Source organism: Podarcis erhardii, assembly GCF_964252035.2.
Source record: "Podarcis erhardii genome assembly, chromosome: 13".
NCBI lineage: Eukaryota > Metazoa > Chordata > Lepidosauria > Squamata > Lacertidae > Podarcis > Podarcis erhardii.
Genome location: NC_138502.1, coordinates 22,194,133 through 22,466,070, shown reverse-complemented (window position 1 = coordinate 22,466,070; position 271,938 = coordinate 22,194,133). Strand labels below are relative to the sequence as shown.

The 271,938-nt window shown below is 42.3% G+C and overlaps 11 protein-coding genes, 3 long non-coding RNA genes and 1 pseudogene across 28 annotated transcripts in view; 9 read left to right on the top strand and 6 right to left on the bottom strand.

The window, feature by feature from the left end:
- The first annotated feature begins 10,933 nt into the window (after positions 1-10,933).
- Positions 10,934-37,495, top strand: LOC309327084 (uncharacterized protein). 2 transcript variants are annotated; one of them, XM_081836151.1, is made up of 6 exons: positions 10,934-11,222; positions 13,905-13,970; positions 14,906-15,196; positions 32,968-32,985; positions 35,813-36,103; positions 37,092-37,495. In XM_081836151.1, exons 1-6 carry the CDS (start codon positions 11,201-11,203, stop codon positions 37,217-37,219), a joined length of 816 nt encoding a protein of 271 aa, XP_081692277.1. In that variant the 5' UTR covers positions 10,934-11,200; the 3' UTR covers positions 37,220-37,495. The 2 variants fall into 2 exon arrangements, with proteins under 2 accessions (XP_081692277.1, XP_081692278.1); XM_081836152.1 differs by lacking the exons at positions 10,934-11,222; positions 13,905-13,970; positions 14,906-15,196 and adding exons at positions 29,253-29,355; positions 31,018-31,083; positions 31,756-32,046.
- Positions 37,496-40,763: 3,268 nt separating this feature from the next.
- Positions 40,764-50,613, top strand: LOC309327085 (uncharacterized protein). Of its 3 annotated transcripts, XM_081836153.1 has the most exons (6): positions 40,766-41,412; positions 42,329-42,394; positions 46,615-46,911; positions 48,915-48,998; positions 49,514-49,580; positions 50,151-50,608. In XM_081836153.1, exons 1-6 carry the CDS (start codon positions 41,391-41,393, stop codon positions 50,380-50,382), a joined length of 768 nt encoding a protein of 255 aa, XP_081692279.1. In that variant the 5' UTR covers positions 40,766-41,390; the 3' UTR covers positions 50,383-50,608. The 3 variants fall into 3 exon arrangements, with proteins under 3 accessions (XP_081692280.1, XP_081692281.1, XP_081692279.1); XM_081836154.1 differs by lacking the exon at positions 42,329-42,394 and having other exon boundaries at positions 40,764-41,412; positions 50,151-50,613; XM_081836155.1 differs by lacking the exon at positions 49,514-49,580 and having other exon boundaries at positions 40,765-41,412; positions 50,151-50,234.
- Positions 50,614-55,641: 5,028 nt separating this feature from the next.
- On the top strand, positions 55,642-69,933 carry LOC309327082 (butyrophilin subfamily 2 member A1-like). Of its 3 annotated transcripts, none has more exons than XM_081836146.1 (13): positions 55,642-56,311; positions 58,002-58,101; positions 58,429-58,500; positions 59,487-59,762; positions 60,269-60,367; positions 62,135-62,161; positions 62,580-62,606; positions 63,422-63,448; positions 63,809-63,835; positions 64,694-64,720; positions 65,371-65,391; positions 65,490-65,516; positions 68,243-69,933. In XM_081836146.1, exons 2-13 carry the CDS (start codon positions 58,080-58,082, stop codon positions 68,779-68,781), a joined length of 1,191 nt encoding a protein of 396 aa, XP_081692272.1. In that variant the 5' UTR covers positions 55,642-56,311; positions 58,002-58,079; the 3' UTR covers positions 68,782-69,933. The 3 variants fall into 3 exon arrangements, with proteins under 3 accessions (XP_081692272.1, XP_081692270.1, XP_081692271.1); XM_081836144.1 differs by having other exon boundaries at positions 55,643-56,311; positions 58,002-58,104; XM_081836145.1 differs by lacking the exon at positions 55,642-56,311 and adding an exon at positions 56,317-56,423 and having other exon boundaries at positions 58,002-58,104.
- An 8,759-nt stretch (positions 69,934-78,692) lies between these two features.
- LOC309327393 (butyrophilin subfamily 1 member A1-like) lies at positions 78,693-93,895 on the top strand. Of its 2 annotated transcripts, none has more exons than XM_081836645.1 (12): positions 78,693-79,138; positions 80,812-81,156; positions 82,024-82,419; positions 83,214-83,585; positions 84,445-84,498; positions 85,996-86,037; positions 87,452-87,472; positions 87,590-87,631; positions 88,389-88,421; positions 89,800-89,841; positions 90,147-90,173; positions 90,785-93,895. In XM_081836645.1, the coding sequence occupies exons 1-12, from the start codon at positions 79,054-79,056 to the stop codon at positions 91,297-91,299; spliced, it is 1,974 nt and encodes a 657-aa protein (XP_081692771.1). In that variant the 5' UTR covers positions 78,693-79,053; the 3' UTR covers positions 91,300-93,895. The 2 variants fall into 2 exon arrangements, with proteins under 2 accessions (XP_081692771.1, XP_081692772.1); XM_081836646.1 differs by having other exon boundaries at positions 78,694-79,138; positions 83,205-83,564; positions 87,611-87,631.
- A 1,637-nt stretch (positions 93,896-95,532) lies between these two features.
- LOC309326930 (butyrophilin subfamily 2 member A2-like) lies at positions 95,533-118,127 on the bottom strand. The gene is made up of 11 exons (XM_081835959.1): positions 118,066-118,127; positions 115,805-115,901; positions 114,475-114,831; positions 113,383-113,667; positions 112,843-112,941; positions 103,216-103,242; positions 101,656-101,682; positions 101,097-101,123; positions 99,187-99,213; positions 97,071-97,235; positions 95,533-96,402 (listed from the first exon to the last, which is right to left on the bottom strand). Exons 2-11 carry the CDS (start codon positions 115,869-115,871, stop codon positions 95,804-95,806), a joined length of 1,680 nt encoding a protein of 559 aa, XP_081692085.1. The 5' UTR covers positions 115,872-115,901; positions 118,066-118,127; the 3' UTR covers positions 95,533-95,803.
- A 4,119-nt stretch (positions 118,128-122,246) lies between these two features.
- On the bottom strand, positions 122,247-185,346 carry LOC309327596 (uncharacterized protein). 5 transcript variants are annotated; one of them, XM_081836923.1, is made up of 8 exons: positions 184,969-185,346; positions 184,673-184,771; positions 183,457-183,627; positions 125,902-125,985; positions 125,333-125,399; positions 124,714-124,769; positions 123,238-123,269; positions 122,247-122,557 (listed from the first exon to the last, which is right to left on the bottom strand). In XM_081836923.1, the coding sequence occupies exons 1-8, from the start codon at positions 184,988-184,990 to the stop codon at positions 122,486-122,488; spliced, it is 603 nt and encodes a 200-aa protein (XP_081693049.1). In that variant the 5' UTR covers positions 184,991-185,346; the 3' UTR covers positions 122,247-122,485. The 5 variants fall into 5 exon arrangements, with proteins under 5 accessions (XP_081693049.1, XP_081693046.1, XP_081693048.1 ...); XM_081836920.1 differs by having other exon boundaries at positions 183,457-183,747; positions 184,706-184,771; XM_081836922.1 differs by lacking the exons at positions 125,333-125,399; positions 125,902-125,985; positions 183,457-183,627 and adding exons at positions 167,926-167,992; positions 168,600-168,683; positions 170,190-170,480 and having other exon boundaries at positions 184,706-184,771.
- Positions 143,153-190,225, bottom strand: LOC309327599 (E3 ubiquitin-protein ligase TRIM39 pseudogene; annotated as a pseudogene). Its single transcript, XR_014161588.1, has 5 exons — positions 190,190-190,225; positions 189,841-189,861; positions 188,944-188,964; positions 145,239-145,265; positions 143,153-144,463 (listed from the first exon to the last, which is right to left on the bottom strand). The product of XR_014161588.1 is annotated as an E3 ubiquitin-protein ligase TRIM39 pseudogene (transcript).
- LOC309327601 lies at positions 150,454-151,946 on the bottom strand. Its single transcript, XR_014150590.1, has 3 exons — positions 151,914-151,946; positions 151,119-151,217; positions 150,454-150,486 (listed from the first exon to the last, which is right to left on the bottom strand). It is a non-coding gene; the product is annotated as an uncharacterized lncRNA (long non-coding RNA).
- Positions 185,990-188,736, bottom strand: LOC309327600. The gene is made up of 2 exons (XR_014150589.1): positions 187,997-188,736; positions 185,990-187,217 (listed from the first exon to the last, which is right to left on the bottom strand). It is a non-coding gene; the product is annotated as an uncharacterized lncRNA (long non-coding RNA).
- On the bottom strand, positions 189,569-200,141 carry LOC309327598 (uncharacterized protein). The gene is made up of 5 exons (XM_081836924.1): positions 199,971-200,141; positions 198,729-198,831; positions 196,355-196,465; positions 195,253-195,309; positions 189,569-190,210 (listed from the first exon to the last, which is right to left on the bottom strand). Exons 2-5 carry the CDS (start codon positions 198,739-198,741, stop codon positions 190,011-190,013), a joined length of 381 nt encoding a protein of 126 aa, XP_081693050.1. The 5' UTR covers positions 198,742-198,831; positions 199,971-200,141; the 3' UTR covers positions 189,569-190,010.
- A 2,342-nt stretch (positions 200,142-202,483) lies between these two features.
- LOC309327595 (uncharacterized protein) lies at positions 202,484-212,538 on the top strand. Its single transcript, XM_081836918.1, has 12 exons — positions 202,484-202,683; positions 203,530-203,568; positions 205,302-205,595; positions 205,780-205,818; positions 207,484-207,510; positions 208,182-208,199; positions 208,943-209,014; positions 209,542-209,566; positions 210,626-210,651; positions 211,271-211,371; positions 211,842-211,937; positions 212,321-212,538. The coding sequence occupies exons 1-12, from the start codon at positions 202,653-202,655 to the stop codon at positions 212,330-212,332; spliced, it is 780 nt and encodes a 259-aa protein (XP_081693044.1). The 5' UTR covers positions 202,484-202,652; the 3' UTR covers positions 212,333-212,538.
- A 4,307-nt stretch (positions 212,539-216,845) lies between these two features.
- On the top strand, positions 216,846-225,991 carry LOC309327096 (butyrophilin subfamily 3 member A2-like). Its single transcript, XM_081836163.1, has 7 exons — positions 216,846-217,120; positions 218,679-218,775; positions 220,275-220,628; positions 221,447-221,731; positions 222,178-222,276; positions 222,794-222,820; positions 225,604-225,991. The coding sequence occupies exons 2-7, from the start codon at positions 218,709-218,711 to the stop codon at positions 225,642-225,644; spliced, it is 873 nt and encodes a 290-aa protein (XP_081692289.1). The 5' UTR covers positions 216,846-217,120; positions 218,679-218,708; the 3' UTR covers positions 225,645-225,991.
- Positions 225,992-229,362: 3,371 nt separating this feature from the next.
- On the top strand, positions 229,363-230,657 carry LOC309326682. Its single transcript, XR_014150357.1, has 2 exons — positions 229,363-229,860; positions 230,527-230,657. It is a non-coding gene; the product is annotated as an uncharacterized lncRNA (long non-coding RNA).
- Positions 230,658-245,151: 14,494 nt separating this feature from the next.
- LOC309326379 (uncharacterized protein) lies at positions 245,152-258,873 on the top strand. Of its 3 annotated transcripts, XM_081835031.1 has the most exons (11): positions 245,152-245,250; positions 245,865-245,954; positions 247,094-247,199; positions 248,874-249,230; positions 250,015-250,128; positions 250,968-251,051; positions 251,574-251,613; positions 253,435-253,473; positions 256,173-256,216; positions 256,682-256,708; positions 258,452-258,586. In XM_081835031.1, the coding sequence occupies exons 3-10, from the start codon at positions 247,115-247,117 to the stop codon at positions 256,687-256,689; spliced, it is 771 nt and encodes a 256-aa protein (XP_081691157.1). In that variant the 5' UTR covers positions 245,152-245,250; positions 245,865-245,954; positions 247,094-247,114; the 3' UTR covers positions 256,690-256,708; positions 258,452-258,586. The 3 variants fall into 3 exon arrangements, with proteins under 3 accessions (XP_081691157.1, XP_081691156.1, XP_081691158.1); XM_081835030.1 differs by lacking the exon at positions 256,682-256,708 and having other exon boundaries at positions 258,452-258,873; XM_081835032.1 differs by lacking the exon at positions 258,452-258,586 and having other exon boundaries at positions 256,682-256,736.
- Positions 258,874-267,752: 8,879 nt separating this feature from the next.
- LOC309326376 (uncharacterized protein) overlaps positions 267,753-271,938 on the top strand; it is an 11,865-nt gene continuing 7,679 nt past the window's right edge. The window contains exon 1 of one of the 2 annotated variants that reach the window (XM_081835022.1): positions 267,753-267,956. The gene's annotated coding sequence lies outside the window, so the exon portion shown is untranslated. The remainder of the gene's footprint in view (positions 267,957-271,938) is intronic. The other variant, XM_081835021.1, reaches the window with a different exon arrangement.

Below are 271,938 nucleotides of genomic sequence, written 5' to 3'. Positions count from 1 at the left end.
TGTCCCGCAATGCCGCCACACCAAAAGGGTGAGCAGACTTGCTCTACCCAGTTTCTCAGTGGAAACTGCTAGAATAGGGATCGAGGCCCTGTGGCATACACCTGGCCCACGAGGTCTCTCAATGCAGTCTTGATAGGCCATGGGGGTGGCCATGCTACATGGGGGTGGTTTGTGTGCATGGGAGTGTACATGCTTTAGCTCCATCTTGGGCATTAGCTGCTGGGGTGCAGCCCCACTCATTTTATCTTGAAAAATGTTTCCTATTTATATCCTAAGAAGGAATTTTCCACTACAGTTAATCTCTGAATCTTCTCTCTTTCATGTGAACTAAGCTACTAATTTTCAGAGTGGTTTCTGAATGAGGATTAAATGGGATAACGGATGAAAAGCTGCCTTTCTGACCATCAAATATTATCTTTAAGTAAACGTGCCTGAGGGTCAGAGATACATTGAATCAGAAGGAATGGTGTAAAAATTATACATCCTTGACTTGTAGCTGCAGCCACATCTGAGGGTGTCCCCTGGGGGAGGGGACAGAAACATGCATGCTGCAAAGGCCTGATCATTTTCATCTCGTCTGTGAGAGAATTAGAAGGACCTGAGAGTCAGAAGAGTGGCAACGTGAGATTGACAAGCCAACTCCTTCTCCGCCCTGATGAATCTCTTCTGGATTCTCTGTAAGTTTGGGAAACTGGTTAGTGAATTCACAAATATGGTTATTAGAAACTACCAGGGACTGATAGAAAATGCTTAAGCAAGACCAAAAAAGCTGAAGTAAAAATAGTAGGTTAGGAGAATTCTTAAATCATTGCTCTGCCCTTGTTATTTCCTGTTAAAACATAGTGTTAACATATTGCATGAATGTCATTGCAGGTGCTCTGTTTGCAAATCACTGGTGTTTGGGTGACAAAGATTCAGAGCTTTGTACTTCAACAGGTGAGTTTGAGCCTGTGAAGCCTGTGCACACCAGTAAGTATGTAAAGAACTGCAGGACTGTGTGTGTGTGTGTGTGTGTGTGTGTGTGTGTACTGCCACATTCCTAAAATCAATGTATAACTAATGAACATGTTAAGATTCAATATAAAAGAGCACAAAAAGGAATGCTAGGGGAAAACTCAAGATCTACCCACACTGGAAGAGTGGCAGATGCAGCTGATGGACTATATGCAATTGGCGGAGATGACTGGCAGAATCCGAGACCTGGGAGAAGAAAGGATTGAAGAAGATTGGAAGAAATTTAAGATTTATTTACAAAAATATTGTAATTTGGTTGAATGTTAAGAAGGATGCTTGATCATAAATAATTGGCCACCACTAAATTAGATTGGAATTTGATGATAAGTGAGATTAAGGAAAATATAAACCTTTTGGAGAATTGTTAGATTATATTTAAATGAGTGGATATAAGATTGTAAACAAGATGATAATTTGCTTGAAAAAAAACTTCTCAACGATGTAAGTGGGAGCAGGAGACGTGAGGAAGTCCAAAGAAGTTATGAAATTTTGTTATAACTAATGTTGTTTATTATCTGTGCATTTCTTTTATAAAAAACCCTTAATAAATATTTATTAAAAAAACCAAAAAGGAATGCTAGGAAAGAAAATAATGCTCATAAATCAATCTACGAACTTTCACAGGACTGCTTGAATATTCATTTTCCATTGCAATTAAGTTTTCGCTTGCTCTCTGAATTCACTTATGCCTTTCTTTCTTTCTTTCTTTCTTTCTTTCTTTCTTTCTTTCTTTCTTTCTTTCTTCATTTTCTAGGTGAACCTCCTGGTCCTCTTTTCTTATTGAATGCAATTTTTCTTCCTGAAGTGAAAATTATCTTCATACTATGTGTTTGTCCATTAGAGGTTGTGCTGACCAAATTTATTTCCTGTGAAGATGGGTCTCTTATATCATCCCAGAAAGCAAATCCCAAAATGCTGATACATAGTCTATGCATTGTCAAAGAATTCTGGCCAATATTCAGAGTTGCGGCATCCTAAAATACTCATCCTATTAGAAGCTTGACATAGGATTGCCTCGTAAGATATTTTTGCTCACCTAACTATTAATCTTCTATATATTTCATACGATCATTGTAAGGGATCGTTGCCTTAGGAGAGCAAGAAAAATTCTCAGGGATGACTCACACCCTGGCTATCACGTCTTTAATCTTCTACCCTCAGCCAGGAGATATAGAAGTATAATCAGCCATACCAACAGGCTAAAAAATAGCTTCTATCTGTTGGGCTGTTAGGCTGTTGAACGGAAAATAACATAGAAATTGACTTGCGAGGTGGTATGTTGTTCGATAAGAGATTGAGTGTTGGGGGGGGGAGGCTCGTTTAAATTCATTGTACATAGGTTGTACAATGACAATAAAGGTATTATTATTATTATTATTATTATTATTTAAATTTTCAAAATTAAATTAAGAGTTTACAACTTTAAATAAATAAAACAGAGTAGGACACTTGCATGCCACTTTCCACAAAAAGAAATAATTAAAGGCAATATACAACAAGTAATTACTGGGGGGGGGGGACAGTGCTAAAAAGCAATACAGTAAGACAAAAATAATGGTGATAAAGCAATCTAATTCGGTCCATTGCAAAAACATTTTCACTTACTCTCTGAATTCACTTATGCTCTTCATTTATTTCATCTGTTCGTTCTCTAGGTGAACTTCCTGCTCCTGGTTTATTCTTGAATTCAACTTTGGTTCCTGAAGGGGAAAATATTGCAGTACTCTGTACGGCTCCATTAGAGGTTGTGGTGACCAGATTCTTTCTCTGTAAAGATGGGGCTCCTGTTTCATTCAAGAAAGCAACATCTCAATATGTTCGATACCTAGTCTATGCATCGTCGAAGAATGCTGGCCAATATTCCTGTGGCTACCAGCAGAAGGATGCAAAGAACCAAGAGAAGACATCTGCCCTCAGTGTTGCTCAGAATCTGATTGTCCAGCCAGGTAAGGTTGTAGAAATGATCAGACTAGGAAGGGACCTGCAAGAGAATGTTGCATGTGGGATAGTCCTGTTCAGAGTTCCAACTACCCAGTCATTCTATATTCCAACACAGTCCATTTAATTCCCCACCCATTTGGTTTCTATTCCCCTACCACAACAGTTAATCATAGTCATGGAGCATGTTAAGACTTCCCTGGAGCACATTCATATATTTATCTAAACAAAAATAGGTGGTGTTTTACATCTATGCAACAGATGTTGGAGGACCTGGCCAATAGCATACAGATCAAACCTGCAACCTTGGCATTATCTGCACCACCCTCTAACCATGATGGCACTTCTCCAGGAACACTGGACAATGGCCTATTAAAATAGATATTGCATGGACAGGCGGAGTCCGCCCAACCGCAAGTGACCCCCAAACAGAATAATGACTCAAGACAACGTTTCAGATGTAGGGAGACTTTGGCTCAGGCACTGGGCGTTTATCCTTATCAGTCTCCAGCCAGGGATCTGGGAGTCTTCAGGGTTATCCAGAATGTGTGGGGATTGGGCTGGCTCTGGGGAACATATGTTCAAGCAAAGAGCCTGCCCCCCATTTCACTGCCGTTGGCGTGGAGAGCAATGACAATGCTTCCCTCAAGACCCCTTTAACGGGGAACCCTGGTATCACCGCCACAAGGGGGGCGTGGATCACCGCTTCACCCCCCCCCATTTAGGAAGATAGACTAAAGGATTCTGCCCAAGACCTGAAACCGCCAAGGTTGTGACGTTTTTCTACGGGAAAGGCAAAACCTGCCAATGCAGGAAAATTCCTTTCCGGCCCTTCAACAGTAACCCTGATGTAGCAGCTCCTGCGTACCTGTGGAGAAGAGGTTAACCTGCAAAAGAAGACTTAGCTGAGGAAGGGCAGGGTGGGAGCCAACTGCCGCTTTGCAGGTAAGATTCACCCTGGCAACACCTCCCCAGGCGGGATTGGCACAGAACCTCCAGGTATCCAGCCTGGGGAGGATGAAGCCAGCCTGAACTACCAGGAGTTGCATTGGGATCCGGGGAGCTGCACACATCCATGCAAAATGCGCCCCCCCATTTGATGTGGGAGGCGGTCATTGCTGTTAGGCAGCTTATAAAAGAGTGATGCTTTTGCAACCTGTTAAAAATATTCATAATTTATGTGTCTAGCCTCTAGCAATAGGGCTTAGGTCATCTCAAGTCCATTTTGTTTCAATTCTTTTGGCACTTCATGGTTTTCTGAAGAATGCATGAAAGATTACATGTTCTTCCATCCAGCTAAGTTATACTTTGAGTATGTCATAACCATTGATTATGTCATAACCATTGATATTTACTTCAAATCAAACCCATTGTTATGATGTACATTAACATTTATAATCAGAGTGGAAAACTGTTATAATACACTTGCACATTCTTCCAAAAAGCATCAAACCATAGGGAACTTGTTAATGTCTGCCTGCTGATTTATCTACCTGTCTCTGGTCATATCTGAATAGACACCCAAACCTTTCTGATCTTTTTCTAGTCGATCCAGGTCAGACAATGCCTACCTATATTTGGATTCTCTGCTCCTCATTGGTGCTTCTTCTCCTGGTCTCAGCTCCAATCATCACCTATTTCATGGAGAAGTGTAATTGCTCCTTGTTTGGACCTAGAAACTAGGAAATCCCATTGGAAGAAAGAAAAATGCCTCCAGACTCTTCTTTTTCTATCCTTCACACCTCATCCATCTATAAACTTACAATAATGTTTCCAGTATTTTACTAAGCTGGTTTTGAGCTTTAGGGTTCCAATAAATGGCTTGGGTTCATGACATCTGCTAGGCTTCCCAGAAGTTTTTATAGCAGGTACTGAAAACAATACAGCAAAGGCGTTTTCTTTGTATTAATGGACATCTTCAATGGATAGCATTTTGTCTACTGAGATTTAAATCATGTGCTGCTTATCTTAACATGCCTATGTTTTAAAATGTTATTTGTATTTCTGCCAAATAAATTGTTGAGCTATTGTGTTGCTCTGTATTGTGCCGTATTTCTATAATATGTTACCACCTGGTGTGTGCTATGTTTACACAGACCACATTCTATGTAAATGAGTAGAGAGATAGATATACAGATAGAAATACAATTATATGGGGACCCTCAGCTGGAAGACCATGGTGGGGAACCTTTTGGGGTCCAACCCCATTAGCCAGCTTTGATAGATGGACAGGGCAACCCACCGGTCCATCACATGATTAATTCTGTTAAAATCCCTTCATACATTTCCCAAACATGGCAACCACAAAGAAGGGGGGAGTTTGTCCACCCTATGTTTTGCAAGCCACTTCATGACATGCCTTTCAACCTCCAAAACTAAGGACTCAAAGGAATAGCACAACACGGCTTCAAAGAGCTACACTGGGAAGGAGAAGCTTCTCCCCTTTCCTTGAGCAAGGTATGCTTTGCTCCAGCAAAGGGACAACTGGGGGCCCACGTGAAGCTCCCAATTGTTCCATTGAAGGCCTGGCTTTATTTATTTAGAAAAATATTTATATGCTGATATTCATACGTATATATCAATGGTATATAACTATGGTACATAAAACCATATAATAAAAATCGTATTAAAAGGTTAAAATCAGAAACAAGCTGAGGATGTCAGGTGTAGGATGGATGGAGAAGGCTCCCATAATTTGGTCAGCCAAAGGAGGAGACGTAATGGGCCTTGGTGTGCCTATGGACTGGAGTTTCCCAACACCAGTTTAAAAGCAATCCAACTGGCAACTTCCCTCCTGGCTCCTAAATATTTTTCATCCACAAAGGCATTCTTATTACACACCTCATTGTGGGGATGACTAGGGAGGCAGGAGAGGATATATTATTTAATACACACTGGTCAGAACATTGAGGCTGTGTGCTCCTCCATGCTAGTACAATAGACCACACCCTCTTCAAGTCACATATCTACTGTTGGAATGTTGTACTTGACTGCAGTTTTACATCCCACACTTATTCCTCCCAAGACACAAACGTAGGAATGAGCAGGTGAAGATTTTAAAACTGGTGAAACACTGAAAGCACTTTTATGCTGCATACAATTTTGTGACCACGGATTCCAGGCAAGAGGGAGAGCAAATTGTCCAAACAAGGTGTCCGAGGTGTAACTACCAAATCAGAAGCACTTGCAGTAGTCGATGGTATTGTGCTGGTATCTATCCAGCCATTTGAGGTTGTGCTGCTCAGAGGACCAACGTCCTTCACTGTCAGAGTCAATGTTCATTAAAGTCCCTTTAAGGGAACTGGTCCCTCTCATAGAAGGCCAAACTAGCTACAGGGGAGTTCCCATGTAATGCTCAGTCTGAGTATGACTGCTGAAACAACAGCTCTGCTTTAATAGAGTCCCAAGGCTGAACCCTGCAAGGAACCCTGTCCATAGTACTTTCTCTGTCATGCCTTGCTTTGCACCCCCTCATCTCTGTGCTGCTGAGGCAGTCAGTCCAAATGGAGAGCAATTTCGTAGGTTCTCCTCCCCAAAGGAATACCTTAAAGATCCTCTCCCCAGCCTTCCCTTTCATTTGAAAGACTTGAAATCCTTACTCCTGTCATGTATGTTGCATGAGTACTGCCTATTTCCCAGGGAAAATGTGCAGGCTGGGAAGTATCCCGATTGCAGATTGACCTCAGATTCTGTATCAAGCTGTGGTCATCCAGATGCTGTTGGACTACAACTCCCATTTTCCTTTGTCATAAGACATGCTGGCTGAGGCAGATGGGAGATAGAGTCCACCAGCATCTCAAGGGCCACAGCTTTCCCACGTTCACTTTATGCAGTATGTTGGCACATGGACAGGGCCACTTCAGATGCTTGCTGAACAGGGGCCCTCTAGTTTGCATATCAGTGACAGAGAGGTGGGACTATGATACGATAATGTTTATTAAATGTTTTGATCACTTTCAGAATTTTTTTATTCTGTTGTTCTAGTGATGTTTGCTGACATGGACTCTCTCATGAGCAAGGGTGTTGTTACAGCTGTGAAAGGTGAATTTGAGCAATAAGCTAAAATATTAAAAGGGCATTAAAAGGAGAGAATGGAATAGGTAATGAAGCCCCCAAATAGCACTTAGATTTACTGTAGACTTTACCACACTGGTTCAGCCTAACATCTATTTTGACAAATACACTTCCTTCCTTTGAGGTTTCTATGAATGCATTTTTAAAAGTTTGGCTTAATGGCTATGTTTAATTTTTGCAGTTCTGTTTTTTAAAGTATGCCATTGCCTATTAGGAAGCAACCCTTTGCACAAAAAGCTACAGTAAAGCCAACCAAAGTTAAACCGGCATGAAGTTTAACTAGATCCAAGCCTCATTTTAGAAGCAGAGCTGCTGCTCTACTTAAGCTTGTCAAATGGAAAACAACTCTTGAAAGGTGTGTTTATGCCAGATTGCCAGGTCACATGATCTACATGAATGGGTTTAGAATCCAGCCTAAACTCTCCCTTCTTGGTCTTGTCCATGTCATGCCACCAGGATTTATTTGGGGAAGTTACACCAGCCTTGTCTCAGCTAGTTTTGGTTCAGAAGGCTGAGCCCTGGTTGAACTGGGTTGAGCAAGTTACACCTTTGACTGAGCCAGTGTTGGGGACTTAATGCTGGCTGAACCCAGATGAGTCAGGAATCAGCTGGCTATTGAATCCCAAACTCCCGATTTCAGCAGATCTTGCCATAGTGCTTTGACCAAAAGAAAGAATCCACCCACTAGCTATTCAAGTTACCTGGGGACCCTGTCATATAAAGAGCCAAGTCCCCCCACAAAAAGTTCTTTTCTTTTCCTTATACTGAATTTCCATAAAGAAGAGCAACTGCAATTTTAACAGGGAGAAATGTAAAGTATTGCACTTGGGCAAAAAAAATGAGAGGCACAAATACAAGATGGGTGACACCTGGCTTGAGAGCAGTACATGTGAAAAGGATCTAGGAGTCTTGGTTGACCACAAACTTGACATGAGCCAACAGTGTGACGCGGCAGCTAAAAAAGCCAATGCAATTCTGGGCTGCATCAATAGGAGTATAGCATCTAGATCAAGGGAAGTAATAGTGCCACTGTATTCTGCTCTGGTCAGACCTCACCTGGAGTACTGTGTCCAGTTCTGGGCACCACAGTTCAAGAAGGACACTGACAAACTGGAACGTGTCCGGAGGAGGGCAACCAAAATGGTCAAAGGCCTGGAAACGATGCCTTATGAGGAACGGCTAAGGGAGCTGGGCATGTTTAGCCTGGAGAAGAGGAGGTTAAGGGGTGATATGATAGCCATGTTCAAATATATAAAAGGATGTCACATAGAGGAGGGAGAAAGGTTGTTTTCTGCTGCTCCAGAGAAGCGGACACGGAGCAATGGTTCCAAACTACAAGAAAAAAGATTCCACCTAAACATTAGGAAGAACTTCCTGACAGTGAGAGCTGTTCAACAGTGGAATTTGCTGCCAAGGAGTGTGGTGGAATCTCCTTCTTTGGAGGTCTTTAAGCAGAGGCTTGACAACCATATGTCAGGAGTGCTCTGATGGTGTTTCCTGCTTGGCAGGGGGTTGGACTCGATTGCCCTTGTGGTCTCTTCCAACTCTATGATTCTATGATTCTATGATTCTATGCAATGAACAGACAAGTTTGAAAAAGAAATGAAACACAACACTGGGAGAATAATTTGATATGAGTTAGTTTTGATGAGTTTCTCTCAGATTAAATCAGAAATTGTTACAGTTCTTCGGGGCACAGAAATAATCTTCCAAAGACAGTCTAAAAGCTCACTGAAATTACCACTTCCACATCTCCAAGGAAGCTGGAACCCTTTTCCATGGGGATACTAATAGAATGGCTGAATCCTTCACACCAGAGAGAGAATGTAAATAAAATGAAACTTGTAGTCAGACAGCAGGAAGGACCAGGTCACTTGCCTTACAAAACTGTTGCTCTATCAACTTTAATATCAGAAACTGGTAGAGCAGGGATCAAGGTCCTGTGGCATTAAGCTGGCCCACAAGGTCTCACCATGCAGCCCAGGCACTCTCCCTTCTTTATAGGCCAAACTTTTTTCAAAGCGGGCCAGATTTGATGAAGTGATCATGGGTGAGGGCCGGGCAAAATTGTTGAGCTTTTTTTGCCCCACAGAAATTGTTGGGTTTAACTTACATTTACACTTAGCTGTTGAAGAGACAGAAGAGAACAGTGACTGTAGTCAAACTTCAAAGAAAGAAGCTCTCCATTAGTATTAGCATCTCCTTACCTGGGATCCTTCAACTTCTGAGGCTCTACAGCAGCCTTTGTCATGGAGACTACAACATGCAGCAGCAGCAGCAGCAACAGAGCTGAGGCCTGATTTGATGAAGTGAACATTCGCGAGGCCCAACCATTTTGCCTGACATTCTGAGTTCCGGGTGCACCAGGGTTTACATCAGCTTAATAGAGTTGGCCAGGACGAAAGAAGAGATACAATTTATGAGCTTTCTCCATAGTCTGCACAGCAGGAGGTGTTCAGTCAACAGTGCAAAGGCTGAGCTGAAGCGTTTCCTGCTGGTTACCTGCTTTCAGCAATAGGGGTCACTGTTTGGTAGTAGCCAGTTGGTTAGCTGTCAGATTCTAGAGCTCCCTATTGGTGGCTCTTGGGTAAATACAGAGTCCATTAATAAAACACAGTGTTCATTCATAAAACAGTAACATAAATCTCCATTGCTACATATTGGGTGTGTATTTCAGTGGTTGAACGTACAACTTTATGGCCATGCTGTAGTGTAGTGCTTATGCAACTGTGAATAAAAGGTGGGTGGGCTCATCTTCCAGGGGTTTTGGGGGGAGGTGACAAAACTGATTTCCAATAAGTGCCCCCCTTTATTTCCATTACAAGTCCTTGAGTCTGTACTCTGAATAGTGACACCAGGGACCTAGAAGGTGCAGGACTAGTCAGTCCAACCCCTGCAGTCTCATCAGGGCTGTCCTTAAGGGAATTGGGGCAATTGGGCCAAATTGGGCCCCGCGTACCGCTCCTAAGGGGGCCCCCACACCAGGGCAATCTAGATGGATTTTATTTATATCTATAAGATTTTGCAGACTTTAGCTGGGAACTGGGGCCCTACAAAAAAATTTCAAGTTGTGCCCCACAGCTTCAAATTGGGCCCCACTGACTAGCCCTGCGTTTCATAGTTGCTGGGCCTGAGTTGACCTGCCCTCACATGAAGTCTTGGGTTTGCAATTTTGGGAGAAGGGAGACTGCCTGCTGGGGAGCAGGTGGGCTGACAAGGCCCCCTAGATTTAGAGGCCCTAGGCTTCAGCCTACTTAGCCTATACATAAATCCAGCACTGGATCAAGGCAGCAGCCGCCCCTCTGCCACCGCCATCGCTGCAGCATCAATGTCCCAAAAGTGTACTGTAGTATTTATTTATTTAGCCATGCCCGCCCCAGCCGACCAGATTAGTTGACCCGAGGAGTGATGCAACCGGGGACTCCCTAATTGAGCAGGGGCTAGCAACGCCCCCCGCGCAGAGGGGAGAACACGTGACAAGCCCACAAAAAGGCAATGGCTTTAGTGCGCAGGTGCTCGGGGGGCGCAAAAGATTGCTTTTTCAAAATTGTGGGGTGTGTGTGTTTGAAACCAGCCCGGGGGCTGCAAGTGGCCCCAAGGCCAGACTTTGGACATGCCTATTATAGGCCATGTTACCTAGGGGGTGGTTTGTGTGCATGGGTGTGTACATGTGTTAGCTCCATTTTGGTCATGGGCTGCTGGTGTGCAGCCCCATCCACTTTATCCTGAAGGAATACTATCCTGGGGGAGGGGGGAGAGATTGTCTATTTCTTTCCCTAGAATGAATTTTTCACAGCATTTCATGTCTAAATCTTCTCTCTATCATGTGAAATAATCTACTCATTCTCAGAGGGGTATCTGGTGGGGAGTTAATAGGATAATGGATGAAAAGCTGCCTTTCTGACCATCAAATATTATATTTAAGTGAATGTGCCTGAGGGTCATAGATACGTTGAATAGTCCACCTGAAGGAAAGGTATAAAATTAAACATCCTTGAGTCGTAGCTGCAGCCACATGTGGGGGTGTTGCCCAGGGGAGGGGATAGAAGCTGCATTCTGCAAAAGTCGTGATGATTTCCGTCTCGTCTGTGAGAGAAGTAGAAGGAGCTGAGAGTCAGAAGTGGAGAAGAGTGGACAAACATCAGATTGGGAAGTCAACTCCTAATCTGCCCTGATGAATCTCTTCTGGGTTCTCTGTAAGTTAGGGAAACTGGGAAGGGAAACTCCATAATTCCCATCAGAGTTTTCCTAGGAGTGTGTGTGTGGTTGTCAAAATTAATGGACTTAGCTGAGATGACAAAATTGACATGTTTTATCAGAGAAAAATCATTATTAACATTTACTAAAGATTGGAAACCTCCCACAGACTATTTGCGTGGAAAAGAAAATGAAATAACGACATTTGGATTTGAGGATTGATGAAAATTGTTTATAGAAGGTGGAATTATTAGGTGTTACACTGGAGTGGATGTAGCGAGTGACGTTTATACGTAGCGGTTGGATGAAGAATCAGAAGATTCTTTAACTTCCTAACTTTTCTCTCTTTTTCTCTTTTAATTCATTTATCATTTCCTTTTCTTTATCTCTTTCTTGTTCTTCCTTTCTTTTCCCCCTCTGTATTAATGTTTTGGTTTGGATTTTAGAAATAGATATTGGACAATAATCTTTGTTATTCTCTTTATAAACTCTAAGAAATTTTATTTTTTTAAAAAAGTTAATGGACAAATAGCAGGATTCTAGAAAAGTTATGTACAAATGGCCTCTTATACTTCTCCATACTACTAGTGGACAGAGAAACTAGGGAGAAAATTAAATGTAATTACTTGAAATGGAGGAGAAATTTCCAACATTCCAGAAATAGCACAGCTTTTCATTTCCCCTTCCCTTTTCTCTGCTTCTGTGAAGTTAATGGCAATGGGAAATGAGTTGGCAGCCAGACTCCCATTCTGCATCCTCTCGCATTGCCCAAAAACAATGTCTTTTTAAGGCTATATGGCGGGTGAGAACAGAAACAGAATAGAAAATTGTTGAAAATACTAGAAGCAAACGCTTCACGATGGCCTTTTACTATAACAGTGAGAAAAGGAAAACTCATAGAAGAAAAAATATTTTTGAAATGTTTTCAGAAAAATACCTTGTAAGAATTTTTTGCTTGACTCTAAAAATAAAAATGGGGAGAGGCAACTCTAATAGAGACAACAGTATGTACTCATACTTAGGGTTGCCATACGTCCAGGAAATTCCAGAGCATTTGCCTCAACAACTTTGTCTGGGTTTTTAGTTTTGGGAATGTGGCAAACTGTATGATGATAGATTATGTGACATTTCCATTATAGATCATAGTCCTACACAGAAGATGATGGCATAAAGCATACTGGAACAAGTTAAGCTGCGTTGAAGCAAGATCCAACCCATTTTCAACAGAAGGGCTGCTGCTCTAAGTGAGGCAGGGAAAAAACAAGTCTAAAAATATTGTTCTATGTGAGGTTGCCAGGACTCAAGACTGATTTGAATGAGCTCAGGTTCCAATTTAAGTCACCTGCTCGTTACCACATCCCTGCAACAGCCTTCTGGAGGACTTACAGTGTCCTCAGCTTAACTAGCTGTGCTATGATGAGCATATCTTTGTCTGAGCAGCATGGTGAGCCCAGCTGAGGGAGAGATCTGTTGCATCCTGAGGACTGCAGAAAACCCAAGCTGTTTTCAACAGACATTTTTAAAAATAAACCAAAATTAGGTCTTCCTCTTTAACTTGTGGAGGACATTTTATGAAAACATCTAACTTCTTTTTCTTTTTCTTCTTCTTCTTCTTCATCGTCTTCTAGTACTAACTGCAAGATTATGAAGGATTTCAGTTTAAGAATGGCTGGGTTATACAACATAATGTAAATGTACACATTAAAGAAGTGTTGGGAGAAGGAACAGTGTGAAACACTTGGGGGAAAGAGCAATTTTATTGGTTTCTCCTAAGCTCTGCAAATGCACATGCTTGTTTAATCTCTTTCACACACCATGCACTCCTTTTGCACCCAGAAAGAAAAATGCACCAGAATAGGGAGTGCTCTGGTATATAGGAATCTTGGCAATTATATGCCTTTACATTAACTCTCATCTATATACGTATTGTTTGCATAATTGGAAACTACCAGCAGGGGCGTTCCAAGGGGGGGCTCACTCCAGGTGCCATTCCAAAGGGGGGGGTGACAAAAAGCAGACCCCCAATTGGCATAATGTAAATGTACAAATTAAAGAAGTGCTAGTAGAAGGAACAGTGTGAAACACATGGGAAAGGGCAATTTTATGGTGGCGCTCGCCCTGTGGAACGCCCTTCCAGCAGATGTCAAAGCAATAAACAACTACCTGACATTCAGAAGACATCTTAAGGCAGCCCTGTTCAGGGAAGTTTTTAACGTGTGATACTTTACTGTATTTTTGGTTTTTATGGAAGCCGCCCAGAGTGGCTGGGGAGGCCCAGCCAGATGGGCGGGGTATAAATAATAAATTATTATTATTATTATTATTATTATTATTATTATTATTATTATTTATTGGTTCCTGCTCAGCTCTGCATTCTCACATGCTTGTTTAATCTCTTTCAAACCCCATGCACCCTTTTGCACCCAGAAAAAAACCTGCAGCAGAATAGGAGATGCTCTGGCATATAGAAAACTTAGAAATTATATGCCATTACATTGACTCTCATTTATATGTGTATTATTTGCACAATTGGAAACTACCAGGGATTGCTATAAAACTAAAGCCACTCAAAAGAGACTGCAGCCAAAATAGCAGGTCAGGAGAATTTTTAAAACACTGCTCTGCCCTTGTGCTTACTTGTTAACACATATTATAAACATATTGCATGGATGTTATTGCAGGTGCCCTTCTTGCAAATCACTGGTGTTTGGGTGATGACAAAGATTCAGAGCTTTGCACTTCTGCAGGTGAGTTTGAGACTGTGCAAGACCGTGCAAGACTGTGTGTGCTAGTGTGTGCCACATTACAGAGTATGGGGTGTGTGTTCCTCTACTAGAACCACATGTTTAATGCTAAATGTTCATTATCAAAGAAGGTCAGGGCTGTTTCATTTCATCATCAAGCTTTTAGAAAATATGAGATGTACTAGAAGCTGCCACCCACACTTCCTCAGCTCACCAATCCCTCCAGCCCTCCATCCAGTGGCGTAGCGTGGGTTGTCAGCACCCGGGGCAAGGCAAGTAATTTGCGCCCCCTAACCCATGGATTTGCGCCCCCTAACCCGTGGATTTCCCTAACCCCCAGATGTTGCGCCCGGTGCGGCCGGCCCCCCCTGCACCCCCCACGCTACGCCACTGCCTCCATCCCCTCCACCTGGCTAACCCCTCCTCCATTTACCCCTCACTCACCCCCTTGCCTATCCCCTCATATCTGGCTAACCCCTCCCATCTTCCTTTAAGCAGCTCATATGGGCTGGAGCTAGAGAGTTGTTGTATCCTAAAATATTCAGCCTATTTTAAATGTGACATAGGATTGCCTCATAAGATCTTTTTGCTTACCTAACTATTGATCTTCTATACCTTTTAGAAGATTGAGAGCTTACAATCCCAAATTTCTAAACAAAAATTGAGTGGTATTCAAATGCTTTAAATAAATAAAACAGAGTAGAATACTTGCATGCCACTGACCCCCAAAAGAAGAAATTAAAAGCAGTATACAACAAATAATTATGAAAAAACTGTGCTAAAATGCTATACAGTAAGACAAAATAATGGCGATAAAGCAATCTAATTCCACGTGATTACTCAAATGTTCACCCTCCATTGCAACTGCATTTTCACTAATTCTCTACATTCATTTATGCTCTTTCTTTATTTCTTCCCTTCGTTTTTTCATTCTCTAGGTGAACTTCCTGCTCCTGATTTATTCTTGAACAAAACTTTGGTTCCTGAAGGGGAAACTATCACTGTACTATGTGCGGCTCCAGCAGAGGTTTTTCTGACCGGATTCTTTTTCTGTAAAGATGGGGCTCCTGTTTCATCCAGGAAAGCAGCATCTCAATATGTTCAATACATAGTCTATGCATCGCCGAAGAATGCTGGCCAATATTCCTGTGGTTACCAGCAGAAGGATGCAAAGAACCAAGTGAAGATATCTGCCCTCAGTGTTGCTCAGAATCTGATTGTCCAGCCAGGTAAGATTGTATGGGATAGCCCCGTTTAGAGTTCCAACTACCCAGTCATGCCATATTCCAGCACAGTCCATTTAATTCCCCACCCATTTGGTTTCTATTCCCCTATGACAAGAGTTAATCACAGCCACAGAGCATGTTCAGACTTCCCTGGAGCACATTCATATATTTATCTACATGAAAATAGGTGCTGTTTTGCACCTAATGCAACAGATGTTGGAGGATCTGGCCAATAGCATGGAGATGACAACACTTCTCCAGGAACACTGTTTAATAACGTATTAAAAATAGGTATTGCTTTTAGGCAGCTTATCAAAAAAATTCATTATTTATGTGTCTAGCCTCTAGGAATGGGGCTTAGGTCAACCTAAGTCCATCCTGTTTCATTTCTTATGGCACATCATGTTTTTCTAAAGGTTACATGTGTTCTTCCATCCAGCTCATTAATACTTTGAGTAGGGCCAATGAAATGAATGGTTCTTTGTCATAACCAGTGATTTTTAGTTCAAATCAAACCGATTGTAATAATGCACACAGACATATATATACATTAATGTACACATTTTTTATGCATTCTTCAAAATATGCATTTTATCATTGCTTTTCAATGCATTTCCAAATAAAATACACTGGTTATATTAAAATACGTATTTCTGTGGGCGCCTTTTGTGGCAAAATCCAGAGAAGTGTGTGATCCAATCAGGAGTTGTGTTCTGATGCACAGTTCAGTTAGGCACCACTGCCTCGATAGAGCACAATTATGAGAGCCTTGTTGTTCTTGATGGGATGAAGAGCCATGCTTTTCTGATATTGTCCATGTTTTCCCCCACCCAGGTTATTATGATTCCAATGGTAAGTAAGCAGCATTAGTGAGTAAAAATATTGATTTATCTTACTGTTTTAGTATGCCATTTTAAATCTTGACACAAGAACAAAACAATGCAATTCATACTCAAACACAATCATGAAAAGAAAACATTATTCTCATTCCCATCAGAGATCATTAATACCCTAATGCCACATTTATAGAATCTTTTTGCCACTGTGGAAAGTCTGATAGCACTCTTGATGTCAGTGTCTGAATTTCTCTCCTTTTTTGACAAATACAAATGATTGCCATCAATCAAGAGCCAGTTGGCTATACAGAGAGTCAGGGAAATGCATCACTCCTTACTGGTTTTCTTGCTATTTGTTCAAGCTTTTCACCATATCACTTTATGCCCCATTCTGTGCCCAATAAGCATGAGACGAGTTTGCTCAGTGGTACTGTGGCCCATAGATTGCAGCAAAATACTGGGCAAGGTTTCGGTCAGTATCTTTTCTCTGTGTGATGGGCTGTCCCATGAGCCCTTGCTGAAGAGGGGAGGCAAAAGCCTATATAAGTCTGTTTTCCCTAGAGCTCACAGCCATTTTGCTTTGAGAGCTTCCTGCCTGCCTATCCTCCGGTGAGAGTCTTCACTGAGCTATTTTGGGTTGTTGGTTGAGAGGACCGGAAAGGAACTTTTTCTCTCAGCCTGATTGGCATTTGTTTGGGGTTGGGGAGTTTTCCGCCTTTACCTCAGTGAAATTATGACTTTCCTTTGTTAGGCGGAAGAACATTGTTTGTATGAGGGTGGAAATGGCATTGGTCAGGATCAACATAGTAAAGGGGGGCCCATAAGGGGCTTGAGGGAAGGATTGACCATGGCAAACTCAAGCGTGAGTTTGGTATCTGCCCGGTTGAAAAATGCAGCCTGGTGCCCCAGTGAGACCTTGCTTGCTTGGCTTGCACCATGGCAAGGTTTAACTCTGGCTGACTCCTGTCGTACAGGTCTGGAGTGATTCAAAGGCACCAGATACATTCCTTCAACATGGGGCTTATGGAATGATGATCTGATCCTGGGACCCAATGCCATGCCAACCCTTGCCCTGCCTGCTGCTGTCAACAAAGATTTGGCCTAATTTTATCCCATCACCGTTGAGCAATCTGGTTATTTTGCTGCTCACATGGGTAACATAGTGCACTTGCCTGGGCAAAAAATGATTAAAAGAAACCAGCCACAAATAGATCATTCACACCCACTGTAAAATCAACTTTCACCAATAATGAGAGTTTTAAACCTCAGATAATATATAGATTATATAGAAGGTATTCAATAGTTCAATTATGACTGGAGATTATGTAAATGATAAGGTCTGCCTCTTCAACTTGCTGTAGACATTTCAAGCAAACACCAAATTCTTCAACATTTTCCTTTCTTGTTCTCCCCTTCTCTAAAACACCCTCAAAGGGTGGATAGGATGGAGTATACAGGAAATAGCTATAGTTGTAAACTGAGCAGATTGTTTTTCTTCTAGTATTTTATTATATGTTGCAAACTGCTACAGGGATTTCTTTTTCTTCTCTGTCATTCATTGTAAAGACCTTTGGCGATATACAATAAAAACTGATTGATTGATACTATTTGAGAGAATCAATAGGAGTATATAATCAGAGTAGGAAAAGTGTTATGATAAACGTGTACATTTGTCCCGCAAGTATGAAACCATAGAGAACTTGTTAATGTCTATCTGCTAATTTGTTAGCTGTCTCTGGTCATATCTGAATAGAAACCCAAACTTTCTGATCTTTTTCTAGTCGATCCAGGTCAGACAATACCTACCTATATTTGGATTCTCCGCTCCTCATTGGTGCTTCTTCTCCTGGTCTCAGCTCCAATCATCACCTATTTCATGGAGAAGTGTAATTGCTCCTTGTTTGGACCTAGAAACTAGGAAATCCCATTGGAAGAAAGAAAAATGCCTCCAGACTCTTCTTTTTCTATCCTTCACACCTCATCCATCTATAAACTTACAATAATGTTTCCAGTATTTTACTAAGCTGGTTTTGAGCTTTAGGGTTCCAATAAATGGCTTGGGTTCATGACATCTGCTAGGCTTCCCAGAAGTTTTTATAGCAATACAGCAAAGGTGTCTGCATAGTATTAATGGACATCTTCAAGGGATAGCATTTTGTCTACTGGGATTTATATTATTTGCTACTTATTTTAACATACCTATGTTTTAAAATATTATTTGTATTTCTGCCAAATAAATTGTTGAGCTATTGTGTTGCTCTGCATTGTGCCGTATTTCTATAGTATGTTAACCACCAGGTGTGTGCTATGTTTACACAGACCACATTCTATGTAAATGAGTAGAGAAACAGGAACAGGTACACAGATAGTAAAACAATTATATGGGGACCCTCAGCTGGTAGACCATGATGGGGAACCTTCTGGGGTCCAACTCCATTAGCCAACTTTGATAGATATACAGGGCAACCCACCTGTCCTTCACATGACATAATTCGGTTAAAACCCCTTCATACATTTCCCAAACATGGGAACCACAAAGAAAGGGGGGGGGTTGTCCACCCTATGTTTTGCAAGCCACTTCATGACATGCCTTTCAACCTTCAAAACTAAAGACTCAAAGGAACAGCACAACATGGCTTCAAAGAGCTACACTGGGAAGGAGAAGCTTCTCCCCTCTCCTTGAGCAAGGCATGCTTTGCTCCAGCAAAGGGACAACTGGGGGCCCATGTGAAGCTCCCAATTGTTCCATTGAAGGCCTGGCTTTATTTATTTAGAAAAATATTCATATGCTGATATTCATACTCATATATCAGAGTGGTTTACAACAATTGTACATAAAACCATATAATAAGAACCATATTAAAAGGTTAAAATCAGAAACAAGCTGAGGATGTCAGGTGTAGGATGGGTCGAGAGGGCTCCCATAATTTGGTCAGTCAAAAGAGGAAACGTGATGGGCCTTGTTGTGCCCATGGACTGGAGGCTCCCAACAGCAGTGTAAAACCAATCCAGCCTCTGGCAACTTTCTTCCTGGCTTCTAAATCATTCTCACGCACAAAGGAATTCTTATTATGCTTCTCATTCCTCCCAAGACACAAACAAGTGGGAATGAGCAGGTGAAGATTTTAAAATGGATGAAACAATGTGAAAGCACAGTTATGCTGTATACAACCTTGTGACCAGGGATTCCAGGCAGGAGAGCAAATTGTCCAAACGAACTGTCCCAAATGTACATACCAAATCAGAAACACTTGCATAAGTAGATTGCATTGTGTTGGTATAGCGTGTTCTCCTTAAAAAGAGAGCACGTGTTGCGGTTGGGGCCGGCATAAACATTCCTAGTTGCCAGCCAGGCTGTGGCAAGGGAATTGATTGGATTGGTGGCTGTTGTTACTAAGGAAAATTTAATGTTGCCAATTAAGGGGTGGGATCAGAGGTTATTTATACTGGGTCCACAGAGTGCTCCTTTCTCTTTCGCTGTGGACACCGGATCAGCACCGGAGCGGTTGCAGCGAGAGATTGGTTCTATAATCTTCATTGGTTCCCCCCCCCCTTTTTCCCATATTTCCCCTATTTCCTATTGATTTCTTATTCTCCTTTTTTCCTTTTCATTTAGTCCCTCATTCAGTTCCCTCTTGGTTGAAGGAGTACTCTCCCCTTGGGCAGCGGGTGGGCTCCTAGCCCGGGTGGCTTAAGGCCCGGGGCTCGCCCGAGCGTGGGCTTTCCCCCCCCTTACCCCCCCCCACGTGGCCTTTCTGGGCGCCGGAGTGACTTACCTGACGGTTTGGGGCATTCCCCTTTTTTCCTCCGTCCTCCTGGGTGACGCAGGCAGCGGCTGTAGCTTTCGCTAGCCCCATTTACAGCGCTCTTTGGGGGCAGGAGTGAGGCCCAGCGGGCCAGCGCCTCGTGGGGCGCTCGGCTGGGGGGGGGGATTTGGAGGCCCGCCATTTTGAGGCATTTGGCGGGAGCGCCATTTTGCCTTCTTCCTGGGTAGGTGGCGACATCTTCTGGCCAGACAGGGTAACTGCAGGACTGGCTGTTAATTGAAGTGGGTACTGTCTATAGTCGACCCTAGTGGCGGCCTCTAGTGGCTGACTGCTTAATTGCAGGTGATTTTATTCAGTTGTTTCTTTGCTGGCTGACTGTTAATTGCAGCTGTGTTATTCGGTGATTGCATTCTAACTCTTTAGTGGTGGTTGGTTGTCATTTCCGGCTGGTGAATTTAATTAATTTTAATTTTATTATTATTATTGGTTATTTTATTTTATTTTATTTATTATTTTATTTTGCGTCTTACCTTGTTGGCTTTTATTATTTGTTAATTATTTTCCTTGTTTCCCACCAGTACTAGGAATGGCTCCTAAGAAGGCAGCACAGCGGGCTGCGCCTACTCCCCCTGCGAAACGGCCTATAAAAGGCCCGTCTCAGTCTTTACGTTCTCCTGTGCCTGCCCAGTCATTGAGTCGTCTTCAATCCATGGTCGCTAGCTTGGCCGGTGACCCGGTGGCTCTGGCGAGAGCGGAGGCGCAGATGGAGGGCCTGATGCATCGTTGCTCAACACCTTCGACTTCATCAGCGCTGTTGGCTCCTCTTGGGGGAGCTTCTTCTCCGGTTTCGTCATCTAGTGAAGATGAGAGAGTATATTTGTCAGCCAGTGGTTCCTTACCTGATAGGCAACCGGCCCGGCCCCGGGTTTCGCCTGGGTCCCGGGCCATCACGCGTAAGGGGAGGGGGAGTTCCAGGGTTGGAGCCAGGAGACGGACATCAGCACGGGGCCGTGCTGAGCGGGCTTCTCCTGGGCAGCCTTCAGTGACACGGAGTTCGGCTATAAGGCATTCACGGGCGGTCTCTTTTCAGTCAGTTCCAGGTGCTGTGCGCCACTCCAGTGATGAGGAGGGAGATTCACCGTCCTTACCTGCGTCGCAGTCACCCTCAGTCGCGGTCCAACAAGGCAATGTTTCGGAGTCTTCAGCTGAAGACAGCCTTCCTCTTCCTCCACGGGCTTCCTCTGGTGGGCGCCGCCGCCGCAAGAAGAGCTCCAGGAGGCGCTCCAAGCGCAGACGGAAGGGAACTTCTTCTTCTTCGTCAGGTACGTCTTCGCAGAGCTCCAGCAGTGACGAGGAAGCTTCCCTCAAGCTTTACTGGGGCTTTGGTGAGGCCTCCGGGCTCCCCAAGTGGGTTTGGGAGCGTAGGGCAAACTCTCATCGTGCAAGGTATGGGGCGGTGCAAGATTGTCTCGAGGGTGTCTTGGTGCCCGACGTTAAAGTCTCCACCAATTCAGCTAGGGATATTATTCCTGGTGCCCATTTGTCAGCCACATTGCGATCCAGGATTCTTAATGGTCGTTATGTTGATATTTTTAGCCTAGCCCCTCCGCTCGATGGCCAAGAGCCTTTGGAGAAGGATTACGCCGCTCCAAAGAGGCGGGCAATCTTGGCCAAAGCAGATAGGACTTTTGAACGTTGGTTGGACAGTTTTCAAGTGTTTGCTGGCGTAGTCTCCGCGGCTTATCCTAGGAGGTCTTTGCATTTATGGGTTTATCTGTCCATAGTCCGCTCGGCCTTCACAATGGCCGGAGAGACCGCTGCTTTGGCTTATGATCAAAATTTCAGGCGTAGAGCAGCCAAGATCCCTACTGCCCGCTGGGATCGTAAAGATCTGGACGTTTGGACTACTTACGTTGCCCCTCGCATTGACAAGAAGGCCCCTGATCAGCAGAAGTTCAAGGCGCTCCCTCAAAAGGCGGGTCGCCGGTTGTATTGTTGGGATTTCAACAAGGGCGCCTGTCAGCGGCAGCCCTGCAGGTACACTCACCTTTGTGAGAAGTGCTCAGGGAGCCACTCAGCGTCTGTTTGTACGGGGGTGCGGCGTCCTTTTCGTAGGGGCGGGGGCTCTCAGCAGCCCCCAAAAGCTGCCCCCACCCAGGTGCCAGCCGCTGGAGCCGGAAAATAGTACCCTGTTCTCTTTAGCCTACACTCCGGTGAGGCTGCAGCCGCTGCTCTCCTTGTTGGATTCATATCCTGACAAGGAAGCGGCCTCTTATTTGCGTGAGGGGTTTTCTTTGGGTTTCAGGATCCCGGTGGCATCGCCCCCCATAGCCGGGAAGTTAGTTAATCAGAAATCTGTAAAAGACATGCCAGAGGTGGCGCGTAAAAAGATAAGTAAGGAATTGGCTTTACATCGTATGGCCGGTCCTTTTTCGGTTCCTCCTTTTCCCAATTTGCATGTGTCACCCTTGGGTATAGTTCCCAAGAAAGCCCCGGGGGAATTTCGCCTCATTCATAATCTTTCTCATCCCAAAGGCACGTCAGTAAATGACGTGATTCCCCCGGAGCTTTGTTCGGTGCGCTATGCTTCTCTTGATCATGCGATCAAGATGATACGGAAATTTGGGCCTGGTGCCCTGTTGGCAAAATGCGACATTGAATCTGCATTTCGCCTGCTTCCGATTCATCCGGATGATTTTTGGTTGTTAGGCTTTCAGTTTGAAGGAGGATTCTATTTCGATAAGGCCATGCCTATGGGCTGCTCTGTAGCCTGTGCAGCTTTTGAGTCCTTTAGCTCCTTTTTGGAGTGGGCCTTGCGTGAAAAAACTGGCCTGGATGGCGTCACGCATTATCTCGATGATTTTTTGGTCGCCTCAGCTAGTGATACGGGGGACTGTGTTCTTTTGTTGCAGGCATTAGCTTCCTTAACGGAAGAGCTGGGTGTTCCGTTGGCAGCGGAGAAAACGGAGGGTCCCTCCACACAGCTTACTTATCTGGGTATCTTGTTGGATACCGTGGCCCAAACTTCCAGCTTGCCTGCGGATAAGATAATAACTTTAAAAAGTGTCATCAGGGAATTAATTCCCTTGAAGAAGGTCTCCCTTCGCCAGCTGCAGTTGCTGTTGGGCCATTTGAATTTTGCCTGCAGGGTGGTCGCCCCTGGACGACCATTCTGCTCCCGCTTGGCGAGACTCACTTCAGGCTTGCAGGCCCCGCACCATAGGGTGCGCCTGTCTAGCCAGGTGCGGGCTGACCTCAGTATCTGGTTGGAATTCCTAGAGGAATTCAACGGTGTGTCATTGTGGCAGGACACTTTGAACCTCCACAACGACTTCCAGGTGCATTCGGATGCTGCGGGGTCCCTCGGTTTTGGTTTGTTCTGGGATGGCAGATGGTGTGCTGAGCGTTGGCCTTCTGCTTGGCGTGGGGAAGCTATAACTCGGGATTTAACTTTTCTTGAGTTTTTTCCCATTGTAGTGGCCGTGCATCTGTGGGTTGAGTACTTCAAGGACCATCGCGTTTGTTTTTGGTCCGATAACCAGGCGGTCGTGAAAATATTGGCCAAGCAGTCTTCACGTTCTCCTAGGGTAGCGGCCCTGCTTCGGGTTTTTGTCTTGCATTGTTTGCGTTTTAATATTGTATTTTCTGCTCGATTTGTTCCGGGCATATCTAATGAGATTGCTGATGCTCTGTCCCGTTTTCAGATGGAGCGATTCAGATCCCTGGCGCCAGAGGCTCGAGACCGTCCGGAGATTTTCCTGGATCATCTCTGGAACCTTGGCAGCACTTAGTTTTACAGGGAGTAGCTGCATCTGTTGCCCCTTCTACTTTGAGGTCTTATAAAAAGGCCTGGGCAGATTTTTTAGTATTTAATGGACAGACCACGGAGGGTGAGGTTACTGCCCCCCATTCTACCTCACAGGTGCTTAGGTATTTGGCACATCTCTTCCAGATGCGCCGGGCGGCCCGGACGCTGCGTCTTCATTCAGCAGCAATTTCCCTTTTTAGCAGGGCATTTTTTAATAAGGACCCATGTGGGAAGTTTGTGGTGCGTAGAGCTTTGGAGGGTTGGGGGCGTCTCAACCCCTCCAAGACTACTCCCAGACGGCCTATCACTTTTGAGCTGCTGGCACAGATGCGTGATAAACTACGTAGCATCTGTTGGTCTAATTTCGAGGCTCGTTTATTTTCTGCAGCCTTCTCATTGGCTTTCTTTGGGGCCTTGAGAGTGGGAGAGGTGGTCCTTGAGCCTATGCGGGATGGAGGTTCCAGGGGCTTGCTGTTGCAGGACGTGAGCTTATCTCCGTCTGACTTGCATATTAATATCAGAAACTCGAAGACGGACCAGCTGGGTAGGGGAGCCGTTATCCGGCTCCTGGCAACTGGGGTAAGTGGCCCTTGTCCGGTGAGGGATCTTAATAGGTACATGGCTTTGCGACCTGTGGGTGAAGGGCCCTTGTTCGTTCATGAAAACGGGCACCCATTGGTGCGTCATCAATTTTCTAAGGTGCTGCGTAAAGTTATTGCAGCGTGTGGGCTTAAGGCATCTGAATTCGCTCCTCACTCCTTCCGGATTGGTGCTGCAACGACGGCAGCCCACTGGGGTTTATCCGTAAGGAGAATAAAGGACCTGGGTCGGTGGAGGTCGGACGCGTTCAAGAATTATGTGAGGAAATAATGTGCTGTGTACTTACATTTCTGTTTAACCCTAGGTACGGGCACTGTCCATATTTGGATAGTGGGCCACAGTATTGTACACTGGGCCGCTGACAGAGCTCGTCGGGCTGGATTGGGAGATGGCCTGGGCCTTCCACAGCACGTGCAGGTGTCCTGGATCTCCAGAAGGGGGATGCGCTGGAGGGAATTCTTGCCACTTATGAAAAGGCGTGTCCTCCTGCTTGGCCCACCCTCGGCGATTGTGGTGCAGCTTGGGGAAAATGATGTGGTTTCTTTTCCTTGCTATACGCTGCGTACTGTTATTTTACAGGACTTAAGGGAGCTAGCGACTATAATACCTAACGCTAAATTGATTTGGTCACAATTGCTTCAGCGCCGTATTTGGCGGGGCAGTCCTTGCCCAGCATCCACTGAGAGGGTCAGGAAGCGGATTAATTCCGCAGTGGGCAAGTTGGTGGTGAGTTTGGGCGGATTGGTGATTCCTCACCCTCGTATTTCCTTTAAGGAGGAGGTGTTATACAGGGCTGATGGGGTTCATCTTTCTATGTTTGGGAATGATGTATGGTTGGATGCAGTGGTGTCCAAGTTGAGAGTGTGGCTTGCTTTGTGAATGGTGGCGGCGAGCGTAAGGGCTCTGGTGGCGGTTAGGCATTGGTTAAATTGATTGGGAGGGGTATGGATTGGCTGTGCCTACCCCTCCGATGCTGCTGCGAAATGGGAATTCCGTTAAAGGAATTCTGGGGCTTACCATCCCCTTGTCCAAACCCCTGGAATCGGGTGCGGGCCGGGTAAGACCCCAAGGCGCATTGCAGGGAGGAACTGAAGGGTCTGTATCGCAGCCCCAGTTGCCCTGCTTGTTCCTCCACACTGACTTACGCTGGAATCCGGGAGTCAGTGCTATCCCCCAAGGCGGGGGGGGGGGGATAGCTAGTCATAACCAATGCCTAAGCAACCATTCACAATATTGTATGATAATAAAGTTGTGGCCAAAATTATGCCAAAAACCTTAAACAAAAATTATGTGTGATGTGTGAGTTTTTGGGAAGGGATGTTTTGGGGACCTCAACACGCAAAGCGTGTTCTCCTTAAAAAGAGAGCACGTGTTGCGGTTGGGGCCGGCATAAACATTCCTAGTTGCCAGCCAGGCTGTGGCAAGGGAATTGATTGGATTGGTGGCTGTTGTTACTAAGGAAAATTTAATGTTGCCAATTAAGGGGTGGGATCAGAGGTTATTTATACTGGGTCCACAGAGTGCTCCTTTCTCTTTCGCTGTGGACACCGGATCACCCGCCCGCCCTCCCTTTGAAAGGGCTTTTCGCTTGGCCTTGCTATGCCTGTCATGGGGCCGTTCGCCTTAGTGCGGGGGCCTAGTAGGAATTTACCTTTTGGCTGATTAGTGTGTGCCAATCGGGTTTTGCCTACTATGTAGCAAATCGTCACAACTTGTAAGGTTGGCGGTTAGGCATTGGTTAAATTGATTGGGAGGGGTATGGATTGGCTGTGCCTACCCCTCCGATGCTGCTGCGAAATGGGAATTCCGTTAAAGGAATTCTGGGGCTTACCATCCCCTTGTCCAAACCCCTGGAATCGGGTGCGGGCCGGGTAAGACCCCAAGGCGCATTGCAGGGAGGAACTGAAGGGTCTGTATCGCAGCCCCAGTTGCCCTGCTTGTTCCTCCACACTGACTTACGCTGGAATCCGGGAGTCAGTGCTATCCCCCAAGGCGGGGGGGGGGGATAGCTAGTCATAACCAATGCCTAAGCAACCATTCACAATATTGTATGATAATAAAGTTGTGGCCAAAATTATGCCAAAAACCTTAAACAAAAATTATGTGTGATGTGTGAGTTTTTGGGAAGGGATGTTTTGGGGACCTCAACACGCAACTATCCAACCAGTTGAGGTAGTGCTGCTCTCCTATGACGCTGAGGACTCTGGCTCAGAGGACCAGCCTCCTTCACTGTCAGAGTCAATGTCCACTAAAGCCGCTTTAAGGGAACTGGTCCCTCACATAGAAGGCCAAACTAGCTACAGGGCGTTCCTGTTTAAGGCTCAGTTTGAGCATGACTGCTGAAATAACAGCTCTGCTTTAATAGAGTCCCCAGGCTGACCCCTGCAAGGAACCCTGTCCATAGTACTTTCTCTGTGATGCCTTGTTTTGCATCCCTTCATCTCTGAGCTGCTGAGGTAGTCAGTCAAAAAGGAGAGCAATTTCGTAGGTCTCCTCCCCAAAGGAACACCTTACAGACCATCTCCCCGGCCTCCCTTTCACCTGGAAGACTTGAAGTCGATGTACATTGCATGAGTACTGCCTATTTCCCAGGAAAGATGTGCAGGCTGGGATTGCCTAGGATTGCAGACTGACCTCTGATTCTGTATCAAGCTGTGGTCATCCAGATCCTGCTGGACTACAACTCCCATTTTCCTTTACCATAAGCCATGCTGACTGAGACAGATGGGAGATAGAGTCCATCAGCATCTCAAGGGCCACAGCTTTCGCTGGCTAACTCTATGTTGGCATATATACAGGGCACTTCAGATACTTGCTAAAGAGGCAGATGGGGGGCAGCTAGTTTGCATATCAGTGACAGGTGGGACCAAGACAATGTTTATTAAATGTTGTGATCACTTTCAGAATGTTTTATTCCATTGCTCTAGTTATGTTTGCTAACATGGACTCTCTCATGAGCAAGGCTATTGGTGTTACAGGTGAATTTGAGGAATAAGCTAAAATATGAAAAAGGCATTAAAAGGAGAGAATGGAATAGGTACTGAAGCCCCCAAAATAGCGCTTACATTTTCTGAAGACTAATATACCACACTGGTTCAGCCTAGCATCTATTTTGATGAACATACTTCCTTCCTTTGAGGTTTTTATGAATGCATTTCTAATAGATTGGCCTAATGGCTAAGTTTAATTTTTGCAGTTCTGTTTTGCCATACACAACATTGCCTCTCATGAGGTTTCTGTATCTGTAGAGTTGGGTATCATAGAAAAAGTATTAGGGAGCAACACTTTGCACAAAAAGTTATAGTAAAGCAAAGCAAAGTTAAAGCGGCATGAAGTTTTACCATAGCCGAGCCTCATTTGAGAAGCAGAGCTGCTGCTCTACTTAAGCCTGCCAGATGGATAAAAATCCTTTAAATGTGGGTTTATGCCAGATTGCCAGGTTACATGATCTAGCTGAATGGGTTTAGGATTCAGTGTAAACTCTCCCTTCTTGGTCTTGCCCATGTCATGCCACCCGGATGCTCATTTTGGGTAAGTTACACCAGTCTTGTCTCAGGTAGCTTTGGCTCGGAAGGCTGAGCCCTGGTTGAAAGGGTTGAGCAAGTTACACCTTCGACTGAGCCAGGGTTGGGGACTTAATGCTGGCTGAACTCAGATGAGCCAGGAATCAGCTGGCTGAGCAAAAGATATATTGCATCCCAAACTACCCATCCCAACAGATCCTGCCATGGTGCTTTGACCAAAAGACGCAACCCATCCACTAACTATTCGGGTAACCTAGGGACCCTGTTATATAAAGAGCCAAGTCCCTCGCCCCCCCCCCAAATGTTTTATTCTTTTCCTGTCATGATATTCTTTATACTGAATTTCCATAAAGAAGAGCAGCTGCAGTCCAGTCGTGACAGACTCTGGGGTTGTGACGCTCATCTCGCTTTATTGGCTGAGGGAGCCGGCGTACAGCTTCCAGGTCACATGGCCAGCATGACTAAGCAGCTTTTGGCGAACCAGAGCAGCGCACGGAAACACCGTTTACCTTCTTGCTGGAGTGGTACCTATTTATCTATTTGCACTTTGAAGTGCTTTTGAACTGCTAGGTTGGCAGGAGCAGGGACCGAGCAACGGGAGCTCACCCCGTCGCGGGGATTTGAACCACTGACCTTCTGATCGGCAAGTCCTAGGCTCTGTAGTTTAACCCACAGCTGAAAAGGAAATGAACAATGGAACAATAATTTGCTATAAGTAAGCTTTGATGAGTTTCTCTCAGATTAATTTGGAAATTGTCGCAGTTCTTCGGGGCACAGAAATAATCTTCCTAAGCCAGTCTAAAGGCTCACTGAAATTATCACTTCCACATCTCCAAGGAAGCTGGAGCCTCTTTCCATGGGGATGCGAAGAATGGTAGAATCCTTCATACCAGAGATAGAATGTAATAAAATGAAACTGGTACAGACAGCAGGAAGGACCAGGGACACTTGCCTTGCAAAATGGTTGCTCTTTCCACTTTAACATCAGAAACTGCTGGACTCTCACAATGCAGCCCAGGCACTCTCCCCTCTTTATAGGCCATGTTATCTAGGGGGTGGTTTGTGTGCATGGGTGTGTACATGCTTTAGCTCCATTTTGGGCATGGGCTGCTTCTATGCAGCCCCATCTACTTTGGCATAAGGGAATACTGTCTGGTGTGGGGGGATTTCCTATTTATTTCCCTAGAATGAATTTTTCACAGCAAATGTCTGAATCTTCTCTCTATCATGTGAACTAATTTACTCATTTTCTGAGGGGTTTCTGGTGAGGAGTAAATAGGATAACGGATTAAAACCTACCTTTATGACCATCAAATATTATCTCTAAGTGAATGTGCCTGAGGGTCATAGATACGTTGAGTAGTCCGCGGGAAGGAAAGGTATAAAATTAAACATTCTTGAGTGGTAGGTGCATGTGCATCTTAGGATGCAACAGACCTCTCCCTCAGTGGGGGTGTTGCCCAGGGGAGGGGATAGAAGCATGCATGCTGCAAAAGTCATGATGATTTCCGTCTCGTCTGTGAAAGAAGTAGAAGGAGCTAAGAGTCAGAAATTGGGAAGAGTAGACAAACATCGGATTGGGAAGCCAACTCCTGATCTACCCTGATGAATCTCTTCTGGGTTCTCTGTAAGTTTGGGAAACTGGGAAGGGAATTCATGGATATGGGCAACTTCTTGAAAGATCTGGGGAAAGTAAACTCCATAATTCCCATCAGAGCTTTCCTAGGATAGTGTGTATGTGTAAGATGGAAAGACTGATCATTACCAAGAATGGAAGAGTGGTTTTTAAAATTAATGGACTTAGCTGAGATCGTGAAATTGACATGTTTTATATGGAAAATTCTAGAGCATTTGAGGGAGCACGTGCCTGTGTGAGAGGGGGATCAGTGCAATTGGCGGTGGTGGATGGCACGGTGGGGAGTGGGTGATTGTAAAACTTTGACACACACCACCCCCCAAAAAAGAAAAAACTCAACAACTTCGTCCAGATCTGTAGTTTTGGGAATGTGGCAAGCTGTATGACGATAGGTTCTGTGAAGTTTCCAATATAGATCATAAGTCCTACGCAGAAGAAGATGGCATAAAGTATACTGGGAAAAGTTAAGCTGGGTTGAAGCCAGTTCCAACCCATTTTCAACGGAAGGGCTGCTGCTCTAAGTGAGGCAGGGGAAAAAACATGTCTAAAAGATATTGTTCTACATGAGGTTGCCAGGACTTATTTGAATGAGCTTTGGTTCCAGTTCAAGTTGCCTGCTCCTTGCCACATCCCTGCAACAGCCTTCAGGAGGACTTACAGTGTCCTCAGTTTAAATAGCTAAGCTATGAAGAGCATATCTTTGTCTGAGCTGCATGGTGAGCCCAGCGGAGGGAGAGATCTGTTGCATCCTAAGATGCACATGTCTTTAGATCTTGTGATAGGATTGCCACTGAGGACTGCAGAAAAGCCAAGCTGTTTCCAACAGACATTTTAAAAACTAAACCAAAATTAGGTCTTCCTCTTTAACTTGTGGAGGACATTTCATGAAAACATCTAACTTCTTCTTCTTCTTCTTCTTCTTCTTCTTCTTCTTCTTCTTCTTCTTCTTCTTCATCGTCTTCTAGTACTAACTGCAAGAGAATAAAGGATTTCAGTTTAAGAATGGCTGGGTTATACAACCTAATGTAAAGAAGTGTTGGGAGAAGGAACAGTGTGAAACACATGGGGGAAAGGGCAATTTTATTGGTTTCTCCTAAGCTCTGCGTTCGCACATGCTTGTTTAATCTCTTTCACACACCATGCACTCCTTTTGCACCCAGAAAGAAAAATGCACCAGAATAGGGGGTGCTCTGGTATATAGCAATCTTGGCAATTATATGCCTTTACATTAACTCTCATCTATATACGTATTGCTTGCATAATTGGAAACTACCAGCAGGGGCGTTCCAAGAGGGGGTCTCACTCCAGGTGCCATTCCAAAGGGGGGGGGTGACAAAAAGCAGACCCCCAATTGGCGGCAACCCCCAGGGCACATGCCGTTTGCCGTGTCCCCCCCCCAGTCGGTGCACCGTGCCCTGTGGGCGGTGCACCACACCTCCGGGATGCACGTCACACCCCCTGAGACGAGCACCGCTCTGGGTACCAGAGCGGGTTGCTTCACATCTGACTAGCAGAGATTGCTAGAAAACACTTAAGACAATCCAAAAGGCTGCAGCAAAAATAACAGATTGAGAGAATTATTAAATCATTGCTCTGCCCTTGTGTTTACTTCTTAAAACATATTATAAACATAATGCATGGATGTTATTGCAGGTGTTCTGCTTGCAAATCACTGGTGTTTGGGTGATGTCAAAGATTCAGAGCTTTGCACTTCTACAGGTGAGTTTGAGACTGTGCAAGTCTGTGTATTTGTGTGTGTGCAGAATTGAAGAGAATGGTGTGGGGGGGGGGTGTTCCTCTACTCATTCCAAATGTTTAATGCTAAATGTTCATTATAAAAGAAGGTCAGGGATGTTTTGTTTCATCATCAAGCTTATAGAAAATATGAGATGTACTAGAAGCTGCCAGCCACACTTTCTCAGTTCACCAATCCCAGCAGCCCTCCATCCCCTACACCTGGCTAACCCCTCCTCCATTTACCCCTCACTCACCCCCTCGCCTATCCCCTCATATCTTGCCCAAACCTCCACTTTAAGCTTGGCTGAACCTTCCTTCCTTCTTCTATACATTTTAAAGAATTAAATTGAGAATTTGCAACCCCAAATTTCTAAATAAAAATCGAGGTGGCATTAAAATGTTTTAAATAAATAAAACAGAGTAGAACACTGGCATGCCACTTTCCCCAAAAAGAAATAATTAAAAACAGTATACAATAAACAATTATGGGGGGAAACAGTGCTAAAAAGCAATACAGTAAGACAAAAACAAAGGTGATAAAACAATCTAATTCCACATGATTCCTCAAATGCTCACCTTCCATTGCAACTACATTTTCACTTACTCTCCGCATTCACTTATGCTCTTTATTTATTTCTTCCATTTGTTCTCTAGGTGAACTTCCTGCTCCTGATTTATTCTTGAATTCAACTTTGGTTCCTGAAGGGGAAATTATCACAATACTCTGTATGGCTCCATCAGAGGTTGTGGTGACCAGATTCTTCCTCTGTAAAGATGCGGCTCCTATTTCATTCAAGAAAGCAACATCTCAAACTACTCAACACATAGTCTATGCATCACTGAAGAATACTGGCCAATATTCCTGTGGTTATCAGCAAAATAATGCAAAGAACCAAGTGAAGACATCTGCCCTCAGTGTTGCTCAGAAACTGGTTTTCCACTCAGGTAAGGTTGTAGAAATGATCAGTCTAGGAAGAGACCTGCAAGAGAATGTTGCATGGTGAGATAGTCCTGTTTAGAGCTCCAGCTAGCCAGCCATGACATATTCAAGCACAGTTCATTTAATTCGCCACCCATTTGATTTCTATGCCCCCACCACAACAGTTAATCATAGCCACAGAGCATGTTCAGACTTCCCTGGAACACATTCATATATTTATCTAAATGAAAATAAGTGCTGTTTTGCACCTATGCAACCAATGTTGGAGAATCTGGCCAATAGCATGGAGATGACAACACTTCTCCAGGAACACTGTTTAATGGCATTTTAAAATAGATATTGCTGTTAGGCAGCTTATCAAAGAGTGATGCTTTTGCAACCTGTTAAAAATATTCATAATTTATGTGTCTAGCCTCTAGGGATGGGGCTTAGATCAGCCTAAGTCCACCCTGTTTCATTTCTTTTGGCACATCATGTTTTTCTAAAGAGTGCATGAAAGGTTACATGTGTTCTTCCATCCAGCTCAGTTATACATTGAGTAGGTGTAATGAAATGAATGATTCTTAGTCATAACAATTGATTTTTAGTTCAAATCAAACCCATTGTTATGATGCACCTTAATATATACATTAATGTACACATTTTGTATGCATTCCTCAAAATATGCATCTTATCAGTGCTTTTCAATGAATCTCCAAATAAAATACACATGTTATATTAAAATACATATAAAGTGGGTCCCTTTTGTGGTAAAACCACATTAAAAAATCCAGAGAAGTTTGTAATCCAATCAGGAGCTGTGTTCTGATCCACAGTTCGGTTTGGCACCTCTGCCTTGATAAGAGCACATTTATGGGAGCTTTGTGTTTCTTGATGTGTTGATGAGCCATGCTTTTCTGATATTGTCCATGTTTTTTCCTGCCCAGGTAATTGTCCTTCCAATGGTAAGTAAGCAGCATTAGTGAGTAAAAATATTTATTTATCTTATTGTTTGTTTTAGTATGCCATTTTAAATCTTAACAGAAAGACAAAATAATGCAATCTATACTCAAACACAATCACGAAAAGAATTTTTTTTCTCTCATTTCCCATCAAAGATCATTAATACCCTAATGCCACATTTATAGAATCTTTTTGCCACTGTGGAAAGTTTGATAGCACTCTTGATGTCAATGTCTGAATTTCTCTCCTTTTTTGACAAATACAAATGATTGCCATCAATCAAGAGCCAGTTGGCTATACAGAGAGTCAGGGAAATGCATCACTCTTTACTGGTTTTCCTGCTATTTGTGCATGCTTTTCACCATATAACTTTATGCCCCATTCCGTGCCCAATAAGCATGGGATGCCTTTGCCGAGTGGCACTGTGGCCCATAGATTGCAGCAAAATACTGGGTAAGGTTTTGCCCGCTATCTTTTCTCTGTATGATGGGCTCATGGGAAAAAGCTGCCCCATGAACCCTTCCTGAAGAGGGGAGGAGGAAGCTTACATAAGTCTCTTTCCCCTGGAGCTCACAGACATTTTGCTTTGAGAGTATAGAGGTGGGCCCCATAAGAGGCCTGAGGAGAGGACTGACCATGGCAACCCCAAGCATCGGTTCAGTATCTGCCTGGTTGTAATCTGCACCCTGGTCCCCCAGTGAGAGAGACCTTGCATGCTTGGCTTGCACCACTGCAAGATTCAACACTGGCCGACTCCTGTTGTATAGGTCAGGAGAGATCCAAACCCAGCGGATCCATTCCATCTACATGGGGATTGTGGAATGGTGAACTGATCCTGCGACCCAATGCCATGCAAACCCTTGCCCTGCCTGCTGCTGTCAATAAAGATTTGGCCTGATTTTATCCCATCATTGATGTGCAGTCTGACTATTTTGCTGTTCTCATGTGTCACATAATGTGCCTGCCTGGGCAAAGAATGATTAAAAGAAACCAGCCACAAATAGATCATAGAAATTGATTGATTGATATTATTTGAGAGAATAAATAGGAGTATATAATCGCTAGAATAGGGATCGAGAACCTGTGGCATACACCTGGCCCATGAGGTCTCTCAATTCAGTCTTTTACTGTATTTTTGGTTTCTATGGAAGCTGCCCAGAGTGGCTGGGGAGGCCCAGCCAGATGGGCGGGGTATAAATAAATTATTATTATTATTATTATTATTATTATTATTATTATTATTATTATTATTATTGGCCTTGGGGGTGGTTAGGCTACATGGGGGGTGGTTTGTGTGCATGGGAGTGTACATGCTTTAGCTCCCTCTTAGGCATTAGCTGCTTGTTTGCAGCCCCACTCACTTTATGCTGGAAAAATGTTTCCTACTTATATCCTTAGAAGGAATTTTCCACTACAATTAATCTCTGAATCTTCTCTCTTTCACGTGAACTAAGCTACTAATTTTCAGAGGGGTTTCTGATGGGTGTTAAATGGGATAACGGATGAAAAGCTGCCTTTCTGACAATCAAATATTCTCTAAGTGAATGTGCCTGAGGGTCAGAGATACATTGAATACATCAGAAGGAATGGTGTAAAAATTATACATTCTTGAGTCGTAGCTGCAGCCAAATTTGAGGGTGTGCCCTAGAGGAAGGGGATAGAAACATGCATTCTGCAAAAGTCCTTGACATAGGATTGCCTCGTAGGATCTTTTTGCTCACCTAACTATTAATCTTCTGTTACCTTACTTCCTGGCTGCAGTTCCCTATCCTCCTTGGCTTATGCAAATAACTAACAAGATCAAACAAATTGGCCTAAACCCTGAAAATCTTCTTATTGGAACTCTGAACAAGGCTAAAGTAATTATCACTCAGAGACTCTAAGATGTCGAATTACAACAAGAAGACGCCCTACTCCCGGAGACGTATAGATCTTTAAAAGCTTGGTCTAATTTTTCAGCTGCCCTTTACTTAACTAACATCACTAACGAAGCTTATAGATGGGCTTTCTCCAGAGCCCGCTTTGAGACAATGCCCTCAGCAGTGCTGTACGGCAAATTTACGCGGGTACCAATGCATGCGCGTCTCTGCCCCTGTATGTCTAATAAGGTAGAATCTGTCACTCACATCCTTCTATTTTGCGAATTCTATAGTGAAGAACGAGCTCAACTTATTTTGCCGCTTTTATCAAAATTTATACCCCTTCAACATTATTTGGAATCCTCCCCCGAAATTCTACGAAAATATCTTCTGGAAGATTCCTCAAGCTCAATATCATATGAGGTGGCCAAATTTTGCACTTTAGCAATCAGGAAGCGTAAATCTCTTTTGTTGAACGGCACACTGCGAAGCTCCCTTGCGTAATAATTTTCTTTTTTTTTTCTTTTTCTTTTTTTTTTTTCCTTCTTGATGCTGTTGTTGATTTCCTTTTGTATGATCTTGTGGTGTTCTGTGTCACTGGCTTTTGCCGCAATAAAACTTGACTTGACTATTAATCTTCTATAACTTTTTAAGATTAAATTGAGAGTCTGTAAGCCCAAATTTCTAAATAAAAATTGAGGTGGCATTAAAATGCTTTAAATGAATAAAATAGAGTAGAACACTTGCTTAACACCTTCCCCAAAAAGAAATAATTAAAGGTAGTATACAACAAACAATTATGGAAAAAACCAGTGCTAAAAATGTATACAGTAAACAAAATAATGGTAATACAGCAATCTAATGCCGATTGATTACTCAAATGTTCACCCTCCATTGCAACTGCATTTTCACCTAGTCCCTGCATTCATTTATGCTTTTTCTTTATTTCTTCCGTTTGTTCATTCTCTAGGTGAACTTCCTGCTCCTGATTTACTCTTGAACGCAACTTTGGTTCCTGAAGGGGAAACTATCACAGCACTATGTTTCACTCCATCAGAGGTTGTGGTGACTGGATTTTTCTTCTGTAAAGATGGGGCTCTTGTTTCAGTCAAGAAAGCAATATGTCAAATTACTCAATACATAGTCTATGCATCGCCGAAGAATGCTGGGCATTATTCTTGTGGTTACCAGCAGAAGGATTCAAAGAACCAAGTGAAGACATCTGCCCTCAGTGTTGCTCAGAATCTGATTGTCCAGTCAGGTAAGATTGTCAGGGACCTGCAAGGGAATGTTGCATGGTGGGATAGTCCTGTTTAGGGTTCCAGCTAGCCAGCCATGCCATATTCTAGCATAGTCCATTTCATTCTCCATCCATTTAGTTTCTATTCCCCCCACCACAATAATTTATCAGTATTTCATAGCCACAGAACATGTTCAGACCTCCCTGGTCTGCTTTTGAGATTACAGTGTTCAAACCTTACAGTGTTTTTAGAAATGTTTTTCATCTGTTTACATACAACTAGCACATGCCTTGAGTGTGTAAGGTGCCATTTTGGTTGCATAAGGTTTGGCACACAACTTTGAACAAACAGATCGTGGAAAATGTATGGATGATTGTTTCTGTAGATCAAGGGGAGTGAGTTCCTCCTGAGTGCCTTGATGGCATCTGATGGCACAGAATTTCTAAATGATCAGCATAGATGTAACCAGTTTTCCCTATTCCAGGGAGGTAGGTAAATGATAGGTACATCGTTATTCCATGAGCTGGGGTACTTTATTCACTCCTCTCAATTTTCCACTATAGGCATGAAAATATTTTGAGCTGTGTGAATAGTTGCATTAATCCTTATGCCCTTTTAGTACTGCATAGCAAAACAGCTATGCCAACATTTTCCTTACCATGTCATCTCAACCCAGGTTTTTGCTAACAATAGGACCATCCTTGATGACAAATTAAGATTAAGTGGAAGAGGTTGAACCACAAAGCTAGGTTCAGGTGAATCTCTAAACCAAACCTTTGTTTTGCTGCTATGTCAGTCATTCTATGCTGCCAACGTGTTCCTATTTGAGAAAATCAATAGGAGTATATAATCAGAGTAGGAAAAGTGTTATGATACACTTGTACATTCTTCCACCAAGTATCAAACCGTAGGGGACTTGTTAACGTTTATCTGCTGATTTATCTATCTGTATCTGGTCATATCTGAATACACACAAAAACCTTTCTGATTTTTTTCTATTCAATCCAGGTCAGACAATATCGCCCTATATTTGGATTCTCCGCTCCTCATTGGTGCTTCTTCTCCTGGTCTCAGCGCCAATCATGACCTATTTCATGGAAAGGTGTAATTGCTCCTTGGTCAGACATAGAAACTAGGAAATCCCACTGGAAGAAAGAAAAATGCCTCCAGACTGTTCTTTGTCTATCTTCCTAACCTCATCCATCTATTCACTTACAATAATGTTTTCAGTATTTTGCTAAGCTGAGTTCAAGTACTGGTTTTGACCTTTAAGGTTCCAATAAATGGCTTCGGTTCCAGAAGTTTTTATAGCAGGTACTGAAAACAATACAGCAAAGGTGTCTACGTAGTATTAATTAATGGATATCAATGTATAGCCTTTTATCTGCTGGGATTTATATTATGTGCTGCTTATTTTAACATGCCTATGTTTTAAAATATTATTTGTATTTCTGCCAAATAAATTGTTTCTCTATTATGTTGCTTTGAATTGTGCCGTATTTCTATAATACGTTAGCCACCCAGTGTGTGCTATGTTTACAAAGACCACATTCTATGTAAAGGAGTAGAGAAAAAGAGACACAGAAAGAAAAAACAATTATATAGGGATCCTCAGCTGCTAGACCATGGTGGGGACCTTTTGGGTCCAATCCCATTAGCCAACTTTGATAGATGGACAGGGCGACCCACCTGTCCATCACATGACATAATTCAGTTAAAATCCCTTCAGACGTTATCCAAACATGGGAACCAGAAAGCAAGGAGGGGAGGTTGGCAGCCCTGTGTTTTGCAAGCCACTTTATGACACTCTTTTCTATCTCCAAAACTAAAGACTCAAAGGAACAGCACAACACGGCTTCAAAGAGTTACACTGGGAAGGAGAAGCTTCTCCCCTCTCCTTGAGCAAGGCATGTTTTGCTCCAGCAACAGGACAACTGGGGACCCACATGAAGCTCCCAATTGTTCCACTGAAGGCCTGGCTTTAGTTATTTAGAAAAATATTTATATACTGATATTAATACAAAAATATCAGAGTGGTTTACAACAATTGTACATAAAACCATATAATAAGAACCATATTTAAAGGTTAAAATCAGAAACAAGCTGAGGATGTCAGGTGTAGGATGGGTGGACAGGGCTTCCATAATTTGGTCAGCCAAAGGAGGAGATGTAATGGGCCTTGTTGTGCCCGTGGACTGGAGGCTCCCCACACCAGTGTAAAAGCAATCCAGCCTCTGGCAACTTCCCTCCCAGCTCCTCAATAGTTCTCATCCACAAAGGCATTCTTATTACACACCTCAGTCCTCCCAAGACACAAACAAGTGGGAATGAGCAGCCAAAGATTTTTAAATGGGTGAAACACTGTGAAAGCACTGTTATGCTGTATGCCATTTTATGACCAGGGATTCCAGGTGGGAGAGCAAATTGTCCAAACAAGCTGTCCCAGATATAAATACCAAATCAGAAACACTTGCAGAAGTAGATTGCATTGTGCTGGTATCTAACCAACCAGTTGAGGTAGTGCTGCTCTCCCATGACGCTGAGGACTCCGGCTCAGAGGACCAGCCTCCTTCACTGTCAGAGTCAATGTTCATCAAAGTCCATTTAAGGGAACTGGTCCGTCTCACAGAAGGCCAAAATAGCCACAGGGAAGTTTCCATTTAAGGCTCAGTCTTAACATGACTGCTGAAAAAACAGCTCTGCTTTAATAGCGTCCCCAAGCTGAATCTTGCAAGGAACCCTGTCCATAGTACTTTCTCTGTCATGCCTTGCTTTGCACCCCCTCATCTCTGTGCTGCTGAGGTAGTCAAGTCCAAACGAAGAGCAATTTCATAGGTCTCCTCCCCAAAGGAACACCTTACAGACCATCTCCCCAGCCTCCGTTTACTTGGAAGACTTGAAGTCATTACTCCTGTCATGTACGTTGCATGAGCAGTGCCTATTTCTGAGGAAAGAAGTGCAAGCTGGGAAGTGTCCCAGGATTGTGGATTTACCCCAGATTCTGTATCAAGCTGTGGTCATCCAGATGCTGTTGGACTACAACTCCCATTTTCCTTTGCCATAAGACATGCTGGCTGAGACAGATGGGAGATAAAGTCTACCAGCATCTCAAAGGCCACAGCTTTCCCACGCTCACTCTATGCAGTATGTTGGCACATGGACAGGGCCACTTCAGATGCTTGCTAAACAGGGTGATGGGGGCAGCTAATTTGCATATCAGTGACAGGGAGGTGGGACTATGATACGATAATGTTTATTAAATGTTTTGATCACTTTCAGAACATTCCCCTGTTCTAGTGATGTTTGCTGGCATGAACTCTCTCATGAGAAAGGCTAAAACAAAACAAATTCCTTCCAGTAGCACCTTAAAGACCAACTAAGTCAGTTCTTGGTATGAGCTTTCGTGTGCATGCACACTTCTTCAGATACACCTGTATCTGAAGAAGTGTGCATGCACACGAAAGCTCATACCAAGAACTGACTTAGTTGGTCTTTAAGGTGCTACTGGAAGGAATTTGTTTTGTTTTGACTATGGCAGACCAACACGGCTACCTATCTGTAATGAGAAAGGCTGTTGTTGTTACAGCTGTGAAAGGTGAACTTGAGTAATAAGCTAAAATATTAAAAGAGCATTAAAAGGAGGAAAAGGAAAAGCAGCGAAGCCCCAAAATAGCACTTAGATTTATTGTAGACTCTTTTACCACACTGGTTCAGCTTAACATCTATTTTGATGAATACACTTCCTTCCTTTGAGGTTTTTATGAATGCATTTCTAATAGTTTGGCTTAATGGCTATGTTTAATTTTTGCAGTTCTGTTTTTCCAAGTACATCATTGCCTCTCATGAGGTTCCTGTATCTGTAGAGTTGGGTATCATAGAAAAAGTATTAATCTGGCTGATTCCTGACTGATCCAGCTGTCTTAACCAAAGAGCCATTGCATCCCAAACTCCCGATCTCAGCAGATCTTGCCATAGTGCTTTGAGTCAAAGAAACAATCCACCCACTAGATACTTGAGTTACCTGGGGACCCTGTCATATAAAGAGCCAAGTCCCCCCCCCCCAAAAAAGGGCCGTCTTTTCCAGTCATGAGAATTCTTATACTGAATTTCCATAAAGAAAAGTTTTTGGGGGGGGGAGGAAACACAACAATGGAACAATAATTTGATATGAGTAAGTTTTTATGTGCTTCTCTCAGATTAATATGGAAATTGTTGCTTTTCTTTGGGCAAGAGAAATAATCTTCCTAAGCCAGTCTAAAGGCTCACAGAAATTACCACTTCCACATCTCCAAGGAAGCTGGAGCCCTTTTCCATGGGGATACTAATAGAATGGCTGAATCCTTCACACCAGAGATATAACATAATAAGATGAAACTTGTAGCCAGACAGCAGGAAGGACCAGGATCAGTTGCCTCACAAAACTGTTGCTCGTTCCACTCCAACATCAGAAACTGCTGGACTAGGGATCAAGGCCCTGTGGCATAAACGTGGCCCACAAAGTCTCACAATGCAGCCCAGGCACTCTCCCTTCTTTATAGGCCATGTTACCTTGGGGTGATTTGTGTGCATGGGTGTGCACATGCTTTAGCTCAGGCATGTCCAAAGTCTGTTTTGGGGGCCTAATCCAGCCCACCAGTTGGTTTAATCCAACCCCTGTGGGGTAAAATCATTAAGAAACCTCAACAACTTCAATCTTAAAAAAAGCCCAATAACTTCAATCCTAAAAAAGGTCAACAACTATGGTTGGCCCTTTGGTTGGTCCTCACGGCCCTTCACTTCATCAAATCTGGCCCTTTTTGTAAAAAAGGTTGGACACCACTGCTTTAGATCTATCTTGGGCATGGGCTGCTGGTATGCAACCCCATTCACTTTATCTTGAGGGAATACTGTTCTCGGGGAGGGGGAATTTCCTATTTATTTACCAATAACAAAATTTTCACCACAATTAATGTCTGAATCTTCTCTCTCTCATGTAAACTAATCTACACATTTTCACAGCACCTTCTGATGGGGGAAAATAGGATAACGGATGAAAAGCTGCCTTTCTGACCATCAAATATTATCTTGAATGTGCCTGAGGATCACAGATATGTTGAATAGTTCACCAGAAGTAATGGTGTAAAATTATACATCCTTGAATCGTATCTGCAGCCACATGTGGGGGTGTTCCCCAGGGGAGGGGATAGAAGCATACATGCTGCAAAAGTCGTGATGATTTCCGTCTCATCTGTGAGAGAAGTAGAAGGAGCTTAGAGTCAGAGGTGGGGACAAACATCAGATTGGGAAGCCAACTCCTGCTCTGCCCTGATGAATCTCTTCTGGGTTCTCTGTAAGTTTGGGAAACTGGGAGGGCAATTTGGTCTGGGGAAAGTAAACCCCATAATTCCCACCACAGCTTTCCTAGGAATGTGTGTGTTTGTGTCAAAGATGGAATTACTCATCATTACCAAGAATGAAAGAGTGGTTGTTAAAATTAATGGACTTAGCTGAGGTGGTGATACTGACATGTTTTATCAGGGAAATTCTGGAGCATGTAAGGGAACATGTCCCTGTGTGAGAGGGGGATCAGCGCGATTGGTGGTAGTGGACAGCAGGGCAGGAGTGGGTGATCCTAAAGCTTTGACCCCCCCCCCTCGAGGACTGCAGAAAAGCCAAGCTGTTTTCAACAGACATTTTAAAAAATAAACTGAAATAAGGTCTTCTTCTTCAACTTGTGGAGGACATTTCATGAAAACATCTAACTTCTTTTTCCCCCTTCTTCTTCTTCTTCATCATCTTCTAGTACTATCTGCAAGAGAATAAAGGATTTCAGTTTAAGAATGACTGGGTTGCACAACATAATGTAAATGTACAAATTAAAGAAGTGCTAGTAGAGGGAACAGTGTGAAACACATGGGAAAGGGCGAATTTTATTGGTTTCTCCTCAGCTCTGCATTCGCACATGCTTATTTAATCTCTTTCAACCCCATGCACCCTTTTGCACCCAGAAAAAAACCTGCAGCAGAATAGCAGGTGCTCTGACATAGAGGAAACTTGGCAATTATATGCCATTACTTTGACTCTCATTTATATGTGTATTATTTTCATAATTGGAAACTACCAGGGATTGCTAGAAAACACACTAAAGCCACTCCAAAGAGGCTGCAGCCAAAATAGCTGGTCTGGAAAATTATTAAAATACTGCTCTGCCCTTGTGTTTACTTGTTAAAATATATTATAAACATATTGCATGGATGTTATTGCAGGTGCTCTGCTTGCAAATCACTGGTGTTTGGGTGATGAAAAAGATTCAAAGCTTTGCACTTCTACAGGTGAGTTTGAGACTGTGCAAGACTGTGTGAGCTAGTGTGTGCAGGATTGCAGAGAATGGTATGTGTTTCTTCCTCTACTCGAACCACATGTTTAATGCTAAATGTTCATTATCAAAGAAAGTCAGCGCTGTTTTGTTTCATCATCAAGCTTTTGGAAAATATGGGATGTACTAGAGGCTGCCACCCACACTTTCTCAGCTCACCAATCCCTCCAGCCCTCCATCCCCTCCACCTGGCTAACCCCTCCTCCATTTACCCCTCACTCACCCCCTTGCCTATCCCCTCATATCTTCCCCAAACCTTCCCCCCCTTTCAGCTTGGCTGAACCCTCCTTCCCTCACATTCTGACCATTTACTAAAGCTATTCTGACTTTTTCTCACATCCTGCACTGCCTGCTTTTAAATGAGGCCAGGAGGGGCTTTAGAGAGCAAAACCACTCTCTGAAGGGCCTCCCATCCTCATTTAAGCAGCTCATGTGGGCTGGAGCTAGAGAGTTGTTTTATCCTTAAAAATATCATCCTATTGGAAACTTGACATAGGATTGCCTCATAAGATATATTTTGCTTACCTAAGTATTCATCTTCCATACCCTTTTAACAATTAATTTGAGAGTCTACAACCCCAGATTTCTAAATAAAAATTGAGGTGTGTTAAGATGCTTTAAATAAAATAAATAAATAAATAAATAAATAAATAAATAAATAAATAAATAAATTTAAATAAATAAATAAAACAGAGTAGAACACTTGTATGCCAGTTTCCCCCCAAAAGAAATAATTTAAAGCAATATACAATAAATAATACAAAACTAATGGTGATAAAACAATCTAATTCTACATGATTATTCAAATGTTCACCCTCCATAGCACCTACATTTTCACTTACTCTCTGGATTCATTTATGCTCTTGAATGAATGAATGAATGAACGAATGAACTTTATTACGGTCAAAGACCAGCATAAGAAAAACATATAATAAAATAGTGGTTAGGATTTAAACAGATAATTGTTAGAGCAAATAAGGACAAAGAAACAAGCATAGGATAAAACATGTGAATAAAATATGAGATTAAACACTGATAATGGATGAATAAAGACTGATAATTAAAACAGATAAAAGCTAAGAAAAAACAAATAAAAAACATGCAGTTTAAACAACTGTAAGAAGCAAAATTTAAGGGAAGACAGGTCTTGCAATATGGGCCGTCAGTTTAGGACTGGTTTGTGACACAAACCATCCTTCGGTGTATATCCATCATGGCAGCGCAAAATCTAGCTACTGAGTATGTGACACCTGGGTTTTCATCCTGGAGTAGTAGGGAGATGCTAAGTTGTTCTGTACGTCCTGAGGATTTTTGCAGGATAGGCAGGATAAACCTGGCCCGTATGTCTATGTAATACAGTGGTACCTCTGGTTAAGAACGTAATTCGTTCTGGAGGTCCGTTCTTAATCTGAAACTGTTCCTAACCTGAGGTACCAATTTAGCTAATGGGGCCTCCTGCTGCTGCCGCCATTCAATTCCTGTTGTTACTGGGGCCTACTTTGGGAGGTTCGCTATGCTTTCGGGAATTTGGCCTTACCCATCAGCTCTATCCCTGTAGAGTTCCTGAAAACGTGTCTCCCAAATCCTTGACGGGATATAGGATTCTGCCACTAATGGTTTGTTAGGTTGGGAGAGCCTTATGATGTTCCAGAAGAGAGCTGCATTAGGGTTCTGTAGGATGAGGTCTGCAACGTATCCTTCCAGCTCACTCCATTGGGCTCTGATATCAGATTTCTGGCACACTGGGGGCATGTAGGCATTTATAAATAGTAGAGCCTTCTCACTGAGGTGGAGCAGAGTAGCCATGGCAAGTGTCTTAAGGGAGGGGAGGGGCCTTGGTGTAGAGCCAATGTTGGTAGAGATAAGGGTCCCCAACCCCCCTTTTGCTCTGCCAAGCCTCTTCCCTGGTTCAGCTCTGGTTGTAAAGGAATGATACCCATTTAATGATATGTCATCCCTGGCCCAGGTTTCCTGAATCAAGATGATGTGATGTTGTGATAGAAAATCAGTGAAGCAAGTACCCCTGATAGATGCAGCCCATCTGGCTACATTCCAGGTTTGGAGGGTGACCTTATGCTGGCCTGTTGGCTGTCAGTCCCTCTTTCCCTCATGGGATGGTTGGGGGGCTGTTAGTTCCTTCTGTGCCTTTGGAAGTATTAGGGAGGCATATGCTGCAAAGTGGGGATCTTTGCCTAGCAAAGAGCCAACTTCCTGAGCAGGGACCTCATTTGTCCTGTTCTGCCAGAGAGGTAGTGGGGAAAGCTGGTCCTCCTGTGTAAGGGTGAGTATCTGGGCACCAGTTGGATCGTGAGTTTTGGAGGCATTAGGCAAAAGTCCATGTGTAGCCTGGGTACTATTGTGTGGTTTCAACTGTCTGTCGGCGACATGGGGTTCCTTGAAGGTTATTAGCATGGGAGTGTCAGGGTTGTCAGAGTCCCCCTCTTCATCTCTGTCACTTGGGAAGAGATCAGTCAGATGCACACATGGCCTTCTTCATGATGGGGAGCTGTTGGTCATATTTAAATGTTGTGTTTACAGTTCCAGTGTCCTTACGTCTAGAGTTGAAATTTCAGACTTTATGCTTACTAATCTCCTCTTCAGCTCTTGTAGTTCTAAACTCAGGGTTTTATTCTCCCCCTTCATGCAACTGGCATTTCTGTTATTTAATTTAGTTTCACTTTTCAACATTGGCTGTGATTCTCTGCCAGAGATAAGCTGTCTCACTGTTTCATCCTTGAAGACCCTTATCAGGGGAAGGGAGTGAGTCTGCCATAAGATATTTTTCATCTACATAAGTCGGGATGGGAGGGCTGGTTTGCTAAAAGTGATAAGTAAACGTATAGTATTTCATATGCTGGGCAGAAAGTAGAATTTTTCCAGATCTACTTTTTGATAGTGGCAGTTCAGAAGCTGGGATAGGGATGTCATGATTGACCTGTGTTTCGCCCATCTGTGCACATTGAGGTGAATCTCGAGCATTATCTGATTCTTTTGAAGGACTTGGCAAGATCTTGTTACATCCGGGACTCGGGTTGTTGGATCGATGATGCAGCTGTGCCTTGTCATTCTTTTAACCATTTGAGAGTTTGTGGAGGGGGAGCACATGTTCAAATTTTCCTCTATATTAACTAATTTAGTCAGAATTTCATTCAGTCTTTGAAGAACTAAGACCATGGTTTCTGCAGACATTATGCAAATTTCTTGGTAGGGGTGTATGTTAGAAATCTGTTTAATACAAGCTCCTCCACTGTTTTGTTCTAAAGAGATGGGTGGGCCAGCATTTGGGTGGGCCAGCATTTGGGATAGGGGGAACCCCTCTTGTTCCTAACCTCTGCGTCGGATTATCTCATTGCCTCCCTGAAAGGGAGGGGGTTCCCATGACATCGTTACTTATTATTTGTTTGGTTTCCAATCTTGGGATGAAGGTGTCGATTTTCAGCTGCTTCTCTGCTTTAGAGGATTTGTGAGTCCCAATTATGCTGTTTGGGCTATTCCTGCCTCATTTTTCCCTTCTGGCAGCCATTCCAGCAAAGTTAGCAGAGTTCTACCAAGCTGGAGTCGAGTCTTTGCAGCAATGTGTTAGTCCAAAATTTTAGCCAGTAGACAAAACTGCAGGTCAGTCACAGAGGCAGGCTTCATCGGGTGTCCATTGTTGGGGTAAGTCAGGTTGAGCAGTAAAACAATACAACAATAAACTAAAAACAAGGAGAGGCGATAAGGCAGCCATTAAGATGTTAAAAATGTGAGATTAGAATCAGAAAATGGCTAAAAACTACTTAAAACTTAACTGCAGGCAGGAGCTCTGACTAGGCTGCTGTCTCAGTCGCCATCTTGGATCTTTTTGCTCACCTAATTATTGATCTTTTATACCTTTTAAATAATTAAATTGAGAGTTTACAACCCCAAATTTCTAAATGAAAATTGAGGTGGCATTAAATGGTTTAAATTTAAAAAAAAAAAACCAGAATAGAGCACTGACATGCCACTTTCCCCAAAAAGAAATAATTAAAGGCAGTATACAAGACACAATTATGAAAAAAGTGCTAAAAAGCAATACAGCAAGACAAAATAATGGTGGTAAAGCAATCTGATTTGGTCCATTGCAACTACATTTTCACTTACTCTCTGCATTCACTTATGCTCTTTATTTATTTATTTCTTCCGTTTGTTCTCTAGGTGAACTTCCTCCTCCTGATTTATTCTTGAACGCAACTTCGGTTCCCGAAGGGGAAATTATTGCAGTACTCTGTACGGCTCCATCAAAGGTCATGGTGACCAGATTTTTTTTCTGTAAAGATGGGGCTCCGGCTCCTATTTCATTCAAGAAAGCAACATCTCAAAATGCTCGATACATCGTAAATGCATTGCCGAAGAATACTGGCCAATATTCCTGTGGTTACCAGCAGAAGGATGCAAAGAACCAAGAGAAGACTTCTGCCCTCAGTGTTGCTCAGGATCTGATTCTCCAGTCAGGTAAGATTGTAGAAATGATCAGACTAGGAACCTGCAAGGGACCTGCAAGAGAATGTTGCATGGTGGGACAGTCCTGCTTAGAGTTCCAGCTAGCCAGCCATGCCATATTTCAGCACAGTCCATTTCTATGCCCCCACCACAACAGTTAATCATAGCCACAGAGCATGTTCAGACTTCTTGGAAGCACATTCATATATTTATCTAAATGAAAATAGGTGCTGTTTTGCACCTATGCAACCAATGTTGGAGAATCTGGCCAATAGCATAGAGATGATAGCACTTCTCCAGGGACACTGTTTAATGGCCTATTAAAAATAGGTATTGCTATTAGGCAGCTTATCAAAAACATTCATGATTTATGTGTCTAGCCTCTAGGGATGGGGCTTAGATCAGCCTAAATCCATCCTGTTTCATTCCTTTTGGCACATCGTGTTTTTCTAAAGAGTGCATGAAAGGTTACATGTGTTCTTCCATGCAGCTAAGTCATACTTTGAGTAGGCCCAATGAAATTAATGAAATGAATGGTGATTTTTAGTTCAAATGAAACAATTTAGTTCAAATTGTAATGATGCACATTAATATATACATTATATTCCAATGGTGCGTAAGCAGCATTACTGAGTAAAAATATTTACTTATTTATTTGTTTATTTGTTTGATTGTTTGTTTTAGTATGCCATTTTAAATCTTAACACAGAAACAAAATAATGCAATTTACTCAAGCACAATCATGAAAAGAAAATATTTTTTATCACTTGCTGTCAGAGATCGTTAATACCCTGAGACCACAATAATAGAATATTTTTGTCACTGTAGAAACTTTGATAGCATTCTTGATGTCAATGTCAATGTCTGAATTTTTCTCCATTTTTGACAAAGACCAATGATTGCCATCAATCAAGCCGGTTGGCTATACAGTGGTACCTCAGGTTAAGTACTTAATTTGTTCTGGAGGTCCGTTCTTAACCGGAAACTGTTCTTAACCTGAAGCATCACTTTAGCTAATGGGCTTCCTGCTGCCGCCAAGCTGCTGGAGCACGATTTCTGTTCTCATCCTGAACAAAGTAGGTACTATTTCTGGGTTAGCGGAGTCTGTAACCTGAAGCGTATGTAACCCGAGGTACCACTGTACAGAGGAAAATGGATAGTTTATTTATTCAAAAACATGAGGGAGGAGTAATACCTGATTTAGGCTTGCCATATTTCAAAAAGGAAAATTCCTGACACCCTAGCCTGACACACTGGGGGAGGAAGATGAGGTCAGGATAACCAAGTCATATTTATTTTCCACCATCCGTCTACTCCTCAGTTGGTACTACTGCATGTGGGGAGTCAGGGGGCACAAGCACCCTTTGGGTCTCCCACGTAATGGGGGACATTTCTTCTGCTGCTCGGGGGGGCAGACCCCCCCCCCCAAAAAAAACCTGGTTGCCACACATACAGGAAAATCCAGACATCGCTTAAAATTCAAAAATTCCCCCAGGATGCCTTTTTAGGCATCTGATTTCCTTGCATATCTGGAATTTTCAGGACATATGACAATCCCAGCCTGATTTAGGTGGGGCCAATTTTGGCTTTGTGAGGGAAACCAAATGAAGACTCTTTTTTGCATGACCAGGCCACAACAGCCCCAGCCCCCAAGGATCATAGGAAAGGAACAAAGACTCTCACAATGTGTTATGGAATTAAAATTAGGCCACAACTTTATTAAACTTCCGAATGTAAGAAGACCTTGGCTTAGGCCTTGGGCATGTATACCTCCCAGCCCCCCCCCCCAGCCAGGGGAACTGGGGCACATCAGGGTAAATGTGATATGGGGGTGCACTGCAAGATGTATGTGTACACAAGCAGCCCAGCCCATATCCCCGCATGTAGTTCACTGACGACCTTTCAGTGTATAGCCAGTGACACCCATAGGGAAAATAAGACTGAAGGATTCCACCCAAGGCCATAACCGCCAATTAGTCTTTGATCTAATTCAGGTTGCTCTTCTTTTTTGACAGGGTCAAATAAGAAAATTATATATGGAGTTGTAGGTGTTACCATTCTGGTGTTGGTACTTTTGATCTACCTTTTGGTCAAGAAAGGTGAGTGCTGGTAACCTGAAGCAATGATAATCTACCACGAAAAGGCTTGATTTTTCAAGTAGGAATAACATTTGAACTGAAACTCAGCTTTCCTTCAAAACACACACTTGCAATGCAAGTCTCCAACCAAAAATGTGTGTGTGCGCACACATGCACAGGTATGGGAGAAATTGTGCACAAACATGTATATGTTAGCCAAAAGAAAGTACAAAACTGAATTCTGTTAGGGGAAATTGTATCCATTTAGAGGAGTGTGCATTTAGAGGAGTGGCTTCAACTGCCACTCCTCCTTCATGAAACTGCCCCCTCCTTCCAATGTTGTGATAGGGTTGCCATATTACAAAAAGTAAAAACCAAAAACCACTCCTGAAGTTGTCGAGCTTTTCTTTTCTTTTCTTTACAAAAACGCCCCCCCACCAAACACCGCCTTTTGGAAATTACATCCAGATGACAATTCCGCCTTTGAAATACCTAATTTGTGACAGTTTCTTTGCCTCTCTTCTTTTTTGTTTTAGTGCCGTGTCGTCAGCTATCTTCAAGGCAGGACAGAGTCACCACTGAGCACATTCCTTTTGATTATGTGTAAGATTTTCATTTCTTCATTCGCTTTATTTGTATGCCGCTTTCCCACAAAAAAATTATGCTCAAAGCAGCATAGAAAGAAAGAAGGCAGGAATTTATTTCAAGCACTCCAAAAACAAGGTCATTGTTAACATAGCAAAAAAAAAATTTTTCATGCACTATGTTCTTTGTTCAGCTGTACTGTTGAGAATGTGTGGGGTTTTGCTTCTTATTTTTTACACTTTCTCCTAAGCTGTTTTCCAGCAAGGTCCCTGCATCTCCCCACTGCCACTGTTGGACAAATAGCAGAGGGATTTAGATCAGAGACATGGTACAGGGGAAGAAAATACATGAATGAACTAACAAGAGCCTTCTGCTGTTGCCTAAACATTTATACTGAAGCTTCTGCTCTTATCAGATTTAAAGCTTCATGTGACTAAACCAAGTTTTAAAATTCAGATCTCCTGCATTTTGTATCATTCATGGTTGTGTGAAGGAAGGCAGATCTCATCCTTCTCAGAAAAGGCTTTCTGCCTACAGAACCAGTAAATATGTAGCATCACAAATGCATTTGTCTCTTGTTTTTCTTAGGGAAGAAACTGCAGTCAAAGACAATAGCAGAAACCTGGCCTCTGAAGAAGTTCAGTGTAAGATAATTTTTTTCTCCCTTTGGACTGAGGGTCATGAAAACCACAGTTGCATCACGAATCATGCCACAAGTCTAGCACACAATCAGAGGATCTGCAGAATGTTTAGCAGCTTTATATTTTTTGGTCTGAATAGTTACGTTTGCAGACTTTGTGACTGTGGGAAAATGCTCTAAAAACGAGTATATACATGTTTCTGCTGAAAAACTAGGAAGACAGTTATGCTCTTCAGCTAATCACGTGACTGTAAAATGTGTTTGAAATATCTAAAATGAAGGATTAAGAACTTTGAATTCAGGTGTTACTTTTTAGTATTGCTATACAATCCCTTGGAGGTTTCTGTGTGAAAGGCAGAATTTAGTTTTAGGATACAAATATTATGTTCTGGAACATGAAAACCACAAATTTAATTAAGTTTTAAAAAATCCTTTCACTCTCCAAACCTTTTTTTTTTTTTAGAATAATATTTATTCAGGTTTTAAAGCATTACAAAAAAAAGAAAACACAATACAGAAAAACAAGACATTTCCAAGAAAAAATGCAAAAAAAAGCAAAAAAGCAAAAACAGATAAAAGGGAAAATACATACAATCAAAACAGAAGGAAAAAAAAAACAAGTTAAACCTTTACATAATTTTCTTTCTATGACTTATTTCCTTGACCTCCTCACACCTCCCCTCTTTGTTTTCTAGTTCAAATAGATATTTCAGCAAATCCTTCATCTTTATTTTTATCCTAATAATTTATCTTAATATACTGTAATTCTCCATTCTCTCTTTCACCAATTAACCATCCACTTTTACTTTATTTAATCTTATTTCTCATTAAAACTGATATATTTAAACCTATTCTCTTAAGACATTTCCCCTAGGGTCATAAAAATTCCATTCCACGATTCTCCATCTCTCATTAAAAGCAATTTTTTTTAAAAAAAACAACCCTCAATATATACACTTTAAATTCCCAATTTTCTTTCACCGTCTCCCCTCCCCGGTCTCGGCCCCTACCAACAGTTCCATCACTCTCCAAACCTAATGGAAGGTACAGTGGTTTTATTTTGTTATGCAGCTGCATTCCAATGACCTCAGATGCAAACCCTTGTGTCTCCAGGAGAAACTAGATTTTTCTGCAGTTATTTCTAACTCAGTGAAGCTTCTGGTTCATGCTTACCTACAAAAATTGTAATACATTATTTGGTAGAATAGGCTTATAAATAGAAGTTGTGGGCTGTGGGAGAGAATGCTCCCACTGTGGTTCCTAACCCACATGACGCATTCAACAAACAGTGACGCCCACATAGCCATTTCGGAAGGCTTCTCTCAATGTAGCTTTACCAGAACCGCTGAATTTGAATGTGTTACTCATTTCCAGAGAGCTATTTTTGAAGGCCTATAGTATACAACTGTTTCTGTTGCCCTCCCTGACCTCTTAGTCAGATGCATTCTCAGGATAGCACAACCACCCAGACACTGATGGATTATAACTCTCATCAGACCCAGCCAACATGCCTTTCCACTCCTGACCCTTGCTGTTGAATGAAGAACTCAAACTTTCTGTTTCTGCCAAATCCATTAACGCATAGACCTGGGTGATACCCAGGCAAACAAGAGTAAAGGTACAGCAGATGAATTGTATGGCTAAGTGTGGGCTGAGACATTGATCCAAGAAGCTACACACACCCTGCCTCTTCCTTTTGAAGAGTAGGACAGAAACAAGTCTTGACATAGCAAACGAGAGGTATTTCTGCTCTGGAAAAGCAAACTGAGAAAGCAAATTGGCACTTTGGTGAGTGAATGGGGCCTGTGAGGTATGTTTATGTCAGTGCTGACTGATTCTCAGACACCTTTTCCTGGAGAAGCTCAATACTAGCAGGACTGACAGGAGGTGTCAGTGATGGCAATGGTCCTTGAGGAGCTGCGTGGGCATTGTTGTATTTAAAGCAAATGATAGCTTCAAGAAAGAGCCTGGTGATCAGGGATGAACCACTCCTAAAAGGCTGATACATGTTACAATTGTACACAATACACATAAGTACACATACTTATACACATCCTTGAAGATGTACTGTGTGACTAGACTAACTGTGAATTTGTCTTCAGATGCCACACTTACGGGACTCCATCAAACAGTGGTGAGTAAAATGTCTCAGCCAAATCTGGGGTGATCTGTCTTGGTACAGTAGACCATATTCAATTCTGACTTTGACTAGTTTATAAAGTGTACCAGACAGCCTCCTACCCCTGAACCCAGGACTGTTCAGGGGTAGGAGGCTGTCCAGTACACTTGCCCCAGGACTCGGAGGGCTAAGCTGGCTGGGGGGGGGCGCCAGGGGCCTGCGGGACTTACAGTGTTGTGCCAAAAACTTTATTCTAACAAAACTTCCTCCGTGAGCCTCAGACAAGCTCTGCATTGGCCTGATATTACCCAAGGAAGTGGACTATTGTAGCCTGCCCCACTCATACCCCCTCTGGGTCCACTTATGTACCAAGAACCCTGGAATACTATGTAAAACTACAAATATATTCCAGATAGGTGAACAGTTTTTTCTTGCCATAACAACAATTGACCCCAAATTACTTCTGCCAAAAAGCCAATATCAGTAGGTAACTATTTTTTTTCCAATTTCCAAGCGATCACCACCCCGAAATACAGAAACAACAACCTATGCATCTGTTACTCCATTGTATATGCAACCTGCCTGTGAGACCTCCAACATTTCACATGCTGATGCAGCATCCTCACAATGCATGGCAATTTATGGGAATTGATAATATGGAAGAAGTTTGAAAGTGCTAGAACTGGAGGAATTTGGAAGCTTTACAGCCCCCAGAAGATCTGAGAAGACTTTCATCCAATTTTCTGTTTATTATTTTATTTACTCTTTCCTGCCTCTAACCATGCAAGGATCCTTTATTTGTTTTCCTACTGTTATATGCACTTACCGGTAACCTTCAAATTCTACCATATCCTCATGGTTGTGTCTGATTGCAATTTAATTGATAATGTCAAATGTTAAATGATGCAACCACAGGTCGATGGAATGACAAAAGTGATGTTCATTCTGTTGTGTTGATTATGGTACACTTGTTTGTTCAACACAATAGAAATACCTGGGAATTCTGGTTGCTGACATCCTAGGCCTATAAATATGGGTATCATAGAAAGCATAGAAATCATGGCAAATGTAATTTGCCTATTGGTTTGTTAGATACGAAGATGAAGTAATCAATCTCTCCTTCACACATGAGAATGTTGGAGATTATCCTATATTCTAAATTAGCAGTGCGGTCAAAGCCCAGGATCTGTCCAGATAAGAGAGTTTAGAGAGCCTTCTCAGCAGTTGCGCCTGCTCTGTGCAACACCCTCCAATCAGATGTCAAGGAAATAAACAACTATCTGACTTTTAGAAGACATTTGAAGGTAGCCCTGTATAGGGAAATTTAAAATGTTTGATGTCATGTTGTGTTTTAATTTGTTGGAAGCCACCCAGAGTGACTGGGGTAACTCAGTCTGATGGGTGGCATATAAAGTTGTTGTTAGATTTTCCCAGGGCTGAGCCAGGGCAATGCTGATTAAGTTCCCTGTGCTGGCTGAGCTGGATATATTCCCACTGGTGAAACATAAGCCAGTGTAAGTCTAAAAAGGGGGTGGTAGGTACATGATGGGGAAGGAGAGGCATACACTTATTCCAAATGCAATCTAGCATGATCATGTGACTCAGGGCCTAATTCACAAAACTTGGGCCCACAATCAGCTGCCAGTTCAGGAATAGGGGTAACTTATGCTTGCCAGTTTGGGCATGACTCAGTCTCACTGAACATAGTGGAATTTCCTCCAGCATGAATATGAATGAAACTGGGCTTTCTATCTATACTTCATGTGCACCTGTAGAGACCTGAACACCACACAACAATAGGAATTGACTCATAACACAGTAAGAGTTCAGAGTTGAGGAACAAGCAGTTTTTCTGGGGGAACTCCAAGGTATGCAGTACCAGCACCTCCCCCCCTTCAAATGTTGAAAGTGTGGCACTTACTGTAATAACTTCTCTCATGGAGGTTCTCCGCCTTCTCCTGTCCAGTGCAGATTCCCCTTTCTATTTAATCCATGATGGATTTGATAATGTATAATTGAAATCCTGCTGCCAATTTTTTTTATTTGACAAACAACATTAAAATTACATAACATCCCACATCACACCCTAATATATTACTGAACACAACTATACACAACTATACATTATCTGCATCACCAATCACTAATTTTATCAATAACTAATTTACAGAACAGAAAGAAGAAAAGAAGAAAAAAGAAAAAATTAAGAGAAAATAAAATTGACTTCCGATTAAACCCATTGTACTGTCACTTATTTTGGTTATTTTACACACAGCATCATACTATTATTTTGTCTTCCTAATTCTTATCCAAAGTATTTGATTATTTGTCACCTTCGTCTTACAAGAATCAATCAAGTTCTGCCAGGAGATTTTTATTGTTACAACAATTTTTCAAGTAATCTTTAAATATTTTTCATTCATTGTGTATCTTCCATGTCAGATATCCTCTGACTCTCCCTGTCATCATGGCCAACTGTAAATATTCTATCATTTGGACCCGCCATTCAGTTACTGTAGGAATCTTTTCACTTTTCCATTTCATTGCCACCAGAATCTTGGCTGCGGTTGTTATGTACATGAAGAGTGGTCTACCATTATTTTTTATTTCTGATGACATTATCCCTAAACAGAAGGCCTCTGGTTTTTTTAAGAATGAGAACCTGAGTAGTTTTTTTAATTCATTATAAATGGAATCCCAGAATTCTCTAATTACCGTGCACTCCCACCACATATGCATATAAGAACCTGTACCTTTTTTACACCTCCAGTAAAGTTCTGATCTCTTTTTATACATTTTAGCCAATTTGGCTAGGGTAAGGTGCCATCTATATTGCATTTTCATGATGTTTTCTCTGAGATTATAGCACGCCGCAAACTTAATATCTTTCTTCCATAGTTTCTCCAACTGGTCCGTGTAAATATTGTAGCCAAGGTCCTGGGCCCACCTTACTATTACCCCTTTCACTTCTTCCTCTTTTACCTCCCACTGGAGAAGGATATTGTACATCCTTGATTATATTAATTCTTTTTCAAATTTAGATGTTGCATTCTCGAATACTTTCTTTCTAACCATACTTAATCTCTCATTTATTTGAAAATATTGTAACCAGACCATCAGATATAACCTTATTTCTAAAAATAAAAATAAAAAATGAGTTTATTATTGTTTTCTTCTAACAGCATTCTATATGTGGCCCATTCTGCTTTCATGTTTTTTTTTTTACAGTCAGGGCTTCTGTCGGTGAGGTCCACAAGGGGATTTTGGGTTCTAATAGATCTTTATATTTGAACCATATTTTATAAAGTTATTTTCTTACTATATGGTTCAAAAACCCCTTGTGAGCCTTCACCTTCTCATACACCAAATACGCGTGCCAGCCAAAGCGGTTATTGAAACCCTTCATTGTTATTATCTGTATTTTTTAGAGTAATCCAGTCCTGAATCCAAACTAACCCAGCAGCCGCATGATATAATTCAAAATCAGGAAGGGTGAACCCTCCTCTCTCCCTCTGCTGCCAAAATTTCTTGATAAAACCATCTTTTTGTGTGAAGATCCTGAAATCCTGATAGTTCCTGAGAGTGACGTGTGAAGGTGTTGGCACCTTGAAACTTTGTGTAACCCAAGTTATTTGTAAACATCACAATATTCATCAGGGCTAACATTATCCACACTTTAACGTTTAGTTGTTGATTGTGGCACAAGTTTCTCTCTTTGCTCTTCAATGTTCCAAAAGGTGCCAGTTGCATTTCCTGGCTTGGAACTGACTGTTGAAGCTGCAAGAGGTAGTCCTTTGTTGATTGTTTTTGGATAACAAAACCATTCTGAGCTCAGAAAAAATGCACCTCTGTTACTCCCCTTTTCCTTTCAGGTGTGTGTTTGTGTTTCAGAGAGCAAAGGTCAGGAACTGAAAACCACAAAACAAATTGAAAGTGCCAGCAGTGTAAAAGCCACCCTTTCTTGGAAAAGGAGAGGTTGTGGGAAATCGGGTTTGTTTCTGTCCTGGTGGATTAAAAGTGAAAGCCTCTTTTCTTATAAGGCACACAATTCCAGGAAATCGGCTCTTGTGGAGACAGGCTGAATAAATTCCTCTCTTGATATGTGAGCAACAGTTTTCTATCTAAGCCAAGAGTTTGTGGGCATAAAGGGGCAGAAAAAGACCACCTGTCCTTTTTCATTGATGCTATCTAAATTTCTGTTTTAGCACTTTGACCTCAAACTGAGGAAACTGCTGTGCAGATGACTTATTAGTGGTTTGTGTGTGTGTGTGTGTGTGTGTGTGAGAGAGAGAGAGAGAGAGAGAGAGAGAGAGAGAGAGAGAGAGAGAGGGGACGCACATAGAGTGAAAGATGGTGGGAACAAATTGTTAGTATGCTTTTATTCTATTTTTACTGCCTGGGAGGCAGATTATCTGCCTCAGGTGCCAGATGTATAAGCAATGAAACAATGAACGCCAAGCACTCTTAAGGGGCAATTCAACCTCATTTTCATGTGGATACCTATTTGGGCATCTAGAAGGCCTTTATTAACTAAAAAGCAGTCTTGAGGGCTTCCCTGGCAGAACAGCCAATTGTACTTACCATTTCCTTGGACTTATCCCACTGCTGCATCAAGACAGAAATATCATGATGTGGGAGCCTAAGGTAACAAAATAGCTAGAATGCAAATACAAATAGTTTTAATGTGTTTTAAGTGAGGTCTGGTATATGTCATGTTTCCCCTGCCTTTGCACTCTATTCCACAAAACTGGCAGGTGGGAGGAAGTTTCCTTTTTTGTGATCAATTGGAGAGAATTTTGCCTCCTAGGTTTTCCTTAAACTGCAAATGGGCTTGAACAGGGATGGGGAAGATGTGGCCCAACAGGGATGGGGAAGAGGTTGTTGTACTACAACTCCCATATTCCCCAACCATTCACCATGCTGGCTCAAGCTGATGGAAGCCATCAATATCTGGAAGGCCACAGATTCCCCTTCCCTGGGCAAGCTGGTTAATATCTTGAATCTGAAAGATTGGCTGGTGGGGGTGGGCTTTCTTTGGTAGCCACCTTCCTTTTGAAGGTGGTTTGGGCACAGCCTGTCCTTACTCTCCATCCAAGGACCACCTACACCTAAATGTAAGAACTCCTTATGAAGAGTTTGTATGAATTCTTAGACTTTAAGAAGATCAAGGCTGGATCTAGACACATCAAAAAACATTTCAGGAAAACACGTTGTAAAGCTCACAATGCAAAATCACATTGCCGAAGGATCGAACTCTACAGCACCATCCGGTGTCACAGTGTTATAACACATTTAGAACGCTGTATTTTGACTAATGTAGCTGAGTCCCAAGTCAGGTCTACTTAGAATCTCCTCTCCTGTTACAGATCTGAAATCAGAAACGAGGAACCTTTGGCCATCCAGACATTATCAGATACCAACTGCAACCAGACCTTGCAGGCATGGCCATGGTCAGCACTGATTGTAATTGTAGTCAGCAAAAACTGGACACCCACAGCTTAGCTAACCCTGTCTTAAAATCATTCTGGAGTCACAACAGCACTGCACTCTAGCTTTTTGTTTAAGCGGTCTGATCGTCCCAGTCTCAGTGCTGAATGCTGAGTGAGGGAGTTATTCACTTACATATCAATCAGCGCACAACTCATGCAATTCCCATTCCCTTTTGCTGCTTCCCTTTCAGTGTATGATTAATTATTAACTGGAAAAATCTACAGCAAGAACAACAGCATATCGCTTTTCATGCACTGGAAGCCGAATCATGAATATTATTCCACTTTTAGGTGGTAAGATTTTTTTTATATTTCTACTAAAAAAACCACAGCAAAATTACGCACAGAATACTTCAAATATCATGGGGATAAGGGATGAAGGAAAATTGGAGAACTATAATCAAAAGGAGACTAAAGTTTAACTCACCTGGGAAGAAGTCTCATTCAGTTCAATATGGCTTTCTTCTGAATGGAAATGTACAGGATCACAGCCTTAATAACTTGGTAACAGAATAGAACTCCTCTTGAATTCCACTCTCATTCCCTTTCCATGTAGGTTTTACCTATACATTTTTTAATTCTCCAAAGTGATGTTCAAATGCTTCTTTGCTTTCATAGCTGTTCTCACCAACTCCAGGAACAGTGCCATTCACTTGCTGCCGTTCCTGATTATGAGCTATTCAGCAACTGGTAAGTATTCTGAGTGGTGTGTTGTTGTTTTTTGTTTTTTGTTTAAAGTAATTGCCTTGGCCAGTTCCCTGCTCTGTTTTTACTAGAAATGTCAGGTTTAATCAATTTAATTGGCAGTCACCAACTAAAGATTTAATTGGAGGGACTTTTATTTTTATTGGTAAAGAATATATTAAAGATGACACTTCAATTTAACAATGAACCTAAAAAGTGATACAAAGCTCCTTCGGTGTCTCAATAAGACAGCTAATTTGAGTTTCTGGTCATATGGTTAATCCAGTGAATAGTCAATTAATGGGTTGGAATTATAGGACTGGAAAGGACCTTGATGATCATCTAGCGCAAACCCCTGATGATCAATAAACCTGTTTTGCATTCAGTCTTGTCCACCTTTTCCTGTCTATGCAGTTTTGAGCATGCATAGAAGTGATTGCCCTTTCCAGTAACTGCTGTTTCAATATCCTTCAGACTGAGCTTATAATTCTGTCCCCAAACAAGCCTACCTTTTAAGGGCGCAGAAAGCCACAGTTACCAGAAAATGTGATCATTTCTGAGCACACTCAAAACAATTCTTCTTTTAAGTGGGAATGACTAGAGAATGTTTTCTACATTCTTTGAAATAGAGTGGGATTGAAATTGATAAGCGTTACTCAGAGCCCAATGGTTTTTTCCTGCTATGCAGCTCACACAGTGGATAACATCATGTTCTTCATATTAGAACTTTTTGATCTTTTCAAACCCAGTGACCACTATTAATTCTACCCTAAAACATAGGACTCACTTGTGATTTTCTACAATATGTTTGCTTCTCCAATTTATTTTATAAAAACTAAGTGGTGGTAGGATTGGGTTGGCATGCAAGTTTCAAGACGACCAGTTGAATATCATTGCTTTATGTAACCCAGATTACAGAAATAAATACAAATTTTGCCCAAATATTTATTGGTGTTTATGCTTCACACTGAACTATCTTCCTATCTCTTTAGGTAACAGTATGAGCCCTTTGATTGTTCTTGACCAATATGAGGGTAGTGGGATCAGACTTGTCTGCAAATCTGAGAATGTGAGATCTCCTGAGCTTCTGCAGCTGTCATGGATGGATGGCAAAGGACAGGAACTTTCTGCTACTCCAACCACTCTGGGCAAAAGCAGCATTGAAAATTCTGTTCTTCTAGAATGGGGTTCTGGGAGTGCTGTCTCCTGCAGAATCACCAATAAATCTTCAAATACACCAATAGGATCAACTTCCCTTGTAATTGCAGGTGAATGAGAAACAGTGCTGTATAGAAACTGGTGATGAATGTGTAGAATAAACACAATGTTAACAATGAATATTCACAATGCTCCCTAACAACAGTATGAACCTTTGGGGGAACATTATTAAGTGAACTAAGTTGCCTATGCATATTGAGGATTAGAAGCAAAGAAATCCAGTCTTCTGAGTAGGATTCACTTTAATGTTGCTTTCCTACATGGTCCATAGGACTAGGAAAAATTAATCCTATGAAGATTTGAAATATAACAAGAAACATGGATTGTTGCTCAAGTCACATTATGGTTCCACATTCAGCGGAACTAAATAATTCTGTCAATGGATGCAGAATTTGCTAGATGTCTTTTCTGCTATCTGTAGATATTTATATTTATTTATCATTGTTATTTTGAAACTTGGTTTAATCTGTGCTTATTGTTTCCTATGGACAAATTAAAAAGAAAAAAAGAAAAAGCAGAGAAGATCTTCTAATTGGTGACTTTGTTCTATTCACAGATATCTTTTTCCCTTCCACCTCCCTCTGTATGGTTGGCTTCTTCATCATTGCAGTACTTATCATCAATGTCATAATTTTCACCTATTTGAAACTAAACCGTAAGTTTTCCCATTGTTCCTGAACATGAACACGAAGACACACACACAGAGAGAGAGAGAGAGACATTAAATGGGTATGGGATATCTTTATCATCATGTTTCTGGATTTGGGGAGAGAGAAAGAGTTGGATTGGATGTGCATTAGGGTATATAAATAACCACAAGCAGAACAAGAAAATTCAGAATCTGAAGTTAATCTATAACTAGGTTTATGCCCACTTTCTATAGGGGCTGGTTCACATGTCAGGTGTACAATGAAAATTTTACTATTATTGATGTAGTAGTTATTATTACAATTGTATCCCATCTCTAGTCCAAGAAGCATATAGTGGCATACATGAATGAATCTTTATTTGTGTCAGCCATTGGCCATAACAATAAAACAACAATACGATATACAAAGAATAAAAATTAAAAAGTCAATTATATAAAATACATTTTAGGGTTTTGAATCAATAGTCAAATAGTGGATCTTATTCTAATTGCCCCAGCTAAAAACCTTGCAACCTTTGCTGTCACCTGCTCATCTTGATCAGGTGCCAAGAGAAAGGACACTGTGGCAGTGGCTAGGCAACCCGGAAAGGACAATAAAAGATGGGTAATAACCTCATTCCTTAAGTCTTTATAAAGAGTGCAGGCCAGAAGGGCATGTGTCAATGATTATGGATGTGCCATCGCATACATAAATTAAGCAGAACAGTGACTGGTCCAAGGCCAACCAGTGAGCTTCATGGCTGAGTCAGGATTTCATCTCTTGTCTCTGGGGGCCTAATCTGACACCACCATTCCCAGGATAGCCACCTCAAGCAGCAGGAGCCACAGCAGTGGTGGAGCTGGCCTCCAATGAAGGCATCGCCCACTGCTGCCGCCGCATTGCTAGCAGCCTGGTGGTGGTGCTGGAGGAAAAGCAAGTAAAGACTTTGAGTGAAAAGGCAAACAGGAAGGAAGCATTTGGGCTTTGCAGCTGTGCAGCAGCAGCCTGGAGACTTTGGAGAGGGCAGCCCTCCAGCCCCCTCTCCCCATAACCCACTTCATCACAGCACTTCAGACCTAAACTCAGGCAGGCCACCGTAATGCTGGTGTACTTGCAGGTGGTGGCAGTGGAGCGGCCACAACACTGAGATGTGGTATGGTACATTTTGCCTCAGGCAAATCCTCTTGGCCCAGACCATTCCATACTGGCTCTATCATAGAAGTGTGCACCTAAAACCTCAAGAATGGCATGTAAGGTTAAAAACAAAAAAGGTAAAGGACCCCTGGATGCTTAAGTCCAGTCAAAGGCAACTATGGGGTTGCGGCCCTTATCTCGCTTTTCAGGCTGAGGGGAGCTGGCCTTTGTCCACAGACAGATTTCTGGGTCATGTGGCCAGGATGACTAAACCGCTTCTGGTGCAATGGAACACCGAGACGGAAACCAGAGCACACAGAAACACATTTTACCTTCCCGCTACAGTGGTACCTATTTATCTACTTGCATTGGCATGCTTTTGAACTGCTAGGTTGGCAGGGGCTGGGACAGAGCAACGGCAGCTCACCCTGTTGTGGGGATTCGAATAGCCAACCTTCTGATCAGCAAGCCCAAGAGGCTCAGTGGTTTAGACCATCACATCATAGAGCCAGGGTTATCTATGGCCTCCTGTCAAGCATGCACCTGCTCAGAACCGAACATTTATTGTCACATAATGCTGAGAGTGGTTTCCCCCTACAAAGAACATGCGTATAAAAATAGAAAGTATATTAAAAATCTTGTTCTTTATTTTATTTCAGACGATCGTTGGAAGATTGCTTTTTCAGGTAATCACTGTATCACTTTATGGAATGATTTATGGGATTGCATTAACAGGGGCAATAAGGGGCTGAGCAAAGTCTGCTGGGTGGGGCAGAGTAAAGCCATTCAAGTCCTAACTATGCTGAGGTTCTTACCAGGGCAGAAAGTTTATACATTGTTTGTTTTAAGATTTGAAGTAATAATAATTTTATTATTTATTAACACCCCCCCCCCAAAAAAAGCTGGCTGGGTTTCCATACATTACATACCAGAGCATGGATATTAGTGTTTTTATTGCACACCCACCCGATAATTAGATATTCTGCGATATGGATTTTAAATGTTTCATAAGTTGATCATCATTTTAAGATTTTGTATTCAAACGTTTTGTAAAGTGCACTAAACAAATATTAATAATACTAATATATCCCTCCACATTTGCAGAAAATGAAACGTTAGCATTAGAGGAAGGTAAGCATGGATTTTCTACTTGTCCTTATTAGAATTGCATATGAATTACCCTAAATACGTTTACTTCCATGACTGCCACCATTGGGCATCCCCTGGCACTGGAATCCCATGGCATTGCTCCTGCTCTTCCTCACTTGCCTGTCCCCTCTGAGCAAATGGTCTGGGACAAGAGTGCAGGGCTGGAGCTACACCCTCCGCTTGACTTGCCCTCTGCATCTGGGGCCAGCACTGTTTATGGCATAGTCCTCTTGGCTAGTTTCAACTGTGAGCTTTAGCATATTGTGCAGGAGAAGAATATAAGAGTACAGGCCAGTAGATAATATCTATGAACTGAAAAAGAAATGTTTACCACCCGTTCATAATGAAGCACACACACTTCCTGTGTATTTGTCTTGGATATCAATCTAGTATCAGTTGCTGGTTTTCTGGAATATAAAACCCAAACCAGAACTAGAAAATGAGATACTGCCAGTGGGTCAGATCTTTAATTCCCCACTTCCCGAAGGCCAACTTTTGTAGTTGGATGTTACCACTGCTGCCCAACAGAATCCCCTTCTCCTTCGATATATTGCATGATCCAATAAATGCTGGTGGCTTTAAAGGTCTTGCTGATTTGAATGTGAAAGTTACATCTGAAATATGGCTTTAAAATCTGATTAAGGATATGCTTTTAGTTTATAGCTTTGAAAAGCCCACTAAAGACATAATGAAATTCAGAGTACAGCTCTCTTCCAAATCACAGTGCATTCATGTGCATTCCCCCTCATTATCCACAGATGACAATAATATTTCTCTTCTCTCTCTCTCTCTTTAAGAAAAAGCAAAGCTTCAATGGGAACTAGGTAAGAGTCCCATTCAGTTTCTGCCTGTCATAATGGTACAATACATTGGGGTCATTCATTGTAGATTTCACACAGATATCATTCTGTGTTTATGCTCCCAGACACAGTTAGAAATGAAGTTTGCACAACTGCTATGGAGATCCACATGCCACACTTAAAATTTCACTGTCAATACATTATCATCATCATCACCATTATTATATTTGTTTATATCCTGCCTCTTTCCCTGACAGGGACTCGTGGCAGCTTACAGATAAAACAGAAACATCAACTTGTACATTTCACTTGTTATACATTTTTAACAATTTTATAATACTTTGCTCACCATGTGACTAACTCTATCACTCTTTTATTATTCAGAGAAAGTAAAAGAAGAAACAGGAAAAGGTAATTCCACAACACTAGCAGGGATGTCAACTAGTCAAATTCTTAATAATAATACCTATAATAATAATAACTTATTTGTACCCCACCCATCTGACAGGGTTGCTGCAGCCGCTCTTCCTTTTACAGCCTTATTCTTTCTCCAGCTGCAGCTGCCATAACTTGAACCTGGCAGCTAGACAGATGAAGCCCACTGACATTTAATCATAAAATAGAGATTGTATTGAATGGTCTAGTAGATACTAAATATGAAGTGGAAATTCATTGCTGCACCTTCTAGCCAAGGAAATACAGTGGTACCTCTGGATGTGAACGGGATCCGTTCCGGAGCCCTGTTTGCATCCTGAGCAGAACGCAACCCACGTCTGTGCATGCGCAGGTCGCGATTCACCACTTCTGCACATGTCATTTTGAGCATCTGCACAAGCGGCAAAACCCGGAAGTAACCCGTTCTCTTACTTCCGGGTCGCCGTGGAACACAACCTGAAAATGCTCAACCTGAAGCTACTTTAACCCGAGGTATGACTGTACTACTTTAGAAGTTGGTGTATTTATAATAATTTTTAAACTGCTTAATATTTTAAAAATCTCTAAGGTCCTAGTCCTCAGAATGTAGTGAAAAATGTTTTGATATCTGCAAATCAAATCTGATCTAAAAACAGTATATATAATTAGATAATGATACCTGCCTTAAATTTTAGGATGGATAGATAGATAGATAGTTCTGATTGTTTCTGGGGTATAGAAAAACTAAACTAAAAAAAACTAAGCTAATCTTAAACATTCTAAAAGGCAAATTGAAAAGCCCTACCTTGCTTGTATTCATAAAATATTGATCCTTTTCATTTTGTTCATTTGCAGAATTCAGGAAAGTGCAAGAAAAATTCGGTAAGGATGATTTTCAGTAATATTCAGTAACATGTGACTGAGTGGATGGATGGTGCAACACTCACATATGTTTTTTGTTCACCCAGAGGCTGTTTTCATACATAAGGTTTAAATTGTCTTTGTTTTCTATCCCCCCCCCCCCACTGCACTCACAAGCCATAGAATGCACCTGCCAGGGCAAACAACTAGTAGTGTCACTGACGAGAAAAGTGGGTATCTTATTAAAGTACTTTTCCCCCTGAGACAGGCCCTGGAAGAAACATTATTTTCTCTGCCACATGAATCTATCCAGGAAGGATATAGCTGATTGACTAAGAGGTTATAAGGCATTCCCGAGTCAGGATGCAAAAGCCACCCTCAAAGTGTGCCCCCCTTTAATTTGCACTTTAGGTCTTTTTATTTATTGAAGTTATGCATTGATCTGAGGTCTATAGCTATACTTTAACTTATAAACTACACTTAAGACCTAAACTCAGGCTACATTCAACTTCAACTGAAGAAGAGTTGAGCAAAATCCTTGCACTTCTTTATTTCTCCATGCTTAGTTTTAAAGCCATTCCATCTGATTGGTTGAAACACTCACATTATCTATGTTTTGTCAGAAGACATTTGTGAAACAGTTGCTGATTGAATAATATCTTCATTTACAGCAAAAGCCGAGCATGAACTAGGTGAGTTGGATCAAAACATGTTTTGATTCTTACATTCTTCAAATGTAAACTGTTGCACCATTGCAAATCTCACGATTACCTATTCTTTTACATTGCAGAGTTCAGGAGGGCATTGTCCTGTGCAGGTATGATCATTTGTGAACATGGAACACCTTTAGCAGTTGTCAGTCTATATTCTCAAGGCCAAATGAGATAGTATAGTATATTAAAGGCTTCCTTGCATTTAGTGTGCCCATTTTTAAAAATGCAAATAGTGGTGTTGGGAAGTGATAATTATCAGTATCTCAGAAGACTACTAAATTATTGCAGGTGGGTGGGGAGTTTAACTCTCTTCCCTTGACCAACTACATTCCTGACAAAAATCACACACCCGAAAGCTGCTATCTGCATATTCATTGCTGTGAATGTTGGCACCAACGAGACCCTTCTTCCCAATGCAAGCAGCATCAATGGAGGAGCAATTTTCATCTGGACCACAGCAAAATCAAAAAGGGTTAAACTTTCCTAATTCATCTGCTGTGATTCTGATAACTATAAACTCCCCACAACAATTGCAATCTGCACTTTAGAAATATGCATATTGACTATGGATATATAGTGAAAGTCATATCTATTTTGGTCTTCACTCCAATCTAGAACTACATAAGAATCCCTTTATACAGTGCTTTTTTTTCTTTAAAAATCTTTAGGGGTACTCTCATTTTGACTCAAGAAAATCACAATTTTATAGTTCAAATTGGGAAAAATAAATACAGTGAAAAGTACAAAAGTACAAAGATTCACAAAATGTTTAGGGGTATGTGTACCCCTGTGTCCCCTCAGAAAGAGCACTTTCTATATATATATATATATATATATATATATATATATATATATATATTTGCTTTCGTAGATTTTCACGGGTACAGGAATGCAGGTTTTGGTGTCCTCGGGTGTCTTCCCGTGTAAAAGTTGGGGTGTCTAGGCGACGTTTCGACGAGGTCTCACTCGTCATCTTCAGGCTGGTGCTTTCGGCTTCTTGTTACTGGAACAGAGCAGGATCTCAGTGTTTGAGTTCCTATAAATACTGTAGAGGGGGTGTGGTGTATAGCCTCCAATGTTCTGCGCAGAGAGGAAGTTCCCAGGCTAGTGTGCCTTTTCTTCTTTTGTTCCTTAATTACTTGAGAGATATCTTGAGTGATTTCTTGAGTGATATCCTGAGTACCACTTAGGTGGGTCATTAGGTGTGGATTAGTTGTTAAAGTCTTTGTGTCTTGACCTCTTGAACTATGTGAAGAGTTTTCCTGAGAAGATGGCTGTACTGTACTTAGTTGTGCTCTGGCTTGGCTTCGTGTATAGGGGCGAGCTGTGGTTTTGTGGCTTGTGTCAGCCAGATCTGTGTAGGGATTGCAGGGGGGTGCAGCATCCGGAGGTGCCACCATGGATTGGCTACTGGATGGTGTCTGTAATTCATCTGTGGAGAGGGTCTGGGTTTGGGTCTGGTGTGGTTGATTGGTGTTGGCGTTCTGTGTGCCTCTGGATCTGGTGTCAGTTTTTGTGGGGAGGGCTAATTTCCAGATGTCTGGCAAGCGGGATGTGTCGTCACGCTTGTTCATGTTGTGAGGGTGTTTCTCTCAGGATATCACTCAAGAAATCACTCAAGATATCTCTCAAGTAATTAAGGAACAAAAGAAGAAAAGGCACACTAGCCTGGGAACTTCCTCTCTGCCCAGAACATTGGAGGCTATACACCACACCCCCTCTACAGTATTTATAGGAACTCAAACACTGAGATCCTGCTCTGTTCCAGTAACAAGAAGCCGAAAGCACCAGCCTGAAGATGACGAGTGAGACCTCGTCGAAACGTCGCCTAGACACCCCAACTTTTACACGGGAAGACACCCGAGGACACCAAAACCTGCATATATATATATATATATATAATTTTTATTAAATTTTCTGTTTTACAATTTAGAATACTCATTTAAACATCCTTAAAATATCAGTGACTTCCCTACTTCTCTTTCCATGGTTCATTTCACATATCATAAATCCCTGCATATTTTACATAAACTAAACCATTCACTATTCCATTATTACATCCATCAAAACTTATTTACACTGTTGAATTTATCTTATTGTTGACAACGTTTTCAAATATACACTAGAACTACATAAGAATTCCATTTACATCAGTTGAGGGAGCAATCAATGTGCCAAGTTAGAAAGTCCTTGTATTTAGGGACACTTCAGATGTCCTTTCCCCATATAGAAAATAGCTAGATTAGAGCATTGATTTCAAAAGCTGATCCTGGGTTCAACATTATCATTTTAAAAGTATGTTTCTGTCAATATTACACTGAAGTCAACAACCATAATGCTTGGTTGAAATTAAAAAAAAAAATGTTCAGCACAGAACAGTTCAAAGTAAAAGCATTTTTGATGTTAGAAATATTTTCCCCCTCACAATCTTCATTCCAGTCTAGAAGTCATAAAGACAGTGCTTTTTTTCTATTAAAAATATGTTTAGGGGTACTCTCATTTTCCTACTCATATTGAAATACTGCCCCTCAATGAAGCCAAACTTAGATTCACAAAATGTTTAGGGGTATGCGTACCCCTGCGTACCCCCCAGAAAAAATCACTGCATAAACACAAGATGGAGAGTGCATTAAATTAGACTCTATATGGTAATACCCAACGATGTGGTGGAATGTAATTGGACAGTGGTTTATGAGGTGGGTCAGAGATAGTTCACCATACCACTGCAAGGGGTCACAAGCAATAACCTTACACAAAAAAGATCCTGTGTTTAATATGGATAGTAACAATCTTCTTTTTGTAAATGGCATTGTTTCTTCTTGTTATCTAGTCAATGTCACTCTGGATCCAAAATGCACACATGCCAAACTCATCATCAAAGAGAAGAATAAAGTCAAATATAACTATTCCCCCTTCAATCAACCGAAAGATCCCAAAGGACCTCTGATTGCAGTGGCAAATGAGGGGTATGATAAGGGGGAGATGTACTGGGAGGTGGACGTTGGAAACAAATGTGAGTGGGAGCTGGGAGTACTTACTATAACTGCAAGGAAAAGGCTAGAAGAGGAGAAGCTGGAAAAGCCACTGGACGAGGGATATATTGGTATACGATGGTTCGAGGGTCAGTTTCATTGCACTGGAGGAAATAGCCTAATTGACTGCCAGAATGAAGAATGTGAAGCTGTAGGTGTTTTTCTGGACATGAATGGGCAAGTGCTGTCATTTTATAATGTCCAGAAGATGTGCCCTATTCGGTCAATCCCTTATAGATTCTCTGAGGAAATGTATCCATTCTTCAATCCTGGGAGTGATGATAGGTTCTTGGAAGTCCGATCAGTTAGCATCCCTAAATGTTTAATATCCCTGTGAAAGAAACTACTTCCCATGTTTTCTACATGTCACCTGCTCCTTTAATTTTGATTATTATTTTTTTACACCTAATGACTCGCAGTTAATGTAAATGCTCCTAACTTTTGAAATGAGGTGTTCTGCCTGTGTTGCAAGTCATCATTGTTAGATGTTGCTTCCATCAGATGATAATCATATATTATTGAACCAGCCTAAAGTGATTGATGGTGGGAGCGTTATCCTGGAAACAGAAACCAAAGGGCAGGTATCTGTTGCGGGTGTTACTAGATCTGGATCAGAAGAAGACAGGTTCATTCTAGAAGCAGAAAAAATGAGACAACCTTCATGCTTTTTCAGCTACAGAAAGAATCACAGACATTTGGACTAGCTTTTTTTGTATTGAGAGCACATGCCACAAGTTACTAATGTGTCTTGTCTCTTCAGATATGCAACAGGTTTGGGTTGTTGTTTTTTCCAGATTGTTGGATTTTGTTTTGTTTTGCAGAATATGCAAAACACCCCACAGCCTCAAAAGCACAAGATACTATAAACATTTCTGAAATGCCAAATTTCATGGATAAAACTGATCCTTTTCAGATAAAAAAATATAATATGCACTACCAAGCACTCAACCAAGCCTTGGTGCTATATTGAGAAAATGATAGATTGGTCAGCAATTCTGTACATATCAATAACTGGAGAAGTAGTATGAAATCTACTGTTGATAGTAATCATTAAAATAAAATATTTTGTATATTGTTATTTTTTAATATATATATATAATATGGATATGTGATTTTTCTTGGTATATTAATAATAGAAAAATAAATAAATTTGAAAGATTTATGAAATATGAAATTACTCTGTTATATCACAGACTGCAGTCATCAGTCTCATGGTCTTCAACTGTAAACAGCAGAGAAGGACTACATACTTGTTTCAGTTATGTCACTACTTTTTTCAACACAATATATGTACTAATATATTGGTTATATCTTTATACCTTTTTCATCAGGTGCTGGAATTTTTATACGGTCAGTTACATAAGCAAAAATGAGACAATTGTCAGTGGGTTTAGAATCTGGAATTTATAAACTGCAGACATATGGTGTAACTTCTGAGATGGGCAACAATATTCCTCCTTGAAGAAGCTATTTGATAGTTTATTCTGATCACAACTGTCAGGGGTTCAGGAGCAGAGGCACAGGGGAGAGAGGAAACGGAGAGCGAAGGGGAAGAATCTGAGGGCAGCATAGGGGAGTATGACAGTGGCCCGAGAGATTCCATGAGTTTCTCCAGCGATTCAGAAGATTCCCAGAGGGGGGTGCCGATGGCCAGGGCAAGGGGGGTCCCAGGGGGGACGCACCAGAAGCAAGGGGCCAGCGGGGACTCCCAAAGCAGCAGCGGAAGATCAGGACCAGTTCCCCCACCAGAGCGTAGTGGGGGGGAAGAGTCCCATGCGTCAGGGCCAGCGTCTCCTCCAGCAGGGAGAGAAGATGAGTCAGGGCTGACCATGCCTCTGTTGGAGAGTGAGGGAACGGAGGGGAGGTCAGGTCCAGCTAGCACCCCTGAAGGGGGAAGCAGTGACAGGAGCAGTGTAACGGTCAGGAGGAAGGTTGCCGGCTGGGCGCGGGCACCAAGTTCGAATGTACAGGTGCGCGGGACAGCAGAAAACCCGGATTGGGAACCAGGTCCTAAAGCCCGCCGCAGGCAGGGGGAAGACTCAGGGGACTCAGCGTCAGAAGAGTCCAGAAAGGGCAAGACTCCAGCGGACAGGCGGACCCAGAGGAGGAAAGAGCAGAGGAAGAGGTGGAGCAGGGCTACAGTCTTAAACTGGTGTCTGGGGGGAGGAGATTCAGACGGAGCTTCGGCAGTCTAGAGTTTGAGACGTAGAGCTGCACGCCATGGCTTTGAAATCGAAACTGAACTTCAATAAAGACTTTTGTATATAACAACGAACTGGCGTTGGTCCTTTGTGAGCTGGGACCTCGGGCAGCTCTGACAGTAAGCTCCGTCTCTAATTTAATTGAACCCTCGCAGCGTGAGTTGGCGTAGCGAGGGGCAAAACTTGGTGTTTTGCGAGCTCACGAAGATCAGCAAAGATGACTACAGAGGAGAAGGTGACAGCTCTGCAAGAAGCAGTCACGAGGCTTTCCGTGGAAATAGCAGCATCCAGAAAGAGAGAGGAAGAAGCAGTAGCGCTCTGCCAGGATCTGCAAACCAGGTGGGAACGTTTGGGCAAGGAGGGGCTGCCAGGACCCAAGCCGGAGGGAGTTGGCCTCGGGAAAAGGGGGGGCAGCATCGTAGCCCACTTCGATGGGAACCTGCAGCAGTATCCTAACTTCAGGGCAGAAATAGTTTTCGCGCTCAATTTGCTTTGGAAAGACTTTAGAGATGAGGAGGAGAAAGTAGGCTTCATAATAACTCATCTGCATGGGGAAGCTAAATCGTGGCTGCGCAATTTATGGCGCGAAAATGATCCCGCCCTCCAAGATTCAAAAGCCTTTATCAAAGCTATGGACGATTGTTTTAAATCAATGGTAGATGTGGATGTGGCCAGGAGGGAAATGCATGGGCTGAAGCAGGGCAAAGCCACTGTGAGACAATATCACTCCCGCTTTTTTGCCTTAGTAAATGTGCTGGGCTGGGAGAAGGACTCCGCTGCCGTCAGAGATCTATTCTGGGAGGGGCTGAATGGGGCCGTGAAAGATGAACTGGCGAGGGGGGAGAGACCCAACAGCACCACAGAAGTCGTGCAAAGAGCGCTGGCGATAGGGGTGCGCCTGGAAGAACGCCCTTGGAGCAGGGATGAGGGACATATGGCACGCACACCAGCCAGAACGACTCCCTTCCTACCCAGAGAGACAGCGCGCGCGCAGTCCACGCCTCCAGTGGGAGGGGGAGAAGAGCCGATGGAGATAGGTGGTGCCAGGGCTCAGACAGCAACCAGAGCCCAAACACCAGGAGCAGTCAAGGCGAAGGCTCCTAGAGGGAGCAGGAAGTGTTATATCTGCGACAGTGCACAGCACATGGCCAAAGATAGTCCCCAGAGGCTCCAGAGGCACACTGCAGCCTCAGCAACAGTAAAAGGAGCAGTTCAGCAGGGGGAACAGCTGCAGGGAAACAACGAAGTCTGGTTGGAGGCAGAGGCACTGGGGCCCAGCCAGGCGAGTAAGTGAAGCAGTCCCCAGAGATTTTACAGGCCACAGACCCCCTCCCGCCCAAACCAGTGGTGCAACTCACCGCATCGCTCCAGCTGCCCAATGGACTCACCCTGGAAGTCCCTATTACCATTGACTGTGGTAGTAATGCAGACTTTGTAGGAGTGGATATCATCAAGCAACATCGCATAGCGCTCCTACCAGCCACGATGCCCCTGAACGTCATCACGATCGATGGCAGAGAGCTACTGGGAGGACAGGTGGTACAGCAAACACCGCCAATGGTAATGCAAATTGGAAATCACCGCGAAGTCATCAGCTTCAACGTCACCCACCTGTCGGACACACCCATAGTATTGGGCATGAGTTGGCTGGATAGGCACAGCCCGGCATTAGCATGGTACCAGCGCCAATTGACCTTCTGCTCCTCCTACTGTGCAGAACACTGCATCCTGACCAGCCAGGAAGATGAGGGGCAAGAGGATGAAACACAGCTACACTTAGGCATGGTGCAAGCTGTACCCAACAAGTACAAGGCATTTTTGGAGGTCTTCTGCGAGAAGGAAGCGGACAAGCTGCCTCCCCACAGGCCCTACGACTGCAAGATTGACCTCCTGCCGGGGGCGACGCTACCGACTGGGAAACTGTATTCCATGTCTGAAGACGAACTGCAAGAACTCAGGGAGTTCATAGATCACAACTTGAAGCGAGGATTCATCCAAGAATCCAAAGCAGTGGGGGGCAGTCCCGTGTTTTTCGTGAAGAAGAAAGACACGCCCCAACGGAGGCTGGTAGTTGATTACCGGATCATCAATTCCAGGACAAAGCCCACGGCATTCCCCATGCCCAAGATCGACGACCTGCTCGCGACGGTGAGGAAGGGGCGCAGCTTCACCAAGCTGGATCTTCAAGGGGCGTACAACCTTATACGCATGCGGGAGGGCGATGAGTGGAAGACGGCCATGTTTATGCCTTTGGGCACCTATGAATACCGAGTTATGCCGTTTGGTTTGCAAAATGGCTCCCATTGTTTCCAGGCCTTCATGCACCACGTGTTAGTGGGACTCCTCTACAAGAAGTGCGTCTGCTTCCTAGACGACATCCTGATCTTCTCGGAATCGCAGGAGGCTCACGACAGAGACGTCAAGGAGGTCCTCCAGAGACTACGGGAGCACAGACTTTACGCCAAACTGGAGAAGTGCCAGTTCGACATGACGGAGGTGGATTTCCTGGGCTACAAGCTGTCCGACAAGGGACTCGCCATGGACAGCACCAAGGTCCGCTCGGTGTTGGACTGGAAGAGCCCGCGCAATCGGAAGGAGGTCCAGAAGTTCGTCGGCTTCGCCAACTTTTATCGCAAGTTCATCAAGGGGTTCGCGATGGAGACGGCGGCCATCACGGACACCCTCAGCTCCAAGAAGAAGAAGTTCACCTGGACGGACCAGGCGGAGCGGTCCTTTCGGAGACTCAAGCGTCTCTTCGGGTCCGAAGAACAGCTGCTACACGTCAACCCCAGCAAACCAATGAGGGTTGAAACAGACGCCTCGGACAGAGCGGTGGGGGCGGTCCTGTTGCAGCAAGACCCGCAAGGGGACTGGAGGCCGTGCGCCTTCTACTCCAGGAAACTCAGCAAGTCGGAACAGAACTACACCATCTGGGACAGGGAGTTGCTGGCCATTCATGCAGCCTTCAAGGCGTGGCGGCACTTCCTCATCGGAGCCAAGCACACAATGCAGGTCCGCACGGACCATAAGAACCTGGAGTACTGGCGCACGGCGCGGTTCCTGAACCAGAGACACATCCGCTGGGCAGAGTTCTTTGCGGATTTCGACTTCCGGATAGAATACATCCCGGGAGACAACAACGTCATGGCAGATGCGCTATCCAGGAAGCCACAGTATCTCGAGGAAGCGGCACCAGTGGCGGCCAAACACATTTTCGCACCGAAAGCGTGGGCGTGCGCTTCAGCCACCGTGGACCTGGACGCGGTACGTCGCGCGTTGCAGAAGGATTCGTTTGCACAATCCAAGATGGAGGAGGTGCGACGAGGCACAGCGAAAGACGAGTTCCAGATATGCGACGGACTGCTCATCCGCAAAGGGGCACTCTACGTGCCGGGAGACGACCTCCGCGCAAAAGTACTGCAGCAGTTACACGACGCACCCAGTGCCGGGCACTTCGGCAAGGACAAGACGGCGGAATTAGTAGCCAGAGACTTTTGGTGGCCCAAGATGAGGGGAGAAGTCGCAGATTACGTCACTAGGTGTGACACGTGCCAAAGGGCCAAACCAGTACACAGGCCGCCAGCGGGACTGCTGGAACCGCTACAGACGCCGCTCGAACCGTGGGAGAAAGTGGCCCTGGACTTTGTCACAGATCTGCCCAGCTCGCGAGGCAAAACAGCGGTACTCGTGGTCGTAGACCTGTTCACCAAGATGGCGCACTTCATTCCTTGCGCGAAGGTGGCCACAGCGGAACAGACCGCCAAGCTATTCATAGACCACGTGTTCAAAGTTCACGGCTTACCGCGGTCCATCCTGTCCGACCGGGGGCGCCAATTCATCTTGAGCTTCTGGCAGAAGCTGCTGGGCATCCTGAACGTCAAGATCAACTTAGCGTCGGCACGCCACCCGCAGAAACTCAGGCACAAGCAGCTAGGGCCTTACCAAGTTGAGGCACAAATCAACCCAGTGGCCTTCCGGTTGACACTCCCGGAGGGCTCCAGAATGCACCCGGTCTTTCATAGATCAGTGCTCACACCCTACAAGGAACCCCACAGGTTTCAGGCGCCAGGGAACGCACCAGACCCACTCAGCGAATCGCCAACAAGCGGGGGGTCACCGAGGGCGGCGCCACTCAATGAGGTCACGGAGATTTTAGACTCGAGATGGGGGGAAGAGGGGGTTGAATATCTCCTCGCCAGGGAAGGTACCCCGGCCAGCGCCAACAGGTGGGTACCGTACTATGCTGTGGAGGAGCACTACCTCAAGGACGAGTTCCATGCACTCTTCCCACACAGACCTATGCCGGCAGATTATTTCGACGAATATCTTTTCACACCCACACTTTCAGCCAGCACGTTCCAGGGGTTCTCTTCAGCTGAGGGAACGGCGCCAGAAACAAGCTCCCCAGAGGGATCGCTCTCGGGGTCGGTCACAGACCGCTCTTATTGGTGGGATGATCAACCGGAGGTGGGGTGGAGCAGGGAACTGCTGAGGGGGCCCCTACAGGCAGCATCCCCCGAGGCAACAGGGGGAGAGACGGACATGGACGTGTTGGGGGAGGATCCTGGGTTCGAGCACAGCTGCAGAGAGATGGAAGCAGAGGAGATCGACGTCGACGAGCCCATTATGGACTGGCCGGATCCAGCCAGCCGGCTGGACACCAGGGGGGCAGAACTGTATCCCGCACTCACCCCCACAGCACTGGAGCACCCGGAACCCGGACCCGAAGAGGGGGAGGGGGGAAGGGGGCTTCGAGGGGGGATGGATGTCAGGGGTTCAGGAGCAGAGGCACAGGGGAGAGAGGAAACGGAGAGCGAAGGGGAAGAATCTGAGGGCAGCGTAGGGGAGTATGACAGTGGCCCGAGAGATTCCATGAGTTTCTCCAGCGATTCAGAAGATTTCCAGAGGGGGGCGCCGATGGCCAGGGCAAGGGGGGTCCCAGGGGGGACGCACCAGAAGCAAGGGGCCAGCGGGGACTCCCAAAGCAGCAGCGGAAGATCAGGACCAGTTCCCCCACCAGAGCGTAGTGGGGGGGAAGAGTCCCATGCGTCAGGGCCAGCGTCTCCTCCAGCAGGGAGAGAAGATGAGTCAGGGCTGACCACGCCTCTGTTGGAGAGTGAGGGAACGGAGGGGAGGTCAGGTCCAGCTAGCACCCCCGAAGGGGGAAGCAGTGACAGGAGCAGTGTAACGGTCAGGAGGAAGGTTGCCGGCTGGGCGCGGGCACCAAGTTCGAATGTACAGGTGCGCGGGACAGCAGAAAACCCGGATTGGGAACCAGGTCCTAAAGCCCGCCGGAGGCAGGGGGAAGACTCAGGGGACTCAGCATCAGAAGAGTCCAGAAAGGGCAAGACTCCAGCGGACAGGCGGACCCAGAGGAGGAAAGAGCAGAGGAAGAGGTGGAGCAGGGCTAGAGTCTTAAACTGGTGTCTGGGGGGAGGAGATTCAGACGGAGCTTCGGCGGTCTAGAGTTTGAGACGTAGAGCTGCACGCCACGGCTTTGAAATCGAAACTGAACTTCAATAAAGACCTTTGTATATAACACCGAACTGGCGTTGGTCCTTTGTGAGCTGGGACCTTGGGCAGCTCTGACAACAACATTTTTATTTAGATCAGTAATCCTATTACTGGAAATTAAAGAATAATGACTAGAGACAGAACTACTAAAAAGAATTGAGGCTTTTACCAAATGTACAGCCTTGTGTCAACTCATTCTCACGCTCTGGAATATATAGCACAACCTATCCTATATCCTGTTGCCATTAGCTCTCTCCATGAGTCACAGGGTGAGGAATTGGAGCTACCCAGTGTACTGGATCCTTACCTTTCCAACACCACCAGCCAAGTTTGACAAAGATTGTGGGGCCACCTGTCAGTTTGTTTGGCCAGCTCCAGCCCATCTGGAGCTGACACTACAGCTCATCTTGCTTTGAGCCCAGCAGAGCTTAATTACAGTCCGCAAACGAAAGGATAAGCAGGTATAATGCTACATGCTAACTTTATTTACAAGCTATGCTGAGAGCATACAAACATACATCTTGCCTCTGTGAGACGCAGAGAGCAACTCCCTCTCAACACAAAGAAACCGAGAGAACACTGAAAAACAGGAAACCAGTGTACGTCACATCCAGTCTCCCATTCCCGTGGGAACCCAACAGTAACTCGGACTGTGGAATGTAAACAATGTATTGTGATGTGCAGTTGCTGCTCAGTGAGGAAGCAGAAACCAACACCACCTACTTTCTATCATCTGACATCTTGTGACAGTTTTTCCTTTGCATACATGAATTGGAATAAATTTGCAAGCACAGATGGTTACATATGACTTCAGAGGTAGGGCAGATAGATCTGGCTTGGCTACATGGAGTTGCAGGCCAAATGGGAAGTCCTAACCTCGTTGTTCACCACTGTTGCCTTACTTTTATGTAGAGGATAAGTGTAGTGAAAACTGCAAGGTAATACATTTAGCCCAACCCTAGTTAAAATAACAGAGGTTATAAATCATGTAGAGAGCCTACACACATAGAGAAACTTCTAAGGGCAAAAGATATGCACAATGTGGTGATGGGTGGGTGGGAATGAGGAACAGCACAACCTTTGAAGCCAAATATTAAGGCAGTCAATGTAAAAGGGAAGGAACATTTTTTGTTGTTGTTGACAACATGCCTTTTTCCCTAATGGAATTAAAGGTGGCTTGCAGATAAAACAAGAATCACTAAAAGCGTAGAAAAACAATAATTAAAAACAATTAAACATTGATAGAATTAAAATGATACATGTCTATAAAATCTGTTTAAAACATGCAAATAATTTCCATAAAAACATCACGACACCAGCCCTTTCATTAAAAGCAGTCAGTTTCCCAAAGCCTGTTGGAACAAGAAGGTCTTCAGCTGCTGGCAGAAGGACAAGGAGAGAGCCAGTCTAGCTCCTCCAGGGAGGGAGTTCTTGAGTCTGGGAGCAGGGCCCTCTCCAGTATGCCAGTGAGAATGGCAGGACCAAAGGTGCCCACTTTTATAAAATATTGAAGGGAGAGATAAGTCCCAGCCAGCATAATTGATCACAAGACACAGCATGCATACACCATTTGGATGGCAATGCCCCTCAACGGGGGGGAGGCCCACTCAAATATTTTAGGGGGAACAAAGGGATTTTGACCTCTAGGAGTTGGCTCCTATAGACAGGACCATAGGAGCTGCACCCCATCTCAATCAGGAGCTGCCCCCTCTCTCTGGGCTCTCAGCTTCCTCCTTGGGGCTCACCATTTCCCCCTACCCTGCACCATCCCACTGGCATGTCCACTGTGGCCATCACACCTGCCACTGCTTTGAAACCTACAACAACTCGACTTTCCAGCCAACATACATCCAAATGCCAGCGATGCACTTCTGGAAGCCAGTACCTCGTCCTGAAGGAGAAAGACAAGTGGTTCTGTCTTTTGGTCCCACAGTCTGGTGTGAACCAACTGACTCATGCCACGGTGTAGGAGCACAACATGTGTGTCTTTTTGTCTTTTGTTCTGGTGTGGCCAGAGCACGGGAGCCGAAATGGGACACTCAGGATTGGGATTCAGAAGCCAAGGTCGCTCCTGTAAATCCAGGATGGCACACTTAAGACAGGACAGTTGCATGGTATGCACTCTGCTTAAGGATAGTGTGTAAGGTTACCAGATGTTTTTCAATGAATCCGGAGACACTTTTCAACTTCAGTGGATTTTGTATGGGCACTGATTTGTAAATCCAGGGGCTGTCCCCAGGAAACGGGATGTCTGGTAACTTTAGTTGGTGAAAACAGGATCTGAGACTCTTGGCTAAGGTATACAGGCCAAGAAGGTAAGAGAAGAATTTATTTATTGATCTGAACTATGAAGCAACCATATCTTTTAGGTATAAAACTACCAGGGCAGAAAGGGTGTGTAACAGTTAATTATTGAAAGGGAGCAAAGGTTGATATGCAGGCAGTTGAGACTTATACTTCCTTGTTTGCTCTCCTCCTCTGAATTCTGTGGTGACACACCCATCTGAGGCACAGTTGTAACCATTTTATTCTGATTTGGTTAAGGGAGGATTAGTTAGAAATCTAGTCTCTGTCGTATTTGTCATTGACAACTCATCAGTTTCAGATATATTACTGTACCTTTTACCTTTTCGCTTCATGTAGTACAAAAGAAGATCTTGACAAAGACATGGAAGGTGACTTGTTGCTGATTGGCTCTTGTGGTAGAAAGAGGGCCAATCCTTTCTACTCCAGCCACCTATACATATACAGTGGAGCTAAGCCCGCCATTATTCAAATTTGATGCTACTGGATACCACCTGATCAGTATTACAGGTTGTTGCTGTTTTAATCCAATGAATGAAAAAGTATAAAGGTATGGTTTGGAAGAAGCCATATGGATATGGATCAGAGGAATGGATTATTGGCTCATATTTCAATTTATTTGCAAAATATATTGTCCAGTTCTGAGAATTAACTGTAAGTATGAGAGGTCTTCAGGTATGGCAAACTGGTTTTTTATGTTATTTTTTATTATGAAAGTTGATCCTGGTCTGCCTCTATTTTTAGAGTTGTTCACTAATTACACTTGGCAGGGTGATTTTTAATGTTTTAATAAAGCTAGGGGCAATAGTGTGATTGTGTGAGAGGGAGGGAGGGAGGGAGAAGGAGACCCACAGTACGATTTGAAAAGCTGTGGATATCTTTATGAAGAAGAATTAAACCTTAACAAAGGTGAATTAAACTACTGTCTCCTTTATTGGCTATATAAATCTACTGGTACGCTTGACAAAAACTTCTCTGCTCTTTTTAAAAGTAATTTGATACTGCTATTTATAAAGCACTCAAAACATCCTGAAATTATTTCTGAATATTACTGTAATATCCAGTGAATATCCATGCAAGTAATATTTTTAGTCATTTGGAATTACACACCCTGTCAGATATATTAAATCTCTCAGAGTGCTTTTATCATGGAAAATTCCCAAATGATATGCAATATATTTATTATTATTTTAATTATTATTAGCCATCTGCTCCCACTGCATGGTTGCTGCTTACCCAGCTGCTGTTGTTGCTGCTGCTGCATTGAGAGAAGCAGCCAGCTGAATAGACCCACCTCACTCACCCACCATCTGACTCCAGCATCAGATGAGGGCCATATCCAATAACGAGAGATCAACTGTCTGTTGGCACTGGGCAAACATGGGGTCCAGTGTCCAGCTCTTTTCCTCTCTGCCCCCCACGCTTCCTGGGATTAGATCTTCTCTTCCTGGTTTGGGACCTCTCTGGTCTCCGTCACTCCCTTTTTAATCCTGTTGGAGTCTGCTTAGCCAACCCCGGCAGCCAGACCTCTCCTGGGGGAGAAACCCGAAGCAGGGCCTCAGATCATGATTGCGGGGTCCAGGTTGATTCCTATAGGGAGAGGCAGCCTTATGTGTTGATGCTGATGATAAACAGCCTTATGTGTTGATGCTGATGATAAACAGCCTTATGTGTTGATGCTGATGATAAACAGACACTTAACCTCCTGCAAGGGCAACTTGTGGGCTGCCCAGGGTGGGAATTGAGAGAGCAAACAATCAAAACGAGATCGAGGTTAAGGATGAGGAAGGAGGCAACACAGCTTTTAATTTGGAAGGACTGTAAAAAAAAATGCTAGTGAACCTGGAAATATCACATTTGACACCCATTCTGTAGGGAAGTTTATCAGTTAACTAAAATCCAATTCTTAAAATTATACTGTTCACAGATGATAATAGGTTTGTGTTGAGTAGTCAGGACACATTGCAAAGTCATGCATTGTTTAACCAACACCCCCCCCTTCTTTTATGCTGCTAGAGATCTGGATGGCTGCCAGGGATTTGTCATCACAATGGAGGGAGTAGTGAAGTCGATCTCTGTGGTTGGTGTTGTTATTATCAGTTATTTTGGATTATGGAGGAACGGTAAGAAGCAATTTGCTCTCCCCAGAAACACTGCTTGGTTGTCATTATAGTTCTTATATACAGCATTCCCCAAAATTGTTTTCCCATAATAATGCAATTCTTACCTACCAGGACTTCAGGGGGATGGGGGACAGGGACGGCATCATTTTATTATGCTGGTATTGAGATCACATAGACCTCAAACTAATTCCATCAGTCAAAGTTGCTGTTTTTATTTCCTTACAGCTGTTTATATTAAAGGAACTGTTAGCCCTGAAATTGTCCAAGTTGGACAAGATGTGATATTGCGCTGCCAAGTAGGAGGCTGCACATCCTCCAGGCTACAAGTCCACTTATATAAGTGGGAAGGCTCCAAAAATCAAACCTTGTATATCCACAATAGCACAGAGCAGCAGTACAGCGTTCAAGAAAGCAGCATAGCAGAGAACAACACTCACAAAGGATACTATGAGAATGAATTCCTTGAAGTGACTCTCCTCCAGGTGCAGCTAGCAAATGGTGGGCAGTATGTGTGCTCCATGATGTGTGATGATGTCTATAAAGAAGATATTGTGGAGGTGACAGTAGAAGGTAACTACGAAGGCTTAGATGCTATCTCCCTAATCCATTACTTGTGAAGACCTGGTTTATATTACTGAGACTAGGTAGACGTCTCAGAAGATTTAGGCTTCCAGAACCCTTTTTCCCTTCTGCAGAGGCAGGGGACCTGTTATGAAGGTCCACCCTCGAAAACTGCTGGATCCAAATGGCTTGCAGATGGTTCTGAGGGATTTTCCAGCTGATATAACCTGGAAAAAACCTGGGTGATTTGTGAAATATGGGTGCCATTAATACAATCACTTCTGACCACCCTCTTCTGCTTCACATTATTATTATTTTATGGCCCTTCACTCTAAGATCCCAGGGTGGGTTACACCATGTTAAAAATAATTTAAAATAACTTACTATCAGAGAAATATGATGGGTTCTAAAAATATACATTTCAAGTGTCAAAAGAGGTACATCTTCAGCATTCACCAGAAGCTGTGTAATGAAGATGCTAGATACATCTCTGTGGGGAGGGAACGCCACAATTTAGGAGCTCCCACAAATTATGCCATCTCCTGAAGGTCTGGTTGAACAACCAATGCCACTTTATACACCATTCTAAGCACCAGAGAGTGTCTGAAGGGAAGGAGGTGGCCTTTGAGACCTAAGTTAGGTAAGGTTTGAAACACGAAGGTGAATACCTTGAATTAGACCCAGAAACAAACAGCAAATTTTCCAAGTTAAATTGTAAAATTTTACCAAATGTTGTGTTTATGGGAAATGATAGCTTCAGCTTTATACATCTCTATTTTCCACTCGTTTCCTAGTATAGCTGTGCTATCACAAGTATGAACTACTGTGTGAGTGTATGTAAAGTATGAGTTATTAACATAAATGAATATTTTCCAGGTTTAATTAGTGTTGCTGTTGGGGATGTTGCCATTCTTCCATGCCAGATGATTGAGACCTATTATCCCTCTCATCTGGAACTGCAGTGGAGAAGAAGAAGCCCTGGGAAAAGCAGGACCATCTATTCTTACCAGCTTTATTGGGATACCTGCCCATCGGTTTGTTATGGAGACAAATTTATTGCTAGGTGCCCTTATTCAAATGGACCCAAGAGCCAAGTATGGCTTAGGAAGAATTACAAACTAAAGGCAGAGGTGTTGAAACACAATAATCTTGGGGATGGAAATATTTCCCTGAAACTAAATAACATTCAGAAGGAAGATGCAGGGAGATACGAATGTTCAGTGAACTCTAACTTGCGGCGCAAAGTGGTAATCTACAAGCTTGATGTGAGAGGTAAATAATACCAATGTCAGAAAGAAAGAAAGAATCAAGGGAAAGGGTTTGGTAATAACACATTTTTCCTGCTTTGCTTGCAGGAGAAGTAACTGGGATTACATGAAAAATAACTGGGGTCTTTGCAGGCAATTTCAAAGCCTTGTTTTGGTAATAGTCAAGATTAAATAGCACACTAGCGCTATTTTAAGAGTATTTGCTGTGAGTTGTATGTTATAACTGATAATTCTAAAATCATGAGTGCTTGTGAAAAATGATCACACCAGTGTGACTATGAACATCCTCCAGTTATGAATCAATAGTCTACTGGTCAATATTTGCATCTGCCATAAATGGTCCTGTTTTTGAATAGTGTAATCCTGTATCAGTCTACTCAAAAGCAACCCATTGACTTCAATGAGACTTACTTCCAAGTAGATGTGGATAGGATTACAGCTTGACCTTAAAGGTACAGGGGACCCCTGACCATTAGGTCCAGTCGTGACCAACTCTGGGGTTGCGGCGGTCATCTCGCTTTATTGGCCGAGGGAGCCGGCATACAGCTTCCAGGTCATGTGGCCAGCAGGACTAAGACAGCTTGACCTTACAATCCTATTAATGATTAATCCGATGTGTGTCCATTGATTTTAACTGAATTTGTTCTAGACTCAAGTGGCAATTTTACACACACCTGAGAATCAGTTCCATTTAAATCAAGAGATAGCTGGAAGCATTTATTCAGTCATTTATTTGCTAAGAGGTGAGGGGTAAATGAAGTCTAATAATATTTCTTATTACCTTTTTAGCCTTTGTAGGTGTTTCAGTTGTCGGCAATGTTAATCCTAAAATTGGCAGAATTGGACAAGATGTTATATTACATTGCCAAGTAAGAGGATGCAAATCTTCCAGGGTGCAAGTGCAATTATATAAGTGGGAAGGCTCAAAAAATCACACATTGTACACCCACAACAGCACAAACCAGCACAGGGTTGAAGAAAAAAGCACAAGAGAGAGTGATGATAATGGCATTCGCAAAGGATACTATAAGAATGGGCTCCTTGAAGTGACTCTTCTTAATGTGCAACTAACAGACAGTGGCCAGTATGTTTGTGCCACAACATGTGATGATGTCTACAAAGAAGATATTGTGGAGGTGACAATAGAAGGTAATTATAAAAGCTTAGATAGTTAGAACTTCCATAATTCTTCTCTTCTGCTCAGCACAAACTGTAACCCACTGATCTGCTAAAATGTGCATTTGATAAAGTTTCCCTCCTAAATGCATTTGGGGTTGCAATAAACACTTCTTCCTTTTTAGGACTGGGAGTTTTTTTTTTTTAAAAAAAAAATTGTTTATTTATTTAAAAATTACATCCTGCTTTTCACTATCTGAGGTTTCAAAGCAGTTCACAGCAATAAAATGTACACTATAGAATATTCAAAACCTAAATGAAACCTCCAAAATTTAAAACCTCAAGTATCTAAAATCTTAACAACTTAAGTTTCTTTCCTCCTCTTTCTTTGCCTGTTAGTGGTGCTATTCCAATTTTGTTGTTGGCTTTCTACCACAATCATGTCCTGGTGTGGCCATGGGTCTGTAGAGGACCTCATATATTCTGTGAGGGCTTCAGGAGATGTTTCCAAAGGGGTAATGACAGAAAAAGAGGTTCCGGAACTCACCATGAACGCTTTCCTTGTTCTCTTATGATGGCAATGGAGCCCACCTGAGAGATGCCGGAACCTTTCAATCCATGGTTTGATTTTAAAAAGAGGAAAACTGTAGATAAAAAAATATAACTGCTTCTCTGACCACCTTGTATGACTTCTGTGGCACCCAATGGAACATCTGCCCTGCTCCTGAATATGGACAGAGTTTTTGAATGTGGCCAAAGGGAAATGGAGGGGCCAAAGCTTCATGTAAGTTCTAGAAGGAAGAGACCTAAGACACATTCCAAGATGAACTCTGAGCTTGTATGAGCCTCTGAAAACTCTGCTTCTGGTGAGGCAATGGAGGGTAATTTAATTAAGCCTGCTTTTGTCTTTTAGAAGTGCCTGTCCAAAGTGCTGAAGTCTGGGTGTTCTGTGGCTTTGCTTTCCTAGGTAAGTTTCCTTACATGAATGGATTAGGTATGAAATTCAATAAAATGTAGTGTTATGAACTGTGACATATTTATGTATTAAGATATGTTTTGAGCGAGAGAATTAAAAATAAGAGGTGGTGCTTTCCTTTCATTGTGTCAGCCCGTCTTCAAATTTATTTTTTGCCATTGCATTAAGTAAGAAATAGGTTTTCCCCCTTTCTATTTGACAGAACAAGCCCACAGGGCTATGACTATCCCCAATCTTTGACCCTTTCTGTTATTGCTGTGAGGGATCAAAAGATAGCATTGGGATGAAGGAGGAATCAATTTTTAATGGGTTTAAACACAGAATTTGGGGCTTCTAACCTCTTCAGGCTTTGCCCTTATTGGACTATCTCTTGCATCATGTGCCTGTTTATGCTGCTTGTGCATTGTCCTTTTTGCAAAGCTAGATAAGTTATCAGGGCTGCATGTGCGCATGTACACACAAACACAACCCAATCCAGGGCCTCTGGAAGTAGGGTGAAATGCTGCTTCAGGGTAGGGCTTTGGGAAGAAGAAGTAGTGGCCAGGTAGGATTGATAAGTAGGGAGTGAAAGCCTGCACCCCAAATCAAATGGCATCCACCATCATCTCCCCACCTTCTGCCTGGAAAATGGGAAGTTGCTGCTAGTCAGGTAGGTTCCCCCTACTCACTTTTCATTGCCTTCCTTTCCCACCCAATGCCTGTCTTTCCTTTCTGCCTGTTGGGTTACCCCCTGACATCCCTGGATCCCTCAGGGCCACCCAATCCAACTTGAGCAACACTTGGATTTCACTGAAACTGACCCAATTCAGTTCCAAGCATGGCTGATTGCAGTGCACAACCTTATTAATTATGCACAGTTTAAAATACATATGAAAGAGTCTAGCCCAGGGGTCAGCAAAGTTTTTCAGCAGGGGGCCGTTCCACTGTCCCTCAGACCTTGTGGGGGGCCGGACTATATTTTGTGGAAAAAAATGAACGAATTCCTATGCCCCACAAATAAGCCAGAGATTCATTTTATATAAAAGCACACATTCTACTCATGTAAAAACACCAGTCAGGCCCCACAAATAACCCAGAGATGGATTTTAAATAAAAGGGCACATTCTACTCATGTAAAAACATGCTGATTCACAGAGTGTCTGCGGCTTGGATTTAGGAGGTGATTGGGCTGGATCCGGCCCCCGGGCCTTAGTTTGTAATTATGCTTTGTAATTATTAGTGCATAAATGTTTTTATACAGTTATATGAATTGTTGTATGTACCTGTTTCTGAGCTGGTCATTTTATCATATGTGCATATGCATATGATAATGCATATTGTCTGCTAGATTTTTTTGCATTTTTATTAGTACTGTTAATGAAAACCCAAGAAACAGGGCAAAGATCCATGTGAATAAGCTCAAAGTAATTCCATCCCTATTTAAGTGTTCTTTGTCTTGTAAATAGCACTTTTTAAATTAAAAAGGATAATCTTTTCATTTATTCTCAGCTTTCCTCTTCATAGTAAGTTGGCATTTTTATAGAAAGCTAGGTGAGTTAATGTTTTCATTTGTTTAAGTGTCTGTGGGGGTTTTTTAACTTCTTAAACATACTTGCAGTGTTTTTGCCCTACCTTCAATTATGAACTAATATCAGAGACAAGGCCTAATCCTTTCTTAATTGTAGCCACTACAATTCTAAGACACAGAAAACTATGGAGTGATTTTCTTCCAAGCGGCAGGAGATGCATTTTGTAACAGTGAACACTGCTTGAAACTGGTATGGGAAGTTGCTTTCCTTCAGATATTTGAAACCCAAGTTGTTTAGGGCTTTAAGCATCAGTCTTTCAACTGAGCTCAGAAATGAATAGTCAGCCAACAGAGTTATTTCAAGATTAAAGGAATGTGACTCCATATGGCTGAACCAATGTGAGAATAAGTTTATACTGGCAACAAATTGGCATTAGCCACCTTAGTGTTGGTGTCATAGTGGTTTTTCGCTCAAAGGTGTATCAACTAGATACAGGCCGATTTGGATTCAGCTGGTCAAACACAGAAAATGCTCAAGGAAAACAACAATAGCCCGTTGAAATAGCACCTATACTTGAAGTAATCACTCCATGACCAGAAGAGGAGGGTATTAGAAAGCTTGTATACTTGTAAAGGCTCTTACAAGAAGGGATGTTTATTACAACACCTCTGGACGTCGTGGCACATGGTACCACTCAGGATGAGAGCAGGGCAATGTGGTGAAGAAGAAGAGGGAAGCACGGGGTTATAGTGGGTGGCCAATGATACAGTTCAGTAGTTAACACTGAGACAGGCCCTCCTTGCAGATTTCAATTGCAATAGAAGATGTGTAGAAAGGAAAGACAAACATAATCCATGATTTAATGCAGCCATTTTATTTTTGAAAACAAACAAACTGTTTATTGCAATAAAATCACTGTGTTTGTGTGCATGTGCTTTGCAGAAACAATTGCTCCCAATCAAAGTAAAGTGTAACATTTGTTTCTATGTTTTTCTTGGTGAAATAAATGCATAGCAAACTCAATGGCTGGATCTGCATGTCACAGAAAGCCACAGTTAATGGTTTACTCGTTTAGCAAACAGATCACTCCTACTTTGCGCCTCCCACCACCATTAATGAGGAGGAACCATAGTCGATCTTGTCTTTGTGTTTTGCCCAAACCAGGCATCATGGTTTGATTCACTCAAACAAACCACAGTCAGAAAGCTAAGAATAAACCTTGACTTCCATCAGGAAATGGTATGGAGGAAAAACGATTAAATATTCCCTTCCCTGCTGTGATTGCTCACAGTTGCTGTGAAGTTTTGTAAGAAGTGAGATAACTGAATCATGGCTTCCCTCTGTTACTTCTTCTTGGGCTCTGATTGTGCTAGGATGTGTGGTTTATTATTTCAAAATATCTACCTCACATGAAACCTTTGATTATTTTTTTCCAGAAGAATTAAAGAAAGGCAATGGTAAGTCTTGTAATAGATTCCACCTTTTAAACCATCAGTTGGTAGTGAAAGAAACATATCACAAATCTCATGCTGTTCTTGCTGATAAAATTTTCATTTTAAAATTCATATGAAAAGCAAATATATCTTACCTTGCAGAACAGTTAAAGACAGAAAATGGTAAGTAGCAAAAACTTTTCAAACAAAATCTAAACAAAATATTGTTGCACATCACCCTAATCTTGGAGCTGTGAGAGATTCCAAGGATTCCAGGCACTTACCCAGGGTTTGGTTTCCTTGGAACAAGTGACTGTGGAGACTGTGGTGTCTTTATGATATATGGTATACAACCTGAGCCTACAATGGAGGGGCTCATAGCATTAACATCCCAAAATATTTTGCTTCTCCCATAGTCACAGCTTTGGATTCAAACAGAAATCAAACATGGCTCTGACTCTCTGGCTTCTTCTTGCTTCTAGCCCAACTCTCTCACACAACTCAACTCCTGATCTTGTCTGCTATTGTCCTTCTCACTACAAACCAGGTGTGAGAGAGGGCCCACCCATTTCCCCTCTGGCACAGAGCAACTTCCTTTCTTATGTTATCGATCTATACTTATAGGCCATTATGGTCCTTGCCTGGCTAACTCAACAATGAGATCCTTCATTAGATTTTAACATTTGCTGGAACCTGGAATTAGAAGGGGCTTGAGCATCATACAGCCTAACCCCACCATCAACCTCACAACAAAATTACTTAGGTATCCTAGAAGGATCTCTCTCTCTCTCTCTCTCTCTCTCTCTCTCTCTCTCTCTCTCTGTGTGTGTGTGTGTGTGTGTGTGTAAGGAAATATGTATTGCAAATTAGATTTACAGATGCCATAACATGGTTTTTAAATTTGTTGTTAAGATAAAATCATATATGTTCTCCTTTCTAGAAAAACTAAAGGGAGAAATGAAGGCAAAAACAGGTAAGTGAATCTCTCCTTTCTTAGTTTGGAACTTACTCTTCAAGTAAAACTAAGTTTTATTCAGAGTAATTGTCTAGTATAGTTGTGATCATTCTTTTCAAAGTGTCTGCTCCGAGGAAAACTTAGTTAAATACCACCCATTATTTTTCCACTTCTAAAGAAGGTAACTTCTAAATCACACATTGCCAAAATAGCCTTGTCAGTAAGTATGTGCCAAATTAATGCTCCCCTTGCTATAGCCCTTTAATAAATTACCCACCCCCAATCTGAAAAAAAAACTTCAGAAAGGAAGCTTCTTCCTTGAACTTTAATGAAAGCTTTCCTCCAGCAGCTTCAGTGTGGGGAGAATTATTGTCATCAGGGTGCAATATGGAGAGAAATGAGTTAAAGCTCTGCTTCATGCATCACAGTTCTGATTCCTTCCATCACAACTACTATTTAAAGAACAGATCAGGCATATTCAATACTTACACACATTTCACATAGCATTTAAGACATATTCAGAAGTTCTCCTCACACCTTAACTGGATTAATTATTTTACCAGCTCTGCCACTGTGCCAGTTTACACATGTGTGTAAACTCACCTGTTCCATGTATATTTACAGAGATGCTTTTTGGGAGATCTTAAATCTGGAGATCATTGCATACCATGGTAGTTATTTCAGTGTGCCAAAACACTTTTAATCACTTGGGGGAATTAGGAAAAAACATTGTAAATTCAAATACGTTTTAATTCTTTCAACCCAAAGGACTAACAATCCATTAAATGGCTTTGAGAGAGTGCCAGTTAATGCAAGATAATGCACAGGCTACGCAAACCCTTATTGCTTACCTATCTAGCTGTTTTGTATAATAGAGATCAAGTCAGAGCCCCAAAAGTCTAATGGTTCCTGTACAATATGTGGGAAGGTAGTTCAACACATCAAGCAGGGCTGCACTAGAGACCTAGATGCCCAAGGGGAAATTTGGAGGCAAATGATGGTTTAGACAGCACAAGAATAGAAAGACTGTGAGATTCAGAAAACTTTGCTTCCCTGGCTCCATGTGACAAGGCAGTGTGCAGTCCATGGGTACCATATCAAAGTACTCTTGTGACACTTGGTATGAAAAGTTGGACCGCCTTGCACTAGACAGCCCACCATTTTGGTGGCATTATTTGAGCATAAATCTTTTTTTTCCCCATTTCAAGATAAGAGAATGAGAAATCTCATTGTCTTTGAGCTTTCAACCAGTGAATAAATCAACTTATTATTTCACTTATTCTATGTTTCTCATTATATCAAACAAACACATTTCAAACTCCTGATTTATTGGGAAGCATGTTTTTAGTTTTAAACTTCTACTTCATCTGATAAATATCTTTTTTTCCCTTTGCAGAACAATATGAAGCAGGAAAGGAACAACTGGAGATGGTTAAAGGTGAGTCTTGTGTAATTTTTGCACATTTGTGGACAAAATACATTCTTTAGGAGGCACGGGGAATGAAAAGGTTACCCATTTTATTTTTAAAAGTGCAATTTACAAGAACCATAGAAACATAAATGTCTCACCCTCTTCCTCTTAATTGTTTCCTTTGCCATACTGCAATGCAGTGTGTGTGTAACCTTACCATGCCAATAATTATTATGTGGACATTTGCATCTTCACTGCTAGATCTTCTAAAAATTCAACTATGGTTGTCATCCTTCCTCACGTAATGTTTTTGTTTGTTTCTTTACATACAGAAATATTAGCTGCCCACTTACACAAAGGTGAGAATAACAAATACTTTTAAAAATTCACATGGTTTGATATATGAAAAATAGGGGTTTTTTTAAGCAACACAAAATAACAACCAATGCACTGGTGGTAATCTGCAATTCTAATTTGTTTCATAGAGGTTTTCCAGTTGATTCTTTAAAGGGAAGAGGGATAAGCGGTGATGAGAGAGGTGTAAAGTTCGGCATTGCAATGAAGGGGGAGTGAAGCTCAGCATGGGGAAAAGATCTTCACTCTCCTCCTTGTGTCTGATGCTGATCTTCATTCCCCATTTCTTTATCATGCTGATCTCCCCAAAGAGTTTATGTTGTCCTTCAGTTCTTCTGGAGGCTTGGGGACAGAGGTGTACAATGCCTGGGCCTGCAAGTATGCTGAGGATTGCAGCAGAATTACATTGGTGCATACATGGGTTGAATTACTTCTTGAAACAAGCTTTGTTTAATATTCTTGAATAGAAATTTGTATTTTCCATAATATGTCACAATGCCATGTAGCAGAAGATGTCTGGGTAACCCACAAAGGGATGCTGGTGTCCTCAAAGAGTCACATAAAACAACCCTTCAATCTGTGCATTTTGAGTTCAGCCCTTTCCTTTCCTTTGCAGCTGATGTGGTCTTGGACCCCAGGACAGCTCACCCAAAGCTAAAAGTATCCGAAGATGGCAAAAGTGTTTGGAACACAGGAAATGTTTCTAAGGTTTCTGACTGGGAGGAACGGTTTGACTCCCGCACATTCATTCTGGCAAAACATGGATTTTCAGAAGACAAACATTACTGGGAAGTGGAGATTGGTCAGAAAAAAACCTGGGACTTGGGAGTTTCCTCTGCAACTGCTTCTAGAAAGGGGGAGATCACCCTGTCTCCTGAGAATGGCTACTGGGTCATAGGATGTGATGATGGGAAAGATTACTGGGCTCGGACAGAGCAATGGACCCGCCTGAAAGTGAATGGAAAGCTTACAAAATTAGGAATATTCCTAGATAAATCAGCTGGAAGCTTATCTTTTTATGATGTCTGCAGTCATAGGAAATTGCACACCTATAAAACACTTGGTGTTGGGGAGCTTTATCCCTTCTTCTATATAGGCTCTGTAACCGAACAGCCATTGAAAATTGTGTGATATTTGAAAGAAAATGAGATTGTGGAGAAAAAATGAAAACAAATTCCACAGATAGCTGAGAATTAATTAGCATAGTTCTTTAGTTTAACCATGATTTTTTCTTTCTTTCTCATATTGATGTCAGAGAATAAAAGACTCGGAATAGAAGTAATGTTACAAGTGACTGCGCTGTGTACAGTCCCCTTCCCCAATCAATTTTGTGGCTCTAATCCAGAGCCCCGAATTAAAGCAACCTTTCCTTAGCCAGCCCAGAAACCCATCCCAAATTACTTTGGGAAGGGGCTAATTTTTAATCAGGGTAAAAAAAAAAAAATCCTAAATAAATACAGAGCTGGGAGGATGACAGGTGAGAGATACATTACATCTGATAACTGGGGTTCAATTCTGCAACTTTATTAAGTGTCTTCTCTGATTGCAAAGCAGCATTGCTGCCTTCACTCAAATGTTGTCAAGCAAGGGGAGCAATCCTGCAGGGCAAGTCTTCAGGAAAGAAGGACAGTTGGGTTACATTGGGCAAGAAAGAGATTCAGGTGGCATCTTCCTTTTTCTGGTATGGTGCAGACAGTGGGCAAATAGATCTTTGCCTTTTGTGGGGTTTCCTAAATGATGCCTGCTCGTCTTCCAGCTTGATGCTTTGCCCCCTGACAGCCCTGGATCACTCTGGACCATCCAACCTGACCCACAGTGTTTGGCCGCTGAGTTAATCCATGCTGTTCTTGCTGATAAAAAATTCTTTTTAAAATTAATATGAAAAGCAAATATATATTTTATGTCTTTTACACCTGAATTTTTCTAAGCAGGCCTGATTTGTCTCAGGACTTTGTACACAGCCCCAACAAATGTCTTTGTCTTTACCAAAGTGTTCAAGTCTCATCTATTTTCTCAGGCTTTTAACTCTTGATCTGGTTTTTGTTGTTGATTAATTATTTCTAAGTCACTCTGATAACATGATTTAGGAGTTGGTTATACATTTTCAAAATGAATAAATATGTTGAATATTCAATACATGTTTTCATTGTTTTCTTTGGAATATTGTACAGCTAATTTTGACATATATCAGTATTAAAAACTGTAGTATAAAAAAATCCTCATATGAACCCAATCAGAGAAATCCAAATAGGGATATTTCTAAATATGTTGTCCAGAAGTCTGTCTTTGCATGATGTCCACCGAGGTGGACTGGATGTTGGCCAATAAACTGGGCTTGAATCCTGGGAAGGCAGATGTTCTTTGTTTGGAACACTCCCATATTTAGGAACTTGGCAAGTTGCATGTTCTGGATGGGTTGCACTCCCTCTGTACTCCTGGATACACCTTTGGCACTAGAAGTCTAAGTGTCCTCTGTGACTAGGAGTGTCTTTTACCAGCTCTTTGTGGTTTACCAACTACAGCTGTTCTAGGGAATAGCCTGATCACTAGAGTCCATGTGTTGGTAACTTCAAGGCTGGATTACTATAATGCCTTCTATGTTGTGTCTGGTTTGGAAGCTCAAGCTAGTGCAGAAAGCTGCCTGGCTGATGACACATGACTACATTGTTAAATCAGCTGTGCTAGATATCTGCTTACTACCAAGCCAAGTTCAATTAATCTACAAAGCCTTGAACAACTTATGTCCAGGGTACCTGAGGGATGACCTGAACCCTTATAGCCCAGCTTGTTCACTGAGATTTTCTGCAGGAGTGCTATTTGTCATTCCCAAGTTGATGGGGGTTCATTTACAACAAGAAGAAACAAGACTTTTAGTCATTGGCCCAGTCCTGTAGAACACTCTGCCAATAGAGATTTTATGAAAAATACAAAGAAGGTATCTTTTCCTGGAATTAGAAGAAATCATGATTGTGATTAATCAGCACATTTTAAAAATGATCATCCAGCCTTAATAACAAACTGAACTAGGCACCACTAGAGCTTCATGGTGACATGTATCACAGTCACACATGCATCACAGTCATTAATCACAGTCATTCTGATAATTACAAAGCAAGCCTGTAATTTCCTAGTTATGGGCTCACTGTAGCACTACTGAAGAAAGCATGTTTGTCACATCTCAAATCTCCTTATCCTCTTCCTGTTGGCCCAGCTAAGTGTGTGTGGCAGTGGAATGACAAATGCAAGGGAAGACCATTGGAAATTTGATAGTTTGGTCGGGAGTCAGATCAACGGTTATTACAGGGTTAGCATTATAGACACTGAGGAACTCTGCACCAGCCATCTCCAATAACTCCATCTCACCCAAATCCTGGCAAAGGGAAACACTGCTGATTTGCAGATCCTACAGTGGTTGTTGGAGAACCTAAGACACAGTAGGCTCTGCAAATCCTACAGTGCCCAGCTTAAATGTATTGGTCTGAACTATCACTATCCCTAACTCTGGTGCAAACCATATATTGTATTTCCTCTCCTCTGTATTGCTGCTGACATCTATTAAATTATAATCAGATATCTAGAATCAGAATTAAATACAAATAGTTATAATCAGTGGCAACTGATAACATTTTGAGTTGCCAGGCCTGCAATTTTTAACCTTCTTGTTTTCACCACAGTAGAGCTTCTACAGTGCTTATTTAGTGTGCATATTTCCATTGAAATAAATAAATGAATGAATGAATGAATAAATAAATAAATAAATAATAGTGTGCACATATTTGGACAAGGGAAGTCCGTCCATGTAAGCAGGCCCAAGTATGATTTTCAGACAAGAGTGATTCCATATATAAAGCTTATCACAAGACATTTTTTTTGAATTTGTGTATCCATTGTCAACAGGCTAAGCACACCAATGTTTTAAAATGGGTGTGGAACACTTGCTTCCAGTTGCATGCAGTTCCCCTCTCTACCAAAATCAATTTAACTTTTCAATATCCAAAACACTTTCTCCCTTCTAGATTAAAAGAACAAAAGTATTCCAACTAATTGATGAAAACCAATGGATTATGGCATTAGCGCAGCTAGCTTTGGTTTAATATAAAATATCTCTCTCATGAAGTATCTGTGATGCTAGTACAAGCTCCTATCTAAGACATGACCTGGAAGGTATAGCAAATATCCTGACCCCTAACAGTTACAGTAAAGATGAGCATACAAATCCTTGTATTTATCCGAAAGTTTAATTGTCACCTTCCTATATGCAGGAACCAGACTTCAGACAGACAATGAAATTCTGTTTCAAAAGTGAATTTATGAATCACACGCTTTGCTTGACCACAAATCAAGCAATGAGTGAGAGACACTGTTGCCTTGAAGGGGAGAACTAAACTTTTTCAAAAGGCACAGATCTCAAATCCCTCATATTGTGTTCTGCTTGCTTCTGGATCAGGAATAAGGAATACCCCTCCCTTTTCATTTAGTGGGAGTCTGCAGCACACAACTACACCCAGTGTCTCCTTAGGGACTCTCTTTGCTCTTTAGGATTAAGGTGTCTGTACTTGCTGTATGAAGCAGCATCAGCCTGCATTGACTCTTTTCATTTAATAAACCAATATTTCCCTACTTCCTACTGTGACAAGTTCTTTTTGTTTTTGTTAAAATAAAAATTCTAGTCACATATTGACTCAATACAAAAGTTACTACAGTGGTACCTCTAGTTGCGGACTTAATCCATTTTGAGATGCCGTTCACACCCTGAAAAGTCCACAACTAGAGTGCATGTGTGTGGCGCGATCGAGTGCTTCTGTGGGTGCACAAAGCACGCAGATCGCTTCTGTGTGTGTGCGAAGCGTGCAGTTCACTTCTGCGCATGCAGCAAACCCGTAAGTAAACACTTCCAGGGGTGCAGCGTTCGTAAGCTGAAAGTTTGTAACAAGAGCAGAACGCAACACGAGGTATGACGATAATCCTCTTGGACCTGTGCACTGAGTTGCTGTGTGTGGTGTACAAGCATGTTTGTTCAGTCATATACCTCATAACACTCTTTTTACCTTCTGCCCAGTTATGAAGACATCATCCCTTCTTCTTCTTCAGACAGTTGCATACTCCTGCTTTAACCTTTAACCCAATTTCCATGTCTCCCATTCCCTCCTTTTTTGCAATCCCTTTTGTTTCCCCATTTTCACATTCGCTCTCTTTTCCCTTTCACCTTCCTTGTTACTTATCTCAACTCTTTCTTAAACACAGTTTGCCCCATTTCAATCTTGACTCTGCTGCCTGCTTTGCACATAAACTCTACTACATAAAGGTTTCACTTGTGTGTGGGGGGTGAGGACCCCATTATTAGCAAACTCCCAACAAACCCTGTTTTTAGTATTTTTTTAAAAAATTATTTACAAATATGACAAAGGCCCATACACAAAAATGAAGGAAAATATACAGCATGGTGGCTGAGTTGGTACCGTAAATGTACATCCATAGCAGTGGTTTTTAAAAACAAATAAAAGAAAAAGAAATGGCAAAAGCAAAGCAAAATATCCATCAGTTCAATCATGCTAGTACTGTTTCCATTATTCTACCCTCCTTGTGAAGCCTGGGCATTTCATGCCAACAGTTCTTCCCTGAGAACTCTTATTTTCTATATGAATTTCTTTACTAAGTTTGAAACGCTTTTCTTTAATGACTTGAAACCACTGTTTTCTGAAACATTGCTTTTGTCTGATGGCTTTGGACCACTGTTTTCTGAAGCACTGCCATAATCTAAAAATGGGTACAATTTGTCCCTGGATTTAATGGGGATAGAATCTATAAGGAAACAGGCACCTCTGGAGTTAAAAAATGAGATTTCCCATTTTCCTTGATCCAGTAACAAACCAATCACTGAATAAGACACATCTTGCTTCTTTTCAATCTCTTTCTCACATGAACTGAGAAAAAATTTTCCTTGGCTGCTTTTGAGAGCCCACCAGCCTTCCCCAAAGGACTTAGCAACCTTTTCCTCTTGGAATTTGTCCCTTTCAGCCTGAGTCAGCACCCCCAGCTCCCAGTCCAACCTCTCTCCTACCTCCACCTCCCAGTAGTGTTTCCCAGCAGCATAACCTTCTTTCCCCACAAAAATCTGAGTTCCCAGAGCAGTTACTTCTTTCCCAGAGGAGAGAGTTTGAAGGCTGGCTCTTTCTTTATCCTCACTGATGCTGATTTCTGGATGTTTATAATATGAATCCAAAGTGACAGCAACTATAAGGGAAGCAATCACAGGGAGAAAGGAAACCATGTTTAGTTCAGGAGCAGTAGATGTTTCAATCTGCTGTAGAAAACACATCTTATTTCATAGCTGACCAATTATAGTAACTGCACAACTTGGATACAGAAACTTTATTTGTTTGTCTATATAGAAATGCCAACACACTTGTGTAGGAACTCAGTACAATAAGAAGACATGGCTGTAGAGGTGTTGTCATCACACCTTCCCCTGTTTCAGAATGTTTTCGGTTTGTTTTTTTTTAATTTTACATTGTGTATCTGTTTTCTGCCCTGGGCTCTTTTGAGATTAATAATTCTACACATGAGAAAGAGCTCAAGTGCTGACTTCTCTATACAGACAGCCACATGCAAAGTACAGTCCTAAAGAAATCTGATGGCTCAGATCCTCTCTGGTCTGTGTGCATGTCAGCTCTGCACTTTCATACAACTAGAGCAAGGACAGGACCGTTTTAGACACCCGGATGTTGAATTCTGATTGCCTCAGAATTCATTAAAACTATGAAAGCACAAATTGAATTAATCCATTGCTACTGTGATGTTTTCATATGCAAAAGGACCACAAGTGAAAAGTCACTGAGTGATGACATTTGAGTCATGTATGCACATCCATGCATTAAGCCTAATCATGACAGTTTCCTTACCTGCGTATTGCTGAGCTCTTCTAACCTCTACAAACAGAAGGGAAAATTTATCAATCATAGAGAACAGAGAAACATCTATGAAACAAGTGAACAACCCAGAATTTTTCAGAATTGAATAAAGTGATTTAGACCCAATTAACATACTAGAAAACAGTACTTCAGTACAGAGCAATCATTGCCTCATCAAAAGCCCTCTGCCTTACCCAGCTCAATGCAGAGATAACCTGAAGTGAAAGAATATTCCAATTAGTGATATCATTGTCAAAATATATGGGATTGTGCATCATGACAAACTTAGTCTACATCCTCAACTTATATTTATAGCATTATTATTCCATGACTACCCCTAAAGCATCCTAGGAACTGCAATTTGTTAAGGATGCTGAGAGCTGTTAGGAGACGCCTTATAGAGCTACAATTCCCACAGTGGTTTAACCATCAATCCTCTGGAAAGTGCAGCTCTGTGAGGGGAATAATAATAACAACAACAACAACAACAACAATTTTATTATTTATACCCCGCCCATCTGGCTGAGTTTCACCAGGCACTCTGGGAGGCTCCCAGTTGAATGTTAAAAACAATACAGCATTAAACATTTAAAACTTCCCTAAACAGGGCTGCCTTCAGATGTCTTTTAAAAATAGGATAGCTGCTTATTTCCTTGACATCAGATGGGAGGGTGTTCTACAGGGCGGGCCCCAGTACCGAAAAGGCCCTCTGTCTGGTTCCCTGTAACTTCACTTCTCGCAATGAGGGAACCACCAGAAGGCCCTTGGCGCTGGATCTCAGCGTCTGAATGATGGGGGTGGAGATGCTCCTTCAGGTATACAGGACCGAGACCATTTAGGGCTTTAAAGGAATAGTGGTTGTGTGTGTTTCCTCACTACTCCCAGCACCCTTAACAAATAACATTTCCAAGATGCTTTGGGGAAAGCCATTACTGATAAAGTGGTATAATATTGTTTTAAATGTATGGTGGAGATGTGATCTTGGTCACGCTTAGGTCCTATTGAAATTAAAGTAAGAAATTAGTCATGGTGACGTATTTGTCCCATTGATTTAAAGGTGGACCAAGTGCAACTAACTTAGTTGAATCCAACCTATGGAAAATATATTGCAGGGTAAACTCATAATACTATTATATATTTGAAATAAATGTTAGCAAAAAAAATTCTGAGCCAAATTGTAAAATATAGTACTTTTTCCTACCAAAATGCATGTCACCGTCCTACTCCCTCCTTATTAATTCAATCCCTAATTCCTGCCTCCAAATCCATACATCAAATTTTGTCTCACCAACACGGTGTTCCAATTCACAAACACCTATAAAAGAATGACTTGGATTAGAACAATGAAGACTTAAGAAAATAAACGCGAAGAGGCGAATGACTAAGATGTGAGGTCAAGCTACACAACTGAAGATCCATATAGGTCCTGTGTTGCTTTTAGTGCATACTAGATGCAAAACCCACAGTGCGGCTCCCCGTGACCCCTTGTTCCTTGCCACTGCCAGGCACCCACCACCTAATTCTCTGCACTGCTGGCTGTTCATCTCCTCCTTCCCCATTGCAGTCATGTCCCTCCTATGTAGATATTGAAAACTATTATTATCACATATAAATTCTTATGATAATAAGTTATTTCACTGTCCCAAGACCAATAAATGATTCTTCAGACCACATCCAGCAAAGTTATTGCAACAGGAGTTCATCAGAATGTATTGTGCTATTATTTGTTTAGCAGTCAATAGGTGGGCCTGTTCCCCATGCTCTTTATTCTACTAGGAACATGGATTTGTTGATTTCATTTTCTATTTTTTAAAATAATTTTTATTAAAGATTTTCTTGGATAAAAGTAGGTGCATTGTCTGTATTTTCAGGTTGCAGAATCATTTTGATATGTATATCCAACCCTTCCTCTAAAATGCCTATCTGGAGATCTGGAAGTTAAAAAACCCCAAGGGCTTTCTCAGCGCCAACCCAAGTCTGCTGCTGGCCTTTTGTTGTGTATCAAGGAGTTGGTAAGAATGGCTCACATAAGTGCAGGAAAGAAGCTTGCAGTTTATCAAAGACAACAGGCACTTTGTGGCTAGTTATTCATTCAAAGGATACTCACTTGCTTGTCCTGTGTGTTTCTCAGTTTCTACAACAATAAATGAAAAAGAGTAAATCTTAGCACACATATACCCAGCTTTTCATTCAGTTACTGGGATACTTGGTGCAATTTGAGCAGAACACTAGCCTGAAGCAGCCCATCCTCCATTCATCGTAATTTTATAGCCTCTGTCCTCCTGCAATTGTGCAGATTACCTTCCTATGGATACCTGTATGATGTGTGCTATTCTCATAATAAAATCTGCTCTCAAAACCACAGACAGGGGAGCAAATTCCTTTTAATTTAGTTTGTGCCCAGCACAAAACAACCCTGCACCTATTTGTCCATAATTTGGAAGATTTCTTTCCCAGAAGTACTTCTCTCATATATGCTGTTTTCATATATGACTTTAAAAGGCAATTTATGTGGCTTATTGTTAGCTACCTCAAACAGAAAGTCTACAGAAACTTTGCAGCAGGTATTCATTTTAATTTTGGAAGGATTCATCCCCACTGAATGGGGGGGAAAACCCATGCCTGACAATTTCACCCAATTCTTCCAAAAATAAAGGTTGCGTGGCAAGTTCCCGCCTCCCCCCCCCCCGAAGAAATAAAGACACAGGACACAAGAATTCAGGTTAATGGGTCGAATTAGGCCACAACTTTATTGATTACAGGAATTGAGCGGTATTGGCCTTAGGCATTGGTCCTAACTATTAACCGGCTCTAAGCCGAAAGGGTTAATCACCAGTGGGAGGAGTCCTGCTGATGCACGTCAACTAGGACCTCCCACAGTGTCACCGCGTGGAGGTGTGCCGTGGGCCCACACCTCCTTAGGCTTAGGACAAGGCCACGTCCCCCAGAATCCTTTACTGGACTACCCTTGTTTGGGGAAGGTGAAACTTTGCAGCAGGTATTCTTTTTAATTTTGGAAGGATTCATCCCCACTGAATGGGGGGGAAAATCCATGCCTGACAATTTCACCCAATTCTTCCAAAAATAAAGGTTAAAGACCAAAAGGGGAACTAAGCAAAGTAGAAGTTTTACACCGATCATAGAGGACAAAAAACAAAATCAAAACAAAATATTGGGCCTCTTTGCCCATAATTTGGCAAGTGTTATTCACTTTGGAAGCACTGGCTGTGCTCCATTGCCTGTGCTCCAAAACACATGTTGTGGATCTGCCCAGAGGCTCACATGGGAGAAAAAGGAAAGTGATGACCACTTCAGCTCACCAGCTAAGCTCAGGACAGCTGTAGCCATTGGCAGAGGGAAGAGGCAGTGGGGAGAGGGATTGGGCTGCAATCCTGCTGGGGGTGGAAACGGCTCTTCCTGACTTAGCTTCTGCATGAGAGAGTTCTATCTAACAGTGGATCTGAAAAAAGCAGGAGGAAGAAGATGGCTTTTGGCAGATCTGCTGTGAAAATTACTGGAGCCAGTCAATGCTTCAGTTGTGACCATACATAGGCAGTGGCAGGGCTTGCCCACAGTGTTTTACCGCTTGAATTCCTGGTACACTATAAGGCATATGTTAAAACCAGAAGAATACATATATTATTCTTCCTATTTTTATCCCCCCCCAACATATAAACATGATCACATATCTCCTCCTCCTCCTCCTTGGCTTTCTCTTCTCTAGCTAATGGATCTAGTTCATCCTTTCCTTTCTTGATATATCTGGAAGACCCTTAACAGCCCAACTCCAAGTTGTCAGCATTATGGAATGCTTCCAGTTTGAAATGCCTCTTGCACTTGTCAATTTGAACATGGTTCCAGGAATAAAACTTCATAGCAATATGAAATGCCTAGACAGGAGATGAATCGATGAACCTATACTGCAGAAAATTGGGCTTTTGAAATCTTGGAAGGATAGAAGAAATCCTGCCTATATATAAAAGGGAGCTTGAGAAAAGGGAAACAATCTGATCTTACCTATTGCTTCGGTTACATGATTTAGGTCTGAAAAGAGTGATAGCAAAATGTTAGTCATACACACTCTATACATACATGTAAGTATGATTAATCAATAATTTACTTCCACCAATATAGCTAAAGGGGTATCTTATGTGGGGAGAGTTCCTTCTACTACTCTGCCTGTTAGTTACTATTGCCAACACAACTACTATTAATAATACAAGATATGGTATATAAAGCATTACCTTGACAAGTTATCTTGAGGATGTGACAGGATTATTCATTCCTTGCTCAACCCAACCTCTGCTTTGAATAGCTTCAGTCACCTGGGCTACTGTATGACTATCCAGTCATATAGCTATTCCAGCTCATTAAGTTTTGCCAGGTAATAAGATCTCTTTTTAAAAAAATATTCTGTTGTTTACTCATTTATTGTGGTTAAAATTTTGCTATTTTTCTCCTTCTCCTCTTTACTGGGCTTTTAAAAAAGAAGACAATACTGCTAGTATATGCTAAAAATATAAACAATTATGGAACAGTGCTATAGAGGAAGTGAATCTCTCTTAGAGGCATTTACCAGCTTGTGCTTCATTCTTCTGTTTTTCTGCAGAAAACAAGATGCATTGCAACATTATTCATTTATTTACTGAACATTATATGCTGCACTGTATCTGTTTAGAAAGATTTGTACACCACAATCATAAAGCTTTTAAAGTGATGCACACACTGAAACTATTGGTAAAACTCAGCTAAACTCAATTAAAACCAACAAGACTGATTAAAAAGTATACAAAAGATAAATATCACTGAAATAGAGCATAGATAACTACGTAAATATATATCTAGGGAGACTTGCTGAAATAAAGAAGTTTGTGGCACCGGTAAAAGTGCAAGTTCTGTGGACTGAAACATTCAACTTGGCATGTAAAGTGGTTCCAAATTGTTAATGGCTTTACATACTAATAGTAATACCTTTAACTTAGCTTAGTATCAAAGTTGCAGCCAGTGCAGCCAGTATTGCAGCATTCTGCACTGACTGCAGTTTCCAGATCGACCACAAGAGAAGTCCTGTATAGAATGAATTACCAGGGTCTTGGCATTTCCAATGACTGATCTCTTGTGGTCAACCTATCACAGTTCAGGAATGATTCTATCTGTGGCACCTGCCCAAGGTGACAAAAGGCACTCCTAGCCACCAAGGACACCAGGGATTCAAGTGGCAGAAATGGTAAGCATGCGTTTAATGCTTCTCTCCAAAACAACCAGAAATAAATTGTAGCCATTGTGAATTCCCCCACTTCTTGCTTACATCTAACAAATCATAATCAAAGTAGACTCACTATAATCAGTGATCTTATTTCAATTGATCCTACAGATCTCAGCAGGAAGATGATGTCTGAGCATGACTTCATCTACCAGACCCTCCAGGGACACCCCTGATTTAGAGAAGTCGTCCCAGTTTCTGATTTGATCTCAGAGTGTCCCACTTTTCCTTAGGTTGTCCCTATTTTCATTGGAGAAATGTTAGAGGGTTTGGAGTTATTTGACTCCCAAGCTGTCTGAAAGCAATCCTGTATAGTTTTTTGTTAGTTTTTTTAAAAAAAGTTTAATTTTTTATTGTGTTTTTATGTATGTTGGAAACTGCTCAGAGTGGCTGGGGCAACCCAGCCAGATATGTGGGGTATAAATAGTAAAATTATCATTATGGAATGGGACATCCCTATTTTCATCAGAGAAATGTTGGAGGGTATGATTTTAATTGTCCATCACTTAGAGACATCTTTGATACTCAAAATGTATCTTGATTGCCCTTCATCAGAAGATCAGATACCAAAAGTGTGAATATAACTAATTTACAGAAAATATGAATACAATTTTAAATCAACAAATAATCATTCAAAAAGGTAAATGAAACCCCAGAAAAGCTAAATAACAGAATATTCCATGGTTAGCCATAGTTGAATAATAGGGCTTTATGCTCTGTAGAGGTGGAATTAGTTTTCATCCAAGGAAAAGAAAATAGTCGTGCCAGGGAATTTGATTGTGATTCTTTATACTTCTCCCAATAACATTGTAGTAAACTCCCCATCCCTTACATAAATGATATGTATAAAATATGTCATTATCAATTACTCACCACATTGAGATAACTTCTGATAATTCTCTGAAATAAATATAGCAAATTATAGAAATCAGACAATTTATTTATCTGACAGTCCTTATTTCTCGTAATACACGCATTTTTGAAGGCTATTTCTTTTAATATGATGCATTATTTTCACTAATACAGTTGTATCTCGGTTACAAACGCTTCAGGATACAAACACTTCAGGTTACACTTCCGCTAACCTGGAAGTAGTACCTTGGGTTGAGAACTTTGCCCCAGAATGAGAACGGAAATCGTGCGGCGGCAGCAGGAGGCCCCATTAGCAAAAGTGCGCCTCAGGTTAAGAACTGTTTTGGGTTAAGAACGGACCTCTGGAACGAATTAAGTTCATAACCCAAGGTACCACTGTGTGAGATTAAGAAATAAAGAAAAATTACAAGCAAGGGTGTGCCTCAAACTCAGTCTGGAAAGTCCCCATGAGCTACGTACACAGGATAAGGAAATCCAAGGGGCGTAGGCCCATATCTGATAATAGATGAAATGGTTAGTGTAGATTGGACAATGTATTAGAAATGTGTTGAACTCTGATAAGTAGATTGTAAGCCAAGCCTCTGAGAGAGGGGCGGCAGCTGTAGGGATAAAACTGCTGCGCTTATGCCTGATCGAGGCTCTTCGTATCTACGGGTACGGAGGGTCCGCCTTTGCAAACGCGACTAATAAAAGGGTTAAGCTTATATTGAAGTCCTTTGTCTGTTTGTTTCCACGAACGACTTCTCACAATTCTGGCGCCCAACGTGGGGCCCTTGACGGGTGGCTTGAGCGATACTCGGACCCCGGGCAGGCGCCCCTCCGTCCTTTCGGAGTGGCTCAGGGCCAGGATTTGTTCATAGCGATCCACAAGGGCTAAGACAGGACTCAATAAAGGTGGGAGAGACAGTCTCGATTATTAGCGGTCAGGGACCGCGAGAGCCCAGCGGGGACGCCCGCCTGTTCACTAGTCGCGAGAAGCGGCGCTGGACTGTATTGGGTGAGTAGACGTGAGAATTTTGTAAACTGTGTTACGGGGCGGGGGTGAGAGACTCGTCTCTTGAGTGAAAGAGAGGTTCCATACGGACGCGTGAGTGTGGATCAGGGCTCTGCCCTGACGAGAGGATTAGCTTGCGGTTCCGTCTATCCCGCGAGGGAAGCGGCCAGGCGATTCCGTGTGATTGTGATAGAGAGTGAAGTTGGAGACATTGTAAACCATGGGTAAGGGTCAGAGTAAGAGACAGAAGGAGATAAATGTGAAGGGTCCTATAGACCCTAATAGTCCATTAGGGCAAGTATTAATACAATGGAATGAGGATTATATGAGACAATATACAGTTGGTTTATCAAAAGTAATTATGATTAACTTCTGTAGGGTGATTTGGCCAAAATACCCTATAGGGTCGGACAAAATGTACAACTGGAACCCTGAGGGGGAGACTGAAAGGTATTGGATGACACAATTGAAAAAGTACCTTATAGAAAATAAGAGGAACAGGGAGAAGCCTTATTTGGAAGTGTGGTTTCACGTCCGGTTTTTTGGACCGGACCCCCCACCTCTTAAGCAACTCCCCGTGAGGACTAAGGAGGACGAATTGGAGGACGAACAGAAACCGGTTCCTTCGGTTCAACCTCCCCCGGTTGTACCGAGCACACCGATCCCCCTCCCTTTGGTTCAACCTCCCTCAGTAACACCTGGCACACCGATGCTCCTCCCCTACATACCATTAGATGCACCGGTCAGAAGTCAGGGACAAGGGAGAGAGATAGAGACCAAAGTTTTAGGTAGGGAAGGGGAGGGAGGATCAACAGGCGAGTTCAGTACCCCATCTGCTCCGCCTCCCTATTCTGGGCTACAAAGAGAACTAGCCCAACTAAAGAGGGACGTAGAAAACTTACCATTCAGTCCCGCTAGATTTAGAGTCAATAGTGATTCTCCGGTTCAGAGTTATCCACTTAGAGAAACACCAGGAGGTATCAATGCTAACGGACAGCCAGTCATGGTATATGTGGTCAGTCCCATTAAGCCATCAGAACTTAGAGAACTGAAACAGACTCTGCCAAAATTACATGAGAATAGTCAGGAGGTCGCCAACCTCCTGCAAATGTGGATGGGGCCACACCTATATACATACACAGAACTGATGTACATTCTGGGACATTTGTTTACCCCGGAGGAAAAAGCCATGATCAGGAGGGCGGCTATGAACTATTGGGACACCCGACAACAGGCACAACAGGGAGCGGTCGCGGCAGATGTAAAGTATCCAATAGCCGACCCTAATTGGGATATTAATGATACCACCCATCGGACCCACATGCAGGACTTGAAAGAAATGATCTTAGAAGGAATTAAACGAGCTGTACCTCAAAGCTCGAACCTCACTAAAGCGTTTGAGGTCAACCAACAGAAAGAGGAATCGCCTGGCGATTTCATACAGAGAATCAGAGACCACTTGACTAAATATTCGGGGGTGGCGCCGGATTCGACGGCATTTGATAACCTTTTAAAAATGCAGTTTGTCACAAAGGCGTGGCCAGACATTCAAAAGAAACTTCAAAAGATGAATTGGCAGGACGCCGCCATCATAGAACTAGTGAGAACTGCCCAACAAGTTTATGTAAACCGAGAGGCAGTCAAAAACAAGCAGAAATGTCAAATGATGGCAGCCACGTTGCAGAAAGCGTGGGAAAATCCAAAACGACAGAAAGATGAGTCCACCAGAGGGCAGGGATATATAGGGTATCGAGGAAGGGGAAGAGGACGGGGGAACTATTCTCAGGGCCCCGGTGTTATTTGCTATAGGTGTAACAAACCTGGCCATTTTGCCCGAGAATGCCGGACTCCGAGGACTCAAATTCAGGAGAAAGACAATGCAGGAAGGGGGAGTCAGACGAAAAGACAACCGGAAACGGAGGAGGACACTGGAGTGGCAGAGTTGTTCAGTTTATACGAATAGGAAACCTCCGGCTCAGTCCGAAGGGCCCGGAATGAGCCACTGGTGAATTTATGTGTGGGGCCCTCTAGAAAATTATTGGTCTTCCTGGTAGACTCAGGAGCAACTCAGTCTTCCGTTTGTACACCCATTTCTGGGGTATGCAAGACAACGTCAAATTTGAAAGTGGTGGGAGTAAGCGGTAAGGCGAAAGAAGTTATACAGTTAGAGGAAACCACTATAACAAGAGGAGACCAATCAGCGAAAGGGTCATTATTGTTTATACCCGAACCAGGGATAAATTTGTTGGGAAGAGATCTGATGGTAGAATTGGGGTTCCGATTAATGGACTTAGATTTAGGGACCCCCATGTATCTTTTACGAGAGGAAGATGAAGGACAAATAGATTCAATAGTATGGGCAGGTGGTGGAGCGGTGGGAAAACTAGATATAGCCCCCATTAAGATCATAGTAAAACCAGGAATCACCCAGTCATGGACCCCTCAGTACCCTATGACCCGGAAGGGAAGAATGGGACTGCAGCCAGTGGTGGATGGGTTATTAAAACAAGGACTATTGGAACCTACCATGTCACCTTTTAATTCCCCCATCCTAGCGGTACAAAAAAAGGACGGAAAATATCGGATGGTTGAAGATCTGAGAAATGTAAACAATATAGTAGTTCCCCGTTTTCCAGTGGTACCCGACCCGTATACTCTCCTTAGCCGTATCCCCCCCTCCACTCGATGGTATACAGTAATAGATCTAAAGGATGCATTCTGGGCATGTCCTCTGGACATTGAGAGTCGGGATTTGTTTGCTTTTGAATGGGAAGATACAAAGACAGGCAGAAAACAGCAGTACAGATGGACAGTCTTGCCCCAGGGGTATATGGAGAGTCCACTTCTCTTTGGGCAGGCAATAGGAGAGAAGCTGGCTGACTTCGTTCCCACTAGCCATAACCGTCTGTTGCAGTATGTGGATGATTTGTTATTGATAGGAGAAAAAGAAAAAGAAGTGAGGCAGGATTCTATAAGATTATTGAACTGGTTGGGAAAATTAGGAGTAAAAGTGTCAAAGGAAAAACTGCAGTTCGTGCAAAAGAAAGTAAAATATTTAGGGCATCTGTTGGAAGGAGGAACAAGAAAACTAGACCCAGAGAGAGTTAAGGGAATTTTGGAATTGCAACCCCCAAGAAATAAAACAGACGTGAGGAGGATGTTAGGACTACTGGGATATTGTAGATTGTGGATAGACCAATATGCAAAATTGGTTCAATTTTTAAATCAAAAACTCATTGGGGACGAAAAAGTAACATGGGAACAGGAGGATGGATTAAAATGGGAAGAAATAAAAAGGACACTGATCGGGGCCCCGGTCTTAGCATTGCCCAATCTTCAGCAACCGTTCCACTTGTATGTAACGATCGGTTCCCAGACTGCTGTAGGGGTCTTGGCCCAAAAGAGAGGGGGGCGATATCAGCCAGTTGCATATCTTAGCAAAACCTTGGAACCAGTAGTACGGGCATGGCCCACCTGCATCCAGGCGCTGGCAGCAGCGGCTGTATTGGTGGTTGAGAGTAGAAAATTGACTTTTGGAGGGGCCCTAATAGTTCATAGCCCACATCAAATATCTACTGTGATGACGGGGGCAGCCTCCACCTGGATGACGGACGGTCGCTTAGTAAAATATGAAACTATTTTGAGGACAAGCCCCAATATTACTCTGGGAACCGACCGAAATTTAAATCCAGCTGAGTTTCTGATCGGGGAAAGAAAAGAGTGGGAGCCAGATGAACATGACTGTATGAGTACTATACAATTAATGTCAAAAGTCCAGGAAGATTTGTCAGAAGTGCCCCTGGCGGAAGGAGAAAGATGGTACACTGATGGTTCAAGTTATGTTGAAGAAGGGAGGAGAAAATCAGGATACGCTATAGTTAAAGAAGATGGGGAAATTCTCGAAAGCGGGGCTTTGCCAGCAACCTGGTCGGCTCAGAAATGTGAAATCATGGCCCTGACACGGGCTCTCGAGTTGGCAAGGGGCTTAGAGGTAACCATATGGACAGACTCCCGCTACGCATGGGGGGTGGTACATACTTTTGGTAGAACTTGGCGGGACCGGGGATATATTAAGGCAGATGGAAAGCAAATAGAGCACATGGCATTGCTAGAAAGGCTATTGAATGCCCTTACTGGACCAGAAAAGGTGGCAGTGGTTCATATTTCAGCCCACACCAAAGGAATGAGTCCCGAAGAAGTAGGAAACAGGTGGGCTAATTTGAGAGCGAAGGAAGCCGCCAAGGGCATCCCTAGAGCCGCACTGGTTCAACAATATAGTTTGAAAATACCTGTCTTGACCAAAGCGGACACAGAAAACCTGGTTTTTACCCCCCAAGAAATTGATTACATGAAGAAGGAGGGATGGGAACAGAGGGATAATGGATGGGAAACCCCAGCAGGGCAAGTGGTAATACCAAAAGCTATAATGATGGGGATCCTAGAAAAGGTGCATGAGGGTGGGCACTTCGGGATGGAAGCTATGATCAATATGGTAAGACCCCTATATTGGAGTAAGGACATGTGGCCTATGGCACATGCCATAGCCTGGAAATGTTTGATATGTCAAAAAGTAAACAAGACCAGGGCCAAAACAACTGAGAGAGGAGGGAGGCCGTTAGCAGTATGGCCTTTCCAAAGAGTGCAGGTAGATTTCACTGAACTACCCGAAAGGGGGGGGGGGCAGAAATATTTATTGGTGTTCAAGGATCACCTCACGGGGTGGATAGAGGCTTTCCCTAGCAGGAAGGCGACGGCGCAAGTGGTTACTAAAGCTGTTCTAGAACATATCGTTCCCTGGTTTGGAATAATCGAGGCCATAGATTCAGATAGAGGCACACACTTTACCCAGAAAGTGTTACAAGAAGTGATGGTAGCCCTGGGGATTAAATGGGACCTCCACACATCATGGCATCCTGAAAGCAGTGGGAAGGTAGCAAGGGCGAACGCAGAAATTAAAAAACACTTAACTAAATTATACTTGGAAAATGGGCTACCCTGGACGAAAAACCTTCCCCTGGCTTTGTTAAGAATACGAATAGCACCAAGAAAGGATCTGGGAATCTCCCCCTTCGAATTGGTGATGGGAAGACCATACCTAGCCCAGCTGGGTCAGCCCCTGGTAGAATTTAAAGATTTGTTCCTAAGAAAATATTTGCGGTCACTCTCCCAGTCTTTGTTGTCTCTTCATAGACGTGGCGTTTTGGTCCAGCGTCCTCCACTGTTGGAACATCAGCACACATTTCAGCCTGGTGACCGGGTCCTGATAAAAGCGTGGAAGGCGGAGAAGCTACAACCTGCTTGGGAAGGTCCGTTCCAGGTACTGCTTACCACCGAATCTGCAGTAAGGACCAGAGAGCACGGGTGGACTCACTATCATAGGGTCAAGAAAGCTCCGCGAGATTGGAGGGTATCTGTTGATTCAGACAACCCACTAAAGGTGACGCTTACCAATCAGGGAACCAGGAACCAGAGAGGACTCAAACGCTGACCTTAATGTGCCTATTCTGTGATTGCAAGTGCTTCTATGAATGTTGTTGTTGTGCCCATTGTGAGTGTTGTGTACTATGCGTGCATTGTACAAGGTTATGTAACATAATCTTCATAGAGGACATAATTATCCAATATTGCACAATCACCTTAGAAGGAGAGGTCCATTGTAGTCTGACTAGAACCCCTACAGTGGTGCAAGCAGTGGACCAATTAAGACAGAAACAATGACAAGGGAGGGAGTAAAGAAAGTAGTGATGGGAATTGGCCTGTTGATTATGTTAAGGGGTGTCACGGCCAAAGAAATTCAGAATTGTGACCAGTGCATCCAGACTACTAAGACTGGGACTATGATTACACGAACTCTAATGTATTACAACGTTGCTCCAGAATGTGTGAAAAAATTAGATCCCTGTGTTTTAGATGCAAAACTAGAGAAAATAAGATAGAATGTTACGAGCCCCTAGCAGTGGGACCCATTACGTCCAGCATATATGTATATGGATATAAAGGGGGAACAGCAAACAAAGCAAGCGAGAGAGCGTCCATGTTTTCCCTAGCACAAACTAGGCAGGGATATATAGCCCATAACTCCACCAGGGGCACAGCGAAGATACATGTCTGCTTTGATGCGTGCATTGCCATCGCCAAGGGGCAAGGGCCTAATAATCAAGCTGGAGTCACCTGTGGATCATTAAGCTGGGAGAGATCTTATCTCCAAAAGAATAAGTACCTGTCCCAGCAGGTTGCCGGTTTTAATGTAGGGGCCACTCGGACGACAAATTATTGGTATACCGGTGAGGTGGAAGGGACGCCCCCATATCGGGGCCCAGAGGGGATCAATATCACCAAGGGGGCGGCTTTAACGGCCTGTATTTCGGGGAAATGCAACCCTGTATGTTTATGGGCTAAGGAACGTCCTTCCACTAGCCCCAAATATATTCATTTTGGTTTAGGGATAGATGGAACCGGAAGGGATCCTTATGGGTATCTGATCATAAAAATACATACCACAAAAGTTAGCAAAAAGCCCATTTCAGTATATGAGAGCTTCGAGGAAGAAATACAGCAGTTAAACAACTTACCCCTACCCCCAAGAGCCCATAACATGTTTTTAAGCCTGGCTGAGACCATCGCCAAAGAGTTAACTGTGAGGAATTGTTTCGTGTGTGGAGGGACAAACATGGGAGACCAATGGCCTTGGGTGGCTCACGAGGTAAATTACACTGAGGTCTGGAGAAATGAAAAGAAATACACATACTATCATCCAGGCAATGAGGTCTGGCAAATATCAAATAACCTGGTGGGAATGGAATGCTTTGTCAGGAACGCGCCAAGCCCAGAGGGGAGCACCAAGGTGGGAGATACCCCTTGTGTGGGACAGTGGAATGATAAGCAATGGTGGAGTTCAGATAACATTACCAGAGAATGGCCACCTGCATTAGCTAACATGATTAACATGACTTTTCTCCAGGACCCCCAAAACACCTCGAAGGAATGGACAACCCCAGATGGATTTTATTGGGCATGTGGGGGATATGCATATAACAGGCTGCCTCTAAATTGGGTAGGGTCCTGTGTATTGACCACCCTTCGAGCTTCTTCTTACTCCCCTTAGAGACGAAAGCTAAGCTGGGTATGCCTGTATATGAAGAAATTGGGCCCAGGAGAAAGAGGGCGATTCACATAGGGACATGGCAGGATAATGAGTGCCCCCCCGAAAGAATAATTCAATATTATGGTCCCGCGACTTGGGCTAATGATGGAACAGTGGGATCTTTTGGGAGGGACCCAATTTATCTATTAAATCGTATTATTCGCTTACAAGCTGTAGTAGAAATTATAACTAATGAAACCGCTGCCGCTTTAACAAAACTCGCTAAGGAAAGTGCAAAAAGTCGTACCTATATTATGCAAAACAGATTAGCGCTCGATTATTTATTAGCGAAAGAGGGCGGGGTTTGTGGAAAAATTTAATCTAACAAATTGCTGTATTGAAATAGATGATAGCGGAAGGGTAGTAAAAGATATAGCTGACCGAATGATAAAGTTAGCGCATGTTCCTGTGCAAACATGGGAAGGCCTTAACTTCAAGGAATTATTCAGCTCATGGTTTCCAAAATTACCTGGATTACAAGCCATTGTAGCTTTAATTGGGTTAATAGCCGCTGGATGCGTATTAATCCCCTGTGTATTACCCATTTTCGTTAAGACTATTAACAACTCACTCTCCCTAATAGCCCAGCGGCATGTAACCACTCAACTAATGGCAATGAGATACGAACCCATACCGACAAATGAGGAGGAGAGAAATCACTGGGAGCAGCTACGTGAGTTTGAGGCAAGGTATCAAAGAGAGGGGGGATTGTGAGATTAAGAAATAAAGAAAAATTACAAGCAAGGGTGTGCCTCAAACTCAGTCTGGAAAGTCCCCATGAGCTACGTACACAGGATAAGGAAATCCAAGGGGCGTAGGCCCATATCTGATAATAGATGAAATGGTTAGTGTAGATTGGACAATGTATTAGAAATGTGTTGAACTCTGATAAGTAGATTGTAAGCCAAGCCTCTGAGAGAGGGGCGGCAGCTGTAGGGATAAAACTGCTGCGCTTATGCCTGATCGAGGCTCTTCGTATCTACGGGTACGGAGGGTCCGCCTTTGCAAACGCGACTAATAAAAGGGTTAAGCTTATATTGAAGTCCTTTGTCTGTTTGTTTCCACGAACGACTTCTCACAACTGTATATGCATTTTTTGTGTACATTTTCCCCTAATATGTTTCAGGTTGAAATAATGAATCACAAAATTCAATAAATTTGCATTTTGGTTCGCATCCTGGTTTGCTGAGTCCAAAGTAGGTAGAACCACACTAAAATGTAAACTGCACTAAATTTGCCAACTATCTATTGGGGAAGTGACTCCGATTGCCTGAAGCAGCTTTTAAACTATGCTCATTTTAAGGCAGTTTAAGGAGCAATTACTGGCTATAGTAAATACGTATTGATTTAACTGGTATGTATTTCTTCTCTGTATCTAAGAACACACCACTCATTTTTATAAACATGGGTACAAATAAACAGAAAGTTTCTGTAATAGTTTACATCTACAGTTTAATGAGATTATGAAAATGGCAGATTTAATACTTACGTCTGACTTTGTACCCAGCACTAACAAGAAGGCAGATGAAAAGCAACAGAATGATTAGGAAGGGTGCTAGCCAATGGGAAGTGGCAGGATAAAGGGCATCTGAAAAACACATTAAAATCTCAGTTACAGCAAAACTAACCCAACCGGTTTCAAGTTGCAAAACTAATTAACCAGAGTCTGACTTTGCCACTCACCTCCATTGCCTCAAATTCTCCTGAACTTCCCATTTTGGGAGGGATTGAGCTGAAGTTGTGGCAATAGGGGTGCTTCAGCTGTGACCTGCCTGCCTCTCTGGAGAATAGTGGATATGGGAACCAGAAGACACTTTAGCCATTACCCCAGATGATAACTGATGAAATGCTGCTGAGCAGAACTACAGTTATAGATAATCTGGATAATCCATTCAAACAAAGAGCCTTGTGTACTTCAAGGCATTAAAATTGAAATAATTTCCCAAACCTCTCTTCCTATATAATACTTGTACTGAAAACAGAGTGAAAGCATTTAACCTTTTGGCACTTTTGCTTCACCCCTACTCACCAGAAATCAGGATTCTTGATTCAATCTCCATCCCTAGCAGTTCGTTGATGATTTTGCAAGAGACTTCATGGTCAACTCCTGATTCTATTGTAATGGAACTGGAAACACTGAAGTTCCCTGCCTTGGTCTCTGTGACTGTAGTGTCTGACTGTTTACTTTGGACTTTCCCTTCACTGTCCAGCCAGAAAGCCTTGGGCTTTGGGTACCAACCATTGGAGCTGCAGGTGAGGCCAATCCCCCAGCCTTTATAGTCCACCAAGGCAATGGTGGGCTCTGTTCCTTTTGCTGCAAAAGAAGAACACCACATATTAATTTGCCATTGCTCCAAGTATCATAGAACCTGTCTAGAGTTTCTGCACACTGACCAAATACCAGGAATGATGCATTATTACAGTCAGTTCTTACTGTACACATTTTGTGGCAAGCTACTGCTCAAAATTCCATTTTTGTGTCTACTGTATTGTCAAGCTACAGGAAGATTGGTCCTGTCAGTGGTGCTCATGGGTGCGAAAAGATTGAGAAGTCTGAATGAGTGAGTCACTGACCTGGGTTCTACAGTTTTAAGTTTGACAACTTGTATTTCTGAAAATGTATGCTTAATATGGCCCACAGCACATGGCAATGTCCCTGTGTCCTCAGACGTGCTCAAGAAGAACATCCAGGAGTTAGTAGGTGGTGGAAGCAGCAAGGCTTGGCCACTGCTGTTATTCTTCATGTGCTCCTCTCACTTCTGCAGCCATGCATCTTGTGCCAAGTGTCCATGCATATTCTTAACCCCATCCTCCTCTAGAACCCAGCACACTTCCTTTTCTTCCTCTGGTCTCCCTCCCAACACAGAGCCCTGGAGAAGGAGGTTAAGTGGCACACACACACATATTGGGGGGGGGAGCAATTGGCTTCTGCGGGCTTGAAGCCTGTAAGCTTGATGCAGAGTCTTCTAAAAACATGGTATTCCCCCAAAGGTGCTCTTGCTCACCTGGAGATTCAAGTCCTCTTTCTGCACCCTGGAGTGGGGCAGGCAAACCTAGAGACTCCAGGTCAGCCCCAGAAGTTTGGCAACCCTAATAATAAGACTAATAAGAATAAACTCACCTGCCAAAAGCAACTCAACCACCACCTCCTCATACCAGTCTCCAAGGAAGACTATACAGGTGTAATTTCCTTGGTCATTCAGATGGGTTTTCTTCAGAATCAAAGACATGTTTCCTTTACTAAGATCAATACGGGAAAGCTCAGCTCGACCTCGGTATCTGCTATCTTGTGTTTCTGGCCTGTTTTGACCATAATAGGATTTCACGTCAATTTTTTCTGAGGATTTATCCAAGATCCACTGGACCTGGATGCTGGTGCTTTCTGGTATGCTTGAAGTTGTTAATTGACATGGCAGGATAACTTCTTTTCCAAGGAAACCAACTATAGGGTTTTCAGGTGGAATGATTGTAAATCGACCTTTGGGGAATAAAAATAATAATCAAAAGTTCACCTTAAACTGACCACTACTGGCAGTGATTCCTCCATGGAATTCTTTTTTGGGGGTGGGAAGATATGGCACCCATGTAAGAAGTGTAAGATTCTGCACTCAGGCAGGAAAAACCTGGCTTGCCAATAGTACATGTGAAAAGGATCTAGGGGTTTTAGTGGACCACAATCTGAACATGAGTCAACATTGTCATGCAGTAGAAAAAAAGCTATTGCTATTCTAGGTTGCATCAACTGAAGTACAGTCATACCTTGGATTACAGATGCTTCAGGTTGCGTGATTTCGGGTTGCGCACTGCGCCGAACCCAGAAATACCGGAACAGGTTACTTCTGGGTTTCGGCACTCATGCATACGCAGAAGCACCAAATCATGACCCGTGCATGCGCAAACACAGCGTAGTGGGTTGCGAATGCTGCAGGTTGCGAACTTGCCTTCCACACCGATCACGTTTGCAACCTGAGCGTCCACTGTATAATGTTCTGAGGAAGAGAAGCAATAGTCCCACTCTATTCTGCAGAATACTAATGAACTTCAGGATGGTAAGAGTTGTTCAACAGTGGAACAGATTCCCTCGGAAAGTGGTGCACTCTCCTTTATTGGAGGTTTCTAAGCAGAGTTTGGATGGTCATGTGTCACTGATGTTTCAGGAAAGGTTCCTACATTGCAAGAGGTTGTACTAGATGACCTTTGATTCTAAGAAGCATGTTTTGCTCAGCAGTAATTTACACGAGTTATCTTCAACATTTTTTGACCCAGAACCTACTTTTAATCCAAACATGCATTTGGGGATTCATTTCCTACTCTTTTATCACAGATTTGCATGTTGGGAGTACCTATTAGTGGGTTCTGAGCCATCAGTTGAAGACCAGTGCTTTACACACAAGCAGTAGCTCAGAGCTGAACTGCTAACTGCAGTAAACCTTACAAAGTAGCTTGCTTACCTATAGTTAGCACATGGGAGATATCCAGGAAGATCAAGATGCAAACAGTTGTTGATGAGGAAGACATGGGTCAAAGATCTGAAGAATAGGACTATACCTGCATAATTGTTGGAAGAAAGAAATAAAATATAAAATTGCAAGATCCACTGGTCACCATTTATTAATTACTATAAACAGTTCTGTCTACTTTGTTTAAATAAATATAGGCATCTTTGTACATTAATCTTCATGTAATGTACTTTGGCTTTGTTAAAACTTTATTTATGCTATATATACCAAGAATAGTATATATTATGCAAATCTGTATCCTCTTTTGCAAGTGGGTCAGAGGGTCATATTTAAAACAGTGTTTTGTTTTGTTCTTCCTGGTAACCAAGCTATATTTGAAGTTTATTTTTCTATTATGCATTTTTTTATTCTGATTATCTTGTTTTGAACTTATTATATTTATATATTTATTGCATTGATTTCACATCCACTTTTCAGTCAATGCACTTGAGGTCGTTTACAATTTTAAAATGGTAGAACAAAAATGTAGTGACAGAGACCTCTCAGGTTGACTGACAACTCATGGCATTTCCTCCTGGCCTCAGCTTCCTTGCCATCTCTCAGGGCAGATGGGACTTTAATAGCCCCAGAGAAGGTGAATGAGGGCTGTCCCAGTAGTTTTCTCAGGCCACCTATCAGGAGCTGATTTGCCATGCTTCCTAGCCTGGGCATCCCAGTTTCTGATTTTCCTCAAGGAAGACGGTAGCCCTAGGGACACTGGGGAAGGGGCCACCTCAATTATTCTGTCAGGTCAAATGGATAGTTTTGTCAGAAATCAATGATATGGACTCTCTGGCCTGGGCTCACTTGCTTTTATGGCTTAATATGGATAGTGATTTTTTGGTCATGCATTTGATGTGTATTGCTTTGAGCACAAAGTATGTGGGGAAATGGTGCACAAATAAAGTGGCAACGATACTGGTAAGTCTTTTTTCACTTTCCCCTAGAGTTGAAAGCAGCTTGAAAGAAGATTGCTACTTATATAGTATACATTCACTCCAATGTCCCCGTTTGTCTATTCTTCTACTCCTTCTCCACATATAGGTATATTTGTAATTTATTATTATATTAAATAAAACAAAGGGATTTATAGCTCTGCATTTCACCACACCAGCAGAATGCATGTGTCAACTAAAGCTGTATTCTATAGGCACACTTATCTGAAAATGAGACATGTATAGGATTTTACTTTTGTTTATATAAAATACATTTTGTGTTCTTACCCTATTTCAGTTTAGATCTGACAAAAGAAATATATTGCATATATACTGTAGTAAAAAAAAGATGAATTCAAAAGCCATCTACTCTGTCTCTATTGTAAGTGGATGGGTGATGTTTTTCCCCACATCTTGTCAGCATTTCAGGAAATCAAACACCCTGCTCCAAAATTATTAAACCACAATACTAAATTTTAAAAGTCACAGGTAAATTGTGTTGTGCAGCACCATCTATGTATGTCTCATAGTTACTGCTTTTTCTGTCCTACACCACTCACTAATCCACTTTCCTCATGTTAATGTTGATACAGAGCTTTTCACAGCACAGCATATTGAGGTATAAGAAATATTCCCATAATGGGAAACTGCAACCTCTGAAGTGAAAAACAGGTTTTGTAGAAAGGGTCTAGAACTGGCTGGTAATACATATGTACTGAAATGAATGACTATGTGGGAGATCCATATTTAACTAAAGAGCTTGAAAAGCAGGACAAACCCTTCAAGTTGAGAGCTGGTGAATGACACCCCCAACTCAGAAGACCAGGAACTTGGTGGAAAAAGTCTGAGAAATGCCATGGCAGAGCTAACTGTGTGCCAAGGGATAAATATCACTTGCCAGTGGCAAATGGGAGTGGCAAAGAAGCAGCCATTTTATGTCCATTACAAATGAAAGAAGCAATGAAGAGTATTCAGGCTTGTGTGACTAGGAAGGATCTCTGCAGAAAGGAGAAAGTCACTTTTATTCTTCTTTCAAACACACACACACATTTATATTTGTAAACTTACATTTTGCATGGAAGCCCCTGAAATTTATTATCATAAGTATATTTGCAAATGTGACTTGAAAGTTTCTACACGAAGATAAACGAATCCTATATATCCTGAATGGAAGCAAATGAAGCTTCTCCCCTTTCACCTCACCACCAATTCATCATTAAACAAACACATTCCAATAACTAAAAGAATTAAATGTAATTCTGGAAATATTTTTCTTACCTTGTAAGAAACTGTAAGATTTGTTCGTCAGTTACTGTACCTTGCTCCCGCTTCAGGTGGACCTGTGTTATGGAAATTATTTACTTTAATTTTCCTGCTCTGCATCAAGATAAGTAACTGCCAACAATTTGCTCTATGGTTAATGGCCCTGTGACAGTCAGCACCTGCCTCCAAAGGATAGAGGAGTGTCCCGTGCAAACACTATGCTTGTCCCAAGCAAACACTAAGCTCCACCGATACTTGTAGAGCTAATGCAGTGGTGACAGGGCTTCATTTGAAAGGACAGTCCTATATGAATGGCTCTCTATCCCAAGTCTGGTTTAAAGATAACCTTAAGCAGGGAGAACAGAAACCTTGAAGTATTGCAGCAACAATTAGCCTCAGGACAACAGCCCGACAGTCACACAAGTCTCCTGGTCACAGACCTCCGTTCTATGATGAGCTGTGCTGAAATTCTATTTAAAATGTAGCAATTATTTCTAAATTTGCATCTATAGGGGAAAGTGGGGCACATTGATACATCAACAATATTTCAATATCGAGGAATGTTATCTGTGTCACGGCATCACTAAAATGTGTCTATACATGTGTGAGTACAAAAGTTGCGACCGCGCCGCCCATCAGCTAGCTGTTGGTGTTTGACGAGAGTAGGTGTGTTTTTAGCAAGGCCAACTAAAAAATTGTGTGAAATGTAAAAGTGTTCCAACACTGTTTTACGCCATTTAGTTAAGATTTAAAAATACCAAAGGTAAGTTATTCCACTCAGTAATCAGGATTACACGTGATTTTTAAATAAGTTCAGTGGTTTTATTAATAATTGTTAGGGTGTTTTTTTGAAAATGTCCATTGGGGCACATTGATACATATATAAGTGCCCCAATATACAAGTTTGCATGAAATCTCTAAACTCATTAAATTTGAAAAGAAAAAAATTGCTGTTTATACGTGGCCAAAGTCATTTCTAAATATAATATGACCGATTATCAAGCGTCATATCTCAGGAAAAGACCAGGATCTTGTATGTTTGTCTTCCTCATTGTAGAAGATAAGGCAAGCGTTGATTTCAAGGATGTTTTGCCATTGCCAAAACCAAATTTCCCAAAGGGCACATCTCAAACATCATCTCTTTAAACATTTTTCTATTGACTTAAGTGGATATAATGTGCAAGTGAAACTAAACGTTAAGTAATTATCTTATTTTTTATAAACATTTTGTTTAAATTGCTATTTTTTGACTATCTAATAGTCTAATAGTTCTTAACTTTCTAAGTTTTTTCAAAAAAAATATTGGATAGGTGTTTGAGGAAAGATTAATATAAGTTTTGATGTTTTGTTAAGAAAACTTGCCATAAAGTCTATGATGTGTGAAACACTGTTAGTTTTGATACGTACAGTTTTACCTTGTTTTGCGACCGGGATCCGTTCTGGAGCCCCGGATGCTAGATGAAAAGGACACATGGCAAAGCGTTATTTAGTGCTTCTGTGCATTCACGAGCGGCAAACCCAGAAGTAACCCGTACCGGTACTTCCGGGTTTGCCGCGGATGTTCGATGAAATGGACGCTTGACAAGACGGACTCAAAACAATGTACCACTGTAATTTAGATTTTAAGTAACAAATTGTAAGGCTCATTGTGATCTCTCACAATAAAAATTGTTTTTTCATTAAATTTTTGCAAATAATTACCATTCTCATACAATTTACGCTTTGTATCAAAGTGCCCCGTCCAATGTATCAAAGTGCCCTGTAGGTGAGGCAGAATGATACAAAATCCATTTTTTACTAAAGTCATCATATTCTTATTATCTTCTAACTTTAATGGTTCTTTTGATTGCTATTATAATATTGATTAATTATGCCATGCATCAAGCTAAAATTTTTATTATTTCACTTATGAGATTGAATTTTTCTGTATCAATCTGCCCCACTTCCCCCCTATGTAATGTATAAATCAGAACATGCAAACTGATGACCTCGTTTCTGGATTTCTTTATGCTACTAGAGTTAAAGGAGGAGATTCAGCAGCATATGCACGCACACAACTCATTCATTCTAGATCACGATAGACCAGGCATTCTGAATTAATGCAGTGAATGTGCAGCTTAGCCCTGTTTATTGCCTTAATTGCTACAAATCTACTTGGTTTCTTTCTTCTCAATAATTTAATGTGATTGGCATCCACATGGAAGAGTGCACTTTCAATGGTGAGGTCAAACTGTTGGAAAGTTACAGCGCCTGCTGTGGCTGTGGAAACTGATACTAGGGACACATGTCTTCCTACGGTTTTGCTGCTGTAGAGGCTCCATGGTGTTTATTCTCTCTGTGCTCCTTCTAGCAGTTATTCCTCCTCTGGTCACTGCTGTGGAGGCACAACCTGTCTGTCTCCAGGCACTGCGGTCATCTGCAAGGGATTCCCATGTGACCGGGTTAATGTTGGCAGCCTTCATGTCACATCTACAGACATGTGATGTACACTACTACATCTACACTTAGATCCTGAGATTGAGAAATGGCATCTGTCAAGAGCACACAATGTCAAGTTCTCATGGGCTTTCCTTCAGGAGATATGTCTCATTGTGCCACCACCAACGGGTTCTTTGGAGCAGATACAATGGACTCATTTCCTACTCATCTTGTTAAAGTATTATCATTGTTGTTGTTTTGTATTTGAATTACAAACTTCATGAGTCTACACAACTGAAAGTGAAACAGGGGCACCCACATTTAAGGTATTGGCTTCAGCGCACTCTGGGACCTCCCAGGTATGTATAAGTGGGTATATTTTATATAAAACATGAAATAAGGACTGAGACTATTCATTGGCTTCCAGGACCATGAAGCTGTTAAATCAGCCTCTTGAGCCTCTAACACTATAAAGTATCCTTTAGGGAGAATTACAGTGGGATGACTACCACATAAACATCAGTAAAGCTGTTCGTATCTGAAGAAGTTTGCATGCACACGAAAGCTCATACCTAGAACTAACTTAGTTGGTCTTTAAGGTGCTACTGGAAGGAATTTTTTGTCTTGACTATGGCAGACCAACACGGCTACCTATCTGTAGCAGTAAAGCAGTTAGGCTGGGGGTGGAAGGTGGAAAGGGGCTGTTTGTAACCCCTAACCCTGAATTGGCAGGTGAGTCTGGGCCCAAGTTTTGAGAATTAGGCCCTATGTCACAAGATCATGCTAGATTGCATTTGGAATAGGTTTATGCCTCTCCTTGCCCCATCATGTCCCTACCACCCCCTTTTACTCTTACACTGACTTTTGTTTCACCAGTGAGAATTTATGCTGATAAATATTTCCAGCTCAGCCAGAACAGGAAACTTAAATAGCATTGCCCTAACTCAGCCCTGACTTTAGCCGGGAAAATCTAATAAGAATAACCATTATAATTATAATATATTTATATGCCACCCACCTGAGTTAGTTACCCCAGTCACTCTGGGTGGCTTCCAACAAATTAAAACACAACACAACATCAAAGAATGGGAACCTTTTACAATCTATTTAAAAAGACAACAAAATGAACTGGACTCCTTGGCAGGTTTTTAATGAGAAATCAGAGAGAGGAGCTGAGAGAAGTCCTGGGGGGGGAGGGAGGGAAGGTTTGTTGGGGAGGGGGGGAAATGGGGCGGATGACAATGAATATGATTTGTATTGATGGTTTGTTATGCTGAATTTGTTAATATATATTTTTATAAAAAACAGTACATCAAACATTTAAAACTTCCCTATACAGGGCTGCCTTCAAATGTCTTCTAAAAGTCAGATAGTTGTTTATTTCCGTCACATCTGATTGGAGGGTGTTGCACAGGGCAGGCGCAACTGCTGAGGGCTCTCTAAAGTCTCTTATTCTGGACTTCAACCACACTGCTATTTTAGAATATAGGATAATCTCCAACATTCTCATGTGTGAAGGAGAAATTGATTACTGCATCTTCCTATATAACAAACTAATAGGCAAATTACATGTGCCACGATTTCTACGCTTTCTATGATACCCAAGCTGAATTCCCATGTATTTCTATTGTGTTGAACAAACAAGTAAACTATTATTAACACAACAGAATGAACATCACTTTCGTAATTCCATCTACCTGTAGTTACATCATTTAACATTTGACATTACCAATGAAATTGCAATCAGACACAACCATGAGGATATGGTAGAATTTGAAGGTGAAGTGCATATAACAGTAGGGAAACTCATAAAGGATCCTTGCATGGTTAGAGGCAGGAAAGAGTAAATAAAATAAACAGAAAATCGGATGAAAATCTTCTCAGATCTTCTGGGGGCTATAAAGCTTCCAAATTCCTCCAGCTCTAGCACTTTCAAACTTCCTCCATATCATCAATTCCCATAAATTGTCATGCATTGTGAGGATGCAGCATCAGCATGTGAAATGTTTGAGGTCTCTCAATCAGGTTGCATGCACAATGGAGTAATAGTTGCATAGGTTGTTGTTTCTATATTTCGGGATGGTGATGGCTTGGAAATTGAAAAACAAAAAAAATAACAGTTACCTACTGATATTGGCTGTTTGGCATAAGTAATTTGGGGCCAATTGTTGTTATGGCAAGAAAAACCTGTTAACCTACCCAAAGAATATCTGGAATATATTTAAAACAAAACAAATTCCTTCCAGTAGCACCTTAAAGACCAACTAAGTCAGTTCTAGGTATGAGCTTTCGTGTGCATGCACACTTCTTCAGATACCTGAAGAAGTGTGCATGCACACGAAAGCTCATACCTAGAACTGACTTAGTTGGTCTTTAAGGTGCTACTGGAAGGAATTTGTTTTGTTTTGACTATGGCAGACCAACACGGCTACCTATCTGTAACTGGAATATATTTGTAGTTTTACACAGTATTCCAGGGTCCTTGGTACATAGGAGGGTCTGTGAGTGGGCAAGCTACAATAGTCCACTCCCTTGGGTAATACCAGGCCAATGCAGAGCTTGTCTGAGGCCCAGAGAGGTAGTTTTGTTAGAATAAACTTCTTGGCATGACAGTGTAAGTCCAGCAGACCCCTGACACCCTGCCTCCCCCTCCCCCTAGCCAGCTTAGCCCTCTGAGTCCTGGGGCAAGTGTAATGAGCAGCCCCCTACCCATGAAAAGCCCTGGGTAATGAACTATATACTCAGATTTGGCTGAGATGTTTTACTCACTGCTGTTTGGAGGAGTCCTGTAAGTTTGGCATCTGAAGACAAATTCACAGTTAGAGTAGTTACACAGTACATCTTCAAAGATGTGTATAAGTATGTGTACTTCTGTGTACAATCGTAACATGTATCAACTTTTTAGGAGTGGTTCATCCCTGATCATCAGGCTCTTTCCTGAAGCTATCATTTGCTTCAAAGACAACAATGCCCACCCAGCTCCTCAAGGCCATTGCCATCATTGACACCCCCTGTCTGTTCTGCTAGTAATGAGCTTCTCCAGAGGAAGGTGTCTGAAAATCAGTCAGATACTGAGTGACCACAGAAATGCCAGCACTGACACAAACACACCTCACAGGCCCCATTCACTCACCAAAGTGCCAATTTGCTTTTCCAATTTGCTTTTCCAGAGCAGAAACACTTCTTGTTTGCTATGTCAAGACTTGTTTCTGCCCTACTCTTCAAAAGGAAGAGGCAGGGTGTGTGTAGCTCCTTGGATCAATGTCCCAGCTCACACTTAGCCATACAATTCACCTGCTGTACCTTTCCTCTTGCTTTGCCTGGGTATCACCCACGTCTATGCATTAAAGGGTTTGACAGAAACAGAAAGTTTGAGTTCATCATCTGACAGCAAGGGTCAGGACCGGCATTTTGCCTGGGAGTTATAATCCATCAGTGTCTGGATGGTTGTGCTATCCTGAGAATGCATCTGACTAAGAGGTCAGGGAGGGCAACAGAAACAGTTGTATAACACAGGCCTGCAAAAATAGCTCTCTAGAAATGCGTATCGCAATCAAATTCACCCGTTCTGGTAAGGCTACATTGAGAGAAGCCTTCCAAAACAGCTATGTGGGCGTCTGTGCTTGTTGAATGCGTCATGTGGGTGAGGAACCACAGTGAGAGCGTTCTCTCCTACAGCCCACAACTTCTATAAATAAGCCCATTCTACCAAATAATGTGTTACAATTTTTGTTGGCAGGAATGAACCAGAAGCTTCACTTAACTGCAGAAAAATCTAGTTTTCCCAGAGACACAAGGGTTTACATCTGAGCTCATTGGAATGCAGCTGCATAACGAAATAAAACCACTGTACCTTTCATTAGGTTTGGAGAGTTAAAGAATTTCTTAAAACTTAATTAAATTTCTGGTTTTCATGTTCCAGAACATAATATTTGTATCCTAAAACAAAATTCTGCCTTTCACGCAGAAACCTCCAAGGGATTGTATAGCAATACTAAAAAGTAACACCTGAATTCAAAGTTCTTAATCCTTCATTTTACAGTCACATGATTAGGTGAAGTGCATAACCTCTTCCTACTTTTTCAGAGGAAACATGTATATACTAGGTTTTTAGAGCATTTTTCCACTGTCGCAAAGTCTGCAAAAAAGATAAAGCTGCTAAACATTCTGCAGATCCTCTGACTGTGTGCTGGACTTTGTGGTTGTCATGACCTTCAGTCCAAAGGGAGAAAAGAATTATCTTACACTGAACTTCTTCAGAGGCCAGGTTTCTGCTGTTGTCCTTGACTGCAGTTCCTTCCCTAAGAAAAACAAGAGACAAATGCATTTGTGATGCTCCATATTTACTGGTTCTGTAGGTAGAAAGCCTTTTCTTAGAAGGGTGAGATCTGCATTCCTTCACACAACCATGAATGATACAAAATGCAGGAGATCCAAACTTTTAAACTGGGTTTAAATAGTCACATGAAGCTTCAAATCTGATAAGTGCAGCAGTCGAATTGTTTGGGCGACAGCAAAAGACTATTGTTAGTTCATTCATGTATTTTCTTCCCCTGTACCATGTCTCTGATCAAAATCCCTCTGCTATTTGTCCAACAGTGGCAGTGGGGAGATGCAGGGACCTTGCTGGAAAACAGCTTAGGAGAAAGTGTAAAAAATAAGAAGCAAAACCCCACACATTCTCAACAGTACAGCTGAACAAAGAACATAATGCATGTTCTTTTTGCAATGTTACTATGATCTTGTTTTTGGAGTGCTTGAAATATATTTCCATTTTCTTTGTTTCTAAGCTGCTCTGAGCATGATTTATTTTGTGTGGAAAAGTGGCATACAAATAAAGTGAATGAAGAAATGAAAATCTTACACATAATCATAAGAAATGTGCTCAGTATTGGCTCTGTCCTGCCTTGAAGATCTCTGAAGACACGGCACTAAAACAAAAAAGAAGAGAGGCAAAGAAGCTGTCATAAATTAGGGCTGACATATGTCCAGATTTTCCTGAACATTACTGGGATTTCAAAGGTAGAATTCCGGGTGGAATTTTCAAAAGGCGGCACTTTGTCCTGAATCTTAGGCTATTCAATCAAAAAATTGCTTTCGGGGGGTGTTTTTGTAAAGGCAAGGGGCAGTTCCCATGCAGGACAAGTGGCAGTTGAAGCCACTCCTCTAAATGCACAGTTCTCCAAATGGATGCAAACTATTTTCCCTAACAGAATTCAGTTTTGTACTTTCTCTTTGCTAACATATGCATGTTTGTGCATAATTTCTCCCATACTCATGCACATGTGTGTGTGTGTGCGCGCACACACACACACACACACACACACACACGGAAAGTAATGACATTTTTGGTTGGAGACTTGCATTGCTGAAACTTGAAAAATCAACCCTTTTCATGGTAGATTATCATAGTTTCAGGTTACCATCACTCACCTTTCTTTACCAAAAGGTAGATCGAAAGTACCAACACCAGAATGGTACCAGCCACACCGCCACATATAATTCCCCAATTTGGCCCTGCCAAAAAAAGAAGAGTAATCTGAATTAGATCAAAAAAGAAAAAGGAGTCTTCATTTGGTTTCCCTCACAAAGCCAAAATTTGCCCCACCTAAATCAGGCTACGCTTGCCATACATCCAGAAAAGTCTGGACATGAAAGGAAATGGCACCCTGGGGAAATTGTTTTAATTTTATGAGATGTCTGGAATTTCCGGTACATGGTGGTGGTGTTGTTGTTGTTGTCTGTCGTCATCCCCCCTGAGCAGCAGAATGAATGCCCCCCCCCTTACATGGGATACCCAAAGCATGCTTGGGCCGCTGCCTCCCCAATTGCAGCAGCCCACACTGAGGAGTAGGGGAGCACAGAGGACAGTGGAAAGAGGGAGAGAGCAGCCCCGAGCTCCTGCCAGCCTCAAGGGAGGAAAATAAAGAGGACTCAGTTATCCTGCCCCTGCCATTGTTCCCCCTCGAGAGCTGCTGTGTCACTTTCTCAAAGCTGCTGCAGTTGCTTCCTCAAGGAGGAAAATTGCTACCCTTTTCAGGATGCAGAGCAGGAGACAAGGAGCCCAGCTAAAAGGGAACAGGGCACCTGTGGCTACTTGTTTAGGAGGTCCAAAGGAACTTACCTCCTCATTCCCACCCTCCCAAAGTGGGGGGTGGGGTGGACCTCAACAAGAAATCCCCTCTTCTTTCCCTGCTAAAAGAAAAAGAATCGGCTCTTGGAAACGTGGGTTTTTAAAATTATTATTATTTATTATTTATTTACTTATTTATTTATTTAGCTGGGGCGGCTGGGGTGCCAGGAATGTTAGTTTTTGAAATATGGCAAAACTAAATTTTGTAATGTGGATTTTGTAATGTAGTTTTGCCACAAAGGTAAAGAGGTAAAGGGATCCCTGAACATTAGGTCCAGTTGTGGCCGACTCTGGGGTTGCAGCGCTCATCTCGCTTTATTGGCCGAGGGAGCCGGCATACAGCTTCCGGGCCATGTGGCCAGCATGACTAAGCCGCTTCTGGAGAACCAAAGCAGCACACGGAAATGCCGTTTGCCTTCCCGCTGGAGCGGTACCTATTTACCTACTTGCACTTTGACATGCTTTCGAACGGCTAGGTGGGCAGGAGCAGGGACCAAGCAATGGGAGCTCACCCCGTCACAGGGATTCGAACCGCCAACTTTCTGATCGGCAAGGCCTAGGCTCTGTGGTTTAACCCACAGCGCCACCCGCGTCCCTTTGCCACAAAAGGGGCCCACAAAATGTCCACAGCAAGTTGAAGAGGGAGACCTTATAATTTACATAATCTCTAGTCAGAATTGAACTATTGAAATACCTGCTATTTAATATACATATTATCTCAGATTTAATTGATGAAAGTTAATTTTACAGTAGGTGTGAATGATTTATCTTGTGGCTGGTTTCTTTTAATCATTTTTTGCCCAGGCTGGCACATTATGTGACCCATAAGAGCAGCAAAATAGTCAGACTGTACAACAATGATGGGATAAAATCAGGCCAATTCTTTATTGACAGCAGCAGGCAAGGCAAGGGATGGCATGGCATTGGGTCCCAGGATCCGTTCACCATTTCACAATCCCCATGTTGATGGAATGGATCCACTGGGTGTGCATCACTCCAAACCTGTACAACGGGATTCAGCCCATGCTTATAGGGCACAGAATGGGGCATAAAGTGATATGGTGAAAAGCTTGCACAGATAGCAAGAAAACCAGTAAAAAGTGATGCATTTCCCTGACTCTCTGTATAGCAACTGGCTCTTTATGGCAATCATTTCTCTTTGACAAAAAGGGAGAAAAAAATCAGACATTGACATCAAGAGTGCTATCAAACTTTCTACAGTGGCAAAAAGATTCTATAAATGTGGCATTGGGGTATTAACAATCTGTGATGGGAAATGAGAAAAAAAATGTTTTCTTTTCATGATTGTGTTTGAGTATAGATAGCATTATTTTGTCTTTCTGTTAGGATTTAAAATGGCATACTAAAACAAACAATAAGATAAGTAAACATTTTTACTCACTAATGCTGCTTACTTAATTACCTGGGCAGGAAAAAACATGGACAATATCAGAAAAGCATGGCTCATCAACCCATCAAGAAACACAAAGCTCACATAAATGTTTTCTTATCAAGTCAGTGGTGCCAAACTGAATTGTGGATCAGAACACAACTCCTGATTGGATCACAAACTTCTTTGCATTTTGTAATGTGGTTTTGCCACAAAGGGGCCCACTTTATATGCATTTTAATATAATGTGTATTTTGTTTGGAAATGCATTGAAAAGCATTGATAAAATGCATATTTTGAGGAATGCATACATATTGTGTAGATTAATGTATATATAAAGGTGTATCATAACAATGAGTTAGATTTGAACTAACAATCAATGGTTATGACTAAGAGCCATTCATTTCAATGGGTCTACTCAAAGTATAACTTAGCTGAATGGAAGAATGCATATAACCTTTCAAGCACGATTTAGAAAAACATGATGTGCCAAAAGAAATGAAACAGGGTGGACTTAGGCTGATCTAAGCCCCATCCCTAGAGGCTAGACACATAAATCATGAATATTTTTAACAGGTTGCAAAAGCATCACTCTTTGATAAGCTGCCTAACAGCAATGCATACTTTTAATACACCATTAAACAGTGTCACTGGAGAAGTGTTGTCATCTCCATGCTATTGACCAGATCCTCCAACATTGGTTGCATAGGTTCAAAACAGCACCTATTTTCATTTATATGAATATATGAATGTGCTCCAGGGAAGTCTGAGCATGCTCTGTGGCTATGATTAACTGTTGTGGTAGGAGAATAGAAAGCAAATGGAAGGAGAATGAAATTAACTATGCTGTAATATGGCATGGCTGGCTAGCTGGAACTCTAAACAGGACTATCCCACCATGCAACATTCTCTTGCAGGTCCCTTCCTAGTCGGATCATTTCTACAACCTTACCTGACTGGAGAATCAGATTCCGAGCAACACTGAGGGCAGATGTCTTCTCTTGGTTCTTTGCATCCTTCTGCTGGTAACCACAGGAATACTGGCCAGCATTCTTCGGCGATGCATAGACTAGGTATTGAATATATTGAGATGTTGCTTTCTTGGCTGAAACAGGAGCCCCATCTTTACAGAAAAAAAATCTGGTCGGCACAACCTCTGATGGAGCCACACATAGTACTGCGATAATTTCCCCTTCAGGAAACAAAGTTGAATTCCAGAATAAACCAGGAGCAGGAAGTTCACCTAGAGAATGAACGAACAAATGAATGAACGGAAGAAATAAAGAACATAAATTAATGCAGAGAGTAAATGAAAATGTTTTTGCAATGGAGGGTGAACATTTGAGTAATCATGTACAATTAGATTGCTTTATCACCATTATTTTCTTACTGTATCTCTTTTTAGCACTTTTTTCATGGTTGTTTATTGTATACTGCTTTTAATTATTTCTTTTCAAGGAAAGTGGCATGCCAGTGTTCTACTCTGTTTTATTTATTTAAAGCATTTTAATGCCACCTCAATTTTTATTTAGAAATTTGAGGTTGTAAAATCTCAGTTTAATTCTTGATGATGAAACGAAATAGCCCTGATCTTCTTTGATAGTGAACATTTAGCATTCACCATTTGGTTTGAGCAGAGGAACACACACACACACACCAATCTCTGCAATCCTGCACACACTAGTGTACACAGACCAGCGCAGTCTCAAACTCACCTGTAGAAGTGCAAAGCTCTGAATCTTTGTCATCACCCAAACACCAGTGATTTGCAAGCAGAGAACCTGCAATAACATCCAGGCATTATGTTTATAATATGTTTCAACAAGTAAACACAAGGACAGAGCAATGATTTAATAATTCTCCTGACCTGCTATTTTGGCTGCAGCCTTTTTGGACTGGCTTTAGTGTTTTCTAGCATCCCTAGTAATTTCCAATTATGCAAATAATACACATATAGATGAGAGTCAATGTAAAGCCATATAATTGCCAAGTTTCCTATATGCCAGAACACCTCTTATTCTGGTACAGTTGTTTTTTTTCTGTGTGCAAAAGGGTGCATGGTGTTTGAAAGAGATTAAACAAGCATGTGTGAATGCAGAGCTGAGGAGAAATCAATAATATTGTCTTTTCCTATGTGTTGCAGGCTGTTTCTTCTACCAGCACTTCTTTAATTTGTACATTTACGTTATGGTGTGTAACCCAGTCACTCTTAAGCTAAAATCCTTGGTTCTCTTGGAGATAGAACTTGGAGGAGGAGGAGGAGAGGAGGAGGAGGAGGTTAGATGTTTTCATGAAATGTCTTCCACAAGTTGAAGAGGAAGGCCTTATTTCAGTTTATTTTTTAAAATGTATGTTGAAAACAGCTTGGCTATCTGCAGTGCTGGGGGGCAATCCTACCACATAATCTAAAGACATGAGCATCTTAGGATGCAGCAGATTTCTCCCTCAGCTGGGCTCACCATGCAGCTCAGACAAAGATATGCTCATCACAGCTCAGCTAGTTAAACTGAGGGCACTGTAAGTCCTCCAGAAGGCTGTTGCAGGGATGTGGCAAGGAGCAGGTGACTTAGACTGGAACCTAAGCTCATTCAAATCAGCCTTGAGTCCTGGAAACCTCACACATAATAGTATTTTTAAGGCTTGTTTTTCCACTGCCTCACTTAGGCAGAGCAGCAAAATTGTATGATCGCCCACTCCCTGCCCTGCCATCCACCACTGCCAATCTTACTGATCCCCCTCTCACACAGGGACATGCTCCCTCACACGCGCCAGAATTTCCTGGGTGTATGGCAACCCTAACTATGAGTACACACAGTTGTCTCTATTAGAGTTGCAACTCCCCATGTTTATTTTTAGAGTTAAGCCAAAAATTCCTACAAGGCATTTTTCTGAGAACATTTCAAAAATATGTTTTCTATGAGTATGCCTTTTCTCACTGTTTTAGTAAAAGGCCATCTTGAAGCATTTGCTTCTAGTATTTTTCAACACTTTTCTATGCTGTTTCTGTTCCCACCTGCCAGATAGCCTTAGAAATACATTGGTTTCAGGCAATGCGGAAGGATGCAGGATGGGAGCCTGGCTGCCAACTCATTTCCCAATACCGTTAATACACAGAATCAGAGAAAAGGAGATGGAAAATGAAAAGCTGTACTACTTCTGGAATGTTGGGGCATTTCTCCTCCACTTCAAGTAATTACATGGAATTCTCTCACTAGTTTCTCTGTTCACTAGTAGTATGGAGAACTATAAGAGACCATTTGTACATCACTCTCATTACTTAGGAGCCTTTTCTAGAATCCTGCTATTTGTCCATGAAGTGATTTCCAGAAAATGTCAAAGTTCCAATCACTGAACTATTTACCCTTTCCTTTCCTTTTAGGGCAGCATTCATATACATTCACACACACACACAGTCACACAAACACACACACACACACACACACACACACAAACACTATCTTTTTTAAAAAAATACATTTTATTGGCGTTTATAAAGAGAAATACAAAGATTATTGTCAAAATCTATTTTTAAAATCCAAATTAAAACATTAATTCAGAGGGGGGAAAGAATGGAAGAACAAGGAAGAGAAAAAAGAAAAAGAAATAATAAAGGAATTAAAAGAGAAAAAGGGAGAAAAGTTAAGAAGGTAAAGAACTTCTGATTCGTCATCTTACTGCTACATATAAACATCACTCACGATCTCCATAATCGTCAAATCCAAATCTAATTATTTCATTTTCTTTTCCATGCAAAAAGTCTGTGAGAGGTTTCCAATCTTTAGTAAATGTTAACAATGACATTGCTCTGATAAAATATCTCAATTGTGCCATCTCAGCTGAGCCCATTAATTTTAACAATGACTCCACCATTCTTGGTAATGATGAGTTTTTCCATCTTTCTCTCTCATACACACACCCCTAGGAAAGCTCTGAAGGGAATTGTGGAGTTTACTTTCCCCAGATCTTTCAAGAAGTTGACAATATCCATGAATTCCCTTTCCAGTTTCCCAAACTTACAGAGAACCCAGAAGAGATTCATCAGGGCAGAGCAGGAGTTGGCTTCCCAATCTGATGTTTGTCCCCACCTCTGACTCTCAGCTCCTTCTACTTCTCTCACAGACGAGACGAAAATTGTCACGACTTTTGCAGCATGCATGCTTCTATCCCCTCCCCTGGGGAACACCCCCACATGTGGCTGCAACTACGTCTCAAGGATGTATAATGTTACACTTTTCCTTCTGGTGAACTGTTCAACGTATCTATGAACCTCAGGCACATTCATTTAAAGATAATATTTGATGGTCAGAAAGGCAACTTTTCATCTGTTACCCTGTTACCCAGCACCAGAAACCTCTCTGAAAATGAGTCCATTAGTTCACGTGATAGAGAGAAGATCCAGACATGAACTGCTGTGAAAAATTCATTCTAGGGAAATAAATAGGAAATCTCCCCCCGCCCTCCCGCCGCCGCCAGTATTCCGTCAAGATAAAGTGGATGGGACTGCATACCAGCAGCCCATGCCCAAGATGGAGCTAAAGCATGTACACACCCATGCACACAAACCACCCCCTAGGTAACATGGTCTATAAAGAGGGGAGGGTGCCTGGGCTGCATTGTGAGACCTCATGGGCCACGTTTATGCCACAGGGCCTTGATCTCTAGTCTAGCAGTTTCTGATGTTAAAGTGGAAAGAGCAACAGTTTTGTAAGGCAACTGCCCTTGGTCCTTCCTGCTGTCTGGCTACAAGTTTCATCTTATTACAAGGATTTAGCCATTCTAGTCGTATCCCCATTGAAAGGGGTTCCAGTTTCCTTGGAGATGTGGAAGTGGTAATTTCTGTGAGCCTTTAGACTTGTTTGTGTCTTGGGAGGAATGAGGTGTGTAATAATAATGCCTTTGTGGATGAGAACTATTTAGGAGCCAGGAGGAAAGTTGCTAGAGGCTGGATTGGTTTTATACTGGTATTGGGAGCCTCCGGACCATAGGTACACCAAGGCCCATCATGTCTGCTCCTTTGGCTGACCAAATTATGGAAGCCCAGTCCACCCATCCAACACCCGACATCCCCAGCTTGTTTCTGATTTTGACCTTTTAATATGGTTTTTATTATATATATTTATGTATCATTGTTGTAAACCACTCTGATATTTTTGTATGAATATCGATATATAAATATTTTTCTAAATAAATAAAGCCAGGCCTTTAATGGAACAATTGGGAGCTTCACATGGGCCCCCAGTTGTCCCTTTGCTGGAGCAAAGCATGCCTTGCTCAAGGAGAGGGGAGAGGTTCATGCTTCCCAGTGTAGCTCTTTGAAGCTGTGTTGTGCTGTTCCTTTGAGTCCTTCGTTTTGGAGGTTGAAAGGTATGTCATGAAGTGGCTTACAAAACACAGGGCTGCCAACCGCCCTTGCTTTGTGGTTCCCATGTTTCAATAACGTCTGAAGGGATTTTAACAGAATTATGTCATGTGATGGACTGGTGGGTTGCCCGGTCCATTTATCAAAGTTGGCTAATGGGGCTGGACCCCAAAATGTTCTCCACCATGGTCTACCAGCTGAGGGTCCCCATATAATTGCTTTTCTATTTCTCTACTCGTTTACATAGAATGTGGTCTTTGTAAACATAGCACACACCGGGTGGATAACATATTATAGAAATATGGCACAATACAAAGCAACGCAATAACTAAACAATTTATTTGACAGAAATACAAATAATATTTTAAAACATAGGCATGTTAAAATAAGCAGAAAATAATATAAATCCCAGTAGATAAAAGGCTATCCATTGAAGATGATCATTAATACTATGCAGACACCTTTGCTGTATTGCTTTCAATACCTGCTGTAAAAACTTCTGGCAAGCTAACCAGACATCATGAACCTAAGCCATTTATTGGAACCTTAAAGGTCAAAACCAGTACTTGAACTGGGCTTAGTAAAATACTGGAAACATTATTGTAAGTGAATAAATGCATGAGAGAAGGAGGACAGACAAAGCACAGTCTGGAGGTATTTATTTTTTTCTTCCAATGGGATTTCCTAGTTTCTAGGTCCAGCCAAGGAGCAATTATACTTCTCCATGAAATAGGTGATGATTGGTGCTGAGACCAGGAGAAGAAGCACCAATGAGGAGCAGAGAATCCAAACATAGGGAGATATTGTCTGACCTGCATTCAATAGAAAAAGATCAGAAAGGTTTGGGTGTCTATTCAGATATGACCAGCGGCAGGGAGATAAATCAACAAATAGACATTAGCAAGTTCCCTATGGTTTGATTCTTGTTGGAAGAATGTACAAGTGTATCATAGCACTTTTCCTACTCTGATTATATACTCCTATTGATTCTCTCAAATACTATCAATCAATCACTTTTTATTGTACATAGCTAAAGGCCTTTACAATGGACAACAGAGAATAAAAGGAAATGTTCATCTAAAATCATACACGTAACCTGTAGCAGTTTGCAACATATAATAAAATAGTAAAAGAAAAACAATCTGCTCAGTTTTCAACTATGCCTATTTCCTGTATACTCCATTCTATCCACCCTATGAAGGTGTTTTAGAGAAGGGGAGAACAAGAGGAAAAAGTTGACAAGTTTGGTGTTCGCTCAAAATGTCCACAACAAGGTGAAGAGGGAGACCTTATCATTTACATAGTCTCCAGTCATAAATGAACTATTGAAATACCTGCAGTATAACATATATATTATCTGAGGCTTAAAACTCTTGTTATTGATTAAAGTTAATCTTATAGTGGGTGTGAATGATCTATCTTGTGGCTGGTTTCTTTTAATCATTCTTTGCCCCATGTTGATGGAATGGATCCACTGGGTGTGCATCACTCCAAACTTACTGGACACAGAATGGGGCATAAAATGATATGGTGAAAAGCTTGCACAGATAGCAGGAAACCCAGTAAGGTGTACTGCATTTCCCTGACTCTCTGTCTAGCCAACTGGCTCTTGATTGAGGGCAGTCATTTGTCCTTGTCAAAAAAGGAGAGAAACTTTAATTTATTTTTTGTTTTGGGGGGAGGCTGGGGTGTCAGGAATTTTTGAAATATGGCAAGACTAAATCAGGCAGAACTGCTTCCTCATATCTTTTGAATAAATAAACCACTTTTCTCTGTATACTGAACTGGCTCAATTGATGGCAATAATTGGTCAAAAAAGGGGGGGGACAAAGATTGACATCAAGAGTGCTATCAGACTTTTTACAGTAGTAAAAAGATTCTATTAATGTGGTCTCAGGGTATTAATGGTCTCTGTTGGGAAATGATAAAAAAGTTTTCTTTTTGTGATTGTGTTTGAGTATAAATTGAATTATTTTGTTTCTGTGCTAAGATTTAAAATGACATACTAAAACAAACAATAAGATAATTTTTTTGCCTACTTAGCATTGGAAGGACAATTACCTGGTCATGAAAAAACATGGACAATATCAGAAAAGCATGGCTCATCAACCCATCTAGAACAGCAAAGGGTAAGAAATGGTTTATCTCTCCCCTGTTGATCAGAAAACTCCTTGTTGATTCACAAAGTTCTCTGGATTTTGTAATGTTGTTTTGCCACAAGTGCCCACAGAAATATTTATTTTAACATATCGTGTATTTTATTAGGAAATCTATTGAAAAGTATTGTAAAAATACATATTTTGAGGAATGCATACAAATGGTGTCATTTAATGTATATATAAAGGTGCATCATAACAGTGGATTTGTTTCAAACTAAATCATAGGTAGGCCCACTGAAATCAATGGTTGTGTCAGGGAACTGCTATCACCTCAGAGGTGAGAGGTGGAATGGCAGTTGTGTTTCAGGGAGCCTCCAAAGATCTCGCGAAGCAGTTCTTCCTCTGATGAGGAGGGAAGCCCCTTCTCCAGTGGGGAAGGAACGCAGGGATCAGAAGATGCTAGGGAGAGCCCCAACACCAAGCCTGAGCAAAGCGGAGGGGAGGCAAGTCCCCCTTTGCCAACTCTGCACAGTAGGTTTGTGCACAGAGAGGGGAAGCGAAGGATGGGGGTCACACAACTGTTATGCTGGGGAGGGTATAAGGACTGTCCACTCCCAGATTTTGCTAGCGACTGAGCAGACATGGACTTGCGACTCTCTGCACTGTAAATAGTTTTGTACAGTTAATAAAACCTGGAAAAGACAGGTTGGAGTCTTGCCTGTTTGCTCTCGAGCAACCACATAACAGGTTGCAACTAACTAGGATCTATTAATTCCATCGGGCCTACTCAAAGTATAACTTAGTTCGATAGAACAACACCTGTAACTTTTTATGCATTCTTTAGCAACGTATGCAGTGCCAGCAGAAATTAAACGGAATGGACTTGAGCTAATCTAAGTCCCATCCATAAAGGCCAGACACATAAACCAGGCACATGAATATTTTTCATACGTTGTATGTAAACCGATGAAAAACACTGTAAGGTTGAATCTCAAAAGCAGACCAGGGAGGACTGAACATGCTCTGTAGCTTTGAAATACTGATTAATTGTTGTGATTAGGGAATAGAAACCAAATGGATGGAGAATGAAATTAACTATGCTGGAATATGTTACGGCTGGCTAGCTGGAACTCTGAACAGAACTATCCCACCATACAACATTCTCTTGCAGGGATCTTTCTAGATGGAGCATTTCTACAACCTTACCTGACTGGAGAATCAGATTCTGAGCAATACTGAGAGCAGATGTCTTCACTTCATTCTTTGCATCCTTCTGCTGGTAACCACAGGAATAGTAGCCAGCATTATTCGGCAATGCATAGACTATGTATCGAGCATATTGAGATGTTGCTTTCTTGAATGAAACAGGAGCCCCATCTTTACAGAAAAAAAATCTGGTCGGCACAACCTCTGATGGAGCCACACATAGTGCTATGATAATGTCCCCTTCATGAACCAAAGTTGCATTCAAGAATAAATCAGGAGCAGGAAGTTCACCTAGAGAATGAACAGAAGAAATAAAGAAAGAGCATAAATGAATACAGAGAGTATGTGAAAATGTTTTTGCAATAGAGAGTGAACATTTGAGTAATCATGTGGAATTAGATTGCTTTATAACCTTTATTTTTGTCTTACTGTATTTCTTTTTAAGCACTGTTTTCCCCCCATAATTGTTTGTTGTATACTGCCTTTATTTATTTCTTTTCGGGGAAAGTGCATGCAATGTTCTATTCTGTTTTATTTATTTAAAGCATTTTAATGCCACCTCCGTTTTTATTTAGACATTTGGGGTTGTAAACTCTCATGAAGAAAGAAAGAAAGAAAGAAAGAAAGAAAGAAAGAAAGAAAGAAAGAAAGAAAGAAAGAAAGGCATAAGTGAATGCAGAGAGCAAGTGAAAACTTAATTGCAATGGAGGACAAATATCTGAGCAGTCCTGTGAAAGTATATAAATTGCTTTATCGGCATTACAGTGGTACCTCGAGTTACAAACACTTCAGGTTACAAACTCCGCTAACCTGGAAAAGTTACCTCAAGTTGAGAACTTTGCCCCAGGATGAGAACAGAAATCATGTGCTGGCGGCACAGTGGCATCAAGAGGCTTCATTAGCGAAAGTACGCCTCTAGTTAAGAACAGTTTCAGATTAAGAACAGACCTCTGCAATGAATTAAGTTCGTAACTAGAGGTACTACTGTATTTTCTTTCTCACTGCTTTGCCTTCCTAGCACTTCTCTTTGTGCTCTTTTATATTGCATCTTAACATGTTTATTAGTTGTACACACATGCACAATCCTGCAGTTCTTTACATACTTACCGGTATACACAGGCTTCACAGACTCAAACTCACCTGTCGAAGTGCAAAGTTCTGAATCTTGGTCATCACCCACACACCAGCGATTTGCAAGCAGAGCACCTGCAATGACATTCATGCAATATGTTAACACTATGTTTTAACATGAAATAACAAGGGCAGAGCAATGATTTAAGAATTCTCCTAACCTACAGTTTTTACTTCAGCTTTTTTTGGAGTGGCTTAAGTGTTTTCTAACAAACTCTGGAAATTTCTAATAACCATATTTGTGAATTCCCTTCCCAGTTTCCCAAACTTACAGAGAATCCAGAAGAGATTCATCAGGGCAGAGCAGGAGTTGGCTTGTCAATCTGACGTGCCACTCTTGACTCTCAAATTCTTCTACTTCTCTCACAGACGAGATGGAAATGATCAGGACATTTGCAGCATGCATGTTTCTGTCCCCTCCCCCAGGGCACACCCTCAGATGTGGCTGCAGCTACAAGTCAATGATGTATAATGTTTACACCATTCCTTCTGGTGAACTATTCAATGTACAGTGGTACCTCGGGTTATAGACGCTTCAGATTACAGACTCTGCTAACCCAGAAATAGTACCTCGGGTTAAGAACTTTGCTTCAGGATGAGAACAGAAATCATGTGGCAGCAGCTAGAGGCCCCATTAGCTAAAATGGTACCTCAGGTTAAGAACGGACCTCCAGAACAAATTCAGTTCTTAACCCAAGGTACCACAGTATCTCTGACCCTCAGGCACATTCACTTAGAGAATATTTGATGGTCAGAAAGGCAGCTTTTCATCTGTTATCCCATTTAACCCCCCCCCCCCCACCAGAAACCCCTCTGAAAATGAGTAAATTAGTTCACATGATAGAGAGAAGAGTCAGACATTAATTGTGGTTGAAAATTCCTTCTAAGGATATAAAAAGAAAACATTTTTCCAGGATAAAATGAACGGGGCTTCACCCCAGCAGCTAATGCCCAAGATACATACCCATGTACACAAACCACCCCCATGTAGCATGGCCACCCCCATGCCACAGGGCCTCAATCCCTATTCTAGCAGTTTCTACTGTGAAACTGGGTAGAGCAAGTCCGTTCACTCTTTTGGCGTGGCAGCATTGCGCGACAGCAGAGGCTTCACTAAGGCCTCAACAAGGGAATTGTGACATCAGTGCCCCATCCAAATAGGTGGCGGAGGCATAAGCTCTCACCACCTATCAAGAGTCAAACCCTGGCCTGCACCCCGGATAGGCAAATGGTGATGCAGGCTCGGACATGGGCTGGGCCAGGGGGGCAGAACCAATGGAGCAGGCAGGCTTCCCTTGGGTCTGGTCCCTGGTCATTTAAACAGCCCTCACCTGGAGCCCTACCTGCTTTTCCTTTGTCGGGTTCTATCTGCCCTTTTTGACCTCGTGACCATGCCTGCACCTTCCAGCCCCCCCCCCCGCCTGAGATCATTGCCGTTTGTTTCGCCTTGCCTCATCAGAGGAAAATCACATTTGAGCTGAAATCACTTTAAGCTGAACCAATTGTGAAGTCATTAGCTGCGAGGCTTGCTCTGCCCGGTCTGCTGGCTTCACAAGCAGCAGAGAGTGGTGCCGGAGCGATCATCAGTGGTGTGGAGAGTGGCAGCAGTGGCATGTGCACTTGGGCTTCAGGGTAGCAGTGGTGTAATTATTTTGGCCAAGGAGCAACAGCGGCTCAATCATCCTCAGCTAGTGAAGTCTCCATTGTGCCATCTTTGAGTGTTCAGCCCATGAGCTCAGCTGGCAGTAGTGGCGCTACTTGCCTTATCAAAGCAGGTGATTGGCGGTAAACAAGAAACAAGAAGAAAGTGTCCTGCGATCGATCAGTGCCATTTTAGATGTTTTGATTTTTTGTTAATGACTTCTTGGAGTTTTATAGTATATTTAGTCATATGTTGTTGTTTAGTCGTTTAGTCGTGTCCGACTCTTCGTGACCCCATGGACCAGAGCACGCCAGGCACTCCTGTCTTCCACTGCCTCCCGCAGTTTGGTCAAACTCATGTTGGTAGCTTCAAGAACACTGTCCAACCATCTCATCCTCTGTCGTCCCCTTCTCCTTGTGCCCTCCATCTTTCCCAACATCAGGGTCTTTTCCAGGGAGTCTTCTCTTCTCATAAGGTGGCCAAAGTATTGGAGCCTCAGCTTCACGATCTTTCCTTCCAGTGAGCACTCAGGGCTGATTTCCTTAAGAATAGATAGGTTTGATCTTCTTGCAGTCCATGGGACTCTCAAGAGTCTCCTCCAGCACCATAATTCAAAAGCATCAGTTCTTCGGCAATCAGCCTTCTTGATGGTCCAGCTCTCGCTTCCATACATCACTACTGGGAAAACCATAGCTAACTCTGCAGACCTTTGTTGGCAAGGTGATGTCTCTGCCTTTTAAGATGCTGCCTAGGTTTGTTATTGCTTTTCTCCCAAGAAGCAGGCGTCTTTTAATTTCGTGGCTGCTGTTACCATCTGCAGTGATCATGGAGCCCAAGAAAGTAAAATCTCTCATTGCCTCCATTTCTTCCCCACCTATTTACCAGGAGGTGATGGACCCATTGGCCATGATCTTTGTTTTTTTTTTTTATGTTGAGCTTCAGACCATATTTTGCGCTCTCCTCTTTCACCCTGAATAAAAGGTTCTTTAATTCCTCCTTACTTTCTGCCATCAAGGTTGTGTCATCTGCATATCTGAGTTTGTTGATATTTCTTCCGGCAATCTTAATTCCGGCTAGGGATTCATCCAACCCAGCCTTTTGCATGATGAATTCTGCATATAAGTTAAATAAGCAGGGAAACAATATACAGCCTTGTCGTGCTCCTTTCCCAATTTTGAATCAGTCAGTTGTTCAATATCCCATTCTAACTGTAGCTTCTTGTCCCACATAGAGATTTCTCAGGAGACAGATGAGATGATCAGGCACAGTGGTGCCTCGCAAGACGAAATTAATTCGTTCCGCAAGTTTTTCCGTCTTGCAAGTTTTTCGTCTTGCGAAGCACGGTTTCCCATAGGAATGCATTGAAAATCAATCAATGTGTTCCTATGGAAACCGCCTTCAGACCAGGTCCGGGGACAGTCTGTCCCCCGACCTCTTCTGAAGGCTGGGGGGGGGGACAAGGGCTTTTCTTCCCATCCCCAGCATTTTAAAAAAAACCGGGACAGCAGAGGACTTCTCCGCTGTCCTGGGGTTTTTTAAAATGCTGGCGAGCGGCAGCGCTGCCGCCCGCCAGCATTTTAAGATCGCCCCGGACAGCGGAGAAGTCCTCCGCTGTCCCGGGTTTTTTTAAAATGCTGGCGGGCGGCAGCAAAAGTTTCGCTGCCGCCCGCCAGCATTTTAAGATCGCCCCGGACAGCGGACTTCTCCGCTGTCCCGGGGCAATTTTAAAGCCCCCGGGAAGGCAGGCGGGGGGGAGCAAAGACTTTCGCCCCCCGCCAGCCTTCAGAAGAGGTCTAGGACCTCTTCTGAAGGCCGGGGGGGCGAAAGTCTTTGCTCCCCCCCCCGCCTGCCTTCAAAAGCCGTCCGGGATAGCGGGAAGCGCTTCCCTGCTATCCCGGACCGCTTTTAAAATGCTGGCGGTGGGGAGCAAAGCCTTTCGGCCCCCGCCGGCCTTCCTGGACCTCTTCTGAGGGCCGGAGGGGGGGGGGAAAGGCTTTGCTCCCCACCTCCAGCATTTAAAAGAGGTCCCCGGAGATTTCCCTATGGGCTTTCTTCTTGCGAAGCAAGCCCATAGGGAAATTCGTTTTGCGAAGCAACTCGCAAACGGAAAACCCTTTCGTCTTGTGGGTTTTCCGTCTTGCGAGGCATTCGTCTTGCGGGGCACCACTGCACTCCCATTTCTTTTGGAACTTGCCATAGTTTGCTGTGGTCAACACAGTCAAAGGCTTTTGCATAGTCAGTGAAGCAGAAGTAGATGTTTTTCTAGAACTCTCCAGCTTTTCCATAATCCAGCGCATGTTTGCAATTTGGTCTCTGGTTCCTCTGCCTCTTCTAAATCCAGCTTGCACTTCTGGGAGTTCTCGGTCCACATACTGCTTGAGCCTTCCTTGTAGAATTTTAAGCATAACCTTGCTAGCGTGTGAAATGAGTGCAATTGTGCGGTAGTTGGAGCATTCTTTGGCACTGCCCTTCTTTGGGATTGGGATGTAGCCTGATCTTCTCCAATCCTCTGGCCACTGCTGAGTTTTCCAAACTTGCTGGCATATTGAGTGTAGCACCTTAACAGCATCATCTTTTAAAAATTTAAATAGTTCAGCTGGAATATCATCACTTCCACTGGCCTTGTTATTAGCAGTGCTTTCTAAGGCCCATTTGAGTTCACTCTCCAGGATGACTGGCTCAAGGTCAGCAACCACACTACCTGGGGTGTACGAGCCATCCATATCTTTCTGGTATAATTCCTCTGTGTATTCTTGCCACCTCTTCTTGATGTCTTCTGCTCCTGTTAGGTCCTTACCACTTTTGTCCTTTATTATGGTAATCTTTGTATGAAATGTTCCTTTCATTTAGTTGTATAGTGCTATACAAATATTTTTATAAATAAGTAAATAATAAAACAATACATTGCCATTTATTATTGTCATCTGAAGTTTTATCTCTCATTATTTATGGGCTCTGTAACTTCAGAACTGGAGAGTTAACTATTCCAATACGGTTTAATGAAGAGGAAACTGGCAAAAGAGGTGGGGGAAAATTGTTGAAGAAGAAGGATGGTTGTTCTCATATTGGTAACAGGATTTGACTGATTTCTATCTATGGCACTACAAATAAGGTTTTTAAACACCAGTAATGGCTAAAAGTATGAACAAATTAGCCGTGGAAAAAAATGGATTTTAAAAACAGTTTTTCTTGCTAGAATGCCCAGCACTATTCCCACTACTTTGCCCTCCATGGGAAGTGTATTGGCTTGTCACTGCCAATTATCACTACATTGAGATACCTTCCAATAACTCTCTGAAACAAAGTACATAATTATGGAATTATGGAACTCAATGAGTTTCGGGGGGGGGGTAGAGATTACCAGTGGCTATCACTTGTTATTCTTGCAAAGGATTATTGCATCTGAACCAGGAAGCTGCATCCTGATTCTTTTTCATACATAAGAAGAAAGGGGGGCCATTCAGAATACCAGTGTGTGCTTCTCTATGAGTATGTGTTTTACCCATAGTGAATTGAGCAGAACAGAAGGTGAGAGGTAGCAGGGTGCCAAATTATGGGTTCACACAGGGTGCTGCCAACATTTGAAAGATCAAAGTCTGCCCATGGGTCCAAGGAAGGGCTTCTTGGCATTTTTAATTTAACAATTCTAAAATTGTTGTTGTTGTTCAAAATATAGTAATCAAATTAATAGAATTTACTATGAGTTTCCTTGTGGAACAATATACAACATTTATGCAGTCACTGAAATTTAGTTTCCCTATTTATACATGCTTACGAGGAACAACTAGGCTTTGAAACATTTTTATGTTTTAAATTATATTTTATTAAGTTTCAACATTTTTAACATATACAGTCAAAACACAGTTTCATGTTTTATTTTTGTTGTCATCCCACGCATTTTCCATGGCGTTGTTGTTTCTCTCCTCCTGCTGCACCCTATCTTCTACCTATCAAATCATAACCACAATATTATAATCTAATCTATTATATTTCTAATCCAATTTTGAAATCTGTTTTTCTTTTCCTTCAAGAAAAATCTTTTCAAAATCAGAACTTCATTCTATAAACACATTTTTAAATAACTCATTAATTTCATAATATTGAAACCAATCCATTACCCATTCTATGATTTCTTCAAACTTTTTCAATTTGCATACATTTCCAGAAAAATACAGTATGTCTCTATATCTTCCCCAATTCTCCATCATATTAAGTTTCTTTTGTGTACTAGTTTCTACAGGGGATAGCCATAAAGATGTTTCCCTTCCAAGTAGATCTTGGTATCTTGTCCACATTCCATAGGCTTTGAATTCTTTCTGCTTCTTAGATGTGGGAACATGATGGAATTTATTGATGCCATTGTGTCTACTCTGTTTCTCTCTTTTTTTGCCACCTGGATTTAAACCACTATCCTGGCTAAACGAAAGGGCTTCACTAATTCTGAGCTATTCCAGGGCTAGCTGGTATACTTTCCCATTCTGTACCCACAATCAGTCTTCCAAATTCAGTGGAAGAATCCTTAGTGGAGAACTATCTAGCTCTGCAGTCACAGATCCTGTGGAGAAGAAGGGATAAAGCTCCCCAACATCAAGTGTTTTATAAGTGTGCAATTTCCTTTTACAACAGACATCATAAAAAGATAAGCTTCCAGCTGATTTATCTAGGAAGATTCCTAATCTTTTAAGCTTTCTGTTCACTTTCAGGCGGGTCCATGGCTCTGTCCGAGCCCAGTAATCTTTTCCATCATCACATCCTATGACCCAGTAGCCATTCTCAGGACACAGGGTGATCTCCCCCTTTCTAGAAGCAGTTGCAGAGGCAACTCCCAAGTCCCAGGTTTTCTTCTGACCAATCTCCATCTCCCAGTAATGTTTGCCTTCTGAAAATCCACATTCTGCCAGAATGAATGTGCGGGAGTCAAACCGCTTTTCCCAGTCAGAAACCTTAGAAACATTCCCTGTGTTCCAAACACTTTTGCCATCTTCAGACACTTTTAGCTTTGGGTGAGCTGTCCTGGGATCCAAGATCACATCAACTGCAACAAAAAGAAAGGCCTTGATTCAAAGGCACAGACTTAAATGAACCGTATAAATTAATGTATAAATTAAGTAAGGCGGTCTGTGGGCATCTCTCTTTTAAGTCACCCATCTGTGGACTATACTCTCATCTGTCTGCTGGACAGCTGCATATTCCTGCCTTGCAAAGAGTTGGACCAGCTGATCCTCAGGGTCCCTTGCAACTCTATGAATCTATGATATGATGACTAATACAAATTTCTATCCAAGCTTTCTGCATTGCATGATTCACCCTCTCTCTACAACAATTCTTCTATGTTCCTCAACATATCTCCTTATGCTTTAGCCATCTGCAACATGTTTAATGTGCTAAGCACATTCTTGTCACATTAATGATGGGTCATCCTCACTTTTGCATGTGCTTACCTATCAATCCATTTCCACATTGATCTACCCTTCCTGTATACCTATTGTATAAACACATTGTCTAAAGTATTTCCCCCTCAAAATGTGCATTTCAAAATGTTTGTGCTTTTCTTGAGCCAAACAATACTGGATAAGTAAATTATTCCAGTAGGTATGGATCTGGATTACAACTACCATCAGCCCCAAACAGTATGACCAAAGCAAGGGATGATGGGATTTGCAGTCAAGCACCATCTGGCAGCACACAGGTTGAGCTACCCATTACAGGATGACTGGAAGAAGCCCAAGTCAACAAACAGCAGTTTGCAGAAGTTGCTGGTTTCTCTCCAATATCCATTCTGTTTGCACATGATTTTGCATTCTCCTCACCTCTGTAGAAGCGGGCATCTGAGAATTCTGTGAATAAAGGAATGAACATAAAGGTTTCATTGACAAGAACATGATGGATACTTCTACTCATTCTACAACCTAATCAATCAATGCCATGGGTTGGATCCAGATTTAACAATGCTTAGAACATACTGTTTGAAATCAGTTGGGTTTAACTTAGTTTCGACTCAATTACATCTTTTTGATTTCAATAGGTCTTTGCTATGTATGACCCAAGCCTTCTTCCGCTGTGGTAAAAGTGTGTGGTGGGTCAGGAGGTGCATGTGTAAGCCCCACGCCCCACATCCTTATGTTCATTGGCTCCTATCTGATCTTGATGCAATGAGTGTGAATGTCTAAAGGGGGCTTTAACCTGCTTTCAGCTGAACATACATGGAAGCTTTAGTGTGAGAACCCTGGCGGAATCGGATCGTGTTTAATTAAATGCTCAAAGAAGCTGTTTTCATACCTTTTTCACCCCATGAACTAAGGTCTGGAAGATCCTGTATGTAAATGGATATTGTGGGTGGGTGGATTTAATAAACTACCCTTTGTCAAAAGACCACAATCAAAACAACTATTATAATAAATATTTCATTAAAAATATATATTCTAAAAGCATAAGTTAGTATCTACTCATCTCAGGCACAACTATAAAGCATAATATTACATATTTCTAAGATGAGGAAAATGCAGCACTGATAGCTTTTTCAGATATGATATGAAATGGAATGGAATTTAGCAGCTGCTAAATTCTCCTTATGTCCAAATCTGAAGAAAATTGTCTCCTCTTTGGAACACACCCTTTTTGATTAATTCCTGGACTAAGTGCAAAGAAACAGGGAAATGAAGTGGTTATGGCACGTGTGGTATTTTTATGATTCAGGAATATATATTTTTGCAATACATATACAAAATGTTAGACTACTTGCCTTTTTCGATCTTCAAGGTTTCTGCAAAAGAAAATTAAAAAAGAAAAACAAATTCCAAGAAAATCAGTTTGTTATCTAGAATTAGTAACAAATATTTGTACCCAAAGGACCCTTCCACAGATGGAAGTCTTCTTCTGTCAAATGTCTAATTTATGTTTTGAATTTTGTATATTGTATATTTTATTGTTGTAAGATGCTTTGATACCTCTATGGGATATGCATTTTATAATAAATAGGATATTCATTCCATCAGAGGAAGGGAACCTTTGGTTCAGGTTGAGTCAAAATGGAAGGGATTGCGGGGAGGAGGGTAAAGGGAGAAATATTTTAAGTGGGTACATTGCTTGCATCGGTGCTTTTTTCTTGAGGCTTCGGTGTCAAAAGCATCTCTTCTCTGATTTATAGAGATGGAGAGCACTCCTAGCTGCCATGTCAAGACCAAGTATTGCTGTTTGGCAATGCCACAACATTTATTGCACAGATCAAAACCAATCTAGACACTTTATGCCCCTATTTTCATCAGAGAAATGTTGGAGGGTATTATATAGTTCTGGGGCATGTTCAAAGTTCTAGCAGACCCAAGCTGCTCAGTAACCCTCCCACCCCACCCACATCCATAGGATGGCAAAATGGAGGAAGTCATTTGGATTCTGCAAGTTCAAAAACTGAAAGATTTTGGAAGACTTACCAAGCCTTTCCTTTAATTCATCTGCACAGGGAGGGGGGTAGAAAAAAAGAAAGAATTACATTTTTTTCCCCGATTTATAGAGACACAGAACACTCCTAGCTGCCATGTCAAGACCAAGTATGGCTGTTTGGCAATGACACAATATTCATTGCACAGATCAAAACCAAACTAGACATTTGATGCCCCTATTTTCATCAGAGAAATGTTGGAGGGTATTATATAGTTCTGGGGCATGTTCAAAGTTCTAGCAGACCCAAGCTGTTCAGTAAACACATATGGGATGGCAAAATGGAGGAAGTCACTTGAATTCTGCATGTTCAAGAACGGAAAGATTTTGCAAAACTTACTATTCTCTGCTACTAATTTATCTGCGAAAGAAGCGGGGGGAGAAAACAAAGAAAGAATTACTTTTCTTTTCTGATTTATAGAGACAGAGAGCACTACTAGCTGCCATTTCTCCTCAGCAGGTTATGACAATATCACTATGTCAAGGCCAAGAATGACTGCTTGGCAATGACACAGCATTTGTTGCACAGAACAAAACCAAACTAGGCACGTAGTTCTGGGGCATCCACAAAGTTCCAGCAGACCAAGCTTCCCCCCCCCAACACACACATACCTCCCACCACATTGGATGGCAAAATGGAGAAAGTCATTTGTATTTACATGTTCAAACCTGAACAATTTTGCAAGACTTATCATTTATTGCCTTTAATTCATTTGGAAAAGGAGGGGGCAGGGAGAGAAAAGAAAAAAATTACATTTCCTCCACACAGGAATAAAAAGTGAAATGCACTAAAAGCAATACATTGTGAGAACTGGGAGCCATTCAAAATCAGGGTGCCTGTGAGATATCAGGATTTATGGAAAGACACTTTGGTGGAATCTACACGCATATAAAAAGCGTTCCAAAAATGACTTTAAAAGCATTTTTAAAAATACATTGAATTTTCCATAAGGCTCACAATTGCCATCTAGCGTCACATTGGATATTGCACTTAAAACACACTTAAAATATTTTATTAGCAGCTTTTTATAAGAAACCAATATCCCTGGGCATGTCAGGTCTTGATGGTATTTCATTTAAAAAATCATATATTTTCATGCAAACCCCCACCACCACCGTAGCCTCTCATATATAACATGCAAAATTCCCCTGCAGAGAGGTACATCCTCAAAACCCAGTACTCTGAGAAGGTCTAGCTATATTGAATTCAATGTGCATGGAGGCAGGAGCTCCACACACTCTCTGGCCATACTTATAAAAAGAAGAAAAGAAGAGGTGGAGGAGGACTATCTATTTCTGAAATATCATGAAGCACAATATTAGAGTAACTCAATCAGGATATTCACCTTACATTTCTTACATTTCTCTGGAAAAACAAGAATACAAATACAGAAAGGTATTATTACTTTATTTTTTAAAGCAGGTGTTTTACATAGGAGCCTAAGTGCAGAAGAGGAAAGGGAGCAGCATTTCTCCCAAAGGACAGGTAAATCTCCTATTCCTTCCCTCAGCCTTGCCCCAGCCTGGCTCAAAATGAGGAGTGTGCAGCTGCACAGCTACAAGCCCTCAGTCAGACTGGACTTGGGAATTCATAAAGCTGAAGAAAACAAGCCGGCCTGTGGTTTGCTTGTCTTCAATATGCAGCAGAAGCAAGAGAGGCAGTTCAGCTGGGAGGATAATATGTCCTGTGCAGTACACCATCCGATTCCCTCCACAAAAGTTCCTTTCATTGGCAAGGGGAAATTCCCTCATCACCACTAAAATGCCTGAGAGGACTTGGGTTCAGAAGGTGTACTGTGACGCACAACGTTGGTCTGGGGAGATTGGATCAAGTGCATCTGAATCATTGCCTGCTCGCCCCCAGCCCCCTTCCCAAGCACAACAATTCCTCTGCCTTCTTTTTTGCAAAACCGGGTCCTTCGAAGTATGAGTCATTGATACATTTTAAAAATCATAGAAACAATGGATGACACTGAAATATCCTGAAGCACAGCATTAGACTTTCTCAAGCAGTACAATGAAGAATTAGGAAAACATATGAGACGAAATGAGTGACTAAGATGTGAGGACAAGCTACACAACTGAAAATCCATATAGGTCCTATGTTGCTTTAAGTACATGCTAGATGCAAAACCCACAGTGCTGCTCCCCTTGACACACACACACATGGACCCCTTGTTCTTTGTCACTGCCAGGCATCCACCCCCTGGTGCTCCCCACTGCTGGCGGTTCATTTCCTCCTTCTCCACTGCAGCCATGTCCCTCCTATGTATATATTGCAAACTGTTATTATTACATATAAACTCTTATACTAAATTATTTCACTGCCCCAAGAACAATGAAGGATTCATCAGCACAACATCCAGCAAAGTTATTGCAACAGGAGTTCATCAGAATGTATTGTGCTATTATTTGTTTAGCAGTCAATAGGTGGGCCTGTTCCCCATGCTCTTTATTCTACTAGGAACATGGATTTGTTTATTTCATTTTCTATTTTTTAAATAATTTTTATTAAAGATTTTCTTGGGTTATAAAAGTAGGTACATTGTCTCTATTTTCAGTTCGTAGACTCATTTTGAAATATATATCCACCCTTCCTCCCAAATGCCTATCTGGAGATCGGGAAGGGAGAGAAAACCCCACGGGCTCTCTCAGTGCCAACCCAAGTCTGCTGCTGGGCTTTGGTTGTGTATCAAGGAGCTGGTAAGAATGGCTCACATAAGTGCAGGAAAGAAGCTTGCAGTTTATCAAAGACTACAGACACTTTGTGGCTAGTTATTCATTCAAAGGATACTCACTTGCTTTTCTTGTGCGTTTCTCAGTTTCTACAACAATAAATGAAAAAGAGTATATCTTAGCACACATGTACCTAGCTTTTCATTCAGTTCCTGAGATACTTGGTTTAATTTGAGCAGAACACTAGCCTGAAGCAGCCCATCCTCCATTCATCGTAATTTTATAGCCTCTGTCCTCCTTTTACAATTATGCAGATTACTTTCCTATGGATACCTGTATGATGTGTGCTATTCTCATAATAAAATCACTTCTATCAAAACTAGGGAAGTAAATTCATTCTAATTTAGTTTGTACCCAGCACAAAACAACCCTGCACCTATTTATCCATAATTTGGAAGATTTCTTTCCCAGAAGTACTTCTTTCATATATGCTGTTTTCATATATGACTGTAAAACAACAAGGCAATTTATATGACTTCTTGTTTGCTACTTCAAACAGAAAGCCTACTCTTGCAAAAACTTTACAGCAGATATTCTTTTTAATTTTGGAAGGATTCATCCCCCCCTGAACTGGGGGTGGGGGGGGATAACATGCCTGACAATTTCATCCAATTCTGCCAAAAATAAAGATTAAAGACCAAAAGGGGAAATAAGCAAGGTAAAAGTTTTACACCAAGGATAGAGGATGAAAAACAAAAAACAAAAATCAGAAATGAACACCACTGATTATTCTTGCCTAGGACTCTTGGGTTTGAACCTGAGGAATACCAGCATGTGTCACTGTCAGATGGTAGGAAGGTTCTTGATTAGTGAAGCCTGGTATAAGTCCCTGGGGTCTGGCCTTTACCAGGTCAGCTGTTGTGCCTTAGTCTGTGGGTCATGCCCCTTAAAAACGACAAGCAAATTCTACTTTATTTCCATGACCTGCCAATAGCAATGGATAGATCTACAAATTTTGGTTTCTCTCCATTTTTCATTTTTAATCTTAAATTTAGTTTGCCATGATCCTGCATTTTTTCTTCATGAAAATTCATCAACATTTCAGTCCTTATTTCTCCTAATACACACATTTTGAAGGCAATTTCCTTTAATATGATGCATTATTTTCACTAATACGTGTATTTTTGGGGTACACTTTCCTCTAATGTATTTCTGGTTGAAAAAATGAATTACAAAATGCAATAAATTGGCATTTTGGTTTCCATCTTGATTTGCTAAGTCCAAAGCAGGTAGATCCACATTAAAATGTAAACCACATTGAATTTCCCAACTATCTATTGGGGAAGTGACTCTGATTGCCTGAAGCAGCTTTTAAACTATGCTCATTTTAAGGCAGTTTAAGGAGCTATTACTGGCTGTAGTAAATACGTATTGATTTAACTGGTATGCATTTCTTCTCTGTATCCAAAAACACACCACTCATTTTTATAAACATAGGTACAAAAAAGAAGGTTTCTGTAAGAGTTCACATCTACAGTTAAATGACATTAAGAAAATGACAGATTTAAAATACTTACGTCTCTTTTTGCGCTTAACACAAAGAAGAAGGCAGATGGAAAGCAACAGAATTATTAGGAAGGGTCCTAGCCAAGGGAAAGTGGTAGGATAAAGCGCATCTGAAACACACATTAAAATCTCAGTTACAGCCACATATTTCTCCTGAAGAAGATTTCAAGTTGCAAAACTAACCTAACCAGAGTCTGCCTTTGCCACTCACCTTCATTGCCCCAAACTCTCCTGAACTTCCTATTTTGGGAGGGATTGATCTGATGTTGTGGTGGCGGGGGGCCTTCAGCTGTGACCTGCCTGCCTCTCTGCTGAATAGTGGATATGGGATAGAAGCCAGAAGACACTTCAGCCATTACCCCAGATGATAACTGATGAAATGCTGCTGAGCAGAACTACAGTGGTACTTCCAGTTACGAACTTGATCCGTTCTGGAGGTCTGTTTTTAACCCGAAACTGTTCTTAACATGAGGCGCGCTTTCACTAATGGCGCCTCCCACTGCTGCCACACCACCAGCGTGTGATTTCCGCGCACATCCTGGGGCAAAGTTCGCAACAAGGGGATCTACTTCCGGGTTAGCAGAGCTCGTAACCCAAAGCATTCGTAAGGAGGGTGGTACGTAATACAAGGTTCCACTATACTGTCATAGATAATCTGGATAATCCGTTCAAACAAAGAACATGGTGTACTTCAGACGCATCAAAATCAAATAAATTTCCCAAACTTCTCTCTTCCTATAGTACTTCTACTGAAAACACATTGAAAGCCTTTAACCTCTTGGCACTTTTGCTTCACCGCTACTCACCAGAGATCAGGATTTTTGATTCACTCTCCATCTCTAGTTCATTGATGATATTGCAAGAGACTTCATGGTCAACTCTTAATTCTGTTGTAATGGAACTGGAAACACTGAAGTTCCCTGCCTTGGTCTTTGTGATTATAGTGTCTGACTGTTTACTTCAGACTTTCCCTTCACTGTCCAGGCAGAGAGCCTTGGGCTTTGGGTACCAACCGTTGGAGCTGCAGGTGAGGCCAATCCCCCAGCCTTTATAATCCACCAAGGCAATGGTGGGCTCTGTTCCTTTTGCTGCACAAGAAGAACACCACATATTAATTTTCCATTGCTTCAAGTATCATAGAACCTGTCTAGAGTTTCTGCACCAGGAATGATACTTTATTACAGTCAGTTCTTACAGTACACATTTTCCATTGCTCCAAGTATCATAGAACCTGTCTAGAACACATGGATCAAAGATCTGAAGAATAGGACTATACCTTTACCTTTACCTTTACCTTTATTTCACCACACCAGCAGAATGTATGTGTCAACTAAAGCTGTTTTCTATAATAATAATAATAATAATTTATTATTTGTACCCCGCCCATCTGGTTGGGTTTCCCCAGCCACTCTGGGCGGCTTCCAACAGAGATGAAAAATACACTAAAATGTCACTGTCAGGGAACTGCCATCGGAGGGACAGGTGGTGGAGAGGCTCCAGGAGAATAGGAGAGACTCTACAGCAGAAGAAGGAACCAGTAGGGGGAGAGCTGGAGTTCCAGCGGAAGGGGAATCGGAGGAGAGGCTCTGGGATACTTCTAGTGAGAATAGTGAAGAGGTAACAAGACCCCCGTTAGGAACTCCCACCCTTCGCCGGAAACTGTCACGCAGAGAGTCACGAAGGCGCATGTCCGTCAAACAACTTTTATGTTGGAGTAAGTTCCGTAGACGCCCACTGTCAGATTCTACCAGCGACTGACGGAGTCATGCTTTAGGGGCTCCGTTAGTGCCTAGGTTTGGGTGACCAGCCAAACCCCAGAGGGATCAAGCTTTTACGCACAAGCAGCTCATTATCCCATCACAGCAATCTGACAGTCTTTGAAAGCAGCTTGTGCAACAAAAGGGCATCATGAGCGAACCAGCCGGAACCGGAGGAGCTGGAGCTGGAGCAGGTCCAAGCCTGGAAGAAAGGTACAGGGCGTTGGAGGTCCAGCTCGCGCTGCAAACGGCGAGGCTCGAGGAGAGGAGGGCTCAAGATGCGGATAAGGGGAAAACCACCCCACTTGCCAGAAAGGTGCCTGGATTGGTGCAGAAATTTGGGGGGGATCCCAGGAACTATCAAGCCTTTAGGACAGAGATGCAATATGCTCTCAATCTACTGTTTGATGACTTCCCCGATGAGAACTCTAGAGTGGCGTACGTGATTGGCCATCTAGAGGGAGGGGCGAAGGACTGGGTTAGGCCCCTGATGGCAGCCAATAATGAAATCTTAAAGGACACAAGGAAGTTTTTTCGCGCCATGGACTTGATGTTTTCCAGCGAGATTGAGCAAGGGGTGGTGCGCAGGCAGTTAATGGCGTGTAAACAGGGGAGCCGATCTGTACGTGAGTACTGGACTGAGTTCACCATGCTGATTCATAGACTGGGGTGGGACCTTGCGAGTGAACCTATTCAAATGCTGTTTGAAGAAGGGCTCTCTCCGGCAGTGAAAGATGAACTTTCCCGGGCGCCTAGGGCGGAGTCTATGGATCAGCTGACTAAATCTGTGCTGTCCATAGGAGCGCGCCAGGAAGCCAGAGCTTTGGAAAAGCGGGAAGGAAAGGGGGAACGTTGGAAGGACTTCCGCATTCCAGAGATTCCGGAGCAGCCTTTCCCGCCAGCAGAGCCGATGGAACTTGGAACAGCGCGCGCGCGTGCAGTTTCAAACACCAGTGAGGGGCGGAAGAAGGAGGGAAAGAGCGCCAAGAGACGTTATCTCTGCCAACAGCCAGGTCACTTTGCCAGAGTTTGTCCGCAAAGGAAGGAATGGCAAGGGATGGCGGGAACTGTTGGGGGGAAGGAGGAAGAAGAAATCAAGGAGCAAGTAAAAGCCAACGCCTGGCTGCCAACATCAGGGCACAGCAGCCAGGCCAGGGAGTAGTGAATGTGCCCACGCCGGAACCTCCAAGACCAGCGCTTGTGATAGAGGTGTTGCTGGAACTGTCAAACGGACACCCACTAAAGATAAAAGCGCTATTGGATTCAGGTAGCTCCTGTAATTTCATGAGTAAGGAGTTTGCAGCTGAACACCAGATACAGACTGTCCCATTAAGTAAGCCTTTGCAGGTTACCACGATTGATGGGAGGGAACTGTTGGGAGGAGAAGTGAGCCAACAGACTGTACCAATGATAATGAGGGTGGCAAGACACACAGAACTGATAGCGTTTAACGTAGCCACCTTGGGAGGTGCTCCTATTATTTTGGGAATGAGCTGGCTGGCACTACACGATCCGCTAGTAGGCTGGCATCAGAGAGTGGTTTCCTTTGGATCAGCACATTGCCTAGAACACTGCAAGGAGGGAGAGGCTCAGGCAGGGGCCAGGGCCACTCTAGCAAGGATGGAAGTGAGGGACAAGGGGAAGGTGCCACCACAATACGCTGACTTGATTGACGTCTTTAGCGAAAAGGAAGCAGATAAACTGCCCCCGCACAGACCCTTTGACTGTCAAATTACCTTACTCCCAGGAGCACAATTGCCAGTGGGCAAGCTGTATGCAATGTCAGACAGTGAGATGCAGGAGTTAAGGGAGTTCATTGACAAGAACCTCAAGCGAGGTTTCATCAGAGAGTCACGAGCGGTGGGGGGGCAGCCCAGTGTTCTTTGTGGACAAAAAAAAACGGGTAAACCCAGGCTTGTGTGTGATTTCAGGGCAGTGTCAGAACCAGTGACTTTCCCTATGCCTAGAATTGATGACATTCTGACACGGGTGAGAAAAGGGAAAATTTTTACCAAGCTGGACCTTAGAGGGGCATATAACGTGATACGTGTGAGAAAGGGGGATGAGTGGAAAACCACTATGTTCACCCCCTTGGGGGCCTTTGAGTACCTCGTTATGCCCTTCGGTCTACAGGCGGGCTCGGCCTGTTTTCAATCGTTCATGAATCACGTCCTGGGGCCACTGCTCTACAAGAACTGCGTAGCGTTCTTAGATGACGTCCTGGTGTACTCAGAGAATGAGGAGCAGCATGTGCGAGATGTAAGAGAAGTACTGAGCAAACTGCGAGAAAATCGGCTGTGGGTGAAACTGGAGAAGTGTCAGTTTCATACCAGGGAGGTGGAATTCCTGGGGTACCGGTTGTCTGATAAGGGATTGGCCATGGATCCCAGCAAGGTTCAAGCGGTACTGGAATGGAAAACACCAAAGACCAAGAAGGACGTGCAAAGATTCCTGGACTTCGGAAACTTCTATAGGAAGTTCATCAAAAACTTTGCCCATTTAACAGCGCCCATCACGGATTGTCTTAGCAGCAAGAAAAAATTTGTTTGGACGGAAGAAGCGCAGCGGGCGTTCGAACACTTAAAGCAGGCGTTTGCGTCGGAAGAGCAGCTTTTGCACGTAGATCTACAACAACCAATGAGGGTGGAGACTGACGCGTCAGACCGAGCGGTGGGGGCCGTGCTTCTCCAGCCGGGAAAAGATACGTCTGAATGGAGACCGTGTGCGTTCTTCTCGCGGAAGATGAACAAATCCGAGAGGAACTACACAGTATACGACCGAGAACTGCTCGCCATTCATGAAGCATTCCGGAGATGGCGGCACTTGCTGATTGGAGCGCAGCACAAGGTTCAAGTCTGAACTGACCACAAAAATCTGGAATACTGGAGAACAGCCCGAGTGCTGAACCAGAGACAAGTGAGATGGGCCCAGGAGTTCTCCAAATTCCACTTTGAGATTCGTTACGTGCCAGGCTCCGAGAACGTGAGGGCGGACGCTCTTTCCAGGAAACCTGAGTACTTAGAGGGGGAGGGAGCGCCTGAGGCAAGACATGTAATCCCTGAAGACCGCTGGGTGTGTGGGGCGGCATTGGTGGGGCAGAGGGAACTGATAGAGAGTACTGAGAATGATGAATACGCCCAAGAGAAACTCAGAGAACTCAGGAGGACAGAGGAGAACACAGGGGGGTTTGAAGAAAAGAATGGGGCGTTGTATTACAAAGGGGCACTGTACATACCCGATGGGGAACTGAGGGGCAGAGTACTCAAGCAGTTGCATGACAGCCCCACAGCGGGGCATTTTGGACAGCACAAAACCATGTGGTTGGTTACCAGGGAGTTTTGGTGGCCCAAGGTGAGGGAGGACGTACGGGAATATGTCAGGGGTTGCAACAGGTGCCAGCGAGCGAAAGGGGAGAGGGTGGCGCCAGCGGGGCTATTACAACCCTTACCCACATCAGAAAGGCCATGGGAGGCAGTATCCATAGATTTTATGACGGACCTGCCAAAATCCAAGGGCAAAACAGCTGTCATGGTGGTGGTAGATCTATTAACTAAGATGTGTCATTTTATAGCCTGTTCACATGCGGTCACCGCGGAGGAAACCGCCAAGTTATTTGTAGAGCATATTTTCAGGTTGCATGGCGCCCCCTTGAGGGTGGTCAGCGACAGAGGGAAACAGTTTACTTCCAGGTTCTGGAGGAAACTTATGAGCTTACTGCACGTGGAACTCAATTTCTCAACTGCCCGGCACCCAGAAACAAATGGGCAAGCGGAAAGGGCAAACGGGATTTTACAACAATACCTGAGGTGTTATGTAAAAGACAGAGAAAATGATTGGGTAGATAAGTTACCTCTGGCAGAATTTGCCTACAACAACGCGGAGAACGTGTCCACAGGGATGAGTCCTTTTCTGGCAAATTATGGGTGTCATCCCCGGGCATTTCCAGGAGAAGGAGGGGAGAGGTGGAGCGTGCCGGCGGCGGAACACTTTTTTGAAGAGATGGAAGCGATCCACCGTCAGCTTCAACTTAACTTAGAGAAAGCCAAGGAAGAATATAAGAAGCAAGCAGACAGAAATAGGAGGGAAGGTGAAACTATAAGGGTGGGAAACCGGGTGTGGCTATCCACCCAAGGACTACCGTTCAAGGGAGGGAGTAAGAAATTGAGACCCAAAAGACTGGGACCCTTTGAGGTCATACAGCAGGTCAACCCAGTAGCATTCAAACTCAGACTGCCCAGTCACATGAAATTGCACCCAGTATTTCACAGGTCATTACTGTCGCCGTACCGAAAGCGACGTGAGTGGGGGGAGCGTGAGAGAGAGGTCACTCAAACGCCCGTGATAGAAGAGAGAGGACGCGACATGAACGTGGCAGGAATCATTGATTCCAGGTGGAAGGGGAATCAGGTGGAATATCTGGTAGAATGGGAGGGGGAAGTTGAGTCGGAAAACACTTGGGTACCAGCAGAGTTAGTCAAGGACGAGGTTTTAATAGAAACATTTCATCAGCGTTTCCCAAAAAAACCGCAACCCGTGGCACGATTTAGAAGGGAACACTTTGGGACCACCGATGAGGAAGGGGAGTTTGAAGGGTTCCCAGAGTCAGGGGTGGGTGAGGAAGCCGACTCCGATGAAGAAGAGGAAGACAAGGAGAGAGACGGTACGCCGTGGCTAGAAGTGTTTGAATCCTCGGACGACGAGGAGAGTTCCTTCAGGGGCTTTCCGCCCTCACCGCCAGTGGGAGAGGAGGCGGGGGGTGAAGGGGGCCCTGGGGGGGAGGTGGATGTCAGGGAACTGCCATCGGAGGGACAGGTGGTGGAGAGGCTCCAGGAGAATAGGAGAGACTCTACAGCAGAAGAAGGAACCAGTAGGGGGAGAGCTGGAGTTCCAGCGGAAGGGGAATCGGAGGAGAGGCTCTGGGATACTTCTAGTGAGAATAGTGAAGAGGTAACAAGACCCCCGTTAGGAACTCCCACCCTTCGCCGGAAACTGTCACGCAGAGAGTCACGAAGGCGCATGTCCGTCAAACAACTTTTATGTTGGAGTAAGTTCCGTAGACGCCCACTGTCAGATTCTACCAGCGACTGACGGAGTCATGCTTTAGGGGCTCCGTTAGTGCCTAGGTTTGGGTGACCAGCCAAACCCCAGAGGGATCAAGCTTTTACGCACAAGCAGCTCATTATCCCATCACAGTCACATATTAAAAACTTCCCTGAACAGGGCTGCCTTCAGATGTCTTCTGAATGTCAGGTAGTTGTTTATCGCTTTGACATCTGATGGGAGGGCATTCCACAGGGCGGGCGCCACTACCGAGAAGGCCCTCTGCCTGGTTCCCTGTAACTTGGCCTCTCGCAGTGAGGGAACCGCCAGAAGGCCCTCGGAGCTGGACCTCAGTGTCCGGGCAGAACGATGGGGGAGGAGACGCTCCTTCAGATATACTGGACCGAGGCCATTTAGGGCTTTAAAGGTCAGCACCAACACTTTGAATTGTGCTCGGAAACGTACTGGGAGCCAATGTAGGTCTTTCAAGACCGGTGTTATATGGTCTCGGCGGCCACTCCCAGTCACCAGTCTAGCTGCCGCATTCTGGATTAGTTGTAGTTTCCGGGTCACCTTCAAAGGTAGCCCCACGTAGAGCGCATTGCAGTAGTCCAAGCGGGAGATAACCAGAGCATGTACCACTCTGGCGAGACAGTCTGCAGGCAGATAGGGTCTCAGCCTACGTACCAGATGGAGCTGGTAAACAGCTGCCCTGGATACAGATTTGACCTGTGCCTCCATGGACAGCTGTGAGTCCAAAATGACTCCCAGGCTGCGCACCTGGTCCTTCAGGGGCACAGTTACCCCATTCAGGACCAGGGAATCCTCCACACCTGCCCGCCTCCTGTCCCCCAAAAACAGTACTTCTGTCTTGTCAGGATTCAACCTCAATCTGTTAGCCGCCATCCATCCTCCAACCGCCTCCAGACACTCACACAGGACCTTCACCGCCTTCACTGGTTCTGATTTGAAAGAGAGGTAGAGCTGGGTATCATCTGCATACTGATGAACACCCAGCCCAAACCTCCTGATGATCTCTCCCAGTGGCTGCATGTAAATGTTGAAAAGCATGGGGGAGAGGACAGAACCCTGGGGCACCCCACAAGTGAGAGCCCAGGGGTCTGAACACTCATCCCCCACCACCACTTTCTGAACACGGCCCAGGAGGAAGGAGCGAAACCACTGTATGACAGTGCCCCCAGCTCCCAGCCCCTCAAGACGGTCCAGAAGGATGTCATGGTCGATGGTATCAAACGCCGCTGAGAGATCCAGCAGAACTAGGAAACAGCTCTCACCTTTGTCCCTAGCCCGCCGGAGATCATCAACCAGTGCGACCAAGGCAGTTTCAGTCCCATGATGAGGCCTGAATCCCGACTGGAAGGGATCCAAATGGTCCGCTTCTTCCAGGCGTGCCTGGAGTTGTTCAGCAACCACTCGCTCAATCACCTTGCCCAAGAATGGAAGGTTTGAGACTGGGCGATAATTGGCCATCGTGGCCGCATCTAAAGATGGTTTTTTAAGAAGCGGTTTAATAACCGCCTCTTTCAGCGGGTCTGGGAAGGCTCCCTCACGGAGGGAAGCATTCACCACCCCACGAAGCCCATCGCCCAATCCTTCCCGGCTAGCTTTTATAAGCCAGGATGGGCAAGGATCCAGGAGACAGGTGGTTGGCTTCACTCGTCCAAGCAGCCTGTCCACATCCTCGGAGGTAACAGATTGGAATTGATCCCACACAACTTGACCAGACAGGACTCTAGCACTCTCCTGCCCTGGCCCTGCTCCCACGGTGGAGTCTACTTCTTCCCGAATCTGAGCGATTTTATCTGCAAAAAAATTTGCAAAATCATATAAGGCAAACTTATCTGAAAATGAGGCATGTGTAGGATTTTACTTTTGTTTTTATATAATACGTTTTATGTTCTTACACTATTTCAGTTTAGATCTGATAAAAGAAATGTATTGCATATATAGTTATATATACCGTATTTTTTGCTCTATAAGATGCACCAGACCACAAGACGCACCTAGTTTTTGGAGGAGGAAAACAAGAAAAAAAATATTCTCAATCTCAGAAGCCAGAACAGCAAGAGGGATCGCTGCACAGTGAAAGCAACACTCTCTCTTGCTGTTCTGGCTTCTGGGATAGCTGCGCAGCCTGCATTCGCTCCATAAGATGCACACACATTTCCCCGTACTTTTTAAAAGGGAAAAAATGAGTCTTATAAAGCAAAAAATACGGTATATATTTTTCAAAAACTATATGTCTCTATTGCAAGTAGACAGATTATGTTTTCCACACACACACACACACACACACACACACACACACATCTTGTCAGCATTTCAGATAATCGAATACACTGCTCCAATATTGTTAAACCACAATACTAAATTTAAAAAGTTGCAGGTAAATTGTGTTGTGCAGCACGATGTGTGCATGTCACAGTAACTGCATTTCTGTCCTACACCACTCACTAATCCACTTTCCCCATGTAAATGTTGATACAGAGCTTTTCACAACACAACATATTGAGGTATAAGAAATATTCCCATAATGGGAAACTGCATCCTCTAAAGTGAAAAACAGGTTTTGTAGAAAGGGTCTAGAATTGGCTGGTAATACATATGTACTGAAATGAATGACTATGTGGGAGATCCATATTTAACTAAAGAGCTTGAAAAGCAGGACAAACCCTTCAAGTTGAGAGATGGTCAATGTCATCCCCAACTGAGAAGACCAGGAACATGAAGGAAAAAAGCCTGTGACGTACCATGGCAGAGCTAACTCTGTGTGCCAAGGGATAAATATCACTTGCTAGTGGCAAATGGGAGTGGCAAAGGAGCAGCCATTTTATGTCCATTACAAATGAAAGAAGCAATGACGAGCATTCAGGATTGTGTGGCTAGGAAGGATCTCTGCATAAAGGAGCATGTTGCCTTCATCCTTCCTTCTCTCAAACACACACACACACACACACAAACACAAATTTATATTTGTAAACTTACATTTTGCATAGAAGCCCCTGAAATTCACTATCACAAGTATATTTGCAAATGTGGCTTGAAAGTTTCTACACGAAGATAAACTAATTCTGTATATATCCTGAATGGAAGCAAGCGAAAAGCCTTGCTCCTTTCACCTGACCACCAATTCATAATTAAACAAACACATTCCAATAACTAAAAGAATGAAATGCAATTTTTTCTTACCTTCTTAGCAAACTGAGATTTGTTCGTCATTTACTGTACCTTCCTCCCGCTTCAGGTGGATCGGTGTTACGTTAATTATTTACTTTGATTTTCCTGCTCTGCATCAAGATAAGTAACTGCCAACAATTTGCTCTATGGTTAATGGCCCTGTGACATTCAGCACCTGCCTCCAAAGGATAGAGGAGTGTCCCATGCAAACACTAAGCTCCACAGATACATGTAGAGGTAATGCAAGTGATGACAGGGCTTCATTTGAAAGGACAGTCCTATATGAATGGCTCTCTATCCCAACTCTGGTTTAAAGATAACCTTAAGAAGGGAGAACAGAGACCTTGAAGTACTGCAGCAACAATTAGCCTCAGGACAACAGCCCGACAGTCACACAAGTCTCCTGGTCACGTCTCTCTTTTCCTGATTTGTTTATGCTACTAATGTTAAAGGAGGAGATTCAGCAGCGTATGCAGGCACACCGCTCATTCATTCTAAATCACGATAGACCAGGCAATCTGAATTAATGCAGTGAATGTGCAGCTTAGCCCTGTTTATTGCCTTGCTTGCTACAAATCTATTTCTACTCAGCTATGGTTTCTTTCTTCTCAATAATTTGATGTGATTGGCATCCACATGGAAGAGTGTGCTTTCAATGGTGAGGTCAAACTGTTGGAAAGTTACAGCAGCTGCTGTGGCAACTGATACCAGGGACACATGTTTTCCTGTGGTTGTGCTACTCAGAGTTCCAGGAACTTGGTACAAAAAAGTCTAAGACGTCCCATGGCAGAGCTGACTCTGTGACCAAGGAATAAATATCACTTGCTAGAGTAAAATGGGAGTGGCAAAGAAGCAGCCATTTCATGTCCCATACAAATGAAAGAAGCAGCCACCAGTATTCAGGCTTGCGTGGCTAGGAAGGATTTCTGCATAAAGGAGCAAGTCGCTTTTATTCTTCTTTCTATCAAACACACACATTTCTATTTGTAAACTTACATTTTGCATGGAAATTTTTATCACAAGTATATTTGCAAACGTGACTTGAAAGTTTCTACACAAAGGTAAACTAATCCTATATATATCCTGAATGGAAGCAAAGGAAAAGCCTTGCTCCTTTCACCTGGCCACCAATTCATCATTAAACAAACACATTCCAATAACTAAAAGAATTAAATATAATTCTGGAAATATTTTTTCTTACCTTTTAGCAAACAGTGAGATTCGTTCGTCAGTTCCTGTACCTTGCTCCCGCTTCTGGCAGACCTTTGTTACAGGAGTTATTTACTTTCATTTTCCTGCTCCGCATCAAGATAAGTAACTGCAAAAATCTGCTCTACAGTTAATGGCTGTGACATTCAGCACCTGCCTCTGAAGGATAAAGGAGTGTCCTATGTAAACTCTATGCTCCACTGATACTTGTAGAGCTAATACATTGACTACAGTGCTTCATTTGAAAAGACAGTCCTATATGAACGGCTCTCTACCCCAAGTCTGGTTTAAAGATAACCTTAAGAAGGGAGAACAGAGACCTTGAAGTACTGCAGCAACAATTAGCCTCAGGACAACAGTCCGAAAGTCTCCTGGTCACGGACGTCCGTTCTATGATGAGCTGTGTTGAATTTCTATTTAAAATATAGCAATTATTTCTAAATTTGCATCCACATGTAATGTATAAATCAGAACATGCAAACTGATGCCCTCTTTTCCTGATTTGTTTATACTATTAGCGTTAAAGGAGATTCAGCAGCGTATGAAGGCACACAGCTCATTCATTCTAAATCACAATAGACCAGCTTAGCCCTGTTTATTGCTTTGCTTGCTACAAAACTACTTCTACCCTACTTCTGCTTCCTGCGGTTGTGCTGCTGTAGAGGCTCCATGGCATTTATTCTCTCTGTGCTCCTCTTAGCAGTTATTCCTCCTCTGGTCACTGCTGTGGATGCACAACCTGCTGTCTCCAGGCACTGCGGTCATCTGCAAGGGATTCCTATGTGACCGGGTTAATGTTGGGAGCCTTCATGACACATCTACAGACATATGATGTACACAACTACATTTACTCTTAGATCCTGAGATTGAGAAATGGCATCTGTCAAGAGCACACAATGTCAAGTTCTCATGGGCTTTCCTTCTGGAGGTATGTCTCATTGTGCCACCACCAAGGATTATTTAGAGCAGGTATAATGGAAATGTTAGCGCAGCCCAAGGTGTACTTGCTGTTTACAAGGTAGAACACCACCTGAGCCCTTGAACTGGTAAGCGGTGGCTTCACAAGATGGCTCTGCTGCCCCCAATGAGATCCACTGATGGATACCTCTTACAGTAGTCTCCTGCTGGTGGAGAAGCCTATTGGCTCTCTCCACTGGTTAGAATTCAGAGTCCAACATCTTCTGATGGGTATCAGGTTTGAGAAGGCTGATATCCATATGACAGATTTAGCTGTGCCACTCTCTTATAGTTTACCAGTATATTTAAATCTCTGCTTCTAAACACACACTGTCTTTTGTTGTGGTGTAAGACTTTCTAGTAACTCCCCTTTCACTGTCCAGCTTTCAGATACATGGTTCTCAAAGTTTCCTTCAAAGCTTTTATTTTCTTCACCTTTGCTCAATGGTAACATGACATGCAGCGCAGCCAGTAACTAACAAGGCTTTCAGCTAAACAGCTGGTGAAATCCAGATAATGTGCTTATGTAAGATTTACTATGTGTAGCTGCAATATATATGTGACTTGTGGACTAGTTGGATATTGTTGGTGTGTGTGTATAATTACTAGAACCACATTATATGAGAATAAGAATGGACTCATTTCCTATACGGCTTGCTAAAGTATTATCATTGTTGTTGTCTTGGATTTGAATTTCAAACTTCATGAGTCTAAACATTTGAAACAGGGGCAACCACATTTGTTGCTGTCTGTAACCCCTAACCCTGAACTGGCAGGTGAGTGTGGGCCCAGGTTTTGAGAATTAGGCCCTAAGTCACATGATCATGCTAGATTGCATTTGGAATAAGAGTATGCCTTGCCTTGCCCCATCATGTTCCTACCACCCCCTTTTTACTCTTACACTGGCTTTTGTTTCACCAGTGGGGATTTATGCTGATATATATCTCCAGCTCAACCAGCACAGGGAACTTAACCAGCATTGCCCTGGCTCAGCCCTGGGAAAATCTAATAATAATAACAACAGTAATAATATATTTATATGCCACCCATCTGAGTTACCCCAGCCACTCTGGGTGGCTTCCAACAAATTAAAACATGATACGACATCAAACATTTAAAACTTCCCTATATAGGACTGCCTTCAAATGTCTTCTAAAAGTCAGAAAGTTGAATATTTCCTTCATATCTGATGGGAAGGTGTTACACAGGGCAGCCACAACTGCCTAGAAGGCTCTCTAAACTCTCTTATCTGGAAATATCCTGGGCTTGGACTGCAATGCTAATTTGGAATATAGGATAATCTCCAACATTCTCATGCGTGAAGGAGAAATTGATCACTTCATCTTCCTATATAACAAACCAACAGGCAAAATACATTTGCCACGATTTCTATGCTTACTATGATATCCATATTTATAGGCCTAGGATGTCAGCAAGCAGAATTCCCAGGTATTTTTATTGTGGTGAACAGACAAGCGTACCATAAGTAACACAACAGAATGAACATCACTTTCATAATTCCATATACCTGTGGTTACATCATTTACCATTTGACATTACCAATGAAACTGCAATCAGACACAACCAGAAGGATATGGTAGGATTTGAAGGTTAAGTGTGCATAACAGTGGGAAACCAAAAAAAGGTTCCTTGCATGGTTACAGGCAGGAAAAGAGTAAATAAAATAATAAACAAAAAAAGTCTGATGGAAGTCTTCTCAGATCTTCTGGGGACTGTAAAGCTTCCAAATCCCACTTTCAAACTTCCTCCAGATCATCAATTCCCATAAATTGTCATGCATTGTGAGGATGCAGCATCGGCATGTGAAATGTTTGAGGTCTCTCAGGCAGGTTGCATGTACAATGGAGTAATAGTTGCATAGGCTGTTGTTTCTATATTTCCAGATGGTGATGGCTTGGAAATTTGAAAAAAAGAAAGAAAGAAAAAACAGTTACCTACTGATATTGGCTTTCTGACAGAAGTAATTTGGGGCCAATTGTTGTTATGGAAAGAAAAAACTGGTAACCTACCCAAAGAATTTCTGGAATATATTTGTAGTTTTACACAGTATTCCAGGGTCTTTGGTACATAGGGGGGGGGTGAGTGGGGCAAACTACAATAGCCTACTGGTAACACCAGGCCAATGCAGAGCTTGTCTGAGGACCAGGGAGGGAGTTTTGTTAGAATAAAGTTTTTGGCATGACAGTGTAAGTCCAGCAGGTCCCTGGAAGGGTCCCCCAGCTAGCTTAGCCCTCCGAGTCCTGGAGCAAGTGTACCAGACAGCCACCTACCCCTGAACAGCCCTGGGGAATGCACTAAACTAGACAGAGTCTAAAGTAGACAGAGTCAGAATTGAATAAGGTCTACTGCACTAAGACAGATCACCCCAGATTTGGCTGTGACATTTTACTCACTGCTGTTTGGAGGAGTCCTCTGAAAACAAATTCAAAGTTAGTCTAGTCACACAGTAAAATTTCAAGGATGTGTATAAGTATGTGTACGTGTGTGTGTGTGTGTGTGTGTGTGTGTGTGTGTGTGTCTTTTTTTTTAGGAGTGGTTCATCCCTGATCATCAGGCTCCATCATTTGCTTCAAAGAGAACAATGCCCACGCAGCTCCTGAAGGGCCATTGCCATCACTGACACCTCCTGCTAGTAATGAGCTTCTTCTCCAGGGGAAGGTGCCTGAGAATCAGTCAGCACTGACACAAACACACCTCACAGGCCCCATTCACTCACCAAAGTGCCAATTTGCTTTTCCAGAGCAGAAACACCTCTCATTTGCTATGTCAAGACTTGGTTTTGCCCTACTCTTCAAAAGGAAGAGGCAGGGTGTGTGTTGCTCCTTGGATCAATGTCTCAGCTCACACTTAGCCATATAATTCACTGCTGTACCTTTACTCTTGTTTGCCTGGGTACCACCCAGGTCTATGCATTAAAGGGTTTGACAGAAAAGAAAGTTTGAGTTCTTCATCCAACAGTGAGGGTCAGGACAGGCATTTCGGCAGGGTCTGATGAGTAATAATCCAACAGTGTCTGGATGGTTCTTCTTCTTTTTTTTAAATAAGGGAAATGTTTAAAGCAAAATGTTCTGAGCTTTGTGTATAGGTTTTCACATTAGTTGAACTTTTAAAGTTCACTTCTAATAACATGAATATGTTTTTTAAAAATGGATAGGTAAGAGTATAAGATTTTGTGGACTTGTATAAATAAGTATAAAATAATGGAACCAGGAGGGGGAATTGGAAGGAAGTCAATTAAGATGTATTATTTTGATTGTTGTTGATACAACAACAACAAAAACAGTGTCTGGACGGAAGAGCTATCCTGAGAATGCATCTGACTAAGAGGTCAGGGAGGCAACAGAAACAGTTGTATAATACAGGCCTGCAAAAATAGCTCTCTGGAAATGTGAGTCACAATCAAATTCAACCATTCTGGTAAGGCTACATTGAGAGAAGCCTTCCAAAACAGCTATGTGGGCATCCGTGCTTGTTGAATGTGTCATGTAGGTGAGGAACCACAGCGAGAGCATTCTCTCCCACAGCCCACAACTTCTATAAATAAGCCCATTCTACCAAATAATGTGTTACAAATTTTGTAGGCAGGCATGAACCAGAAGCTTCACTTAACTGCAGAAAAATCTAGTTTCTCCCAGAGACATAAGGGTTTACATCTGAGGTCATTGGAATGCAGCTGCATAACAAAATAAAACCACTGTACCTTCCATTAGGTTTGGAGAGTTAAAGGATTTTTAAAACTTTATTAATTTTGTGGTTTTCATGTTCCAGAACATAATATTTGTATTCTAAAACTAAATTCTGCCTTTCACAAAGAAACCTCCAAGGGATTGTGTAGCAATACTAAAAAGTTACACCTGAATTCAAAGTTCTTAATCCTTCATTTTAGATATTTCAAACACACATTACGGTCACAAGATTAAGTGAAGTGCATTTACTCTCTTCCTAGTTGTTCAGCAGAAACATGTATATACTCGTTTTTAGAGCATTTTTCCACAGTCGCAAAGTCTGCAAGCTTAACTATTCAGACCACAAACGATAAAGCTGCTAAACATTCTGTAGATCCTCTGATTGTGTGCTAGACTTGTGGCATGATTCATGATGCAACTGTGGTTTTCATGACCCTCAGTCCAAAGGGAGGAAGGAATTATCTTACATTGAACTTCTTCAGAGATCAGGTTTCTGCTGTTGTCCTTGACTGCAGTTCCTTCCCTAAGAAAAACAAGAGGCAAATGCATTTGTGATGCTGCATATTTACTGGTTCTGTAGGCAGAAAGCCTTTTCTGAGAAGGATGAGATCTGCATTCCTTCACACAACCATAAATGATACAAAATGCAGGAGATCCAAACTGTTAAACTTGGTTTAGTCACATGAGGCTTTAAATCTGATAAGAGCAGACCAGAAAAAAGTTTAGGAGAAAGTGTAAAAAAACAAGAAACAAAAATCCTCACACATTCTCAACAATAGAGCTGAACAAAGTGCATGAAAAAAGACCATTTTCTATGTTTCTATGAACTTGTTTTTGGAGTGCTTGAAATATATTCCCATTTTCTTTGTTTCTAAACTGCTCTGAGCATGATTTTTTTTGTGTGGAAAAGCAGCATACAAATTAAGTGAATGAAGAAATGAAAATCTTACACGTAATCGTAAGGAATGTGTTCAGTATTAGCTCTGTCCTGCCTTGAAGATCTCTGAAGACCCAGCACTAAAACAAAAAAGAAGAGAGGCAAATAAGCTGTCATAAATTAGGGCTGGCATAGGTCTGGATTTCCCCAAACTTTACCGGGATTTCAAAGGCAGAATTGACATCCTGGTGGAATTTCTGAAAGGCGGTGCTTTGTCCTGGATCTTAGGCTAGTCAATCAAAAAATTGCCTTTTGGGGGGGTGTTTTTGTAAAGGCAGGGGGCAGTTCCATGAAGGCGAGTGTCAGTTGAAGCCACTCCTCTAAATGTACAGTAGTCCAAATGGATGTAAACTATTTTCCCTAACAGAATTCAGTTTTGTACTTTCTTTTTGCTAACATATGCATGTTTGTACACAATTTCTCCCATACCGATGCACACACAAATCTATGCACACAGATACTACTCTCCAACATATTTGGTTGGAGACTTGCATTGCAGGTGTGTGTTTTGAAGGAAAACTGAGTTTCAGTTCACATATTGTTCCTGTAAGTGTGAATTAGGTAAGGTCACTTCAAATGGGAACAGAATTTCTTCCTCACCCCTACACAGTTATCAGATTTGCTGATACTTGAAAAATCAACCCTTTCCGTGGTAGATTATCATTGCTTCAGGTTACCATCACTCACCTTTCTTGGCCAAAAGGTAGATCAAAAGTACCAACACCAGAATGGCACCACCCACACCACCACATATAATTCCCCAATTTGGCCCTGCCAAAAAAAGAAGAATAACCTGAATTAGATAAAAAAAGAAAAGGGAATCTTCATTTGGTTTCCCTCACAAAGCCAAAATTAGCCCCACCTAAATCAGGCTAGGCTTGCCATACGTCTTGAAAATTCCAGATATGCAAGGAAATCAGATGCCTAAAATGGCGCCCTGGGAATTTTTTTTGAATTTTAAGAGATGTCCGGAATTTACGGTAAATATGGCAACCTGGGTCCCCCCACCCATTTTCGCCTATTGAGCAGTGGAAGGAATGACCCCCCCCCCCATGTGGGAGACCCAAAGCGTGCTTGTGCCCCCCCACCTCCCCACATGCAGCATCCCCAACTGAGGAGTAGAGGAGCATGGACGGCGGTGGGAAAAGGGCGAGAGCAGCCCCAAGCTCCTGCCAGCCTCCAGGGAGGAAAAAAATAGACAGTTATTCTGCTCCCGCCTTCTTCTCCCCTCAAGAGCCGCTGCGTTACCTTCTCAAAGCGTCCACAGCTGCTGCCTTGAGGACAATTGCTCCCCTTTCCTGGACACAGAGCAGGAGGCGAGGAGCCCAGCTAAAAGGGAACAGGCTGTCTGTGGCTACTTGTTCAAGAGTAGGTCCAAAGGAACTTACATCCTCATTCCGGCCCTCCCAAAGCAGGGGGTAGAACCCTCAACAAGGAATCTCCCTTTCTTTCCCTGCTAGAAGAAGAAGAATCGGCTCTTGAAGATGTTTTTTTAAAAATTTATTTTTTGTTTGTTTGTTTTGGGGGGAGGCTGGGGTGTCAGGAATTTTGCTTTTTGAAATATGGCAAGACTAAATCAGGCAGTACTGCTCCCTCATATCTTTTGAATAAATAAAATATTTAGCCATTTTTCTCTGTATACCGAACTGGCTCGATTGATGGCAATCACTGGTCAAAAAGGAAAAAATCAGGCAATGACATCAAGAGTGCTATCAAACTTTCTACAATGACAAAAAGATTCTATTAATGTGGTCTTAGGCCATTAATGGTCTCTGTTGGGAAATGATTAAAAAAGTTTTATTTTCATGATTGTGTTTGAGTATAAACTGCATTATGTTGTTTTGGTGTTAAGATTTAAAATGGCAAACAATCAAATAAACAGTCAATCAATCAAATAAGTATTTTTACGCACTAATGCTGCTTACTTACCATTGGAATCATAACAACCTGGGCAGGAAAAAAATGGACAATATCAGAAAAGCATGGCTCATCATCCCATTCTATTGGCCAGATCCTACAACATCTGTTGCATAGATGCAGAACAGCACCTACTTTCGTTTAGATAAATATATGAGTGTGCTCCAGAGAAGACTGAACATGCTCTGTGGCTATGAGTAACTGTTGTGGTAGAAGAATAGAAACCAAATGGGTGGGGAATGAAATGGACTGTGCTGGAATATGTCACGGCTGGCTAGCTGGAACTCTGAACAGGACTTTCCCACCATGCAACATTCTCTTGCAGGTCCCTTCCTAATCTGATCATTTCTACAGCCTTACCTGGCTGGACAATCACATTCTGAGCAACACTGAGGGCAGATGTCATCTCTTGGTTCTTTGCATCCTTCTCCTGGTAACCACAGGAATATTGGCCAGCATTCTTCGGCAATGCATATACGATGTATCGAGCATTTTGAGATGTTGCTTTCTTGAATAAAATAGGAGCCCCATCTTTACAGGAAAAAAATCTGGTCGGCACAACCTCTGATGAAGCCACACATAGTGCTATGATAATTTCCCCTTCATGAACCAAAGTTGCATTCAAGAATAAATCAGGAGCAGGAAGTTCACCTAGAGAACAAACGGAAGAAATAAAGAAAGAGCATAAATGAATACAGAGAGTAAGTGACATTGTTTTTTCAATAGAGAGTGAACATTTGAGTAATCATGTGGAATTAGATTGCTTTACAACCTTTATTTTTGTCTTACTGTATTTCTTTTTAAGCACTGTCCCCCCCCCCCCGCCCCATAATTGTTGTATTCTGCCTTTAACTATTTCTTTTGGGGGAAAGTGGCATGCCAGTGTTCTACTCTGTTTTATATATTTAAAGTATTTTAATGCCACCTCCATTTTTATTTAGAAATTTGGGATTGTAAATAGTTAGGTAAGAAAAAGTATCTTATGAGGCAATCATATATCAAGTTTCCAATAGGGTGAGTATTTTATGATGCAGCAACTCTCTAGCTCCAGCCCACATGAGCTGCTTAAAGGAGGATGGGAGACACTTTAGAGAGTGGTTTTGCTCTTTAAAGCTCCTCCTGGCCTCATTTAAAAGCAGGCAGTGTAGGATGTGAGAGAAAGTCAGAATAGCTTTAGTAAGTGGTCAGAATGTGAGGGAAGGAGGGTTCAGCCAAGTTTAAAGGGGAGGTTTGGGCAAGTTATGAGGGGATAGGCAAGGGGGTGAGTGAGGTGTAAATGGAGGAGGAGTTAGCCAGCTGTAGGGGATGGAGAGCTAGTGGTGTTGGTGAGCTGAGAAAGTGTGGGTGGCAGCCTCTACATCCCATGTTTTCTAAAAGCATGATGATGAAATGAAACAGCCCTGACCTTCTTTGATAATGAACATTTAAAAAGGCAAAGGGTAAAGGGACCCCTGACCATAAGGTCCCGTCGTGGCCGACTCTGGGGTTGTGGCACTCATCTCGCTTTATTGGCCGAGGCAGCCGGCGTACAGCTTCCGGGTCATGTGGCTAGCATGACTAAGCCTCTTCTGGAGAACCAGAGCAGCACACAGAAACACTGTTTACCTTCCCGCCAGAGCGGTACCTATTTATCTACTTGCACTTTGACGTGCTTTCAAACTGCTAGGATGGCAGGAGCAGGGACCGAGCAATGGGAGCTCACCCCGTCGCAGGGATTCAAACCACCAAGCTTCTGATCGGGAAGCCCTAGGCTCCGTGGTTTAACCCACAGCACCACCCGCATCCTGAAATTTAACATTAAACATTTGGTTCGAGTAGAGGAACACACACACCATTCTCTGCAATCCTGCACATACTAGTGTATACAGTCTTGCACAGTCTCAAACTTACCTGTAGAAATGCAAAGCTCTGAATCTTTGTCATCACCCAAACACCAGTGCTTTGCAAGCAGAACACCAGCAATAACATCCATGTGATAGGTTTATAATATGTTTTAACAAGTAAACACAAGGGCAGAGCAATGTTTTAAAATTTTCCTTTTTATTTCTTTATTATTATTATTATTGTGATTATTATTATTGTATATGCAGGGGTGGGGTGGGGGTGGGATGGATGTTTAGTTGGGAATTTGTTTGATTTTGATGGATTGTAATTTTTACAGTTTTTTATTTGTATTGTTTTTTGGGGTTTCTTTTTTGTTTTGTTTTCATTGTTTTAATGCCTTATTTTGTTTTTAAGGGGAGGGGTCAGGGCTGCCGGGGAGTGGGTCCCAGCCAACAAAATGGCTGCGGCATGTTCCACAGGGGGGGATGCGTTGGGACAACCGATCTCAGTGATCTCGGGTAGGAGGAGGAGTTACGCTAAGACCAGACCATGTCATTACAGAGAAGGCAGGTTTAGTCGTTGTCTGAGGACTATCCCTGCCTCCAGGTCTGGTCCTGACCAGATGGATACTAGAATCAGCAAGGGATACCCACATGACCTGAAGGTGCTGCTGTGCAATGCCAGGTCAATGATTCATAAGACCACTGCCATCCATGACCTGATCATGGATGGAGGATTTGACCTGGCATGTGTAACAGAGACTTGGTTGAATGAAGCAGATGGGCCTGTTCTTGCCGCTGCTTGTCCACCAGGTTTCTCTTACGCACAGCAACCCAGGCCTTGTGGGCGGGGAGGGGGGGTTGCAGTGATTTTTAGGAAGTCATTAGTTTGCACCAGGCGTCCTATTGGGAAGACCCAGTTTTCTGAGTGCATGTTCTGGAAGTTGGGCAATAGGGGCAGTACAGGATTCCTTTTGGTGTACCGACCTCCCCGCTGCACCAAGGATTCCCTGCCCGAGCTGCTTCAGGTCGTGGCGGATGTTCTCCTGGAGACGCCTAGTTTGGTTGTCCTAGGGGATTTTAATATCCATGCCGACACGACCTTACAAGGGGCCGCTCGGGACTTCGTGGAAAGCATGGCCTCCATGGGGCTGTCCCTGAATAAGTTTGGCCCAACCCATAGCCGCGGACATGCCTTGGACCTGGTGTTTACCTCTACGGATGTTGGTGATCTGACACTAACTAAAAGTGAAACAAAAGAAGTGCCATGGTCAGATCACTTCCTGGTGCAACTGGACTTCTCCGCGACCCTTCCCCTCTGCAGGGAGGTGGGACCGATTCGGATGGTCCGCCCCCGCCACTTAATGGATCCAAATGGTTTCCAGAGAGTGGTAGGGGATGCTTTATCCCATGTTAATGGCCTTTCAGTTGATTCCCTGGTGGCCCGCTGGAATGTGGAGTTAACCAGGGCTATTGACTGTTTGGCTCCGAAGCGCCCTCTCCGATTGCATGGAGCCCGGAGAGCCCCGTGGTTTTCCACGGATCTGAGGGCAATGAAACAATCGTTGAGACGGCTAGAGCGCCGGTGGCGGATAACTCATTCTGAAGCTGACCGGACACAGGTTAGAGCTCAATGTCGAGCCTACCAAGTGGCGGTAGCGACGGCGAAGAAAACTTTCTTCGCCGCCTCTATTGCATCTGCAGAAAACAGCAGCAGGAGACTTTTTCAGGTGGTCCGCAATTTAGCGGAACCACCTGCTACATCGGGGCCCAGTACGGGCCACATGATCTCCTGCAATGATTTTGCAAAGTTTTTTGCAGATAAAGTCGCTCAGATTCGGGAAGAGGTAGACGCCACCGTGGGAGCAGGGCCGGGGCGGGAGAGTGCTAGAGTCCTGTCTAGTCAAATTGCATGGGATCAATTCCAATCTGTTACCACCGAGGATGTGGACAGGCTGCTTGGACGAGTGAAACCAACCACCTGTCTCCTTGATCCTTGCCCATCCTGGCTTATAAAAGCTAGCCGGGAAGGACTGGGTGATGGGCTTCGTGGGGTGGTGAATGCTTCCCTCCGTGAGGGAGCCTTCCCAGACCCACTGAAAGAGGCGGTTATCAAACCACTTCTTAAAAAACCATCTTTAGATGCGGCCACGATGGCCAACTATCGCCCAGTCTCAAATCTTCCATTCTTGGGCAAGGTGATTGAGCGAGTGGTTGCTGAACAACTCCAGGCACGCCTGGAAGAAGCGGACCATTTGGATCCCTTCCAGTCGGGATTCAGGCCTCATCATGGGACTGAAACTGCCTTGGTCGCACTGGTTGATGATCTCCGGCGGGCCAGGGACAAAGGTGAGAGCTGTTTCCTGGTTCTGCTGGATCTCTCAGCGGCGTTTGATACCATCGACCATAACATCCTTCTGGACCGTCTTGAGGGGCTGGGAGCTGGGGGCACTGTCATACAGTGGTTCCGCTCCTTCCTCCTGGGCCGTGTTCAGAAAGTGGTGGTGGGGGATGAGTGTTCAGACCCCTGGGCTCTCACTTGTGGGGTGCCTCAGGGTTCTGTCCTCTCCCCCATGCTTTTCAACATCTACTTGCAGCCGCTGGGAGAGATCATCAGGGGGTTTGGGCTGGGTGTTCATCAGTATGCGGATGATACCCAGCTCTACCTCTCTTTCAAATCAGAACCAGTGAAGGCGGTGACAGTCCTGTGTGAGTGTCTGGAGGCGGTTGGAGGATGGATGGCGGCTAACAGATTGAGATTGAATCCTGACAAGACAGAAGTACTGTTTCTGGGGGACAGGAGGCGGGCAGGTGTGGAGGACTCCCTGGTCCTGAATGCGGTACCTGTGCCCCTGAAGGACCAGGTGTGCAGCCTGGGAGTCATTTTGGACTCACAGCTGTCCATGGAGGCACAAGTTAAATCCGTGTCCAGGGCAGCTGTGTACCAGCTCCATCTGGTACGCAGGCTGAGACCCTATCTGCCTGTGGACTGCCTCGCCAGAGTGGTGCATGCTCTGGTTATCTCCCGCTTGGACTACTGCAATGCACTCTACGTGGGGCTACCTTTGAAGGTGACCCGGAAACTACAACTAATCCAGAACGCAGCAGCCAGACTGGTGACAGGGAGCGGCCGCCGAGACCATATAACACCGGTCTTGAAAGACCTACATTGGCTCCCAGTACGTTTCCGAGCACAATTCAAAGTGTTGGTGCTGACCTTTAAAGCCCTAAACGGCCTCGGTCCAGTATACCTGAAGGAGCGTCTCCACCCCCATCGTTCTACCCGGACACTGAGGTCCAGCACCGAGGGCCTTCTGGCGGTTCCCTCACTGCGAGAAGTTAAGTTACAGGGAACCAGGCAGAGGGCCTTCTCGGTAGTGGCGCCCTCCCTGTGGAATGCCCTCCCACCAGATGTCAAAGAGAACAACAACTACCAGACTTTTAGAAGACATCTGAAGGCAGCCCTGTTTAGGGATGCTTTTAATGTTTGATGTATCATAGTATTTTAATATTCTTTTGGAAGCCGCCCAGAGTGGCTGGGGAGGCCCAGCCAGATGGGCGGGGTATAAATAATAAATTATTATTATTATTATTATTTAATCATTGTCCTGACCTGCTATTTTTTCTGCAGCCTTTTTGAACTGGCTTAAGTATTTTCTAGCAATCCCTGGTAGTTTCCAATTATGCAAATAATGCACATATAAATAAGAGTCAATACCATATAATTGCCAGAGCACCTCCTATTCTGGTGCAGTTGTTGTTGTTTTTCTGGGTGCAAAGGGAGTGCATGGTGTGTGAAAGAGATTAAACAAGCATGTGCAAATGCAGAGCTGAGGGGAAATCAATGAAATTGCCCTTTCCCCTGTGTTCATGCTGTTCCTTCTACAAACACTTCTTTAATTTCTACATTTACATTATGTTGTGTAACCCAGTCATTGTTAAACTGAAATTCTTGGTTCTCTTACAGATACAAGAAGAAGAAGAAGAAGAAGAAGAAGAAGAAGAAGAAGAAGAAGAAGAAGAAGAAGAAGAAGAAGAAGAAGAAGAAGTTGAAGTTGTTGTTAATTGTTTTCATGAAATGTCCTCCACAAGTTGAAGATAAAGGCCTTGTTTCAGTTTATTTTTTAAAATGTATGTTGAAAACAGCTTGACTTTTCTGTAGTCCTCAGGGGCGATCCTATCACAAGATCTAAAGACATGGGCAGCTTAGGATGCAGCAGATCTCTCCCTCAGTTGGTCTCACTATGCAGAAAGTCCCTCCAAATCAGATAAAGATATGCTCATCACAGCTCAGATAGTAAACTGAGTCCCCCAGAAGGCTGTTGCAGGGATGTGGCAAGGAGCAGGTGACTTGAACTGGAACCAAAGCTCATTCAAATCAGTCTTGAGTCCTGGTAACCTCACACAGAACAGTATTTTTAAGTCTTCTTTTTCCCCTGCCTCACGTAGGCAGAGCAGGAGTCCTTCTGTTGAAAATGGTTTGGACCTGGTGTATTTACTATTTACCTTTTTCTTTCTTTTTAGGACAGCATTCATATACATTCACACACACACACATACATTATCTTTTTTAAAAAAATACATTTTGTTAGTGTTTATTAGAAATACAAAGATTATTGTCAAATACCTATTTTTAAAATCCAAACTAAAACATTAATCCAAAGGACGGAAAGAAAGAAAGAAAGAAAGAAAGAAAGAAAGAAAGAAAGAAAGAAAGAGAGAGAGAGAGAGAGAGAGAGAGGAAGAGATAAAGAAAAAGATATAATAAAGGAATTAAAAGAGGGAAAAGTTAAGAAGCTAAAGAACTTCTGATTCTTCATCTGATGCTACATAAAAACATCACTCATTTCATCCACTCCAGTGTAACACCAATAATGCCACCCTCTGTAAACCATTTTCTTCAATCCTCATATCCAAATGACATTATTTCATTTTCTTTTCCACACAAAAAGTATGGGAGAGGTTTCTAATCTTTAGTAAATGGTAAAAATGGCTTTTCTCTGATTAAACATGTCAATTTCGCCATCTCAGCTAAGTCCATTAATTTTGACAGTCACACATACACACACTCCTAGGAAAGCTCTGATGGGGATTATGGAGTTTAGTTTCCCCAGATCTTTCAAGAGGTTGACCATTTCCATGAATTCCCTTTCCAGTTTCCCAAACTTACAGAGAACCCAGAAGAGATTTGTCAGGGCAGAGCAGGAGTTGGCTTCCCAATCTGATGTTTGTCCACTCTTCTCCACTTCTGACTCTCAGCTCCTTCTACTTCTCTCACAGACGAAACGGAAATCATCAAGACTTTTGCAGCATGCATGCTTCTATTCCCTCCCCCAGGGCACACCCCCACATGTGGCTGCAGTTACCACTCAAGGATGTATATGTTTATACCTTTCCTTCTGGTGAACTATTCAACGTATCTATGACCCTCAGGTACATTCACTTAAAAATAATATTTGATGGTCAGAAAGGCAGCTTTTCATTTGTTATCCTATCTCCCAGCACCAGAAACCCATCTGAATATGAGTAGATTATTTCACATGATAGAGAGAAGATTCAGACATGAATTGCTGTGAAAAATTCATTCTAGGGAAAGAAATAGGAAATCACCCCCCTCTCCCCGAGGACAGTATTCCCTCAGGATAAAGTGGATGGGGCTGCATCTCATGCCCAAGATGGAGCTAAAGTATGTACACACCCATGCACACAAGCCACCCCCTAGGTAACATGGCCTATAAAGAGGGGAGAGTGCCTGGGCTGCATTGTGTGTGTGAATATTGGGTGTGTGAAGGTGAAGTAGTCACCCTGCATGAGATAGCACCCTTGGGTTTCTCCGTCCTCCACCAGTCATGGACTGTGGGTCGGGGGGAGGGGAAGTGTTAATCTGGGAGGATTGCTCTTTCAGGGCTCTGCCATCACCTTCAATCTCCAGCATCAAATGTGTTGGCCTAGTGTGGGGCACCAAGGAGAGCTTGGTCTGACGTTAACATATATGAGAGAGTGCTGGAGGGGAAATAGTTAAATAGGATGCTCAGACAGGACCCAGGGGGGTGGAGTCAGTGGGTTTATAAAACTAATTCTAGGGAGGAGGTCGTTGGGAGTTGTGGGAGGGTAGTTGGTTTGAGTGGGTTGGCTGGTTGGGAAAGGCAATTGGTAATAGAGAGACAGGGCAGTTGCTCCTTGAGTGTGGGGAAGTAGCAGAGATAGAGAGAGGAACATAAGATTAAGAAAGTAAAGAGGAACACTGTTTGGAATGCTGTGAAAGTTTTGTTTTATGTCTGAAATAAAAATACACTCTTCTTTATTAATTGAAAAGCTGACTGAGACTGAAGTGATTTTACCAGGGAGGTCCTGGTTGGTGGCAGCGGATTAGTGGTGTACGGGTCAATAGTCCATGAGACGACCGGGGGCTCCGTAAGAACACCACACTTGGCTGTCTGGCTGGTGGTCACCTAACCCACCAGCAGCCACCCTGTCAGGCCTGTTGGATGTCGTGCCGGGCTGGGCCTTGGAGTTCCCTAACCTACTGGTTTTGGGGGACTTCAATGTCCATGCTGATGCCACCCCCTCCTCATGGGCTCTGGACCTGGTGTCTTCCATGGCGACATTAGGGCTCTCCCAGTTTGTTTTGGGTCCCACACACCAAGCAGGCCACACACTGGATTTGATTTTTGGTGCAGGTATAGATGTGATCATGTCCTCACTTGTGGAAGTGCCATGGTCTGATCACTACACTCTGAAAGCCAGGATTGACCTCCCGCCCCCACCCCGCTCAGGTGGCGAGCCTATTCGAGCTCGCCCACGAAGGCTGATGGATCCTGATGGATTTCGTCAGGCCTTGTGGGACCCTGCCCCCCCCCGGCGGCTCACTAGATGAGCTTGTCAAGAACTGAAATAACCGGCTCTTGGTGGCCATCAATGAGATCGTACCTAAGCACCCTCTGAGACCCTGCCAAAACTGGGGGCCCTGGTTTACCGAGGAGCTCCAGAAAATGAAGCTGGACCTCAGACAGCTAGAGTTAGTATGGCGACGTGTTTGCGATGGAGCCTCAAGAACATCTTATAGGACACTTATGAAAGCCTATGAGATGGCAGTGAAAGCTGCAAAGTTTTACTTCTCAGCTTCCATTGCATCTGCTAGCTCTCACCCAGTACAACTTTTTAGAACAACCCTAGAGGAACAGCCAAATTTAAATACGAATTTGACCCTTAGCTGTGAGGCATTTGTGAGCTTTTTTGTGCAGAAAGTCTTGCCGCTCCTCTGTGACCTCCCTGCCAATTTGGATACAGTAACAGAACTGGAGGCACCTCAACTGTCCTCGGGTCCAGTATTGGACCACTTCAATCGCATACTCCCTGTTGATGTAGACAGATTCCTCCGAGCTTGCCCCCTTGACCCATACCCGTCCTGGCTGATTAGAGTGTGCCCAGACGAGGTGCAGTCCCCCCTGGGTGACATCATCAATCAGTCCCTTGGCACAAGGACTTTCCCAGGAGAGTTGAAGGAAGCAGTGGTGCGTCCGCTCTTAAAGAAAACATCTCTAGATCCTTTAGATCTATCCAATTCCCGCCCGGTTTTGAATCTTCCACACCTGGGTAAGGTAATTGAGAGAGTGGTTGCCAAACAGCTTGGTAGGTTTCTGGATGAAACATCGGCTCTGGATCCATTTCAGTCCGGCTTTCACCCTGGTTACGGGACCGAGACGGCTTTGGTCACCCTAACAGATGATCTCCATAGACAGCTGGATCAAGGCGTGTCGGGACTGCTGATTCTTTTAGATTTATCAGCAGCCTTCAATATGGTCGATCACGAACTTTTGGACCACTGCCTTGCCAAGGTGGGGATTCAGGGCACAGTCCAACAATGGCTGCGCTCCTTTATCTCAGGTTGGGGACAAAGGATGGCGTTAGGGAGGGAGTTGTTGCCCTGGCAGTCCTTGCTGTGTAGAGTCCTGCAGGGCGCAATCCTTTCCCTGATGCTTTTCAGTAACTTTTTGTGCCCCCTTGCCCAGATTGTCTGGAGTTTTGGGCTGGGTTGTCATCAATATGCTGATGACACCCAGCTTTATCTGTTAATGGATGGCAGCCCTGACTCGGCCCCAGACACACTGATCAGATGCTTGGAAGCTGTGGCTGGATGGCTGCGTGGGAGCAGGTTGAAGTTAAATCCTTTGAAGACAGAGGTCCTCTGGGACAACATGTCCTCGGGACAACATGGGGTTGGGGGCCAACTCCCATCTCGTGGGGTTTCCATTATTACCAGCGCCTTCTGTCAAGAGCTTGGGTGTAACCTTCAACACCTCCCTTTCCTTGGAGGTGCAGGTTGCAGCCACAGCAAAGGTGGCATTGTTCCATCTCCGCCGTATCAAGCAGTTGATCCCTTACCTTTCTCACCCTGATCTGGCCACAGTGAACCATACGACGGTCACCTCCAGGCTTGATTATCGTAACTCGCTCTACGCAGGGCTGCCCTTGAAGCTTACCCAGAAACTCCAGTGGGTGCAGAATGCCACGGTGAGGCTCCTTATGGGGTCCTTGCCATGGGATCACATTCATGCAGTGCTTTACCAACTGCACTGGCTCCTGGTGGAGTACAGGGTCAGGTTTAAGGTGCTGGTTTTGACCTTTAAAGCCCTATGCGACCTAGGACCCTCGCACCTATGGGACCGCCTCTCCTGGTATGCCCTGTGGAGGATCTTAAGGTCCAAATAACAACACTTTGGAGGTCCCAAGCCGCAAGGTGGTTACATTGGTCTCAACTAGGACCTTTTCAGTACTGGCCCTGACTTGGTGGAATGCTCTGTCATAAGAGACTAGAGCCCCGCAGGACTTGACATCTTTCCGCATGGCCTGCAAGACAGCTGTTCCATCCGGCCTTTGGTTTGGACTCAGTCTGACCCTTATGTTTCCCTCCCCTTATGGTTTTGATTTATGGGTTACTATTAAAATGAGGCTGCATTTTAAATTGTATTTTAACCCATATTTTAATAAACTGGTGTTTTTTTCCCAATTGTGTTTTAATGTAGTTTTATTGGTGTTAGCTGCCCAGGGCCTGGCTCTGGCCGTGGAGGGTGGGGTATAAATAAAAATGTGTTGTTGTTGTTGTTGTTGTTGTTGTTGTTGTTGTTGTTGTTGTTATTCCTGGTGGGGCACATTTATGCCACAGGGCCTTGATCCCTAGTCAAGCAGTTTCTGATGTTGGAGTGGAACGAGCAACAGTTTTGTGAGGCAAGTGACCCTGGTCCTTCCTGCTGTCTGGCTACAAGTTTTGTCTTATTACATTCTATCTCTGGTGTGAAGGATTCAGCCATTCACTTCGCATCCCCATGGAAAGAGGCTCCAGCTTCCTTGGAGATGTGGAAGTGGTAATTTCTGTGAGCCTTTAGATTTGTTTCTATCTTGGGAGGAATGAGGTGTGTAATAAGAACGCCTTTGTGGAAGAAGAAGAATTTGTGAATGATAACTATTTAGGAGCCAGGAGGGAAGTTGCCAGAGGCTGGATTGTTTTTACAGTGGTGTGGGCAGTCTGCAGTCCATGGGCGCAACAATCCCATCACGTCTCCTCCTTTGGCTGACAAAATTATGGAAGCCCTGCCATCCATCCTACAACCGACATCCTCTTCTTGTTTCTGATTTTAACCTTTTAATATGGTTTTTATTATATATTTTTATGTACAATTGTTGTAAACCACTCTGATCTTTTCATATGAATATCAGTATATAAATATTTTTCTAAATAACTAAAGCCAGGCCTTCAATGGAACAATTGGGAGCTTCACTTGGCCCCCAGTTGTCCCTTTGCTGGAGCAAAGCATGCCTTGCTCAAGGAGAGGGGAGAAGCTTCTCCTTCCCAGTGTAGCTGTTTGAAGCCCTGTTGTGCTGTTCCTTTGAGTCCTTAGTTTTGGAGGTTGAAAGGAGTGTCATGAAGTGGCTTGAAAACACAGGGTTGCCAATCCCCCATGCTTTGTGGTTCCCATGTTTGGATAACGTCTGAAGGGAGTTTAACAGAATTATGTCATGTGATGGACAGGTGGGTTGCCCGGTCCATTTATCAAAGTTGGCTAATGGGGTTGAACCCCAAAAGGTTCCCCACCATGATCTACCAGCTGAGGATCCCTATATAATTGTTTTTCTATCTGTCTACCGATTTCTCTACTCATTTACATAGAATGTGGTCTTTCTAAACATAGCACACACCGGGTGGCTAACATATCATAGAAATAAGGCACAATACAAAGCAACACAATAGCTCAACAATTTATTTGGCAGTAATACAAATAATATTTTAAAACGTAGGCATGTTAAAATAAGCAGCAAATAATATAAATCCCAATAGATAAAAGGCTATACACTGAATATTTCCATTAATACTATGCAGACATATTTGCTGTATTGCTTTCAGTACCTGCTGTAAAAACTTCTGGCAAGCTAACCAGACATCATGAACCCAAGCCCTTTATTGGAACCTTAAAGGTCAAAACCAGTACTTGAACTGGGCTTAGTAGAATACTGGAAACATTATTTTAAGTGAATAAATGGATGAGAGAAGGAGAACAGACATAGAACAGTCTGGAGGCATTTTTTTTTTCTTCCAATGGGATTTCCTAGTTTCTAGGTCCAGCCAAGGAGCAATTACACTTCTCCATGAAATAAGTGATGATTGGCGCTGAGACCAGGAGAAGAAGCACCAATGAGAAGCAGAGAATCCAAATATAGGGAGATATTGTCTGACCTGGATCGAATAGAAAAAGATCAGAAAGATTTGGGTAGCTATTCAGATATGACCAGAGGCAGGGAGATAAATCTACAAATAGACATTAACAAGTTCCCTATGGTTTTATGTTTGTTGGAAGAATGTGCAAGTGTATCATAGCACTTTCCTACTCTGATTATATACCCCTATTGATTCTCTCAAATACTATCAATCAATCAATCAATCAATCAATTTTTATTGTATACAGCCAAAGGCCTTTACAATGGACAACACAGCATAAAAGCATCTAAAATCATACATGTAACCTGTAGCAGTTTGCAACATACAATAAAATAGTAAAAGTAAAACCATCTGCTCCGTTTTCATCTATAGTTCTTTCCAATCTATCCACCCTATGAAGCTGTTTTAGAGAGGGGGATAACAAGAAAGGAAAAAAGTTGAAGTTTGGAGTTTGCTTGAAAAGTATTTTAATATATTGTGTATTTTATTAGGAAATGCATTGAAAAGTATTGTAAAAATACATATTTTGAGGAATGCATACCAATGGTGTCGTTTAATGTATATATAAATGTGCATCATAACAGTGGATTTGTTTCCAACTAAATCATAGGTAGCCCCACTGAAGTCAATGGTGGCAACTAACTAGGATCTATTAATTCCATTGGGCCTACTCAAAGTATACCTTAGTTGGATAGAACAACACCTGTAACTTTTCATGCATTCTTTAACAACATATGCAGTGCCAGCAGAAATTAAACAGGATGGACTTGAGCTAATCTAAGTCCCATCCATAAAGGCCAGACACATAAACAAAACACATGAATATTTTTCACACATTGTATGTAAACCGATGAAAAACACTGTAAGGTTGAATCTCAAAAGCAGACCAGGGAGGACTGAACATGCTCTGTAGCTTTGAAATACTGATTAATTGTTGTGATGGGGGAATAGAAACCAAATGGATGGAGAATGAAATTAACTATGCTGGAATATGTCATGGCTGGCTAGCTGGAACTCTGAACAGGACTATCCCACTATGCAACATTCTCTTGCAGGTCGCTTCCTAGTCTCATCATTTCTACAATCTTACCTGACTGGACAATCAGATTCTGAGCAACACTGAGGGCAGATGTCTTCCTTTGGTTCATTGCATCAATCTGCTGGTAACCAGAGGAATATTGGCCAGCATTCTTCAGTGATGCATAGACAATGTATTGAGCATTTTGAGATGTTGCTTTCTTGAATGAAGCAGGAGCCCCATCTTCACAGAAAAAAAATCTGGTCAGCATAACCTCTGCAGGAGCCACACATAGTACTGCGATAATTTCCCCTTCAGGAATGAAACTTGCATTCAAGAATAAATCAGGAGCAGGAAGTTCACCTTGAGAACGAACAAATGGAAGAAATAAAGAAAGAGCATAAGGAATGCAGAGAGTAAGTGAAAATGTAGTTGCAGTAGAGAGTGAACATTTGAGTAATCATGTGGAATTAAATTGCTTTATCACCTTTATTTTTGTCTTACTGTATTGCTTTTTAAGCAGTCCCCTCCCCCAATTGTTTGTTGTATACTGCCTTCAATTATTTCTTTTTGGGGAAAGTAGCATGCAATGTTCTATTCTGTTTTATTTATTTAAAGCATTTTAATGCCACCTCCATTTTTATTTAGAAATCTTGGGTTGTAAACTCTCAATTTAATTTTTTTAAAGTATAGAAGATTAATAGTTAGATGAGCAAAAAGATCTTATGAGGCAATCCTATGTCGTTTTCGATAGGATGAGAATCTTAGGATACAGCATCTCTGAATATTGGCCAGCATTCTTCAACAATGAATAGACTATTTATTCATCATTTTGGGATATTGTTTTCTGGATGAAATAAGAGCCCCACCTTTACCAAAAAGAAATTTGGTCGGCACAACTTCTAATGGATAAACACATAGTGCGAAGATAATTTTCACTCCAGGAGCCAAAGTTGCATTAAATAAGAAAACATGAGCAGAAAGTTCACCGAGAGAGAGAGAGAGAGAGAGAGAGAGAGAGAGAGAAAGAAAGAAAGAAAGAAAGAAAGAAAGAAAGAAAGAAAGAAAGAAAGAAAGAAAGAAAGAAAGAAGTGCAGAGAGCAAGTGAAAACTTAATAGCAATGGAGGAGGAATATTCGAGCAGTTCTGTGAATTGCTTTATCGACATGATTTTCTTTCTCATTTCTTTGCTTTCCTAGCACTTCTCTTTGTGCTCCTTTATATTGCATCTTAACATGTTTATTAGTTGTACACACACGCACAATCCTGCAGTTCTTTACATACTTACTGGTGTGCACAGGTTTCACAGGTGCAAACTCACCTGTTGAAGTGCAAAGCTCTGAATCTTTGTCATCACCCAAACACCAGTGATTTGCAAGCAGAGCACCTGCAATAACATCCATACAATATGTTAACACTATGTTTTAACAAGAAATAACAAGGGCAGAGCAATGATTTAAGAATTCTCCTAACCTACTGTTTTTACTTCAGCTTTTTTTGGAGTGGCTTAAGTGTTTTCTAACAAACTCTGGAAATTTTTAATAACCATATTCTTGAATTCCCTTCCCAGTTTCCCAAACTTACAGAATATCCAGAAGAGATTCATCAGGGCAGAGCAAGAGTTGGCTTCCCAATCTGATGTTGCCACTCTTGACTCTCAGGTCCTTCTACTTCTCTCACAGACGAGATGGAAATGATCAGGACATTTGCAGCATGCATGTTTCTGTCCCCTCCCCCAGGGCACACCCTCAGATGTGGCTGCAGCTACAAGTCAATGCTGTATAATTTTTAAACCATTCCTTCTGGTGAACTATTCAATATACAGTGGTACCTTGGGTTACAGACACTTCAGGTTACAGACTCTGCTAACCCAGAAATAGTACCTTGGGTTAAGAACTTTGCTTCAGGATGAGAGCAGAAATTGCGTGGCAGCGGCTGCAGGAGGCCCCATTAGCTAAAGTACCACAGTATCTCTGACCCTCAGGCACATTCACTTAGAGAATATTTGATGGTCAGAAAGGGAGCTTTTCATCCGTTATCCCATTTACCCCCCACCAGAAACCCCTCTGAAAATGGATAAATTAGTTCACACGATTCAGACATTACTCATGGTTGAAAATTCCTTCTAAGGATATAAATAGGAAACATTTTTCCAGGATAAAATGAACGGGGTTGTGCCCCAGCAGCTAATGCCAGAGATACATACCCATGCACACAAACCACCTCCATGTAGCAAGACCACCCCCATGCCACAGGGCCTCGGTCCCTATTCTAGCAGTTTCTACTGTGTTTCTACTGTGAAACTGGGTAGAGCAAGTCCGTTCACCCTATTGGCGTGGCAGTATTGCGGCACAGCAGAGGCTTCACTAAGGCCTCAACAAGGGAATTTGTGACATCAGTGCTCCATCCAAATAGGTGGCGGAGGCATAAGCTCTCACCACCTATCACCTATCCTGGCCTGCACCCCGGATAGGCAAATTGCCTGCCTCCTTTACAGCAGGTGGGCCTGTGCCTTACCAAAACTTGACATTTTAAATTTAACAATTCTAAAATTATTATTATTATTCAAAATACAGTAATCAAATCAATAATATTTACTGAGTCATTTTTATGTTTTAAATTATCCTTTATTAAGTTTCAACATTTTTAACATATACAGTCAAAACACAGTTTCATATTCTATTTTTGTCCCATCGCCCCCCATTTTCCATGAAGTTGTTGTTTCTCTCCTTTTGCTGCACCCTATCTTCTGCCTACCAAATCATAACCACAATATTATAATCCAATATATTTTTAATCTAACCATTTCATCTTTTGTCTCCCATTCTAATATCAATCACTATCAATATCTGTAACCTAAGGTACCACTGTATAAACACATTTTTAAATAACTCATTAATTTCATAATATTGAAACCAATCCATTACCCATTCTTGCATTTTTTCAAACTTTTTCAATTTGTATACATTTCCAGAAAAATACAGTATGTCTCTATATCTGCCCCAATTCTCCATCACATTAAGTTTCTTTTGTGTACTAGTTTCTATAGGGGATAGCCATAAAAGTGTTTCCCTTCCAAGTAGATCTTGGTATCTTGTCCAAACTCCATATGTTTTGAATCATTTCTACTTCTTAGATGCAGAATTCATTGATGCCACTGGGTCTCCTCTGTTTCTCTCATTTTTTGGCACCTGTATTTATACCACTATCCTGGCTAAATGAAAGGGCTTCACTAATTCTGAGCTATTCCAGGGCTAGATGGTATGTTTTCCCATTCTGTACCCAGAATCACTCTTGCAAATTCCATGGAAGAATCCTTAGTGGAGAACCACCTAGCACTGAAGTCACAGATCCTGTGGAGAAGAAGGGATAAAGCTCCCCAACACCAAGTGTTTTATAGGTGTGCAATTTCCTTTTACTGCAGACATTATAAAAAGATAAACTTCCAACTGATTTATCTAGGAATATTCCTAATTTTGTAAGCTTTCCATACACTTTCAGGCGGGTCCATTGCTCTGTCCGAGCCCAGTAATCTTTCCCATCGTCACATCCTATGACCCAGTAGCCATTCTCAGGAGACAATTTGATCTCCCCCTTTCTAGAAGCGGTTGCAGAGGCAACTCCCAAGTCCCAGGTTTTCTTCTGACCAATTCCCACCTCCCAGTAATGTCTGCCTTCTGAAAATCCACATTCTGCCAGAATGAATGTGCGGGAGTCAAACCGCTTTTCCCAGTCAGAAACCTTAGAAACACTTCCTGTGTTCCAAACACTTTTGCCATCTTCGGACACTTTGAGCTTTGGGTGAGCTGTCCTGGGGTCCAAGATCACATCAGCTGCAAAAAAAAGAAGCCTTGATTCAAAGGCACAGACTTAAATGAAGCGTATGAATTAATGTATAAATTAAGTAAGGTGGTCTGTGGGCATCTCTCTTTTAAGTCACCCGTCTGTGGACCACACTCTCATCTGTCTGCTGGACAGCTGCATATTCCTGCCTTGCTGAGAGTTGGACCAGCTGATCCTCGGGGTCCCTTGCAACTCTAAAATTCTATGAATCTATGATATGATGACTAATACAAATTTCTATCCAAGCTTTCTGCATTGCATGATTCACCCTCTCTCTACAACAATTCTTCTATGTTCCTCAACATATCTCCTTATGCTTTAGCCATCTGAAACATGTTTAATGTGCTAAGCACATTCTGGTCACATTAATGATGGGTCATCCTCACTTTTGCATGTGCTTACCTGTCAGTCCATTTCCACATTGATTTACCCTTCCTGTATACCTATTGTATAAACACATTGTCTAAAGTGTTTCTCCTCAAAATGTGCATTTAAAAATGTTTGTGCTTTTCTTGAGCCAAACAGTATTGGATAAGTAAATTAGTCCAGTAGGTATGGATCTGGATTACAATTTCCATCAGCCCCAAACAGTATGACCAAGCAAGGGATGATGGGATTTGCAGTCAATCACCATCTGGCAGCACACAGGTTGAGCTACCCATTACAGGATGACTGGAAGAAGCCCAAGTCAACAAACAGCAGTTTGCAGCACTTGCGGGTTTCTCTCCAATATCCATTCTGTTTGCACATGATTTTGCATCCTCCTCACCTCTGTAGAAGCGGGCATCTGAAAATTCTGTGAATAAAGGAAAGAACATAAAGGTTTCATTGGCAAGAAAGTGATGGATACTTCTACTCATTCTACAACCTAATCAATCAATGCCATGGGTTGGATCCAGATTTAACCATGCTTAGAACATACTGTTTGAAATAAGTTGGGTTTAACTTAGTTTCGACTAAATTACATATTTTTCATTTCAATAGATCTTTGCTAAGTATGACCCAAGCCTTCTTCCGCTGTGGTAAAAGTGTGTGGTGGGTCAGGAAGTGCATGTGTAAGCCCCACGCCCCCTCTTATATACATGGGCTCCTATCTGATCTTGATGCAATGAGCATGTATGTCTAAAGGGGGCTTTAACCTGCTTTCAGCTGAACATACATGGAAGCTTTAGTGTAAGAACCCTGGCGGATTTGGATCATGTTTAATTAAATGCTCAAAGAAACTCTTTTCATACTTTTTTCACCCCATTAACTAAGGTCTGGAAGATCCTGTATGTAGATGGATATTGTGGGTGGGTGGGTGGATTTAATAAACCACCCTTTGTCAAAAGACCACAATCAAAACAACTATTATAATAAATATTTCATTAAAAATATATATTCTAAAAGCATAAGTTAGTATCTACTCATCTCAGGCACAACTATAAAGCATAATATAATATAATATATTTCTAAAATGAGGAAAATGCAGCACTGACAGCTTTTTCAAAACTCTGCACAGATATGATATGAAATCTCCTTATGTCCAAAACTGATGAAAATTTGATAATACAAAAGCTTGAAGTGTGTCTCCTCTTTGGAACACACGCTTTTTGGTTAATTCCTGGACTAAGTGCAAAGAAACGGGGAAATGAAGTGGTTGTGGCACGTGTGGTATTTTTATGATTCAGGAATATATATTTTTGCAACACATATACAAAATGTTAGACTACTTGCCTTTTTCGATCTTCAAGATTTCTGCAAAAGAAAATTTGCAGAAATGAAGAGCCTCATTCAAATTAAAAAAGAAAAACAAATTCCAAGAAAATCAGTTTGTAATCTAGAATTAGTAACAAATACTTGTACCCAAAGGACTCTTTCCACAGATGGAGGTCTTCTTCTGTCAAATGTCTAATTTATGTTTTAAACTTTGCATACTGTATATTTTATTGTTGTAAGATGCTTTGATACCTCTAGGGGATATGCATTTTATAATAAATAGAATACTCATTCCTTCAGAGGAAGGGAACCTTTGGGTCAAAATGGAAGGGATTGTGGGGAGGAGGGTAAAGGGAGAAATATTTTAGGTGGGTACATTGCTTGCATCAGTGCTTTTTTCTTGAGGCTTTGGTGTCAAAAGCGTCTCTTCTCTGATTTATAGAGACGGAGAGCACTCCTAGCTGCCATGTCAAGATCAAGTATGGCGGTATGGCAATAATACAACATTCAAATAGGTGGTGCCCCAGGCTGCTTAAATGTCTGAGGAAAGACACCCACTCCGACAACTCCACCCCCTGGCACAGCCTGAGTCCCAACCTGCCTCCCCATTTGCTGGAGCAGGGTCAGATTAGGATCTGGTTCCTGATAGGCGGGGGGGCGTTATGCCCCCACCGCTTGTCAGGAAGGGTACCACTGTTCCAACTCCCCCATCGGGGCCCCAGAGAAGCCTCTGCCATCCCACAAAGCTGCCACACCGATCAAATCCAAACTATAGCTCTGGGGCAAGTTCAAAGTTCTAGCAGACCAAAGCTGCTCAGTAACCCTCCCACCCCACCCATATACATAGGATGGCAAAATGGAGGAAGTCACTTGGATTCTGCATGTTCAAAAACGGAAAGATTTTGGAAGACTTACCATTCTCTATTATTAATTTATCTGCAAAAGAGGGCAGGGGGAGGGAAAAAAGAATGAATTACCTTTCTTTTCCGATTTATAGAGACACAGAACACTCCTAGCTGCCATGTCAAGACCAAGTATGGCTGTTTGGCAATGACACAACATTCATTGCACAGATCAAAACCAAACTAGACACTTGATGCCCCTATTTTCATCAGAGAAATGTTGGAGGGTGTTATATAGTTTTGGGGCATGTTCAAAGTTCTAGCAGACCCAAGTTGCTCAGTAAATATATATGGGATGGCAAAATGGAGGAAGTCACTTGGATTCTGCATGTTCAAAAACTGAAAGATTTTGCAAGACTTACCATTCTCTGCTATTAGTTTATCTGCAAAAGAGGGCAGGGGAGTAAAAAAAAGAATGAATTACATTTTCATACACACACACACACACACACACACATTTTTATTAATTTTTAACATATCATTTCCAACAGTCATTTAACATAACTTCTTATCTTATACAATATTTTAGACCTCCGTAAACAACCTCTGAAGATTTTCCTTTCTTTGACTTCCGGGTTGGCGCCATAGCCGAATGGCGGATTCCCTCCGAGCTCCGGAGGGAATCTGCTAGACAGGGGTCGGGTCCTGCCGCGCCGGCGACGCGGGGACCCTCAAAAACCACGGGCGCGGAAGCCCATGGACCTGGTGACTCGGCGGGCACCGTTTGCGCCCCCGACCCGCGTAGAAGCCTTTTTAAAGGCTTCGGAACGGGGGACGGGGAGTGGCGTGGTGCTGTGAGTCTTCTGCTTCCCCTGCCAAGCGAAGCCGCATGCCATTCGACTGAGAGCACTGACTTCTTCTTTTGAAAATCTGGACTAAAATCTAAAGATAACAAACCGTGAGTAATTTTGAAATTGGACTAAAAAATTTCTTGGATTTGGTACGAGCGGGGGAGATGCAAAAAGGAAGTCCGTCTCCCCCCCATTGTATACAATTTAAAGCAAGGATTTGACAACTAAGGTCGAAGAGGAACCTTTTTTTAATTGGATAAAAGTTATTAATTGCACGGATTGATAGTATAAGTAATTGTGCTGGAGGATGAGAGTTAATTTTTTGAATTAAAGTGCCACACATCCCGGGACCGGGAGTGATCCGTGAGAGGAGCCTGCTGAGGAGACATAAAAGATTTTGACAGCTGTCAAATTAGCTGTCAAAGTCGGAAAAAATAGAGAACTTTGTTTCTGATGTTCATGCTGGTTACAATAGATACAATATAGTTACAAATCGCTGAAAATAAAGAAGAACTGAAACAAATTAACTTGGCTTTTGGGTTGGAAGTGAAAGGAATACTGAATAACCAGAATCCCTCTAGTCGGGGTTCAGGGAAATTACAAAAATGGAAATAGGTCAAAAAATACTAGCTGACCTGGAGGAGGTTATTTTTCTCATGAGAAAGTTGCGTGAGTCGCAAGAGCAAGGTTTTGTTTTGTCTACAAGTGCCATAACTTTGAAGTCAATAGCAAAGGAATCTACTGAGTTGGAAAAGGATTTGATGTATAAAACCCAGGCAGCTGAACAAGAAAAGAAACTTGAGAAAATTGAAGAAGTGGAGAAAGGGATATATGTTGTTCAGGAGGAGCAGGAAGGAGGGGCTGCAATGCTGCAGAAGGCAAAGGCGAGCCGGAGGCCTGTCAAGATGGATATAAAAGAAAATAAGAACTGGACAATAAGAACTGGGTTCGAACTGGAAAATGAGGAGTGGAAAGATCTCCTTTTGTGGAGATCTGAAGATCTATGGTCTATAAATCTGATCAAGGTGGAAGTTGGAGCCTTTGGGCTATTTGGACTTAAAAGGATTGAGAAACAAGACTTGAGCTCCACCTTTAAATATGGAGGCCTGGCTGGAAGGAACATGGACATTATAGGGATAGTGCCCCTCCGAGATTTGGTGTTTAATATAAAGGACTTTCAAAGAAACCGGCAGAGAGGGACTGAAAGAGATTTAAGGGCCTCAGACATGAGGTTGCCAGGCTGATAAAAGATGGACTAATGGACAATGGTTTGGGGATTCAAACCGGGGAAGGGAGGGTGGGTTTGGAAATCCAAAGGATGTACAAAAATACTCTGGTTTTTTCTATCTTTTTTTTCTTTTTGTGTTGCCACTAGTAGTAAAATGGGGAATTCATGGAAGGGAAACTGGGACGATCTTAGAAAAAGTCTTTAAGTATAATGATTGATGTATATAAGCTAAAAGTTGATATATCAATTGAATTTAACATAACAATAAATTAAGATTAAAATTTAGGGATAAGAACTTGCTGAACAAACTTTTGGATATGGAATGCAAGAAGGGGAGGTGAGGGGAAGTTGCGGAAAAAAGGTATTGAAAATATGGATTGTAAATGTAGAATTTTTCTTTTTTTCTTTTTCTTTTTTGTTTTACTTTTTAATGTATTATTTGAAATTCCAATAAATATCATTTAAAAAAAAAGATTTTCCTTTCTTTATCACTTGTTCTGCATTTCTTAGTTTCCCTATTACTTTTAATTATCATTAACTGATAATTCTCTTCATAGTCTTCCTTGCAATATTTCACATAATCCTCCTTACAGAACTTCTTGCAGTCCTCCTAGCGTAATCTGTTTATTACAATTGCTTTTCAAATAGTTCAAATATTTACTCCAGTGTTCTAAGAATCTCTGGTCCCGCAGGTTTCAAATCCTTCCGCTTAATTTATCTAATTCTGCATAGTCCATTAATTTCATTTGCCATTCTTTCGTCGGTAATTCTTCTTGCTTCCATATTTGTGCCAATAATATTCTTGCTGCTGTTGTTGCATATAAAAACAACTTACAATTCTGTCTGTTAGTATCCTCCCCTACAATGCCAAGTAAAAATGCTTCTGGTTTTTTAGTAAATGTATATTTCAACATCTTTTTCATCTCATTGTATATCATCTCCCAGAATTGTTTCACTTTCTTACATTCCCACCACATGTGGTTAAAAGTTCCTTCTTTTTCTTTACATTTCCAACATTTTTTACTCATTTTATACATTTTAGCTAATTTCACTGGGGTGATATACCATCTATACATAATTTTCATTACATTTTCTTTGCATTGCATGCTGTAAATTTTAATCCTTCTTTCCACAGTTTTTCCCAATCTTTTAACTGTATATTATACCCAAAATCTTTGGCCCAATGTATCATAACCGACTTTACCTCTTTACCTTTCAAATGCCATTCGAGCAGCAATTTATACATTTTAGACAAAATTTTATAATCATTATTCAATATTTCTATTTCAAATTTTGATTTATTATAATCAAATCCTTTTCCCTTCAAATCCAGTTTAAACATTTCATCGACTTGGCGATAGTGCAGCCAATCATCCACATATCCTTTAACCTCTTCATAGGGTTTCAGTTTCCATTTACTTCCTTCCTTCCTTTTGTATTAATTTTTCATAGGTGACCCAATTTTTACTCATATTTGTCTTCTTCACACTCATCGCTTCTAATGGGGAAACCCACCACAGTGTTTTACGTTCTAATAGGTTTTTCAGGGACGCAGGTGGCGCTGTGGGTTAAAGCCTCAGCGCCTAGGACTTGCCGATCGAAAGGTCGGCGGTTCGAATCCCTGCGGCGTGGTGCGCTCCCGCTGCTCAGTCCCAGCGCCTGCCAACCTAGCAGTTCGAAAGCACCTCCGGGTGCAAGTAGATAAATAGGGACCGCTTACCAGCAGGAAGGTAAACGGCGTTTCCGTGTGTGGCTCTGGCTCGCCAGAGCAGCGATGTCACGCTGGCCACATGACCCGGAAGTGTCTCCGGACAGCGCTGGCCCCTGGCCTCTTAAGTGAGATGGGCGCACAACCCCAGAGTCTGTCAAGACTGGCCCATACGGGCAGGGGTACCTTTACCTTTACCTCATATTTCAAATAGAGATCTTCGGAATATATGTTTACCAAACCATTAATGGACTTTTGTCTTGTTATGCCATAAATATGTGTGCCAACCAAATCTATTATCATAACCCTCCAAATCCAACAAATCTGTATTTTCTAACAACATCCATTCCTTTAACCAATAGAGGCAAGACGCTTCATAATACAATTTCAAGTCTGGCAGGGCAAAGCCCCCTCTTTTTTAACATCTGTTAACAACTTATATTGAATTCTTGGTTTCTTCCACTGCCAGATATATCTTGAAACCATCTTCTGCCATTCCTTAAAAATTGCTGCCCCCTTGATTATTGGAATTGCTTCATATAAAAATAACATCTTTGGTAGCACATTCATTTTAATGACAGAAATCCTTCCCCATACTTCCAGGTCTCTTTTAATTCCATTCCACACCAGTGTATAATTATTCCAAAAAAGGTCTATATTCTTTGATCTTAACCATATTCCTAAATATTTAACTTTTTTGACAGCTTCTATACAGATCTGTTGCTGCAACATATCCACCAAGTCTTCATATTTCATATTTTTAACTACCATTTTAGTTTTCTTTTTGTTCAATTTAAAACCTGCTACATCCCCGAATTGTACTATCTCTTCTAATACTTCCTTAGCACTGGTTAATGTTTCTTCTATTGTTAATACCAAGTCATCTGCAAAGGCTTTCTCTTTAGTTCCTTTTGACCGACTGAAATTCCTTTTATTTTTTCATTTCTCCTTATTGTCCTTAGAAAGACTTCCAGTACCAATATGAATAATAATGGTGATTGTCTTGTACCTTTTGTAATTTCAATATTTTCTGTTATTATATTGTTTACTATCAGTTTTGCTTTTTGTCCTCCCAAAGGACAGGTAGACCTCCTATTCCTTTCCTCAGCCTTGCCCCAACCTGGCTCAAAATGAGGAGTGTGCAGCTGCACAGGTACAAGCCCTCAGTCAGCCTGGACTTAGGAATTCATAAAGCTGAAGAAAACAAACCAGCCTGTGGTTTGCTTGTCTTCAGTATGGAGCAGAAACAAGAGAGGCAGTTCAGCCAGGAGGATAATATGTCCTGTGCAGTACACCATCCGATTCCCTCCACAGAAGTTCCTTTCATTGGCAAGGGGAAATTCCCTCATCACCACTAAAATGCCTGAGAGGACTTGGGTTCAGAAGGTGTACTGTGACGCACAACGTTGGTCTGGGGAGATTGGATCAAGTGCATCTGAATCATTGCCTGCTCGCCCCCAGCCCCCTTCCCAAGCACAACAATTCCTCTGCCTTTTTTTCAGGACTAATCCTCCTTTCCCTATACACTTCCTTCTAATGGGACTTTCTTTTCAAATCTGAATGGAAGTTTGCATGCACAGCTTTGCTTTAGCTTTAATCACTGTACAGCAGTGCTGGTTTTCAGTGCTTTAAAGCATAAATGTACATACATAAATATCCAGAAGCACATCATTTGATTAACTCATGCAGGAACCTCACCTGGTATTATTCTTCTGCTTTCTTCACCATATCTGCTTTGTGAATTCTCACGTTTCTCTGGAAAAGGAACGCAGAAATGTAATGCATGTTTATGGGTGAAATGGGCTCTATGTTTTCCATTACTAATACAGGATGAGAAGGTAGCTATTATTATACTATATTTTTAAGAGTGTGTGCCACATCTGAGAATCCTGGTAGTCTAAATGCAGAAGACCAAAGGGAGGCACATTTCCCCCAAAGTGGTAGAGAAAAGACAGGTTGGCCATCCTATTCCTTCCCTCAGCCTTCGCCCAACCTGCCTCAAAATAGCCAAGGATGAGGGCTGTGCACAAAATAGCCAAGGATGAGGGTTGTGCACAAGCCTTGGAGTTTGTAAAGCTGAAGGGAACAAACAGGCCTGTAGTTTGGTTGTCTTCAGCATGGAGCTGAACTGGGAGAGGCAATTCAGCCTGGGGGATATGTGGACTGTAGGTGTAAGGGAGGGGCAACAAGGCGAAGTGGGACTGAGCCACAAAGCTCCTTGAGGGAGAATCAGAAACAAAGACCAAACAGGGAGATTAGATACTTATTTGTAAATGAAACTGAGTGGGAGCTTACAATATTTTGCAAAACCAGGTCCTTCGAAGTATGAGTCGTTGATACATTTTAAAAATCATAGAAACAATGGATGACACAAATAGACCTAAAACAAAAGTGTTTCCTTATTCTCATGAAATATTTCATATTCATTCATTTTGCTGCAGAGGTTCAGCCAAATTTGAGGAGCATTTTGACCAAGCTTGCAATGCAACATGAATGAAAGGGACAATATATATGCGAGGGGAGTAATTTTTGGAAACCAATAAGTGAACTGGAATAGGAATTCCTATCCCAGCCCCCAGCTTCAGAACAACTTTAAAAAAAGAGAGGCAAGTTTTAAAAGAAGATGCAATTTCCTCATGGTGAATACTTCTGCATTCTCCCTCTGAAACATTTATGGCGTCATTTTGAGGGTTCATTAACAACTTCTGAAACTAAACTTAAAGACCTAACCATGATTTCCCACCTGTAAACAAAGGGGAAATTGAAGAAATCCCACTACTTTTACCAAACATATATTTACCTTTAATTAAACAAATCAACGTGGCAATGAAAGCAAGAAAAACTATGATGGCTACTGCAAGCAGTGCCCAGGAAACAGAGGTCCAAGCAGAGCAATATGAGGGAGAGTTTTCTGCAAAACAGAAATGTCAAAGAAGTTATTATTATTATTATTATTATTATTATTATTATTATTAATTTATTCACTCATTTATACCTTGCCGATGTGACTGGGTTTCCCCAGCCACTCTGTGCAGATCCTAACAGAATATTAAAAATACAACAAAGAAGGTAGTAAATGAATTACATCTTTCTAGGCTGCATTGCCCCATATTTTCATTTTCAGTGTATCAGTTATATGGGACACTTAACACAGTATAACGGCTTGGCCCAGGCAGAAGCAAATGTCTTTGCTGAGGACTTAGCATGCTCATCCCAATAGATTTTACCATGTCTCACATTTTGGGACATTGAATGTTTAAATATGTGGACCGTGCTAAGGACAGACTCACTTTCTCCTAGTTTCTCATTTCTCATTTCTCTAATCTTCCCTTTGGCCCATTTTCTCATCAGTTTGCTTTGGACAGGTGGAGATATATAGATAGATAATCAGCACAAGAATTTATGCGGATCCTTGTGCATTTTTCCTAATACACATATTTTTCCTTACAAAAGCTGGCCTAGTATAATCTATTTTTGTACATTAATCTCCCTAATATAAATATTTTTGTATTTACTTTCCCTAATATATGTTTTAATATGCAATTTGTCACTTACATGATTTATTTAATCACTTCAAATACTATTTAATATAATTTTACACATACCATAAGCTGTGCCCCCCCCCCACAGGACAGAGTAGTCATCATTACCTGTAGCAGAGAGACTTAAGGTATTTAGAAATTGTGCTCCTTCACTATGTGATGCTCTTAAATGTCCAGATGGAGCTTCGGGGAGGGGAGTGAGTGAATTCTTCATAACCAATAGAAACCTTTAAAATCCTACTACAACACCCTGTGGTAGAAAATGAGTTCAATTCCTTTTCAAAGTATGGGAAGGCCCTATCAGAATGGGTGCCTTGTGGCCCCTTGTGATATGTGGACTCCATATGAGTTGCAGAACAGTCTTGTGAGGTATTGTGGACCTATCTTATTGTAGTTGCTGCAATTGGCTTCAGTTGCTGTGACCAGCAGTTGTAGACAGTTTTGTTTTATCTGTTTGTTGAGCTGAGCTCCAGATCCTTGCCCTCTTCACTAATTCTAACTTGCTAATGGTTGGCTGTAGGAAAAGTCTTGCCTTAGGTATTTCTTTTCAGGCTGTGTTCTTCATATTTTTTTACCCCCAAAAAAGTTTTAAATGACTTTTTTTCATTCTGTAAATAATGCAGCCATGTAAATAATCCAGAATGTGCTCTAGATCAAGGACTTCAAAACAGTTTATCCTTGAGTCCCCACCCCTCCCATTGGTGCTGTTTGTTCCTGGTAAAGGTAAAGGGACCCCTGACCATTAGGTCCAGTCGTGACCGACTCTGGGATTGCGGCGCTCATCTCACTTTATTAGCCGAGGGAGCCAGCGTACAGCTTCTGGGTCATGTGGCCAGCATGACTAAGCCGCTTCTGGCGAACCAGAGCAGTGCACGGAAACGCCATTTACCTTCCCACCGGAGTAGTACCTAATTATCTACTTGCACTGGTGTGCTTTCGAACTGCTAGGTTGGCAGGAGCAGGGACCGAGCAACGGGTCCGAGCAACGAGCTCACCTGGTCAGGGGATTCGAACCGCCAACCTTCTGATTGGCAAGTCCCAGGCTCTGTGGTTTAACCCACAGCGCCACCCGTGTCCCTGTTTGTTCCTGAAGATGCTGCAAAAAACACCTTCAGGTCTGGTTGGAAAGGAGTTGGCCAGTCCTGTTCCCTCCCCTCATAATCTAGATTGTGACGTGAAACACTGCAGCTGCTTTTTCTTCAGATGAAATGAGACCTGTATGAGCACAAGTTTTGGATATGCATATGTGAATAATGTAGTTTGTGTTTTGCCTCTTAATGACTTCAACAGGAAGTCACAAATAAACAGTTTAAAGTTCCTGATGTGTTTTAATGAGATTTAAAGTTGATCCTGAACTACAAAAAGGTATAGATTTAGTTGCTTGGATTTCCTCAGTATCTGTAATAGGAGCATAGCCCCGAAAGCAGGCACACGTTTCCTGATTCTGATAACCTGATATATACAAGTAAGGGTTCCTTGATGAGAATTATGGGAGGTGGGGGAAAGGCCCATTAATTTGTAGGAATTTGTAGCCTCAAGCACAGATGAAGGTCTGGTTCATAGCCTGCATTTAAGTACTTTACCAAGTCTTGACAACACAGCACATTTCTGGTGTTTCTCTGAACCTTTTACCTAATAAAGACATTGCTGTTCCCAGGATTACAGCACAGAAGGAAGCAAAAATTGTACATTCCGTGAGAGCCAAGTCTCTTGTTCCTCTTCAGGCTGTTCTGATCTGAAATAACAGCAACAATGCCAGCAAAAATAAATATGTGCCAATAACATGAAATGGCTTTCTGTAACATTCATGCACATGCAAAAACAGCCCACCTGATTCAAAATTAAGGAAGAGCACATTTAACCTGTTTTGTATAACTGTAACTACCACGGCTATCTGCCTTTCTACAAGGCTGTTTCAGAGGGATCAAAAATCTCTGGGACTGACCTAAGAAAGGTGGGGAAAGCTTTCTTTATATAAAATCATCACCATCATCTCAATCATCTCCATCTTTTAAGAAAATAGTACAGTGGTACCTCGGGTTAAGAATTTAATTTGTTCTGGAGGTCCGTTCTTAACCTGAGACTGTTCTTAACCTGAGGTACTACTTTAGCTAATGGGGCCTCCTGCTGCCGCCACGTGATTTCTGTTCTCATCCTGAAGCAAAGTTCTTAACCCAAGGTACTATTTCTGGGTTAGCGGAATCTGTAACCTGAAGCGTCTGTAACCCGAGCTACAACTGTATAAGCAAAAATAAGACAAACACAACCCATTTTACAAACAAGAGGTCACTGACACAACTAGTGCAACAAGGCTGGTGCACACTTCTGATTACTCTGCACCTAGTGCACTCCCACAGATGGTGTGAAAAGCCATGTCCATGAAACATTAACCACATTATAGATCTACCCTGAACTTCCTTATGAAAAGCTGCATTTTGATGTTTTTTTTCCCTCAGACCAGCTTCAAACTGAAATGAGAAAAAGAATGACATAGCTGCATTTTAAGGCAGTGATGAGTATACAACCAGAGTATGTAACCATAACCACCATTTAACAATTTTCCCAGTAGAATTATAATACAATCTATTATCTTGTCAAGTGCTAAAAATGTACCTTGCATTTTTAATGCAGGGTGTTGTTATTGAAACCATGGTTTTTTTGAGTCCCATAAACTACCAGGAGGGCGAAAGTTCAATCAGTGACGCAATTTGATATCCAAGGGTATGTGAACCAACTTGCATATAATGGAAGGGAGACAAAGAAACAGGTCATAATCCAAAAATATTTCATGAACTGCTCACCGCCCCCCCTTTAAACCATATATCACCCATTTTCATGTTATTTTGAGACAGAGAAACAACAACAAAAATGTACCTTTTCCTGAGCATTAGAAGTAATCCCAAAGTTCAGTCCCCAGCCACTGAAATGAGAATTGCATTCGACACGCATGTTGCTGTGGCACAAATGAAAGTGAGAGTAGAGAAATCATAAAGCACAACACGACGTGAACATTGACCAGGAAAACTTAAGGATTAGTTACCTATTAACCATCCAGCTATTGTACACGGATCTTTGTTTGCAATAACACCCTCTTGACACACATGAAACTGGTTTGTAACTGAGAAAATATGCTAGCAGAAACCACCTGTCATTATGATGGGTAGCTTGTGTTTGAACAGAGAGCTTTCTGGGCCTGTGTGCACATTTGTAAATTGCAGACACTGTGCTGTGGCACTCCACATGTTGCAGCAGTTCACCTGCCAGGAAAACACTGTCCCTGACTGACCATGCCTGATGCATGAATGCTTTCTTGTGCCCTCAGAGACTGCCTGGCTTGGGCATATGCAGCCAACCAGACCAGGACAAGGAAACCCATGAAGTAGAAGCCAGGACAGCATCAAACAACATTCTAATGTTATCTTCACTAATATAGATGTATTTTTATTCACACTTTACCTCAGTGTTAGCATTTTTGTACACATTATTTGTCTGGAGAACTGCATGGCAAAATTTGGAGCAGTGTGAATTTCAAAGGATGCCTGTGCTGTGGTTCTCATATTGTTTCAGAAAGCATGAATTTGGTAGGTTCACCTTTAAATACAAATTGAATTCTTCCCCCATTCCTAGGCAGGAATCACTAGGCCAGGATGCTCCATGGCTGGCCTCTTCCATGCACCTTCTGCTTTCCCCTCATTATGTTCCCCATTCTCTCCTCCTTACCCCTGACCTCTCCCCAATTCTCCCCTCACTCCTTTATTTCTCACACATTTGTTCCCCCAATCCTCCACTTCCTAATGTGCTGCTGAGGGGGGAAGTGTTTTATCTGCATTTTCTGGTGTTTACGTTGCTGGTTCCCCCTAAACAGCTCCCCTCCATTTAAAAAAAGGAAGTGTTTCTTTAAAAGGGGGTTATCTCTTTGCTTGCTTCCTGCCCCACTCCCTGTGATAAAAAAGCAGAGATTAGTTGGACGGGGGCTTTAAGGGGGGCTGCTTCTGTGCCACAATAGGAAAATGGAAGGTGGGAAATTTAACTGGCCACCTTATGATGAAATGGGAGGTTGGGTCATTGTGCCTAAACTGCTACCTATCCTAAAACTTTTACCTCAGAGTGCCACTATACCCGAATGGGTGAGTTCTGCATTATACCAAACCCCAAAAGTGATTCCTGTAATTGTGGTGTGAGAATGGGGTGGGGAGCTTATCAGTAAACAGTGCAAGCAAATGTGTGTCTACCCACACACTACCCACACTATTTTGGTCATCGCTGGTGGAGAGGCGTGTGTGGCAAAACTGTCATTGCCCTATTGCGATAAACAAAGGCAGGAAACTATTGGACCATTTGGTGGCTCATAGAGTGGTAGTGCTGAATGGTCGGGTTATCGAGCACCTCACCATTAAGTTCAGCAAGTTGTCCCTCTACCGTGAAGATGGTGTGCATCTTTCCAGTGCAGGAAATGATGTTTGGCTGGGTGATATAATTGATGGCATTAGGAATTTGTTGCAGGTGTGAGGGTATTGGCCGCAAGCCTTTTGGCTCGAGTGGCGGTTAGGCATTGGAATATTTCTGGAGAAGAGAAGAGGAGAGGTAGCGCCATCACCTGCCCCGCATATTGAAGGGTATTCCATTAAAGGATTCTGGGGCGGGGTGGCCCTGTCTGAAGCCTAGGGAGGTTAGGGCCTTAGGAACAAACCCTATCGGTGACCCCCCAGGGGAGCTCCTAGTTGATGTGCATCAGCAGGACTCCCCCTACTGGTGGTTAACCCTTCCTGGACTTCCTGCAGATGGGCTAGAGCCAGATATAGTCAGTTAGATCCAATGCCTAAACCAATATCGCTCATCATCTGTAACCAATAAAGTTGTTGCCTTTTTTAGCCCATTAACCTTAAATAGTTGTGTCTTTATTCATCCGTGGGGGGTGGGGCAGGACCTTGCCACACAATGAGGAGGAGGGGGAGCTTGTCAGTAAACAGTGCACGCAACTGTGTGTCCATTCACAAGTAAGCAGTACTGAATTCAATGGGGCTTACTCCCAGGAAAGTCAGGGATTCCCAAACGGTGGGGTCAATGTTGCCAGCCTTCATGCCATGTTTGTAGACATCTTTGTAATACTGAGTTGGTCTATCAATGGACCTGGTGCCTGAAGACAGCTCCCCCCAGAGCACACCCTTAGAGATACTGCCATTTCTATTCTGTGGACCAAGCCAGCGTAGATGTGCTTCAGGTTAAGAACTTTGCTTCAGGATAAGAACAGAAATCGGGCTTCGGCGGCGCAGCAGCAGCGGGAGGCCCCATTAGCTTAAGTGGTGCTTCAGGTTAAGAACAGTTTCCGGTTAAGAACGGGCCTCCGGAATGAATTAAGTACTTAACCTGAGGCACCACTGTAAACTGCAGATCCTTATTAAGTGTACTGCTTCTGTTTCAAACTTTCATGCAAATTAGGAACATGGAATGGTGTGCTATGCACAAAGCATCTCATTCTGAAGTGTAGGAAATGCTGTGTGAGCAGCAGAAACCTCTGTCCGGTTTGCACAAAGAGGAACTGCTGCTATATTTGTAATGATACTTCTGCTGGGGGTCTGCCTTTGCTGTGAGTATATTAAGGGTTAACAGGGAATCCATTTAAAGTGGAGTGATTTATAATATAATATAAAGAATCATGTTTATTTATCTAGCCAATTGGTGCTTGGAGCATTTTAAAAACTGCAATTATATAATAGTAGGGATTATAATGAAAAAAGAGCCACTCTTTCAGAGTTGCTAAATTCCTTTCCCATCGTTGTCAGTCATCCAAGGACTGTGAGTGGAAATTCCAATAGTGCTACTGTAGTGAGGAGGTATTTAACAAAGAATGGGGAAAGTTTATAATTTATTTGAAAAGCTATTGTAAACAACTACATACATTGGTAGGATTGACAGAAAACTTGTAATAACATTCTGAACTATGGATTGACAAAGGATTTATAAGAATAGAGTCATGATAGAGTTGCAGAGGGAGAAATCATTACATTAAGATCCACAATGTGGGGAAGGATGTCAGAAGGGATTGTATGTTTTTGTTTTTAATTCATTTGTTTATGTAAAATAGAAAATAGAAAAATAAAAATTATTTTAAAAAGTGCTGCTGTAGAAATGGGATTTTGACTCTCCTCTCTTTGATCAAACACTCCAGTGTCATATTCCAAACTTCCCCAAATGTTCATTTAATTTTAGTGCATAGTAATGGGAAATAATAATAGGAAAATAAATGATATCACAGTATGTTTGCATCATATATTGAGTTGTGATTTCAGAGTAATGTAAGTCTTTATTTGAGGTGCAAATCTAAATATTCTCAAGGGTTCATGCATCTGAATGACACTGCTGCCTTTCAAAGAGGTCAAAATCAGTATTTTCTTGCTACTAAAAGCTTATTACAGTATGTTCACTTTTAAAGGTATTCATCTCACAAGGCAAGAGACTTGTCCCACCCCAGGTAAGTGTTGCTCTCATTGTGGGAGGTGTTGCCCTTTTTGCAAAAAAAAAAAAAATTATGCTTTTTCCACCTCACTGCTATTTCCACACCACCTCTTTGCCACTATTATCCTGTTAATATAGGTGTGGGAAGTTTGGGAAATGGGTGATACCTCCTTAAAAGGGTAACATGTGACTTGGACCCTAGACAGAAAGGAAAAACAGCTTTAGTTTTGTAAGGATTATTTTTTGGGTGTGCAAATAGCACATCCAGTAGAAGTATATTTCGAAGGCCTTCCCTCTATGTAGATATTTAAAGGCAGCTAAGAACCAAACTAGATGTACACATGTTTAACAGATTGGCACACTTCTAGTTTAGGCTAGAGGGGCTTGTTTATGAGCAGAATTATGTGCAGTGGTATGGCATGGTGGGGCACATGGGTGGTTGCCCCAGGCACAAAATTGTTAAGGGCACAAAATTCCAACACCCGGTGCTGCTTCAATACAGCTGTGCACTTCTATCAGTGGGCTCCATTGAAAACGGCTTCTCCATTGAAAACGGCTTCTCCATGCGAACCAGAAGTGACCTCTGTAGAAAATGGAATGACTCTTCTTATCTCTGTGGCTGTGATCTCCTGGGTGATGTGGATGCCATTAGGCAGTTGAATGCACAGGTGTATCCATCTATTTCCATCCCTCTACATGGCCCTGGGCACTGGCAACCCATGCTATGCCACTGACTATGTGAACCTCTAACAGAGAGGGATCTGAATATATTACCTATCTAGGTTTTTGTGGAGCACAGCCAGTTCATCAAGCACAAGCAGTACATACTGCTCTTGTCCTTTTGGCTTGCACTCTTTATAAAGATTTGAGAAGTACAGTTATCACTCCTCTCTTATTGTCCATTCCTGGTCACCCAACCACTGTTACAGTGTCCTTTCTCTTGGCAGACCAAGATAAGCAGGTAACAGCAAAGGTTGCAAGGTTTTTAGCTGGGGCAATTACAATAAGATCCATTATTTGCCTATTTACCTTTATCCTCTGTATACCACATTTTGGTTGTTTTATTGCAATGGCTGGTGGCTGATGCAAATAAAGATTCATTCATTCATACTGCAAGAGCTTATTAAAAACACGTGACTAGTTAGTATTGATTAATAAGAACTCCTGCACCATAGCTATATAGGTGAATGCCAATATACTATTAGAGGAGTGCTAGTAATATCAGTTGTGTCCTAATTCAAGGTACACAATCATACTCATGTTGCATTAATATTTTTTTAAAAACCTAAGGTATTCACAAAGCAACAGACTTGTCGCACCCCAGGTAAGTGTTGCTCCCATTGTGGGACACAGGGAGAAGGAGTTTATCCTTCTGCCCCATCATGATCCCAATATCACTTAGCAGCAGCTGCTATTTGCATTAGAAGCTAATTTCCATTTAGTACGAACAGGAACTTTCTTCCTGATGCACATAGGAGCTCCAGAGGAATGTTTGGGAAGAGAACAATGAGAGGAACTGCTCACCACAGTACAAATCCTGACTGGAGTCCCCATTGACTGGAATTTTGCAGTTTTAAAACAATATGCTATATTATGTTCAACAATATCATGAGTTGTCTGGACAAAATATACACTGTCTTTAATGGATTCCTGGCACAGGAAATGGACTGAAAATTATAAACTAGTCAAATGCTACACAAACTTTCATATTTGTATGCAATTAAGTGGGTTGTTTTCTCATTTCTACAGGTACTCTTACCAAACCAAACATATTTCTGGAAACCTCACCCAGTGATGAAGCAGATGAAGTTTTGGTTAAGTGTCAAATACCACCAGTCTCTCCTTTTACCAGAATTATTCTCTGTGAAGACGGGGTAGAAATCAAAAGTCAGAAGCAAAAGAATGCAATATTTTTATATAAATTTTCTTATAAAATATCAAGAGCAAGTACAAGACAGCTTTCTTGCATGTACCAGAGCAAGGATAAAAACAACCAGGTGAATAATTCCTCTCCAAGTGATGCCAAGAACCTTTATGTTTCAGGTAAGAAAACTACAAATGAAATAGTTTTTATAGAAAACTGTAATTTTCTTGATGAATCAAGAATGGAAATTTTCGATTGTGACACATTAATGCTACCCAAAATGCTTTGAGTTTATTTCCTTCAGGTTTCAACTACTTTGATTGCTGCTGATTCCTCCTCATTTTTTATTTTTATTTTTTTTAGAAAGGGGGACTTGGAGAACAGACTTCAATGAAGATGCAGGTAATTATGCTAATTAGGCACTCTCCTATCAAACTGAGCCATGGCAATCCTAGCTCCTTATTAGAAGGAATGATTGTAACAAGTGGGAAGCCACAGCAAAGTATCTAAGGTAAACCTCACCCCTAGCATTAGGCTTATAATGCTGTTTAGGGCTTGTGAGTAGGAAAATTACACCTTTGTATTTTTCATTCTTCAGAATGCTTAGGTTCAGGGGCAACAGCCCCTCCCCGCTACCCGCAGCCCTGCTTTTACTGCTGTTTATGTGGGAATAGTTTCTGCTAGTCATCCCACCATAATTCAGGATACAGTACTTTAAAGTGCTAGGGGCTCAAGAGGCTTTGACAGCCTCATGGTCCTGGAAGCCAATAAATAGTCTCAGTTCTCATTTCATGTTTTATAAAAAATATATACCCACTTCTGCATACCTGGGAAGTCCCAGAGTTCACTGAAGCCACTACTTTAAATGTGGGTGGCCCTGTTTCACTTTCAAAATATGTAGAATCATGAAGTTTGAAGTTCAAATACAAAACAATGACAATACTTTAACAAGCCGAGCAGGAAATGACTCCATTCTTAACCTCAAATAAAGTGGCTCTAGTAATAGATAAACACATATACCCTACTAACAATATCCAACAAGTCCACAGGTCACATACACGTTAGAGCTGCCTATTGTAAATCTTACATAAGCACATAAGCTGGATTTCACCAGCTGTTTAGCTGAAAGCCTTGTTAGTTACTGAGTGCATGGCATGCCATGATACCGTTGAGCAAAGGTAAAGAAAATAAAAGTTCTGAAGGAACCTTTGAGAACCGTATATCTGACAGATAGATGGTGAAAAGGGGAAGTTACTGAAAAGTCTTAAACCACAAGAAAAGACAGAGTGTTTTTAGAAGCAGAGATTTAAATATACTGGTAAAGTGTAAGAGAGTGGCACAGCTAAATCTGTCATACAGGTATAAATCATCCTTCCCTAACCTGATAGCCTTCAGAAGATGTTGGACAAAAGCTCCCATCATCAGTGAAGTTAACCTGGCACCATCATTAACATCCATTTTTGGGGGGATAGAACTATTTCCCCAGGTATCTGATAGTGTGTTATGATTCTGCTGTTTATTGATTGTGTATGTGTGTGCCACTTAAGTTCTTGCTTTTATTGAGTCTGTTCTATGGCTTATTGAATTTTCAGTAAATGGGGTAAACATTTGGATTGGATCAAGAGTAATTTAGTTGCACTTCCCATTGAAACTAGTGAGACTAATAATGACTGTCACATGGATTTCAATGGGAAATAAGTGTGACTAATGCACAATCCTATTAATGTCTACTGAGACGTGTCATTAATTTATTGAGGTTTACTTCTAGGTAAGTAGGTATAGGAATGCAACCTAAATTAGTCGGCAACTAATCGTTTATGTTCAGTACCTCCTGAGCAGAAAGCACAAAGGGCATTTCTTTCCTCCAGCTGCTCTAAATGACATTGTAATAAATGTGAATCATTTTTAACACCTTGGCTGATCTTCAAATAGGCAGTAACCCCTATGTGGTTATACCTCTGCAAGCACCATAGAAATGGAGTGAATTCTCAGCTACAGCAGAAGTAGTAAGAAATGTAATTACATCTTTCACATTTATAAAGTTATCCACTTTTATCCAATTAACAGGTGCCTCAAATAATGCAGGTTCCTTAGGTAAGTGAGTTTTTACTCTAAAACCCAAATGCCACAGGATTCTTGCTGTAAGAATCCTATGGCCTTCTTTGACTTTTGGATGAATTGGTGTTCTATCACTGGGTGAAGATGCAAAAGTCCTGTGAATCACAGAGCCCAGCAGGCACTGCTATCTAATCCAGGGCTCCTGAAAGCCACAGAGAAGTCCTTATGCAGAATCCCTTATGCAATGATACTCTAGCAGGAAGAATAGGAAGGGATGATTCTCATCTCAAAAGGAAAGAAATTATATAGGTCATTTTGAAGCCATAGATTATACAGTCATACCTCGAGTTGAATGTGCTTCAGGTTGAGCGCGTTCGAGTTGCGCTCCGTGGCAACCCAGAAGTAACGGAGAGCGTTACTTCCAGGTTTTGCCGCTCCCGCATGCGCAGATGCTCAAAATGATGTCACGCACATGCGTGGAAGCGGCAAAACGCAACCCGCGCACGCACAGACACGCCGTCGCATCTTGCGTTCCGTTCAGGATGCGAACGGGGTCCGGAACACTGTAAAACCTAAGTGTTCAGAGACTGGAAGATTGGTTGGTTGACATACTGTTTCTTATAAATTTGTAAAAAGCAATACAAATTGACAAGTTAAAAAAAAGAGAGAGAGAATTTTTGTATAACCCATTTCCTTTCAATTCACAGGTTTTGAAATTTCCTTAGGTAAGTAGTTTTTAATCTATTCTAGGGTTTAATGTGGCCATATGCCCTTTGAGGCAACTTTTTGAGTCACATGCCATTGGTGGATGAAACCAGAAGCAAAAGTGGGCAGAACAAGACATTTGGATTTTATCTTTCTATGCATACACACCTGACTCTACAACCAAGGCAGATAAGAAGCATTAGAGTTCAGTAATACATTCCAGGCAGCCAAGAATCACTCAAGAGGATGCAAAGCAGGGTTGTGGCCTGGGGAACACCCCTAGGGCTAGACATTTAGCCCTTGCACCTGAGGTTTCCCCAACCCAAAGCCTAGTACATCTATTACTTGTTACCAGACTCTTGCTTGCAAACCTCCTTGTTGATCCCATGAGTTGCTCTGTTGTAAGTTCCACAGCAGCAGACATGCTGTATCATAAGCATGTTTCAGTGGGCATGTCTGAAATCACAATGATCAAACTGTGGGTACTCCATGCCACATTTCAGAAATCTGGACAAATCAGCTTCTTGTGAACTGCCCTGAGATCTTTTGATGAAGGGAAGTATATAAATCTAACAAATGAAAATAAAAACTGTTCTTTTTAGCAATTCAGACTTTCAGGGTTTACTATCATTGAATGTTGCTTGATGTATCCACCTTTACTATGCATGCACCATTGTATAACACGTTTCCTTTTGCTGTCTTAGCTTTTCCATCCTTTTGAATAAAGTGGGCTGATGCATGCATTTTTTTCCCCTGCCCTTAGCATTAGGATTTGGAATTACAACTGCTTCCATCTTTATCTGCGCTGCACTGTTTTATGTGCTGGAGAAAAGAGGTAATGATCAAGCAAAATATAGCAATCATAATTAAAACTAACTACTAAAATGAGTCCTCTGCAATCCTGCCTTGCTAGGATTTATGTTACAACCAACTTACGGTACTTCAGTATAGTCTTATTGCATAGTCTGTTTCTCTGTCAGTGGTGGATGTGGATGATGCCTCTGACATGACACTGTACACACATTCATCTTATTGCTTGATTCTCCTGGATGGGCAACATATGCATAATAATGTCCCAGCATGCTGTCTGCATGTCCACTCCAGCAATCACACTGCAAGGTGTGTGCACATATAATGAACAAATGTCATGTTGAAGGAATGACTGCTACTGTCCCTGATATTGGAGGAACAAGTGGGATGATGTCCCAGGGAGGGGCAAGTTTTGAATAGCTGTCCAGAACTTTCCCCATTTATGTCTGCCGCCTTATGGTTCAATGTGTCTTATAATGGTGGTGTTACGTCATAGCAGCTATGAAGAGATTGATCTAACATGATCCAATGTACACTGTATCTCTCTCTCAGGTATAATCCAATGGAGAGCAACCAGGTAGGTGTAATGAGACTTTAATAATTATGCCTTCAATTCAGTAAAGTGTGATTCTATATGCAGGAAATATAGTAAAGCACCTTTGTTCTTTAGAACAGCATATTCTAGGCAACAATTTCTTTTCTGGATATCGGTCATGCCTAAACTTGCTTCATATCGTAACTGGAACTAATGCTTTCATATCTTCTCCTGGGTTAAATAGAAATTAGGGTACTCATTTGCAAGCAGAGACAACTTCCTGTATTCCTCACAGTAATAAAATTGGAGAAGAAGTAGCAAAACTTGATGGGTAAATTCAGACAGTCATTTATCAAGTAGTAATGTTGTACGGCACTATATCTAATATTTTTTAAAATGTTAATATAGTGAAGCGCCTGCTCTTTTAAGAAGGGTCAGGCAAGATGTTGTATGGGGGCAGTTTGTTCTCCATTTGAGCTGGGGCTCTTAAGTTTCTTTCCACTCTTTAATACTTGTTTTGTGAGCACAACACCCATAGGTAGATTTAGGGAAGTGTGGGAAGCTGATTCTCCATGGGAAGAGAGAGAATTTGGCTTTAAATGAAGTTGCCTGCTGGAATGTTATTGCAAGATACATTAAGATACCACTGTATTGGTACCTCGGGTTAAGAACTTAATTCGTTCCGGAGGTTCGTTCTTAACCTGAAACTGTTCTTAACCTGAAGCACCACTTTAGCTAATGGGGCCTCCCGCTACCGCCAGAGTACAATTTCTGTTCTCATCCTGAAGCAAAGTTCTTAACCCGAGGTACTATTTCTGGGTTAGTAGCGTCTGTAACCTGAAGCGTATGTAACCCAAGGTACCACTGTACTGCTTGATTGTAGAAAAAACCTCAAAGCAGTTTACAAAAGAGATAAAACAATAAAATTTACAGCAATCATTTAAAGTATACAAAAAGTTAAAACAGTAATAGATTGAAGCTAATTAAGACACACATCAACTTTCTAAACTTTTTATGTCTGTCCACATACACATTTGAAACTAGAGAACTTCTCTCTGCCCCTCCAGCTTTATATATCTCACAAATCTTTGCTTTCCACAGACATCCAGAAAGAGAAAACCAAACACGTAAGGATATGCTTTATCATCTCTTTCTTTCTCTTCCTCTATTGTCTAGATTGAAGCATGTAGTCAAGTGATGTGAGGTCTGACACTTGCTCGCAAGCAAGCAAGCCAGCTGAATCTACTGTGCATTTCCCTTATGTCCTCATGTTGCAAAGGCATGCCTGTTCATGCTGTGGCCCTCCAGGTGTTGCTCTCTGATCATTGACCATGCTGAACTGGATTGATGCAAGCTGGTGTTCAACCATGCCAGGAGAGCCAAAACTTGCCCTAATAAGCTTGTGAGCCCTCCTTCCCACTACCACTTCCCTCTCTCATGAGAAAAAGGAGCTAACATGCAGTGGGAAAGAGCATGGCTCCTATATTTGATATCCCCACCCCTTCCAATGTGGCCAGTACATGCCAAATTGAGGAGGGCCTGCTCTTTAAAATCCAAACATGGTAGAGCATCCTTCCTTGAATTAGTGTCCCATCGCTGTACTCCTGTATCCCTATCATCCCTGTTACAATCTAGGCTGAGGGGGAAATGAGATTAGACACCACTGTTTGGGTAGGGTCACAGATTATGTTTTATAGTTTTCATCCTAACTATTACTGCTAACCCCAGTATTGCTTTTCTCCCCAGAAGGACAACCAGTTGGTTCACTGAATGATGAATCAGAGCAGAATCCCTTGCATGTTTACTCAGACATAAGCCTCAGTCCGGTCAGTGGGATTTACTGCCAGGTGAGTATGCATAATGTTGCAGTCTTGGTGAATTGCAGAGCAATTCTCATCAGACCGATCCCCCAAACCTATAACAGTATTTTTCAGACCATTTGATACATCGTGGGTACTTCCATATCTTTCCATCTCTTTTAGGCCCAAACTGGATTTGACTGAGCAGCTACATTTGTTTATGACATGCATCTACACATTCACATAAAAATGGTGGATGTTTAATTTTTACAACTCTTGTGAATTTAGGTTGTGATCCTGTGTGCACTTACCTGTTGTCCATCCCCACTTGGGACATGTATAGGATTGCATTCCAAATATGCATGCTGGCATGCTCCTGTCTGCTGGTGGTAGTTTACCTCTCACTGGTTACTCCTCCTGTATGTCTCCCCCACCCCCAACTCACACACACCACTTGGTGCGTTTTATGGTTTTCAAAGAGGAGAGCACTAATATAATCTGTCACTTTTCCCCCCAAGGCAGAGGCACCCAAAGGAATTTTGCATCAAGCCTATAGCCATGTAAGCTTTAAGAAGAGACAGGAAGCTCATCCTGCTCTGGGAAGGTTCTATGAGGTCAGTATATACTCAGAGCATTCATCTTGTATCTATATGTATGCATTTTTTAACCCAATTTATTTTTGAATAGCTGTGTGTTGATCTCGGAAAGATCTGTATACAATGCTTTGCAGGTGTTGCAGTGCCTGGCCGTTACTTGCCCCACACCTGACGTTATATATGATGTCAGGTGTACGGCATATGGGGAGGACTTGGGGGCCTATGGACAAGAGATTCGCTAATCCTGTCATATCCTATTGTGAATATCTCTAATGGAGTCAGTGCAAAGTCAGTGTGTGGGAATCACATGCTGATGTTTTATCCACGTGCTTGACATTTCATTTATTCATATGAATGACAGAATTTTATTTTGTATTTTTGTTTTCTGTTTTGCTTCCTAGGAAGAAGTATGATTCCCAGATGTGGGGCTTAAATAACACAAACTATTCCAAAACCTAAATCTCAACATCCTGAAAAGTATTTTCATTTCTACTGCATGGAAGATTCCGCATGTTGAACTTATGCATGCAAAGATTACCAATTCTTTACAACAGATTCTGTGAGGCTTCTCACGGTTTTTGAAGTTTTCATGTTGTTCATTATACAGATTCATTATGTTAACAAGGTTTGTCATAACCTTAAGTAATATAATTGTTCAATTAAAATTATTTTGATTTGGGCTTGTTGGTGTGTTTCTTCAAAAAAATTGAGTGCTCAAGCTCCACCTACCCCCCCCTCACCCTACCTCCATATAGAATAACCAGACAGGACAACATATTTGGGGGCAAATAAGGCCATGACTTTATTGATTACAGATGTAGAGGTTTGGTGTAGGCATTGAGTATAACTGTTGACTTCCAGCCCAGGAGGGGAGTCCTATGACATACATCAAATAGGAATACTGCTGTGGGATCGCCAATTTGAGAAGTGCTGTGGCCCAAGCCCCCACCTGGACCTCTGGACAGAAGCAAGTCCTCCCAGAAGCAACAAGAGGAACAGCCATTTTAGATCTGGTCCTAACCACTGTTGATGACCTGGTTACTGGGGTAGAAGTGGAAGGATCATTAGGTGCGAGTGATCATGCTCTTCTGAACTTTACTATACAGCGGAAAGGAGCAGCCAAGCATACTAGAACTCAATTTCTTGACTTTAAGAAAGCCGACTTCATAAAACTTAGGGAAGTGCTGGGTGAGATCCCATGGACAGTAATACTAAAAGGAAAGGGAGTTCATGATGGCTGGGAGTTTGTTAAGAGGGAGATAGTAAAAGCACAACTTCAGGCAATACCAATGAGACGGAAACATGGAAGGTGCCTAAAGAAGCCAGGGTGGCTATCTAAAGAACTTTTAACTGAGTTAAGATTAAAAAAGGATGTGTACAAAAAATGGAAAAGGGGGGAAACCACCAAAGAGGAATTCAAACAAATAGCCAGCACGTGTAGACACAAAGTCAGAAAAGCTAAAGCACAGAATGAACTCAGGCTTGCTAGAGAGGTTAAAAGCAACAAAAAAGGCTTTTATGGGTATGTTCGTAGCAAAAGGAAGAACAAAGAAACAGTGGGGTCACTCAGAGGAGAAGATGGTGAAATGCAAACAGGCGACACAGAAAGGGCTGAACTCCTCAATGCCTTCTTTGCCTCAGTCTTCTCCGATAAAGAAAACAATGCCCGACCTGAAGAATTTGGAGCAAATGATTCAGCAGAGGAAACACAGCCCAGAATAACTAAGGCGATAGTACAAGAATACTTGGCTAGTTTAGATGTATTCAAGTCTCCAGGGCCAGATGAACTGCATCCAAGAGTATTAAAAGAACTGGCAGATGTGACCTCAGAACCACTGGCAGTCATCTTTGAGAATTCCTGGAGAACAGGCGAAGTCCCGGCAGACTGGAGGAAGGCAAATGTCCCTATTTTCAAAAGGGAAAAGAGAGGACCCAAATAATTACCGCCCATCAGTCTGACATCAATACCAGGGAAGATTCTGGAGCAGATCATTAAGCAAACAGTCTGTGAGCACCTAGAAAGGAATGCTGTGATCACCAATAGTCAGCATGGATTTCTGAAAAATAAGTCATGTCAGACTAACCTGATCTCGTTTTTTGACAGAATTACAAGCCTGGTAGATGAAGGGAACGCAGTGGATGTAGCCTACCTTGATTTCAGCAAGGCATTTGACAAGGTGCCCCATGATATTCTTGTAAAGAAGCTGGTAAAATGTGGACTTGACTATGCTACCACTCAGTGGAATTGTAACTGGCTGACTGACCGAACCCAAAGGGTGCTCATCAATGGTTCCTCTTCATCCTGGAGAAGAGTGACTAGTGGGGTGCCACAGGGTTCTGTCTTGGGCCCGGTCTTATTCAACATCTTTATCAACGACTTGGATGATGGACTCAAGGGCATCCTGATCAAATTTGCAGATGACACCAAACTGGGAGGGGTGGCTAACACCCCAGAGGACAGGATCACACTTCAAAACGACCTTGACAGATTAGAGAACTGGGCCAAAACAAACAAGATGAATTTTAACAGGGAGAAATGTAAAGTATAGCACTTGGGCAAAAAAAATGAGAGGCACAAATACAAGATGGGTGACACCTGGCTTGAGAGCAGTACATGTGAAAAGGATCTAGGAGTCTTGGTTGACCACAAACTTGACATGAGCCAACAGTGTGACACGGCAGCTAAAAAAGCCAATGCAATTCTGGGCTGCATCAATAGGAGTATAGCATCTAGATCAAGGGAAGTAATAGTGCCACTGTATTCTGCTCTGGTCAGACCTCACCTGGAGTACTGTGTCCAGTTCTGGGCACCACAGTTCAAGAACGACACTGACAAACTGGAACGTGTCCAGAGGAGGGCAACTAAAATGGTCAAAGGCCTGGAAACGATGCCTTAAGGGCATATGATAGCCATGTTCAAATATATAAAAGGATGTCACATAGAGGAGGGAGAAAGGTTATTTTCTGCTGCTCCAGAGAAGCGGACACGGAGCAATGGTTCCAAACTACAAGAAAGAAGATTCCACCTAAACATTAGAAAGAACTTCCTGACATTAAGAGCTGTTCGACAGTGGAATTTGCTGCCAAGGAGTGTGGTGTAGTCTCCTTTGGAGGTCTTTAAGCAGAGGCTTGACAACCATATGTCAGGAGTGCTCTGATGGTGTTTCCTGCTTGGCAGGGGGTTGGACTCGATGGCCCTTGTGGTCTCTTCCAACTCTATGATTCTATGATTCTATGATTCTATGATTCTATGATTCTATGATTCTATGATTCTATGATTCTATGATTCTATGATTCTATGATTCTATGATTCAGATCCCTTTAACAGCATACCCTTTCCTTCGGAGGGGTAGGCAAACGTTACAACCTCCCCTCCAGCCAAGACTAAGATTTATTCAATGCCTAAATTGCCATTGTTGTTGTTGTTTAGTCGTTTAGTCATTTCCGACTCTTCGTGACCCCATGGAGCAGAGCACACCAGGCACTCCTGTCTTCCACTGCCTCCCACAGAGGTAGGTGAAAACCAAAAAACGGGAGACAATTGGCCTGGTAGGAGAATTATAGCCCAGCTCCGAAAACAGAAACCAACAATATCCAAGTACCAAACAAGCTTAATAATGGTGAGGAGGTAAATCTGGTGGTCCATCCCCCCAGGAATGTCCTGCTTCCCAGCCTGCTTGTGATTGTCTGAATTTCAGGCAGGCTTGGATTCCAACCAGTGGAGAGAGCCAATAGGCTTCTCCACCAGCAGGAAACTACTGTAAGAGGTATCCATCTCATTGGGGGCAGCAGAGCCATCTTGTGAAGCCACCGCTTACCAGTTCAAGGGCTCAGGTGCTATTCTACCTCATAAGCAGCTAGTACACCTTGGGCTGTGCTCACATTTCCATTATACCTGCTCTAAAGAACCCTTTGGTGGTGGCACAATGAGGCATATCTCCAGTAGGAAAGCCCATAATAACTTGACATTGTGTGCTCTTGACAGATGCCATTTCTCAATCTCAGGATCTAAGAGTAAATGTAATTGTGTACATCAAATGTTTGTAGATGTGTGTCATGGTCCGGTCTATGGGTGATCGAAGTCCCAACTGAGGACGTCGGGACCAGGGGCAAGGTGGCAGGGTGGGAGCAGGAATGAGAGTCCAGAAGCCAGGGGTCCGAGGGTCAGGAAGCAGGGAGACATGTTGCTGTGGCAAAGAGCCAAAGGGAAATGCTACCCTTCCTGGCTCTTGCCACCAGGTGCAGTCACCTATGCCTTCCTCTCCAGAACAAACTTAGGAAGGCCCCAGTCCTGCGAAGCCCTACTGGACACAGGGCCTGGCTTCTGTACGCACTCCTGACAATGTGACATGAAGGCTGCCAACATGAACCCGACCCACATAGGAATCCCTTGCAGATGACAGCAGTGCCTGGAGACAGACAGGTTGTGCATCCACAGCAGTGACCAGAGGAGGAATAGCCACTAGGAGGAGCGCAGAGAGAATAAACACCATGGAACCTCTACAGCAGCACAACTGCAGGAAGTAGAAGTAGGGTAGAAGTAGATTTGTAGCAAGCAAGGCAATAAACAGGGCTAAGCTGCAAATTCACTTCATGAATTCAGATTGCCTGGTCTATTGTGATTTAGAATGAATGAGCTGTGTGCCTGCATACACTGCTGAATCTCCTTTAACGCTAATAGTATAAACAAATCAGGAAAAGGGGGCATCAGTTTGCATGTTCTGATTTATACATTACATGTGGATGCAAATTTAGAAATAATTGCTATATTTTAAATAGAAATTCAACACAGCTCATCATAGAACAGACGTCCGTGACCAGGAGACTTTCGGACTGCTGTCCTGAGGCTAATTGTTGCTGCAGTACTTCAAGGTCTCTGTTCTCCCTACTTAAGGTTATCTTTAAACCAGACTTAGGGTAGAGAGCCATTCATAGAGGACTGTCCTTTCAAATGAAGCCCTGTCATCACTGCATTAGCTCTACAAGTATCCGTGTAGCATAGTGTTTGCATGGGACACGCCTTTATCCTTTGGAGGCAGGTGCTGAATGTCACAGCCATTAACTGTAGAGCAAATTGTTGGCAGTTACTTATCTCAATGCAGAGCAGGAAAATGAAAGTAAATAACTCCCGTAACAAAGGTCCATCAGAAGCAGGAGCAAGGTACAGGAACTGACGAACGAATCTCACTGTTTGCTAAAACGTAAGAAAAAATATTTCCAGAATTATATTTAATTCTTTTAGTTATTGGAATGTGTTTGTTTAATGATGGGTTGGTGGCCAGGTGAAAGGAGAGAGGCTTTTCCCTTACTTCCATTCAGGAGGTAATATAGCATAGGATTAGTTCTACCCTTGTGTAGAAACTTTCAAGCCACGCTTGCAAATATACTTGTGATAGTAAATTTCCATGCAAAAACGCTTGCAAATATACTTGTGATAGCAAATTTCCATGCAAAATGTAAGTTTACAAATAGAAATGTGTGTGTTTGAGAGAAAGAAGAATGAAAGCGACTTTCTCCTTTATGCAGAGATCCTTCCTAGCCACACAAGCTTGAATACTGGTGGCTGCTTCTTTCATTTATATTGGACGTGAAATGGCTGCTTCTTTGCCACTCCCATTTACTCTAGCAAGTGATATTTATCCCTTGGTGCACAGAGTCAGCTCTGCCATAGGACGTCTTAGACTTTTTTGTACCAAGTTCCTGGAACTATGAGTAGGGGATATCATTAACCATCTCTCAATGTGAAGGGCTTTTCCTGCTTTTCAAGCTCTTTAATTGAATATGGATCTCCCATATTCATTTCACTGCATATGCATAACTAGCCAATTCTAGACCCTTTCCACGAAACCTGTTTTTCACTTTAGAGAATGCAGTTTCCTATTTTGGGAATGTTTCTTATAGCTCAATATGTTATGTTGCAAAAAGCTCTATATCAACATTTACATGAGGAAAGTGGATTAGTGAGTGGTGTAGGACAGAAAGAGCAGTAACTCCGTGATATGCATGCATGGTGCTGCACAACACAATTTACCTGTGACTTTTTAGATTTAGTATTGTGGTTTAACAATATTGGAGCAGGGTGTTTGATTTCCTGAAATGCTGACAAGATTTGGGGAAAAACATGATCCATCCTCTTACAATAGAGACAGAGTAGATAGCTTTTGAATTATTATTTTTTACTATATATGCAACAGATTTCTTTTATCATATCTAAATTAAAATAGGGTAAGAACATAAAATTATTATATATAAACAAAAGTAAAATCCTATACATGCCTCATTTTCAGATAAGTGTGCCTATAGAATACAGCTTTACTTGACACATACATTTTGTTGGTGTGGTGAAATACACAGCTATAATTCCCTTTGTTTTATTTAATATAATAATAAATTACAAATATACCTATTTGTGGAGAAGGAGTAGAAGAAAAGACAAAGGGGGACACATCATAATAGAAAAATAAACTTCAAAAATAGCTTGGCTACCCAGAAGAACAAAACAAAACACTGTATTGAATACGATCCTCTGACCTTCTTGCGAAAGTGGATGCAGAGTTGCATAATATATACCATTCCTGGTGTATATATAGCATAAATTAAGTTTTAACAAAGCCAAATTATATTACATGACGATTAATGTACAAAAATGCCTATATTTATTTAAATAAAGTAGACAGAACTGTTGACAGTAATTAATAAATGGTGACCAGTGGATCTTGCAATTTTATATTTTATTTCTTCCTTTCAACAATTGAACAGGTATAGTCCTAGACTTCAGATCTTTGATCCATGTGTTCCTCATCAACGACTGTTTGCATCTTAATCTTTCTTCAGATCTCCCATGTGCTAATTGCAGGTAAGCAAGCTACTTTTGTAAGGTTTACTGCAGCAAGCAGTTCACCTCTGAGGTAATACTTGTGTGCAAAACACAGTAAGAGTTGTTTAATGAAGGACAATCCACCACTTTCCGAGGGAATCCATTCCACTGTTTAGCAGCTCTTACTGTCTGAAAGTTCACCTGTATTCTGCAGAATAGAGTGGGACTATTGCTTTTCTTCATCAGAACATTATACTTCAGCTGATACAGCCTAGAATAGCTTTTTTTGCTACTGCATGACAATGTTGACTCATGTTCAGATTGTGGTCAACTATGACCTCTAGATCCTTTTCACATGTGCTATTGGCAAGCCAGGTGTCCCCCTCTTATATCTGTGCAGCTGGTTCTTCCTGCCTAAGTGCAGAATCTTACATTTGTCCCTATTGAAATTCATTTTGTTAGTTTGGGCCTAGTTTTTCAATCCATTATGGTCAACTTAAGGTTACCCGACGTCCCCGTTTTCCAGAGACAGACCCCAGATTTGCAAATTAGTCCCCTGACAAAATTCATCTATTTAGTAGGAAGTTGAAAAGTGTCCCCTGATTCATTGAAAAAATCTGGTAACCTTAGGTCAACTTGAATCCCAATTCTGTCTTCAGTGGCATTATCTACCCCACCCAGTTTGGTGTCATCGGCAAATTGCACAAGTATCTTCTCAATTCCTTCATCCAAGTCATTTCTAAAGATATTAAACAACAACAGACCCAGGATTAAAACAAAATAAAAAAATTCCTTCCAGTAGCACCTTAAAGACCAACTAAGTTAGTTCTAGGTATGAGCTTTCGTGTGCATGCACACTTCTTCTTTGTGTATCTGAAGAAGTGTGCATGCACACGAAAGCTCATACCTAGAACTGACTTAGTTGGTCTTTAAGGTGTTACTGGAAGGAATTTTTTTATTTTGTTTTGACTATGGCAGACCAACACGGCTACCTATCTGTAACTAGACCCAGGATTGATCCCTATGGCATCCTACTTGTCACTTTTTCCAGGACGATGAGGAATTATTAGAGAACACTCTTTGGGTTCGGTCCATCAACATGCTACAAATCCACCTAACAGTTACCTCATCCTGCCCACATTTTATCAGCTTCCTCACCAGATTATCATTGTTGAAGGCTTGGCTAAAATCAAGGTACACTACATCCACGGCATTCCCCTGATCCACCAAGCTTGTAACTCTATCAGAAAAAGAAATGAAACTTGGCATAACTTGTTTTTGAGAAACCCATGTAGGATCTTTTATTTCATCACCCCGTTTTTAGGCTGTGAAGGTAGAAAGCATTTCATATTTAGAGTAGGAGTTGCACAATCAGGGCAAGGGATTGGCTATGCTTAGCAGTAGGGGTTACCATGGTCCTAGCTGTTGGTGATGGGTACCATATCCTTCCAGCCCCCAAAAAGAATTCCATGGAGGAATCACTGCCAGTAGTGGTCAGTTTAAGGTGAACTTTTGATTTTTGTTTTTATTCCTCAAAGGTCAATTTGCAATCATTCCACCCAAAAAACCTATAATTGGTTTCCTTGGAAAAGAAGTGCTCCTGCCATGTCAACTAACATCAAGGGTACCAGAAAGCACCAACATCCAGGTCCAGTGGATCTTGGATAAATCCTCAGAAAAAATTGATGTGAATTCCTACTATGGTCAAAACAGGCAAGAAACACAGGATAACAGATATCGAGATCGAGCTGAGCTTTCCCATACTGATCTTAATAAAGGAAACATGTCTCTGATTCTGAAGAAAACCCATCTGTCTGACCAAGGAAACTACACCTGTATGATATTCCTTGGAGACTGGTATAATGAAGTGGTGGTTGAGTTGCTTTTGGCAGGTGAGTTTATTCTTATTATTCTTATTATTAGGGTTGCCAAATTTCCGGGGCTGACCTGGAGTATCTAGGTTTGCCTGCCCCATTCCAGGCTGCAGAAAGAGGACTTGAATCTTCAGGTAGGCAAGAGCACCTTTGGGGGAATACCATGTTTTTAGAAAACTCTGAGTCCAGCTTGCAAGCTTCAACTCCGAAGAAGCCAATTGCTATATTTTGCATATGGAGGGGGGTGTCTGCCAATTAACCTCCTTCTCCAGGGCTCTGTGATGGGAGAGAAAGCAGAGGAAGAAAAGGAAATGGGCTGGGATCTAGAGGAGGATGGGGTTAAGAGTATGCATGGACACTTGGCACAAGATGCATGGCTGCAGAAGCGAGAGGAGCACATGAAGAAAAGCAGCAGCAGCAGCCAAGCCTTGCTGCCCCCACCACCTACACCTAACTCCTGAATGTTCTTCTTGAGCACCTCAGAGGACACAGGGACATCATCATGTGCTGTGGGCCATATTAAGCATACATTTTCAGAAATACAAGTTGTCAAACCTAAAACTGTAGAACCCAGGTCAGTAACTCATTCATTCAGACTTCTCCATCTCTTCGCAGCCATGAGCACTACTCACAGGACCAATCGTCCTGTAGCTCAACAATACAATACAATACAAAAAAAGGAATTTTGAATGGTAGCTTGGCACAAAATGTGTACTGTAAGAACTGACTGTAATAAAGTATCATTCCCGGTGTTTGGTCAGAGTGCAGAAACTCTAGATAGGTTCTATTATATTTGGAATGCTGAAAAATTAATATGTGGTGTTCTTCTTTTGCAGCAAAAGGAGCAGAGCCCACCATTGCCTTGGTGGATTATAAAGGCTGGGGGATTAGCCTCACCTGCAGTTCCAACGGTTGGTACCCAAAGCCCAAGGTTTTCTGGCTGGTCAGTAAAGGGAAAGTCCGAAGTAAACAGTCAGACACTACAATCACAGAGACCAAGGCAGGGAACTTCAGTGTTTCCAGTTCCGTTACAACAGAATCAGGAGTTAACCATGAAGTCTCTTGCAAAATCATCAATGAACTGCTAGGGATGGAGAGTGAATCGAGAATCCTGATTTCTGGTGAGTAGGGGTGAAGCAAAAGTGCCAAGAGGTTAAATGCTTTCACTGTGTTTTCAGTACAAGTACTATATAGGAAGAGAGAGGTTTGGGAAATTAATTCAATTTTAATGCTTCTGAAGTACACAAGGCTCTTTGTTTGACTGGATTATCCAGATTATCCAGAACTGTAGTTCTGCTCAGCAGCATTTCATCAGTTATGTATAATCTGGGGTAATGGCTAAAGTGTCTTCTGGTTCCCATATCCACTATTCAGCAGAGAGGCAGGCAGGTCACAGCTGAAGCACCCCTATTGCCACAACTTCAGCTCAATGCCTCCCAAAATGGGAAGTTGAGGAGAATTGGGGGCAATGAAGGTGAGTGGCAAAATCACACTCTGGTTAATTAGTCTTGCAACTTGAAACCGGTTGGGTTAGTTTTGCTGTAACTGATATTTTAATGTGTTTCAGATGCCCTTTATCCTGCCACTTCCCCTTGGCTAGCACCCTTCCTAATCATTCTGTTGCTTTTCATCTGCCTTCTTGTTGGTGCTGGGTACAAAGTCAGACGTAAGTATTAAATCTGCCATTTTCATAATCTCATTAAACTGTAGATGTGAACTGTTACAGAAACTTTCTGTTTTTTTGTACCCATGTTTATAAAAATGAGTGGTGTGTTCTTGGATATAGAGAAAAAAATACATACCAGTTAAATCAATACGTATTTACTACAGCCAGTAATTGCTCCTTAAATTGCCTTAAATTGAGCATAGTTTAAAAGCTGCTTCAGGCAATCAGAGTCACTTCCCCAACAGATAGTTGGCAAATTTAATGTGGTTTTCATTTTAATGTGAATCTACCTGCTTTGGGCTTAGCAAACGAAGATGAAAATTTATTGAATTTTGTGATTCATTTTTTTCAACTAGAAATATATTAGGGGAAAGTGCTCACAAAAAATGCATATATTAGTAAGAATAATGCATCATATTAAAGGAAATAGCCTTCAAAAATGTGTGTATTAGGAGAAATAAGGACTGTCAGATAAATAAATTGTCTGGTTTCTATAATTTTCTATACTTTGTTTCAGAGAGTTATCAGAAGTTATCTCAATGTGGTGAGTAATTGACAATGGCATATTTTATACATATCATTTATGTAAGGGACACAGAGTTAACTAGAATGTTATCAGGAGAGATATAAAGGATCATAATCAAATTCCCTGGCACGTCTGTTTTTCTTTCCTTGGGTGAATGCAAATTCCACCTCTACAGAGGATCAAGCCTTATTCAACTATGGCTAACCACAGAATATTCTGTCATTTAGCTTTTCTGGGATTTCATTTGCGTTTTTAAATATTTATTTGTTGATTTTAAATTGTATTCATATGTTCTGTGAATTAGTTATATTCACACTTTTGCTATCTGAACTTCTGATGAAGGGCAGTCAAGATACATTTTGAGTATTGAAGTTGTCTCTAATAATAATAATAATTATTATTATTATTATTATTATTATTTATTTGTACCCCGCCCATTTGGCTGGGTTTCCCCAGCCACTCTGGGCGGCTTCCACAGAGACCAAAAATACACTAAAATGTCATACATTAAAAACCTCCCTGAACAGGGCTGCCTTAAGATGTCTTCTGAATGTCAGGTAGTTGTTTATCGCTTTGACATCTGATGGGAGGGTGTTCCACAGGGCGGGCGCCACTACCGGAAGGCCCTCTGCGTGGTTCCCTGTAGCTTTGCTTCTCGCAATGAGGGAACCGCCAGAAGGCCCTCAGCGCTGGACCTTAGCGTTCAGGCAGAACGATGGGGGTGGAGACGCTCCTTCAGGTATACTGGGCTAAAGCCGTTTAGGGCTTTAAAGGTCAACACCAACACTTTGAATTGTGCTTGGAAACATACTGGGAGCCAATGTAGGTCTTTCAAGACCAGTGTTATGTGGTCTTGGCGGCCACCCCCAGTCACCAGTCTAGCTGCCGCATTCTGGATTAGTTGTAGTTTCCGGGTCACCTTCAAAGGTAGCCCCACATAGAGCGCATTGCAGTAGTCCAAGCGGGAGATAACTAGAACATGCACCACTCTGGCGAGACAGTCCGCAGGCAGGTAGGGTCTCAGCCTGCATACCAGGTGGAGTTGGTAGACAGCTGCCCTGGATACAGAATTGACCTGCGACTCCATGGACAGCTGTGAGTCCAAAATGACTCCCAGGCTGTGCACCTGGTCCTTCAGGGGCACAGTTACCCCATTCAGGACCAGGGAGTCCTCCACACCAGCTCGCCCCCAGTCCCCCAAAAACAGTACTTCTGTCTTGTCAGGATTCAACCTCAATCTGTTAGCCGCCATCCATCCTCCAACCGCCTCCAGGCACTCACACAGGACCTTTACCGCCTTCACTGGTTCTGATTTGAAAGAGAGGTAGAGCTGGGTATCATCTGCATATTGATGGACACCCAGTCCAAACCCCCTGATGATCTCTCCCAGCGGCTTCATATAGATGTTAAAAAGCATGGGGGAGAGGACGGAACCCTGAGGCACCCCACACGTGAGGGCCCAGGGGTCTGAACACTCATCCCCCACTACCACTTTCTGAACACGGCCCAGGAGAAAGGAGCGAAACCACTGAATAACAGTGCCCCCATCTCCCAGCCCCTCTAGACGGTCCAGAAGGATGTTATGGTCTAAGTGACGGACAATTAAAATCATACCCTCCAACATTTCTCTGATGAAAATAGGGATGTTCCAATTCTTGATGATTTTACTATTTATACCCCAGACATCTGACTGGGTTGCCCTAGCCACTCTGGGCAGCTTTCAACATATATAAAAACACAATAAAACATATATTTTTTTAAATTAAAAAAAACCACCTTCCCTATACAGGATTGCCTTCAGACAGCTTGGGAGTCAGATAATTCCATACCCTCTAACATTTCTCCAATGAAAATAGGGACATCCTAAGGAAAAACAGGACATTCTGGGATCAAATCAGAAACCAGGACAGCTTCTCTAAATCAAGGACATCCCTAGAAAATAGGGACACTTGGAGGAACTGGTGAATGAAGTCATGCTCAGGCATAGTATACCTGCTGAGATCAATAGGCTCATCTGAAATAAGATAATTTACTATAGTGAATCTACTTTGATTATGATTTGTTAGATATAACCAAGAAGTGGGGGAAACCACAATGGCTATAATTAATTTCTAGTTGTTTTGGAGAGAAGCATTAAATGTATGCTTTCTGTTTCTGGAGATGACACCTACCTTTAATATTGTCACTGGAATCCCTGGTGACCTTAGTGGCTAGGAGTGCTTTGTATCACCTTGGGCAGGTGCTACAACTAAAATCATTCCTGAACTGTGATGGCTTGACTGCAAGAGTTCAATCACTGGAAATGCCAAGACCGCAGTAATTCAATCTATACAGGACTTCTCTTGTGGTTGATCTGGAAACTACAGTTATTGCAGAATGCTGCAGTACAGTCTGCACTGGCTGGAACTTTGTTACAGAGCCAAGTTTAAGGTACAGTATTACTATTAGTATGTAGAGTCATTAACAATTTGGAACCACTTTACATGCCAATTTGAATGTTTCAGTCTGCACAACTTGCATTTTTGCAGGCGCCACAAACTTCTTTATTTCAGCAAGTCTCCCCAGATATATATATTTAGTTATCTATGCTCTGTTTCATTGATATTTATCTTCTGTATACTTTGTAATCAATCTTGCGGGTTTCAACTGAGTTTAACTGTGTTTTACCAATAGTTTCAGTGTGTACATCACTTTAAAAGCTTTATGATTGTGGTCTACGAATCTTTCTAAATAGATACAGAGTGGCATATAATGTTCAGTAAATAAATGAATAATGTTGCAATGCATCTTGTTTTCTGCAGAAAAACAGATGACTGAAGCACAAGCTGGTAAATGCCTCTAAGAGAGATTCACTTCTTCTATAGTACTGTTCCATAATTGTTTATATATTTAGCATATACCTCTACCCTAGCAGTATTGTTTTCAGGCTGACTAACAGTAACACTTTTTTAAAAGCCCAGTAAAGAGTAGCAGGAGAAAAATAGCAAAATTTTAACCACAATAAATGAGTAAACCACAGAATATTTTTTTAAAAAATGATCTCATTACCTGGCAAAACTTAATGAGCTGGAATAGCTATATGACTGGATGGTCATACAGTAGCCCTGGTGACTGAAGCTATTCAAAGCAGAGGTTGGGTTGAGCAAGGAAGGAATAATCCTGTCACATCCTCAAGATAACTTGTCAAGGTAATGCTTTATATACCACATCTTGTATTATTAATAGTAGTTGTGTTGGCAATAGTAACTAACAGGCAGAGTAGTAGAAGGGACTCTCCCCACATAAGATACCCCTTTAGCTATATTGGTGGAAGTAAATTCTTGATTAATCATACTTACATGGATGTATAGAGTGTGTGTGACTAACTGTGGAATTTTTTGCTATCACTGTTTTCAGAGCGAAATCATCTTCAAACCGAAGCAATAGGTAAGATGAGATTGTTTCTCTTTTCTCAAGCTCCCTTTTATATATAGGCAGGATTTCTTCTATACTTGCAAGATTTCAAAAGTCCAACTTTCTGCAGTATAGGTTCATGGATTCATCTCCTGTCTAGGCATTTCATATTGCTATGAAGTTTTACTCCTGGAACCATGTTCAAACTGACAACTGCAAGAGGCATTTCAAACTGAAGGCATTCCATAATGCTAACAGTTTGGAGGGTCTTCCAGATATATATAAAAAAGAAAAGATGAAATAGATCCATTAGCTAGAGAAGAGAAAGCCAAGTAGAAGGAGATATGTAATCATGTTTATATGTTTGGGGAGGGGGTTAAAATAGGGAGAATAATATATGTATTCTTCTGATTTTAACATGTGACTTATAAAGTACCAGGAATTCAAGTGGTAAAACATCGCGTGCAAGCCCTGCCCCTGCCTATGTATGGTCACAACTCAAGCATTGAGTGTCTCAAGTAATTTTCATGGCAGATTTGCAAAAAGCCATCTTCTGCCTCCTGCTTTTTTCAGATCCACTGCTAGAGAGAACTCTCACGTGCAGAAGCTAAGTAAGTCAGGAAGAGCCGTTTCCACCCCAGCAGGATTGCAGCCCAATCCCCACACACACACTGCCTCTCCCCTCTGCCCATGGCTACAGCTCTCCTGAGCTTGGCTGATGAGCTGGTCATCACTTTCCTCTCTCTCCCATTTGAGTCTCTGGGCAGACCCACAACATGCCTTTTGGAGCACATCCAATGGAGCACAGCCAGCGCTTCCAGGGTGAAGAACATCTGCCAAATGACAAGCAAAGAGGCCCAAGATTTTGTTCTGATTTTGGTTTGGGGGTTTTTTTGTCCTCTGTGCTCAGTGTAAAACTTCTACTTTGCTTATTTCCCCTTTTCATCTTAAACCTCTTTTTTTTTGAAGAAGAAGAAGAAGAAGAAGAATTGGATGAAATTGTCAGGCATGCCCCCCCCCCATTCAGTTGGGATGAATCCTTCCAAAATTAAAAAGAATACCTACTGCAAAGTTTCTGCAAGAGTAGACTTTGTGTTTGAGGTAGCTAACAAGAAGTCACATAAATTGCCTTGTTGTTTTACAGGCATATATGAAAACAGCATATATGAGAGAAGTACTTCTGGGAAAGAAATATTCCAAATTATGGACAAATAGGTGCAGGGTTGTTTTGTGCTGGGCACAAACCAAATTAAAAGGAATTTGCTTCCCTGTCTGTGGATTTGAGAGCTAATTTTATTATGAAAATAGCACACATCATACAAGTATCCATAGGAAGGTAATCTGCCCAATTGCAGGAGGACAGAGGCTATAAAATTACGATGGATGGAGGATGGGCTGCTTCAGGCTAGTGTTCTGCTCAAATTGTACCAAGTATCCCAGGAACTGAATGAAAAGCTGGGTACATGCGTGCTAAGATATATTCTTTTTCATTTATTGTTGTAGAAACTGAGAAAAAAACAGGACAAGGAAGTGAGTATCCTTTGAATGAATAACTAGCCACAAAGTGCCTGTTGTCTTTGATAAACTGCAAGCTTCTTTCCTGCACTTATGTGAGCCATTCTTACCAGCTCCTTGATACACAACCAAAGGCCAGCAGCAGACTTGGGTTGGCGCTGAGAGAGTCCTTGGGGTTTTCTCTCTCTTCCAGATCTCCAGATAGGAATTTTGGAGGAAGGGTTGGATATACATTTCAAAATGAGTCTACGAGCTGAAAATAGAGAGAATGTACCTACTTTTATAACCTAAGAAAATCTTTAATTAAAATTATTTTCAAAATAGAAAATAAATATAATAAATTTAAATAATAAAAATAGAAAATGAAATAAGCAAATCCATGTTCCTAGTAGAATAAAGAGCATGGGGAACAAGCTCACCTATTGACTGCTAAATCAATAACTTTACTGCATGTTGTGCTGATGAATCATTCATTGTTCTTGAGGCATTATCATAAAAGTTTATATGTGATAACAACAGTTTGCAATATATACATTGGAGGGACATGGCTGCAGTGGGGAAGGAGGAGATGAACACCCAGCAGTGGGGAGCACGAGGGGTGGATGCCTGGCAGTGGCAAGGAATCAGGGGGTCATGGGGAACAGCATTGTGGGTTTTGCATCTAGCATGCACTGAAAGCAATGTATGACCTAGATGGATTTTCAGTTCACTTCTTCTTGTTTCATTCACTTCTTCTTGTTTATTTTCTTAACTCTTCATTGTATTAATTCAAGTCATTCTTTTATAGGTGTTTTGGAACTAGAACGCCGTGTTGGTGAGACAAAATTTGATGTATGGATTTGGAGTCAGGGATTAGGGATTGAATTAATAGGGAAGGAGTAGGACGGTGACATCCATTTTGGTAGGAGAAAGTACTGTATTTTGCAATTTGGAACAGAATTATTTTTTGCTAACATTTATTTCATGTATAGTTAGTACTATATAGAATTCCAAATATATAATAGTATTATGAGTTTACACAGCAATATATTTTTCTTAGGTTGGATCCAGATTAAGTTAGTTGCACTTAGTCCACCTTTAAATCAATGGAACAAATAGGTCACCATGACTAATTGCTTACTTTAATTTCAATAGGACCTAAGTGTGACCAAGATCACATCTGCACCATACATTTAAAGCAATATTATACCACTTTATCAGTATTGGCTTTCCCCAAAGCATCTTGGAACCATTGTTTGTTAAGGGTGCTGGGAGTTGTGAGGAAACACACACAACCACTTTTCCTTTAAAGCCCCAAATGGCCTCGGTCCTGTATACCTGAAGGAGCATCTCCACCCCCATCGTTCAGCCCGGACACTGAGGTCCAGCACCGAGGGCCTTCTGGCGGTTCCCTCACTGTGAGAAGCCAAGTTACAGGGAACCAAGCAGAGGGAATTCTCGGTAATGGGGCCCGACCTGTGGAACGACCTCCCATCAGATGTCAAGGAAATAAGCAGCTATCCTATTTTTAAAAGACATCTGATGGCAGCCCTGTTTAGGGAAGTTTTAAATGTTTAATGCTGTATTGTTTTTAACACTTGATTGGGAGCTGTCCAGAGTGGCTGGGGAAACTCAGCCAGATGGGCGGTGGGTGGGGTATAAATTATTATTATTATTATTATTATTATTATTATTATTATTATTCCCCTCACAGAGCTGCACTTTCCAGAGGATTGATGCTTAAACCACCGTGGGAATTGTAGTTCTATAAGGCATCTCCTAACAGCTCTCAGGATCCTTAACTGCAGTTTCTAGGATGCTTTAGGGGTATTCATGGAATAATAATGCTATAAATATAAGTTGAGAATGTGGACTAAGTTTGTCATGATGCACAACGCCATATATTTTGACAATGATATCACTAATTGGAATATTATTTCACTTCAGGTCAACTCTCCAATGAGCTGGGTAAGGCAGATGGCTTTTGATGAGGCAATGATTGTTCTGTACTGAAGTATTGTTTTCTAGTATGTTAATTGGGTCTAAATCACTTTATTCAATTCTGAAAAATTCTGGGTTGTTCACTTGTTTCATAGATGTTTCTCTGTTCTCTATGATTGATAAATTTTCTCTTCTGCTTCTAGAGGTTAGAAGAGTTCAGCAACACGCAGGTAAGGAAACTGTCATGATTAGGCTTAATGCATGGATGTGCATACATGACTCAAATGTCATCACTCAGTGACTTTTCACTTGTGGTCCTTTTTCATATGAAAACATCACAGTAGCAATGGATTAATTCAATTTGTGCTTTCATAGTTTTAATGGCTTCTGAGGCAATCAGAATTCAACATCCGGGAGTCTAAAACGGTCCTATCCTTGCTCTAGTTGTATGAAAGTGCAGAGCCGACATGCACACAGACCAGAGAGGAATGGAGCTAACAGATTTCTTTAGGACTGTACTTTGCATGTGGCTGTCTGTATAGAGAAGTCAGCACTCATGTGTTTCTCATGTGTATTATTATTAATTAATCTCAAAAAGCACAGGGCAGAAAACAGATCCACAATGTAAAATTAAAAACAAAACAAAAACATTCTGAAACAGGGGAAGGGGTGATCATGACACCTCTACAGCCATGTCTTCTTATTGTACTGAGTTCCTACACAAGTGTGTTGACATTTCTATATAGACAAACAAATGAAGTTTCTGTATCCAAGTTGTGCAGTAACTATAATTGGTCAGCTATGAAACAAAATGTGTTTTCTGTAGCAGATTGAAATATCTATTGCTCCTGAACTAAAAATGGTTTCCTTTCTCCCTGTGATTGCTTCCCTTATAGTTGCTGTCACTTTGGATTCATATTATAAACATCCAGAAATCAGCATCAGTAAGGATAAAAAAAGAGCCAGCCTTCAAACTCTCCCCCCAGAGAAAGAAGAAACTGCTATGGGAGCTCGGATTTTTGTGGGGAAAGAAGGATATGCTGCTGGGAAACACTACTGGGAGGTGGCAGTAGGAGAGAGGTTGGACTGGGAGCTGGGGGTGCTGACTCAGGCTGAAAGGGACAAATTCCGAAAGAAAAAGGTTGCTAAGTCCTTTGGGGAAGGCTGCTGGGCTCTCAAAAGCAGCCAAGGAAAATTCTTTTCCAGTCCATGTGAGAAACAGATTGAAAAGAAGCAAAATGTGTCTTATTCGGTGATTGGTTTGTTACTGGATCAAGAAAAATGGGAAATCTCATTTTATAACTCCAGAGGTGCCTATTTGCTTATAGATTCTATCCCCATTAAATCCAGGGACAAATTGTACCCATTTTTAGATTGTGGCAGTGCTTCAGAAAACAGTGGTCCAAAGCCATCAGAGAAAAGCAATGCTTCAGAAAACAGTGGTCCAAAGCCATCAGAGAAAAGCAATGCTTCAGAAAACAGTGGTCCAAAGCCATCAGAGAAAAGCAATGCTTCAGAAAACAGTGGTCCAAAGCCATCAGAGAAAAGCAATGCTTCAGAAAACAGTGGTCCAAAGCCATCAGAGAAAAGCAATGCTTCAGAAAACAGTGGTCCAAAGCCATCAGAGAAAAGCAATGCTTCAGAAAACAGTGGTTGCAAGTCATTAAAGAAAAGAGTTTCAAACTAGGCAAAGAAGAGAAAAGAAGAGTTCTAAGGGAAGAACTGTTAGCATGAAATGCCCAGGCTTCACAAGGAGGGTAGAATAATGGAAACAGTACTAGCACGATTCAACTGATGGATATTTTGCTTTGCTTTTGCCATTTCTTTTTCTTTTATTTGTTTTTAAAAACCACTGCTATGGGTGTACATTTACGGCACCAACTCAAACACCATAACATATATTTTCCTTCATCTTTGTGTATGAGCCTTTGTCATATTTGTAATTAAAAAATTTAAAAAATACTAAAAACGGAGTTTGTTGGGAGTTGAATGCTAATAGTGAGGTCCTCACACACACCCCACAAGTGAAAGCCTTTATGTAGTAGAGTTCATGTGCAAAGCAGGCGGCAGAGTAGAGACTGAAATGGGGCGATCTGTGTTTAAGGAAGAGTTGAGATACCGGTAAGTAAGAAAGAAGGTGAAAGGGAACAGAGAGTGAATGTGAAAAAGGGGAAACAAAAGGGATTGCAAAAAAGGAGGGAATGGGAGACATGGAAATTGGGTTAAAGGTTAAAGCAGGAGTATGCAACTGTCTGAAGAAGAGGAGGGGATGATGTCTTCATAACTGGGCAGAAGGTAAAAAGAGTGTTATGAGATATATGACTGAACAAACACACTTGTACACCACACACATCAACTCAATGGCCAGGTCCAAGAGGATTAGTACCTTTTGTGTGGAATCAATATGTGACTAGAATTATCATTTTAACAAAAACAAAAAGAACTTGTCACAGTAGGAAGTAGGGAAATATTGGTTTATTACATGGAAATGAAAAGAGGCAATGCAGACTGATGCTGCTTCATGCAGCAAGTACAGACACCTTAATCCTAAAGAGCAAAGCGAGTCCCTAACTAGACACTGGGTGTAGTTGTGTGCTGCAGACTCCCACTAAATGAAAAGGGAGGGGTATTCCTGATCCAGAAGCAAGCAGAACACAATGTGAGTGATTTGAGATCTGTGCCTTTTGAAAAAGTAAAGTTCTCCCCTTCAAGGCAAAAGTGTCTCTCATTCCTTGGTTTGTGGTCAAGTAAAGCATGTGATTCATAAATTCACTTTTGAAACAGAATTTCATTGTCTGTCTGAAGTCTGGTTCCTGCATATAGGAAAGTGACAATTAAACTTTCTTGTAAAAACAAGGATTTGTACGCTGATCTTTACTGCTACTGTTAAGGGTCAGGTATTTGCTATACCTTCCAGGTCATGTCTTAGATAGGAGCTTGTACCAGCATCACAGATAGTTCATGAGAGGTATACTTCATATTAAACTCATGCTAGCTGCACTAATGCCATAATCCATTGGTTTTCAACCAGTGTGCCATCTATTGGTTGGAAGACTTTTGTTCTTTTAATTTAGAGGGAGGGGATAAAGTGTTTTGGATACTGAAAAGTTAAATTGATTTTAGTAGAGAGGAGAACTGCATGCAACTGGAAGCAAGTGTTCCATGCACATTTTAAAACACTGTATTGAACTTGTTGACAAGGGATACTCAAATTCAATAAATTATGTCTTGTGCTAAGCTTTATATATGGAATCACTCTTGTCTGAAAATCATACTTGGGCCCCCTTACATGGACGGTCTTCCCCTGTCCAAATATGTGCACAAAATGTTTGTTTGTTTGTTTGTTTTTGTTTGTTTGTTTGTTTCAATGGAACTATGCATACTAAATAAACACTAGAAGCCCTACCATTATGAAAACAAAGAAGATTAAAAATCGCAGGCCTGGCAACTCAAAATGTTATCAGTTGCCACTGATTCTAACTTCTTGTATTTAATTCTAATTCTAGGTATCTGATTATAATTAAAATAGATGTCAGTAACAATACAGAGGAGGGGAAGTGCAATCTACGGTTTGCCCCAGAATTAGGGATAGTGAGAGTTATGAATGTCTGACCAACACTTTTAAGCTGGGCACTGTTGATAAGTGTCTTAGGTTTTCCAACAACCACTGTAGGATCTGCAAATCAGCAGCGTTTCCCTTTACCAGGATTTGGGTGAGATGGAGTTATTGGAGATGGCTGGTGCAGAGATCCTTCAGTGTCTAAATTGCTAACCCTGATCTGACTCCTGACCAAACTATCAAATTTCCAATGGTCTTACCTTGCATTTGTCATTCCACTGCCACACACACTTAGCTGGGCCAATAAGAAGAGGATAAGGAGATCTGAGATGTGAGAAACATGTTTTCTTCAGTAGTGCTACAGTGAACCCATATCTGGGAAATTACTGGCTTCCTTTGTAATTATCAAAATGATTGTAATTAATGTTAATTTAATATATGTCGCCCTGAAGCTCCAGTGGTCACTAGCTTTGCGATTAAGACTGGATGATCATTTTTAAAATGTGCTGCATTCTGAATTGGACCTAGGGGCTATGAAGGGCATCAATCAGATCTCAGTAATGTTACATTTTATAACTGGGGACTCAAGGAGCAGCTGTTCAAAACCTGGCTGAGATAATGTGACAACAAAGGCATTTCTGCCAAGGGGGCAAATTTGCCCTCAGCATGGTGATATTAGCAGTGTTGCTAGCAACGCTGCTTCCTCCTGCTGTGTGCCAGCAGCATCCTCTTAAATGTGCCAACAGTGAGCCCATCCCTATTCCTCACAAATATTATCAACTAGGTGATTTCATCATCAGAGGCATTGCTTCTGAAATGATCCTGCTTTCTGAAGAGAAAACTTTCAAAAAAGACCCCATTCAGCAACAGAATCGAGAACCTGTGTAAGGATGCTCCCTTGTTGGTTATTGGCTTTTGTGTAAGGGGGGAAAATGTGTAAAGAACATTTTAGGAAATATATCGTCTGGCATGTGGTGCTTACAACAAATTGTGCCAGAAATATGGAGGGGTCGTGTTCAGAGTTCCAGCCTTCCAGTTATGTTGGTTAGAGCACAGTGCTGACAACGCCAAGGTTGTAGGTTCAGTCCCCATATAGGACAGCTGCATATTCCTGCATTACAGGGAGTTGGGCTAGATGATCCTCAGGGCCCCTTCCAACACTATGATTCTATGAAAAAATGCTTCTGTACAACATTCTCCCTCCCACTGCTCCTTCCCACTGGATTACAGCTGTTCCATAAATACATGAGTTTAGGAGACTAGCAGCAGGAATAATTTGTACAGACGGGAACTGGAATGGTATTTCCAATTGTCTTGTTTCTCCCCACAAAAATGAATTCCAAGCTACATCTGAGATATATCCCCTCCATTGAAATAGTAATAAAGAACAATACTGTAGTTAAAAAACAAACAAACCCTACATTCTGGAAATGTGGAAGGAAATCATGGTGAACATGCATTTCCTTTCCTTTAGATAAGTAACTACACAGAGCATCAACCTCTTCAAAGAATGGCTCCTTCCTTGTATGCTTGCCTTGAAATGCAACACATGGACTTAAACTTGTGGTGGGGGGGGGAATTCCTTTTAATATTCTAATGGTAGCCCATCCCCATCAAAACCACATTTCAACTTTCCTTTGGACATGGGTGTGCATGTTCATGAATGGCTCAGCAAGCACCTACGCATGCAATGGAACCAATGCTACGTATAAAAATGAAATAGCTCTTTCTGCATACTTCCTTGAAGTGTGTGTGTGCCCATTTTGTCCATCATATTATTGTCCAAGATGCTGTTTTAAATAAATCTGATAAATGAATTATCTGCAGCAATGGGGTGGTATTGGTGTCCTACTCCAAAGCAGACGATCTTGGCGGCATGCAAAACAGCAGTAATTGTTTTATCAAGAGTGAAATGCCCCTTTGAGATAACCTGTCATTGTCATTGTAGCTTTCTGACTAAACATTACCAGCATGTCTTGGCCTTGGCCTTTGCAGTAAAGGAGATCAATGAAAACCGCCAGATCTTACCCAATGTCACCCTGGGGTTCCACATCTATGACAGCTATTTCAGTGCAATGTGGACCTGTCATCCAACCATCGAGTTTCTTTCCACACTGAACAGATTTAAGCCCAACTACAAATGTGACACTCAGAGTAATCTGGTCGCTGTCATTGGGGGACTTAGCTCTGAAACTTCTCTACACATTGCAAGCATCCTGCAAATATACAAGATTTCACAGGTAAGAAGAGAAGGGGATATTAACAAATTTCACCATTTGCTTGCCTTTTACAATTTGGTTATGGGGGTTTGAAACAAGAGTGAATGAAATGAGCAGGATGAGAATGATGCAAAACAGTCATCATAGTTCATTCCTACATGGGAAACTCTGTTCTTCTTATTTATTCATTGCCCCCCCAAAAAAAAGGAAAAAAACAAAAGATGACACTGATTTGAATTAGTGTGCATGGGCCAATTTACATGTATAGATGTAAATTGAGACACAATTACTATAAAAGAAATAAAAATATAACCGATAAGTCAGTGACCAGCTCCCCTGTCTAACTTGATAGACTGCAAGTCCCATGTTCTCCCTTCTGTTCCTTATAAGATGAACAAGCCTAGGTGAACTTCAGGCTTGTACACATACCTCTTTTCCTCCTGGACAGCTCATGAAAGTAGGAATCTGGATGCTATCATAGCCATTTTTGCTTAACCAAAACTGATCGTATTATCCAAACCAATATTGAACCAATATTGAACAAAACGTTCCAGATAACAACTCTTATTAGCGGCATACACAGAATGAGATTTCATTTTGCATTTTTAATGTTTTTCTGACTCTCCACCACTTTTTCCTTTTTCTCTCCTCCTCACTTTCATTATTAGCTTTCGTATGGCTCTACTTCAGCAATGAGTGAGAAAACCCAAGTTTTCCCCACTTTCCAGATGGCCCCCAAGGAAGCCCATCAATATATGGGGATTTTGCAGTTATTTCTGCATTTCAGGTGGATCTGGATTAGCATCCTTGCTGTGGATGATGATGATGGAGAAAGATTTTTGCAAATTGCACTCCCATTATTTTTACAGAAGGGCATTTGTTTTGACTTCATCGACAGACTCCCTAGGTTCACTTTTATCTCTGAAGCTTTGAATACAGCAGACTTGCTTCAGGGAATATATGAAGTTATTATGAAGAGAAAAGCGAATGTACTGGTGTTTTATTGAGAAATCCAGGCCATAATCCTTTGGAGAAGATTCTTATACATCCCAGTGACAGTTAATCCTAAAGGTAAAGTATGGATTATGTCAGCCCAAATCGATATTATAGCTTTTAACTTTCATACGCAATGGGATTTTGAAGTCTATCAAGGTGCTATAGCCTTCGCAAGTCATCCAAATATACTCCTGAGATTTCAACAATTTCTTCTGCGAAGAAACATTTTCAGGGCCAAAGAAGATGGTTTTATCAAAGAGTTCCGGTAAAATGCATTCAAATGTAAATTCCCAAATATTTAAAGGTATTTTACAACATCTGTCTCAAAAGACAATTGAAGTGTGTGCCTTCAGGGTTGAGGTCAAACTGCTGGAGAGTTACAGTACCTGCTGTGGCTGTAGAGACTGACACGGGAGAGACATGTTTTGTTGCGGTTGGGGCAGATGAAGGTGTCCAGTTGTGCTCATTTTCAAGACAACTGTCATCAAATTTGGAGATATATATATATATATATATGCTTTCGTAGATTTTCACGGGTGCAGGAATGCAGGTTTTGGTGTCCTCGGGTGTCTTCCCGTGTAAAAGTTGGGGTGTCTAGGCGACGTTTCGACGAGGTCTCACTCGTCATCTTCAGGCTGGTGCTTTCGGCTTCTTGTTACTGGAACAGAGCAGGATCTCAGTGTTTGAGTTCCTATAAATACTGTAGAGGGGGTGTGGTGTATAGCCTCCAATGTTCTGGGCAGAGAGGAAGTTCCCAGGCTAGTGTGCCTTTTCTTCTTTTGTTCCTTAATTACTTGAGAGATATCTTGAGTGATTTCTTGAGTGATATCCTGAGTACCACTTAGGTGGGTCATTAGGTGTGGATTAGTTGTTAAAGTCTTTGTGTCTTGACCTCTTGAACTTTGTGAAGAGTTTTCCTGAGAGGATGGCTGTACTGTACTTAGTTGTGCTCTGGCTTGGCTTCGTGTATAGGGGCGAGCTGTGGTTTTGTGGCTTGTGTCAGCCAGATCTGTGTAGGGATTGCAGGGGGGTGCAGCATCCGGAGGTGCCACCATGGACACATCCCGCTTGCCAGACATCTGGAAATTAGCCCTCCCCACAAAAACTGACACCAGATCCAGAGGCACACAGAACGCCAACACCAATCAACCACACCAGACCCAAACCCAGACCCTCTCCACAGATGAATTACAGACACCATCCAGTAGCCAATCCATGGTGGCACCTCCGGATGCTGCACCCCCCTGCAATCCCTACACAGATCTGGCTGACACAAGCCACAAAACCACAGCTCGCCCCTATACACGAAGCCAAGCCAGAGCACAACTAAGTACAGTACAGCCATCTTCTCAGGAAAACTCTTCACAAAGTTCAAGAGGTCAAGACACAAAGACTTTAACAACTAATCCACACCTAATGACCCACCTAAGTGGTACTCAGGATATCACTCAAGAAATCACTCAAGATATCTCTCAAGTAATTAAGGAACAAAAGAAGAAAAGGCACACTAGCCTGGGAACTTCCTCTCTGCCCAGAACATTGGAGGCTATACACCACACCCCCTCTACAGTATTTATAGGAACTCAAACACTGAGATCCTGCTCTGTTCCAGTAACAAGAAGCCGAAAGCACCAGCCTGAAGATGACGAGTGAGACCTCGTCGAAACGTCGCCTAGACACCCCAACTTTTACACGGGAAGACACCCGAGGACACCAAAACCTGCATATATATATATATATATATATGAGATCTGATAACGTGGATATTCTTTCCTTGTACTTTGTTATTTTAACTCGTGCGTAACTACTCATTCTACATGCCTATTTTATAGTTATGTTTCTTATATGTTAGTTTTCTTCTCATTACCATTGTCTTCTCTTTTTAATATATTTTATAAAATGAAATAATAATTAAAAATTTCACCCCAAAAAATGAAAAGAGAAATCTATATGTTTTAAACTTATTACATTCTTTTAGGTTCTTAGCATTAGGAAAATGTGGTGAGATGAGTTTTACAAACAGTATTTCTTGTGACTAATGTAACACCACAATGACAAATATAACATACATTTATTTATTTATTTATTTATTTATTTATTTATTTATTTATTTATTATTTACCCGCCCTTCACCCTAAGGTCACCGGATGGGTTACAAGATTAAAAACAACAACATGAAAAACAGTTTAAAACCACTTACAACCACAAAAATGAGGCTGTTCCTAAAAATATACACCTCAAATGTCAAAGACCAGGATAAAGAAATGGGTATTCAGCATTTGCTTGAAGCTGTACAGTGGTACCTCGGGTTACAGACGCTTCAGGTTACAGACTCTGCTAACCCAGAAATAGTACCTCGGGTTAAGAACTTTGCTTCAGGATGGGAACAGAAATCACACGATGGCGGTGCAGCAGCAGCAGGAGTCCCCATTAGCTAAAGTGGTACCTCAGGTTAAGAACAGTTTCAGGTTAAGAACGGACTCCGGAATGAATTAAGTTCTTAACCTGAGATACCACTGTATGATGAAGGCGCCAGAAGCACCTCTGCTGTTCCTGGTAGCCTGAGGCTGCATTGAAGACGAGAGTCTGCCCTGTGTATGTCTGTTTAATTACTGTTACAGATAGGTAGCCGTGTTGGTCTGCCATAGTCAAAACAAAACAAATTCCTTCCAGTAGCACCTTAAAGACCAACTAAGTCAGTTCTTGGTATGAGCTTTCGTGTGTATCTGAAGAAGTGTGCATGCACACGAAAGCTCATACCAAGAACTGACTTAGTTGGTCTTTAAGGTCCTACTGGAAGGAATTTGTTTTGTTTTGTTTAATTACTGTTCACATTATTCCATTCACTCCCCAAGTGTGAACCCTTTGCAGTGTAAAATAGAATTTGCTGGCTTTGAATGTTTCACTCAACAACAACACACTTGAAAGAAATCAGAGGGGAAAGTTAATATTGTAGTGCACCACTTACCTTTGCATGTCCTCCACACAGCAGCTACTAATTAGTTGGTTATCAGTGGACTGTGGTGTATTAATACAGAGTGACAAGTTGGGGGGGGGGGTTGTCAGCAGAGACAACCATAAAATCATAGAACAAATTACAGGGCATAAATTACAGGCATAAAGTTAAAATTCCTATAAACAATGATACTTTTCTGTTACTCAATGAGGGCAAAATATTGAGTGTGTTCTGCTAAGAGTTGTGAAGTTGCATGTGCTCAGAATGTCTTGTTTTTCCACCCAGAAGCTCAAGGTCTATGAATTATTAGTCCGGTAAAGGATTCCGGGGGGCGTGGCCCTGTACGAAGCCTAGGGAGGTGAGGGCCTAAGGCACACCCCCTATCAGTGACCATGGGGGAGTTCCTAGTTGATGTGCATCAGCAGGACTCCCTCTACTGGTGATTAAACCTTCCCGGACTTCAAGCAGACAGGCTGAAGTCAGATATAGTCGGTTAGGACCAATGCTTAAGCTCATCACCTGTAACCAACAATGTTGTGGCCTTTTTTAGCCCATTAACCTTAATAATTGTGTCATGTGTCATTATTTCCACCTGAGGGGGAGGACTCGCCACACAAGAGTGGTGAAGTTGCATGTGCTCAGAATGTCTTGTTTTTCCACCCAGGAGCTCAAGGTCTATGAATTATTCTCCCCTCTCCCTTTTACCTTTGCAACAGGCAGGCTTTCCTAAGTTTATATATCTACTGTACATACCCTCCAACATTTCTCTGATGAAAATAGGGATGTCCCATTCCATAATGAAATTTTTACTATTTATACCCCACACATCTTACTGGGTTGCCCTAGCTGCTTCCAACGTATATAAAAACATAATAAAACACTGAACATTAAAAAAACCTTCCCTATACAGAATTTCCTTCAGACAGCTCAGGGGTCGTATAACTCCATCCCCTCCAACATTTCTCCAATGAAAATAGGGACATCCTAAAGAAAAGCATCAGTTACAGATAGGTAGCCGTGTTGGTCTGCCATGGTCAAAACAAAATAAAAATAAAAAATAAAAAAATTCCTTCCAGTAGCACCTTAAAGACCAACTGAGTTAGTTCTAGGTATGAGCTTTCGTGTGCATGCACACTTCTTCAGATACACTGAAACAGAAGTCACCGGACCTTTCTATATAGTGAGAAGGTGGGGAGGGGTATTACTCAGAAGGGTGGTGGGAATGGGTGATTGGCAGATAGCTGCGATGAGCCTGTTGACGACTCTTAACGACTGCAATAGGTCTAACAGGAAAAAGCAAGGGGTGAGAAGGTGAAAAATGGCTTTGTCATGTATAATGAGATAAGAATCCAATGTCTTTGTTCAAACCAGGTCTCTCCATAGTTTTAAGTTTGGTGATAAGTTGCAATTCAGCAGCTTCTCTTTCCAGTCTATTTCTGAAATTCCTTTGTAATAGAACAGCTACTTTGAGATCTTGTATAGAATGTCCTGGGAGATTGAAGTGTTCTCCTACTGGTTTTTCTGTCTTGTGGTTCCTGATGTCGGATTTATGTCCGTTTATTCTTTGGCGTAAGGTCTGGCCTGTTTGTCCAATATAGAGAGCTGAAGGACACTGTTGGCATTTTATGGCATACACAATGTTAGACGATGAGCAATTAAATAGTCCCAGGACATTCTATACAAGATCTCAAAGTAGCTGTTCTATTACAAAGGAATTTCAGAAATAGACTGGAAAGAGAAGCTGCTGAATTGCAACTTATCACCAAACTTAAAACTATGGAGAGACCTGGTTTGAACAAAGACATTGGATTCTTATCTCATTATACATGACAAAGCCATTTTTCACCTTCTCACCCCTTGCTTTTTCCTGTTAGACCTATTGCAGTCGTTAAGAGTCGTCAACAGGCTCATCGCAGCTATCTGCCAATCACCCATTCCCACCACCCTTCTGAGTAATACCCCTCCCCACCTTCTCACTATATAGAAAGGTCCGGTGACTTCTGTTTCAGTGTATCTGAAGAAGTGTGCATGCACACGAAAGCTCATACCTAGAACTAACTCAGTTGGTCTTTAAGGTGCTACTGGAAGGAATTTTTTTATTTTTTATTTTTATTTTGTTTTAAAGAAAAGCATGACATTCCAGGATCAAATCAGAAACTGGGATGGCTTCTATAAATCAGGGACATCCCTGGAAAATAGGGACTCTTGGAGGATCTGTATGTATATAGAAGTAGCTCCAAATCAAGTAAATCAATAAAAAAATACTTAACTAACTCAGGTTCTGCAACGCCAAACCCCATGCTACACCCATCCTGGCTACACCCATGCTTGTGTAGCAGTGCTACTCAGCCCAGGAAATCCTGCTGGCATCCCTGGTTGAATGTCCCTTCTCAGTGAAACTTGACTAGCACCAGATCTTCTAACTCTTAGATCTCCGGTAAAACACTGTTGTTCTCTCAAGCATATAATGGAAAGGGGGCATAATGATGGCAGCAACCATATTTTTCTCCCTGGAAGAAGAGAAGGCAACTGTGGCCTTATTAAGAACACCCAGACTTTCAGCCCGCTTGGACCACCTGTTACAAGTCTGTGGATCTGAGGTGAGGGAGAAAATATGAGGCATTAAAACACAGCTTGGATTTATCTTGTAAAACTAGGTTTTTAAAAGAATCTTTGGAAATTCTGCCGAGTCCACCTGAGAAAGCGCCACTGAAGAAGTTGAGACTCTTCCATCCAATGCCACATGGAGTTTCTTTCAACTTCATCATAATCGTTCAATTTATGTAGCTGTGAGCGTTCCTTTTTCAAGAACTGTTATATAGCCTTCAGGTCATGTACAGATACATAAGAAGAGCATTGCTGGATCAAACCAAAGGCCTTTCTAGCCTAGCTTTCTGTTCTCACTGTGTCCAACCGCAAGATACATGTTTGAAGCCCACAAGCTGAAGCAGAGTGCAAGAGCAGATACCCTTCTCTGCAGACATAGTGACCACATTACAGGCAGAGATGAGTCTGGATAGTATGTGTTTGCACAAGCTATTTAAAAAATTATTATGCTAATGGGTTAAACAGTATGTTAACGAAAACCTCAAAGGAAGAGAAAAAATGAGCGAATGTCCCAAAATAAATGTTATGCTGTAGCAATGTGGTCAGTTCTACAATCAGCCTAAAATATATTCTGAAGTTTGTTGTTTTTTACTGTTCCCCTTCTGAGCGTTTTGCCAACACAACTTTCATACTTTCTCCTAATCCATGTAATTAGTGAGATTTAGGTATTGTTATTATTACTATTAATTATTTATTTATTCAATTTATATACCGCCCTTTATCTAAAGATCCCAGGGTGGTGTACAACATTAAAACATTAAAAATACATTACAGAACATCAATGATAAAAACATAGTAAAAAGCACATCGACATGAGCCTGAAATGAGAAACTACCTGACAGACAGGTAAGCTTCCTCTTAAAATCCGGCTACGTGAGCTGCTCCCTCCATCCCAGTGAGATTCATCCTGCAGGTCTTGCTGTTTAGGGATGTTCCTGTCACAGGTGGATGGAGGCACATAGTGTTGAAGTGCGTCATGATGGACCAGAAAGGCTTTGGCACCAAGGTCATGCTTGATAGTTGCCTGTTTGTACATATGGCCCATGATGGCCCTCATGGCTTATTTGGCCAATAGGCCTATGGGACACGTTTATCTTTTGGTTAATCAGGATTCCTCAGCACTGATGCAGTTTCAATTTGGGGCAGTGTTGCCCCAGGCCCTACATCACCAGATGATGTGAGAGTTTGGAATGCATTCATTCCATATTGGAGCCATGGATGTGGCTTGATGGGCATCCCTACAGATCTTATCAAGGACATCAAGAGATGGCATTCCAGTGTTTACAAGTTACATGTTAGGTACTCTCTGGTAACTCTCTCCCTTCTTTAGACAGATTTGGGCCTGTTGCCAGAAGCTTTCAGAGCTACGCTATGAGAGCAATTTCTTTTGTTCTGTGTGCAATGGAGGGATGCATCATCGGCTGTTGGTATGCAGTTACATTTGCCTGCCCATATTACTTTCCAGTGCGTAACTGGGAGAAGCATGCTTTGAGGAGAGCTGCTGGCCACATTTTCTCACCTTGAGGTGCCTGGGTTCTTCCCCCACATCTTACGCATCCATTTGGGTGAGAATTATTTCATCCAATGGACAGGAATTAACATCCTAGTGAGTTATGAAGGATCTTTGCTGGATCCATACTTTCTTTCCTTGGTTTGGTCTGAGTTCTTGGAGCCTTGTGTGTGGCAAGAGGCACACCTTGTTAGAATTCTGCCTCGGTCAGAGGTATGTGCCTATCTGTCCAGGCACCGGCTGAATTCCTTTGCCCTCCCTCCGGCGACTCCCGGCAGGAAAAACACACGAGGTCCGTTCCGGCGATTTTCCTCAGGCTGTGAGAAAAACACACCACTGCATCTCCTGCTTCTCCTCCTCCCTGCATATCCCCAGGGAGGGGAATCAGACACAGACAGAAATGTATCTACATGCTTTTATTCCTGTCTTTAGCAGTCATACAGTCAAAAATGTCTGCTCTCTTCAACAAACAGAGAGAAACTCCAAACTCCACCCATGTACATCCTGTACAGGTCATATGACACACACTGAGCTCACATCCTGTGCTCAATAAGAAGAATGGACTGCCCCTTTGTTTCCATGGCAACAGTCACAAATATCCTGTTTGGCTTTGCAGCCACAAGCAGCTGACTGAGCTGCTAGAGCCTTTGCTTGCTGCAGCATTGCTGCTTTAGAATAACACACCTACCAATCAAGGACAATAGGGCCCACAGGAAGGTGAATTGCCTGATTAAGGACTTTGTTTGGGGTACATTCCTCATGGCAGGATCCACGTTGATCTTCCCCACCATTTTTCAGGAAGATGGGATCCACCTGTCCAAGGCAGGCTGTGCCTTTTTTGTTGAGGATCTGCAGCAGGCTGTTTTTGAATTTTGGTTTTATTTATAGAGGACGTGAACTGGATGGAGTGATGGAATAATCAAATGAGGTAGTATTGGGTTAAAGGCACCCTTGGCCAGCCTACACTTTTTGGGTATCATTGGTGGTGCTCTGATTATTGGCTTGCATGCTGAGGTGAACATCAGGGCAGCAGGGGCACAGGACACTGGGCATGTTCATATACACAAGGTGCTCGGAGCAAGGTTTCCTTGCAATCCCTTTCTCCTCTACCACCACCGATGCCTGCAAACATGCCCCCATGAGTAGGGAATGTCATGAACGCTCCAAATTAGGGATCTGCCCTGCCCAGACTGCATGTTTTTTGTCCATTTGCTTCTTTTGCAGAACCTCTCTGCAGCAGTTGTCATTTTCTTTCTCCAGTTAAAACATTGTACTTGCAAATAGCATTGTCAGGAGGTACCCCCACCTGTGTCTTTACTAGCAGGAATTTCATAGTGAACCAAAGTTTTAAGTGATCTTAGCAGTAAGCAAACCCTACCTCTACAATACACCATTTATCATATTGGCAAGTATTCTGCTCATGCAAACATTACGTTTTATTGCTGGGAGGTGGTTGCTCAACTGAAGCAGAAGAAATGTAGGGTAGCTACCTACACATCACCAGAAAAGAGGCAAAAGAGGGCACATATTTGCATAAAATCAGCATGTGCTAACTCAGCCTGCAAGAAAAATACTCTGCCCTGAGCTTCAGCCCTTCCCCTAAATTAATCTGTAATTTTATCTGTTTTTTCTGGCCAAGGTTCAGCAGCACTGAACCTGCTCTCACCCTGCCAAGAATAGAAGCGAAACAAACACCAACCGCAGTTTGGTTTCTGGTAGTCAAGGGCAGAGCGTTTTAATCACGATCGTGATTTCTTCTAAATCCAGGAAAAGGTAACTTCTTCCTTGTATTTCTTTTAATTAATATTATTTTATTGTCAAAGGGTGTGACAGCATAGCTGCTTTTATGGATAATTCAAAGTGCATTATCACAGTCAGCAAGTGGGATTTCTTCACATGATCATCCCCTTGAGCTTTTTCACCATTCACGCAATGTAAGGACACAATACAGTCAAAATAATTGACCTAACATAACCCCCACTGTTGTCAGCAGGAACATTAGGTGCATACTTGGATATTCTAACCTGAAATCAAATCGGATTAAAAATGTGGTTAGATTATGTCTCAAATTACCTTTTTCTGAATTTCTTAAGCAGTTTTATATATAATTTGCCTGTAGAAGAGAGAGAAGAAATGAAAGAGAGGATATGTGGAACAGATTTGAAAAACGTGAGCTACCTACAACTCTTTAGTGGGAGGAACTGAAACAGATACCAAAGGGGAGGGCTGTATTCACACACCCCACTTCCTCTGCATCTAGTACACTACCCCTGTTGGTTGGGGAGGTGGTCTACACACAATGTTAGCCACTATCCATATCTATCCTGTATAAAAGGCTGCATTTTAATGCATTGTGCTCTTTCTCTCTCGTTTCTCTCTTTCCCCAGCAAAATACATAGAAGTTACGTTTGAGAAAGCATCCAGGAAGTAGTTATTTCCCCAATGGATGAATGTGCAGTTCTCAGTACTGGTGTGAGGTATGTGTACTTTGCAGAGGTTTGTATTACAGTATGTTTTCTAACGGCCAACAAGAACCGGACCTTTTAGTGCTCGCTTTCCCCTAATGTGTGCATTTTTGTACACAGGTTTTGGCTGGAGAACAGCATCGCAAGAGTCAGTGTGAATTTTGAAGGATGGCTGCGTTTCAGTTTGTGTGTCTTTTTAGCAAGTGCAGATTAAGTAAATTCGCATTGAAATATGAACCAAACCAAATTTCTCTCCCATCCCTACCCAATACTATATAACAATAAAACAATCAGATTGAGGGAGGCAACCAACTACAAACCTAATCCCTGTAGGTTTATTTACTGCATGGTTTCAGGAAGACAGAAAATAAAAAAGTATCCATTTCGCTTCAACTCCTGAAAGCTGCCCTCCCTCTATAAACTGCAAAAAAAAAAAAAAGCTTTACATGGCTCTTGCTCCAGACTGACTGGATTCCTAAGCAGCAGCAGCAGTCCTGTTAGAGGGCAGGAATGCTCTGCAAAATTTTGTTTAGGTCACCATTTTTCATGTGGTAATGTCCTTTATTGTCACGGCAATACTTCAGAAAGTGCATGACAGGATTTCTTCTTCAAAACCCCTCAACATCCAAAACCTCCCTAGCTGCGGAATGCCAGCAGATATTATTGTCGTTGATTTTGATACTTTTGTCGTAATCATTATTTTACATTTCTCTTCACTCCCCCCGCCCCGCCCCGCCCCACTTGTACTTTACCCTACGGTCTGAGGTCAGATTTCAACAATGTAAAAATGCATTATGAAAAGTCAGTTAAAACATTTTACAACCAGAAAAATAAGATCAGCCCCCAAAGCAAATATCTGAAGTGTCAAAGGCCAAAGGAAAGAGCAGTATCTTGTTGTGCATATTAACAAGAAGGACTTCTAAATCCCGGCTACGTTAAATTTCCACATGGAAGTAGCTATTGACAAAAGGGAGTTTTTTTAACAAGCAAAAACAAAAACTTAACAGAATTAAAACATATTATTTTCCTTGACTTTGACACCTGGATTGCTATGATTTGTTGGGATAGATGGGGATGTAACAGAGAGGGGCTTCAAAACACAAAGCATTTGCTCCTAATTATGTTTGTTGGTGCTGTTGCTCATATTTCAGATCAGAGCTGTCTAAAGAAGGATGGGGGTCCATAAACCTCAAGAAATTGTCCATCTCATTCTTGGTTCTTTCTACATTGTAATCCTGACACTGATCCCTTCATCAGGTAAAAAGTGTAGAGAAGCAGCAGCAACATAATGTTATGTTACCATGGACTTAGCCAAGAAGGACTTTTAGGCATGCTGTGACACAGAAATCAATGTGCGCATGGGGTTCTCATTGGTGGATCTTTGCAATTTCTCCTTTCCTGCTTGACAGTGGAGAAGCCATAGCAGAATTTGGAAAGGTGTCTGCCTCCATCTTGGTTGTGTTCTCATTATACGACTGATTCTCATGGGGAAACTAGGAGCTGCAGAACAGCTAATTAATTCTTTTTGCCTCCCTACATCTTACTCTCATTTCAAGTAGGAGTAAGCAATGACATGTTCAAAGACAAGGTGGGGCAGTCACTGTTAAGCAGGAGGATGTCTCAGTAACGGATGAGGCGTGAGAAGAGTTCAGTGAGCAAACTGCAGTTTTGCTTGGTAGCAGCCTAACCTTATACTGAATTCAGACCACTGATCCATCTATCTCAATATTGTTTGCACTGACTGGCAATAGCTCTCCTGAATTTCAGACAGGGTTGTCTCCTAGCTCTACCTGCCAATGCTGGGGATTGGATCTCAGACCTGCATTCTCCACTATTGAGCTACACACACTCACCTCCTTCATACAGATGATTTAAAGGCTTTTCCTGCTTCTATCATCTCAGCTACCTCTGCTGCTGAGGCTATGAACTTATTTAAGACCTTGACTGACAGATTGCAATACCACTTGAGAACTGAGATCAAGAGTAGTGGCTCACAAAGATCGTTGGGATCTTCCAGCTGGTTTGACAAAGAGTGCAAACAGGCCAAAAGCCAGCTGAAGAGAGTCTACTGTAAATACAGGAACTCTAATAATAAATTATTATTATTATTATTATTATTATTATTATTATTATTATTTCCCTGCACATCTGGCTGGGTTTCCCCAGCCACTCTGGGCGGCACCCAACAGAATATTTAAAACACAATAAAACATCAAACATTAAAAACTTCCCTAAGCAGGGCTCCCTTCAGATGTCCTCTAAAAGTCAGATAGTTGTTTATTTCCTTGACATCTCACATGAAGGTGTTCCACAGGGCGGGCACCACTACCAAGAAGGCCCACAGAGTGTTTGTTGTGGGGGAGGGGGAGGAAGGGAAAGGAGATTGTTAGCCGCTTTGAGACTCCTGAAGGGGAGTGAAAGGCGGGATATCAAATCCAAACTCTTCTTCTTCTTCTCTGCCTGGCTTCCTGTAACTTCACTTCTCGCAGTGAGGGAACCGCCAGAAGGCCCTCAGAGCTGGACCTCAGTGTCCAGGCTAAATGATGGGGGTGAAGACACTCCTTCAGGTATACTGGGCCGAGGCCATTTAATTCATACCTTCCCCGATAGTGATAATCAGATAGTGTAGCCATCAACAAATAACCTCAAAATGAACCTTAAAAATGGTATTCAGTACAAGTGCACCAAACGTCTGTAGACAAGTCTGGCCCATACATCCAGTGAGAGACTTGTAAAGGCTGCCTGTTCCTCTCAATCAGAATATTCCCCAATCTCACCGCTCACCTCCATGTACACAAAGTCATGTGGAGGGAAAATATTTGCCCCTTCTGTAAGGAATCCAAACCCCAAGATGTACCATTTGGGAAAACCTTTCAACCTCAGACATGGTGATGCTGTTGTTGCCTTTAATATTTGTGATTTTTTTCCCAGACCACTTTGAACTGAACTCTGCTCTATTTGTCATTGGGTATGTGGGGCAAGATGTCATCTTGCCATGCCAGAGCTCTTCTGGGGCTCTGCCACAAAACGTGGAAGTTCAGTGGAAAAAAACCGTAGATGACAACACGGAGAACATCTACCAGTTCACAGCTTCCACTGGCCAGGAAACATTTGGGCAAGGCTATGAGTCCAGGGCAGTGTTTGCCACAGAGGGACTGGACACTGGAAATGTTTCCTTGATGCTGAAAATGGCCAAAAAGTCTGATGAAGGAAGCTACAGCTGCATTGTCAAGACCAAAGACTGGGGTGCTCAGACCCAAACTGTTCTGGTTGTTGAATCTTCAAAAGGTATGAATCACAAAGTAGGACGGGCACAGAGGAAATAGCTCAGGCCTAACTTTTGCATTTCTGGTGTAAAATTTAAAGCTACAGAAATCACCAGAGGTGACCTCTCCTTCACAGAGGACAGTCCTATTTGAAGACACCCTCTCTTTGAAAAGCTTCCCAGCCCAAGACTGGTTTAAAGATGAAGAGCCATAAGAGGGAAAGCAGTGGCCTTGAATTTGATCATTAACAGTTAGTGACTGCTCAGCAAACTGAGCAGGAACCTGGGTCATCTATTCACTAGGGTGAATTGGATACTATTTCTGATTAAATTTTAGCAGTTAGTTCCAAATTTGCATCTATGCTTATAAAGTGGCACAATGTATTTTATCTTTTTTGTTTGGTTCTTGTGGGCATGGGAGGGGGGTAACAAATGAAAACAGGCCCCCTTACAACTATATTTCCCACTACTCTCTTTGTGACGTCATAATCTAATCAGCAAAGAAAGGACCTGGCTGAACTTCTGAATAATGTGTTATCATAGTCCTCTCCATTGTCCTCCATGAGTTCCTGCTGCCACGACTGATACTGAGTCCCTGGATAGATGGCAATGACTCCAAAAATCTCAGAACTCAAGTGGTTCCATTAAAAATGGTTAACATTTTTAAAATATCTGCTGCCTGATCAAGTAGGAACCTATTTTTAAGCAATGGAAAGGTTTTCAGTTGCTTATTCATACTGCCTGATTGTCTGACTATCATAGCATATAAAAAGGTATCCCTTATTCTCTGCCATTTCTTTCTTTCAGGCAACAGTACCTCAGAGAATTATTGTTCCTGCACTGCCTTTTGGGTGATATTTGTCTTTTTTCTTCTCACCCTTCTTGCTCTTGCAGTCACTGTTTGGGCAGTCATACACAAAGGTACCGTATAAATCACTCTCTCTAACAGTGAATTCATGTGAGGAGTGGAGTGCAGACAGTGGGGCCAACTTGCATAAAATATTGGGGGCCCCAGGTAAACCCCTCTCCACATAATCGATCAAAAGATGCAGTGTACACACACCGTTTGGATGGCAATGCCCATCAATTTTGGGGGGCAGCCCCCTCAAATATTTTATTGGGGGGCAAAGAGCCCTCAGACCTTAGGAGTTGGCTCCTATGAGTGCAGATAAGATTGCAGCCAAAGCAGAGACCCAAGAGAGATTTATCTACATGCTCAGAGTAATTACAAGGCAATGGTGGACCATGGTTTTTCACATTTCAGTGGTCTCCCATGTGACGCCCAAATCCGGCCTTCTGTAGGACTTCATAGTTGTGTCACCTGCTGCAGTGTCCCAGAAGCTCTGTGCCTAGTGTGGCCGAACCAGTCATGCTCCCCTAGATCTGCCTCTGCACAAGGTATGCAGATGTACAAAAACAATCCAACAGAGGGTACAATTCCCCTCAAATGGCTTATAGCACAGATGATTTTAACAGTACTGTAGCTGGATAACAATTCCCATCATCCCTGATGATGCTGGCTGAGGCTAGAGTCCAGCAATATCTGAACAGGCACAAGTAGACTACCCCAATCCACAGAATTTATCCACTCCTACATCCTTGCCATGGGGCTTTTACCGTAGAGTCCTATAGCTCTATGTTCCGTAGTTGGTTGCAAATACAAAAATCCATTAGGGTATTCTATTCTGGTGGTGCCCTTAGATGCCAAGCTAAATTGGACTTCCTTGTGATTCCCCCCGCCCCCCGCCCCACATCTCAAGGTGCCAGAGAAAAGGAAACTCTCTCACGGAATGAAGAGCAGAGTGCTAAAGAAGAAAAAGAGGAAATAAAGGAAGAAGAAGAAGAAGGTATGTCTTGTAAAATCTGTCTGCTTGTAAACAACCATTTGATCAACTGAAAACACGGCCACATATTCAATTTTGGTATTTAAAAGGAGAAATATGAACCATCAAGATTACCGCTTTGCTAAACCAAGAGGCATTTTCTGCCAGCCTGAGCCCCACATTAAGCCTGGGACATTATCTGCGGTGTGGGTAGGTGGTCCAAGCACCTCCCTGTAACTGATTTGTGGGTTAGGGACTGAATAGAAACAATGTCCCGTGCTGAATGGAGACTTGATTAGCTCTACTGATCAGAGAGAAGTGGTGTGAAACAATGTCTCCAGAATCACACATAAAGCAGGATGGTGCTTGTGTACACCCAGCAACTATGCCACTCTAAATGATATTTGTGGAAAGTCCCTCAGTCAGTCAAATCCCTGCTGTAGGCAGGCCACTCACCCTGAGAGACCTGGATCATTCCCTCTGTTAGGAGATTGGTGGGCCATATTGCTTAGAATGAAAACCATATGCATTTCTGTTTTTTAGGACTATTTCCAGAAAACAGAACACTGCAGGAAGAAAAAAGGTATGCCTTATAAAATGTTTCCGCTTTCAAACAACCATTTGATCCGATTAAAATATAACCCTATATTTCATTTTCCTTTTGTTTGTGACAAAACACGTTGTGTTCTGCATAGTTGTACTTTGAAACGCATGAAAACAAGGTAGACTTTCTTTCTTTTTAACCTTTATTCAGTTATTGTAGTGGTACAATAGGAGATTCCACAAAACAGAACACCAGAGAGAGAGAGAAAAAACACCACTTGCCTGTTGAATAAAATAAATTGCCAATAAACATACTTTTAGTTATAATTAGCAGAATACAAGACAATGAGCCTGAGTGGTGGGAGGGAATCAGAAATTTCTGCACACTTTGTATCATGCAGCATATTCTGATCGTCCTGTAAAGAACAGCCCAAATCTTCCTTTGTAATCATCCTTCAGTGAGAACACAGAAGCGAGCGTTCACTCTTCTTATTTGTAATTATATGTGTAATGCCAAAAGCACATCTGGAGGGTGAGATCTGAACGTGGATATACCGTCTTTTTCGCCCTATAAGACGCACTTTTTCCCCTCCAAAAATGAAGGGGAAATGTGTGTGCGTCCTATGGGGCGAATGCAGGCTTTTGCTGAAGCCTGGAGAGCAAGAGGGGTCAGTGCGCACCGACCCCTCTCGCTCTCCGGGCTTCAGGAGAGCCCCACCGCTAGCCCTGCAAGCTGGGGGGGACAGCGGGGAGGCACAGCACGCCATCCTGCTGTCTCCCGACGTCCTTTGGAGGCTGGCAGCGGGGAGAAGCCTGCCTCTCCCCCCCCCCGCCCCCGCCAGCCCCGCAAGCTTGGGGGACAGCGGGGAGGCGCAGCGCGCCATCCCGCTGTCTCCCAACGTCTTTTGGAGGATGGCGGCGGGGAGAAGCCTGCCTCTCCCCCCGCCAGCCCCGCAAGCTCAGGGGATAGCAGGGAGGCGCAACACGCCCAGGCTTAGCTTCAGCTGTGGGAGCCCGGCGCCGGGCTCCCGCGGCTTGCGGAGAGCTGCATGTTCTGGGGGCTGGGGTCGGGGGAAGCTCAGGCTTCCCCCGTCCCAGCCCCGCGCCTGGGGGGGGGAATAATTTTTTCCCCCTTTATTTCCCCCCAAAAAAATTAGGTGCGTCCTATGGGCCGGTGGGTCCTATAGGGCGAAAAATACGGTAACTCCATCTTCTCCTTTTATAAAATCTAGTTACGAGATTCTCACACTCTGGACTATTGAACTGGGGTGTTGCTTAGGGGGGTTTTGTTGCTGGGGAGGGACGTTTCGCCATTCATGGGGTTTTTTTTGTATCTTTGTTTTGTATCTTATGATTGTTGATCTTGTGATAGTTTATCTTATGAAGAATTGTTCGGTTTGGTTTTATACTCGTTGATGTTCTATTAATTGTTTATGAATACCTTAGTTATGTTAAGAAACTGGTATCTAGATTGAGAAATGTTACGTGAATGTCTTCCCTGGCCCATACTTTCCCCTGTGTTACTCCAGCCAGTAAATATCAGCATTATGAGCACGCACAAATAGCCCTTTCGGGGCTGCTTTTCTCTCTTTGGCGGGGTTTTCATGCCTAGTATTCTGGAATTCTAATTTTGTAGAAGTACAGGAGATTCAAAGACAGACTAGATGTCTGCGTGTCCTGTGTCTGCAGCTAATGATTGCTGTCAGCAGGGGAAGCAACCCTCTCTGTCAGGCAAATCCCTCCTGTTAATCATGCCACTAACCCTAAGGGACCTGGATCATTTTCTCCATTAGGGGATTGCAGGCCATATTGCTTAGAATGAAAGCCATATGCTTTTCACTGTTTGCATTCCTCTTTTTAGTACGATTAAAAGAAAACACAAAACCACAGAAGGAAAAAGGTATGTCTTATAAAATGTTTCTGTTTTTAAACAACCTTTTGTTCCAATTAAAATATAACCACATATTCCATTTCTCTTTCTTTGTGACAAAACACATGAAAGAAGAAGGTATTAGATTGGAGGGTTAAGGTGCACATTGGCCGACATTCAGTTAGTTAGTTAGGGACCTTAAGATTAAGCTACAATGATGACACCAACACAGAGTTTTAAAGATCGCTGGGCCTGAACATTTTGTTCTTCCCTCAATCACCATCTGCCATTGTCTAGGTTTCCCTCAGTTTTGTAGCTTGCCTTTTTCATTTTTGTATTAAAAAATAAACCATCAAGATTATCCCTGTGCTTTGAAGCATTTTCTGCCAGTCTTAGCCAAACATTAAACACAGGACATTATCTGGGGTGGAGCATTCCAAGCTCTTCCCTGTAACTGATTTGTGGGTTAGGGGCTGATGTCAGAAACCTGACTCTCCAGGACCCAGCAAATGAGGCAGGAGACGGGGTAGGAGAGGAGAGTCAGCCGGCAGAAGAGACAGGAGGCTTGTCTTTTCGAAATGACACCCCGTTTCTAGACCTGGCACTTCCTTATCAATGGGAGGGGGGCTGGAAGAGAGCCCAGACGAAGACAGTCTGCCAAGGGGTCGGGTGGCTCCAGAACCACTCTCTAGTGACAGTGATGGAGAACCAATTAACACTCTCAGTCCAAAATCCCAATGTTGGGCACACCTATAGGAAGAACGTAAACACAGAGGCAGGCTTAAGAGGTTTTGGCACGGATCTTGTTGGAAACATAACCAGAAAGACTCAGATTTGAACATCCTTGATGTGTGGTGGATGTGTGCGAGAGCAGCTCTGTGAATATGCTTGTAAATCAAGCTCAACTGAACCGATAACCATTCCTGTGCTTGCTGGACTGTTTGCTGCTAACTATCATTATAGCTGAATAGAAACACTGTCCCCTGCTGAATGTAGCCTTGATCAACTCCTCTGTGACTCTCTGTTGGTAATGAGAGAATAAGCTAAGTCTGATTGAGTCCCCCACTCCATGCACAGTTTCCATGGTGTTCTGTCTTACTTATTAAGGACCGACACCCCAGTATCTCCTGCATCTTCTTATTCAGATCTCTTAACTGCCACGTAACTACTCTACTTGGACTTCCTTGTCCACTGCTCTGGTCCACGGCTGAGGCAACAAAAGAAACCCTGCAGCTGTTGCCATTTCTTTTTGGCTGGTCCTAATGAAAGTATTGCCCAATTGTAGATCTGGATGTTTTTTTTTGATGCACTAACAGAGTTACCTTTGTTTTTCATGTACCTTTTGGATTTTAAATTAAATGTTAGATGATGTAATCCATGCATTCATTCATTATACAGTGGTACCTCAGGTTAAGTACTTAATTCATTCCAGAGGTCTGTTCTTAATCTGAAACTGTTCTTAACCTGAAGCACCACTTTAGCTAATGGGGCCTCCTGCTGCCACCGCTGCACAATTTCTGTTCTCATCCTGAAGCAAGGTTCTTAACCTGAAGCACTATTTCTGGGTTAGCAGAGTCTGTAACCTGAAGTGTATGTAACCTGAAGCGTATGTAACCCGAGGTACTACTGTATTTCTTTGCTGCTTTTCACTCACATGAGTCACAAAGTGGCTTACAAACAATAACGGAATAGAAAATCACAATCACTTAAGGAATGTTAGAAGGATGCTGGAATGAAGTTATGTGGTTTTAGTAGTAATGTAATAGAATTTAAGTGAAATTGGATTAAGAGTAGGTGAGAATGTACAGAATTTAAGTGAAATTGGATTAAGAATAGGTGAGATACAATATATTAAGATAAACTATTAAGATAAAAGCAAAAATGGAAAGGATTTGCTGAAACAACTAACTGAATTAGAATACAAAAAAGGGAGGTGAGAGGAGGTCAGGGAAACAAGTAAATGAAAGATAAGATATGGAAAGATTGATTTGTTTTTAATTGTTTTTATTTTTCTCTGTATTTTGCATTTTCTGTTTTCTTTTTACTTTTATTTTTGTAATTCTTTGAAACTTTAATAAATATTATTTAAAAAAAAAAGAAAATCACAATCACAACATAAATCACACAAAATAATTTACAACTCATCAGTAAAAGAACCACTTTCTATAACAACTAACAAAACAACAAAATAACTAACAAAACAGCTTAAACAGCAGAACCACAAAGAAGTCATAATCTAAAATTCACAAAGCATGACAGCACTCATAATCCACAAAACAATATTAACAACATTAACAAACAGCAAAAGGAAACTAAGCACTGTTGAATTCATGCACACACACTGCCCCACCCCCTTTGACTCACAGGCTGGATCTAGATGCATCAAAGAAGCTTCAAGTTTCAGGTAAGTGCATTGTAAACTTTTTAAAGAGAAATCGGCTTAGCAAAAACAGGACTCCTCATCGCCATCTGGTGTCACAGTGTTATATTGCATATACTATGCATACATAGCGCTTTTTCTTTACCAATCTAGCTGAGTCCATAGTCTTCCAGTCAGTTCATCGAAAGACATATACAAATAATGCCTATACCACTCTCAGTGGTGTTTGTAGAAATCCCCCTGTCATATCTATGTCACTCACCTCAAGGGACCTGAATCATTCCTTCTATTAGGGGATTGGCGGGTGATATTGCTTAGAATGAAAACTATATACATTTCTCTTTTTTAGGACTACAGTATTACAAGAAAACAGAAAATTGCAGGAAGAAAAAGGTATGCCTTATAAAATGCTTCCGCTTTCAAACAACCATTTGATCCAATTAAAATATAGCCATATATTCCACTTCTCTTTGTTTGTGGCAAAACACATGAAAAAAGTAGGTATCAGTTTGGAGGGTTAAGGTGCTCAGTAGTGGACATTCATTTAGTGAAGGACCTTCGATTAAGCCACAGTGATGATACTGGCACAGAGTTTTAAAGATCACTTGGCCTGAGCATTTTGTTCTTCCCTTGATCACCACCTGCCACTACCTAGATTCCCCTCAGTTGTACAGCTTGCCTTCGTCATATTCTATATATATATATATATATAATCATCATCATCATCATCATTACCTCTGTGGTGTGTGGAGAAGTGCTGTGGGCCAGCTCGTTGGATAGCTTGTGCCAACATTGCTGGTTGTTATGTGGAAAGAACTACTTACTAAGAATTACTTTTCTTCATTCCTTTATTCACAGAGTCCTGAGAGGCCTGTTCCTTCAGATGTGAGAACAACATACTTTTTTCTTTCTTTTTTTAGACTTTATTGAGTATTTCCAGAGGTACATTGGGAGGTACCACAAAACAGAACACCATAACAAAACAATACAAAAAATATGGGAAGAACCACTTGTCTGCTAAATAAAATAGTCAATAAACCAAATGCTCCAACTCCAGGGGGCTAAGGCTCTGTGAGTTCTCCCAATCTTTTTTTTTAGGGGGCTGCCCCTCTCCCACTGTTGAGGCCGAATGTGGAGCCAGGCACGGAGCAAGCTTCATGTCAGGGCCCCCTCAATGTTCTTTGGAAGATGATGCTTCTGCAATAGACATACTTGTAAATATAAGTAGCAGAATACAAGCAAAGACAATGGGCTTTAGTGGTGGGGGGGAATCAGAAAGTTCTGCACACCTTGTGTTGTGCCGCTTATTCAGATGATCCTGTAAAGCACAACCCAAATCTTCCTTTGTAATCATCCTTCCAGTCCCAAAAGGATGCAATAAAGATCCAGAAAATGCTTTTACTTGCCATCAAAAGCTGAAAGTGATTTGTTTTTGTTTTGTTTTGTTTTTAAATGAAAATGGAGGAGATTCCTCTGCAGCACTGAAGAAAATATCCAGACTTCAAAAAAATCAAAACAAAACTATGTTAAATAGTGACATAGTGAATTGCTGGATGCAGGTTGGTGCAATCTTACAGTGGTACCTTGGGTTAAGTACTTAATTCATTCCAGAGGTCTGTTCTTAACCTGAAACTGAAGCACCACTTTAGCTAATGGGGCCTCCTGCTGCTGCCGCGCCACCGGAGCACAATTTCTGTTCTCATCCTGAAACAAAGTTATTAACCCAAGGTACTATTTCTGGGCTAGCAGAGTCTGTAACCTGAAGCGTATGTAATCCGAGATACCACTGTACTAGTATCTGCCTTGCTTGTGTGTGCTTTCATGTTTAAAACCACATGAATGTTCTCTCCAATTCAGTGGATAGGATTCTAAAAATTAGGAGAAATATACGTAAATTAAAAGTAGTACCAGTAATAATAATAATAATGGACAGCTCCCAACAGAGCACTAAAAACATGATAAAGGATAAAAGATTAAAATCGTTCCTATACAGGGCTGCCTTCAGATGTCTTCTAAAAGTCAGATTTCCTAAAAGTTTATTTCCTTAATATCTGATGGGAGGGCGTTCCACAGGGCAGGTGCCACTACCGAGAAGGCCTTCTGCCTGGTTCCCTATAACCTCACTTCTTGCAATGAGGGAACCGCCAGAAGGCCCTCAGAGATGGATGATTCTTTCATTTGTTATCAGTGCTTTTTTTGAGGTGATATGCACCGGTACGCTGTACTGCCACCTCTTTTCCCCCAGCCACCATATTGACAGCGCCATTTGCCCTCCCACCACTTGCTTGCTTGCTTGCTTGCTCCCATACACACCTTGCTGCTTCCGCCACCGCTGCCCTGCAGGAACGGCCTCCCAGAGGAACTTTGGCACAATCCTTTTACAATCTCAAAAGCGCCTTCCCCTGCTCTGGCGCATCCTTTTTCCAGTCAGCACACACCTTCCTGGAAGGCACTTTGGAGATCGTGAGGAAATATGTCCCATTGACCTTCATGGGATTTACTTCTGAGTGAAAATCCCTAGCAATGGGATATTGAATTGAAATTTCTATTTATCACATGGTACAATGGCAGCTTGTTGAACGTGGCGTCGTTGTCCAATTAATGAAATCTGTTTTCTTTACTTCGCAGTTGACGTGGTCTTCAACCCAGAGTCAGCTCCCTCACAACCGGAAGTGTCCAGAGTTAGCAAAAGTGTTTCAGACACAGGAAATATTTCTAAGCTTTTTTACTACAGTGATATGTTAACCCTCCATACCTTCATTGTGGCAACACACAGTTTTTCTGAAGACAAATATTACTGGGAAGTGGAAGTTGACCAAAAAGAAAATTGGGACTTAGGGGTTGCTTCTCATTCTGTTCATAGAAAAGGAAAGCCAAACTGCATCCTGAGAATGGCTACTGGGTCATAGGACTTGATGGTGGGAAAGATTACTAGGCTCAGACAAAGCCAAGGACTCATCTAGAAGTGACTGGAAATCTTACAAATATAGGAATGTTCCTAAATAAGGAGAAAAGTTCCAGAACCCTATCTTTTTATGAAGTCCACACAAGAAGTACCGTATTTTTCGCTCTATAAGACGCACCAGACCACAAGACGCACCTAGTTTTTGGAGGAGGAAAACAAGAAAAAAATATTCTGAATCTCAGAAGCCAGAACAGCAAGAGGGATCGCTGCACAGTGAAAGCAGCAATCTCTCTTGCTGTTCTGGCTTCTGGGATAGCTGTGCAGCCTGCATTCGCTCCATAAGACGCACACACATTTCCCCTTACTTTTTAGGAGGGAAAAAGTGAGTCTTATAGAGCAAGAAATACGGTAAATTGCACACTTTCTGTATCTCCCGTCCTGACAAGCTTTATCCTGTCTTGTCCATGGGCCCTGTAACTGCAGAGATAGATCGCTGGAAAAATCAATATTCCATTGTTTGAAGATAAGCAGATTGTTCAGAAAGATGAGAGGAGGGAGTGCCACACCTTAGTTCCATCAGCATCATGGATGGATAATTTTGCATATGCTTCTCACAGATAAGTTCTCAAACCCCAATAGCAAAGCAAGTCTTGACTTGCCTCGATGAACCATAACGTGTGAGATTACCCATAAAGAATGTGCATTTCTTGTGGATCCTGACATGGACAATTTACTTGACAGATTCAATTTACTTGACAGAAAGACTTATCCAACGAACATTGTAACTGGAGATTTTTATCCCAGTCTGTACAGTGGTACCTTGGTTCTCGAACTTAGTTCATTCCGGGAGTCCATTCGACTCCCAAAACCATTCGAAAACCAAGCCGCAGCTTCCGATTGGCTGCAGGAGCTTCCTGCACTCAAGCGGAAGCTGCGTTGGACGTTCCACTTCCAAAAAACATTTGCAAACCAAAACACTTACTTCCGGGTTTGCAGCATTTGGGAGCCGATTTGTTCAACAACAAAGCCCTTCAAGAACCAAGGTATATGTTTTGGGAATTTAATTGTGTGTGTTTTTAATTAATAATTTTTTATTAATTTTCAATTACAGTCCAATAACAGCCTCATTATAACAATACCAATTTATAATACAATTATTAATACCAATCATTCAAATACCAAATTATATAATTTAGATAAAGTCCCCCCCCCACGTGCTATATGTGATGGTTTCATGGTTTTCTTTACTTCTGCATTCAAAATCTTATTAATTCCAATTACATTCCAGCCATAATAATAATCCCTCATACAACAACTGCAATATTAGTAACTTCTATTTGTGCTGATACATTAAATAATTTATAAAACTACAAGTGAGGAACTCAAACTATATCCTATATTTTTCTGTGTATGGCAAGTATTCTGTCCATGGTGTTCCTTCCTGTCCTTGTAAGATGTTATGTCTTTCTTTCCCCCAGTTGTTGCTGTTATGCGTCTTGCCTTGGTTGAAGCTGATATCCCACTGTTCCAGAAATTTCTCATTTGCTCCATCCCAACAGCTGCAAAAGTCACTCTGTCCCAGTAAATATTACCTGTTGTCATCATTTTTCCTCTCAGCCTGGGAAGAAGAGCAGTCTGTCGAACTGCAGCTGACTCAGTAAAGAACCTTATCAGTTCCTTGGCAGTTTACAGACTCCTTTCATCCTTCCTCCCAACTGAAGATATATGAGCAATTATACTTCTAATAAAATTTAATTCTAAGTCCTCTAAGCGTTATTCAGTTCACTTCATAAATAATAAAGGATGGGGAAGAGTCAGCTCTAAATTTCCATTGTATACCTTTTGCAAAATAGAGCTTCCCTCACTTTTTCCTTTTTTTGTGGTGGAAAGATACATGATTTGAACTTAATAGAGCAATGATGGGGTAAATGTAACTTATTCTTTGTTTTCGTTGCTTACATTAAATTGATGTTTTATTCGCTGGTTTGTTGTTTCTAAAATGACATTTTGCAAGCTAATTTCAGGGCCCTCTTGCTCCAAAAGATATATACCGTATATTTCATTCAAGGAAGTACATAATCTGGGAGAAGCTGGTAAGACAGACCTTCTTCTTAACACCCTGAAGAGCTATCGCCCGTCAGTATGGACAATACTAAACCACACACTCAAATAGTCTTGAGCTTCAATAAGACATTTCCTAGGTGTATTTAGGCAGCTCCAAATTACAGTGGTACCTCGGGTTACATACGCTTCAGGTTACATACGCTTCAGATTACAGACTCCGCTAACCCAGAAATAGTACCTTGGGTTAAGAACTTTGCTTCAGGATGAGAACAGAAATTGTGCTCCGGCGGCACGGCGGCAGCAGGAGGCCCATTAGCTAAAGTGGTGCTTCAGGTTAAGAACAATTTCAGGTTAAGAACGAACCTCCAGAACGAATTAAGTACTTAACCTGAGGTACCACTGTACAAACTAATTATGTGGTTAATAAAAATTCATTGGCAGTAATGTACAAAAAAAATCAACACCTTCTGATACTTAGGAGTCTTAAATGGGAAATAACACTCCTTTCAGTAATGTCACTGGCCCCATCTGACTCCTGTGTTCTGTGATGGTTTGAAGGAGGAGCACAAATGAAGTGCATAGGTTCCTTGATAGGTTACAGAGTCTTCAAGATCAGGATTTTCAAATCTAGAAAAGTTTACACACAAAACTATGTGTGTAGATACCTCAGTCCATATTCTCAGCCCATGTTTAATGTTTTATTATGTGTTGGAAGCCTCCCAGAATGGCTGGGGTAACCCAACCAGATGGGTGAAGTATAAACAATGAAATGATGATGATGTTGTTCTTGTATTCCTTGGCCTTCATTTGAGTATGTTAGCCTACCTAACTTCTGATTGGTGGTGCAATGATATTAAAAGTGTGACAGTTACCTAAAGTACCCCCACACACACACACACACACACAATACCAGGAAGGTCACCAAGATTATCAAATAAGAATTTGCTGAAATCATCCAGCAGCACCCCAAAAGCAGGCCTTCTCCTAAGTGAGTCCAGGGTTTTGGAGTCCAGGGTCTAAAATTACCTAAACAGCACCACAGAAATTGTGAGATCAAGTTTTGGCCACGAGGAAAAGGCACTCTGTGCATGCTTGTTGTGACATTTCACAGAAGGAATCTGGGCCAAAGATAAAAGAAGTGATGCTAAGTGGCTGAGCAACAATGGAGCTACGTGACCAAGACCAGCTGTGGCTGCAAGAGATTTTTTAAAAATAATAATAATAATACACTGCTAATGAGACCATGAGAGTTTTTTGCACCTTTACTTTGGAAAACGTCTCTGATGTAACAGTATTTTCCATCTGACTTCTTTCCCATTTAGCAAATACTTGACAGCAAATACTTGACAGCCTGTCATTTTAAAATTTAAACACCAGAGGGAGCTAAACACATACAGCTTGTTGCAGAATTGATTTTAATTTTTTAACAAATCTGACTGTACTTCTCAGGAGGCAAGTACTGTCTATATGAAAACACCTGTAACAGTCCAGAATTATTATTATTTTAAAGCGGGGAGTGGAATTTGGATCAAAACCCAACAAAAGAGACTGTGTCTAATCCTTAACCTGCATGCATCCCCTCGCCACAATTTCAAATGTGAAATTGCAGCAACACGGCAATGGCCCCATCTCATCCTTCAATTTATAACTTATTCATTCACTTTTTAAAAAGAGCAAGATCCCTATGCCCTCACAGGTGGTTTAGCAATCATGTCACCTCTGCTCAGGAGATAATAAAATTATTATTAATAACAATACTACTACTAATAATAATTAGTAACGCGGGTGGTGCTGTGGTCTAAACCACAGAGCCTAGGGCTTGCCAATCAGAAGGTCGGCAGTTCGAATCCCCGTGACAGGGTGAGCTCCCATTGCTCAGTCCCTGCTCCTGCCAACCTAGCAGTTCAAAAGCATGAAGTGCAAGTAGATAAATAGGTACCGCTCTGGTGGGAAGGTAAATGGCATTTCCATGCACTGCCAGAAGTGTCTTAGTCATGCTGCCCACATGACCCGGAAGCTGTCTGCGGACAAAACGCCGGCTTCCTTGGCCTATAGAGCGAGATGAGCGCGCAACCTCAGAGTCATCCACGACTGGACTTAACAGTCAGGGGTCCCTTTACCTTTACCATCACAGAGATTTGAAACTTCCTGGTTCCTTTAGTTAAATCTTTTTCTTTTACTGTCCCAGGGGAGAAGCTATGTTTTTCTTTTCCAACAGACATTCAACGTTCTGTGGTTACTACCCAGTCTTCATTGGGCTGTTTGTATTTGTTTCTCGGGGGGGGGGGGTAAATAATAATAATAATAGTTTTCCATACCCTGGGGTTCCCTAAAGCATATCAGTACTTCTCTTTTGCTTCTTGGTGGCATCATTTTAGCTCCAACCCTGTTAGGACACACTACCTGAGTTTGATATTAGGAGGAGTGATGAAGAAATCCAAGATTTTAGTATAGTCATGATTGCATACAGCATGCCCACCCAGAAACAAAAGATAACAGTAAAGACACAAGACTATGCCTTTCTAACTTAGTTCTTACTTCATGCAAGATCGTAGGCTGTTACCAAGAAGTAACATAGCCCACTATTAATACTGCAAGCCAAACGTGAGGCTGAAGTTGGTTTTGATTTGTAGCCAGGAAACAAACATCAGATTCCCAGCCCATATCCAGCACTTATATTGCCTACAGAAACCTTGCGCTCCTTTAAATTAAATGCAGGCATGCGGTCCTATTCAATGTTTAACAGCTAAACAAACAATTTAAATATAAAAAAGAGATATGAGTTCAGAAAAGGAAGAGTTCCTGCCTATGCTACTATCGTTTGGTGGGAAGGGATGGACGTTTCTGCCCAATCACAGCAAACATCCAAAAGGTCTGTAGATTTCCCCCGAGCATCTAAACCAGGAAATGGACCCTGCGCGTCAGTCTACCCTTCCAAGTCTATGGCGATCTCATGTTCAGCCCCAGGGGCTTGTGGGAAGGCATCTCAGCCCCCACCCACCGAAGAAGTTAAAGAGCCTGCGCAGGTTTAAAGGCTCGCAGTAGCTGCAAGCTACACAAACCGGGTTAAGCAGCTTGCTGAGCCAATAGGAGCAGCTGTGTGTGAAAGAGCCCATTCACAAACCACGGGAAGAAGCAATTGGAAGCAGCCAGTTTTGTGAAGGCAGCGTAGCCCCAAGCCACACACTTAGAGCTTTGTTTTTTAGCAAGGAATGCTGCATCAATGTATGAGGATAAAATTCAAAAAAAGTATTTGCACCACCTTTTCTGCACACAGATTGCTGCACCTGGATAGCTTGCACACTCTGTCCTGCCTGGATTATTTACTCCTTTTCTGGGAAACTAACACAGATGACTGCCAAATTAAAGAAGCCCTAACTTTGTAATGTTCTCTATTATGCTCACTCACTCCGCTGTCCCGCAGATGTTCCTCATCTTTTCCATTACTCCCATTCTACTCTGGGCATTCTTTTGTTTCTAATCTCTTGCGCATATTCACCTATTCCTCAGTTCCAACTACAGTGGTACCTCTAGTTATGGAACTTAATTCGTTCTGGAGGTCTGTTCTTAACCTGAAACTGTTCTTAACTAGGTGTGTGCTTTCGCTAATGGGGCCTCTTGCTGCCACTGTGCCACCGGCACACAATTTCCATTCTCATCCTGAGGCAAAGTTCTCAACTTGAGGTAACTCTTCCAGGTTAGCGGAGTTTGTAACCTGAAGCATTTGTAACTTGAAGCGTTTGTAACTCGAGATACCACTGTATCTGCTTTTCTTGTTTGTCCCCCATCACACATGCTGTGTAACCCCATCTACTTCCAAATCCCACAGAAATAAAAGTTTCCTCCATTCCTACCCCTTAAAGATGGAGTCTTGCAAACATAAAGTTGAACATATTTAATACAGTAATGGCAACCAGCTGCCTCTGGGCAAATTTCGCTTTAGAGCAGGAAATTGTTAAAAAGAAATAAATCCAAACAGGAGGCATGCAAACAGCAGAAGAAACAGCAAGAGAAACTTGTGGTAGATCAGATGTTGGAACTTTGGGAACAGTGAAACCTAGGTTCAAATCTGTACTTGTTGATTGGTCTTGAGCAAGTACCGTAGTTATTGAAAGCCAGTATGCTGTAGGAACAGTGCTGCATTTGGGCCGTGGAGAACTCAGTTCAAAGCTTCACCCTGCCATGAAGGTCTTTGCACGACCTTGGGCCAATCGGGATCCTACAGGGTTGTTGTGAAGATGAGGAGGGGCAAGGAAGTCCTATGAATGCCACCCAAAATATGGGCTAAAAATGCAACATATACATCAATGGCTAATGCTCTAGTTTATCTCGTGGTTGTTCTGGGGATAAAAATGGGATAATCCTGGAGGAATGGTGCAATATACACATGATAAATAAATAAAACAAAGAAACAATCGAGGAGTTTAAAAAAGGAAGAACTATGTCCCTAGAACTACTGGGAGGCAGTGCCAAACTCAGCTAGGACTTTTTTATCAGCCTCAGGTATGCTGTTTTGGCGAGTGCACCTGTATCAAATTACACTCTGCAACTAGCTCTGGGCCCTTTGTTCTGTGCCAGTCTCTCCACACTCACCGGCATGCATATAAATATTTAGGAAATGGTAATGCTTGACAGCTGTTTAGTAATAAGGAAACAGACACTGCCTGGAGAATTAACCACAATAACACTTAATGGGCAGGTGCCGGGCAGGGTGTATTTACAGCTTTTTTTGGCAGGTGATTTTGAAGTATAGGAACGGTGCAGTAAACATTGGTAAGAGCTGGACTGTGCTTGTAATGCATATTCCTGTGCCTCAGCAAGTCAAAAAAGAAACTTGTGTATCGTACTGGCACAACTTGCACTGAATGGCGAATAGTGCTGGCAATATTGTGTGTATGTAAATAAAAGGAGATTTTATTAGATTTTATTTATTTCAGTTTTGCAAAACTTCTTAGGAATAGAACAGGAGCTGGAAGTGAGCAGTGAGGTCACCAGGTTTGCTAACAAAGTTATTTAAGGTGAAAATGCAAGGCAAACATGAAAAGCTCCCAACACAGATTTCTCCAAGCTCAGTGGACAATAAAGCCAGATAAATGGCAAATGATGTTCAGTGCAAGCTAAGTGCTTTGTGATCACACTGTGGCAAAAAGCAAACAGAAAAGCCACCCCCCATAATCTTAGTTTCACATATATTGAACTGGCAGTGACTGATCAGGAAAGAAATCTTGGGACTGTTGTGACAAGCAACTCCATGGAAATGGCAGTGCAATGTATAGCAGCCATGAGGATGGTGTATTCCACACTATTCCACACTAGGAATTATTAGGAAAGGAACGGTAAAGAACATTGCCAATATCATACTAATCTTTGATGAGCCACACGTGGAACACTATGTACAGTGCTGGTTGCCTCATCTCAAGAAGGATATTGTAAAAACTTACAAGGGGGAGAAAAGGAGAACCAAAGTGATTTGGGGGCTGGGGGCTAGGCTGGAACACCTGCCCTACAAGGAAAGGCTAGAGCTGTGGAAGCTTGACTGGGGGTGGGGGAGTGATTAAAGATCACTTGATCGATGGTCTGTCAGTTTACCCTACTACACAGGGTTCTTGTTGTACTAAAGGATGGGAAACATGTATTCTCAGAGAGACAGACTTGGCCCCATCTCTGTCAACGTTTAGTCACCAGCCCAAGACTTTTCCATTCACCCAGGCCTCCGGTTAATTCATTTTGCCTCATGTGGTGGTGCTCATCTTTTAGTAGGGTGGGTAGGACTTGATCCTTATTCACTTATTATTGGATGAGCATTTTATGTATACTGTTACTAGTGATTAACCCTTCTCTAGTTTTAAATTGTTTTTATATCCTGTATTTCACTGTTTTCAAATCGCTTTGAGACTTCATTGCAAAAGGGAAGTGTTAAATGAAATTAATGTTGATGATGCCCTGAACTACTTGGGAAACAGGGTAGCATATATTAATATTACTTTTACAGAGTCTCTGCTTGCAATTCACGGTGCAAAACTGGGATGGCAGGTGACAGCAGAACATTATGCTAATGGAAGAACAAACAGGTGGGGTCAGCCTCCCAATTGGTCCCTAAATGTTTTATCTTTGAACATGCAAAGAGGACCTTTCTTTCACCCACTGAACAACCACAATTCTGATCATTACATATTCTGAGACTTCCAGGTTCCCTAGTCAGACCAGAGTCCTCGCACCAGCAAACCAACTAATGAGCCTTGGCGGTTTTTGTGGCCTTTAACAATCCAACAGGTGATCCGAGGCTGCCCGCCCCCAAAACACATCAAGGAGATGAAACTTTATCTACTGCTAATGCCTGCACAGGAAGTCGCTATGAAAGGCAGAGCTGCATAAGAGTCCACTTGAAAAGTTGGCAATTCTACCTGACGTTGCTCCTGAAAAAAAAAGGCGTGTGGGAAAACAATTCCACTTAAAAGTTAGCTCCCAAACGGTAGAATCTGCAGACTTTCTGAACTCGACTTGCACTGTATAAAACTATTGATGCACGGAAGTAGGACATTCGCTTTTTAGGCAGCAAACTTACAAAGCAAGCACAAACAAGGAGGGGTGTGTTTGTTTTTTGAGCAATAGCTTTGAGGCTGCGATCCTATTCACATTTACTGGGAATAAGACCCAAGGAGCTTAGAGGAACTTCCAAGTCGATATGCGCAAAATCGGAGCGTAGTTTGTTCCATACTGGTAAAAAAAAAACAAAAAAAACCCAGCTGTAGCTTATCTGTTCTGTTTGGCTTTCTTTATCCATCCATCCACACACACACACCGATTGTGTCCCGGTTACAGCCACCCCAACTCACCCTGAAAAGCTCTAGCATTCCCCAGCTGTGCAGCGGGAAAAGGAAGCCCCTACTTCCAAAACAACCCGGGCGGCTCTAGGACCCAGAGAGCTCCGCCCGTTAACCCTTTCTCCTCTTACTTAGCAAAAATTTAAGGCTTCGTTTGAAACGGATCTGAGCGCCGAGTGCCTTTTTTTCCAACGCCGGGAAGCTCATCGCCGGGAACAAATGAAAGAGCGAGCGAGAGGAAAGTGCCTCTGAACATAGACAACGTGCTTTGCCAACGCCACTGCATAACCACGGCCAATTTCCCACACATCTGGGATCACCAGGGGGAAGGACTTCCCAGGTCAGAGGGATGTGGTTTCCGGGCAGCTCTGAGCCCCGGTACCTCTTTTTTTATTATTTGGAAATTAACCGCCGGCAGAAGCTCAAGCAGAACAGCCCGCAGCAGCAGCCGCAGCAGCCGCCCTGGGGAAAGTTGCATTTTCAGAACCACTAGACACAGATGAGCGTTGCACCCTTTAGCCACCCTGCCGTGATTTGTGTTTAGTGCATGCTGCCGGGCAGAACTTAATTTCAGCCAGGGCTCACCAAAGGTATAGTTGCCTCGTCCTGAGCTGCTGCAATGTTCTGGGTACCTGGTTGCACCTGCTCCTCTGCCCCCGTTTGCTTTGTGCAGTCGTAGACCGTAGAAGTGAGCAGCGCATCAGCTGCCGGGCAAAGAGTTCTGCATAACCTGGAAACTTGCTGCATGGAGAAATGACTTCTCCGGGGAGCGAGGTGGGGTGCGGGAGGCGGAAACCTTCAGTCCCTTATTTACCGGCGTTACTACCTGCCGCTTTTAAAAAGTGTTCCCTTGCTTCTCTTTGACGAGATAGGATAGCGGGGTGGGGAGACAGAGAGAGTCTAGCCAAGACCACTTAAAATCTTGCGGAACAGAACATTAATTTATTTCGGCTGTCAAAGGAAGGTTTAGAAATGCTTCTTAATAGCCTGTTTTATGACCCTGCGGGAGCAATGGGAGGAGTTAAGGGCGCTCGCTAGTAACGCTGGCAAGAAAGCGGCTTCAGTCAAGTCATTAAATAAATATGCCCGCAATCCTATGCACGCTTCTTTGGGACCAAGCCCCACTAAACCGGTCGCCTAGGTCTGTGCAGCCTGATCCTGCGCCCGCTTGCTCGGAAGTAAATCAGATTCGGGTTCATTGAGACTTGCTCCCAGGCAGATATGTTTAGACTATAGCCTTAATAAGGTGTGAAGACTAGGTAGCTACATCTATGTGTTCTGTAGAGTGAACACCATGCACTTTTTCTTTGGTTTAGCGTTTTGATAAACTGAGGCTGCAATCCTAAACATTCTTACTAGGGAGTAAGGTCCACTGAACACGGTGGGGCTTCCTGCTGAGTCAACGTGCATAGGATTGCTTGTGAGCTTTGGACTGGAAGTTTTCTGCAGGGACAGGGTGTTCTGGTGCAATAGTACCTGAAGGGGTTGGAAGAATTGCACCTGCCAAAATGTCCTTTTCTACAATTAATACATGTGCAGAGCTCCCCTAAAGTGCAGAGAATTATTTATTGATTCACAGCATGGCAATCATTTACTGTATCTTCCGTTTTGAAATCTGGACTGGGCATTGTAAAGCAAGTCATGCTGTTTACTGGGGGGGGGGGGCAGGTAGATGTAAGGAAATGAGGTAAGGAGAAAGGGGGTTGGAGATTTTGCACCCTGCCTTGTTATAAACTGCATGCAAAGTGTTTTAGAATTTCGTGTTTCTTTTTGTGATATTAGCTAAAGCTGCAATCTGTAATTGATTAACTAACTGCAGTTTAATCAGCTGCAAAGGCATCCCTGACGAATAGGGGTAAGATATTAAATGGTGGGCTTTCCCCCTTCACACCCACACAGAAGTTAATCCCTCTTCTAAAATGTCACAAAGGAAGAATACTTTCCCCCTCCAAAACTACTGTTTTATTCATATGCAAATCAAACAATCAATTAAAACTCATTCAGCCATAATGCAATGTAACTCAAATATTGTTCCTTTTTTCCAGAGGGAATATATGCTAACTAATGGCTCAATGTCTTATAAGAAGCTAAACCATGCTATATTTCAAACAGTTATAGAAACGTAGAATTGTAGAGTTGAAAGGGACCCCGAGGGTCATCTAGTCCAACCCCCTGCAATGCAGGAATCTCAACTAAAGGATCCATGACAGATGACCATCCAACCTCTGCTTCTAAACCTCCAAAACAGGAGTCTACCACCTTCAAATGGAGTCTGTTCCACAGCTGAACAGCTCTTACCATCAGAAAGTTTAAAATGTTAACTATTTGTAAATAAAGCCTCCCTCTTGATGCATCTGATTAACCCACCAGTCATAGTCACATTCAGAGCTTAAACCAGGCTTTAAATTTGGAACCTGGAAATCATGCTATGCTGAGGTAATTTAGTACTTATTATTACTGAAAAAAATTATAGAGGGTGCCTCTGAACATGTGCAAAAAGCCTTTTCCTGAGCATTAGGGCAGCCACCATCTGGCAGGCAATTCTTTGTCTTTCAACAGCTGCATAAGGGGCAGAAACTTGGCAGAATAAACTTTTCCCTATCAACCTCTTCCCCTGGCTCTGAATTGCTGCCCCTGTTCAATTGCTTCCTGTCATGTAGTTGTTAAGAGCACTGGAGCCTAGAGGGGAAAAGGCACAGCTGACTTCAACGAGTGGAGGGAAAGGTTTCTTGGAATCTTCGAAGCTCCAGCACTTTATGCAGCATCCATCATTGAGGAGCTCTCACAAGCCAATCCAGTGTGCAGCTTCTCAGGTGTTTTGCTGAACTCAATTAGGCTGTCACTAGGGCCTGGGTCTCCTCAAGTGGCAGGATGAGCTGGTGGTAGAATCTAGAGATGGTGGGGTGGGTTACACCACTTCAGACCAAAGGTGGGGACATTTTTGTTGGCTCTCCCACTGCCAAGCTTCCTGCAGATAAAACAAAAAAAAAAGTAGCAATTTAAGGAGCCGATCTCAGACCATTTCCTACTGGGTCAACTTCCTGGGTGTCAGTGGTTATTGTTTTTTTGACCTTTTATATTTCTTATTATTCGAGGTGCAAATGTTGCCCATTCCCACAATCATAAATGATATTGCCCTTTCTAGTGACCCAGGATAGCCCATCTCATTCTGCTGTATGTGGTGACCTCCATCTCCTTCCCAAGTGTATTTAGAATGAGCAGCTCTCCCCTATAAATCCCAAAATGGGTGGTTAAAGCCTGCCATTTCCCTCACCCTTTGAATAGGTGCTTATGGGCGGGGGGGGGGGGAATTGTGTGTTTTTTTAAATCTGTGTTAAACCTGTGGAACCAGAGGCTTGTATTTATACTCAGGTTTAATTATGTGAAGTAGAAGGATGTGATGTTGTGTATGTGGTAACAATACTTCCTCTTTTTAAAAGTGAATGTTTCAGGTATTTCACAGCTGCATGACCAACAGGAGTCAACTGGTAAAGCTTTTAGTCTCCCAATAGCAGGAAAAACAAAACAAATTCCTTCCAGTAGCACCTTAAAGACCAACTAAGTCAGTTCTTGGTATGAGCTTTCGTGTGCATGCACACTTCTTCAGATACACATGTATGCACACGAAAGCTCATACCAAGAACTGACTTAGTTGGTCTTTAAGGTGCTACTGGAAGGAATTTGTTTTGTTTTGACTATGGCAGACCAACACGGCTACCTATCTGTAAATAGCAGGAAAGTGCTTCTAATGTTGTTGTTAAAAGGCACAGAATATATCTTTTTCTGTAGTTAAGTGATAATGTTCTTAAGAATGTGCTAATCCCTGCACATAGATGGCTAAAAAAAACCCCAACACTTTAGGCCTGCCTAGAGGCTTAAACAACTTTTAAAAACGTATAAACTCTGGTATGCATGTGGCCATAGAAACTAAGCACTGTGGGCAGATAATAATGTGCATGTATTTGCGAAGGTGATTATTGTGCATGGGTGGGGGCAGAATCCTGGAAAAGAAAGGAGCCCGGCAGTCCGGCTAAGTTGATGGCCTTCTTTTGTGAAGCCAATGCTCTCTCCTGGGCTGGCCTTTTGTCTGCAATGCTCGGCCAATTGCATACATTCTTAACAGTGCTCTACTGTTTGTGGGAAATACAAAGTGGTCTGTGACCACATGGGTGCAATGAGGCCTAGTCAGTTGCACAGCCCATTTGATCTGAGCATGCTCAGGGTGGGTGGGTAGGGGGAGGGCGGAGAGGAGTGGTGCCATCCATTCTAGAAAGCAATGGGAATTGCAAAGGCAAGAAGTGTGGGTAAGGCATTGACCATCT

Bases quoted from the DNA above. Each gene is read 5' to 3' on its own strand.
- LOC309327084 (XM_081836151.1), top strand. From the start codon at position 11,201: ATGAATCTCTTCTGGGTTCTCT. The intron at 13,971-14,905 runs GTGAGTTTGAGA...TTCATTCTCTAG, and splicing joins AGAGCTTTGCACTTCTGCAG to GTGAACTTCCTGCTCCTGAT. The intron at 36,104-37,091 runs GTAAGATTGTCA...TATTCAATCCAG, and splicing joins GAATCTGATTGTCCAGTCAG to GTCAGACAATATCGCCCTAT.
- LOC309327085 (XM_081836153.1), top strand. From the start codon at position 41,391: ATGAATCTCTTCTGGGTTCTCT. The intron at 42,395-46,614 runs GTGAGTTTGAGA...TTTGTTCTCTAG, and splicing joins AAAGCTTTGCACTTCTACAG to GTGAACTTCCTCCTCCTGAT. The intron at 49,581-50,150 runs GTAAGATTTTCA...TGTTTTTCTTAG, and splicing joins CACATTCCTTTTGATTATGT to GGAAGAAACTGCAGTCAAAG.
- LOC309327082 (XM_081836144.1), top strand. From the start codon at position 58,080: ATGAATATTATTCCACTTTTAGGTG. The intron at 62,607-63,421 runs GTAAGCATGGAT...TCTCTCTTTAAG, and splicing joins AACGTTAGCATTAGAGGAAG to AAAAAGCAAAGCTTCAATGG. The intron at 63,449-63,808 runs GTAAGAGTCCCA...TTTATTATTCAG, and splicing joins AAAGCTTCAATGGGAACTAG to AGAAAGTAAAAGAAGAAACA.
- LOC309327393 (XM_081836645.1), top strand. From the start codon at position 79,054: ATGGATTATTGGCTCATATTTCAATTTATTTGCAAAATATATTGTCCA. The intron at 84,499-85,995 runs GTAAGTTTCCTT...ATTTATTCTCAG, and splicing joins CTGTGGCTTTGCTTTCCTAG to CTTTCCTCTTCATAGTAAGT. The intron at 87,632-88,388 runs GTAAGTAGCAAA...TCTCCTTTCTAG, and splicing joins ACAGTTAAAGACAGAAAATG to AAAAACTAAAGGGAGAAATG.
- LOC309326930 (XM_081835959.1), bottom strand. From the start codon at position 115,871: ATGTCTTCCTCATCAACAACTGTTTGCATCTTGATCTTCCTGGATATC. The intron at 97,236-99,186 runs GTGAGTATCCTT...AATGATTGCTCT, and splicing joins GAAACACACAGGACAAGCAA to GTACTGAAGTACTGTTTTCT. The intron at 96,403-97,070 runs GTAAGGAAACTG...CTTCCCTTATAG, and splicing joins AAGAGCTCAGCAATACGCAG to TTGCTGTCACTTTGGATTCA.
- LOC309327596 (XM_081836920.1), bottom strand. From the start codon at position 184,990: ATGAATCTCTTCTGGATATTCT. The intron at 183,748-184,705 runs GTGAGTTTGCAC...TTCGTTCTCAAG, and splicing joins AGAGCTTTGCACTTCAACAG to GTGAACTTCCTGCTCCTGAT. The intron at 125,986-183,456 runs GTAAGATTGTAG...TTTTTTTGGCAG, and splicing joins GAATCTGATTGTCCAGTCAG to GGCCAAATTGGGGAATTATA.
- LOC309327598 (XM_081836924.1), bottom strand. The intron at 195,310-196,354 runs GTAAATATATGT...TTCCTTTTCCAG, and splicing joins GTTGATTTGTTTAATTAAAG to AGAAACGTGAGAATTCACAA. The intron at 190,211-195,252 runs GTGAGGTTCCTG...CCTCTTTTGCAG, and splicing joins AAGCAGAAGAATAATACCAG to ATAAACTAATAGCAGAGAAT.
- LOC309327595 (XM_081836918.1), top strand. From the start codon at position 202,653: ATGATACTTCTGCTGGGGGTCTGCCTTTGCT. The intron at 202,684-203,529 runs GTGAGTATATTA...TCACTTTTAAAG, and splicing joins GCTGGGGGTCTGCCTTTGCT to GTATTCATCTCACAAGGCAA. The intron at 209,015-209,541 runs GTAATGATCAAG...TCTCTCTCTCAG, and splicing joins TTATGTGCTGGAGAAAAGAG to GTATAATCCAATGGAGAGCA.
- LOC309327096 (XM_081836163.1), top strand. From the start codon at position 218,709: ATGTGTTCCTCATCAACGACTGTTTGCATCTTAATCTTTCTTCAGATC. The intron at 220,629-221,446 runs GTGAGTTTATTC...CTTCTTTTGCAG, and splicing joins GGTTGAGTTGCTTTTGGCAG to CAAAAGGAGCAGAGCCCACC. The intron at 221,732-222,177 runs GTGAGTAGGGGT...AATGTGTTTCAG, and splicing joins ATCGAGAATCCTGATTTCTG to ATGCCCTTTATCCTGCCACT.
- LOC309326379 (XM_081835030.1), top strand. From the start codon at position 247,115: ATGGGGGTCCATAAACCTCAAGAAATTGTCCATCTCATTCTTGGTTCT. The intron at 251,614-253,434 runs GTATGCCTTATA...TCCTCTTTTTAG, and splicing joins ACACTGCAGGAAGAAAAAAG to TACGATTAAAAGAAAACACA. The intron at 256,217-258,451 runs GTATGCCTTATA...TTTACTTCGCAG, and splicing joins AAAATTGCAGGAAGAAAAAG to TTGACGTGGTCTTCAACCCA.